The 288358-nt window shown below is 42.3% G+C and overlaps 5 protein-coding genes and 1 pseudogene across 20 annotated transcripts; 3 read left to right on the top strand and 3 right to left on the bottom strand.

The window, feature by feature from the left end:
• Nucleotides 1-6641: 6641 nt before the first annotated feature.
• Nucleotides 6642-7548, bottom strand: LOC135969948 (ras-related protein R-Ras2 pseudogene; annotated as a pseudogene).
• A 15530-nt stretch (nucleotides 7549-23078) lies between these two features.
• Nucleotides 23079-53278, top strand: CYP3A4 (cytochrome P450 family 3 subfamily A member 4). Its single transcript, XM_045389498.3, has 13 exons — nucleotides 23079-23252; nucleotides 27504-27597; nucleotides 29508-29560; nucleotides 37578-37677; nucleotides 40040-40153; nucleotides 40419-40507; nucleotides 41773-41921; nucleotides 43036-43163; nucleotides 43842-43908; nucleotides 46517-46677; nucleotides 49051-49277; nucleotides 50336-50498; nucleotides 52715-53278. The coding sequence occupies exons 1-13, from the start codon at nucleotides 23182-23184 to the stop codon at nucleotides 52808-52810; spliced, it is 1512 nt and encodes a 503-aa protein (XP_045245433.2). The 5' UTR covers nucleotides 23079-23181; the 3' UTR covers nucleotides 52811-53278.
• Nucleotides 53279-143586: 90308 nt separating this feature from the next.
• CYP3A7 (cytochrome P450 family 3 subfamily A member 7) lies at nucleotides 143587-170521 on the top strand. Of its 6 annotated transcripts, none has more exons than XM_045389496.3 (13): nucleotides 143587-143760; nucleotides 147892-147985; nucleotides 152994-153046; nucleotides 154591-154690; nucleotides 157208-157321; nucleotides 157586-157674; nucleotides 158961-159109; nucleotides 160196-160323; nucleotides 161340-161406; nucleotides 163995-164155; nucleotides 165616-165842; nucleotides 166910-167072; nucleotides 169968-170521. In XM_045389496.3, exons 1-13 carry the CDS (start codon nucleotides 143690-143692, stop codon nucleotides 170061-170063), a joined length of 1512 nt encoding a protein of 503 aa, XP_045245431.2. In that variant the 5' UTR covers nucleotides 143587-143689; the 3' UTR covers nucleotides 170064-170521. The 6 variants fall into 6 exon arrangements, with proteins under 6 accessions (XP_045245431.2, XP_073890590.1, XP_073890588.1 ...); XM_074034489.1 differs by having other exon boundaries at nucleotides 157465-157674; XM_074034487.1 differs by lacking the exon at nucleotides 152994-153046.
• Nucleotides 170522-175164: 4643 nt separating this feature from the next.
• On the top strand, nucleotides 175165-219937 carry CYP3A5 (cytochrome P450 family 3 subfamily A member 5). 3 transcript variants are annotated; one of them, XM_015447118.3, is made up of 13 exons: nucleotides 175165-175335; nucleotides 179433-179526; nucleotides 199895-199947; nucleotides 201791-201890; nucleotides 207093-207206; nucleotides 207469-207557; nucleotides 208844-208992; nucleotides 210052-210179; nucleotides 211278-211344; nucleotides 213504-213664; nucleotides 215232-215458; nucleotides 217891-218053; nucleotides 219727-219937. In XM_015447118.3, the coding sequence occupies exons 1-13, from the start codon at nucleotides 175265-175267 to the stop codon at nucleotides 219820-219822; spliced, it is 1512 nt and encodes a 503-aa protein (XP_015302604.3). In that variant the 5' UTR covers nucleotides 175165-175264; the 3' UTR covers nucleotides 219823-219937. The 3 variants fall into 3 exon arrangements, with proteins under 3 accessions (XP_015302604.3, XP_045245430.2, XP_073890592.1); XM_045389495.2 differs by lacking the exons at nucleotides 175165-175335; nucleotides 179433-179526 and adding exons at nucleotides 193626-193796; nucleotides 197401-197494; XM_074034491.1 differs by lacking the exons at nucleotides 175165-175335; nucleotides 179433-179526; nucleotides 207469-207557 and adding exons at nucleotides 193626-193796; nucleotides 197401-197494.
• Nucleotides 186383-256196, bottom strand: ZSCAN25 (zinc finger and SCAN domain containing 25). Of its 7 annotated transcripts, XR_010585179.2 has the most exons (9): nucleotides 256153-256196; nucleotides 254507-254636; nucleotides 254024-254108; nucleotides 253171-253603; nucleotides 251595-251796; nucleotides 250846-250937; nucleotides 249250-249373; nucleotides 243496-244393; nucleotides 186390-186489 (listed from the first exon to the last, which is right to left on the bottom strand). XR_010585179.2 is itself a non-coding variant. In XM_065540976.2 (8 exons), the coding sequence occupies exons 4-8, from the start codon at nucleotides 253555-253557 to the stop codon at nucleotides 186440-186442; spliced, it is 855 nt and encodes a 284-aa protein (XP_065397048.1). In that variant the 5' UTR covers nucleotides 253558-253603; nucleotides 254024-254108; nucleotides 254507-254636; nucleotides 256153-256196; the 3' UTR covers nucleotides 186383-186439. The 7 variants fall into 7 exon arrangements, 6 of the variants coding, with proteins under 6 accessions (XP_065397048.1, XP_015302603.3, XP_005549237.3 ...); XM_065540976.2 differs by lacking the exon at nucleotides 243496-244393 and having other exon boundaries at nucleotides 186383-186489; XM_015447117.3 differs by lacking the exon at nucleotides 186390-186489 and having other exon boundaries at nucleotides 241179-244393; nucleotides 255928-256196.
• TMEM225B (transmembrane protein 225B) lies at nucleotides 254507-287090 on the bottom strand. Of its 3 annotated transcripts, XM_045389497.3 has the most exons (7): nucleotides 286943-287090; nucleotides 274751-274829; nucleotides 269979-270189; nucleotides 267024-267170; nucleotides 266101-266238; nucleotides 262676-262884; nucleotides 254507-254636 (listed from the first exon to the last, which is right to left on the bottom strand). In XM_045389497.3, the coding sequence occupies exons 3-6, from the start codon at nucleotides 270184-270186 to the stop codon at nucleotides 262712-262714; spliced, it is 666 nt and encodes a 221-aa protein (XP_045245432.2). In that variant the 5' UTR covers nucleotides 270187-270189; nucleotides 274751-274829; nucleotides 286943-287090; the 3' UTR covers nucleotides 254507-254636; nucleotides 262676-262711. The 3 variants fall into 3 exon arrangements, with proteins under 3 accessions (XP_045245432.2, XP_073890602.1, XP_073890603.1); XM_074034501.1 differs by lacking the exon at nucleotides 254507-254636 and having other exon boundaries at nucleotides 262453-262884; XM_074034502.1 differs by lacking the exons at nucleotides 254507-254636; nucleotides 267024-267170 and having other exon boundaries at nucleotides 262453-262884.
• Nucleotides 287091-288358: the final 1268 nt, after the last annotated feature.

The following is a 288358-nucleotide window of genomic DNA, read 5'->3' as shown; positions in this document are numbered from 1 at the left end:
TTAAAATCTCTTGGTCCAGAGCGGAGTTCAAGTCATGAATATCTTTATTTATTTTCTGTCTCATTGATCTGTCTAATATTGACAGTGGGGTGTAAAAGTCTCCCACTATTATTGTTTTGGAGTTTAAGTCTCTTTGTAGGTCTCTAAGAACTTGCTTTATGAATGTGAGTGCTCCTGTATTGGGTGCATATATATTTAGGGTAGTTAGCTCTTCTTGTTGCATTGATCCCTTTACCATTATGTAATGCCCTTCCTTGTCTTTTTTGATCTTTTTTGGTTTCAAGTCTGTTTTATCAGAGACTAGGATTGCAACCCCTGCTTTTTTTTTGTTTTCCATTTACTTGGTAAATCTTCCATTCCTTTATTTTGAGCCTTTGTGTGTCTTTGCACGTGAGATGGGTCTCCTGAATACAGCACACTGATGGATCTTGACTCTTTATCCAATGTACCAGTCTGTGTCTTTTAATTGGGAGATTTAGCCCATTTACATTTAATATCAATATTGTTATGTGTGAATTTGATCCTATTATTATGATTCTAGCTGGTTATTTTCCCCATTAGTTGATGTGGTTTTTTCATACTGTTGATGTTCTTTACATTTTGGTTTGTTTTTCAGTGGCTGGTACCAGTTTTTCCTTTCCATATTTAGTGCTTCCTTCAGGAGCTCTTGTAAGGCAGGCCTGGTGGTGACAAAATCCCTCAGCATTTCCTTGTCTATAAAGGATTTTATTTCTCCTTCACTTGTGAAGCTTAGTTTGGCTGGATATGGAGTTCTTGGTTGATATGTAAAACATTCTAATTAAAATTTAAATTTTAGTTTCAATTTTAAAACATAAAATACGTTTTAATTTTTAATTTTTTGGGGCACATACGTTGGGTAAATACTTATGGCATAAATGAGATGTTTCAGTATGGGGATGCAATGCATAATAATCGCATCATGGAAAATGGGGCATCTACCCCCTTAAGCATTTATCCTTTGTGTTACAAATTATCCAATAATATGGTTTTAGTTATTTTTAAATGTGTGATTGAATTAATATTGATTATAATCACCCTGTGTGCTATCAATTTTTTTGTGCACAGTAACTATTCCTACTTTACTCTGAACTATGTTTCTGAGTCTCTGTTTATCATCTTTCTACTCTCTATCTCTATGGGTTTGATTGCTTTTACTTTTAATAAATGTACACATTAGAACAGACACTGTGCTATTTCAGTATTAGTTATAAAATTCTACCCCAAACCATATAGGTGGGTACTCTCATCTCACTTAGAAAGGCTTACAGAGATGAAATAAATTTATACAAATGTAGGAATGTTATGTTTGAAATCACACAGAAGGAAACAAATCATATGGAAAAAGATAATTGGTTCAAAGTTGTTTATTGAGACACCATCTTTAAATTTAAAAAAGGTTGAGACACCCAAGTGTCCAAAATAATGGGAGAACTGCTTGCAAACTATGACATATCAATGATATGGAACACTATACAGAGAGTAAAAATGAAATACCGTGTCGATGTCTAGATATGTGCCTAGGATGTAGATTTTCACAACAGAATGCGTAATAGCCTTTACTTACAGATGACATATTTGTCAGAATGTTTGTGCACATGTCAACAAACATAATATGTTAATTTGGAGGATGATGAGAACACTTTGAAGTTTAACTTCCACCAGACTTTTCCCTGATAAGTGGCTTACATTCTTCACGATGTGACAATGAGGCCATCGCGGTAGTCACCTGCTCTGCTTCTGGGCCTGTCTTTGCACCAGCAAACATTTTCTGATGTCTCTGCACAGATTAAACATTAGAAGGGGCTGGAATTGATGGGCAATGAAATTGCTGGAGAATACGTCATTATAGGGATGAGGTCAGGGACTGAGAGAGGTTGTCCAGGAATTTAATCCTGTGTGGTGTGGCAAGTCTGTACTCTGCTAAAATAATGAGGTTGGATCCCTGGATGGTTTCCAGGGTCCCTTCAGGGTCAGGTTCCGCTAGCCTTTGAGAAGTGAAGGAGAAAGAGATGTCTTTGCCTAAGGCATTTAGGGACTTTGGGAAGGAGTGTCTCTTCCTTCTCCTATATGGGCAGTGTCCTGTCCAGTTGATTTGATTTCTGTTAACCCTACATGAGGCCTCTGCCTCCTCTTGAGTGGCTTCTCTCTTAAGAGGGTGGAAAGATCACAAGCAGCCTGGGACCTGGGACATAAGCCTGGGCTCCATGGAAAGCAAGATGAGAAAGAAGGTTGTGGGAGGCAGGGAGAGGAAGGTGGCTGGGGACAGCAGAGCCTCATTCCCTAGTGGGCAGGCCAAGGAGAGGTGACTGGGCTCACCCTCGGCTTATTTGCAGGGCTGCTCTTGGACTCTATGGAGTAACCTCCAGTGGGCATCATTAGAAATAACCGTGCAGTAATTGCTTGGGGTCCTGCTGGGACCGTTTCTCCTGGGCTCCAGACATACCATCCTCTTAGGTTTTCCCCCATCTACAGCCTTCAGAGGTTTGATTTGCTACTCCAGGGGAAATCTCCACAATTTCCTGCTTTTTTCTTCAGTCCTGGGAATTCATCTTGTTGATTGTATGAGATCAGAACTCCAAAGTTCATGTTGATGGCCCCTTTTTAAATTGAGGTAAAAATACACAAAGCATAAAATTCACCATCTTAACCATTTTTAAGTGGGACAGTAAACGCTGTTAAGTACATTCACATTGTTGTGCATTGTGTTCTATCTCTATAATTTTGACTTCTCTATGTACCTCATATGAGTGGAATCATACAGTATTTGTCCTTTTGTGTCTGGCTTATTTCACTTAACATAATGTCCTCAAAATTCATCAATTTGTATCAGATATCAGACTTGTCTTTCTTTTAAGGCTGAGTAACCTTCCTTTGTGTGTATGTATCACATTTCTTTTACCCATTCATATGTCAATGGACACTTGGGCTGTGTCCACCTCTTGGATGTTGTGAATAATGCTACTATGAACATGGCTTTAAAAATATCTTTTTGGATCCCAGTTTCAGTTATTTTAGATATATATCCAGAAATAATATCACTGGATTATACAGTAATTATATTCTTAATTTTCTGAGGAACCACTACACCTTTCCATAGTTGCTGCACCATTTTATATTCCCAACAAGAAGCCACAAATGTTCTTATTCTTCCATATCTTCACCAACATTTGCTATTTTTTAGTTGTTGTTTTTAAATAGTAGCTATCCTAATGGGTGTGAGGAAATATCTCATCATGGTTTTGATTAGCATTTCCCTAATGATTTGTGATACTAAGCATTTTCTTCATGTGCTTTTTGGCTATTTGTATATCTTCATTGGAGAAATCTTTGTTGAAGTCCTTTGCCTATTTTTAATGTCAGGTTATTTGTTTTTGTTGTTGCTGAATTACAGGAATTCTTTATATATTCTTGATATTAACCTTTTTTCAGATATTTAACTTGAAAATATTTTCTTATATTCTATAGATTGCTTTTTCACTTGGTTGATTGTGTCTTTTGTCACACAGATTTTAATTTCAGTGTAGTCCACATTATCTATATTTTCTTTTGTCGCCTGTTCTTTTGGTGTCATATTCAATAACTCATTGCCATATCCAATGTCATAAACATTTTCCCCTATGTTTCTTTCTAAGAGTTTTATAGCTTTAGTTCTTTTACTTAGGTCTTTGGTCCATTTCAGTGTTTTTTTGTATATGGTGTAAACTAAGTTTCATTCCTTTGCAAGTAGATGTCAGTTTTCCCAACACTATTTGTTGAAAAGACTGTCCATTCCCAATTGGTCTTGGCACCGTTGTCAAAAAGCATTTGACCATGTATACAAAGTTGATTTCTGGGCTCTCTGTTTTGATCCATTGATCTCTGCATCTGTCTTTATGCCAGCACCATACTATTTTGATTACTGTAGCTTTGTAGTAAGTTTTGAAGTCAGGAACTATAAGACCTCCAGCTTTGTTCTTTTTTCAAGATTATTTTGGCTATTTGGGGTTCCTCGAGATTCCACATGAATTTTTTTATTTCTAACAAAAAACCCACCATTTGGATTTGGACAGAAACTGCATTAAATTTACAAATATCTTTGAGTAGTATTGACATTGTAAGTATATTAAGTCTTCCAATTCATAAACATGAAATGCCTTTCCATTTATTGGTGTCTTTAATTTCTTTAAGCAATGTTTTGTAGTTTTCAATGTATGTCTCTTCCCTTCTTGGTTAAGTTTATTCCTAAGTATTTTATTCTTTTCGATGTTATAGTAAATGGATTTTTTTTCTTAATTTCCTTTTCAGACTGCTCATGGTTAGTGTATAGAAACACAACTGATTTTTGTGTGTTGATTTTGCATCTTGCAACTTTGCTAAACTTGTCTTGAACTCCTAATCTCAGGCAATCCTCCCAGCTCAGCCTCCCAAAGTGCTTGGGATTATAGGCATGAGCCACCATGCTCAGCCATGCCAAATTTGCTTATTAGTTCTAGCAGCTTTTCTTGTGGAATCTTCAGTGGTTGTTACATATAAAATAATGCCATTTGTGAACAGGGATACTTTTACTTCTTCCACTCTAACTTGGATGCGTTTTATTTATGTTTCTTAGTTAAATGATTTGGCTAGTGCTTCCAGTATTATGTTGAATAGAAGTGGTAAAGTAGATATCCTTGTCTTGTGCCTGATCAAGCAGAAAAAGTTTTCAGTCTTTCATCAATGGAAATGATGTTATATGTGGCTTTTTCATATGTGGCTTTTATTATGTTGAGCTAATTTCCTTCTATTCTTAATTTATTGAGTGTTTTCATCATGGAATGGTGTTAAATTTTGTCAAATACTTTTTTCTGCATCAATTGAAATCATCAATGATGTAGTCTTTTTTTTCCTCTTCATTCTGTTAATATGGTATACATTGGTTGATTGTCATCTGCTGAATCGCCGTTGCGTTCCAGGAGTAAATCTCATTAGTTTGCTCAGAATGATGGTTTCCACCTTCATCCATGTCCCTACAAAGGACACGAACTTTTTAATGGCTGCATAGTATTCCCTGGTATATATGTGTCACATTTTCTTAATCCAATCTATCATTGATGGACATTTGCATTGGTTCCAAGTCTTTGCTATTGTGAATAGTGCTGCAATAAACATACGTGTGCATGTGTCTTTATAGTGGCATGATTTATAATCCTTTGGGTGTATACCTAGTAATGGGATGGCTGGGTCAAATGGTATTTCTAGTTCTAGATCCTTGAGGAATCGCCACACTGTCTTCCATAATGGTTGAACTAGTTTGCACTCCCACCAACAGTGTAAAAGATTTCCTATTTCTCCACATCCTCTCCAGTGCCCTTTTTTTCCTGACTTTTTAATGATTGCTATTCTAATTGGTGTGAGATGGTATCTCATTGTGATTTTGATTTGTATTTCTCTGATGACCAGTGATGATGAACATTTTCTCTTGTGTCTGTTGGCTGCAAAAATGTCTTCTTTTGAGAAGTGTCTGTTCATATCCTTTGCCTACTTTTTGATGGGGTTGTTTGATTTTTTTCTCATAAATTTGTTTAAATTCTTTGTAGATTCTGGATATTAGCCCTTTGTCAGAAGGGTAGATTGCAAAAATTTTCCTCCATTCTGTAGATTGTTTGTTCACTCTGATGGTAGTTTATTTTGCTGTGCAGAAGCTCTTTAGTTTAATTATATCCCATTTGTTTATTTCGGCTTTTATTGCCATTGCTTTTGGTGTTTTAGTCATGAAGTCCTTGCCCATGCCTTTGTGTTGAATGGTATTGCCTAGGTTTTCTTCAGGGGTTTTTATGGTTTTAGGTCTAATATTTAAGTCTTTAATCCATCTTGAATTAATTTTTGTATAAGGTGTGAGGAAGGGATCCAGTTTCAGCTTTCTACATATGGCTAGCAAGTTTTCCCAGTACCATTTATCAAATAGGGAATCCTTTCCCCATTTTTTGTTTTTGTCAGGTTCATCAAAGATCAGATAGTTGTAGATGTGTGGTGTTATTTCTGAGGCCTCTGTTCTGTTCCATTGGTCTATATCTCTGTTTTGGTACCAGTACCATGCTGTTTTGGTTACTGTAGACTTGTAGTATGGTTTGAAGTCAGGTAGCATGATACCTCCAGCTTTGCTCTTTTTGCTTAGGATTGTCTTGGCAATGCAGGCTTTTTTTTTGGTTTCATATGAACTTTAAATTTTTTTTTTCCAATTCTGCAACACAGGCTTTTATAAGCAGTTTTTAATCCATAAGTACAATAGGCATTTTGATACTGAGATGTCTCACTTCTGTAGATTCAATTCAATGTATTTAAGGTTACCTAAAGTTGACATTGAAATTTTAAAAATAGGCCAAAAAATCACAATAAAAACCTACATATTTTTATATGGAGTAACAGTAGACAACCTGATTCCAGAAATTAAAAATTATTTCACAGCCTGTGGCTTCAGCTTGGCAAGTGGCCTAGGTTCCAAGACTGTTTTGATTCTATCAAAATGTAAGTACCAATAAAAAGAATGTGTCTGTGTATACACAGACATATCTTTTAAAGAAATTGGATAATCTATGAAGCCTCCTTGGTGCTTCCTTTAAATTTGCTTGAAAATGACCATTGCATTAGCTTCATGGAAAGAACTAGCCAGCTTCTTGTTGTAAAGCTAACAGGGTCATCATTTGTCTAAGGCTAGAAAAGTACCCACAAGATGTAAACTGTAGGGAGAGAAGGAGGAGATGAGGCCTTTCCCTGGCATTTGGTAGATAAAACTCAAGAGATTCTAGAAAAATGACATGATGTCAGCCCTTCTTGCCTTTTTCTTCCCATGTTGGTTCCAGTGAAAGAAGACATTTTGCTCTTGAAATTTCCTTATAATCCAGACATGTTCATAGAAAGCTTGAGACCGGTCATGGTGGCTCATGCCTGTAATCTCAGCACCTTGGGAGACCAAGACAGGAAGATCACTTGTGCCCAGGAGTTCAAGACCAGCCAGGGCAACATAGAAAGACTCCATCCCTTAGAAAGACAAATAAGTTGGGCCTGGTGGTCTGTGGTTCCAGCTACACCAGAAGCTGAGGCGAGAGGATCACTTAAGCCCAAAAATTCAAAGCTGCAGTGAGCTGTGATCACACCACTGCACTGCACTCCAGCCTGGCTGTCAGAGCAAGATCTTGTCTCAAAAAAAAAAAAAAAAAAAAAAAAAAGGCACCCTCTGCATTCATCCTAATCTTTGCTGATACCTCCATGTATATTACCTTACCTTGCTGTGCTAAATGTTGTTTTTCCTGTGTTTCTTGTCTTTCATGATGCAGAGCTGCTTTATTACCCATAAAAATCATTGGAAACTCACCATGCTCCTTCACTCTGAGGAGAATCTGTCTTTGGAATTTATAGGTTTCTTCAAAACCGCCTCATCTGTGCCTGAAAAGATCAATAGGAAACCCTCACCAGTCCTCATACACTGTTCCTTCATGGCTCCAAACTCTTCTTGCCCTGTTGTCTACAAAACACCTAGCCAGGCTGCTCTACCATCTGGGACACACTGCTTTGTGTTGGTATCTTCAATGGGTGTGGATCATAATCCATTAAAAAATAGGACTGGAAGAACTGTGTGCATCAACTTACAGCAGGGGAGGGGGTCTTGGGTGCCAGGAGCTGTCAGAAGGTCTGGTCCTAGGGCAGCATGGTGCCTGGGGCTGGCTGGGTCTTGCCCCAGGCACAGAGAAGTGGGGTGATTACAAGGGTCCGGGGCAGTGGGTGAGGGTGGGGGTGCTCCTCTATGCCTCTCTGCAGCACAGCTACATATGGCCATCTGGGAGCACTGGTTTCTTAAGTTTTAGCTTAGATTCAGGGGTACATGAGCCTAAAGTTTGTTATATAGGTAAATTATATAACAGATTTGTTATATAGGTAAATTACATGTCCCAGGTGTTTGTTGTGCAGACAATTTTGTCACTGGGACAATAAACATAGCATAGGATAGGTAGTTTTTTTTTACCCTGACCCTTCTCCTACCCTCTACCCCCAAGTAGGCCCCAGTGTCTGTTGTTTTCTTCTTTGTGTCCATATATACTTGATGTTTAGCTATCACTCATAAGTGAGAACATGTGGTATTTAGTTTTCTGTTCCTGTGTTAGTTAACTTAGAATAATGGCTTCCAGCTCCACCCATGTTCCTGCAAAGGACATGATCACATTCTTTTTTAATGGCTGCATAGTATTCCATGGTGTATGTGTGCCACATTTTTTTTTTTACCCAGTCTGTCATTGATGGGCATTTAGGTTGATTCCATGTCTTTTCTATTGTAAGTAAAGCCACTATGGAAAGGAGTTTGGCAATTTCTGAAATAACTTAAAACAGAATTGCCATTTGACTCAGCAATCACATTATTGGGTATTTACCCAAAGGAATGTAAATATTCTGCCATAAAGACACACGCACACAATATATTCATTGGGGAACTTCTTTTTTAATGGAAATGTTTATAACTACAAGTTTCCCTTTTAGCATTGTTTTGCTGCATCTCATCAGTTGGTTTTTTTTGTTTTCATAATAATTTGTCTCGAGATATTTTCTAATTTCTCTTGTGATTTATTCTTTGACCCATTGGTTGTTTAAGAGTGTGTTGTTTAATTTTCATATATTTGTGAATTTTCCAGTTTTCCTTCTGCTGTTGCTGTCTAGGTTTACTTAATTGTGATTGGAAAAGATACATTACATGATTTCAATCTTTTTAAATTTATTAAGGCTTGTTTTGTGGCCTAATGCATGGTATATCCTGAACAATGTTTTATATGCACTTGAGAAAAATGTGTCTTCTACTATTGTTGGGTGGAATGTTCTGTATATGTCTGTTGGGTCTAATTGGCCTATAGTATTGTTCTTGTCCCCTATTTCCCTATTATTCTCTGTCTAGTTGTTCTGTTTAATATTGAAAGTTGACTATTGAAGTCTCTTACTATTATTGTAGAGCTATTTATTTTCTCATTCAATTCTATCAATGTTTGTGTCATATACTTAGGAGCTCTGATGTTCAGTACATATATGTTTATAATTATTGTATCTTTTAGGTTAATTCACCCTTTTGTCATTATGCAATGTTCTTTGTTTCTTGTAACAGTTTTTGAACTAAAGTCAATCTTGTATGATATTAGTGTTAGTATAGCCACTCCTTCTATCTTTTGATTATTATTTGCAGGGAATATCTTTTTCTATTCTTTCACTTTCAACCTATGCATGTTTTTAGATCTAAAGTGAGTCACTTGTAGACAGAATATAGTTGGATCCCATTTGTTTTATTCCCTCTGGCAATCTGTGTCTTTAGAGGGGTCTAATATATTTAATATATTTACATTTAAAACATACTGATAGAAGGACTTACTATTGTGATTTTGTTGTTTGTCCTCTGCATATCTTACAGCTTTTTTGTCCCTCATTTTCTTATTGCCTTTCTTTGTGTTTGGTTGATATTTTACAGTGACATGTTTTGATTACCTTCTCATTTTCTATTGTGTATATTCTGTAGATACTTTCTTTGTGGTTACCATGGTGATTACATAAAACTTCTTAAGGTCATAACAATGTATTTTAAATTGATAACAATTTAACTTCAATTTCATTAAAAACCACTACTCCTTTACAGCTCTGCACTCCCTCCTTTATGTTATTTATGTCACAAATTACATCTTTATATATCATGTACCCATTTACATAGACATAGTTTTTTGTTATGCTTTGGTCTTTTATATCCTATAAAAGTATTAGAAGAGGAGCTGCAAGCCTAAGTTTCAATAATCCAGGTTTTACATTTGTACATATATTTACTTTTACCAAAGAACTTTATATTTTCATATTTTCATATGGTTTCAAGTCACTTTCTAGCAAAAAAAATGAAAAATAAAAAAAGGAGAATCCATCTCTACCAGGTTGTCACAGTACTAAAAGAATACCACACGGTCCCTGCCTCTTTCCTAAAAATATTTTTTAAATTTTGGCTTTTGTTGTTATAACTTTACCAAAATTATTTAAAGTAACTTTACCAGCATTGAGTTTTATTGACTAAAGTCCCCTGGATTATTTCATGGGTATAAACCCATTTTGTTTCAGCCAGTTTGCATGGGGCCTTTTCTTTGGAGAACATAATTTCTGGACTGCTGGCAAGATGGACGAATAGAAACAGCTCCAGTCTGCAACTCCCAGTGAGATTGACACAGAAGGCAGGTGATTTCTGCACCTGAGGTACCTGGTTCCAACTGAGGTACCTGGTTTATCTCATTGGGACTGGTTGGACAGAGGGTGCAGCTCACGGAGCGTGAGCCGAAGCAGGGTGGGGTGTCGCCTCACCCAGGAAGCATAAGGGACTAAGCCTGAGGAACCGTGCTCTCTGGCCCAGATACTGCGCTTTTCCCATGGTCTTCGCAACCCACAGACCAGGAGATTCCCTCTGGTGCCCATGCCACCAGGGCCCTGGGTTTCAAGCACAAAACTGGGCAGCCATTTGGGCAGACACTGAACTAGCTGCAGGAGTGTTTTTTTTTCCATACTCCATTGGCACCTGGAATGCCAGTGAGATAGAACCATTCACTCTCCTGGAAAGGGGGCTGAAGCCAGGGAGCCAAGTGGTCTGGTTCAGCGGGCGCCACTCCCTTGGAACCCAGCAAACAAAGATCCACTGGGCTTGAAATTCTGGCTGCCAGCACAGCAGCAGTCTGAGATTGACCTGGGACACTGGAGCTTGGTGGGGGGAGGGGCATCTTCCATTGCTGAGGCTTGAGTAGGCGATTTTACCCTCACAGTGTAAACAAAGCGGCTGGGAAGTTTGCACTGGGTGGAGCTCACCACAGCTCAGTAAGGCCACTGTCGCCATACTGCCTCTCTAGATTTCTCCTCTCTGGGCAGGACATCTCTGAAAAAAGGCAGCAGCCCCAGTCAGGGACTTATAGATAAAACCCCTGTCTCCCTGGGACAGAGCTCCTCAGGGAAGAGGTGGCTTCCACCGTTGTGCAGTGTGGCAATTCCTCACGGATTTAGAACTAGAAATATCATTTGACCCAGCCGTTCCATTACTGGGTATATACCCATAGGATTATAAATCATTCTACTATAAAGACACACGCACACGTATGTTTATTGTAGCACTATTTACAATAGCAAAGACCTGGAACCAACCCAAAAGCCCATCAATGATAGACTGGATAAAGAAAATGTGGCACATATACACTGTGGAATACTATGCAGCCATAAAAAAGGATGAGTTCACATCCTTTGCAGGGACATGGATGAAGCTGGAAACCACCATTCTCAGCAAACTAACACAACAGCAGAAAACCAAACACTGCGTGTTGTCACTCATAAGTGGGAGTTGAACAATGAGAACACATGGACACAGGGAGGGGAATGTCACACACTGGGGCGTGTTGGGGAGTGGGGGCCTAGGGGAGGGATAGCATTAGGAGAAATACCTAATGTAGGTGATGGGTTGATGGGTGCAGCAAACGACCATGGCACGTGTATACCTACGTAATAAAACTGCACTTTCTGCACGTGTACCCCAGAACTTAAAGTATAATTAATAATAATAATAATTTCTGGGCATGGAAGTGGCTGTCTTTCAGGTTCTACTTCTATGTACATATTCTGAGAGAATTAAACCTGTCAAATAAACCTTGACTTTCAATGGCAGTAACTGGAATTGACCCTAATAATGTGTTTTGGGGTAAGCCTACTTCATATTCTCAACCTGTCTGCAGTAGTCATTATAATCTGAACCTCCTAAGGTTCATGTGCAAAGTTGAGTTCATTGTTTAATAGTCAACAAAGATTACGCCAGTAAGACAGTGCTGTAGGAAAATATCAGATATGTGTCATCACTGGTGGTATTACTTAAATTGCAACATATTTTAGCTGGCTGCTGATTTCAGCCACAATGACTGCATTTTATTTCTGTCTCGTGATCTGCAGCCTTGGAAGCTTTGAACTTAGCTCACAGAATCTTGGACATCAAGAACATGTGGTTCTAATGGCTAGATAGGGAATGAGAGTAAAAGGATTTTGCCCATGGTCAAGTGAGTAAACAACAGATTTGGAGGGGTCTGGACTCCTGTGATGACTTCATTCTGACAATACTGTTTTGGTTGTCCCTTCATTTCCTCCTAATCCTACATGTCTGGTCTGATCTGGCTGTTTCCCACCTTCCAATTCCTGCCTTCTCCAATGCTCCCTTCCATAGGTCACTCTGTGGCTCAGAGACCCTGCTTAACAAATGCCCAACCTTTTAATTATTTGTTCAATAAAACTTGAACTCATGTCTCCCCTTCTGATAAAAAGAAAATACATTGTGTAATGTAGGGTTACTCTATAACTTTTGTCCTCTCTCTCGGCAACTACTGAACTAACTGTTTTCATATTGAGCAAACGTTTATGGAAGGACTGCCAAGAGTCAGGTACCAGGCTTGGTAATATCCTCCATTTTCTCTAGTCAAAGCCAGCACCAGCCAGACTCACAGATAGGTCCCAAGCCCAGTGCAGATCACAGGCCAGGGTCTGGTCTCCTCTGGGCTCCTTTGGGAGGGAAAGACAGAATCATTAACACCCATTTTATAGATTAGGCAACTGAGGCTGAGGAAGTTTAAATAACTCATACAGGGCCTGCAAGTCAGTTATATTCCAAGGATCCCTACTCGCTGTCTTCTCTCTACAGAACGAGATGTCTCTGGAGTCCATAGAAAGTCCAGGAACCTGGCTGGGCGTGGTGGTCCATGCCTGTAATCCCAGCACTTTGGGAGGCTGAGGCAGGGAGATCACCTGAGCTCAGGAGTTCAAGATCAGTCTGGGCAACATGGCAAAATCCCATTGCTTCTGAAAATACAAAAAATTAGCTAGGCATGGTGGTGCATGCCTCTAATCCCAGCTACTTGGGAGGCTGAGGCACAAGAACTGCTTGAGCCCAAGAGGCAGAGGTTGCAGTGAGCTGAGATTGTGCTGGCGCACTCCAGCCTGGGCAACAGAGCAAGACTCCATCTCGAAAACAGAAACAAACACAAACAAACAAAAATAGAAAGCTCAGGGGCCACCTTTGTCAGCTTCCCAGCCACGCCTTTTTCTTGTCCTCCTCTGTCTCTGGCATCTTCTCGCAGGTTCTTAGTTCTTTGTGGTTGCACAAAGTCAAAATCCCAGAAAAGTTACCACTTCACAGCCACTCAGATGGCTATTTTTTTTAAAAAAGGAAGATAGGAAGTGTTGGCAAGAACGTGGAAAAACTGGAATTCTCACCTACTGCGGATGAGAATGTAATATGGTGCTGCCACTATGGAAAACAGCTTGGAGGGTTCTCAAAAAGTTAAACAGAATTTCTGTGTGACCCAGCAATTCCTCTCCAAGTTATACATCTAAGAGGATTAAAAACGGTTACTTAAATATATGGACTCACATATTCCTAACAGTCCAATTCACAATAGCCAAAAGGTGCAGATAGTCCACATGTCCATCGATGGATGGATAAATAAATTGTGGTCTATCCATTCAATGGAATATTATTCAACCATAAACACAATGAAATATTGACACATGCTACAGAACAGATGAACCTCAAAAATATTCTATGAAGTGAAGGCCGGAAACAAAAGTCCATATATTGCATCATATAAAATATCCAGAAGAGGGAAGCCCAGAGAGACAGAATGTGCCACCGTGGATGCCAGGGTCTGGGGAGAGGCGAGACTGGGGAGAAACTGCTCAACTGGTACAGGCTTTATTTTGGAATGATGGGAACGTTTTGCAACTAGATAAAGGTAGTGATTGCAGAACACAGAATGTACTGAATCCCACTGATTTGTTCACCTTAAAATGGTTAATTTTCAGTCCTCAGATTGGATAATCATTAAAAAATGGTTAATTTTATGTTATGTGAATTTCACCTCTAAACATGTTTTACATCTCAGAAATATACACTAACAGGCATGGGACAGGTCACTATGGTGCCTGCCAAACCCAGCAATGTTGTCTGGGGTCTCCGCTCAGCCTCAAGCCTCTTGCTGACCGGTGGAGGGCAGAACCTTTGCCTTGCAAGTATAAGATCCACATGCTGGCATGATGCCTGGCCAAATGGCTTCTTTATTAGCAGTAATTAAAATTGCCTCAATACAGACACTGTACCTTGCAACCAAGAAATGACAACAATGATAATAAGGGTTAAGCTGGGCCATTCTCTCTTTGCCAGTTAAATTATATTTATTATAGCTTGACATGAAAAACAAAGCAACTCCAACGGGTATCACAAGGGCAAAGGACATGAACATTTTATCAAAGAAGGAACACAGCTATCAAAAATACAGAAATATTCAACCTTGTTAATAATAAAGTGGCTGAGCTCAGCAGTTCATGCCTGTAATCCCCGTGCTTTGCAAGGTTGAGACAGGAGGATCATTTGAGGCCAGAAATTCAAGACCATTCTACCAAGTCAGTTCAAGATCAGACTTCATGTCTACAAAACATCAAAAAATTAGCCACACATGGTGATACATGCCCATCGTAGGAGGCTGAAGCAGGAGGATTGCTTGAGCCTGGGAGGTTGAGGTGGTAGTGAGCCAAGATTGTGCCATTGCAATCCAGCCTAGGCAATGCAGCAAGACTCTGTCTAAACAACAATAATAATAATAAAGAAAAAAGGTTGGGATGCCATTTCTTGCTTATTCAATACACAAAGTTAAAAGCAATTTCTACTTTTTCTATTTTTTTATTACTAAAAAAAGCTGGAGCATTCTCACAGCCTGAAATGCTTCTCACCTTCCCTTCTTCTGTCCAAACACTTCTCTGTCTATGATAATGCAAACAGTCACTCCTTTAGGAAGACTTCACCCCAGGTTGTTCCAGGTCCCCTTGTCTCTGCCTTCGCAGAACTCCTGGTGTCTCTCCAGTTCCCTCCGTGTGGTGAAGTACCCCCACCTAGGGTTTTCGTATGGCTCTGTCTGCAAAGGTCTTGTTCACACCTTCCCTTACGGTTCTGTTCCCCGGTGTTGTGTCATAGCACTGGGCAGAGTGGAGACCCATTCACACTGATAGAGAGGGCCCATGGTTCTGGAGATAACCATGTAACCGATCAGAATAGGGCATTGAGGGCTGGGTGTCAGGCACGGGCTGCACTTGGGTGGGTAGGCCCCCTGGAAAGTCACTGAAGGTTTGGCAAACTTCCTAGTAACATGTCTCTCTGGGGTCCCCTCGGAACTGCATGCAAAAATGCTGGATGCTGGTTTATCCTGGGCACACGGTTCATTCCTTTCATTTGATTATCAAAGAAACTCATGTCCCAACTAAAGGTCATAAACTCAGTTTGTAAACTGAGGTTATCTCAGCTAAATGAATTTGGTGACCCTCTGCTTTCCCCCAGCCTCTCGGTGCCCTTGAAATCATGTCAGTTCAAGCAGTCTCATGAGTCATTACAATGTTTAATTATTTCAGTGATTATTAAACCTTGTCCTGTGTTGACCCCAGGTGAATCACAAGCTGGACTTCTGACAAGGACAAGCTGTCATATTCTTTTCAATTACAGAAAAAAGTAAGTTAATTGATAGGTTTTTTTTGTTTAAAAAAAGTTATTAGTTTTGAAAAGGTAATATGTGCACATGGTAAACATTAAGAAGGTATAACAGGATATTTCTTTTATACTAGTAAGAATAATGTTTTCTCTAAGTTTTTTTGTTTTTTTCTGGATGCTTTCATCAGATTAAGAAAATTTCCAGCTATTAGTTGTTGAAGGTTTTTTATATCATAAATGAGAGTTGAATATTATTATCATATATCATTAATATATTATTATTGAACTATCGAAGGCTTTCCCTAAAACCATTGAGATGGTCTTATAACCGTTCTCCTTTAACGTGTTGACGAGATCATTGGTATTTATACTTTTTCTGTGTTAATGATTCTTGAGTCGTTAACTCAAGAATCTTGAGTGGTTGAAACAACTTGGTCATGGTGCATCATCTTTGATCACTGCTGTCTCTGGCTTGCTACTATTTTGTTCAGGATTTTTGCACTGATGCTCATGAATGAGACTGGCATGCCATCTTCCTTTGTGGTCCTGATTTTTTTCTGATTTGGATCATGTGGCCCTCATGGAATGAGTTGGGCATGATGCCTTCTTTTTCATGTCTCTGGATTGATGGGACACTTTGGATTCTCTCCAGATGGCCCTCAATGGTCCCTGCCTCCTCATTGTTAGGCCCCTGGGCAACCCCTTCTCATTTCTGGTAGGCCCAGGAACCTGTGGGGGTTTTGTTTGTTTGTTTGTTTTTGAGTTGGAGTCTTGCTCTGTCACCCAGGCTGGAGTTGGAGTGCAATGGCCCGATCTCGGCTCACTGCAACCTCCACCTCCTGGGTTCAAGCGATTCTCCTGCCTCAGCCTCCTGAGTAGCTGGGATTACAGGCACCCACCAACATGCCTGGCTAATTTTTGTATTTTTAGTAGAGATGGAGTTTTACAATATTGGCCAGGCTTGTCTCTTGGCCAGGCTGGTCTCAAACTCCTGACCTCATGATCTGCCCACCTTGGCCTCCCAAAGTGCTGAGATTACAGGCATGAGCCACCACACCCAGTGGACCTGTGGTTTTTAGAAGCTCCCCAGGCATGTGAATGTTGTGAGCATCCCAGGATGACAGCCACTTTGAGTTCGGCTGTTAAAACTGTGAGAAAGCACCAGTGGGATCCTCTCCAGCACTTGCCTGCTGAGGTCATGGAAGAGGCTTGTTGGGGAGATGATGCGCTGGTTGACTCCTGAAGGATGGTTAGGAATGCACCAGATGGAAGCTGGGTTGGACCCACTCTATGCTGAAGAACAGCTTGTGTGGACACAAGGAGACACGGACATGTCATATTTGTAGAGCCTGGGGACTGGCCAATCACACCATTTGCTTAAAACATCATGTACATTTGGAGAAGTGGACTGAGACAGACTGAAGAAGCTAACAGTGGCCAGATGAGAAAGGGTCTTGTGTTACTTCCTAGAGATACTTAGATTTTATCCTGTGGGTGATAGGAGCAGTTGGAGGGACTGAAGCCAAGGAAAGATTTTATCCTGTGGGTGAAAGGAGCAGTTGGAGGGACTGAAGCCAAGGAAACATGTTTCAAGATCTATGTTTTTTGAGATGCTGTCTGGTGACTGAATAGCAAATTCCCTGGATAAGGCCTGCCCAGGGTCAGGCAAAACAAGTTAGGAGGTTACTGAAATAAGGAGTATGAGAAGCGGTGTAGGTTTTGCTGACGTTTTGTAACACATCTCGTGATGATCTTCATTTCCTTCACCAATTTCCTGTTTCATTAATTCCCTTTCACGTGCTCTTCTGAAATTTGCCTCACAATCTTTGAATTCTCTTTTACATGTTGGTTTCATCACCTTTTACTTTTTGCTGTCCTGGAAACACAAATGATTCTGATTGCGACATGTCGGAATTATTTGCAACATTACCCTTTCTGCTGAAACCATGAGTTCACTGAATACACAATTTGGTAGGATGCACATGTTGTTTTCATGGTCATGACCAGCTCTGTAGCATTTTATAACTACATTGGCAGTGTACTGGGAGGTGTAGAGGGAAATATTTATCTCATGTGTGGCTGACACAACCTGCCATGTTGTTTTAGGAGCCTCCTTGGAATCCCAGCAAGAATGCCACTGGCACAATTTGTAATCCCAATGTCCTTCTCCATGCCCTGGCTTCATGGCTTAGTCACTTCTGAAGTCTCTTTCTAACTGTCTGTTTCCACATCTATAAAGTGTGAGTTAAATCATCCTAACACTACCCATCTTACAGTTTTCTTGCTGATCATTAAAAGAGTTGGGAAAGAACTGTGTAAATTGTGAATTTCCATGGAGATGTTAGTTGTTACTTTATCAAGAAATAGAGACTCTAGAATGGAGTAGAAAGCAAACAGTCATGATTAAGTCCTCGTCCTCTTCTTCTTTTTATTAAGAAGAAAAGACATTTAATTGACTCACAGTTCCATATGTTTGGGGAGGCCTCAGGAAACTCTCAATCATGGCAGGAGGCAAAGGGGAAGAAGGCACCTTCTTCACAAGGCGGCAGGAGAGAGAGAGCCCCTCTTCTTTTTTGTCATAAAGTCTACAGACGTGCTTATGCTTCAGGGAAGGGCGGGAAGAGAGAAGGAAGGACATTGCTTCACTGCAGCCCTCACTGATGAGTTTGCTAAGGCACCTCACTTTGTTCCAGCGTATGGGCAGAGCTCTGGCCACTACCTGTTCAGAAGGCCGGGACTGCATTGCTAGTTCCCCACTAACTCTGTGTGACCTTGGGCAAGGCTGGGCCTGTGTCAAAAGATTATGACCCTGGGCTCTCAGGCTAGAGGATCTAAATATGAATCCTGGCTCTGCTAGAGCAATTAGTGATGTAACTTTGGATGGGTCCGTTAACCTTCCTGTGGCTTAGTTTGCTCATCTGTAAAACAGGGATCATAAAAATATCAATACCATGGGGTTGTTGGACAGATTGAATCAGTTAATGCAGGGCAAGTACTTAGCACGACACATATTCATTATTGTTTCCTGGAGTAAGAGCTGTGTGTGAGTGGGTGTGAGCATGTGTGAAACCCTTTCTCTGCAATCTCAGTTAAGAAACCAATCCAGAATTTAAAGTTCAGGGCCTAAGTGGGTGGTTATCTTCTCCCAGTTCCATGCTACCCCACCTTTGCTCTTTCTCCTGCCCATAGGTGGAGCCTAAGCGATCGATAAGAGAAGGAGAATAGAGGACAGGGAATGCCTTCGAAAATCCTAGAGGGACAAGAGGCTGAGAGGCAGGCAGTCCTGCAAGGGTCTTCTAATTTGGACAAGGAGAACCTTGGTCTTCATAAGCCAATTCTGGTCAGTTTCCCCCATGGAAAGATGAGGAAACAGGCCCAGGAATATCCAAGGTCTCACACTTCCCATCTGTCAAGTCCTGTTGATTCTGTTGCGTTCATATCTTTCAAAGAGAGATGGAGTTTAGGGAAAGAAAGAAGGATCAACTGTGTCTGATACCGCTGGGAGCTTAAGTAAAGGATTCTTTTACTTCATAGCATTTATCCTAATTTGTAATTCAGTATTATTTGTGTGGCTGTTTGGTGTCTCTTTCTCCTATATGAGTGCTAGCTTCATAAGGGCAAAGATTCCGATTCTTTAATATTTAGTGCTTGCCACATGCTCTGAACACAGTAGGCATACAGGCTAACCAACATACAGCAGCATCAAAGTGAGACACCTACCTCCTCCAGTGCCAAGAGAGCATGTCCATGCACCTGTCACTCTCCTCAACACCACCTCCAAGCATGAGGCCCAAAAGCATTAGCTATGCCCCTCTTCCAGCCACCAAAATTTAAAGGCCAGGTGTGGTGGCTCCCATCTGAAATCTCAGAACTTTAGGAGACAGCAGCAGGAGGTCACTTGAGACCAGGAGTTTGAGACCAGCCTGGGCAACATAGCTAGACCCCATCTGTACTACAAATTAGCTGGCCATGGTTGCATGTCTGTATTCCCAACTACTAAGGAGGCTGAGGTGGGAGGATCACTTGTGCCCAGGACGTGGAAGCTACAGTGAGCTATAATCACAGCACTGAACTCCAGCCTGAGCAACAGAGTGAGACCCTGCCTCAAAACAATTTTAAAAATAAATAAATAAAAACAAAACTTAGATACCACCTGGTCACCGCGACCTGCAAAATCAAGTTTTCCCCGACTGAGAAGAATGGGGACCTGAGAGCTGAGTACCAGGGAGAGAATTCTTCCATTTTTTTTTTTTTTGGTTTACATCCTCAAGGTCATGACCTGTGAAATTTGAATATAATACACATATAATTCCAGAGCAGTGTTGCCTCCCCTTACCACTAGCAATTCACTTGGCCACTGGAGGTCAGGACAAGCTTCCCAGAAGAGAGGTACCACTTGGGCTACCAATATAAAAGGATGAAAACATTGGAGTGATGGTGTTCCTTGCATCATCACTGATGCTGATATCTGAGACTAATGCTTCTCTGAATGTTGAGATTAAACTTTGATCCAATGAAACCAGACTGAGAAAGAAGATAAGTCTTTCATTGTTGATAAGGACCTTGTATTTCTTATAATTGTATGATTTTTCCTTAGCTGTACTATAATTATCTGCTTGTTTGTCTCTGCTCTATGTGCTTAGGGTACAAAGTTGACCAAGACCAACTTTGGTTGGGAGCACAGTACTGAGAGCACAGTACTGAGAGCTTTAAAAAACATGATGAATGCTTTAATACAGGAAAAGAGAAGGGGAGAGGCATGTGGTGGTTGGGTGTATCTTCCTTGACACATTCAGTGCAGCTGTCGGTAGTCAAGTTCCTACATGTTAGAAGATGTTACCTTCTGTGGAATTAAGTGGCAGAACATGCCTTCGATTATCTTCCTTTGCAGAGCAACACCAATTGCATTAGTTAGGACACAGTGCCGGTTGCATTTGAGTCCCAAGCAATGATTAGTCTATCACCATTGGTGTAGATTCCAACCAGTCAGACCACCTCCTGAAGTTTGTAAGGCAGGTAAATTTTCATCTTAGAATAAGAATCATCTTAGCCAAGTATGTGTTTTAGAGGAAAGAAGAAAACATATTCATTTCCATAAGAGTTTTGTTTCTAAAAAATCAAATAAGAAAGGCTCTGGGTTTAGGTGAGCTAATGAAGTTGTTGATAATCATCAGATGACACTGGAATCTTTACTTGTCTGAGTGTGTTCTGTGCACCTCTCAGTGTGGGAACATAGGGAGATCCTCCAGCAATGCTACTGATATGGTCAGAAAATGTATCTTTCCTCCTCCCTGCTGAGATGAGATAGAGTCCTTTGTTCTAGAAGACCCATGGGGGTGCCGCTGGGAGTAACCCTTGAGACAGGAACACAAATCTCAACCAATTTGTGGTTGCAGCCTTGAGTCTCACTATTTCCCATGGTGACGCTTAGCAGGGAATGGCAGATGCACCAGAGCAGCAGAGGACCTTCTATCTCCCTTCCTGTTAGCTTTTTATAATGTTTTATTGTGATCAGTAGCAGCTGGGAAGCTACTTGCAATCACTGAGCCTCAGTTTCTACATCTGTAAACTGGGGATAGTAGCATGGCCCTATGTCATGTGCTCAGCGAAGCCACTGAAAAGAGACAGATATGTATCAGAATTCCCTGAACTTTTATCCTACTTCTCCTGGGGATTGTCACCCACCTTCCCATGTCTGTCCTTTGTTGGCTTGACACTTGCTGTCACTTCTTTTCTTAGGTACTTCTCTGTAGGGCTCCATTATTCCAGGGATTCCAGAGTTATGGCACATGCATATCTCCATCCAAACATGTTTATGTGTCTCCTGCTTCACTAGGCTGTCCCCAAGGAAGATGTGGCTCCCACAACACACCTGGCACAACACTGCACATGACATTCACCCACTTCGCCTTGAGTCTGACATGGAATCTGGCATGATGTTCACACACTCAGGCCAGGTGCTGAGCAGCCCTGGAGGCTTAGGGGCCACAGGGATGGGAAAAGATGCCTTTCTAGGGTATCAGTTTCTGCAGGACGGCTGAACGTGAGAAAGAATAAAGAGAGGAGAAAGTGCACAAGCACAGCTTAAACATCATCTATTTCTACTGAGTTATAAGAACTCTGAGATTTTGTTTGTCATGTAATCCACTCATCAGGCCAAGCAGACACAGAACTTGGGTCTGAGTGATGATAATGAGCTGATATGATTTTCACACCCTCATCACTGAGATCTCTCCCATCAGGAATGGGTCAGGGTGCTCACAGGTGGCAGCAACTGCTATTACAGGCCTCATCTCTAGCAGCTCCTGGGGCCTGCTCTCCTCCCATTAGGAAAACCCCCGCTTGTTAAAAAGGAAGCCATTTGCTTTGAATTCCAATTCCACCCGCAAGAGGCTGGGACCATCTTATTGGAGTCCTTGATGCTTTGTGAGGCTGCAGTGACCGCTGCCCCATCATTGCTGGCTGAGGTGGTTGGGGTTCACTTGACCATCTGGGCAGCTGTTCTCTTCTCTCCTTTCTCTCCTACTGTTTCCAGACATGCAGCATATCCAGAGAGTAGGGACCACTCTTTGGTAAAGAACCTGTCTGATTGCTGTCTATGCAGGACTTTTGAAAGCTTCACAGGAAGCAGCACAAATTGATACTGTTCCACGAAGCCATCAGCTCCATCTCATCCATGCCCTGTCTCTTTTTTAGGGGTCCTCTTGCCAACAGAATCACAGAGGGCAAGCCTGAAAGTGCAGAGACAGCAGCTGAGTCACAGCTAAGAGATCTGGCTGCATTAATGACCTAAGAAGATGGAGTGGTCACTGGAAGTCAGAGGGGATGACACACAGGGGCACAGCAATCTCAGCCAAGTCAACTCCACCAGTCTTTCTGGTCGCCCACTGTGTGTACAGCACCCTGACAGGGACCGTAGCCATGACAGTGAATAAGACCAGACTATGCCCTTGAGGAACTCACCTCTGCTAAGGGAAACAGGCGTGAAAACACACAATGGTGGTAAAGAGAAGAGAGGACAATAGGACTGCATGAAGGGGATGGAAAGTACCCAGGGGAGGAAACAGTTAAATGTGTGTGAGGAAGTTGGTGAGGAAAGACTCTAAGAGAAGGCATTGTCTGGCTGGGTTTGGAAGGATGCGTAGGCGTCTTCTAGGGGGTGCAGGCACACTCTAGGCATAGGTAAAGATCTGTAGGTGTGGCTTGTTGGGATGGATTTCAAGTATTATGGAATGAGGACAGCCATGGAGACAAAGGCAGGAGAGAGGAGATTTAATAGATTTCATGCCAATGGCTCCACCTGAGTTTCTGATAAGGACCCAGAACCCTTGGACTCCCCAGTAACATTGATTGAGTTGTTTATGATTCCTCATAGAATATGAACTCAAAGGAGGTCAGTGAGGGGTGTGTGTGATTCTTTGCCAACTGCCAAGGTGGAGAAGCCTCTTCCAACTGCAGGCGGAGCACAGGTGGCCCTGCTACTGGCTGCCACTCCAGCCCTGCCTCCTTCTCCAGCATATAAACAATCCAGCAGCCTCAGTGATTCACTCCTGTGCAGGGAAGGAAAGCTCCACGCACACAGCCCAGCAAACAGCAGCACACAACTGAAAGGAAGACTCAGAGGAGAGAGATAAGGAAGGAAAGTAGTGATGGATCTCATCCCAGACTTGGCTGTGGAAACCTGGCTTCTCTTGGCTGTCACCCTGGTGCTCCTCTATTTGTGAGTAACTGTCCAGGTTCTTCACCTCTGTTTTCTTGGACTTGGGGTGCTAATCAGGCTTCTATTTCCCTTATCTGTTTTGAAGATCAAAAAAGATGGTCAGGCCGGGCGCGGTGGCTCACACCTGTAATCCGAGCACTTCAGGAGGCTGAGGCAGGTGGAATGCCTGAGGTCAGGAGTTCAAGACCAGGCTGTCTAACATGGTGAAACCGTGTCTCTACTAACAATACAAAAATTAGCTGGGGCGTGATGGTGCATGCCTATATTCCCAGCTACTTGGGAGGCTGAGGCAGGAGAATCACTTGAACCCAGGAGGCGGAGGTTGCAGTGAGCTGAGATCATGCCACTGCACTTCAGCCTGGGTGACGGAGTGAGACTCTATCTCAAAAAAAAAAAAAAAAAAAAAAAAAAAAGAAAGAAAAAAAAGATGTTCCAGGAGAAGTAGCTTAAGTGTTGGATGCTACAAACACATAGAGGTTATTATAGATCTTATGCAGATGTATAAAGGAATAAATAAGCATCTCCCCTGTCCATCTTTAGTGGCAAGAAGGGTTTAGGGACAGCATTGATTAAGGATGATCTACCTGACAATAGTTTGGACCCAAGGAAGGATAAGGAAGGAAAGAGTGATGGATCTCATCCCAAACTTGGCCATGGAAACCTGACTTCTCCTTACTAAACCAGAATTTGGGTTTTACATTTTCCCCTTTACACTGCAGTAGAAGAGGATGAATCCTCTCACGGGTGGGATCCTGGCATCCTAGAGCAGGTGGAGGGAAGATTCACTCCCCACTGTGGGTAGTGAGGCTTCTTGCCTGTCACATTTCACTTATACCTCAATTTCACACTTACCAAGATTTGGGAATCATGATGACAGGAAAATAGAAAATATAGACGTCATTTTAATTCTTTCACAGAAACGTTAGAAATTCAGTGAGTTGTGGCAACGTATTTTCGATCTTCTGACATTTTAACACAAATTGATATGGCTTAAATTCATTCTGTTTAAAATCAGATTTTTTTGGAGATAGCCTATTTCCAGCATATTCCTCCTAGGTGATAAATGAGGGCTGTTAGTTCAGTATTTGTTACAATAAATGTGTGTAAAATAACCTCACCTTTCCAGAATAATGTCAGGAATATGAATCTAATGCACAAATGTGTAACTCTATGACCAGATTGCATATGTCTTTTAAAATATATCTTCCCAACAGTTTGCTTTAATACCCCTATTTCAAATAAACCTGCTTAGCAGGTTATCTTAAACTGTCAGGGCAGGGGAGTAAGCAAGACTGTGAGCCAGTGATGACAGCAAAAGCATCCAGGTAGGATCAAGGTGAAGTGAGAAAATATTCCTCATCCTTCAGGGTAGAACTCCAAAGAGATATTCATGGGTCCTGGCCCCCTAGTGGAGGTCACTCAAACATGTTTGCATCTCATCTGCTTCAAGCCTGGACACAGGGGCACCATCTGTGTCAATCTGTGTGTGGTCGGCCATGTTGTGGGGCTGTCTCTACAGATTCGGGCAGCCAGGCAGACAATACCTTAGCCTTAGATGATGCTGGTACAGCCCAGGAGTCAGAAGCTGTAGTGTAGACCATGCCCTCCTTAGGCCAACACAATTAAGTGCACTAGATGACTGGCTTTTCTGTTAGCCTCTTCATTGGAACCAAAAGCAGCATTACTCTACCAAACAGAGGGAGCTGGAAAGAAACTAAACAGTTTGCCCAGCGTAGCCTCTGCCTTGACATGGAACCATGTGAGTCTAGACATTCACCTAGATCTTTCCTTGGGGGCCAGTGCTGCTGACACATTAACTCAATAATTTGTCCTGGCCTGAGAGACCATGTAACTTGTAGAAAGTTTAGAAGCAGACATTAGTGTTACTGATTTGTCATGGCTGTGACAACAAAGGAAGGAACTGGAGTGGGAAAACCAAAGGCCACCCTGGTTTTGGCAGATGGTGCACACACTTCCACTAACTGTTCTGGGGGCAAGGATCCAAATGCACTATTGGGCCTGGCTATGCTGCCTCTGCTGGGTCCTCCAAACATAAGCCTCCATGCCATTTCTCAGTTGTATTTTACCGTATATCATCAGAGTCACTGGGTTTGCACAGAATGTTTGGAATCTATACTGTCTTAAGGGCTACCCTTTAAATAAGAGAAAGCAAGGTCTTAATTCAACTGTCTGGAACATTTTATGTTTACTTATGTGGAATACTACATCTTTTGCTATCATCAGGAGGGTACGTGGACATTAGAAGGCCCCTGCCTTTCAGCTGAAAGCACATATGGGGCATACGGATCCATTTATACACACTATGCTTTTCAGCCACATTTTCCTAATTTGTCTCTCTGGGGTCAACGTTGTGGGACTAGCGGATTCATGGTTGAATTGATGGATGGTGACCTCTTCCATCAGCTTTTCTTTTTCTTTTTTGAGGCAGAGTCTTGCTCTGCCACCTAGGCTGGAGTGCAGTGGCACGATTTGGGCTCACTGCAAGCTCCGTCTCCCGGGTTCACGCCATTCTCCTGTCTCAGCCTCCCAAGAAGCTGGGATTACAGGCGCCCGCCACCACACCCAGCTGATTTTTTGTATTTTTAGTAGAAACGGGGTTTCACCATGTTAGCCAGGATGGTCTCAATCTCCAGACCTTGTGATCTGCCCACCTCGGCCTCCCAAAGTGCTGGGATTACAGGCGTGAGCCACGACACCCGGCCTCCATCAGCTTTTCTTCTTCCTCCAGTTTCCACTCTTCAGTTACGTCAGACGGGGAAGGTCTTCAGACATCCAGAACCCCTGGTTGGGGGAGTCCATACATGACCCATCAAAGATGAGTTGCAAGCAGGCCTGCCATAGGGAGCAGCAGCATTAACGGGTTTTCCTACAGAGACAGTTGATGTGCAGAGGCAATAAACTGACTGCTTTGTGATTGATCACCTTGAGAAAAATGAGCATGTCTGGCTGTATTAGTCCTTTCTTGCATTGCTATAAAGAAATACCTGAGGCTGGGTATTTATAAAGAAAAGAGATTTAATTGTCTCATGGTTCTGCAGGCTGTACAAGAAGCATAGTGACTTCTGCCTCTAGGGAGGCCTCAGGAAATTTACAATCATGACAGAAGGTGAAGGAGAAGCAGGCAGATCTTTATACGGCTGGAGCAGAAGCAAGAGAGAGTGGGGAGGAGGTGCCACACACATTTAAACCACCAGATCTCATAAAAACTCATTGTCGTGAGGACAACACCCAAGGCAGGATGGTGCGAAATCATGAGAAACTGCCCCTAGGATCCAATCACCTTCTACCAGGCCCAACCTCCAGCACTGGGGACTACACTTCAACATGAGATTTGGGTAGGGGTACAGATTCAGACCATGTCACTGACACTGTGCTTGTCAGATAAATATCACCAGTTGGAAGGCTAGATTCCACAAGAGGAGGAATGACCTGGAAATTGGTTCTTTAGTTGTGATTCTTCTGCACACTGTCATTCAGGGAACTATGAGTCAATCATCTTTACCAATAGGTCAAATCAACCAGATCATCTGACCACAGAGACTGAGTTGTAGCTGAAAGCTGCTCACATTTCTATGAGGCCAATGGAGGCCTTGAGCACAGTTGTCAGTCTGTAGAAATAAGGACTCTGTGACTCCTCCAAGACCTCTCTGTGAATTACGGTTTAAGAAGGGCCAGATCCTAAAACAGGGTCAGAACTTTGAGGGAAGGGAAAGCATAAAAGCCTCTAGGCAAATTCTAAAGACAGGGTCACCATAGGCTCTCAGTGACCCTCTGTGACTGAGTGGATGCAGTGATGCAAAATCTCATCATCACGGCCGAACACAAAAGAAAAGTCACCCTTTCTACCTAGGATGAGACTCCCCAAATTTGGGAAGAGGCCACTTACTAAACAGACATAAGGGAATAAAGAGACCTGGAAGAATTCCTGCCTGAACCTTTCAGGAGCACTCACGTTTGAGGACATTTTTCAAGTATTTGCTTCAGGATTGGGACCTTGAAGGCTTCAGCTGCTTTTAGCTAATCAATTGTGACTTTTTGGGATCTCACAGTGGGGGTGGGAAAGGACCTGATGAAGAAATATAATTATTGCCATCAGAGTTACTGTTATTATTTATTGCCTTAATGTTACCTCCTTCTCTTGAGCATTCCAGTTCCTCTGTCAGTGACTCATCAACCCCTATATCTATAAAGTCACAATCCCTGAGACCTGATTTCTGTTTCACTTTGTAGATATGGAACCCATTCACATGGACTTTTTAAGAAGCTTGGAATTCCAGGGCCCACACCTTTGCCTTTATTGGGAAATATTTTGTCCTACCGTAAGGTGAGTGTTTTTGAGCTTCGTCTTTTGCTTCTCATGATTGCAAAGAGCAGCTTAGTTCCATCAGTGAAAATGCTTCTCCTCAGGAGGAAAGTCTGAGGTTTTACACTTTCAGAACAGTGTGTAGGCATCACCCAGAGCATGGCAAGGTTTACGCCGGGACTCTCTTGCTAACTCTCAGGAACCTCAGGTTTGCTTCAGTTGAGCAGCCCAAATCTCAGGTAGATCAGCAACCTGATGTTGAGAACTTGATGTGCAGACTTTGTGAGCACCATAAAGAAGATTTTCTTTTTGCTCCATGCAGGTTCCCAGGCAGGTACAGTCATACTTAGTTAGTATTAAAAGTAGGAAAAGGACCTCCTGATTGTGGCTTGTAATCTGTGTACATGAGAGTCAAACTTTCCTCTCTGTAGCAAGAGCTCTTGAGTAACCTTTTTTCCCTTCCTTCTGGACAGGTTTGAAACTCAGTTTGTTAGGGAGCCCAAGTATTTACCACTGGTCATTTGCACCTGCTTCAATCCTCTCCAAAAAATGCTAAATTCCCCAAGGGTATCTCCATGGCTCTACCCCAGCTCTTACTCCCCATGACATCTTTTGCAGCTTTGAGGGTCAGAACAAAGGGGTTCTGCTTTACTTCTTTTCCTTCAAAGGCTGCACCCTATGGGTAGGTCTGATCAAGGAGTGGATATAACTGAGATGAGATGGTGGTTGTCTATGAAACTCAGATATTTAAGCACAAAATGAATGTGTGGGGTTTTGTTTTACATGAAGATGGAATCACATTCAAAATCACTAGAAAGGGGATGATTTGATGAAATTATTAAATATTTAATTTTGCTGAATAGAATATCTTATGTGCCATGTGGACCGTGAACTTTGGCCGAGCCTTTGTGCCTAACCTGGTCTGATGTTCTGCCCAGGGCCTGGGCCCTGGATGGAAAATTAGGAGCCCATGTCCACATGGCCAGCAGCAGCAGTCAGCTCTCTGGCTTACATCATCTTTCCTGCATACCTGAGACTTGTTTCTCAGATTCTAATTCTCTCAGGTGAGGGCTTTGTTGTCTAATTACTACCCAGGAATTTCATATTTTTTCCCTGTGCAAAAAAATAATTTCCCCACCACCTTCTCCAGGTCAGCTCTTTAGTAGACGTACCCCCAAGTTACACATTCCTGGGACCTTTGTTTGCACAGTGAAAATGTCACCCCTGAAATGTAGATACAGGAAGATTTGTTTTTAAGTTTCAGTGAAAACTCTGAGCAAGTGTTGTAATTGGCTGTGTACGATGTGTACAGGGGACATTTTCTCAGAACTTCCATGTTAAGCTGGAAAACTGGAAAGCAAGTCCACTTTGTCATTCTGTCACTCACTCATTTCTCATTCAACAACATGCCTCATATTTATCTAAATCTACTAGACTAAAAGAGGTCCCTGGTGTCTGTAACTTTCTAATTCTGCTAGAACTCTAGAGTGAGCTCATGAAATAAAAGAAAAGGATGACGAACAAGGAGATGAAAGACTGCGCATTCTCTTCTGATGCTCATTCACTTTCCCTCAGCCTCAGTTTCCCCACATGCCCCTGGAGGTGATCATTCAGGGATTCATGAGATTTTAGAGACAACACATGAAAAAGCAAAAAGACATCAGAAAGGCAAGGAGGTACTTAGTATTTATACACAAGGATAAGTCATTCAGTATCCACAACACTTGGAGAAAATTCAAGAGTGATTTTAAGTTTCCCATTTCAAATACTTCCTCTGTTTTCTCTTATTTCCTTTTTGATGTCTCTAAATAAGCTTCCTGTAACTGCCAGCAAGTCTGATTTCTTTGGATTCAACTGTTTTCATCTCAATTAGAGGCAGGGTTAAGTACATTTAAAATAATAATCAAATATCATTTTGTTTCTCCTCCCAGGGCTTTTGGACGTTTGATATGGAATGTTATAAAAAGTATGGAAAAGTGTGGGGGTGAGTATTCTGGAAACTTCCATTGGATAGACTTGCTCATATGATGAGGTTACCCCACTGCACAGAGGACAGTCTCAGCCCAAAGCCTCTTGGGATGAAGCTCTTGTCAACCTAACTACAAAGCGAGTTCTCTGAAAGAACAGGATATTTACTTGGGAGTAGAGTATTGCAATGGGAATCTGCATGCCATTATAAACTATGTGCAAACTCACGGAAGTAAAGCAAGACAAAGAGTCTCCAAGGAAAATATGAGGAGGATTTCATATCAGTTTTGAAATAATTATCCTTCGCTACAAAGATCAATAGCAAGGGTGACACCATACCAAGGTTGAACAGGCAGTTGCTGATTAGGTGCCCTTGTAGAAATATTTTTGTTTAATGTTGGGATGGCCTTTGTGCAAGCTTGTAGTTTTGCAAAGTCTTTTGTGATAGTTTTGTTATCAGGCATACAAGCATGAGAATCCTCTCTTCATAGCCTTCTTTGATTTATTTGTCAGGGTTTTTAAAAACACACACACACACACACACACACACCATCATTTTGCTTCTGACAACATTCACACTCGCTATTGTAAAACTTTTCAAAGCTTGTCCTACCAAGGATCCCATGTGTCACCAGGTGTCGAGTTCTACAGTCTGAACTAGGCTGGGAGCATTGTGGTTACCACTTTTCTCCAGACTTTGGTGGCCCAGGGACTCACAGCATCACGCTCTGTCCAGTGTCTGCCTATTTCCCTCTTCTTTTTTTCTTCCTTAGGTGCCCTTTTATTACATGCATTCTCTCAAATACTTCTAATACGTGCTCATAAGTGCATGGCATCATCTCCTTCCCACATCGATTCACTTTCAATTAAAAAGCAAAACCCTTTCATTTACACTTTGGATTTAAAGTGCTTTTGAATGAAGGGTGAGAGACAATAGAGAAACAGATTGGCAAATCACTTATGCTCTGCTGTTGTTGTTTTTGTAATTTTCTCTGCAAGTGTGGAAATTTCATTCTGTTTTGTTATTAAATTTAAGTCAAGACTTTTTAATAGAAGGGTATATAAGCATTTCTTTGTCTATACCTTTCTGCTGAATTTGAAGAAATGCTGAATATTCTTAATCACTGTGTTCCCTGGCAGGCTGATGGACTGTGATTTTATTTTTTATTTTTATTTTTTAAATTATACTTTAAGTTCTGGGTTACATGCATAGAATGTGTAGTTTTGTTACATAGGTATATACGTGCCATGGTGATTTGCTGCACCCATCAACCCTTCACCCACATTAGGTATTTCTCCTAATGTTATCCCTCCCCTAGCTCCCCACCCAACAACAGGCCCCAATGTGTGAAGTTCCCCTGTGTCCATGTGTTCTCATCATTCAACTCCCACTTATGAGTGAGAACATGCGGTGTTTGGTTTTCTGATCTTGTGATAGTTTGCTGAGAATGATGGTTTCCAGCTTAATCCATGTCCCCGCAAAGGACATGAACTCATCCTTTTTTATGGCTGCATAGTATTCCATGGTGTATACATGCCACATTTTCTTTATCCAGTCTGTCACTGATGGACATTTGGGTTGGTTCCAAGTCTTTGCTATTGTGAATAGTTCCGCAATAAACATACGTGTGCATGTGTCTTTATTGTAGAATATTTTATAATGCTTTGGGTATATTCCTGGTAATGGGATTGCTGGGTCAAATGGTATTTCTAGTTCTAGATACTTGAGGAATCGCCACGCTGTTTTCCGCAATGGTTGAACTAATTTACACTCCCACCAACAGTGTAAAAGTGTTCCTATTTTTCCACAACCTGTCCAGCATCTGTTGTTTCCTGACTTTTTAATGATCACCATAATAACTGGCATGAGATGCTTTCTCATTGTGGTTTTGATTTGCATTTCTCTAATGACCAGTGATGATGAGCATTTTTTCACATGTCTGTTGGCTGCATAAAAGTCTTCTTTTGAGAAGTGTCTGTTCATATCCTTTGCCCATTTTTTGATGGGGTTGTTTGCTTTTTTTCTTGTAAATTTGTTTAAGTTCTTTGTAAATTCTGGATATTAGCCCTTTGTCAGATGAATAGATTGCAAAAATTTTCTCCCATTCTATAGGTTGCCTGTTCCCTCTGATGATAGTTTCTTTCACTGTGTAGAAGCTCTTTAGTTTAATCAGATCCCATTAGTCAATTTTAGTTTTTGTTGTCATTGCTTTTGGTGTTATATTCATGAAGTCTTTGCCCATGCCTATGTCCTGAATGGTATTGCCTAGGTTTTCTTCTAGGATTTTTATGGTCCTAGGTGTTACACTTAAGTCTTTAATCCATCTTGAGTTAATTTTTGTATAAGGTGTAAGGAAGGGGTCCAGTTTCAATTTTCTGCATATGGCTAGGCAGTTTCACCAACACCATTTATTAAATAGGAAATCTTTTCCCCATTGCTTGTGTGTGTCAGGTTTGTCAAACATCAGGTGGTGGTAGATGCGTGGTGTTATTTCTGAGGCCTCTGCTATGTTCCATTGGTATATATATCTGTGTTGGTACCTGTACCATGCTGTTCTGGTTACTGTATCCTTGAAGTATAGTTTGAAGTCAGGTAGCGTGATGCCTCCAGTTTTGTTGTTTTTGCTTAGGATTGTCTTGGCTATGTGGGCTCTTTTTTGGTTTCATATGAACTTTAAAGTAGCTTTTTCCAATTCTGTCAGGAAAGTCAGTGGTAGCTTAATTGGCATAGCATTGAAACTATAAATTACCTTGGGCAGTATGGCCATTTTCATGATATGGTGTCTTCCTATCCATGAGCATGGAATGTTCTTCCGTTTGTTTGTGTCCTCTTTATTTCGTTAAGCAGTGGTTTGTAGTTCTCCTTGAAGAGGTCCTTCACTTCCCTTGTAAGTTGGATTCCTAGATATTTTCTTCTCTTTGTAGTAATTGTGAATGGGAGTTCACTCATGATTTGGCTCTCTGTTTGTCTATTGTTTGTGTATAGGAATGTTTGTGATTTTTGCACATTGATTTTGTATCTTGAGACTTTCCTGAAGTTGCTTATCAGCTTAAGGAGTTTTGGGGCTGAGATGATGGGGTTTTCTAAATATACAATCATGTCATCTAATTTTCCTAATTGAATATCCTTTATTTCTTTCTCTTGCCTGATTGCCCTATTCAGAACTTCCAACACTGTGTTGAATAGGAGTGGTGAGAGAGGGCATCCTTGTCTTGTGCCAGTTTTCAAAGGGAATGCTTCCAGTTTTTGCCCATTCAGTATAATATTGGCTGTGGGTTTGTCATAAATAGCTCTTACTATTTTGAGATATGTTTCATCGATACCTAGTTTATTGAGAGTTTTTAGAATGAAAGGCTGTTGAATTTTGTCAAAGGCCTTTTCTGCATCTGTTGAGAAAATTATGTGGTTTTTGTCATTGGTTCTGTTTATATGATGGATTACCTTTATTGATTTGGTATGTTGAACCAGCCTTGCATCCCAGGGATGACACTGAGTTGATCCTGGTGGATAAGCTTTTTGATGTTTTGCTGGATTTGATTTGCCAGTATTTTATTGAGGATTTTTGCATCGATGTTCATCAGGGATATTGGACTAAAATTCCCTTTTTTGTTATGCCTCTGCCAGGCTTTGGTATCAGGAGACACTGGCCTCATAAAATGAGTTAGGGAGGATTCCCTCTTTTTCTGTTGTTCAGAATAGTTTCAGAAGGAATGATAACAGCTCCTCTTTGTACCTCTGGTAGAATTCGGCTGTGAATTCATCTGGTCCTGGACTTCTTTTGGTTGGTAGCCTATGAATTATTGCCTCAATTTCAGAACCTGTTATTGGTCTATTCAGAGATTCAACTTCTTCCCTGTTTAGTCTTATGAGGGGGTATGGGTCCAGGAATTTATCCATTTCTTCTGGATTTTCTCGTTTATTTGCATAGAGGTGTTTATAGTATTCTCTGGTGGTAATCTGCATTTCTGCAGGACCAGTGGTGATATCCTTTTCATCATTATTTATCGCATCTATTTGATTCTTCTCTCTTTTTTCTTTATTAGTCTTGCTAGCGGTCTATGTATTTTGTTGATCTTTTCAAAAAAACAGCTCCTTGATTCATTGATTTTTTGAAGGGTTTGTTGTGTCTCTATCGCCTTCCGTTCTGCTCTGATCTTAGTTATTTCTTGTCTCCTGCTAGCTTTTGAATTTGTTTACTCTTGCTTCTCTAGTTCTGTTAATTGTGATGTTACTGTGTCGATTTTAGATCTCTCCTGCTCTCTCGAGTGGGCATTTAGTGCTACAAATTTCCCTCTACACACTGCTTTAAATGTGTCCCAGAGATTCTGGTATGTTGTATCTTTGTTCTCATTGATTTCAGAGAACATCTTTATTTCTGCCTTCACTTCCTTATTTACCCAGTAGTCATTCAGGAGCAGGTTGTTCAGTTTCCATATAGTTGTGCAATTGAGTCACTTTCTTAATCGTGAGTTGTAATTTGATTTCACTGTGGTCTGAGAGACAGCTTGTTGTGATTTCTGTTCTTTTACATTTGCTGAGGAGTGTATTACTTCCAATTATGTGGTCAATTTTAGAATAAGTGTGATGTGGTGCTGACAAGTATGTTCTATTGATTTGGGGTGGAGAGTTCTGTAGATGTTTATTAGGTCTTCTTGGTCCAGAGCTGAGTTCAAGTCCTGAATATCCTTGTTAATGTTCTGTTTTGTTGGTCTGTCAATATCAACAGTGGAGTGTTAAAATCTCCCATTATTATTGTGTGGGGAGTCTAAGTCTCTTTGTAGGTCTCTAAGAACTTGCTTTATGAATCTGGGTGCTCCTGTATTTGGGTGCATACTTATTTAGGATATTTAGCTTTTCTTGTTGAATTGATCCCGTCACCATTATAAATCCCTTCTTTGTGTCTTTTGATCTTTGTCAGTTTAAAGTCTGTTTTTTCAGAGACCAGGATTGCAACCCCTGCATTTTTTTTTTTTTTTTTTTTTTTGGTTTCCATTTGCTTGGTAGATCTTCCTCCATACCTTTATTTTGAGCCTATGTATGTCTTTGCATGTGAGGTGGGTTGTCTGAATACAGCACACAACGGGTCTTGACTTTTTATCCAATTTGCCAGTCTGTGTCTTTTAACTGGGGCATTTCTCCCATTTACATTTAAGGTTAATAGTGTTATGTTTGAGTTTGATCCTGTCATTATGATATTAGCTGGTTGTTTTCCTTATTAATTGATGCAGTTTCTTCATAGCGTTGATGGTCTTTACAATTTGGCATGTGTTTGCAGTAGCTGGTACGGGTTGTTCCTTTCCATGTTTAGTGCTTCCTTCAGGGACTCTTGTAAGGCAGGGCTGGTGGTGACAAAAATCTCTCAGCATTTGCTTGTCTGTAAAGGATTTTATTTCTCCTTCTTTTATGAAGGTTAGTTTGGCTGGGTAGGAAATTATAGGTTGGAATTTTTTTTTTTAAGAATGTTGAATATTGGCCTCCACTGTCTTCTGGCTCATAGGGTTTCTGCCAAGAGATCTGCTGTTAGTCTGATGAGTTCCCTTTGTGGGGAACCTGACCTTTCTCTCTGGCTGCCCTTAACATTTTTTCCTTCATTTCAACCTTGGTGAATCTGATGATTATGTGTCTTGGGGTTGCTCTTCTCAAGGAGTATCTTTGTGGTGTTCTCTGTATTTCCTGAATTTGAATGTTGGCCTGCCTTGCTAGGTCGGGAAGTTCTCCTGGATAATATCTTGAAGAGTGTTTTTTAACTTGGTTCCATTCTCCCCATCACTTTCAGGTACACCAATCAAACATAGATTTGGTCTTTTCACATAGTCCCATATTTCTTGGAGGCTTTGTTCATTTCTCTTCTGTCTTTTTTCTCTAATCTTGTGTTCTCACTTTATTTCATTAATTTGATCTTCAGTCACTGATATCCTTTCTTCCACTTGATCAAATTGGCTACTGAAGCTCATGTATGCTTCACGAAGTTCTCTAACTGGTTTTCAGCTCCACCTGGTCATTTAAGCTCTTCTCTACACTGGTTATTCTAGTTAGCCATTCGTCTAACCTTTCTCGAAGGTCTTTAGCTTCCTTGCGACTGGTTAGAACATGCTCCTTTAGCTTGGAGAAGATTGTTATTACCATCCTTCTGAAGCCTACTTCTGTCAACTTGTCAAACTCATTCTCCATCCAGTTTTGTTCCATTGCTGCCAAGGAGTTGTGCTCCTTTGGAGGAGAAGAGGTGTTCTGGTTTTTGGAATTTTCAGCCTTTCTTCTCTGGCTTCTCCCCATCTTTGTGGTTTTATCTACCTTTGGTCTTTGATGTTGGTGACCTACATATGGGGTTTTGGTGTGGATGTCCTTTTTGTTGTTGTTGATGTTATTCGTTTCTGTTTGTTAGTTTTCCTTCTAACAGACAGGACTCTCAGCTGCAGGTCTGTTGGAGTTTGCTGGAGGCCCACTCCAGACCCTGTTTGCCTGGGTATCACGAGCAGAGGCTGCAAAACAGCAAATAGTGCTGCCAGATCCTTCCTCTGGAAGCTTTGTCCCAGAGGGGCACCTACCTGTATGAGGTGTTTGTTGGCCTCTACTGTGAGGTGTCTCCCAGTCAGGCTGCCTGGGGATCAGGGACCCATTTGAGGAGGCAGTCTGTCCATTATCAGAGCTTGAATGCCATGCTGGGAGAACCACTGCTCTCTTCAGTGCTATCAGGCAGGGATGTTTATGTCTGCAGAAGTTGTCTGCTGCCTTTTGTTCAGATACGCCCTGCCCCCACAGGTGGAACCTAGAGAGATGGTAGGCCTTGCTGAGCTGTGGTAGGCTCTTCCCAGTTTGAGCTTCCCTGCCGCTTTGTTTACACTGTGAGCATGGAACTGGCTACTCAAGCCTTAGCAATGGTGGATGCCCCTCCCCCCGCCAAACTCTAGCATCCCAAGTCAAGCTCAGACTGCTACACTAGCAGTGAGCAAGGCTCCATGGGCATCAGACCCACCAAGCCAGGTACGTGAGGGAATCTCCTGGTCTGTCGGTGCGAAGACCATGGGAAAGGTGCAATATTTGGGCAGCAGTGTACCACTCCTCCAGGCACAGTCATTCACTGCTTCCCTTGGCTAGGAAGGGGATATCCCCTGACCCCTTGCACTTCTCGAGTAAGGTAATGCCCCGCCCTGCTTTGGCTCACCCTCCATGGGCTGCCCCCACTATCCAACCAGTCCCAATGAGATCAACAAGGTACCTCGGTTGGAAATGCAGAAGTCACCCATCTTCTGTATAGATCTCACTGGGAGTTGTAGACCGGAGATGTTCCTATCTGACCATCTTGGAAGTGACCTGGACTGTAATTTTATAAGGTGGCCTCAGCCAATTGCAGCAGCTGTTCCGTGTCAGAGGGGCTAGAGGTTTGGTGAGAGGAGTGGAAGAGGTGCAGTGCTGTGTTTGTTCACTAGAAGCAAGTGGGAGAAGTTTTTGCCTCTTTGTACTTCATCTTCTCTCATCAATTCATCAGAAACTGCAGTGCTGGCTGCAGGGTGCTGTGGAGCTGGCATGGCCCACACAGGCAATGTAACTAATAAAAAGAACACATAGCTCTGGATGTCAATAGGCCTTACACAAATTGCCATTGAAACCCTTAATCCCTGTGAGCATTTGATGATTTACTTGCCTTCAATTTGTCACGGACCTAATATTCTTTTTAAAAATAAAATATTTTAAACATATGAAACATTATGGAGAATGGCATGGGAAATACCCATGTATGCACCACCCAGCTTAACAAATGCTCTACTGTCATTTCTAACCATTGTCTCTTAGAAGAGCTCTTTTGTCTTTCAGTGTCTCTTCCTTGTTTGGCCCACATTATCCTTCATCATATGAAGACTTGGGTGACTCCTGTGTCAGTCTCTTGCTGTGTGTCATACCTAATGAACTAGAACCTAAGATTGCTGTGTATTGTACAACTAGGGTATTATGTAATGTCAGGATCAAAGTCTGGCTTCCTGGGTTGGGCTCTAGCTGTAGAATAAGGCTGATCAACTCTGTGTTTTCCACACAGCTTTTATGATGGTCGACAGCCTGTGCTGGCTATCACAGATCCCAACATGATCAAAACAGTGCTAGTGAAAGAATGTTATTCTGTCTTCACAAACCGGAGGGTAAGCATTCATGTGTTGAAATTAAAATACTGATTGATTGATTAAATTTATATTTTGAATTTCTTATCTATTCATAGACAGTTGCCTAAAAAATGTACAAGAAGGTTCCATGTCCACTTCATCCCATCCCCACCAATGGTAACACCTTGCAATCTTGCATAACTATAAATACAGTATATTCACATTCTATAGTACAGGAAATTGACATTGATAAAGTTCACAGAGCTTATTCAGATTTCACCAACTTTATGTGCCCTCATTTGTGTTCTATGCAAATTTATCACAATCATAGATTTGTGCAATGATCAGCATGATCAAGCTGCAGAACCCATTTGCATTCTATGCAAATTTATCACATTAGTAGATTCGTGCAACGACCAGCATGATCAAGCTGCAGATCCACTCTGTCTCCATGTGGCTCCCTCCTGCTTTCCTACAGTGACAAGTCTTTTTCTTTGACAGGGTCCATATCAGAGCAAACTTTTTAAAATTTTGAGGTGGCTAATGCATTAATATTTCCTTTTCTGGATTGTGCTTTTGGTGCCAAGTTTGAAAGTTCTCTGCCTAGCCCTCCTTCCTATATTGCTGTTTTTTTCTAAAAGTCATAAAATTTAATGCTTTACTAAATGTAGCTCTATTATCCATTTTGTGTTTTTTTTGCATAAGGTATGAGATTTAGATCAAGCGTCATTTTTTTTGTGTGTGTGGCTTATGGCTGTCCAATTCTTCCAATGCCATTTTTGGAAAGGTGGGCATATTGTTAAAAATCACCTGGGCATACTTCTTTGCATCTCTCACGTACTACTCTGTCCCATTGATCGTTGTGTTTATTATTCCACCAATATCACACTGTGGTGACTCTAATAGCTGTACAGTAACTCTTAACATCATGTAGAGTGATTCTTCCCACTTTAATTGACTTATTTTTCTCGGATTTGTTTTAACTCGTCCTGGTCCTCTGCTTTTCCATAAAAATTCAGAATGAGTTTATCAGTGTCTACAAATAAATGTGCTGTTATTTTGATGAAAATTGAATTAAATATGTAGACCAATTTATGGAAAATCTGTATCTTTACTGTTTGGTCTTTCAATTCATGAACATAGTATGCCTCTCCATTGCCTTAGGTTTTCTTTGATTGCTTATAACATTTTGTAGTTTTCAGCATGAGATCCTGTACATCTTTTGTTAGATTTACAGCTAAATTATTTCATTTTTGTTGGAATGACTGTAAATGATATTACGTTTTTCTTGTATTTTCAGATATTGATTGTTGTTACACAGAAATGTGCTTTGTTTTTGTGTGTTGATCTGGTATCCTAGAACCTTGCAGAACTGGCATGGTAGTTCTAGAAGTCGTTTTGTATATTCCTTGAGATTTTACACATTGTCAATTATGTCACTTGAAAATAGAGACAATTCTCTGATTTCCTTTTCAATCTGTATGCCTTTTATTTATTTTCTCTTGTCTATTGTACTAGGACTTCCCAGTATAATGTTGAGTAAATGTGGTGAATTTTTGAATTGTCCCTAATCTTAGGAGGGAAGCCTTTGGTCTTTGATCATTAAGCATGATTTTGATGAAGTGGGCTGTTTTTTTTTTTTTTTTTTTTAGATTCTCTTTATCAAATTGAGGAATTTTCTCTCCCTAGTTTCCTGAGTTTTTATCATAAATGAATGCTGGAAGTACTCATTATAAAAAAATATGGTTATGGAAGATGAAGGAAAGTTTCAATGTGTTGGCTTGATAGGCCAGTTCCAAGTTGGCAAAAATAATTATCTCTTTTTTTTTCTTTCTATCAATGGAATAAAAAATTAAGAGAAAAGAATGTTTATGAAATCATGTTATTTCTTCAAAATATGTTCCTAGTTTTAAAGGTATTACCTACTATTTTTTTTGTAAACCACCACATCGAGGCACCTCTTTTTCACATTGCCCATGCTGTAGGAGAACATACTGACAGCTCGTCTGAGGCAACGTACAATCCACCAAAGTCACCTGCTTGTCTGTCTCCCCTCCTTCTCTACACTGCAGAAGTGCTAGGTCTTGATTCTGTCTGTTCTACTGGAAGAACACGTTCCCTACCATGTGGATAATTTGCATGTAAAAGGTGACTGGGATATACAGGCTGGAGACCACATCAGGTGGCTGGGTCTCCCGAATGCTGCCACCTCACACAAATACATCCCAGGACACTGGGCATCTGGGATAAATCTGTATTGAGCATCTAGCATAGGGCCTGTCACCTAGTAGATGGTCACTAAATAATTGTTGAATATGTGATGCCTGTTTAACACATTTTCTACAACCATGGAGATCTCCACAACTGATGTAGGACAGAATGTTTCTGCTTTGAACTCTAGCCTTTTGGTCCAGTGGGATTTATGAAAAATGCCATCTCTATAGCTGAGGATGAAGAATGGAAGAGAATACGGTCATTGCTCTCTCCAACCTTCACCAGCGGAAAACTCAAGGAGGTATGAAAACAACATGAGTTTTAATAAGAAACTTAAAGAATGAACCTGGTGGGGACAGGTATAAAGTAAGATCACAGTCCCTTTCCAAGGGGTAGTCTGCTGAATTTGAGCTTCCTAAATATGGTCTTTTATCTTTATGTACAGAAAAGACATCACAAAATTCATTATAAAATGTCACTTACGGCTCCGTGCTGGGGAAAGCCATGTCCTTCTGGGACTAGAGTCTGCACATTTTACTATGGGTGGTGTTGTGTTTTGTGTTTAGATGGTCCCTATCATTGCCAAGTATGGAGATGTGTTGGTGAGAAATCTGAGGCGGGAAGCAGAGACAGGCAAGCCTGTCACCTTGAAAGAGTAAGTAGGAGCACAGCCTTGGGGTTCTGAGCTGTCATGATCCCCTCCAGCTGCCTGCCATGGAGCTGATATTCCCACTGTTGGGTTATTCTATGACCAGACAAAAGGAGGGCTGTGGTAATGCAACTTCAATGGGTCTCCCAAGATGGGGAAGCTCCAATGAGATGGGGCAGCTGGAGGAAAAGGATCTTCTCCCCTGTGCACAGGGGCCAGGGTTTACATATCCATTAAATCATCACCTTGGATATTCTGGAAGACTAAATACATAGGGGGAAAAAGTGTGATTGTACCAAATTTTTAAGCATGGAGTGTATGGGATGGTGGAAGGCGAAGGCACTTGGTATCTGTTGGTTGGCAGTGAGTAGGGTGGGAAAGTTATAATGGAGAACTTAGAATAACTTTGATCCTTTCATGTTTTTTTCTGAGGATATCAGTAGAATACTAAATATTAACAATTCCCACCACTTCTGCTTCCTCTGGTCTCAAGGAGAAAAGGTGGTAAAAACGTTAGAGGTAGGGCAAGTCTATTTTTTGCTGTCTACACTTATGCAGGAACAACAGGTGTAATCTGAGCCTGTCCTGGGCAGACCGGGATATGTGGTCACTTACTATAGAAATTTCCAAATCAAATTTTGAGAGATTCTTTTTTTTTAACCAGAACATTCTTGGTCATTATATTTTACAAAAATAATTCTGCCTTCAGGGCAACCTCAGCTCACCACAGCTGGGGATAGTGGAACTTTCCAAAGCTTGAGCAGGGAGTATAGAGAATAAGGATGATATTCCTAGGAACTCAGAACAGGGTGGTGTTGCTTTGTAAAGTGCTGAAGAGGAATCAGCTCTGGGCATAGAGTCTGTAGTCAGGCAATGCCACCTTTCTTGAGCCCCTTAGGAAGAGTTAATTATTCTACTCTTGTCCTGCTGAAGCACAGTGCTTACACATCTTGTATCATCCACACTCAACATCTGCTACTACAGTTTTCTGATAATGGGTCTCTGTCTTCCTATGACTGGGCTCCTTGACCTCAGAGGTAAGTCTAATTCAGTCAAGTATCTCCATCACCCCCAGCATAGGGCCAGCGGCATCACTGGCACCCGATAACCACCTTCTGATGGAGAGTGATGGGATATGATCCAGTAGATAGTTCTGAAAGTCTGTGGCTCTTTATCTGTCTTGACTGGACATATGGGTTTCCTGTTGCACGTATAGTAGAAGGATGGTAAAGAGGTGCTGATTTTAATTTTCCACATCTTTCTCCACTCAGTGTCTTTGGGGCCTACAGCATGGACGTGATCACTAGCACATCATTTGGAGTGAATATCGACTCTCTCAACAATCCACAAGACCCCTTTGTGGAAAACACCAAGAAGCTTTTAAGATTTGATTTCTTAGATCCATTCTTTCTCTCAATAAGTATGTGGACTACTATTTCCTTTTCTCTCTTCCTCGCTTAAAAATAACTGCTTTATTGAGATGTAAATCACCATGTAATTCATCCACTTAAAACGTACAGTTCAGTGATTTGTAGTACATTTGAAGATATGTGTGACCATCACCATTTAAAACTTTAAAACTTTTTTTGTCAATCTAGAGACCTCGTACATTTTTAGCTATCAACCCCCTGCCACAAACCCTGTCATCATATGCAACCGCTAATCAACTCTCTGCCTTTATAGATTTGCCTATTCTGGACACTTCATAGAAATGATATTCATTTGTCAGGGTTTTTTTAATTCTCTAGTTCATGAATTTGTACTTTAGTCTGTATTATTTTCTTTCTTCTGCTGGTTTCAGACTTAGTTTGCCTTTCCTCATTTACTGTGTTGTGGCATGAATGTAGATGATTGATTTGTGATTTTTTGTTTTTCTAAATGTAGACATTACAGCTACAAATTTCCCTCTGAGCAATTTCTTTGCTAAATCCCATGAGATTGTGGCCTATCACATCTTAATTTTTGTTCACCTCAAAACAGTTTCTATTTGCCCTTTCGGTTTCTACTTTGACTCATTGGTTACTTAAACGTTTATTCTTTAACTTCCACATATGTGTGAGTTTCCCAATTTTCTTTCCCTTATTGATTTTAGCTTTATTCCATGATAGGTGACAGAGATATGCTGTGAGGTGACAGAGATATGCTGTGTTATTTCTATCTTGACTACCTACTATTTCTTGAACAGCAAGATTAATTTTGAGCTTCAGATTATGATTTGGGTTATTCTAGGAGACTCTAGTCCAATAGATAAAGGCAAAGAGATTAAGGCATTGAATTTTGTTCCTTTTATCATTCAAAAGGTGCACAAGGGGCTGCTGATCTCACTGCCGTAGTGGTGGTCCCTATGCATAGACCTGCCCTTGCTCAGCCACTGGCCTGTGAGAGGGCAAAAGTCATAGAAGGAATGGCTTCCAGTTGAGAACCTTGATGTCTTTTACTCTTCTGATTGGTAGAGAAAATTAGAATTGCTCCAGGTAAATTTTGCATTTTCACAATGGATTTCTTTTTCTGTTTTTGTTTTGGTTTTCCTACAGCAATCTTCCCATTTATCATCCCAATTCTTGAAGTATTAAATATCTCTATTTTTCCAAGAGAAGTTACAAGTTTTTTAAGAAAATCTGTAAAAAGGATAAAAGAAAGTCGCCTCAAAGATACACAAAAGGTAAAATCTGGTGGCAGTTATAGGAGGATGTTTAGTTTTTCATAATTTTTTAGATAATATACATATGATTGGTGCACTTACCTGTATGTTTTTAAAGAATGATTTTAACATAAAGACTACTCATGTTTAGAGCAAGAGAATTCATTTGGTAGGAATGCAGAAAGTGGAGTTTGGAGAAGGAGATATGAGAATGAGTCAGAGATAGCACATAAAATTTGATATCAGACACGACAGTTAGTATGCCTTGGCATAAATTTTATCGAGATAAAACTTTACCACTTTATTTCCTTTCAATAAATTGACAGAGGATAAACATTACTGTTTGGAAATATATTTTACTGGTATTATGCTTTCCCCAGATCATAGATTGGTGGACTCATTTAAACCTGTTATTTTACCCATTCTCCAATGAAAGGCCCTATCAGGCCACCTGCTGAAGTGTAGTGTGGGTTAAATTTGAGCCCTCTCACATGATAGCCAGATTTGTTTCAGGAAAACATCCTGCTTTCCAAGGATTTAGAAGGGTATTTTTTTCACTGGTGACTCAGGCAACACCCGTCAGATTTCTGGTCTTCAAGGACCCATACTCTTGGAAGGGAGATCGAGGACTGCTCTTCTGATTTACTTCTGACTTCAGGAGCCACTTTCTGTCAATGAAATTTCTCTTTTTGTTTCTAGCACCGAGTGGATTTCCTTCAGCTGATGATTGACTCTCAGAATTCGAAAGAAACTGAGTCCCACAAAGGTAACCAGAGTGCTTCTGGGGGCTACTAGTGGGGCACTCAGAGGGAGGGCCTTGTTCTGAAATGTGCAGGAAGTATTCCAAGAGGATGAGAATTTCTGCCACATAGCAAAACGACACATGTTTGGATGTTACAAATGGTAGCTGGAGGCACTTTCTAGAGGCATACAGGCATAGAGAGCCATGTTCTAAGATTAAAGGGCAACCTAAGCAAACCTGGCATGCTAGAAAGCCAGTCGGCGGTCTGTGGGTCACCTACATCAGATCAAATGCCAGTTCTCGGCCTCCTCCAGATCCAATGAATCAAAACTTCTGCCTGTAAATTTATTAGGTTGCTGAAAAAGTACTTTTCGTTGCAGAAAAAAAGCAATGAAAAGTAATGGCAAAATCCCGCAATAACTTTTGCAGCAACCTAATACATCTAACATCCAATCAGGAGCCACACTGTTCCAATCAGGGTGATTTTAGCTGGCAGTACTTGTTGAAAGTATGTTCGTCAGGTTAATCTACTGCAAAGTTATTTTCTCCTTTGGAATGGCTTAGCAACTTGTGGGGATAACCTCTGAGACCGTGTAAATATCCTCTTTGTCTTCAATGTTTCACCTACTAATTTTACAACCCATGTATGGTTTTTACTGAAGTCACTGTGACTATGACAGTGGTGAAATGATGACCATGGTCAATTTCAAGCCACCAAGACTTGGCAACCATCTTTTAAAATTCCTGAATATTTAACTATTGGTTCTAGAGAGCAGGACTGGACTGACTCCAGCATATCGCTTTAAATATGTCCATGTCTACATCTACTTTTGTCTGTATGTCTATCTATGTATCTATCTATGTATATATCTATCATCTATCTATCATTTATCCATCTATCATCTATCTACTTATCTATTATCTATCTATCATCTATCTATTCATCTGTCTATCCCAATACAACTTGCTGTAATAAAGGAAATAGTCTATTGTTTTATTGTTTCATATAGAAATCAAAGACACGTATAGCTTTTTAGCACTGGATATATGGCTAGTGCCACTGAAGATCAATTTTAAATGGTATTTCAGTTTAATTGAATACAATTTGATTTTCAATAGCCACTAGTGGATAGTGGCTACCATATTGGACAGCAGAGCTCTAAACTTTGAGATTATAGTTCAATTTCACATCAGTATCATCAGGTTCATGATAACTGAATGCAATGATTAGGTAGTTGAATTTACCCACAACTGCATCACAGAAGTCTTCACTGGTAAATCACAGCTCTGTCAACCTTTCTCACACTCCTTTCATATTGGTTTTAGTTGTGAATTACATGGTTGGAGCAGGCACCATATTTATTTCTGTGTTCTAGGTCTTTAAAAGTCCTAATCCAGCCCTGATCAAACAGACCAGTGATAGACCACCCTGACCTTCCCTCAGGAGAAAACCAGAAGGGGGGCCAACCTGTCATCATAGGAGCTTATGCTATCTTAATGCCATTCATCAGATTGCAATCAACACCACTCATCTAGCTTTTTGTCCATCTCTCATCTTTTTTTTTTTTTTTTTTCCTGAGACGGAATCTCACTCTGTTGCCCAGGCTGGAGTGCTGTGGCACGATCTCGGCTCACTGCAAGCTCTGCCTCCCAGGTTCACGCCATTCTCCTGCCTCAGCCTCCCCAGTAGCTGGGACTACAGGCGCCTGCCACCACGCCTGGCTAATTTTTTGTATTTTTTAGTAGAGACAGGGTTTCACCGTGTTAGCCAGGATGGTCTCGATCTCCTGACCTTGTGATTGGCCTGCTTCGGCCTCCCAAAGTGCTGGGATTACAGACGTGAGCCACCGCGCCCGGCCCCATCTCTCATTCTTGTACATCCTGAGATAGTCAATTCTGAGAACTGTAGCCTAGATCTATCACCTGATGCCTCTCAAAGATATAATCCATGCTTCTCAAGCTAGGCTATGCACACAAATCACCACATCTTGTGAAAGTTCAGATTTTGAATCAGTAGTTCAAGGGTGGGGTTTGAGATTTTGCATTTCTAACGAGCTCCCAGATGCTTCTGAGCCCTGGACCACACTTTGGGTACCAAGAGGTGGTCTGTAGTCCAACATTGGTCCCTTAAGTTCCCTCAAACATATCTATGGGAAACATCCTTTAATTTTCCCTACATTTAACCATTAATGTTGCAAATTCTCTCAAAGTTTGTCAAGGTATATTGTAGCTAAAATAAATTACATTTTTCTTGGGGGAGAAGACTACCTCATATTAACTTACAATAAAGTATTTTTAGGATCATTCAAGGAGCACATCCATAACACTGAGTATGTTAGGAAGAAATGCTCTCCCTGGAAATTACACAGCCATGCAGGTGGCGGGGATAGCATGAGGAGGAGTGGATGGCCCACATTCTCGAAGACCTTGGGGAAAACTAGATTAAAATGATTTGCCTCATTCTGGTTCTGTAAGATACACATCAGAGTGAAACCACCCCAAGTGTACCTCTGAATTGCTTTTCTATTTTTTCCCCTAGGTATTTGAGGGCTTCATTTAGATTTCTCTTCATCTAAACTATGATGCCCTACATTGACCTGATTTACCTAAAATGTCTTTCCTCTCCTTTCAGCTCTGTCTGATCTGGAGCTCATGGCCCAATCAATTATCTTCATTTTTGCTGGCTATGAAACCACCAGCAGTGTTCTTTCCTTCATTATATATGAGCTGGCCACTCACCCTGATGTCCAGCAGAAACTGCAGGAGGAAATTGATACAGTTTTACCCAATAAGGTGAGTGGATGATACATGCAGAAGGAGGGAGGAGCTGAAGCCTTAGCAAAAATGTCTCCTCACCACTCCCCAGGAAAATTTTTATAAAAAGCATAATCACTGATTCTTTCACTGACACTGTGTAGGAAGAGTCTGAAAAGAAAAGAAAGAAACATAGGGAATTGTTGCTACTGGCAGAATCATAAGATCTTTGTAAAACAGTGCTGTACCTGGTTCATCTGCTTTCTGTTACTACAATAATGCTAAGGAAAAAACCTCAAAAAACCTCAATGGCATCTAACAATAAGCATTTATTGCTCACACTCATTTCATGTCAGTTTTGGTTGTGAATTTTGTGGTTGGAGCAGGCACCATAGTGGTATGTGATGTTCCCCTCCCTGTGTCCACACATGGACACAGGAATTTGCTCTTTTTATCTGTTTTCACTTTCTTGGTTACAGACGTGTGACCTTTTTTTTTTGAAAGGTGACAATCACTTTCTCATATTTTATTTGATGCTAGTGGTCATAGCCTATTAGTCACGTTTGTTTCCATGAGAAAGAAAAACCACTACGTGGTTATGCTAAGGATTTCGGTTCCTGGGGTGAGAGCCATCCCGAATATCTCCCCACTTCATGACTCTTGCACACATCATGGTTGGATAGTGAGCTCTGCTGATATTGACAGGACTTGCTCTGGTCTGGCTGGGATCTGACAGAGCCTGGCCCTGGGTGTGCTGTGCAGGCTGACCCAGGTCCCCCCACACCTATCTTATGTTCCAGTCAGGTAGTAACTGGTGAAGAAGCCAGGCTAGGAACCAGGGTATCTGTCTCCTGAGCTAGTCTTAAAACTCAATAATGTTGCTTTCCAAATATAACACCAAACACTAGGTGCATATCACCTCCACTGTTTTCAGACCTCTGCCAAAACTGGGATTCTTTGTGGCATGAAGAGACACGGCTTTGGGGCTGGCAGTGAGGTGAACACAAAGGAATGTTCTTTAGAGATTACAGTCCATCCCTGAAGCAACAACTAGGAGACTGTTTCAGCAAGTGAGGACAGGGCTGCGTGGGGTTCTATCCTCCTTATAACTTCCACTAGCACTGAAATCGTGTGCTCTGGTTACATCCAACCAGAACCTTCTTTGTCATTTTTGGGATAGAAAGGGACTAGTTTGTCCTCAAATTATTTTATAGAGATTTTATATAATATAGTGTTTCTCTCCACTTTTTTTTTTTTTTTTTTTTTTTTGAGACAGAGTCTCGCTCTGTCGCCCAGGCTGGAGTGCAGTGACCGGATCTCAGCTCACTGCAAGCTCCGCCTCCCGGGTTTGCGCCATTCTCCTGCCTCAGCCTCCAGAGTAGCTGGGACTACAGGCGCCCACCACCTCGCCCAGCTAGTTTTTTGTATTTTTTAGTAGAGACGGGGTTTCACCGTATTAGCCAGGATGGTCTCGATCTCCTGACCTCCTGATCCGCCTGTCTCGGCCTCCCAAAGTGCTGGGATTACAGGCTTGAGCCACCGCGCCCGGCCTCTCTCCACATTTTATTTATATAACAAAAGTGTGTATATATAAAATACAAATCCTGCTTTGTAACTCTTTTGTTTTATATATATAAGCAGGACTGTGCAACCAATAATCCTTGTGTAGCACAGATAATTTGTTTTTTCTTTTTTTTTTTTTGGTTTGAGCATATTTGTATAAACACACACACAAGGCAAACACTAAAAATATTCCATGAATTGATTGTAAATCTTTCTTTTTTTTATTATTATTGTTTTACTTTAAGTTCCAGGGCACATGTGCTGAATGTGCAGGTTTGTTACATAGGTATACATGTGCCATGTGGTTTGCTGCACCCATCAACTCATCATCTACATTAGGTATTTCTCCTAATGCTATACCTCCTCTAGCCGCCGCCCCCCACCTCCAAAAGGCCCCAGTGGGTGATGTTCCCCTCCTTGTGTCCACACATCAACACAGGAATTTGCTCTTTTTATCTGTTTTTACTTTTTTGATTACAGACGTGTGACCTGCTTTTGAAAGGTAACAATCACTTTCTCATATTTTTTTGATCTTAGTGGTCATAGCCTATTAGTCACATTTGTTTCCATGAGAAACAAAAACCACTACACGGTTATGCTACGGATTTCAGTCCCTAGGGTGAGAGCTGTCCCAAATGTCTCCCCTCTTCACAACACCTCCACACGTCTCAGTGGGGCATTGAGCACATCAATGGGCACGACAGTTATTAAAACACTTTATAATTGCTTCGATCCTTTACCAGTATGAGTTAGTCTCTGGAGCTCCTAATACTTCAGTAGTACTGCATGGACTGAGTTAAAAGCTAATTCAAAATCTCAATTTATCCAAATCTGTTTCTTTCTTTCCAGGCACCACCCACCTATGATACTGTGCTACAGATGGAGTATCTCGACATGGTGGTGAATGAAACGCTCAGAATATTCCCAATTGCTATGAGACTTGAGAGGGTCTGCAAAAAAGATGTTGAAATCAATGGGATATTCATACCCAAAGGGGTGGTGGTGATGATTCCAAGCTATGCTCTTCATCATGACCCAAAGTACTGGCCAGAGCCTGAGAAGTTCCTCCCTGAAAGGTACAAGGCCCCTGGGAAGGGACCCCTCCCTGAACCAGCCTGGTTCAAGCATATTCTGTCTCTCTTAATCTATAGGACGGTCATGGGCTTATATAATAATTTGCTTGTCTTTTTATATTTAGAGGTTTTTTTTAAATCATCAAATTGATTATTGTCACACTTTTCAAACCACAGACTAGAAAAAAGAAAACTACAGCCATCCACAGTCCCAAAAACTTAAGATGAAGGTCATCAATTATGTCCTTACGGGTCATAAGTGTCCAAAATATAAGGACTCTTTCAGAAACACATGATCACAATGCTATTATTATGTCCCCCAAATGAATATTTTTTCATAAATATAATCAAATATTTAGGAATAAAATTTGAATAAAAACATGGGTCTAATCTTCAAAGAATTTATAGCTTAGTGGAAGGGATAGACAAAGAAAGCAGTGATGATACCGCGTTACCTTGGTATAGTAGCATCGTATGCCTGTGTAAATTATCTGACTTCAATTATTCTATAGAGGTGTTGGGGAGAAAGAGGGAGAGATGGAGAGAAGAAGAAGGAGGAGAAGGAGGGATAAGACAAGGTAGGGAGGAGAAGGAGGAGGTTTAGGAAAAACAAGAGAGGAGATGAGAAGGAAAGTGCAAAATAACAATTTTGAAATAGTGCAAGACAGTTTCCCCTTCTCCTTCCTCATGACCAACGTAAGTGTGACTTGAGGCAGGAACCTACTTTTCCATCACTCAGTCTCATCACTTATGTGCCTTTTATAGTGTGAACACATCACCACCCTGAATATAATTTCAGTGTTTAGAAATAAGTATTCTTTGCAACAGTATTTATCTCATCTCAACAAGACTGAAAGCTCCTATAGTGTAAGGAGAGTAGAAAGGATCTGTAGCGTACAATTCTCATAGCAAAATAAGCATAGCAGGATTTCAGTGACCAGCCCACAAAAGTATCCTGTGTACTACTAGAGGAGGGGTGGGCCCTAAGTAAGAAACCTTACATGTAACTCTTAGGGGCATTATGTCATTAACTTTTAAAAAATCTACCAATGTGGAACCAGGTTCAGCAAGAAGAACAATGACAACATAGATCCTTACATATACACGCCCTTTGGAAATGGACCCAGAAACTGCATTGGCATGAGGTTTGCTCTCATGAACATGAAACTTGCTATAATCAGAGTCCTTCAGAACTTCTCCTTCAAACCTTGTAAAGAAACACAGGTTAGTCAATTTTCTATAAAAATAATGTTTTATTAAGAATTCTTTTAACTGAAAGGTCTATATTTTTTAAAAAGAATATGCTTGTTTAATCTTTTACTAATTTGTCCTATGGGCCAAGGAATCAATTTGGACCCATCTGTGATCTTTAAGGGCGCTTCAGTTCTCGAGGTCAAAAGCTGTAGCATTAAAAACATCATGTGAAGTCCATATAGATTAGCATGGCATGATTATCTGCAGTCTCCTTGAACTTGAGCAAAGTTTAAGTTCAGTTTCAAGTTGATTGGAAAGATGGGGAAGTATTTTGCACAATCATAAAGTGCAATGATTACCTTGTTGTGACTTTTGAATGCTGCTCTCCCCTACCAGAACTTACAGAAATTTTCTCATGACAGTGGCTCCCAACCACTAACTGTACCTTGGAATCACCAGGGAGCTTTAAAAATTCATGATGCCTGGGATATCACAGAAATTCTAAACTAATTTGCCCAGAGTGTAGCTTTAAAAGCTCCCCCATTGTTTCTTATCTGAAGACAAGGTTGAGAATGACTAATTTAAGGCATTTCTGGTGGACATGAAGGGCTACCACAGTCCAAGGCCATCCTGACTGACCTCACCTTCCAGGTGCCTAGCTCCATTCAGTTGGGCTCCATTTCAACCCAGTTATAACTCTATTAATGTTGTTCCCTTTCTCCTCATTTTGTTCTTATCTTTCAAGTCCTAGTTCAATTTCCAAGCCCCTCCAAAGTGTCTTCTCCTCCTAGTCCAGGGCCCATTTACTTCTCTGCTCTGTTATTGGATACTGGAGGCTATTATCATATAATTTCACAATTTGCCATTGAATCATTGAGTTTTATTCTCTATATTTTCTGTGTATCTAAGAATGTCTTCCCACCTCCATTAACAATATCCTCTCATTTTATTCCTTTTAAAATATCCCAGTGGTGCCTTGCAAGGGACTGTATCTAACGCAAGCATTTGGTCAATGTTTAAGGAGTGATGTGCAGTTGATGGCTTGCATACATATATTAAGCTACTTAATGTGAACCTTTAACAAATGCTATTCATGCATATGCGCGCGCGTGTGTGTGCGTGTGTGTGTGCACATGTGCACATGCATGTCTGTCTGCAGTGAAAACATTCTTGGGTTTTGAAAATTTTTAAATAGTAAGGTGTTATATTTATAGAAAGATATTTTCTCTGAAGAAGTTAAAGAACAGATGTCACTGATTCATATTAAACAAGACCCTATAAATCTTATTTCTAAGTCTCACGTATTTATTATTCAACTCCACCCCTTAGGTAGGCTTTCTATATAGGAGAGGAAGAAGGTAGTAATAGTTTCCATATTATTTTCATATTCCATATGATTGGTGACTTTAGGCCAGCTGTGTAGCTATCCTATATGTGCTCAGACAGGGGACTCAGCGTTGAATAAAAGTGGTCCTCTGGCACACCTGGGATGGGGAAGGTACTCCTTGGTAAGCTCCCAAGCTGGCACTTCTTGATCTCCATGGCCATTTTCATGCCCATTACTCCATGGTGATCAGAATATCACTCTGTTGCGTCCCCTCAATACTGAAGCAGTGTCTCAATAAGAATGGGGCTAAAAGTTGAGTCAAAACACTGTAGGAATTGAGAGGTTCCCCACTTGCACTACCCTTAGGAGCCAAGAGGAGAAGATAAAAAATAAAACGATGATGTTTCCTGAAGGTGTCTTCCCATCTTTACACTGGACAGGTTCAACTGGGAGGAATTACTGGACTCTGGAAGTTGAAGACTGTCCATATAATTAAAATGTACAATAACTACTTAGGATTACCTTGCAAGTTTCAACATACACAAAATTAACTTTATATGACTCTTCAAAAATAGTTTGCCATCATACTTAATAATCTGGTTTAAATTTTAAAAACTCATCCATTTTACTTACAATTTAAATCAATAAAGAACACAGGTTCCCATGAATTTGTCTCAGGCCTGGCACAGAAGAGTACTCCATAAATATTTTGTTAAATGATAGATGATGAATGCTCTCACTATCCAATCTTCACACATCTTATAGAATAAGTGTAAAGAATCCAAGATTTATAGTGCTGAAAGTAGTTTTTATATGTTTACAAGCATTATTGTCATTACTGCATTTTTTTACTTTGATGCTATATTTTCTACATTTGCTTTATTTAATACTACTCAATACGCTTTTTTAACTGTTGCAGATCCCACTGAAATTACGCTTAGGAGGACTTCTTCAAACAGAAAAACCCATTGTTCTAAAGATTGAGTCAAGGGATGGGACCGTAAGTGGAGCCTGAATTTTACTAAGGACTTCTGCTTTGCTCTTCAAGAAAGCTGTGCCCCAGAACACGAGAGACCTCAAATTACTTTGTGAATAGAACCCTGAAATGAAGACGGGCTTCATCCAATGTACTGCATAAATAACCAGGGATTCTGTACATGCATTGAGCTCTCTCACTGTCTGTGTAGACTGTTATACTTGGGAATATAAAGGAGATGACCAAATTAGTGCAGGGGAGGTAGATTTGGCTCCTCTGCTTCTCATAGGACTATCTCCAGCCTGGTTCAAGCACCCCTAGTTAGCACCATTAACTCCTCCTGAGCTCTGACAAGAGAATCAACATTTCTCAATAATTTCATCCACAATTATTAATGAAAACAAGAATTATTTTGATGGCTCTAACAGTGACATTTATATCTCATGTTTTACCTGGAGTATTCTATAATAAGTTTTATATTAAATCAATAAAGACCACTTTACAAAAGTATTATCAGATGCTTTCCTGCATATTAACGAGAAATCTATAGAACTGAATGAGAACCAACAAGTAAATATTTTTGATCACTGTAATCACTGTTGGTATGGGGCGTTTGTCAGAACTAGAATTTGATTATTAACATAGGTGAAAGTTAATCCGCTGTGACTTTACCCATTGTTTAGAAAGAATATTCATAGTTTAATTATGCCATTTTTGATCAGGCATAGTGGCTCATTCCTGTAATCCCAGCACTTTGGGAGGCTGAGCCAGGTGGATCGCCTGAGGTCAGGAGTTCAAGACCAGCCTGGTCAACATGGTGAAACCCCATCTCTACTAAAAATACAAAAATTAGCTAGGCATGGTGGTACATACCTGTAAACTCAGCTACAAAGGAGACTGATATTTGGAAAAATCTAAAGACTCCAAAGAACTATTGGAACTGATAAACAAATTCAGTAATGTTGCTGGATACAAAATCAACATACAAAAATTAGTAGCATTTCTATATGCCATAGTGAACAATCTGGCAAAAATAAAAAAGTAATCCCTTTTACAATAGTCACAAATAAAACTAAATACCTAGAAATTAAGTTAATCAAAGAAGAGAAAGATCTCTACAGTGAATATTGTAAAACACTGATGAAAGGAATTGAAGACACAAAAAGGGATATTTCATGTTTATATATTGTAAGAATCAATATTGTTAAAAATGTCCACACTACCCAAAGCAATGTACAGATTCAATGAAATCCCTCAAAATACCAATGGCATTCTTCAAATAAATAGAAAAAATATCCTATAATTTGTATGGAACCACGAAAGACCCAGAATAGCCAAAGCTATCTTCAGCAAAAAGAACAAAACGGGAGGAATCATATTACTTGACTTCCAATTATACTACAGAGGTATAGTAACCAAAACAGCATGGTTCTTATATGAAAACAGACACATAGACCAATGAAATACAATAGAGAACCCAGAAACAAATGCAAACACCTACAGTGAACTCATTTTTGACAATGCTACAAAGAACATACATTGGGGAAAAGACAGTCTCTTCAATAAATGGTGCTGGGAAAACTGGATATCCATATGCAGAAGAATGAAACTAGACCCCTATATCTCACCAGACACAAAAATCAAATCAAGGTGGATTAAAGACTGAAATCTGGCTGAGTGGGGTGACTCATGCCTGTAATCTCAGTACTTTGCAGAACTTTGAGAGGCCAAGGTGGGCGGATCACTTGAGGTCAGGAGTTAGAGACCAGCCTGCCAACATGGTGAAACCCCATCTCTACCAAAAAATACAAAAGTTAGCTGGGCATGGTGGTGCATGCCTATAGTCCCAGCTACTCAGTAAGCTAAGGTGGGAGTATCATTTGGACCTGGGAGGTGGAAGCTGCTGTGAGCCGAGATCATGCCAGTGCACCCCAGCTTGGGCAACAGAGTGAGACAGACTGAAATCTAAGACCTCAAGCTATGAAACTGTTACAAGAAAACATTGTGGAAACTCTTCAGGACATTGGTCTGGGCAAAAATTTCTGAAGTAATACCCCACAAGCACAGGCAACCAAACCAAAAATGGACAAATGGAATCACATCAAGTTAAAAATCTTCTGTGCTGCAAAAAAAGTAATCAACAACGTGAAGACACAAACCACAGAATGGGAGAAAATAGTTTCAAACTAACACTCTGACAACAGATTAATAGCCAGAATATATAAAGAGCTCAAACAACTCTGTAGTAAACAATCTAATAATCCAATCAAAAAATGGGCAAAAGATTTGAATAGACATTTCTCTCTCTCTCTCTCTCTTTTTTTTTTTTTTTTTTTTTTTTGAGATGGAGTCTCTGTCGCCCAGGCTGGAGTGCAGTGGTGCAATCTCGGTTCACTGCAAGCTCCCCCTCCCGGGTTCATGCCAGTCTCTTGCTTCAGCCTCCCAAGTGGCTGGGACTACAGGCGCCTGCCACCACGCCCGGCTAATTTTTTGTATTTTTAGTAGAGACAGGGTTTCACCATGTTAGCCAGGATAGTCTTGATCTCCTGACCTTGTGATCTGCCCATCTCGGCCTCCCAAAGTGCTGGGATTACAGGCGAGAGCCACCACGCCCGGCCTGAATGGACATTTCTCAAAAGAAGACATACAAATACCACACAGACATATAAAAAGGTGCTCAACATCATTGATCATTAGAGAAATGAAATAAAAAACTACAGTGAGATAGCATCTCACCCCAGCTAAAATGGCTTTTATCCAAAAGACAGGCAACAACAAATGCCAGCGAGAATGTGGAGAAAAGGAAACCCTTGTACACTGTTGGTGTGAATTAGTACAACCACTATAGAGAACAGTTTGGAGGTTCCTCAAAAAATTAAAATAGAGCTACCATAAGATCCAGAAATTGCAGGGCTTGGGTATATACCTGAAAGAAAAGAAATCCATATACTGAAGAGATATCTTCACTCCCATGTACACAATAGCCACTATTCACAAATGCCAAGATTTGGAAGCAACCTAAGTGCCCATCAATAGATGAATGGATAAAGAAAGTACTCCAATTATACACAGTGGAGTACAATTCAGCCACAAAAAAAGCATGAGATCCTGTTATCTGTAATAACATGGATGGAACTGGAGGTCATTATGTTAAGTGAAATAAGCCAGGCACAGAAAGACAGACATTGCATGTTCTCATTTATTTGCAGGATCTACAAGTAAAAACAACTGAACTAATGTCTGGGTCTTAGTCAACTTTGTACCCTAAGTACTAGGAGCACAGCTTTTAAAATACATGGTGAATGCTTTCATACAGGAATGAATAGAGGAGAGGCACAGGGTGCCTCTGGGTGTTCTTCTGATGCATAGTATCTTCCTTGACACATTTAGTACAACTCTCAACAGGTAAGTCTCTTCATGTTATGTTACCTTCTGAGGAATTAGGTGGCAGAACATGCCTTCTATTATTTTCCTTTATGGAACAAGACCAATTGCATTAGTTGGGACACAGTGCTGGCTGCATTTGAGTCCCAAGCAATGATTAGCTTATTGCTGACAGTAATTAGTCTATTTCTACAGAGTCAGAGGAGATGACACACAGGGACCCAGCAATCTCACCCAAGTCAACTCCACCAACCTTTCTGGTCACCCACCATGTGTACAGTACCCTGCTAGGGACCAGGGTCATGACAGTAAATAATACCAGACTGTGCCCTTGAGGAGCTCACCTCTGCTGAGGGAAACAGGCACAGAAACCCACAATGGTGGTAGAGATGAAATAGGACAATAGGACTGTGTGAGGGGGATAGGAGGCACCCAGAGGAGGAAATGGTTACATCTGTGTGAGGAGGTTGGTAAGGAAAGACTTTAACAGAAGGGGTCTGGCTGGGCTTGGAAGGATGTGTAGGAGTCATCTAAGGGGCACAGGTACACTCCAGGCAGAGGGAATTGCATGGGTAAAGATCTGTAGGTATGGCTTGTGGGGATGGATTTCAAGCATTCTGGAATAATCTCTAGAGCAAAGGAGACTTGGAGGAAGTTCTGAAGATTTATTCTTTGCTTTAATCTTTTTCCTCTGGTCTCTGAGAGGCTAGGATTAATATACAGCTTTGTTTCTCACCTAATGGGAATCTGCTAGCAGCCTGAAAACGCAGGAGCCATGAAAGCCAATTTGGATTTTACACATATTTTCTCCTTTATGTTACAGTACAGGAGGATGAACCCTCTCACTGGTGGGAATCCTGGCATCCTAGAGCAGGTGGAGAAAAGAGTTACCTTCCACTGTGGGTAGTGGAGACTCAACCTGTCACATTTGACTTCTACCTCAAGTTAATTTTTATTAAGAGTAGGGAACCACAATGACATGAAAATAGAAAATATAAACCTCATTTTAATTCTTTCACAGAAAGCTTAGGAATTCAGTGAGTTGTGGCAACATGGTTTCCATTTTCTAACATTTTAAAATGAATTGATTTGGTTTAAATTCATTCGTTTTTAAACCAGAATTTTTTGGAGATAGACTATTTCCAGCATGTTCCTTCTGGATGACAAAAGAAGGCTGTTAGTTCAGTATTTGTGACAATAAATGTGTATAAAATAACACCACCTTTCTAGAATAATGTCAGGAATATGAGTCTAATGCACGAATGTATATCCCTAAGACAAGATTGCATACGTCTTTTTAAATATACATGCCCGACAGTTTATTTTAATACCTCCTTTTTGAATATATCTGCTTAGCAGGCTGTGTTAAACTCTCAGGGCAAGGGAGTAGGCAAGACTGTGAGCCAGTGACGACAGCAAAGGCATCCAGGTAGGATCAGTATGAAGTGAGAAAATATTCCTCAGCTCTCAGGGTAGAACTGCAAAGAGATATTCTTGGGTCCTGGCCCCACAGTGGACGTCACTCAAAGGGCAAACCGGTTGGCATCTCATCTGCTTCAAGCCTGGACACAGGGGCACCATCTGTGTCACTCTGTGTGTGGTCTGCCATGTTGTGGGGCTGTCACTACAGATTTGGGCAGCCGGGCAGACAATACCTTAGCCTTAGATGATGCTGGTGCAGCCCAGGAGTCAGAAGCTATAGTGGAGACCATGCCCTCCTTAGGCCAACACGATTACATGCAATAGATGACTGGCTTTTCTGTTAGCCTCTTCATTGAAAACGAAAGCAGCATTACTCTACCAAACAGAGGGGAGCTGGAAAGAAACTAAACAGCTTACCCAGCACAGCCTCTGCCTTGACATGGAACCATGTGAGTCTAGACGCTCACCTAGATCTTTCCTCGGGGGCCAATGCTGCTGACACATTAACTCAATAGTTTGTCCTGGCCTGAGAGACCATGTAACTTGTAGAAAGTTTAGAAGCAGACATTAGTGTCATTGATTTGCCATGGCTACGACAACAAAAGAAGGAACTGGAGTGGGAAAACCGAAGGCCACCTTGGTTTCAGTAGATGGTGCACACACTTCCACTAACTGTTCTGGGGCAAATATCCAAATGCACTATATGCTGCCTCTGCTGGGTCCTCCAAACTTGACCCTCCAGGCCATTTCTCAGTTGTATTTTACCACATATTGTCAGAGTCACTGGATTTGTACAGAATGTTTGGAACCTATACTGCCTTAAGTGCTACCCATTCTAGAAGAGAAAACAAGGTCTTAATTCAACTGTCTGGAACATTTTATGGTTACTTATGTAAAATACTGCATCTTTTGCTATCAACAGGAAGGTACGTGGACATTAGAAGGCCCCTGTCTTTCAACTGAAAGCACATGTGAGGCACATCCATTTATATACACCATAATTTTCAGCTGCATTTTCCTAATTTGCCTCTCTGCAGCCAACCTTGTGGGACTAGCAGATTCACAGTTGAACTGGCGGCTGGTGACCTCTTCCGTCAGCTTTTCTTCGTCCTCCCATCCTCCACCCCTCAGTAACATCAGACTGGGAAGGTCTTCAGACATCCAGAACCCCCAGTTGGGGGAGTCCATACATGACCCATCAAAGATGAGTTGCAAGCAGGCCTGCCATAGGGAGAATCAGCCTTAATGGGTTTTCCTACAGAGACAGTTGATGTACAGAGGCAATAAACTGACTGCTTTGTGATTGATCACCTTGAAAAAAATGAGCATGTCTGGATATAGTAGTCCTTTCTTGCATTGCTATAAAGAAATACCTGAGGCTGGATAATTTATAAAGAAAAGAGATTTAATTGTCTCATGGTTCTGCAGGCTCTACAGGAAGCATAGCAACTTCTGCCTCTAGGGAGGCCTCAGGAAATTTACAATCATGCCAGAAGGTGAAAGAGAAGCAGACAGATCTTACATGACTGGAGCAGAAGCAAGAGAGAGTGGGGAGGAGGTGCCACACACTTTTAAGCCACCAGATCTCATAAAAACACATTGTCATGAGGACAGCACCCAAGGGGGATGGTGTGAAACCATGAGAAACTGCTCCTAGGATCCAATCACCTCCTATCAGGCCCCACCACCAGCACTAGAGATTACATTTCAACATGAGATTTGGGTAGGGGCAGATTCAGATCATATCACTGACACTGTGCTTATCAGACGAATATCACCAGTTGGAAGGCTAGATTCCACAAGAGGAGGAATGTCCTGGAAATTGTTTCCTTAAGTTGTGATTCTTCTACACACTGTCATTCAGGGAACTATGAGTCACTCATCCTCCCCAGTGGCTCAAATCAACCAGATCATCTGACCACAGAGACTGAAGTGTAGCTGAAAGTTTCTTGCATTTCTACAAGGCCAATAGAAGATTGGAACACAGTTGTCAATCTGTAGAAATAAGGACTCTGTGACTCCTCCAACACCTCTCTGTGAATGATGGTTTAAGAAGGGCCAGATCCTAAAACAGGGTCAGAGCTTAGAGAGAAGGGAAAGCATAAAAGCCTCTGAGCAAATTCTAAAGACAGGGTCACCATAGGCTCTCAGTGACCCTCTGTGACCGAGTGGAAGCAGTGATGCAAAATCTCATCATCACGGCTGAAGACAAAAGAAAAGTCACCCTTTCTACCTAGGATGAGAATCCCCAAATCAGTGTAGTCCACTTACTAACTAGACATAAAGGAATGAAGTGCCCTGGAATAATTCCTGCCTAAACCTCTCAGGAGCACTCATGTTTGAGGACATTTATCAAGTATTCACTCCAGGATTGGGACCATGAAGACTTCAGCTGCTTTTAGCTAATCATTGTGACTTTTGGGGTCTTGGTGCAGGCAGGAAAGGACCTGATGAACAAACATAATCATTGCCATTGGAGTTACTGTTATCATTTATTGCCTTAATGTTACCTCCTTCTCTTGAGCATTCCAGTTCCTCCCTCAGTGACTCACCAGCCCCTATATCTATAAAATCACAATCCCTGTGACCTGATTTCTGTTTCACTTTGTAGATATGAAACCCATTCACATGGACTTTTAAAAAAGCTTAGAATTCCAGGGCCCACACCTCTGCCTTTTTTGGGAACTACTGTGTCCTACCATCAGATGAATGTCTTTGAGCTCGTTCTTTTGCTTTTTATGATTGCAAAGAGCAGCCTAGTTCCATGAGTAAAAATGCTTCTCTGCAAGAGGAAGGTCTGAGGTTTTACCCTTTTGGAAACAGTGTGTAGGCATCACCCAGAGCATGGCAAGGTTCACACAGGGGCTTTCTTGCTAACTCTCAGGAACCTCAGGTTTGCCTCAGTTGAACAGCCTAAATCTCAAGGTAGATCAGCAACCTGATGTTCGAAACTCAATATGCAGACTTTGTGAGCACCATAAAGATTTCTTTTGGTTCCGTGTATGTTCCCAGGAAGGTACAGTCATACTTAGTACTAAAAGTTGGAACAGGATCCCTTGATTGTGGCTTGTTATCTGTGTACATGAGAGTCAAACTTTCTTCTCTGTAGCAAGAGCTCATGAGTAGCCTTTTGTCCCTTCCTCCTGGACAGCTTTGAAACTCAGTTTATTAGGGAGATCGAGTATTTACCATTGGGTCATTTGCACCAGCTTCAATCATCTCCTACAAATGCTAAATTCCCCGAGGGTTTTTCCATTTCTCTACCTTAGCTCTTACTCCCCATGATATCTTTTACCACTTTGAGACACACAACAAAGGGGTTCTGCTTTACTTCTTTTTATTCAAAGGCGGCACTTTATTAGTGAGTCTGAGGAGGGAGTGGATGTAACTGACATGAGATAGTGGTTGTTTATCAAACTTAGATCTTTAAGCAAAAAATGAATTTGTGTCTTTTTTCCCCAAAGGTGGAATCACATTCAAAATCACTAGAAAGGGGATAATTTGATGAAATTATTAAATATTTAATGTTGCTGAATAGAATGTTACATGTGCCATGTGGACTGTGAACTTTGGCCAAACCTTTGCGTCTAACCTGGTCCGATGCTCTCCCTAGGGCCTGGCCCCTGGATGGAAAATTATGACCTCATGTCCACAGTGCCAGCAGCAGTGGTCAGCTCTCTGGCTTAGAAAATCTTTCCATCATACCTGAGGCTTGCTTCTCAGATTCTAATTCTCCCAAGTGAGGGCTTTGTTGTCTAATTACTACCCAGAAATTTCATATTTTTTCCCTCTGCAAAAGCAATAATTTCCCCACCACGTTTTCCAGGTCAACACTTTAGTAGGTGTACCCCCAAGATAAACATTCCTGGGACCTTTGTTTGCATAGTTAAAACGTCACCCCTGAAATGTAGAAACAGGAAGGTTTGTTTTTAAGTTTCAATGAAAACCCTGAGCAGGTGTCACAATTTGCTGTGTCTGATATGCAGAGTGGACATTTTCTCAGAACTTTCATGTTAAGCTGGAAAACTGGAAAGTGAGTTCATTTTGTCATTCTGACACTTGCTCATTTTCTCACTCAACAACAAATCTCAGACTTATCTAAATCTGCTAGACTAAATAGGTCCGCAGTGTCTGTAACTTTCTAATTTTGCTAGAATTCTAGAGTGAGTTCATGAAATAAATGAAAAGGATGATGAACAAAGAGATAAAAAACTGTGCATTCCCTTCTGACACTCACTAACTTTCCCTTAGCCTCAGTTTCCCCACGTGCCCCTGGAGGTGATTATTCAGGGATTTATGAGATTTTAGAGACAACACATGAAAAAGCAAAAAGACATCAGAGAGACAAGGAGTTACTTAGTATTTATACACAAGAATAAGTCATTCAGTATCTACAACACTTGGAGAAAATTCAAGAGTGATTTTAAATCTCTCAATTCAAATCCCTCCTGTTTTCTCACTTTTCCCTTTCGATGTCTCTAATCCTCTAGCTGCCAGCAAGTCTGATTTCTTTGTATTCGACTGTTTCCAGTCCCAGTTAGAGGCAGGGTTAAGTACATTTAAAATAATAATCAAGGGGAGCACTTCCAGTTTGGCTGAATAGGAACAGCTTCTGTTCCATTGGTCTATACATCTGTTTTGGTACCAGTACCATGTTGTTTTGATTACTATAGCCCTTTAGTATAGTTTGAAGTCAGGTAGTATGATGCCTCCAGCTTTGTTGTTTTTATCTAGAATTGTCTTGGCTATGCGGGCTCTTTTTAGGTTCCATATGAAGTTTAAAGTAGTTTTTTCCAATTGTTTGAAGAAAGTCAATGGTAGCTTGATGGGGATAGCATTGAATCTATAAATTACCTTGGGCAATATGGCCATTTTCACGATATTGATTCTTCCTATCCATGAGCATGGAATGTTCTTCCATTTGTTTGTGTCCTCTCTTACTTCCTTGAGCAGTGGTTTGTAGTTCTCCTTGAAGAGGTCCTTCACATCCCTTGTAAGTTGGATTCCTAGATATTTTATTCTCTTAGCAGCAATTGTGAATGGGAGTTTGCTCATGATTTGGCTCTCTGTTTGTCTATTATTGGTGTATAGGAATGCTTTTGATTTTTGCACATTGATTTTGCATCCTGAGACTTTGCTGAAGTAGCTTATCAGCTTAAGGAGATTTGGGGCAGATGACATAATTGCATATTATTATAAACAGAGACAATTTGACTTCCTCTCTTCCTACTTGAATACCTTTTATTTCTTTCACTTGCCTGATTGTCCTGACCACAACTTACAATATTATGTTGAATAGGAGTGGTAAGAGAGGCCATTCTTGTCTTTTGCTAGTTTTCAAAGAGAATGCTTCCAGCTTTTGCCCATTCAGTATCGTATCAGCTGTGGATTTGTCATAAATATCTCTTATTATTTTGAGATACGTTTCATCAATACCAAGTCTATTGAGAATTTTTGGCATGAAGGAGCATTGAATTTTATCAAAAGCCTTTTCTGCCTCTATTGAGTTAATCATGTGGTTTTTGTCATTGGTTCTGCTTATGTGATAGATTACATTTATTGATTTACATGTGTTGAACCAGCCTTGCATCCTAGGTATGAAACCAACTTGATCGTGGTGGATAAGCTTTTTATGTGGTGCTGGATTCTGTTGGCCAGTATTTTATTGAGGATTTTTGCATCAGTGTTCATCCAGGATATTTGCCTGAAATTTTCTTTTTTTATTGTGCCTCTGCCAGGTTTTGGTATCAGGATGATACTGGCCTCATAAAATGAGTTAGTGAGGAGTCCCTCGTTTTCTGTTGTTTGTAATAGTTTCAGAAAGAATGGTACCAGCTCCTCTTTGTACCTCTGGTAGAATTCGGCTGTGAATCCATCTGGTCCTGGGCTTTTTTTTTTTTTTTTTTTGCTGTTGTTGGTAGGCTATTAATTACTTCCTCAGTTTCAGAACTTGTTATTGGTCTATTCAGGGATTCAACTTCTTTCTTGTTTAGTCTTGGGAGGGTGTATGTGTCCAGGAATTTATCCATTTCTTCTAGGATTTCTAGCTTATTTGCATAGAGTTGTTTATATTATTCTTGATGGTAGTTTGCATTTCTGTGGAATCAGTGGTGATCTCTCCTTTATCTTTTTTTTATTGAGTCTATTTGATTCTTTGCTTTTTTCTTCTTTGTTAGTCTGGCTAGTGGTCTATCTATTTTTGTTAATCTTTTCAAAAAACCAACTCCTGGATTCATTGATTTTTTGAAGGAATTTTTGTGTCTCTATCTCATTCACTTCTGTTCTGACCTTAGTTATTTTTTGTCTTCTGCTAGCTTTTGAATTTGTTTCCTCTTGCTTCCCTAGTTCTTTTAATTGTGATGTTAGGGTGTCAATTTTAGATCTTTCCCACTTTCTCCTATGGGCATTTAGTGCTATAAATTTCCCTCTAAATACTGCTTTAGCTGTGTCCCAGAGAATCTGGTACGTTGTGTCTTTGTTCTCATTAGTTTCAAAGAAAATCTTTATTTCTGCCTTCATTTCTTTATTTACCCAGTAATCATGCAGGAGCATGTTGTTCAGTTTCCATGTGGTTGTGTGGTTTTGAGTGAGTTTCTTAATCCTGAGTTCTTATTTGATTGCACTGTGGTCCGAGAGACTGTTTGTTATAATTTGCATTCTTTTGCATTTGTTGATGAGTGTTTTACTTCCAATTATGTGGCCAATTTTAGAATAAGTGTGATGTGGTGCTGAGAAGAATGTATATTCTGTTGACTTTGGGTGGAGAGCTCTGTAGATGTCTATGACGTCTGCTTGGTACAGAGCTGAATTCAAGTCCTGAATAACCTTGTTAATTTTCTCTCTTGTTGATCTGTATAATATTGACAGTGGGGTGCTACAGGCGACCACTACTATTGGGTGGGGGTGGGACTCTAAGTCTCTTTGTAGGTCTCTAAGAACTTGCTTTATGAATCTGGGTACTCCTGTATTGGGTGCATATGTATTTAGTATAGTTAGCTCTTCTTGTTGCATTGATACCTTCACCTTTATGTAATGCCTGTATTTGTCTTCTTAAAAAATCTTTGTTTAAAGTCTGTTTTATCAGAGACTAGGATAGCAACCTCTGCTTTTTATTTTTTATTTTTTATTTTTTTGCTTTCCATTTGCTGGGTAAATATTCCTACATTCCTTTATTTAGAGCCTATGGGTGTCTTTGCATGTGTGATGGGTCTCCTGAATACAGCACACCGATGGGTCTTGAGTCTATCTAATTTGCAAGTGTGTGTGTGTGTGTGTGTGTGTGCATGTGTGTATGTTTGTGTGGTTTTTTATTCCTTTTTTTTTTTTTTTTTTTTTTTTGGAGGGAGTCTTAGTCTGTCACCAGGCTGGAGTGCAGTGGCACGATCTTGGCTCACTGCAATCTCCGACTTCCTGGTTCTAGTGATTCTACTGCCTCAGCCTCTCGAGTAGCTGGAATTACAGGCATGCACTACCACTCCCAGCTAATTTTTGTATTTTCAGAAGTGACAGGGTTTCACCATGTTGGCCAGCTTGGGCTTAATCTCTTGACCTAGTGATCTGCCCTCCTCGGCCTCCCAAAGTGCTGGGATTACAAGCATGAGCCACCAGGCCTGGCCCAGTCTGTGTCTTCTAACTGGAGCATTTAGCCCATTTACATTTAAGGTTAATATTGTTATTTGTGAATTTGATTCTGTCATCATGATGTTAGCAGGTTATTTTCCCCATTAGGTGATGCAGTTTCTTCATAGTGCCAATGGTCTTTAAAATTTGGTGTGTTTTTGCAGTGTTTAGTACTGGTTGTTCCTTTCCATATTTAGTTCTTCCTTCAGGAGCTCTTGTAAGGCTGGCCTGGTGGTCACAAAATCTCTCAACATTTGCTTGTCTGTAAAGGGTTTTACACTAATGAAGGTTAGTTTGGCTGGATATGAAATTCTGGGTTGAAAATTCTTTTCTTTAAGAATGTTGAATATTGGCTCCCACTCTCTTCTGGCTTGTAGGGTTTCTGCAGAGAGTTCTGCTGTTAGTCTGATGGGCTTCCCTTTGTGGGTAACCCGACCTTTCTCTCCGACTGCCCTTAACATTTTTTCCTTCATTTCAACCTTGGTGAATCTGACCATTATGTGTCTTGGGTTTGCTCTTCTTGAGGAATATCTTTGTTGTGTTCTCCATATTTCCTGAATTGGAACGTTGGCCTGGCTTGCTAGGTTAGGGAAGTTCTCCTGGATAATATCCTGCAGAGTGTTTTCCAACTTGGTTCCATTCTCCCCATCATTTTCAGGTACACCAATCAAACATAGGTTTGGATTTTTGCATAATCCCATATTTCTGGGAGCCCTTATTCATTTCTTTTGATTCTTCTTTCTCTAATCGTGTCTTCTCGCTTTATTTCATTTAGTTAATCCTCAGTCTCTGATATCCTTTCTTCCATTTGATTGATTCAGCTATTGATACTTGTGTATGCTTCATGAAGTTCTTGTGCTGTTGTTTTCAGCTCCATCAGGTCATTTATATTCTTCTCTAAACTGGTTATTCTAGTTAGCAATTCATCTAACCTTTTTTCAAGGTTTTTAGCTTCCTTGCATTGGATTAGAACATGCTCCTTTAACTTCTGAAGCCTACTTCTGTCAATTCATCCTACTCATTCTCTGTCCAGTTTTTTCCCTCGCTGGTGAGAAGTTGTGATCCTTTGCAGGAGAAGAGGCATTCTGGTGTTTGGAATTTTCAGCCTTTTCACATGAGTTTTTCCTCATCTTCATGGATTTATTTACCTTTGGTCTTTGATGTTAGTGACCTTCGGATGGGGTTTCTGTGTGGATGTTCTTTTTGTTGATGTTGATGCTATTCCTTTCTGTTCATTAGTTTCCCTTCTAACTGTCAGGCCCCTCTGCTGCAGGCCTGCTAGAGTGTGCTGGAGGTCCACTCCAGACCCTGTTTGCCTGGGTATCACCAGTGGAGGCTGCAAAACAGCAAAGGTTGCTACCTGTTCCTTCCTCTGGAAGCTTCGTCCCGGAGAGGCACCCACCAGATGTCAGGCAAAGCTCTCCTGTATGAGGTGTCTGTTGGCCCCTACTGGGATGTGTCTCCCAGTCAGTATACATGGGGGTCAGGTATACTGACTTGAGGAGACAAGTCAGTCACAAGTCAGTGACAGACTGTCACTTGAGGAGACAGTCTGTCCCATAGCAGAGCTCAAGCACTGTGCTGGGAGATCTGCTGCTCTCTTTAGAGCCAGCACACAGGAACGTTTAAGTTTGCTGAAGCTGCACCCACAGTCACCCCTTCCCCCAGGTGCTCTGTTTCAGGGAGATGGGAGCTTTATCTATAAGCCCCTGACTGGGGCTGCTGCCTTTCTTTCAGAGATGCCCTGCCCAGGGAGGAGGAATCTAGAGAGGCAGTCTGGCTACAGTGGCTTTGCCGAGATGTGGTGGGCTCCGCTCAGCAAACTTCCTGGCAGCTTTGTTTACAGGGGCAAGCAGCCTATTCAAGCCTCAGTAATGGCGGATGCCCCTCCCCCTACCAAGCTCCAGCATCCCAAGTCAACTTCAGACCACTGCGCTGGCACTGAGCATTTCAAGCCAGTGGATCTTAGCTTGCTGGGCTCTGTGGGGGTGGGATCTGCTGAGCTAGACCACTCGGCTCCCTGGCTTCAGCCCCCATTCCAGGGGACTAAATGATTCTGTCTTGCTGGCATTCCAGGCACCACTGGGGTATGAAAAAAAACTCCTGCAGCTAGCTCAATGTCTGCCCAAACAGCCACCCAGTTTTGTACTTGAAACCCAGGGCCCTGGTGGTGTAGGCACCCAAGGGAATCTCCTGGTCTGTGGGTTGCAAAGACCATGGGAAAAGTATAGTATCTGGGCCAGAATGCACCATTCCTCATGGCATAGTCCCTCACGGCCTCCCCTGGCTAGGGGAGGGAGTTCCCCGACCCCTTGCACTTCCTGGGTGAGGTGATGCACCCTCCTTGCTTTGGATCGCCCTCCATGGGCTGCACCCATCTAACCAGTCCCAATGAGATGAGCGGGTACCTCAGTTGGAAAAGCAGAAATCACCCACCTTCTGAGTTGATCTTGCTGGGAGCTGCAGACTAGAGCTGTTCCTATTTGGCCATCTTGCCAGCAACTCCTTGTTTGTCTTTCTTAAAATATCTATCTCTTTAATCAATTTTTCATTCATATATTCATTCATCTTTGTTGGCTTTCTGCTTTTTCTTGGATCTCATTGAGTTCTTTTAAAATCAAAATTTTGTACTGTTTATCTGATATTTCATGTATTTCATTTTGGTTAGGCTCTACTGCTGGAGAGTTAGCATGATCTTCTAGGGGTGTCGCAATACTCTTTTTTCAGACCTCCAGAGCTGTTTCTCTGGATCCTTCTCATCTGCATAAAATATTTCTTCATAATATTTTTGAATTTACTTAGTTTCTTTATTTATTTTATTTTATTTTGAGATAGAGTCTTGCTCTGTTGCCAGGCTGGAGTGCAGTGGTGCGATCTCGGCTCACTGCAACCTCTGCCTCCCAGGTTCAAGCGATTCCCCTGCCTCAGCCTCCTGAGTAGCTGGGACTACAGGTGCATGCCACCATGCCCGGGCTAATGTTTTGTATTTTACTAGAGATGGGGTTTCACCATATTGGCCAGGACGGTCTTGCTCTCCTGACCTCGTGATCCATCCCCCCTCGGCCTCCCAAAGTGCTGGGATTACAGGTGTGAGCCACCATACCCAGCCTGAATTTACTTTCATGTGGATGGGATTTTCCCCTGTGATGATGTAACTATAATGTATATTGTGTGGGTTCATTTGGTTTTGGGTCTGGGCTCTTTCAGTGGCAAAGACTATGTATGAGTTCCTTGGGTATAGCTACCCTTTTTGAAGAGGCTTTCTTAAATGTTATTTATAGCAATGATGTGCTGTGTGTGTGAGCGGTCTCACTGCCTCCTGTGGGGCTGGCATGGTGAAGGACTCAGGAAGTTTATCTTGTTTCCCGGGCAGTGCACATGTGTCAGCAGGTTTTGTATCAGGTTGTGTAGTTCAACCTGCAAGACAGAAGGTGGCACTTATGGGAAAGAGCCTGCTGTGGCAAAAACAGATGGATAGACACTTTATCTTGGGTTATTGGAAGTAGCTTCCTATTGCTTCAGACTTGAGCTGGGTTGTAAAATACACAGTGACAACTCCTTGCTCAGCCCCTGAGGTGAGGACAAGGCAGGGTAGAGCTAAACTGTAAAGTCTGCCCTTTGATATCCGAATGGCAGATACAAATACCAGCCCTGGTGGGGTTGTGGGATGAGCTCCTAGTGGAATGCCCTGAAATCTTCAAAGGAGGGGAGGGGGCTTCCCCAGCTCTACAGCCTGGGCAGGCGGGAATATGATTCACCTTCCTGTCATTCCTCTGTCCTGGTGCTTGCAACACTCAGATCAGTTGGACACTGTTGTCATTTCCAGGCTGCATGTAGTCGAGCACTGGGACAGGTGCCTGTCCTGCAGGTCAGCATCAAGATATCTTCTATGCAAGACATTCTCCCTCAGCACAAATGACACAGCTTTTTGGTTCTCCTGCTCTGTGCTGCAGAAATGCTGCTGCCCCATGTGGAGGAAGAGGGGCCACGCCTTTCATATAAGTCTGGGCCCTGAGGTCTCACTGCAAGTGGGGATGCACTGCCAGTGGGATATGCAGCTACCCTTAATAACCCTAAAATGGCTATCCTCTGGTGTGACTGTGCATCTTCGTGAGCCACCATGGCTGTGCCTGATACAGTAGCTGAGAGGAAAGAGAAGTCCTAATCTCCACGTCCATGCCCAAGCACCAAGGCTGTGGGAGAAAGAAAGAAAGATCAGACTGTTACTGTGTCTATGTAGAAAAAGTAGACATAAGAGACTCCATTTTGTTCTGTACTAAGATAAATTCTTCTGCCTTGAGATGCTGTTAATCTGTAACCCTAGCCTCAACCCTGTGCTTGCAGAGACATGTGCTGTGCTGATTCAAGGTTTAATGGATTTAGGGCTGTGGAGGATGTGCTTTGTTAAAAAAGTGCTCGAAGGCAGTATGCTTGGTAAAAGTCGTCACCATTCTGTAATCTCAACTACCCAGGGACACAATACACTGCGAAAGGCCGCAGGGACCTCTGCCTAGGAAAGTCAGGTATTGTCCAAGGTTTCTCCCCATATGATATAGCCTGAGATATGACCTCGTGGGAAGGGAAAGACCTGACCATCCCCCAGCCCGACACCCATAAAGGGTCTGTGCTGAGAATTAGTGAAAGAGGAAGGCCTCTTTGCAGTTGAGATAAGAGGAGGGCATCTGTCTCCTGCTCATCCCTGGGAATGGAATGTCTCTGTGTAAAACCCGATCATACGTTCTATTTACTGAGATAGGAGAAAACTGCCTTATGGTTGGAGGTGAGACTTGCTGGTGGCAATACTGCTCTTTAATGCACTGAGATGTTTGTGTACGTGCACATCAAGGCACAGCACCTTTCCTTAAACTTATTTATGACACAGAGATCTTTGCTCACATGTTTTCCTACTGACCCTCTCCCCACTACTACATTATTGTCCTGCCACATTCCCATCTCCGAGATGGTAGAAATAGTAATCAATAAATACTGAAGGAACCCAGAGACCAGTGCCAGCACGGGTCCTCTGTATGCTGAGCACCAGTCCCCTGGGCCCACTTTTCTTTCTCTATACTTTGTCTCTGTGTCTTATTTCTTTTCTCAGTCTCTCATCCCACCTGATGAGAAACACCCACAGGTTGTGGAGGGGCTGGCCCCCTTCAAAGACCACCTGGCCACTGGAGTGGGGCCATTTTGCTCTCTTGCAAAGCAAAGCACAGTGACCCCTTATGTACTGGAAGTCACTCTCAGCCCACAAGTGGGGAGTTCTTGAACACAGAAAAGCACATGCTCTGGTCTCCTTTATCTGAATGGGATAGCCCTTGGGGTGCTGCACTCTCCTTTCCCTTACAAGTAGCACTTACTGAAGGCTAGACTACTGGGAACACTGCAAAATCCCCTGGGTCTAGCAGATAAATTTCAGTGGATTTTGTGTGTGGCAGCAAACTAAGCAGGTGTCAAGGAATGTCTGCAGGGTCTATGGTGATGTGGAGACACAAGAGGTGAAGTTTCTCGGGTAGGACACTGAAGCTTAACAGAGGTGTACCACTAGTATGATGCTTGCTGCCATAGCTCAGATCTGAAGGGAGAGCAAGTGACTCAGCCCAAGCTGGCAGTCTGGTGTAATGACCTCAAGAAATTCCATACTCACTGCTCATATCAGTGTTTGCATTTGCAAATGATGGTTTCCCATTGTTTGGATACTGGCAGTGGTTTCAGGGTTAGGGGAGTCAGAAACAACTCCCACTTACCTTTAAAAGCTCTTTGGTTTAATTTGGCCTCACTTGTCAATTTTTGTTTTCCCTGGTCATAAGTTATTTCCCAAGTCTGGTGTCCAGAATGGTGTTTCCTTAATTTTCCTCTAAGATTCTTTTTTTTTTCTTTTCCGAGTCTAGAAAATATTATTATTATTATTATTTTAATTATTATTATACTTTAAGTTCTAGGGTACATGTGCATAACGTGCAGGTTTGTTACATATGTATACTTGTGCCATGTTGGTGTGCTGCACCCATCAACTCGTCAGCACCCATCAACTCGTCATTTACATCAGGTATAACTCCCAATGCAATCCCTCCCCCCTCCCCCCTCCCCCCTCCCCATGATAGGCCCCGGTGTGTGATGTTCCCCTTCCCGAGTCCAAGTGATCTCATTGTTCAGTTCCCACCTATGAGTGAGAATATGCGGTGTTTGGTTTTCTGTTCTTGTGATAGTTTGCTAAGAATGATGGTTTCCAACTGCATCCATGTCCCTGCAAAGGACACAAACTCATCCTTTTTTATGGCTGCATAGTATTCCATGGTGTATATGTGCCACATTTTCTTAATCCAGTCTCTCACTGATGGACATTTGGGTTGATTCCAAGTCTTTGCTATTGTGAATAGTGCCGCAATAAACATACGTGTGCATGTGTCTTTATAGCAGCATGATTTATAATCCTTTGGGTATATACCCAGTAATGGGATGGCTGGGTCATATGGTACATCTAGTTCTAGATCCTTGAGGAATCGCCATACTGTTTTCCATAATGGTTGAACTAGTTTACAATCCCACCAACAGTGTAAAAGTGTTCCTATTTCTCCACATCCTCTCCAGCACCTGTTGTTTCCTGACTTTTTAATGATCGCCATTCTAACTGGTGTGAGATGGTATCTCATTGTGGTTTTGATTTGCATTTCTCTGATGGCCAGTGATGATGAGCATTTTTTCATGTGTCTGTTGGCTGTATGAATGTCTTCTTTTGAGAAATGTCTGTTCATATCCTTTGCCCACTTTTTGATGGGGTTGTTTGTTTTTTTCTTGTAAATTTGTTTGAGTTCTTTGTAGGTTCTGGATATTAGCCCTTTGTCAGATGAGTAGATTGCAAAAATTTTCTCCCATTCTGTAGGTTGCCTGTTCACTCTGATGGTAGTTTCTTTTGCTGCGCAGAAGCTCTTTCATTTAATGAGATCCCATTTGTCAATTTTGGCTTTTGCTGCCGTTGTTTTTGGTGTTTTAGACATGAAGTCTTTGCCCATGCCTATGTCCTGAATGGTACTACCTAGGTTTTCCTCTAGGGTTTTTATGGTATTAGGTCTAACATTTAAGTCTCTAATCCATCTTGAATTAATTTTCGTATAAGGAGTAAGGAAAGGATCCAGTTTCAGCTTTCTATTTATGGCTAGCCAATTTTCCCAGCACCATTTATTAAATAGGGAATCCTTTCCCCATTTCCTGTTTCTCTCAGGTTTGTCAAAGATCAGATGGCTGTAGATGTGTGGTATTATTTCTGAGGACTCTGTTCTGTTCCATTGGTCTATATCTCTGTTTTGGTACCAGTACCATGCTGTTTTGGTTACTGTAGCCTTGTAGTATAGTTTGAAGTCAGGTAGCATGATGCTTCCAGCTTTGTTCTTTTGACTTAGGATTGTCTTGGAGATGCAGGCTTTTTTGGTTCCATATGAACTTTAAAGCAGTTTTTTCCAATTCTGTGAAGAAACTCATTGGTAGCTTGATGGGGATGGCATTGAATCTATAAATAACCTTGGGCAGTATGGCCATTTTCACGATATTGATTCTTCCTATCCATGAGCATGGTATGTTCTTCCATTTGTTTGTGTCCTCTTTTATTTCACTGAGCAGTGGTTTGTAGTTCTCCTTGAAGAGGTCCTTTACATCCCTTGTAAGTTGGATTCCTAGGTATTTTATTCTCTTTGAAGCAATTGTGAATGGAAGTTCATTCATGATTTGGCTCTCTGTTTGTCTGTTACTGGTGTATACGAATGCTTGTGATTTTTGCACATTAATTTTGTATCCTGAGACTTTGCTGAAGTTGCTTATCAGCTTAAGGAGATTTTGGGCTGAGACAATGGGATTTTCTAAATATACAATCATGTCATCTGCAAAGAGGGACAATTTGACTTCTTCTTTTCCTAACTGAATACCCTTTATTTCTTTCTCTTCCCTGATTGCCCTAGCCAGAACTTCCAACACTATGTTGAATAGGAGTGGTGAGAGAGGGCATCCCTGTCTTGTGCCAGTTTTCAAGGGGAATTTTTCCAGTTTTTGCCCATTCAGTAGGATATTGGCTGTGGGTTTGTCATAAATAGCTCTTATTATTTTGAGGTACGTTCCATCAATACCGAATTTATTGAGCGTTTTTAGCATGAAGGGCTGTTGAATTTTGTCAAAAGCCTTTTCTGCATCTATTGAGATAATCATGTGGTTCTTGTCTTTGGTTCTGTTTATATGCTGGATTATGTTTATTGATTTGTGAATGTGGAACCAGCCTTGCATCCCAGGGATGAAGCCCACTTGATCATGGTGGATAAGCTTTTTGATGTGCTGCTGAATCCGGTTTGCCAGTATTTTATTGAGGATTTTTGCATCGATGTTCATCAGGGATATTGGTCTAAAATTCTCTTTTTTTGTTGTGTCTCTGCCAGGCTTTGGTATCAGGATGATGTTGGCCTCATAAAATGAGTTAGGGAGGATTCCCTCTTTTTCTATTGATTGGAATAGTTTCAGAAGGAATGGTACCAGCTCCTTCTTGTACCTCTGGTAGAATTCAGCTGTGAATCCATCTGGTCCTGGACTTTTTTTCGTTGGTAGGCTATTAATTATTGCCTCAATTTCAGAGCCTGCTATTGGTCTATTCAGGGATTCAACTTCTTCCTGGTTTAGTCTTGGAAGAGTGTAAGTGTGCAGGAAATTATCCATTTCTTCTAGATTTTCTAGTTTATTTGCGTAGAGGTGTTTATAGTATTCTCTGATGGTAGTTTGTATTTCTGTGGGGTCGGTGGTGATATCCCCTTTATCATTTTTTATTGCGTCTATTTGATTCTTCTCTCTTTTCTTCTTTATTAGTCTTGCTAGCGGTCTGTCAATTTTGTTGATCTTTTCAAAAAACCAACTCCTGGATTCATTGATTTTTTGGAGGGCTTTTTGTGTCTCTATCTCCTTCAGTTCTTCTCTGATCTTAGTTATTTCTTGCCTTCTGCTAGCTTTTGAATGTGTTTGCTCTTGCTTCTCCAGTTCTTTTAATTGTGACGTTAGAGTGTCAATTTTAGATCTTCCCTGCTTTCTCTTGTGGGCATTTAGTGCTATAAATTTCCCTCTACACACTGCTTTAAATGTGTCCCAGAGATTCTGGTATGTTGTATCTTTGTTCTCATTGGTTTCAAAGAACATCTTTATTTCTGCCTTCATTTCGTTGTGTACCCAGTAGTCATTCAGGAGCAGGTTGTTCAGTTTCCATGTAGTTGAGCGGTTTTGATTGAGTTTCTTAGTCCTGAGTTCTAGTTTGATTGCACTGTGGTCTGAGAGACAGTTTGTTATAATTTCTATTCTTGTACATTTGCTGAGGAGTGCTTTACTTCCAATTATGTGGTCAATTTTGGAACAAGTGCGATGTGGTGCTGAGAAGAATGTATATTCTGTTGATTTGGGGTGGAGAGTTCTATAGATGTCTATTAGGTCTGCTTGCTGCAGAGATGAGTTCAATTCCTGGATATCCTTGTTAACTTTCTGTCTAGTTGCTCTGTCTAATGTTGACAGTGGAGTGTTGAAGTCTCCCATTATTATTGTATGGGAGTCTAAGTCTCTTTGTAAGTCTCTAATGACTTGCTTTATGAATCTGGGTGCTCCTGTATTGGGTGCCTATATATTTAGGATAGTTAGCTCTTCCTGTTGAATTGATCCCTTTACCATTATGTAATGGCTTTCTTTGTCTCTTTTGATCTTTGATGGTTTAAAGTCTGTTTTATCAGAGACTAGTATTGCAACCCCCGCTTTTTTTGTTCTCCATTTGCTTGGTAAATCTTCCTCCATCCCTTTATTTTGAGCCTATGTATGTCTCTGCGTGTGAGATGGGTCTCCTGAATACAGCAGACTGATGGGTCTTGACTCTTTATCCAGTTTGCCAGTCTGTGTCTTTTAATTGGACCATTTAGTCCATTTACCTTTAAGGTTAAGATTGTTATGTGTGAACTTGATCCTGCCATTATAATATTAACTGGTTATTTTGCTCGTTAGTTGATGCAGTTTCTTCCTAGCCTAAATGGTCTTTACATTTTGGCATGTTTTTGCAATGGCTGGTACCGGTTGTTCCTTTCCATGTTTAGTGCTTCCTTCAGGGTCTCTTGTAAGGCAGGCCTAGTGGTGACAAAATCTCTAAGCATTTGCTTATCTGTAAAGGATTTTATTTCTCCTTCACTTATGAAACTTTGGCTGGATATGAAATTCTGGGTTTAAAATTCTTTTCTTTAAGAATGTTAAATATTGGTCCCCACTCTCTTCTGGCTTGGAGAGTTTCTGCCGAGAGATCTGCTGTTAGTCTGATGGGCTTCCCTTTGTGGGTAACCCGACCTTTCTCTCTGGCTGCCCTTAAGATTTTTTTCCTTCATTTCAACTTTGGTGAATCTGGCAATTATGTGTCTTGGAGTTGCTCTTCTCGAGGAGTATCTTTGTGACATTCTCTGTATTTCCTGGATTTGAATGTTGGCCTGCCCTACTAGGTTGGGGAAGTTCTCCTGGATGATATCCTGAAGAGTGTTTTCCAACTTGGTTCCATTTTCCCCCTCACTTTCAGGCACCCCAATCAGACGTAGATTTGGTCTTTTTACATAATCCCATACTTCTTGCAGGCTTTGTTCATTTCTTTTTCTTCTTTGTTCTTTTGGTTTCTCTTCTCGCTTCATTTCATTCATTTGATCCTCAATCGCTGATACTCTTTCTTCCAGTTGATCGAGTCGGTTACTGGAGCTTGTGCATTTGTCACGTATTTCTCGTGTCATGGTTTTCATCTCTTTCATTTCGTTTATGACCTTCTCTGCATTAATTACTCTAGCCATCAATTCTTCCACTTTTTTTTCAAGATTTTTAGTTTCTTTGCGCTGGGTACGTAATTCCTCCTTTAGGTCTGAGAAGTTTGATGGACTGAGCCTTCTTCTCTCATCTCGTCAAAGTCATTCTCCGTCAAGCTTTGATCTGTTGCTGGTGATGAGCTGCGCTCCTTTGCCAGGGTAGATGTGCTCTTATTTTTGAATTTCCAGCTTTTCTGCCCTGCTTTTTCCCCATCTTTGTGGTTTTATCTGCCGCTGGTCTTTGATGATGATGGTGACGTACTGATGGGGTTTTGGTGTAGGTGTCCTTCCTGTTTGATAGTTTTCCTTCTAACAGTCAGGACCCTCAGCTGTAGGTCTGTTGGAGATTGCTTGAGGTCCACTCCAGACCCTGTTTGCCTGGGTGTCAGCAGCAGAGGCTGCAGAAGATAGAATATTGCTGAACAGCGATTGTACCTGTCTGATTCTTGCTTTGGAGGCTTCCTCTCAGGGGTGTACTCCACCCTGTGAGGTGTGGGGTGTCAGACTGCCCCTAGTGGGGGATGTCTCCCAGTTAGGCTACTCAGGGGTCAGGGACCCACTTGAGCAGGGAGTCTGTCCCTTCTCAGATCTCAACCTCCGTGTTGGGAGATCCACTGCACTCTTCAAAGCTGTCAGACAGAGTCGTTTGCGTCTGCAGAGGTTTCTGCTGCTTTTGTTGTTTACTGTGCCCTGTCTCCAGAGGTGGAGTCTACAGAGACAGGCAGGTTTCCTTGAGCTGCTGTGAGCTCCACCCAGTTCGAGCTTCCCAGCGGCTTTGTTTACCTACTTAAGCCTCAGCAATGGCAGGCGCCCCTCCCCCAGCCTTGCTGCTGCCTTGCCACGATATCGCAGACTGCTGTGCTAGCAATGAGGGAGGCTCCGTGGGTGTGGGAACCTCCTGGCCAGGTGTGGGATATAATCTCCTGGTGTGCCTGTTTGCTTAAAGCGCAATATTGGGGTGGGAGTTACCTGATTTTCCAGGTGTTGTGTGTCTCAGTTCCCCTGGCTAGGAAAAGGGATTCCCTTTCCCCTTGCGCTTCCCAGGTGAGACGATGCCTCGCCCCACTTCAGCTGTCGCTGGTTGGGCTGCAGCAGCTGACCAGCACCGATTGTCTGGCACTCCCTAGTGAGATGAACCCAGTACCTCAGTTGAAAATGCAGAAATCACCGGTCTTCTGTGTCACTCGCGCTGGGAGTTGGAGACTGGAGCTGTTCCTATTCGGCCATCTTGCTCCGCCCCCACCTAAGATTCTTATTGTTTGAGATCTTATCATTAAATATTTCACCTGTTTTGGTTAATTTTTTTTGTGGTAAAAGGTAGGGGTCCAGTTGCATTCTTCTGCCTATAGGTAGCCAGTGTCCCAGCACCATTTATTGAACAGGGTGTCCTCTCCCCGTTGCCTATTTTTGTTGACTTTGTGAAAGATCAGATGTCTGTAGGCATGCAGCTTTATTTCTGGGTTCTCTATTCTGTTCCATTAGTCTATGTGTCTGCTTTTGTACGACTACCATGCTGTTTTGGTTACTTTAGCTTTGTATTATGGTTTGAAGTCAGGTAATGTGATGTCTCCGGCTTTGTTATTTTGCCTAAAATTGCTTTTACTATTTCAGCTCTTTTTTTTGATTCTATATGAATTTTAGAGTAGTTATTTTTTCTAATTATGTGAAAAATAACATTGGTATTTTGAGAGAAAGAGCACTGAATCTATTGATTTCTTTGGCCTGTATGACCATTTTGATGATATTGATTCTTCCAATCCATGAACATAGGATGTTTTTCCATTTGTTTATGTCATCTATTATTTCTTTTCACAGTGTTTTGTAGCCCTCCTCGTAGAGATCCTTCACCTCTTTGGTTAAATGTATTCCTGGGTATTTTTGTTTTTCTGTTTGGCTATTTTAAATGGGATTGCATTCTTGATTTGGCTCTCAGTTTAAACATTACTGATGTATAGAAATGCTACTGATTTTTGTACATGATTTTATATCCTGAAACTTTACTGAAGTCATTTATCAGGTCTAGGAGGTTTTTTTGGCAGAGTCTTTAGGGCTTTTCAGGTATACAACCATATTTTTAGCAAAAAGAGATAGTTAGATTCCTTCTTCTTCTACGTGGATGTCTTTTATTTTTTTCTCTCACTTGATTGCTCTGGCTAGGACTTTCAGTACTATGTTGAATAGGAGTGGTAGGAGTGGGCCTCCTTTTCTTGTTCCAGTTCTCAAGGTTCCAGCTTTTGCCTGTTCTGTATGATATTGGCTGTGGGTTTTTCATAGGTGGTTCTTCTTATTTTGAGGTATGTTCCTTCTATGCCTAGCCTCTTGAGGGTTTTTATTATAAAGAGATGTTGGATTTTATCAAAAGCTTTTCAGGAGTCTGTTGAGATAATCATGTATATATTTTTTGCCTTTAATTCTGTTTACATGGTGAATCATATTTATTGATTTGTGGATGTTTACCAGTCTTGCTCCCAGAAATAATGCCTACTTGATTGTGGTTGCTTGTCTGGTAAACATTTTATTTCACTTTCTCTTAAATAGCCTAGTTTGGCAAGTTACAAAATTCTTGGTTGGAGTTTATTTTCTTTAGCAATCCTGGAAATGGATCCTCAATCTCTCCGGGTTTATAAAGTCCTGCTGAAAAGTCTCCTGTGAGCCTAATAGGTTCTCTTTGTACATAGATCAACCTTTTCCTCTACCTACTTTTAAGATGTTTTCTTTAGTGTTGACCTTGAATAATGTGATGAATCTATGTCTTCATGATCTACACTTTTAACAGTATTTAACAGGTATTCTCTGGATTTCTTCTATCTGAATGTCTACCTTTTTAGCAGGATTAGGGAAATTTTCTTTATTATTTTCTCAAATATATTTTGCAGGTTGTTTACTTTTTCTTCTTCTCTCTCAGGAAGGCCATTTGTAGATTTGATCACTTTATATAATCCCATATTTCTTAAAGACTGTTCATTTTTTAAATTTCTATTTTCTTTATCTTTATCTGACTGGGTTAGCTTGAAAGACCAGTCTTCAAGCTCTGACATTCTTTTTTTCTGCTTGGTCTAGTCTTTGATAAATCTTTCCATTGTATTTTGAGATTTCTTAAGTGAGTTTATCAATTCCAGAAGCTCTGATTGATTATGTGGTAAGATGTTTATCTTCCTTCATTTCCAGGGTTGCTGTAGAAGTTTCTTTTTGTTGATATTCAAACTTGTCTTTGACCTTGCTGAGGTTCCTTGCAATCTATGCTTTGAATTCTTTATCTGTTATTTCTAAGTTTCCATTTTGTTTAGGAACCATTGCTGGAGAGTTAGTGTAATTCTTTGGTGGTGTCGTACGTTCACATTTTTCATGGTGCCAGAATTCTTGCACTAGTTTCTTCTCATCTGGAGATACTGGCACTTCTTTTGCAATTATCTTGCAGATAGGATTTTGTTTTATTTTCTTATAATATTTTTGGTTTCTCTTTCTCTACCTCTCATCAGGAATGTGACGGCAGAGAATGTTGGATAGAGTTTTTAAAATTTTCTTTTTATTTTATTTTATTTTATTTTGAGACGGAGTCTTGCACTGTTGCCCAGGCTGCAGTGCAGTGGCGCTCACTGCAATCTCCGCCTCCTGGGTTCAAGCGATTCTTTTGCCTCAGCCTCCCGAGTAGCTGGGATTACAGGCGCTTGCCACCATGTCGGGGCTAATTTTTTGTATTTTTTAGTAGAGACGGCGTTTCACAATGTTGGCCAGGCTGGTCTTGAACTCCTGACCTCGTGATCAGCCCTCTTCAGCCTCCCAAAGTGCTGGGATTAGAGGCATGAGCCACCGCGCCCAGCCTAGATAGGGTCTTTTATCTTTGTTTCTATAGCCTTATGCACTTCTGTTGCAGATTTTATATTGGTACATACGCTCTTAAATGTTGTGTAGTTTGACCTTCAGGCCAGTAGAAGGCGGTATTAGGTAAGAGCCGACTGTGGCCAAAGCATCTGGGTCTATTTTTCACTGTCAGAATATCTATGTTGCCTACCGCAATGGGCTGATATGTGGAATGCACAGTAGTCTGAGTGCCTTGCTAAGCCCCAGGGACACTGGGGCCAGATAAGTGCATCTGGACTGTATGGGCCTGCCTACAGGTCCCCCAATAGCAGACACACGCTCCAGCATCAAGAAAAATCCAGTGGGTGGCCTGGAGAATCAGAAGTGTGCTTGAGCACGGAACTGAGAAATTTCAGTTTTCCTATGTAATCCAAAACCGAAATAAGACTGCACAGGAAGGTATCTTGATAAAATGTGAGATGTTTGTTTTTTAGGGCAATTATTAAGAAGGTAAAGAAAAACCTTCTGCAGTGTGTGTGCTTTTCCTTATGGAAGGCCCCTTTAGGTCATCTGGAAGTCAAACCTGATGAAAGGGTACTTATATTTAAATCAGACATAGGAAGAGTGTGTCCAGGGTTATCAGTGTTCACTGTTATAGAGGAATGTAAACAAGGGAATTCATACCTTGAGCAGAGGACTACATGGCCCTGGGATGTGGATGTGTTTTCTGACATGGGAAAACACATGGCATGGGATATGTTTTCTGAGTACATAGAACAAAGCAGACACAACGAAAGCCAAGAGTACAGGATAAACTCGTCCTGGAGGAATATGTTGCTTCTGTAGGTCTTTAAGATAAAAATTTTGAAATAGGGCCACAATGGCAAAAAAGCAAAAAAAAAAAAAAAAAAAAAAAAAAAAGAAAGATACAGGGGTTGATGAAAAGGTTGAAGGAGAGAGTTATCATCCTGACCAAAGGAATATACCTGAGAAACTTTAATAAGACAAATTTTACTCTAGAAATGAAATTATCATTCTGAATAAAAAAGACAGCACTTTCAACTAAACAGAAAATTAAGTAGATCTCAGGACGAAATGTGGCAGGTATAGAAACTGTCTGCAGTTTCAATGATGGCTATAAAAAAATCAGATTTTAGGATTAAAAATGAAAACTGTTTGCCTTGTTACTGTCACCAAATCAATACTTGAAGAAAATCTTTTTTTTTTTTTACACACAGGACCAAATACTTTAATTTTGCATTAGTGTATTTTTAAATTTAAAATCAAACATTAGAGTTAACATAATTTTGAAAAATTATAGCCAACTTGATTGTACACAAACATTTTAAAATAAATTTCTCTTTTATGAAACTTGTCATTACTTCACCAGACTATTAACATGTTTTGACACTTTATTTCTATACATTTAATAACCAATTTTTTATTCTAAGACAAAAATTACACCAGATATTTAAAAGTAAAATTATGTTAACTTTTAAAATAAAAATTCACTTCTATATTTGTAATGTTTTTACATTTTATAATTTCTTGGATTTAAAACATGTTTATTTTTTAAATCCATGTTTTGATACAAACTTAAATTACCTCTGAATTACACACAATTATCTTTTAATTAAAAGCATATTTTAGGCTTGGCACAGTGGCTCATGCCTATGATCTCAGCACTGGGAGGTTGTGATGGACAGATCAGTGGAGGTCAAGAGTTCAAGACCAGCCTGGGCAACATGGTGAAACCCTGTCTCTTCTCAAAATACAAAAAATTAGCTGGGTGTGGTGGTGGGTGCCTTTAGTCCCAGCTACTCAAGAGGCTGAGGCACAAGTTTCACTTGAACCCTGGAGGCAGAGGTTGCATGTGTCTTTATAGTAGCATGATTTATGATCCTTTAGGTATATACCCAGTAATAGGATTGCTCAGTCAAATGGTATTTCTGGTTCTAGATCCTTGAGGAATCGTCACACTGTATTCCACAATGGTTGAACTAATCATGCCACTACACTCCAGCCTGGGCAGTAGAGCAAACTAATCATGCCACTACACTCCAGCCTGGGCAGTAGAGCAAGACTCCATCTAAAAAACAAAGCATATTTTAGTCTTTTTATAATTTTGAATTAAAAATAAAATTTTAAATCATAGTTTATATACATAATTATATAAATGTACTAAAATTTTAAACTCTTAGTAACCTTAAGTTTTATTTAAAACCTAGAAAATAAGAAATTTTAATTTGTCTATCACATATCTGTATTTTTTTTTTTTTTTTTTTTTTTTTTGAGAGGAGTCTCGCTCTGTCATCCAGGCTGGAGTACAGTGGCCGGATCTCAGCTCACTGCAAGCTCCGCCTCCTGGGTTTACGCCATTCTCCTGCCTCAGCCTCCTGAGTAGCTGGGACTACAAGCGCCCGCCACCACGCCCGGCTAATTTTTTTTTTTTTGTATTTTTAGTAGAGACGGGGTTTCACCGTGTTAGCCCGGATGGTCTTGATCTCCTGACTTCGTGATCCGCCCGTCTCGGCCTCCCAAAGTGCTGGGATTACAGGCTTGAGCCACCGCGCCCGGCCCACATATCTGTATTTTATAGTTAAGAACCATTTTATGGTTCTTATATTTATATATATATATATATCTTTTTTAGTTTTTTTTATTATTATACTTTAAGTTCTGGGATAAATGTGCAGAACATGCAGGTTTGTTACTTAGGTATACATGTGCCATGGTGGTTTACTGCACCCATCAACCCATCATCTACATTAGATAGTTCTCCTAATGTTATCCCTCCCCTTGCCCCCTACCTTCAACAGGCCCTGGTGTGTGATGTTCCCATCTCTGTGTCCATCGGTTTTCGTTGTTCAATTCCCACTTATGAGTGAGAACATGCGGTGTTTGGTTTTCTCTTCCTGTGTTACTTTGCTGGGAATGATGGTTTCTAGCTTCATCCATGTCCTTGCAAAGGACATGAACTTATCCTTTCTTATGGCTGCATAGTATTCCATGGTGTATATGTGCCACATTTTCTTTATCCTGAATATCATTGATGAGCATTTGGGTTGGTTCCAAGCATTTGCTATTGTGAAGAGTGCAGCAATAAACACACATGTGCATGTGTCTTTATAGTAGCATGATTTATGATCCTTTAGGTATATACCCAGTAATAGGATTGCTGGGTCAAATGGTATTTCTGGTTCTAGATCCTTGAGGAATTGCCACACTGTATTCCACAATGGTTGAACTAATTGACACTCCCACAAACAGTGTAAAAGTGTTCCTATTTCTCCACATCCTCTCCAGCATCTGCTGTTTCCTGACTTTTTAATGATCGCCATTTTAACTGGCATGAGATGGTATCTCATGGTGGTTTTGATTTGCATTTCTCTAATGACCAGTGATGATGAGCTTTTTTCATATGTTTGTTGGCCGTATACATGTCTTCTTTTGAAAAGTGTCTGTTCATATCCTTTGCCCACTTTTTGATGGGGTTGTTTCTTGTAAATTTGTTTAAATTCCTTGTAGATTCTGGATATTAGCCCTTTGTCACATGGATAGATTGCAAAAATTTTCTCCCATTCTGTAGGTTGTCTGTTCACGCTGATGATATATATATATATAAAAAATATATATATATAAAAATATATATATATAAAATATATATAATATATATATAATATATATATAATATATATATATATTATATATATATAATATATATATAAAATATATATATTATATATATATATATTTTTTTTTTTTGCTGTGCAGAAGCTCTTTAGTTTAATTAGATCCCATTGGTCTATTTTGGCTTTTGTTGCCATTGCTTTTGGTGTTTTTTTAAATGAAGTCTTTGCACATGCTTTTGTCATGAATGGTATTGCCTAGATTTTCTTCTAGAGTTTTTATGGTTTAGGTGTTACATTTAAATCTTTAATCCATCTTGAGTTAATATTTTTATAAGGTGTAAGGAAGGGGTCCAGTTTCAGTTTTTTGCTTATTGCTGGCCAGTTTTCATTGCGGGATCTGGCCAGCAGCCCACAATGCAACGGGGCTCTCTTTTTGTTCCCAGGTGGATCAGCAGGTCGAGAAATAATAGACACATACAAGACAGTGAAAGCTGGGTCCAAGGGGGTCACCGCCTTCTGGTCCCACAGTACCAACAATGCACTAGATATGCCAGCATTTATTATTAAGTATAGTGAGGGTGGGGGTAGGTTAGTAAGGGATTTAGGGTCATTTGATTATGAGGTGAGATGGTCACATGGGGATGAAGTAATTCTTTAACATAACATCTGTATGCAGAAGTACTGTATACAGAGATAAGAATTTACAATATAGTATGTGCATCAGTAATTTCTAACAGAGCCATAAAACAGAAACACAGTCTTTCCATTACCTATGATTAGCAAGATATTAATCAGCCATAACAGTTGCAACAAAAGCTGGTTACAAACAATCCATAGTAACAGGACGTGAAGCTAGACAATGGGTTAGACCAGAAATTCTCAGAAGGCTGTATGCCTTAACCTAAAAGAGGCCTAGAAAAGCCATGGCAAGATGAGGGCATTTATAGCCCTATCTTATCCATATGGACTGGCGCACCCCCATGCATCCGTTTATAGGCTCTCCATAAGGGTTGCATTCCATTCCCAGAGCTATGAACATCTGCTTTTCTGGAATAGGAATCTTGGTGATGTGAAACCTCCCTGACTGCATGTCCATTCATAGGTTCTCTGCAGGGGGAAGCACATCACATGCTGTTGGCTCATTCTGGCAGTCCAATCTGGCATTGTCTTTATACAATCCTGCATGCAATTTTGTATTTACAATAATCAGGAGCATTTCATCTTTTATTCCATAGCAATAGTTTCAGGGAGTCTCCCTACATTTTCCCAATGCCATTTATTAAATAGGGAATCCTTTCCCCATTTCTTGTTTTTTCAGGTTTGTCAAAGATCAATTGGTTGGAGATGTGTGGTGTTATTTCTGAGGTTTCTGTTCTGTTCCACTGGTCTATATATCTGTTTTGGTACCAGCACCACACTGTTTTGGTTACTGTAGCCCTGTCGAATATTTTAAAGCCAGATAGCATGATGCCTCCAGCTTTGTTCTTTTTGCTTAGGATTGTCTTAGATATACAGGCTCTTTTTTGGTTCCATATGAAGTTTAAAGTAGTTTTTTTCCAATTCTGTGAAGAAAGTCAATGGTAGCTTGATGGGAAGAGCATTGAATCTATAAATTACTATGGGCAGTATGGCCATTTTCACAATATTGATTCTTCCTATCCATGAGCATGGAATGTGTTTCCATTTGTTTGTGTCCGCTCTTATTTCCTTGAGCAGTGGTTTGTAGTTCTCCTTGAAGAGGCCCTTCACATCCCTTGTAAGTTGGATTCCTAGTTATTTTATTCTTTTTGTAGCTATTATGAATGGGAGTTTGCTCATGATTTGGCTCTCTGTTATTGGTGTATAGGAATACTTGTGATTTTTATTTCTTTCTCTTGCCTGATTGCCCTGTCCTGAACTTCCAATACTATGTTGAATCGGAGTTATAAGAGAGTCATGTGCCAGTTTTCAAAGGGAATGCTTCCAGTTTTTGCCCATTGAGTATCATATTGACGTTGGGTTTGTCATAAATAACCCTCATTATTTTGAGACATGTTCCATCAATACCTAGTTTATTGAGTGTTTTAGCATGAAGGGGTGTTGAATTTTATTGAAGACTTTTTCTGCATCTATTGAGCTAATCATGTGGGTTTTGTCATTGGTTCTGTTTATGTGATGGGTTACGTTTGTTGATTTGCATATATTGAACCAGCCTTCCATCCCAGGGATGAAGACTTGATTGTGGTGGATAAGTTTTTTAACATGCTGCTGGATTCAGTTTGGCAGTATTTTATTGAGGATTTTCAATTTGATGTTTATCAGGGATATTGGCCTGAAATTTTCTTTTTCTGTTGTGTCTCTGCAGGTTTTGGTATCAGGATGATGCTGGCCTCATAAAATCAGTTAGGGAGGAGCCCCTCTTTTTCCATTGTTTGGACTAGTTTCAGAAAGAATGGTACTAGCTCCTATTTGTACCTCTGGTAGAATGCAGCTCTGAATTTTTCTGGTCCTGGGCTTTTTTTGGTTGGTAGTCTATTAGTTACTGCCTCAAATTCAGAACTTGTTATTGGTCTATTCAGGGATTTAAATTCTTCCTGGTTTAGTCTTGGGAGGGTGTATATGTCCAGGAATTTATCCATTTCTTCTAGAGTTTCTAATTTATTTGCATAGAAGTGTTTATAGTATTCTCTGGTGGTGGTTTGTATTTCTGTGGGATCAGTCATGATCTGTCCTTTATCACTTTTTATTGTGTCTATTTGATTCTTTGCTCTTTTTTTCTTTATTATTCTGGCTAGCGGTCTACCTATTTTGTTAATCTTTTCAAAAAACCGGCTCCTGGATTCACTGATGTTTTTGAAGGGTTTTTCCTTTTCTCTATCTCCTTCATTTCTGCTCTGATCTTAGTTATTCCTTGTCTTCTGCTAGCTTTTGAATTAGTTTGCTCTTGCTTCTCTAGGTCTTTTAATTGTGATGTTACGGTGTTGATTTTAGATCCTTCCCACTTTCTCCTGTGGGCATTTACTGCTATAAATTTCCCTCTAAACACTGCTTTGGCTGTGTCCCAGAGATTCTGGTACATTGTATCTTTTTTCTCATTGATTTCAAAGAACATCTTTATTTTTGCCTTCATTTTGTTACTTACCCAGTAATCATTCAGGAGCAGGTTGTTCAGTTCCCATGTAATTTTGCAGTTTTGAGTGAATTGCTTAATCCTGAGTTCTAATTTGATTACACTGTTATCTGAGAGACTGTTTATTATTATTTCCTTTCTTTTGTATTTGCTGAGGAGTGTTTTACTTCCAATTATGTGGTAGATTTAGAATTTAGATTTTAGAATAGGCGCAATGTGGTGCTGAGAAGAATGTATATTCTATTGATTTGGGGTGGAGTGTTCTATAGATATCTATTAGGTCTGCTTGGTCCAGAGATGAGTGCAAATCCTAAATATCCTTATTAATTTTCTGTCTCATTGATCTGTCTAATATATACAGTGGGGTGTTAAAAGTTTCCCACTATTATTGTGTGGGAGTTTAAGTGTCTTTGTAGGTCTCTAAGAATTTGCTTTATGAATCTGGGTGCTCCTGTATTGGGTGCATATATATTTAGTATAGTTAGCTCTTCTTGTTGCATTGATCCCTTTACCATTATGTAATATCAAAAAAGGGTCTTTTTTGATATTTGTTCGTTTCAAGTCTGCTTTATCAGAGACTAGGACTGCAACCCCTGCTGTTTTTTGCTTTCCATTTGCTGGGTAAATCTTCCTCTATCCCTTTATTTTGAGCCTATATGTGTCTTTACATGTGAGATGGGTCTCCTGAATACAGCAAACTGATGGGTCTTGACTCTTTATCCAATTTGCCAGTCTGTGTCTTTTAATTGGCAGATTTAGCCCATTTACATTTAAGGTCAATATTGTTATGTGTGAATTTGATCCTGTCATTATGATTCTAGCTCTTTATTTTGCCCATTAGTTGATGCAGTCCTTTCATAGTGTCGATGGTCTTTACATTTTGGTATGTTTTTGCAGTGGCTGGTACTGGTTTTTCCTTTCCATATTTAGTGCTTCCTTCAGGAGCTCTTGTAAGGCAGGCCTGGGGGTGACAAAATCCCTCAGCATTTGCTTGTGTGTAGAGGATTGTATTTCTCCTTCACTTATGAAGCTTAGTTTGGCTGGATGTGAAATTCTGGGTTGATAGGTAAAATACTCTAATTTAAATTTAAATTTTAGTCCATTTTAAAACATAAAATATGTTTTAAATATGTTTTAAAATATGTTTTATATACTTTATTATTTTTAATTTTTGTGGGCACATAGTTGGGGTAAATACTTATGGCATACATGAGATGTTTCGATATATGGAGATGCAATGCATGATAATCACATCCTGGAAAATGTGGCATCTATCCCCTCAAGCATTTATCTTTTTTTTTTTAAATAATCCAATAATATGTTTTAAGTTATTTTTAAATGTGTGTGAATTATTACTGATTATAGTCACCCTGTGTGCTATCAAACACTGTCTTTATGTACCCAGTAACTATCCTCACTCCCCTCTCTACTACCTTTCCCAGTCTTTGTTTACCATCCTTCTACTCTTTATCTCTATGAGTTCAATTGTTTTGATTTTTAATAAATGTACACTGTAGAACAGATGCTGTGCTATTTCAGTATTAGCTTTAAAATTCTACCCCAAACTGTATAGGTGGGTACTCTCATCTCAGTTAGAAAGGCTTACAGAGATTAAATAAACATATACAAATGTAGGAATTTTATGTTTGAGATCACACAGAAGGAAACAAATCATATGGAAAAAGATCATTGGTTCAAAGGTGTTTCTTGAGACATCAGTTTTAAACTTTAAAAAATTGAAACACCCAAGTGTCCAAAATAATAGGAGAATTGCTTGCAAACGATGACATATGCATGATATGGAACACTATACAGACAGTAAAAATGAAATATTGTGTCAATGTCTGGATATGTGCCTAGGAGGTAGATTTTCACAGCAGAACGCATAATAGCCTTTACATACAGATGACATCTGTGTCAGAATGTTTGTGCACATGCCAACAAACATAAGATGTCAATTTGGAGGGTGATGAGAACATTTTAAGGTTTAACTTCCACCAGTTTTCCCTGATAAGTGGCTTACATTCTTCACAATGTGACAATGAGGTCATTGAAGACAGTCACCCACTCTGCTTCTGGGCCTGTCTTTGCACCAGCAAACATTTTCTGATGTCTCTGCACATTTTAAATGTTAGAAGGGGCTGGAATTGCCGGGTAATGAAATTGCTGGAGAATCCCTCCATTGTAGGTATGAGGGCGGGGCCTGAGTGTTGTTGCTTAGGAATTGAATCCTATGTGGTGTGGGAAGTCTGTACTCTGCTAAAATGATGGGGTTGGATCCCTGGATAGTTTCCAGTGTCCCTTCAGTGTCAGGTTCTGCTTGTCCTGGAGAAGTGGAGAGGATAGAGATGTCTTTGGCTAAGGCATTTCGGAACTTTGGGAAGGAGTGTCTCTTCCTTCCCCTACATGGGCTGAGACCTGTCCAGTTGGTTTGATTTCTGCTAACCCTACCTGAGGCCTCTGCCTCCTCCTGAGTGACTTCTCCTCTCTTAAGAGGGCAGAAAGGTCACAAGCAGGCTGGGACCTGGGAAACTAACCTGGGCCCCATGGAAAGCAAGATGAGAAAACAGGTTGTGGGATTGTGGGAGGCAGGGAGAGGGAGGTGTCTGGGGACAGCAGAGCCTCATTCCCTGGCGGGTGGGCCAAGGAGGGGTGACTGGACCCACCCTCAGCTTATTTGCAGGGCTGCTCTTGGACGCCATGGAGTAACCTCCAGTGGGTATCGTTAGAAATCAATGTGCAGTAATCGCTTGGGGTCCTGCTGGGCCCATTTCTCCTGGGCTCCAGACACACCATCTCCTTAGGGTTTTTCCACTGGAGAGTGACAGCCTTCCGAGGTTTAATTTGCACTTCTGTCTCCAGGGGAAATCTCCATAATTTCTTACTTTTCTCTTCAGTCCAGGGAATTCATCTTGTTGATTGTATGAGATCAGAACTCCAAAATTCATGTTGATGGCCCCTTTTCAAATTGAGGTAAAAATACACAAAACATAAAATTCACCATCGTAACCATTTTTAGGTAGGTCAATCAACACTGTTAAATACATTCACATTGTTGTGCAACCAATGTCCAGAACTCTTTTCATCTTTCCAAACTGGACTCCTGGATCCCTTAAGAAAAACAACTCCCTATTCCTCCCTGCCCCCAGCCCACAGCAACCACCATTCTACTTTATGTCTCTATAATTTTGACTTCTCTGAGTACCTCATATGAATGGAATCATACAGTATTTGTCCTTTTGTGTCTGGCTTATTTCACTTAGCATAATATCCTCAAACTTCATCCATTTGTAACAGGTGTCAGACTTGTCTTTCTTTTAAGGCTGAATAACCTTCCATTGTGTATATATATCACATTTCATTTACCCATTCATATGTTAATGGACTCTTGGGCTGTGTCCACCTTTTGAATATTGTGAATAATGCTGCATGAACATGGCTTTAAAAATATCTTTTTGAGATCCTAGTTTCAGTTATTTTAGGTGTATATCCAGAAATAACATCGCTGGATTATACAGTAATTGTATTCCTAATTTTCTGAGGAACTACCACACTTTTCTATAGTGGCTGCACCATTTTACATTCCCACCAAGAAGTCACAAATGTTCCAGTTCTTCCATATCTTCACCAACATTTGCTATTTCTTAGTTGCTGTTGTTTTTTTATTGTGGCTATCCTAATGGGTGCAAGGAGGTATCTCATCGTGGTTTTGATTTGCATTTCCCTAATGATTTGTGATATTGAGCATTTTTTTTCATGTGCTTTTTGGCTATTTGTGTATCTTCATTGGAGAAATCTCTATTGAAGTCCTTTGCCTATTTTTAAAGCCAGGTCATTTGTTTTTGTTGTTGCTGAATTACAGGATATTAACCTTTTCCCAGATATTTAACTTGCAAATATTTTCTTACATTCTACAGATTGCTTTTTCACTCAGTTGATTGTGTCCTTTGTCACACAGATTTTAATTCCAATGTAGTCCACATTCTATATTTTGTTTTGTTGCCTGTACTTTTGGTGTCATATTCAATAACTCATTGCCATATCCGATGTCATAAATCTTTTCTCCTATGTTTCTTTCTAAGAGTTTTATAGCTTTAGCTCTTATACTTAGGCCTTTGACCCATTTCAGTGAATTTTTGTATATAGTGTAAGCTAAGGGCCCAATTTCATTCTTTTGCATGTGGATATCAGTTTTCCCAACAGTATTCGTTGAAAAGACTGTTGATTCCCAATTGGTCTTGGCACCCTTGTCAAAAGTCATTTGACCATGTATACAAAGTTGATTTCAGGGCTCTCTGTTTTGATCCACCGATCTCTATGTCTGTCTTTATGCCAGCACCATACTGTTTTGATTACTGTAGCTTTGTAGTAAGTTTTGAAGTCAGGAAATGTAAGACCTCCAGCTTTTTTTTTTTTTTTTTTTCAAGATTATTTTGGCTATTTGGGGTTCCTTGAGATTCCACATGAATATTTTTATTTCTAACAAAAAACCACCATTTGGATTTGGACAGAAATTGCATTAAATTTACCAATCTCTTTGGGTAGTATTGACATTGTAATGTAATGATATTAAGTCTTCCAATCCATAAACATGAAATGCTTTTCCATTTATTGGTGTTTTCAATTTCTTTAAGCAATGTTTCATAGTTTTCAATGTACATCTCTTCTCTTCTTGGTTAAGTTTATTTCTAAATATTTTATTCTTTTTTATGCTATTACAAATGGATTTTTTTCTTAATTTCCTTTTCATACTGCTCATGGTTGGTGTATAGAAACACAAATGATTTTTGTGTGTTGATTTTGCATCCTGCAACTTTGCTAAATTTGTCTTGAACTCCTGACCTCAAGCAATCCTCCCAGCTCAACCTCCCAAAGTGCCTGGGATTATAGGCATGAGCCATCATACCCAGCCATGCTAAAGTTGTTTATTAGTTCTAATAGCTTTTCGTGTGGAATCTTAAGTGGTTACTACATATAAAATCATGCAATATGTGAACAGGGATAATTTTACTTCTTCCATTCTAACTTGAATGGCTTTTATTTGTTTCTTAGTTAATTGATTTGGCTAGTGCTTCCAGTATTGTGTTGAATAGAAGTGGTAAAGTAGATATCCTTGTCCTGTGCCTGATCAAGCAGAAAAAGTTTTCAGTCTTTCATCAATGGAAATGATGTTGTATGTGGCCTTTATTATGTTGAGGTGGTTTCCTTCTATTGTTAATTTATTGAGGGTTTTATCATGGAAGGGTGTTAAGTTTTGTCAAATAGTTTCTCTGCATCAATTGAGATAATCAACCAAGTAGTCTTTTTTTCCTCTTCATTCTGTTAATGTGGTGTTAATTGGTTGACTGTCATCTGCTGAATCATCCTTGCATTCCGGGAATAAATCTCATTTGGTTATGGTTTATAATCCTTTTAATGTGCTGTTGAATTCTATTTGCTAGTATTTTGATGAGGATTTTTTGCACCAATATTCATCAGATATATTGGCCCACTGTTTTTTCGTAGTGTCTTTTTTTTTCTTTGGTATCAAGGTAACACTGCCCTCATAGAATGAGTTTGGGAGTGCTCCCTCCTCTTCTATTTTTTGGAAGAATTTGAAGACAATTTGGCTTTGACAATTATCCCTTTAATGTTTGGTAGAATTCACCAGTGAATCCATGTGTCCTGGGCTTTTCATTATTGAGAGGTTTTTGATCAGTGATTCAACCTCCTTACCAGCCACAGATCTGTTCAGATTATGTATTTCTTCTGATTCAAACTTGGTGGGTTGTGTTTTCATAGGAATTTGTCCATTTAATCAAGGGTAACCAATGTGTTGTTGTACAATTGTTCATAGTATTCTTTTATAATTCTTTTTACTATTGTAAAATTGATAATCATATTCTCTCTTTCTTTTCTAATTTTCATTATTTGAGTATTTTTTTCTTACTGTATCTAACTAAAAGTTTGTCCATTTTGTTCATATTTTTTTTTTGACACAGGATCTTTAACTTTATTAGCAGCTACTGAGCTACAGAATACAAACCAACTGAAAACATTAAAGGCTGCCTGAAGCAGGTATGTACAGGTATACTACACAGAAGCAAAAGCTGTATCATCCAATCCCAAAGCCACCCGTGTGGGGAAGGATGACCTTAGCTATGGGCCAAAGGAGTACAGAAGTTACAATATGAGAGTCCCATCCATCCAGGAAAGCAGTGAACAACTACAGCCGCATGGGCACCAAAAATTTATCTGAGATTAGTTTTAAAGGTTCCATGAATCAAAGTTTTCAAATGAAAACAGGTACCCCTCTTTTCCTGTGGACTTTCCAGCTCACTACTCAAAAGACTTGAGTACTTCTATTAAGACAGCTGGAAGTCCACCCTAGACTTGAATGGCAACTTGTCCTTTCTCTGCCAGTAATGCAATCCAACAGAATATGCTACGGGGAAAACAATTTCCACAGTGCCGCCCTCTGGTACAAGGGAAACACAGCACTCAAAGCAAAAAGGCCACAGAGGGCTCCCTGAGAATCCAGTACAACTAAGCGAGGCCTTCAACTGTGGAGACAAACTTTGCAACTGGATCCCGGTGGGACAGTGTCCTGCGGCAAGGAGTAGTGTATATGCCAATGAGAGGGCCCAGCTTCCAGGAACAGTTACAATGGCGTCCTGAGTCACTTTCTCTCTCCCACTTGCATTCGAGAGTGAGAAAATACACACTGTGGCCTTGATTCTCACTCACAATCCCCCTGTACAGAGAGGTTTGTTTCTAAGTCTGGAACCTCAACACGAGGCTGGGATGCTTCACGACGTGCTCTCTCCCACTGTCCAGCCATCTTTGGTGGTCTCCCCACAGTGCTTCCCCATCCTCTCACGCTCCTGTGGAGGGACCATGGGACGGGCCAGGAGGAAACCTGGGATCACTCTGACAGGAAACAGACAAGCACAGCTGCCAGGAGTCAGCTGCTCCGGCCTCAGTCTCCAGTTGTTAGTCTCAGGATCAACAGAGAACTGGAAAGCAGCAGGATCTGGAGGAGCAGGAAGAGAGCCCAGAGGAGGAGTGTTGTGCTCAGTGACAGTTAACAGATGAAACGGAATTTCATGGAGATTCTTTGTTACAAGGAGAAATTGCTCAGTCTCAACTCCCAGATTGTGAAAGTTGCCTGGTTTAAGAGACCTATGTTTTCTTTTTCAGCTCTTCAAACCTCCGGGAAAGATCATCAAAGTCAATGTCTTCAGATGCTGAGGTGCTGGCACCAGCAGATGCAGTTGGTAGTGTGGCACAGATGGCAACTCTGGTAGGACAAAGTTGTCATAGTTATCCGCAGGTCTGGAAGGAAGCTTTGCAGAGGCTTCTGGCTTGGGTCCAGGATCTTCAGGACCCGGATCCCTCCTGGCCGGCGGCTCGCCGGCGCTTCGGGCGGCTCCGGGGGCTCCAGCTGGCCTGCGGGCCCAGGCTCCACCTCCCCCATCAGCGGCCCAGGCTGCACAGGGACGCCAGGCCCGCACGAGGGCCGGCAGAACCTTGGCAGCGCGCGCGCCAGCAGCCGGCGGCCCCGCCCCCCGGGGCCTGCCCTTTGTTCATATTTTAATGAACCAATCCTTGGTTTCATTGATTTTCTCTATTGCTTTTCTATTTCCAGTTTTGTTTTTCTTTGCTCTAATCTTTATCATTACCTTACTTTTGCTAGCTCTGGCTTTAGTATATTCTTCTTTTCCAATTCCTTAATGTATAAAGCCAGATTGTAGATCTGAGATATTTCTTTCTCTCTTTATTTTTTTCTGTGATAACAGATTAATTTTAATTCTAGACCTGAAGGTGTACAAGAGTATGCTCTTTAAACATTCTATAAATGTTTACAACTGTGCAATACCACTTAAAATCTCAAAAAAGGAACAGACTTTGTTATACCCAGACCGTTTGTTCCCCAAAGAAGACCACCAGAGTCCAGAGTCAAAGCCAAGCGGCAAGGATCTTTACTACAAGTTCGAACTTGGTCCCTCCATTCCACAGCATACAAGAGGGCCTCGAACAATGCGAGTGCTTGCTTTTTATAGCCCGATGTAAACAGGATATGTAAAGTTATAGGGAACAAGGTAATTCTCTCGGTTACAGCATTACAATTGGTTAACATTATACTTTTAGCATTCCTTATCGGAGATCTCCCAGGTGATGTTTTTCTGAAGTTTGAAAGAAATATGGAGGAATGTGTTTGTGCTGGGCTCAGGAAGTTGGGAGATATATGGGGGATGTGCCTCATTCCTTTCATTCCCCCCTTCTTTTCAGGTAACTCTAGAGCCAATCTTGGGTCTTATAAGTCTGACTCTGTTTCAGCGTTTACAGGTTGGTATTGGGCTCTGAGGACCATGAGCTGAATAGTGTCAAAACTTTCTCTGACAAACTGCAAAATTCTGTTAACAACACAAGGTCCTACGGTTAGCAGAAATAGTAGACTTAGCAGGGGTCCAAGGAAGGGGGCTAACAGAGAAAACATAGAGGAATTCCACCATTGGTCTGCAGCTGAAGCAAACTGCTGTGTTTTTACTTCAGTGCTTAACTTGCGTAACTGTTGGACCCGGTCTTCTACAAGCCCTGATTCATTTATGTAGAAACAAGTCTTCTTTTAGAAACATACATGTACCACCTTTTTCAGCAGTGAGTAGGTCTAGGGCCCTCTGGTTCTGCAAGGTTACCTGAGCTAGGGACGTGAGCTGCCGCTGAAGGGATGCAAGGGACTCAGCTGACTCCTCCATAGCAACGGCAAATTGTTGGTACAACTTGTTGCTTTCTATGAGGGTGTGACCTAGGGCTCCCCCCGCCATCCCGGCCGCAATGAGGGATGTGGTGAGGGAGATTCCTGCAATGAGGGGGAGAAATATGGCTCGTGCAGGTCTCGGTCTAGGGACTGGGTGAATAGCAGTACTAGTCCAGTTACCGGTGTACCCTAGGAACTCGCCAGCAGTTAGTAGAGTCAACCGGGGAACTAATGTGACAGGAAGACACAGTAGGTTGGTAACAGAGGGACTAGATAGGTCCTTAGATAATGTCCCATTACACCAGAAGAATATGCCCGGCGGAGCCCTTAGGGTGATATTAGGGGGCGCTGCAGTGATGCTGCAGAGGCTGGAATTGGTTCCTGAGAAGCAGTAGGGAAACTTCTCCTGACTGGGGTTTAGGTATAGGGGCACGTTTAGGATAGGGGCATATGAGAGGTTTTGGAGGTTGTTAGCTTGGGCAGAGGTAGAGGATCCCCATGGCAGAGGGACAGCGGTTAGTGGCGGACGCCCTAGGGTGGCACACAGAAAGCAGCCAGACAGGCTGTGAAGTCCTATAAGGTTAGCAAGCTCTAGTCCTTCTTGTAATAATTTTAACCAGAAGAAAGGACATAAGTCTTGTGTTAGTCTGTTTTCCTGTCATTGGATATTCCCATGGACCAGGGGCAGTACTTGCACTAGGCCTCGCCACAGATAGAGGTGACTGCTAGGCCATGTGGAGGAGGGGGAGTAGTATACAGCCCCATGTTGAGGCATGGTCCAGCGGGAGTTCCAGGGGTCTCTAACTATCCATGTATATGAAAAGTCTCCATCCCGTCTATGATGGAAGGGCCACTTAGGGTCTAACTGTTCTTCCTCTCCCCAGTAATGGGACCTATGGATGTTACAATAGTTATAAGGACAGCCGGCATTTTGGTGCCACCAATAGTGTTTACAATTGTATTCAGTCTGATCAAACTCAAAACATATTATTGGTGTCACTGGTTTGGCTATTTGAAAGCCAGTAAAATTTAGTAAGATTGGGCTATTGCACCCTGAGGAGCGGCAATCAGCACTGGCCAATAATTTCCCGGGCTTATGAGGTTGTCCAGGGTGGGTTCGGTTTTCATAAAGCCAGAATCTCCAGACAAAGGGATTAGATGCTGGTTTGGTGTTTTCCCCAGCGGCCACTAGGGCGACTAACGTTAGGGCTAGACTACCTAACTGCATGTTTGCAGTGAGCTATGTTGCCGGCGCAGGGTGAGTTTTAAGGGGTTGTTCTTAGCTCTGTCCACAGTCCACGTGGCCGGTGCTTCAGCCGCTGCCGTGATTGGTCCCAGAAGGTCGGAGGTTGGGTCCACTGGCTTGACGTGGGTGTAGTGGATCCACGATGCGATGCCTTCTACCTTTAGGGCGGTGGGTGTGGTCAGGAGTACCTGGAGTGGTCCCTTCCACCTGGGTTCTAGGGTCTCTTGTCGGTGTCGCTTAACCAGGACCCAGTCTCCCGGCTGGTATGGATGGGGTGTCGGTGGGGGACCGGTCTCATATAGTTTCTTCAGCTTGGGCCAGATTTCTTGATGAATTTTCTGCAAGGCTTGTAGGGAAAATAAGAATTCAGAGACATTTTCTGTTTCAGACTTAAGCAGATCATCTTTTAAGCTGGGAACCAGGGGTGGAGGTCTGCCATACATGATTTCGTAAGGGGTAAGGCCCAGTCTGTAAGGGGTATTACGGGCCCAGAACAGAGCGTAGGGGAGAAGGACCACCCAATTAGCGCCAGTCTCCATAGTCAATTTAGTTAAGGTCTCTTTTAAGGTCCGATTCATCCTCTCTACCTGTCCTGAACTCTGGGGCCTGTAAGCGCAATGTAGTTTCCAGTTTGCCCCAAGGATGGAAGCCAAATCCTGACTTACCTTAGTGACGAAGGCGGGCCCATTATCTGACCCTATCTGGACAGGGAAGCCATACCTGGGAAGGATATCTTCCAGAATTTTCTTTGCTACGACCTGAGCAGTTTCTCTTTTGGTTGGGAATGCTTCAGTCCACCCTGAAAAAGTATCTACAAAGACAAGTAAGTACCGATACCCATACTTTCCTGGCTTTATTTCAGTAAAATCTACTTCCCAGTAGATACTGGGCCTGGTTCCCCTGAGTCTTGTTCCCGCTGCAGTCTGGGATTGGGGGTAGGCGTTGTTAAGCTGGCAGACTTTGCAACTTGCCACGATGCTGCTGGCCTTCTCGGCTGTATGTCTGAATTTGAGCTTAGAGCGTCTGATCAGGTCTATCATCTGCCGAGCACCCAGGTGGTTGGTTCGGTGGATGTGTTCTAATACTTGTTGTCCTAATTTTTCTGGTAGGATGGTTTGGTCATTAGTATCAGTCCACCACCCCTTCTGGACCTGTTTCAGGGGAAGTTTGTCAATCCACTGGAGATCTTGTTCTGAATAATCAGGGAAATATGGCAAGTCCCGGGGGCCCGGGTCAGGGAGCTGGAGTGCAAGGAGTTGGCTGGGAGCCTTTGCCACATTTCTTGCAGTTTGGTCTGCCAGAAAGTTGCCTTGAGCAGTTGGAGTGGTTGGTTTCTGATGCCCTGGGCAATGCACAATGGCTAATTTTTCTGGCTTCCATAGCGCTGTTAACAGGGCTAGGTTCTCTTGCTTGTTTTTTATCTCTTTTCCTTCAGCCATTAGTAACCCTCGCTCCCTGTAAATGGCCCCATGTATGTGTGCCGTAGCAAAAGCATATCGGCTGTCTGTATATACTGTCAGCTTTTTCCCTGCCCCTAAGGTAAGAGTTTGGGTGAGCGCTATCAGTTCGGCCTTCTGGGCCGATGTGTCCGGGGGCAGGGGTTCCGCCCAGATTACCTCAGTCTCTGAAGTCACTGCCGCTCCAGCGTACCTCTGGCCTTGACGCATGAAGCTGCTCCCATCAGTGAACCAGACGAGGTCAGCGTCAGGGAGTGGGCGGTCCTGCAGGTCCTCTTGAACTCCATGCACCTGAGCTAGTATCTCGGTGCAATCATGGAGTGGCACGTCCAGGTCCGGGTTGGGCAGCAGCGAGGCAGGATTTAAGGTCGTTGGGGGCAGGAAGGTTGTCCTGATAGGATTTAGTAGTAGTCCTTGGTAGTGGGTGAGCCGGGCGTTACTTATCCATCGATTAGGTGGCTGTTTGAGTACACCTTTGATGGCATGTGGGGTAACGACCCACAATTCTTGACCCATGACAAGTTTATCAGCATCTTGTACCATCAGAGCCATGGCCGCAATCATTCGGAGACAAGGGGGCCACCTGGCAGCCACTGGGTCTAACTTCTTTGACAGGTAGGCAACCGGCCTCCGCCAGGGGCCTAAGTTCTGAGATATTACCGCCTTGGCGACACCCTTACTCTCATCCACGTATAAGTGGAAGGGCTTGGTGACATCAGGTAGTCCCAGTGCAGGCACAGAGAGTAGGGCGGTTTTGATCTGTTGGAAAGCCGACTCGGCTTCGTCTGTCCAATTAAATGGCTGCTGCCCCTGTGTTGCCTGATACAAGGGTTTAGCCAGTTCTGCGAACCCAGGTATCCGTAGTCTACAAAATCTCGCCGACCCCAGGAATTCCCTCACTTGTCAGGTGGATTGTGGCCTGGGGATCTGCAGAACAGTCTGCTTCCGAGCATCTGTTAACCAGCGCTGCCCTCCTTTTAGCAGGTACTCCAGATATGTTACTTCTGGCTTACAGATTTGAGCTTTCTTTGCCGAGGCTCGGTAGCCTAGATTTCCCAGAGCTTGTAAGAGACTTTTGGTCCCTTGAATACAAGCTTCTTGGGTCTCAGCAGCAATCAGGAGGTCATCAGCATACTGTAGTAAAGTTATTTCAGGGTGTTTACGTTGGTACTCACCCAGGTCTTCATGGAGGGCCTCATCGAACAGGGTAGGAGAGTTTTTGAATCCCTGCGGCAGCCTGGTCCATGTCAGTTGGCCACTTATGCCCCTTCCAGGGTCATTCCACTTGAAGGCGAAGAGCTTTTGGCTCTGAGGGGCTAAAGGCAAACTGAAGAAAGCATCTTTCAAATCTAAAACAGTGTACCATTGATGTTTAGGGTTTAGGGTACTCAGGAGGGTATACGGGTTAGGCACAGTTGGGTGTATGTCCACAACCCTCTTATTGATTTCTCTTAAGTCTTGTACAGGTCTGTATTCTCCACTATTAGGTTTTTGTACCGGCAACAATGGAGTATTCCAGGGCGAGTGACATGGGCAAAGGACCCCTTGGTCAAGGAGCTGGCGGATATGCGGGGCAATTCCTTTCTTGGCCTTTAGGGGCATCGGGTATTGGCGTACCTGCACAGGGTCTGTCCCAGGCTTAAGTTCAACAAACAAGGCAGGGCGGTGTTTTGCTAGCCCTAAGCCCCCCATTTCCGCTCAAGCTTCTGGATATTGCTGGAGCCAGGTTGCTATGTCCTGGTCAGGGGCCGCTCGCTCCTGGTGGAGCCGGTACTCATCTTCTAGGGTTATAGTCAGGACGGACACGGGCCGATTGTGGGAGTTGGTCACGATGGGCCCCTCAGGGAGGAAATGGATCTGTGCTCCCATTTTAGTTAGCAGGTCTCTCCCTAACAGGGGACAGGGGTTCTCAGGGATGACCAGGAAAGAATGGGTTACATTCCTGGCTCTGAGGTTTACTGTCCTTTGTGTTGTCCATGGGTATTTCTTAACTCCTGTGGCCCCTTGTACCCACGAGGCCTTGGAGGATAATTTTCCATTAGTTTTAACTAGGACTGAGTGCTGTGCTCCCGTATCGACCAAGAACTGGACTGGGGACCCCTCCACTTGCAAAGTTACCCTAGGTTCGGGGAGGGGGTCCGAACCCCGTCTTCCCTAGTCTTCATCTTGAGTGACTAGTATGGGTGTAGACCTAGGGGGTCCCTGTCTTCATTGTCTCTTTTTGGGGCAGTCTCTTACCCAATGGCCAGCTTCCTTACAGTAGGCACATTGGTCTTTGCTCAGATTATTATGCCTGGGAGGCCGCCTAGGTTGGGTGTTCTCTGGCTGTAGATGCTCTTTCTGTACTACTGCTGCCAGGACCTTGGTCATTTTTTCAGTGGCCTTTATTTGCTTTTCCTCTGGGGTATCTCTGTTATTATAAACCCGCTGGGCTATCTGAAGGAGGTCCTGAATCCGCTTTCCCTCTAAGACTTCTAATTTCTGGAGTTTCCTTTTAATGTCTGGGGCTGCCTGATTTACGAAAGACATTACAACAGCTGCCTGACTTCCTGGAGCCTCTGGGTCTATGGGGGTGTACTGTCTAAAAGCTTCCATTAATCTTTCTAAGTAGGTAGCTGGGCTCTCTGTCTTTCCCTGCAGAACAGAGTATACTTTAGCCAAATTAGTGGGCTTGCGAGCAGCTGCCCAGAGACCCGCCATTAGAGTCTGGTGATAAAGGCGTAGCTGTCCCCTACCTTCTGCCGTGTTGTAGTCCCACGCCGGCCTGGTCAGAGGAAAAGTCGCATTTATGAGGTCGGGGTTGGCAGTCGGTTGACCATCATCCCCCAGGACCAGCTTTCTAGCTTCTACCTGTATTCTCTCTCGCTCCTCCGTTGTGAACAAGATTCGGAGGAGCTGCTGACAATCATCCCAAGTGGGCTGGTGGGTGAACATGACACTATCCAGTAAAGCCATTAAATCTTTGGGGTTGTCTGAAAACCGAGCACTCTGGGTCTTCCAGTTATACAGATCACTGGTAGAGAATGGCCAGTACTGGAGCCTGGGGATTCCTGTGTCATCTGGGGGTCCTATTCCCCGAAGGGGTAGAGCCACTGTGGAGTCAGGCGGCTGGGGGGGCCTAGCCCGCGAAGTGCGCCCTCGCGTCCACCCCACCGGCCCTTCAGAGTTACTTTCACTCTCAGCGGGTCCGTGTGTGCCGGCCGCCTCCCGTCCGCCTGCTCCCTCCCGCGGCTCAGCCCGGGGGGTGGGTCCGGGTGCGTCAGCCGCCTCCCGTCCGCCTGCTCCTTCCCGCAGCTCAGCCCGGGGGGCTGGGGCCTGGGGCCCGGAGGGGTACGGAGGGGGTTCTGTGAACAGTGGGTCCCCACTATCAGGTAGAACAGGATGGGGGGGGGCAGTTGGTTGCTTGGATTTTAGCGGCCGAGCAACCAGTGCCTTACAAGGTTCAGGGGCTAATTGGAAAGGTGACAGCCAAGGAGGCGGGTTCTCAACAAGGTCCTGCCATATGAGGATATATGGGATTTGATCCAAGTGGCCCGCACGCCCAGGTAGGAAAATCTTGGACTTTACTCTAGTGATGACAGCAAGTCGGAACATCCCTTCGGGTGGCCACCCCACATCAAAGGCAGGCCATTCGGAGTGGCATAGGGTAATGAGCTTTCCCCTCCTGATTTCCAAACTAAGATCATGGCCCCTTGCTCTTACATCTTTGAAATTACTTGTAAGGAGAGATAGGGGAGTGCTCTGGGTATTACCCATCCTGTACTAATTTGTAGTCTCTTCCTGTAAAGGAATATGGGTTAGAATCCCTGTAAAGGAAATCTGGCTTATTAATAATATCTAGTCACAAGCGCGCCCCGGCAGTCCAGGTCAGAGTCAGCTGCTCGGATCACAACCACGCTCCGGCAGCACAGATCGCAAGTGGCTCCGGCAGCACAGATCGCAAGCGTGCTCCAGCAGCACAGATCGCAAGTGGCTCTGGCAGCACAGATCGCAAGCGTGCTCCGGTAGCACAGATCACAAGCGGCTCCAGCAGCACAGATCGCAAGCGCGCACCGGTAGCCCGGGTCAGAGTTAGCTGCTCGGATCGCGATCATGCTCCGGCAGCCCAGATCGCAAGCGCGCACCGGTAGCCCGGGTCAGAGTTAGCTGCTCGGATCGCGATCATGCTCTGGCAGCCCAGATCACAAGTGCGCACCGGTAGCCCGGGTCAGAGTTAGCTGCTCGGATCGTGATGGCGCTCCGGCAGCCCAGATCGCAAGCCGCACCGGTAGCCCGGGTCAGAGCTAGCTGCTTGGATCACGATCGCACTCCGGCAGCCCAGATCGCAATTTAGATCAGACGAGAGCCAGGGGACGTCTCCCACCAGTCTCTGCTGGCTGTCCTATAGCGCGTCCGCCAGGACCGTGCCAGCTCCAGTTTCAGACCTCGGGAGTCACAGATTCAGATTCAGAACAGACACAGACAGACAAACGGAGACGAGCCGGCTCACCTATCAGTAGATCGATCCTAGTAGATCCATTGACCAGTGGTCTGGTGGGCTTGGGGAATCCCAGACGAGCCCCCAGATGTTATGCCCAGACCGTTTGTTCCCCAAAGAAGACCACCAGAGTCCAGAGTCAAAGCCAAGCGGCAAGGATCTTTACTGCAAGTTCGAACTTGGTCCCTCCATTCCACAGCATACAAGAGGGCCTCGAACAATGCGAGTGCTTGCTTTTTATAGCATGATGTAAACAGGATATGTAAAGTTACAGGGAACAAGGTAATTCTCTCGGTTACAGCATTACAATTGGTTAACATTATACATTTAGCATTCCTTATCGGAGATCTCCCAGGTGATGTTTTTCTGAAGTTTGAAAGAAATATGGAGGAATGTGTTTGTGCTGGGCTCAGGAAGTTGGGAGATATATGGGGGATGTGCCTCATTCCTTTCAACTTTAGAATTGTTTAAACACAATTTACAGAATTAAAAGCAAAAACCAGAAGCCACTCACAGTTATACCATTGTCAATTAAAAGTTTTACATTTAATACTTGATATAACAGTCAATATCTAGTGGGGGATATTGAAAGTGATTTCAGAGTCTCATCCTGTTGTACTCTGTTGGAAAGGTTTCTTGAGTAAGAAACCTGGCCAAAAATGGGTACAACCAAGACCAGACCAGTAAGTAAAAGTTCTACCACAGTTTCTGTAGTTTCCACTTATTTTGCTTTGTCAGTTAAAAGTGAACAATGAAAATTAAATACTTATGTTTTCATAGGCACAGGGTATGCTGTGAAAGCACATTTGCTTACAAACATGTAAAAATACTCTGTGATAAGAAAATAATATATAAAAGTATAAAGCAAAAGAACTAATCATCTCTGACCCCAGAAAGACCAATTTCATTATGTTATATTACATTAATATTACATCATATTATAGTTTCCATTTTTTAAATCCATTATCCAGAAATACTTGAAAAGAAAGACAGGCAGAAATTACTCATTTTTACTCTTAGTATGACTGTGAAAAAGAGTTAAAATTTTTTTAAAAAATCAAGTATACTGAAGTGCTCAAGTCCAGAATGAGTCCAAATATTTGACTACATAGAATATTATCATTTTCAAGAGCAGGAGTAGCAACATAGGCTTTTATATGCAATTTTTAATCCATAAATACAATAGGCATTTTGATACTGAGATGTCTCACTTCTTTAGACTAAATTCAGTGTATGCAAGGTTGACTAAAGTTGAAATTCAAATTTTAAAAATAGGCCAAAAAAATCACGTTCAAAATCCATATATTTTTATTTGGAGTAACAGTAGACAACATGATTCCAGAAGTTAAAAATCATTTCACAGCCTGTGGTGTCAGCTTTGAAAATGGTCTAGGTTCCAAAACTGTTTTGACTCTATTAAAATGTAAACACTTAAAAAAGGAATGTGTCTGTGTATACATAGACATACCTTTTAAAGGAATTGGATAATCCATGAAGCAGTCTTAGTGTTTCCTTTAAATTTGCCTGGAAAAGACCATTGCATTAGCTTCTTGGAAAGAACTTTGTTTATCTTTCCAAAAAGCAGCTCATGGATTCATAGTTCTTTCCAAGAAGCTGCTTTTTGGAAAGATAAACAAAACAGATAAACTGCTAGTCCGACTAATACCGAAGAAAAGAGAGAAGAATCAAAGAGCTGCAATAAAAAATGATAAAGGGGATATCACCACTGATCCTACAGAAATACAAACGACCATCAGAAAATACAATAAACACCTCTACGCAAATAAACTAGAAAATCTAGAAGAAATGGATAAATTCCTGGACACATACACCCTCCCAAGACTAAACCAGGAAGAAGTCGAATCCCTGAGTAGACCAATAACAAGTTCTGAATTTGAGGCAGTAATTAATGGCCTACCAATCAAAAAAAGTCCAGGACCAGATGGATTCACAGCTGAATTCTACCAGAGATACAAAGAGTAGCTGGTACCATTCCTTCTGAAACTATTCCAATCAATAGAAAAAGAGGGAATTCTCCCTGACTCATTTTATGAGGCCAGCATCATTCTAATACCAAAACCTGACAGACACACACACACACACACACACACACACACACACACACACACACACAAAGAAAGAAAGAAAGAAAAGAAAATTTCAGGCCAATATTTCTGATGAACATCAATTTGAAAATCCTCAGTGAAATACTGGCAAACCGAATCCAGCAGCACATCCAAACTCTTATCCACCACGATCAAGTTGGCTTCATCCCTGGGATGCAAGGCTGATTCAACATACACAAATAAGTAAACTTAATCCATCACATAAACAGAACAAATGACAAAAACCATATGATTATTCAATAGATGCAGAAAAAGACCTTAACAAAATTCAACAGCCCTTCATGCTAAAAACTCTCAATAAAGTAGGTATTGATGGAATGTATCTCAAAATAATAAGAGCTATTTATGACAAACCCACAGCTAGTATCATATTTAATGGGGAAAAGCTGGAAGCATTCTCTTTGAAAATCGGCACAAGACAAGGATGCCCTCTCTCATGAATCCTATTCAGCATACTATTGGAAGTTCTGGTCAGGGCACTCAGGCAAGAGACAGAAATAAAGGGTATTCAAATAGGAAAAGAGGAAGTCAAATTGTCCCTGTTTGCAGATGACATGATTGTATATTTAGAAAACTCCACCTTTTCAGCTCAAAATCTTCTTAAGCTGATAAGGAACTTTAGCAGTCTCAGGATACAAAACCAATGTGCAAAAATCACAAGAATTCCTATACACCAATAACAGAGCCAAATCATGAGTGAACTCTCATTCACAATTGCTACTAAGAGAATAAAATACCTAGGAATCCAGCTTACAAGGTATGTGAAGGACCTCTTCAAGGAGAACTACAAACCACTTCTCAAGGAAATAAGAGAGGACACAAACAAATAGAAACACATTCCATGTTTATGGATAGGAAGAATCATTATCGTGAAAATGGCCATACTGCCCAGTGCAATTTGTAGATTCAATGCTATCCCCATCAAGCTACCACTGACTTTCTTCACAGAATTGAAAAAAACTACATTAAAGTTCATATGAAACCTAAAAAGAGCCTGCATAGCCAAGACAATTCTAAACAAAAAGAACAAAGCTGGAGGCATCATACTACCTGACTTCAAACTATACTAAAGGGCTACAGTAACCAAAACAGCATGGTACTGGTACCAAAATAGAGATATAGACCAATGGAACAGGACAGAGACCTCAGAAAGAACACCACACATCTACCACCCTATGATCTTTGACAAACCTAACAAAAACAAGGAATGGGGAAGGGATTCCCTATTTAATAAATGGTATAGGTAAAACTGGGTAGCCATATGCAGAAAGCTGAAGCTGGACTCCTTCCTTACACCTTATACAAAAATTAACTGGAGATGGATTAAAGGCTTAAACATAAGACCTAAAACCATAAAAATCCTAGAAGAAAACCTAGGCAATACTATTCAGGACATAGGCATGGGCAAGGACTTCATGACTTAAACAAGCAATAGCAACAAAAGTCACAATAGACCAATGGGATATAATTAAACTAAAAAAACTTCTGCACAGCAAAAGAAACTATCATCAGAGTGAACAGTTAACCTACAGATTGGGAGAAAATCTTTGCAATCTGTCTATCTGACAAAGGGCTAATATCCAGAAGCCACAAGGAACTTAAACAAATTTACGAGAAAAAAAAAAAAAAAAAAAACAAGCTCATCAAAAAGTGAGCAAAAGATATGGACAGACACTTCTCAAAAGAAGACATTTATGCGGCCAACCAACATATGATTAAAAAGCTCATCATAACTGGTCATCAGAGAAATGCAAATCAAAACCACAATGAGATACCATCTCATGCCAGTTAGAATGGCAATCATTAAAAAGTCAGGAAACAACAGATGCTGGAGAGGATATGGAGAAATAGAAACACTTTTATACTGTTGGTGGGAGTGTCAATTAGTTCAACCATTGTGGAAGACAGTGTGGTGATTCCTCAAGGATCTAGAACTAGAAATTCCATTTGACCCAGCAATCCTATTTCTGGGTATATACCCAAAGGATTATAAATTATTCTACTATAAAGACACATGCACACGTATGTTTGTTGCAGCACTATTCACAAGAGCAGACTTGGAACCAACCCAAAAGTCCATCAATGATAGACTGGATAAAGAACATGTGGCACATATATACCATGGAATACTACACAGCCATAAAAAGGATGAGCTCATTTCCTTTGAAGGGACATGCATGAAGCTGGAAACCATCATTCTTAGCAAGTTAACACAGGAACAGAAAACCAAACACTGCATGTTCTCACTCATAAGTGGGAGTTGAACAATGAGAACACATGGACACAAGGAGGGGAACGTCACACACTGAGGCCTGTCAGAGGGTGAAGGGCTAGTGGAGGGATAGCATTAGGAGACATACCTAATGTAGATGACAGGTTAATGATTGCAGCAAATCACCATGGAACAGGTATACCTATGTAACAAAACTGCACGTTCTGCACATTTATCCCAGAACTTAAAGTATAATAAAATAATAATAATAATTTTGGGGCATGCAAGTAGCAGTCTTTCAGATTCTGCTTTGATGTACATATTCTGAGAGAATTAAATCTGTCAAAGAAACCTTGACTTTCTAGGAAACAACAGGTGCTGGAGAGGATGTGGAGAAATAGGAACACTTTTACACTCTTGATGGGACTGTAAACTAGTTCAACCATTGTGGAAAACAGTGTGGTGATTCCTCAAGGATCGAGAACTAGAAATACCATTTGACCCAGCCATCGTATTACTGGGTATATACCCAAAGGATTATAAATCATGCTGCTATAAAGACACATGCACATGTATGTTTATTGCAGCACTATTCACAATAGCAAAGACTTGGAATCAACCGAAATGTCCATCAGTGACAGACTGGATTAAGAAAATGTGGCACATATACACCACGGAATACTATGCAGCCGTAAAAAAGGATGAGTTCGTGTCCTTTGTAGGGACATGGATGCAGCTGGAAACCATCATTCTCAGCAAGCCATCGCAAGAACAGAAAATCAAACACTGCGTGTTCTCACTCATAGGTGGGAATTGAACAATGAGATCACTTGGACACAGGAAGGGGAACATCACACACTGGGGCCTATTGTGAAGAGGGGGAATGGGGGAGGGACAGCATTAGGAGATATACCTAATGTAAATGACGAGTTAATGGGTGCAGCACTCAAACATGGCACATGTATACATATGTAACAAACCTGCACATTGTGCACATGTACCCTAGAACTTAAAGTATATATAAAAATAAAAAAGAAACCTTGACTTTCAATGGCAGGCACTGAAATTGACCCTAATAATGTGTTTTGGGATAAACCTACCTCATATTCTCAACCTGTCTGCAATAGTCATTATAATCTGAACTTCCTAAAGTTCATGTGCAAAGTTGAGTTCATTGTTTAATATTCAACAAGGATTATTGCAGTAAGATGGTATGAAAATATTAGATATGTGTTATCACTGGTGGTATTATCTAAGTTGCAACATATTTTAACTGGCTGCTGATCTCACCCACCATGCCTGCATTTTATCTCTGTCTCATGGTCTGCAACCTTGGAAGCTTTGAACTGAGCTCATAGAATCCTGGGCATCAAAAACATGTGGTTCTAGTGGCTAGACAGAGAATGAGAGTAAAAGGATCTTGCCCATGGTCAAGTGAGTAAACGGCAGATTTGGAGGTGTCTGGACTCCTGTGATGACTTCATTCTGACAATACTGTTCCAGCTGTCCCTTCATTTCCTCCTAATCCCATGTCTGGTCTGATCTGGCTGTTTCCCACCTTCCAATTCCTGCCTTCTCCAATGCTTCCTTCCATAGGTCACTCTGTGGCTCAGAGACCCTGCTTAACAAATGCCCAACCTTTTAATTACTTGTTCAGTGAAATTTGAACTCATGTCTCCCCTTCTTGATAAAAAGAAAATACGTTATGTAATATAGGGCTACTCTATAACTCTTGTCCTCTCTCTCGGCAACTACTAAACTAACTCTTTTCATATTGAGCAAACGTTTATGGAAGGACTGCCAAGACTCAGGTACCAGGCTTGGTAATATCCCCCGTTCTCTCTAGTCAAAGCCAGCACCAGCCAGACTTGCAGATCTAGGTCCCAAGCCCACTGCAGGTCACAGGCCAGGGTCTGATCTCCTCTGGGCTCCTTTAGGAGGGAAAGACAGAATCATTAACATCTATTTTATAAATGGGACAACTGAGGCTGAGGGGGTTTAAATAACTTATACACAGCCTGCACATCAGTCATATTCTGAGGATCGCTACTTGCTCTCTTCTCTCTGCAGAATGAGAAGAGATGTCTCTGGAGTCCATAGAAAGCCCAGGGGCCTGGCTGGGTGTGGTGGCCCATGCCTATAATCCCAACAGATTTGGAGGCTGAGGCAGGCAGATCACCCCAGCTCAGGAGTTCAAGACCAGCCTGGGCAACGTGGCAAAACCCCATCTCTACTAAAAATACAAAAAATTAGCTGGGCGTGGTGATGCATGCCTCTAATCCCAGCTACTTGGGAGGCTGAGGCACAAGAATTGCTTGAGCGCAGGAGGCAGACATTGCAGTGAGCCGAGATTATGCCAGTTCACTCCAGCCTGGGCAACAGAGCAAGACTCCATCTCAAAAACACAAACAAAGAAACAAACAAAAATAGAAAGCTCAGGGGCCACCTGCATCAGCTTCCCAGCCACACATTTTCTTGTCCTCCTCTGTCATTTTTGTTCTTTATTTTTTTTTAATATGTTAAGTTATAGGGTACATGTACAGAACGTGCAGGTTTGTTACATAGGTATACATGTGCCATGTAGGTTTCCTGCACCCACCAACTCGTCATTCACATTAGGCATTTTTCCTAATGCTATCCCTCCCATAGTCCCCCACCCCTGATAGGCCCTGATGTGCAATGCTCCCCGCCCTGTGTCCAACTGTTCTTTGTTCAATTCCCACCTATCAGTGAGAAGATGCGGTGTTTGGTTTTCTGTCCTTGTGAGAACTTCCTGAAAATGAAGGATTCCAGCTTCATCCATGTGCCTGCAAAGGACATGAACTCATCCTTTTTAATGGCTGCATAGTATTTCAAGGTGTACATGTGCCACATTTTCTTAATCCAGTCTATCATTGATGGACATTTGGGTTGGTTCCAAGTCTTTGCTATAGTGAATATTGCCACAATATACATACGTGTGCATGTGTCCTTATAGTAGCATGATTTGTGATCCAGTGGGTATATACCAGTAACGGGATGGCTGAGTCAAATGGTATTTCTAGTTCTAGCTCCTTGAGGAATCACCCCACTGTCTTCCACAACAGTTGAACTAATTTACACTCCCACCAACAAAGTAAAAGCTTTCCTATTTCTCCGCATCCTCTCCAGCATCTGTTGTTTCCTGACTTTTTAATGATCGCTATTCTAACTGGCATGAGGTGGTATCTCATTGTGGTTTTGATTTGCATTTCTCTGATGACCAGTGATGATGAGCATTTTTTCCTGTGTCTGTTGGCTGCATAAATGTCTTCTTTTGAGAAAGTTCTGTTCATATCCTTTGCCCACTTTTTGATGGGGTTATTTTTTTCTTGTAAATTTGTTTGAGTTCTTTGTAGATTCTGGATATTAGCCCTTTGTCAGAGGGATGGAATGCAAAAATTTTCTCCCATTCTGTACGGTTGCCTGTTCACTCTGATGACAGTTTCTTTTACCATGCAGAAGCTCTTTAGTTTAATTAGATCTCATTGGTCTATTTTGGCTTTTGTTGCCATTGCTTTTGGAGTTTTAATCATGACTTCCTTGCCCATGCCTATGTCCCGAATGGTATTGCCTAGGTTTTCTTCTAGGGTTTTTATGGTTTTAGGTCTTATGTTTAAGCCTTTAATCCATCTCCAGTTAATTTTTGTGTAAGGTGTAAGGAAGGGATCCAGTTTCAGCTTTCTACATATGGCTAGTGAGTTTTCCCAGCACCATTTATTAAACAGGAAATCCTTTCCCAGTTGCTTGTTTTTGTCAGGTTTGTGAAAGATCAGATGGTTGCAGATTTGTGGTGTTTACTTCTGAGGCCTCTGTTCTGTTCCATTGGTCTATGTCTCTGTTTTGGTACCGGTATCATGCTGCTTTGATGCTGTAGCCTTGTAGTATAGTTTGAGTCGGGTAGCGTGATGCCTCTAGCTTTGTTCTTTTTGCTTAGGATTGTCTTGGGTATGTGGGCTCTTTTTTGGTTCCATATGAAGTTTAAAGTAGTTTTTTTCCAATTTTGTGAGAAAGTCACTGGTAACTTGATTTGGATGGCATTGAATTTATAAATTGCCTTGGGCAGGATAGCCATTTTCATGATAGTGATTCTTCCTATCCATAAACATGGAATGTGTTTCTGTTTGTGTCCTCTTTTATTTCATTGAAGAGTGGTTTGTAGTTCTCCTTGAAGAGGTCCTTCACATCCCTTGTAAGCTGGATTCCTAGGTATTTTATTCTCTTAGTAGCAATTGTGAATGGGATTTCACTCATGATTTGGCTCTCTTTCTGTTATTGGTGTATAGGAATGCTTGTGATTTTTGCACATTGATTTTGTATCCCGAGACTTTGCTGAAGTTGCTTATCAGCTTAAAAGGATTTGGGACTGAGATGATGGGGTTTTCTAAATATACAATCAAGTCATCTGCAAACAGGGACAATTTGACTTCCTCTTTTCCTAATTGAATACCCTTTATTTCTTTTTCTTGCCTGATTGCCCTGGCTAGAATTTCCAATACTATGTTGAATAAGAGTCGTGAGAGAGGGCATCCTTGTCTTGTGCTGGTTTTTCAAAGGGAATGCTTGCAGTTTTTGCCCATTCAGTATGATTTTGGCTGTGGGTTTGTCATAAATAGCTCTTACTATTTTGAGATAAGTTTCATTAATACCTAGTTTGTTGATAGTTTTTAGCAGGAAGGGCTGTTGAATTTTGTCAAAGGCCTTTTCTGCATCTATTGAGATAATCATGGTTTTTTTTGGTCACTGGTTCTGTTTATGTGATTATGTTCATTAATTTGTGTATGTTGAGCCAGCCTTGCATTACTGGGATGAGGCCAACTTGATCGTGGTGGATAAGCTTTTTGAAGTGCTGCTGGGTTCGGTTTGCCAGTATTTTATTGAGGATTTTTGCATCAATGTTCATCAGGAGTATTGGTCGAAAATTCTCCTTTTTTCTTGTGTGTCCACCAGGCTTTGGTATTAGGATGATGCAGGCCTCATAAAATCAGTTAGGGAGGATTCCCTCTTTTTCTATTGATTGGAATAGTTTCAGAAAGAATAGTACCAGCTACTCTTTTTACCTCTGGTAAAATTCAGCTGTGAATCCATCTGGTCCTGGGCCTTTTTTGGTTAGTAGGTTATTAATTATTGCCTCAATTTCAGAGCCTGTTATTGGTCTATTCAGAGATCCAACTTGTTCCTGGTTTAGTCTTGGGAGGGTGTATGTGTCCAGGAATTTATCTATTTATTCTAGATTTTCTAGTTTATTTGTACAGAGGTGTTTATAGTATTCGCTGATAGTAGCTTGTATTTCTGTGAGAGTGGTGGTGATATCCCCCTTATCATTTTTTATTGCCTCTATTTGATTCTTCCCTCTTTTCTTCTTTATTAGTCTGGCTAGCAGTCTATCAATTTTGTTGATCTTTTCAAAAAAACCAGCTCCTGGATTCACTGATTTTTTGAAGGGTTTTTTGTGTCTCTATCTCCTTCAGTTCTCCTCTGATCTTAGTTATTTCTTGCCTTCTGCTAACTTTTGAATATGTTTGCTTTTGCTTCTCTAGTTCTTTGAACTATGATGTTAGGGTGTCGATTTTAGATCTTTCCTGCTTTCCCTTGTGGTCATTTAGTGCTTTAAATTTCCCTCTACACACTGCTTTAAATGTGTCCCAGAGATTCTGGTACATTGTGTCTTTGTTCTCATTGTTTTCAAGAACATCTTTATTTCTGCCTTCGTTTCGTTATTTACTCAGTAGTCATTCAGGAGCAGGTTGTTCAGTTTACATATAATTGTGGTTTTGAGTGAGTTTCTTAATCCTGAGTTCTAACTTGACTGTACTGTTGTCTGAGAGACAGTTTTTTGTGATTTCTGTTCTTTTACATTTGCTGAGCAGTGCTTTACTTCCCATTATGTGGTCAATTTTAGAATAAGTGTGATGTGATGCTGAGAAGAATGTATATTCTGTTGACTTGGGGTGTAGAGTTCTGCAGATGTCTGTTCAGTGCACCGGGTGCAGAGCTGAGTGGACATGAGCAATTTATCAAAAAAGAAACACAGCTATCAAAAATACAGAAATATTTAACCTTGTTAATAATAAAGTGGCCAGCCTCGGTGTTTCATTCCTATAATCCCAGTCATTTGCAAGGGTGAGACAAGAGGATCATTGAGGCCACAAGTTCAAGACCATCCTAGGCAAGTCAGTTTGAGACCAGACTTCATCTCTAGCACACATCAAAAAATGAACCACTCACGGTGGTGCATGCCTGTAGTCCCAGCTCCTCAGGAGGCTGAGGCAGGAGGATTCCTTGAGCCCGGGAGGTTGAGGTGGCAATGAGCCATGATTGTGCCATTGCACTCCAGCCTGGGCAATGCAGCAGGACTCTGTCTAAACAATAAAAATAATGATAAAGAAAAGGATTGGGAAGCCATTTCTTGCTTATTCAATACATAATGTTAAAAGCAATTTCTACTTTTTCTACTTTTTATTACTAAAAAAAGCTGGACCATTCTCATAGCCTGAAATGTTTCTTACCCTCCCTTCTTCTGTCCAAACACTTCTCTGTCGATGATAATGCAAACCGTCATTCCTTTAGGAAGACTTCACCCCAGGTAGTTCCAGATCCCCTTATCTCTGCCTTCCCAGAACTCCTGGTGTCTCCCCAGTTTCCTCCGGGTGGTGAAGTACCCCCATCCTGGGTCTTGGCATGACTGCCTCTGTGAAGGTCTTGTTTCATTTTCCCTTATGGTTCTGTTCCCCTGTGTTGTGTCATAGCACTGGGCAGAGTGGAGACCCATTCACACTGATAGAGAGGGCCCATGGTTCTGGAGATAACCATGTAACCGATCAGAATAGGGCATTGAGGGCTGGGTGTCAGGCATGGGCTGCACTTGGGTGGGCAGGCCCCCTGGAAAGTCACTAGGTTTGGCAAGCTTCCTAGTAACATGTCTCCCTGGGGTCCTCTTGGAACTTCATGCAAAAATGCTGGATGCTAGTTTATTCTGGAGAGTTGGTTCATTCCTCTCATTTGATAGTCAGAGAAACTCATATCACAACTAAAGGTCATAAACTCCAGTTTGTAAACTGAGATAATCTCAGCTGAATGAACTTTCTGACCCTCTGCTTTCCCGCAGCCTCTCGGTGCCCTTGAAGTCATGTCAGTTCAAGCAGCCCCATGAGGCATTACAATGTTTAATTACTTCAGTGATTATTAAACCTTGCCCTGTGTTGACCCCAGGTGAATCACAAGCTGAACTTCTGACAAGGACAAGTTATGATATTCTTTTCAATTACAGAAAAAGTAAGTTAATTGATAGGATTTTTTTGTTTAAAAAAAGTCACTAGTTTTAAAGGTAATTTGTGCACATGGTAAACATTAAGAAGGTATACCAGGATAATGCTTTTATACTACTAAGAATAATGTTTTATCTAACTTTTTTTGGTAGATGCTTTCATCAGATGAAGAAAATTCCCTGCTATTAGTTGTTGAAGGCTTTTTATATCATAAATGGGAGTTGAATATAATCATGTTATTAATATATTATTACTGAACTATCAAAGGCTCTTCCTAAAACAATTGAGATGATCTTATAATTGTTCTCCTTTAATCTGTTGATGAAATCATTGGTATTTATACTTTGTTAACTATTCTTGAGCCTCAGGTTTAAATTCAACTTGGTCATGGTGTATCATCTTTGAACACTGCTGTCTCTGACTTGGTACTATTTTGTTCAGGATTTTTGCGCTGATGCTCATGAATGAGACTGGCATGCCATCTTCCTTTGTGGTCCTGATTTTTTTCTGATTTGGATCATGTGGCCCTCATGGAATGAGTTGGGCATGATGCCTTCTTTTTCATGTCTCTGGATAGATGGGACACTTTGGAGTCTCTCCAGATGGCCCTCAATGGTCCCTGCCTCCTCATTGTTAGGCCCCTGGGCAGCCCCTTCTCATTTCTGGTAGGCCCAGGAACCTGTGAGTTTTATGTTTGTTTGTTTGTTTTTGAGTTGGAGTCTTGCTCTGTCACCCAGGCTGGAGTTGGGGTGCAAAGGCCTGATCTCCGCCTGGGTGTGGCAGTGAGGTGAACACAAAGGGATGTTCTTCAGAGATTACAGTTCAGCCCTGGAGCAACAACTAGGAGACTGTTTCAGCTAGTGAGGATAGGACTGTGTGGGGTTCTATCCTCTTTATAATTTCCACTAGCACTGAAATCATGGTAGCATCCAACCAGAACCTTCTTTTGTCGTATTTGGGATAGAAGGGACTAGTTGTCTTCAAATTATTGATAGAGATTTTATATAATATAGTGTTTCTCTCCATATTTTATGAATATAACAAAAGTCTTGTGTGTGTATATGTGTACATATACATTTGTATTGTATATATGTGTGTATATATATGTGTGTATATATATGTGTGTGTATATATGTGTATATATCCATGTGTACATATATACACACACATATATACAATACAAATCCTGCTTAGTAGCTGTTTTTGTTTGTATATATAACAGAAAGAATTACGAAGCAGGACTTTGACCAATAGTCCTTGTGTGGCACAGAGAATTTGCTTTTAATATCTCTTTTCACTTTCTTGGTTACAGACGTGTGATCTCTTTTTTGAAATGTGACAATCACTTTGTCATATTTTATCTGATGCTAATGCTCATAGCCTATTAGTCACGTTTGTTTCCATGAGAAAGAAAAACCACTAGACGGTTATGCTAAGGATTTCTGTCCCTGGAGTAAGAACCGTCCCAAATGTCTCCCACTTTCATAACTCCTCCACACATCTCAGTGGGCCATTGAGCACATCAATGGGCATGACAGTTATTAAAACACTTATGAATGTTATGATCCTTTACCAGTATGAGTTATTCTCTGGAGCTTCTAACATGTCAATAGTACTGCGTGGACTGAGTTAAAAGTTAATTCAAAATCTCAGTTTATCCAAATCTGTTTCTTTCTTACCAGGCACCACCCACCTATGATACTGTGCTACAGATGGAGTATCTCGACATGGTGGTGAATGAAACGCTCAGATTATTCCCAGTTGCTATGGGACTTGAGAGGGTCTGCAAAAAAGATGTTGAAATCAATGGGATGTTCATTCCCAAAGGGGTGGTGGTGATGATTCCAACCTATGTTCTTCATCATGACCCAAAGCACTGGACAGAGCCTGAGAAGTTCCTCCCTGAAAGGTACAAGGCCACTGGGAAAGCAGTCCTCCCTGAACCAGCCTGGTTCAAGTATATTCTGCCTCTCTTAATCTACAGGACAGTCATGGTCTTGTACAATCATTTGCTTGTCTTTTTATTTTTAAAAGTTTTTTTCCATGAAATTGATCATTGTCACACTTTACAAACCATAGACTAGATAAAAGAAAACTACAGCCACCCACAGTCCCAAAAACTTAAAATGAAGGTCATCAGTTATGTCCTTATGGGTCATAACTGTTCAAAATATAAGGACTCTTTTAAAAACACATGATCACAATGCTATTATTATGTCCCAGAAATGAATATTTTTTTCTTAATATAATCAAATATTTAGGAGTCAAGTTTGAATAAAAAACATTGGTCTAATCTTCAAAGAATTTATAGCTTAGTGGAACAGATAGACAAAGCAGTGATGATACTGCTTTGCACTGGTACAGTAGCATCATACACCCTTGTAAATTATCTGACTTTAACTATTCTATGGAGGTGTGGGGGAGAAAGAGGGAGAGATGGAGAGAAGAAGAAGGAGCAGAAGGAGGAGAGAAGGAGGGATAAGACAAGGTAGGGAGGAGAAGGAGGAGAATTACAAAAACAAGAGAGGAGATGAGAAGGAAAGTGCAAAATAACAATTTTGAAATAGTGCAAGGCAATTTCTTCTTCTCCTTCCTCATGACCAACATAAGTGTGACTTGAGGCAGGAATCTACTTTCCATCAGTCTCATCACTTATGTGCCTTTATAGTGTGAACACATAACCACCTTGAATATAATCTGAGTGTTTAGAAATACATATTCTTTGCAACATTATTTATCTACTCTCAACAAGACTGAAACCTCCTATAGTGTAACGAGAGGAGAAAGGATCTGTAGCTTACAATTCTCATAGTAAAATAAGCATAGCAGGATTTCAATGACCAGTTCACAAAAGTATCCTGCGTACTGCTAGTAGAGGAGTGGGCCCTAAGTAAGAAACCCTAACATGTAACTCTTAGGGGTATTATGTCATTAACTTTTTAAAAATCTACCAATATGGAACCAGGTTCAGTAAGAAGAACAAGGACAATATAGATCCTTACATATATACACCCTTTGGAGGTGGACCCAGGAACTGCATTGGCATGAGGTTTGCTCTCCTGAACATGAAACTTGCTCTAACCAGGGTCCTTCAGAACTTCTCCTTCAAACCTTGTAAAGAAACACAGGTCAATTTTCTGCATAAATAATGTTTTATTAAGAATTATTTTAACTGAAGGGTCTATATATTTAAAAAAGAACACAGTCATTTAATCTTCTACTAATTTGTTCTGCAGGCCAAGGAATCTATTTGGGCCCATCTGTGATCTTTAAGGGTGCTTCAGTTCTGGCATTAAAAAGCTTTAGCATTAAAAACATCATGTAACATCAATGTAGATTAGCATGGCATGACTATCTGCAGTCTCCTTGAATTTGAGCAAAGTTTAAATTCAGTTTCAAGTCAATTGGAAAGATGGGGAAGTATTTTGCACAATCATGAAGTGCAATTACTATCTCGTTTTGACTTTTGAATGGTGCTATTCCTTCCCAGAACTTGTAGAAGCTTTCTCATGACAGTGGCTCCCAACCACTAGCTGTACATTGGAATCACCAGTGAGCTTTAAAAATTCACGATGCCTGGGACATCTCAGAAATTCTACACTAATTTGCCCAGAGTGTGGCTTTAAAAGCTCCCCAATTGCTTCTCATGTGAAGCCAAGGTGGAAAATGACTAAGGTATTTCTACTGGATATGAAGGACTACCATGGTCCAAGGCCATCCTTACTGACCTTACCTTCCAGTTGCCTAGCTCTATCCAACTGGGCTCCTTTTCAACCCAATTATAACTCTATTAGTCTTCTTCCCTTTCTTCTCCTCATTCTGTTCTTATCTTTCAAGATCTAGTTCAATTCTCAAGCTCTCCAAGGTGTCTTCTCGACCTAGTCCAGGGCTGATTTACTCCTCTGCTCTGTTATTGGTTACTGGAGACTATTATTATATAATTTCATAATTTGCCATTAAATCATTGAGTTTTGTTCTCTGTATTTTCTCTGTGTCTAAGAATGTCTTCCCCTTATCCATTAACAATATCCTGTCATTTTGTTCCTTTTAAAATATCCCAGTGGTGTCTTGCAAGCGGCGTAATCTAATTCAAGCATTTGGGCATTTGGTGAATGTTTAAGGAGTGATGTGCAGTTGATTGGCTTGCATACAAATATTAAGTTTTTTAATGTGAACATTTAACAAATGACATTCATGTATTTACATGTGTGTTTGTGCTTGCACATGTGCATGTGCCTGTCTGTGTGCAGGGAAAATATATTCATGCCTTTTGAAAAGTTTTAAATAATAAGATATTATATTTATTAAAAGATTTGGAATCTTTTCTCTGAAGAAATTAAAGAACAGACGTCATTTATTCATATTAAGCAAGACCCTACAAATCTTATTTCTAGGTCTCATGTATTTATTAAGCAATTCCACCCCTTAAGTAGGCTTTCTACATAGGAGAGGAAAAAGATAGAGATGATTTCCATATTACTTCCATATTCCACATTATTTGTGGCTTTAGGCCAGCTATGAAGCTATCCTGCATGTGTGCTCAGACAGGGGACGCAGCCCTGAGAGAAAGTAGTCCTCTGGCACACCTGGGATGGGAAAGGTACTCACTTGTAAGTTCCAAGCTGGCCCTTCTTGATCTCCATGGCAATTTTCTTGCCCATCACTCCATGGAGATCAGAATATCACTCTGCTGTGTTCCCTCAACACTGAAGCAGTGTCTGTCTCCATAAGAATGGGGTTAAAAGTTTAGTCAAAACACTGTAGGAATTGAGAAGTTCCCCACTTGCACTACCCTTGGAAACCAAGAGAAAATGTTAAAAAATAAAACGATGATGCTTCCTGAAGGCGTCTTCCCATCTTTATACTAGATGGGTTCAACTGGGAGGAATTACTGGACTCTGGAAGTTGAAGACTGTCCATATAGTTAAAATGTACAACAACTACTCAGGATTATCTTGCAAGTTTCAACATACACAAAATTAACTTTATATGACTCTTCAAAAATAGTTTGCCATCATGCCTAATAATCTGGTTTAAATTTTTAAAACTCATCGATTTTACTTAACATTTAAATCAAAACAAACATGGATTCCCATGAATTTGTCTGAGGTCAGGCATTGCACAGAATAGGTGCTCCATAAATATTTTGTTAAATGATAGATGATGAATGCTCTCACTATACAATCTTCACACATCTTATTGAGTAAGTATAAAGAATCCAAGATTTATAATACTGAAAGTAGTTTTTATATGTTTACAAAGCATTATTGTCATTAATGCATTTTTTTTTTACTTTGATGCTATACTTTCTACTTTTGCTTTATTTAATGCTACTCAATATGCTTATTTAACTGTTTCAGATCCCCCTGAAATTACGCTTTGGAGGAATTCTTCAACCAGAAAAACCCATTGTTCTAATGGCTGAGTCAAGGAATGGGACTGTAAGTGGAGCCTGATTTCCCTAAGGACTTCTGCTTTGCTCTTCAAGAAAGCTGTGCCCCAGAACCCCAGAGACCTCAAATTACTTTGTGAATAGAACCCTGAAATGAAGATGGGCTTTATCCAATGTACTGCATAAATAACCGGGGATTCTTTACATGTATTGAGCTCTCTCACGCTCTATACAGAGTGTTAAACTCGGTAATATAAAGGAAATGACTAAATCAGTGCTGGAGAAGTAGATTTGGCTTCTCTGCTTCTCATAGGACTATCTCCACCACCCCCAGTTAGCACCATTAACTCCTCCTGAGCTCTGATAACAGAAAACATTTCTTAAAAACTACATCCACAATCATTAATGAAAATAAGAATTATTTTGATGACTCTAACAGTGACATTTGTATCACATGTTATATCTGGAGTATTCTATACTAAGTTTTATATTAAGCAAATCGATAAAAACCTCTTTACAAAAGTATTATCAGATAATCTCCCACACATTAATGAGAAATCTATAGAACTGAATGACTGAGAATCAACAAGTAAATATTTTGAACATTGTAATCACTGTTGATGTGGGGCCTTTGTCAGAACTCCAATTTGATTATTAACATAGGTGAGAGTTAATCCACTATGACTTTACCCATTGTTTAGAAAGAATATTCATAGTTTAATTATGACATTTTTGACCAAGCACAGTGGCTAATACCTGTAATCCCTGCACTTTGGGAGGTCAAGGTGGGTAGATCACCTGAGGCCAGGAGTTCAACACCAGCCTGACCAACATGGTGAAGCCCCATTTTTACTAAAAATACAAAAATTAGCTAGGTGTGGTGGCATGCGCCTGTAATCTCAGCTACCTAGGAAGCTGAGGCAGGGGAATTGCTTGAACCTGCAGTGAGCCGAGATCACAGCACTGCACTCTAGCCAAGGCAACAGAATGAGACTGCATCTCAAAAAAAAAATTATGCCTTTTTGTAGCACATATATTTAAATGAACTAAATATCTAGGAATTAGCTTAATCAAAGAAGAGGGTGATGTCTACAATGAATACTGTAAAACACTGATGAAGGAAAATGAAGAAGACACAAAAACAGAAGGATATTCCATGTCTACATATTGTAAGAATCGATATAGTTAAAACTGTCCACACTACTCAAAGCAATGTACACATTCAATGCAATCTCTAAAAATACCAATGACTTTCTTCAAAGACATAGAAGAAAAAAATCCTAAAATTTCTATAGAACCATAAAAGACCCAGAACAGCTAAAACTGTCTTCAGCAAAAAGAACAAAACTGGAGAAATCATATTACCTGACTTCAAATTATACTACAGAGGTATAGTAACCAACACAGCATGGACCTTGTATAAAAACAGACACATTGACCAATGAAATAGAATAGACCACCCAGAAACAAATCCACACACCAATAGTGAACTCATTTTCAATATTATCGTCAAGAACATACACTGGGGAAAAGATAGTCCCTTTTGGAGCTGGGAAAGCTGGATATCAATATGCAGAAGAATGAAACTATATCTCATTATTTATATATATATAGATATATAGATATAGGTGAGACCCCTATATCTCACCAGACACAAAAATCAAATCAAGGTGGATTAAAGACTGAAATCTGGCTGAGCGCGGTGGCTCATGCCTGTAATCCCAGCACTTTGAGTGGCAGAGGCGGGCAGATCACTTGAGGTCAGGAGTTCAAGACCAGCCTGACCAAAAAGGTGAAACCCCATCTCTACCAAAAACCACAAAAGTTAGCTGGGCATAGTGGGGCATGCCTCTAGTTCCAGTTACTCAGGAGGCTGAGGTGGGAGAATCACTTGGACCCAGGAGGCAGAGGTTGCAGTGAGCCAAGGTCATGCCAATGCACCCCAGCCTGGGCAAGAGAGTGAGACTCTGTCACAAAAAAATAAAAAGGTGTGGGATCAGTTCCAAGATGGCTGAATAGGAACAGCTCCAGGCTACAGCTCCCAGAGTGAGTGACACAGAAGATGGGTGATTTCTGCATTTCCAACTGAGGTACCGGGTTCATCCATTGGGGCATGTCAGACAGTGGGTGCAGGACAGTGGGTGCAGCCCACCGAGCCAGAGCCAAAGCAAGGCAGGGCATCGCCTCAGCCAGGAAGTGCAAGGGGTAAGGGAATTCCCTTTCATAGCCAAGGGAAACCGTGACACACAGCACCTGGAAAATCGGGTCACTCCCACCCTAATACTGTGCTTTTCCAGGGGTCTTAGCAAACAGCACACCAGGAGATTATATCCTGTGCCTGACTCAGAGGGCTCTACACCCACGGAGCCTCCCTCATTGCTAGTGTGTCCGGAATTGGTGGGTTCTTTGTCTTACAGACTTCAAGAATGAAGCTGCGGACCCTCAGGGTGAATGTTACAGTTCTTAAAGATGGTGTGTCCGGAGTTCGTTCCTTCAGACATTCAGATGCTTCTGGAGCTTCTTCCTTCTGGTAGGTTCATAGTCTTGCTGTCAGGAGTGAAGCTGCAGACTTTTGTGGTGAGTGTTACAGCTCATAAAGGCAGCGTGGCCCCAAAGAGTGAGCATCAGCAAGATTTATTGCAAAGAGCGAAAGAATAAAATTCCCACGGTGTGGAAGGGGACCCTAGCGGGTTGCCTCGTTGGCTGGCTGGGGCAGCCTGCTTTTCTTCCCTTATCTGGTCCCACCCGCATCCTGCTGATTGGTCTGTTTTACAGAGAGTTGATTGGTCCATTTTGACAGAGTGCTGTTGGTGCGCTTACAATCCTTGAGCTAGACACAGAGTCACAGAGTGCTAGTTAGCTAGATACAGAGTTAGTTAGATACAAAGTACCAAATGGTGTATTTACAAACCTTGGGCTAGACACAGAGTACTGATTGGTATATTTACAAACCCTGAGCTAGACACAGAGTGCTGATTGGTGCCTTTACAATCCTTGAGCTAGACACAGAGTCACAGAGTGCTAGTCCTCCAAGTCCCCACTAGGTTAGTTAGATACATATTCACAAACCTTGAGCTAGACACAGAATACTGATTGGTGTATTTACAAACCCTGAGCTGGACACAGAGTGCTGATTGGTGCACATACAGATCTTCTGGCTAGATACAAAAGTTCTCCAAGTCCTCATCCAGTTCAGGAGCCCAACTGGCTTCACACAGTGGATCCTGCACCAGGCCTGCAGGCGGAGCTGCCCACCAGTCCCTAGAGCACCTGCACTCCTCAGCCTTTGGGCTGTCCATGGGACCGGGCGCCACGGAGCAAGGGGTGGCGCCCCTGGAGGAGGCTCAGGCTGTCCGGGAGCCCACCGCAGAGGGGGGAGCTCAGACATGGCAGGCTTTAGGTCCCCAGCCCTGCCCCCAGGGAAGCAACTAAGGCCCGGCGAGAATTTGAGTGCGGGGCCAGCCAGCCGGCACTGCTGGGGGACCCAGCACAACCCCCAGAGCTGCTGGCCCGGGTGCTAAGCCCCTCACTGCCCTGGGCCTGTGGTGCCAGCTGGCCTCTCCGTGCATCAGGCCAGCTGCACCCGCGGGGCCAGCCGCGCCCATGCCAACCTCCCGAAACTCACACCGGCCTGCCAGCGCAGCCTTGGTTCCCACTGGTGCCTCTCCCTCCACACCTCCACACAAATAGCGGGAGGAGGCTCCGGCCTCAGCCAGCTCAGAGAGGGGCTCCCATGGTGCTGTGATGGGCTGAAGGGCTCCTCAAGTGTGACCAGAGTGCAAGCCGAGGCCGGAGACGCTGAGAGTGAGGGCTGCTAGCATATTGTCACCTCTCACTAGCACAGCAGTCTGAGATCTACCTGCAAGGTGGCAGCAAGGCTGGGGGAGGGGCGTCTGCCATTGCTGAGGCTTGAGTAGGTAAACAAAGCCTCCAGGAAGCTCGAACTGGGTGGAGCCCACCGCAGATCAAGGAGGCCTGCCTGCCTCTATAGACTCCACCTCTGGAGACAGGGCATAGCCAAAGAAAAGGCAGCAGAAACCTCTGCAGATTTAAATGTCCCTGTCTGACAGCTTTGAAGAGAGTAGTGGTTCTCCCAGCATGGAGTTTGAGATCTGAGAACGGACAGACTGTCTCCTCAAGTGGGTCCCTGACCCCAAGTAGCCTAACTGGGAGGCATCCCTCAGTAGGGGCAGACTGACACCTCACACGGTGGGGTACCCCTCTGAGACAAAGCTTCCAGAGAACGATCAGACAGCAACATTTGCTATTCAGCAATATTCACTCTTCTACAGCCTCCACAGCTGATACCCAGGCAAACAGGGTCTGGAGTGGATCTCCAGCAAACTCCAACAGACCTGCAGCTGAGTGTCCTGACTGTTAGAAGAAAAACTAACAAACAAAAAGTTCCTCCACACCAAAATCCCATCTGTACGTCACCATAATCAAAGACCAAAGGTAGATAAAACCACAAAGATGTAGAAAAAACAGAGCAGAAAAGCTGAAAATTCTAAAAATCAGAGTGTCTCTCCCCCTCCAAAGGAATGCATCTCGTCACCAGCAACATAACAAAGCTGGATGGAGAATGACTTTGACGAGTTGAGAGAAGAAGGCTTCAGATAATCAGACTTCTCCGAGCTAAAGGAGGAAGTTCAAACCCATCGCAAAGAAGCTAAAAACATTGAAAAAAGATTAGACAAATGGCTAACTAGAATAACTTATGTAGAGAAGTCCTGAAATGACTGATAGAGGTGAAAACCATGGCGCGAGAACTGTGTGGTGAATGCACAAGCTTCAGTAACTGATTTGATCAACTGGAAGAAAGGGTATCAGTGACTGAAGATCAAATGAATGAAACAAAGTGTGAAGAGAAGTTTAGAGAAAAAAGAGTAAAAAGAAATGAACAAACCCTCCAAGAAATATGGGACTATGTGAAAAGACCAAATCTATGTCTGATTGGTGTACCTGAAAGTGACAGGGAGAATGGAACCAAGTTGGAAGACACTCTGCAGGACATTATCCAGGAGAACTTCCCCAACCTAGAAAGGCAGGCCAATGTTCAAATTCAGGAAACACAGAGAATGTCACAAGATGCTCCTTGAGAAGAGTGACTCCAAGACACATAATTGTCAGATTCATCAAAGTTGAAATGAAGGAAAAAGTGTTAAGGGCAGCCAGAGAGAAAGGTCGGGTTACCCACAAAGGGAAGCACATCAGACTAACAGTGGATCTCTTGGCGGAAACTCTGCAAGCCAGAAGAGAGTGGGGGCCAATATTCAACATCCTTAAAGAAAAGAATTTTCAACCTAGAATTTCATATTCAGTCAAATTAAGCTTCATAAGTGAAGGAGAAATAAAATGCTTTACAGATAAGCAAATGCTGAGAGACTTTGTCACCACCAGGCCTGCCCTACAAGAGCTCCTGGAGGAAGTACGAAACGTGGAAAGGAACAACCGGTACTAGTCACTGCAAAAACATGCCAAAATGTAAAGACCATCAATGCTAGGAAGAAACTGCATCAACTAATGAGCAAAATAACCAGCAAACATCATAATGACAGGATCAAATTCACACATAAGAATATTAACCTGAAATGTAAATGGGTAAAATGCTCCAATTAAAAGACACACACTGGCAAATAGGATAAAGAATCAAGACCCATCAGTGTGCTGTATTCAGGAGACCCATCTCATGTGCAGAGACACACATAGGCTCAAAATAAAGGGATGGAGGAAGATCTACCAAGCGAATGGAAAGCAAAAAGAGGCAGGGGTTCCAATCCTAGTCTCTGATAAAACAGACTTTAAACCAACAAAGTTCAAAAGAGACAAAGAAGGCCATTACATTATGGTAATGGGATCAATTCAACAAGAAGAGCTAACTATCCTAAATATATATGTACCCAATACAGGAGCACCCAGATTCATAAAGCAAGTCCTTAGAGACTTACAAAGAGACTTAGACTCCCACACAATAATAATGGGAGATTTTAACACCCCACTGTCAACATTAGAGAGATCAACAAGACAGAAAGTTAACAAGGATATCCAGGAATTGAACTCAGAGAATACTGTAAACACCTCTACGGAAATAAACTAGAAAACCTAGAAGAAATGGATAAATTCCTGAACACATACACTCTCCCAAGACTAAACCAGGAAGAAGTTGAATCCCTGAATAGACCAATAACAGGCTCTGAAATTGAGGCAATAATTAATAGCCTACCAACTAGAAAAAGCCCAGGACCAGACAGATTCACAGCTGAATTCTACCAGAGGTACAAGAAGGAGCTGGTACCATTCCTTCTGAAACTATTCCAATGAATAGAAAACAGGGAATCATCCCTAACTCATTTTATGAGGCCAAAATCATCCTGATACCAAAACCTGGCAGAGATACAACAAAAAAAAGAGAATTTTAGACCAATATCCCTGACATCGATGTGAAAATTCTCAATAAAATACTGGCAAAACTGAATCTAGCAACACATCAAAAAGGTTATCCACCATGATCAAGTGGGCTTCATCCCTGGGAAGCAAGTCTGGTTCAACATATGCAAATCAACAAACGTAATCCATCACATAAGCAGAACCACCAAGAAACACCACATGATTATCTCAATAGATGCAGAAAAGGCCTTTGACAAAATTCAATAGCCCTTCCTGATAAAAACTCTCAATTAACTAGGTATTGATGAAACGTATCTCAAACTAATAAGAGCTACTTATGACAAACCCACAGCCAATATCCTACTGAATTGGCAAAAACAGGAAGCATTCCCTTTGAAAACCGGCACAAGACAAAGATGCACTCTCTCATGACTCTTATTCAACATAGTATTGGAGTTCTGGCCAGGTAAATCAGGAAAGAGACAGAAATAAAGAGTATTCAAATAGGAAAAGAGGAAGTCAAATTATCCCTGTTTGCAGATGACATGATTGTATATTTAGAAAACCCCATGGTCTCAGACCAAAATCTTCTTAAGCTGATAAGCAACTTCAGCGAAGTCTCAGGATACAAAATCAATGTGCAAAAATCACAAGAATTCCTATACACCAATAACAGACAAACAGAGAGCCAAATCATGAGTGAAATCCCATTCACAATTGCTACTAAAAGAACAAAATACATAGGAATCCAACTTACAAGGGATGTAAAGGACCTCTTCAAGGAGAACTACAAACCACTTCTCAAGGAAATAAGAGAGAACACTAAGAAATGAAAGAATATTCCATGCTCATCGATAGGAAGAATCAATATCGTGAAAATGGCCATATTGCCCAAGGTAATTTATAGATTCAATGCTATCCCCATCAAGCTACCATTGACTTTCTTCACACAATTGGAAAAAACCACTTTAATCTTCATATGGAACCTAAAAAGAGCCCGCATAGCCAAGACAATTCTAGATAAAAACAACAAAGCTGGAGGCATCATACTACCTGACTTCAAACTATACTAAAGGGCTACAGTAACCAAAACAGCATGGTACTGGTACCAAAATAGAGACATAGACCAATGGAACAGGACAGAGACCTCAGAAAGAACACCACACATCTACCACCATCTGATCTTTGACAAATCTGACAAAAACAAAGAATGGGTAAAGAATTCCCTATTTAACAAATGGTACAGGTAAAACTGGATAGCCATATGCAGAAAGCTGAAGCTGGACCCCTTTCTTACACCTTATACAAAAATTAACTCGAGATGGATTAAAGGCTTAAACATAAGACCTAAAACCATAAAATCCCTAGAAGAAAACCTAGGCAATTCTATTCAGGACATAGGCATGGGCAAGGACTTCATCACTCAAACACTAAAAGCAATTGCAATGAAAGCCAAAATTGACAAATGGTATCTAATTAAACTAAAGAGCTTCTGCACAGTGAAAGAAACTATCATCAGAGTGAACAGGCAACCTACAGAATGGGAGAAAATCTTTGCAATCTATTTATCTGATAAAGGGCTAATATCCAGAAGCCACAAGGAACTTAAACAAACTTACAAGAAAAAAACAAACAAGCTCATCAAAAAGTCAGCAAAGGATATGGACAGACACTTCTCAAAAGAAGACATTTATTCAGCCAACAAACATATGATAAAAAGCTCATCATCACTGGTCATCAGAGAAATCCAAATCAAAGGCACAATGAGATACCATCTCACTCCAGTTAGAATGGCGCTCATTAAAAAGTCAGGAAACAGCAGCTGCTGGAGAGGATATGGAGAAATAGAAATACTTTTACACTGTTAGTGGGAGTGTCAATTAGTTCAACCATTGTGGAAGACAGTGTGATGATTCCTCAAGGATCTAGAACTAGAAATTCCATTTGACCCAGCAATCCTATTTCTGGGTATATATCCAAAGGATTATAAATTATTCTACTATAAAGACTTGGAACCAACCCAAATGTCCATCAGTGATAGACTGGATAAAGAAAATGTGGCACATATATACCATGGAATACTCTTCAGCCCTAAAAATGATGAGTTCCTTTCCTTTGAAGGGACATGGATGAAGCTGGAAACCATCATTCTTAGCAAGTTAACACAGGAACAGAAAACCAAACACTGCATGTTCTCACTCAAAAGTGGGAGTTGAACAATGAGAACACATGGACACAAGGAGGGGAACATCACACACTGAGGCCTGTTGGGGGTTGCGGGGGTTGGGGGGCTAGTGGAGGTACAGCATTAGGAGAAATACCTAATGTAGATGACAGGTTGATGGGTGCAGCAAATTAGCTTGGCATGTGTATACCTATATGACAAAACTGCACGTTCTGCACATTTATCCCAGAACTTAAAGTATAATTAAATAATAATAATTTGGGGGCATGCAAGTAGCTGTCTTTCAGATTCTACTTTGATGTACATATTCTGAGAGAATTAAAACTGTCAAAGAAACCTTGACTTTCAATGGCAGGCACTGGAATTGACCCTAATAATGTGTTTTGGGGTAAGCCTACTTCATGTTCTCAACGTGTCTGCAGTAGTCATTATAATCTGAACTTCCTAAAGTTCATGTGCAAAGTTGAGTTCATTGTTTAATATTCAACAAGGATTATTGCAGTAAGATGGTATGAAAATATTAGATATGTGTCCTCACTGGTGGTATTATCTAAGTTGCAACATATTTTAACTGGCTGCTGATCTCACCCACCATGCCTGCATTTTATCTCTGTCTCATGGTCTGCAACCTTGGAAGCTTTGAACTTAGCTCATAGAATCCTGGGCATCAAAAACATGTGGTTCTAATGGCTAGACAGGGAATGAGAGTAAAAAGATCTTGCCCATGGTCGAGTGAGTAAACGGCAGATTTGGAGGGGTGTCTGAACTCCTGTGATGACTTCATTCTGACAATACTGTTCCAGTTGTCCCTTTGTTTTCTCCAAGTCCCATGTCCGGTCTGATCTGGCTGTTACCCACCTTCCAATTCCTGCCTTCTCCAATGCTTCCTTCCATAGGTCACTCTGTGGCTCAGAGACCCTGCTTAACAAATGCCCAACCTTTTAATTATTTGTTCAGTGAAATTTGAACTCATGTCCCCCCTTCTTGATAAAAAGAAAATACGTTATATAATACAGGCCTACTCTATAACTCTTGTCCTCTCTCTTGGCAACTACTAAACTGTTTTTGTATTGAGCAAACGTTTATGGAAGGACTGCCAAGACTCAGGTACCAGGCTTGGTAATATCCCCCATTCTCTCTAGTCAAAGCCAGCACCAGCCAGACTTGCAGATCTAGGTCCCAAGCCCACTGCAGATCACAGGCCAGGGTCTGATCTCCTCTGGGCTCCTTTAGGAGGGAAAGACAGAATGATTAACACCCATTTTATAAATGGGGCAACTGAGGCTGAGGGGGTTTAAATAACTCATACACAGCCTACACATCAGTCATATTCTGAGGATCCCTTCTTGCTCTCTTCTCTCTGCAGAATGAGAATAGATGTCTCTGGAGTCCATAGAAAGCCCAGGGGGCTGGCTGGGTGTGGTGGCCCATGCCTGTAATCCCAGCGCTTTGGGAGGCCGAGGCAGGGAGATCACCTGAGCTCAGGAGTTCAAGACCAGTCTCCACAACATGGCAAGACCCCATCACTTCTTTTTTTTTTTTTTTGTTGAGACGGAGTCTCGCTCTCTCTCCCAGGCTGGAGTGCAGTGGCCGGATCTCAGCTCACTGCAAGCTCCGCCTCCCGGGTTCCCGCCATTCTCCTGCCTCAGCCTCCCGAGTAGCTGGGACTACAGGCGCCCGCCACCTCGCCCGGCTAGTTTTTTTGTATTTTTTTAGTAGAGACGGGGTTTCACCGTGTTCGCCAGGATGGTCTCGATCTCCCGACCTCGTGATCCGCCCGTCTCGGCCTCCCAAAGTGCTGGGATTACAGGCTTGAGCCACCGCGCCCGGCCAAAACCCCATCACTTCTAAAAATACAAAAAAAATTTAGCTGGGCATCGTGTTGCATGCCTCTAATCTCAGCTACTTGGGAGGCTGAGGCACAAGAACCACTTGAGCCCAGGAGGCAGCGGTTGCAGTGAGCTGAGATTGTGCTGGCGCACTCCAGCCTGGGCAACAGAGCAAGACTCCATCTCAAAAACAAAAACAAACACAAACACAAAGAAACAAACAAAAGTAGAAAGCCTGGGGGCCACCTTTGTCAGGTTCCCAGCCACACATTTTCTTGTCCTCCTCTGTCTCTGGCATCTTCTCACAGGTTCTTAATTCTTTGTGGTTGCACAAAGTCAAAATCACAGAAAAGTTACGACTTCACACCCACTCAGATGGCTATTTTTTTTAAAAAGGAAGATAAGAAGTGTTGACAAGTACGTGGAGAAATTGGAATTGTCACCCATTGTGGTTGAGAACATAATACGGTGCTGCCGCTATGGAAAACATCTTGGAGGTTCCTCAAAAAGTTAAACAGAATTTCTATGTGACCCAGCAATTCTCCTCCAAGTTATATATCTAAGAGGATTAAAAACAGTTACTTAAATACATGGGCTCACATATTCCTAACATTCCAATTCACAATAGCCAAAAGGTGCAAATAGCCCACATGTCCATCGATGGATGGATAAATAAATTGTGGTCTATCCATACAATAGAATATTATTTGGCCATAAACGGAATGAAGTACTGACACATGCTACAGAATGGATGAACCTCAAAAATACTATATGAAGTGAAGGCCGGAAACAAAAGTCCATATATTGCATCATATAAAATATCCAGAAGAGAGAAACCTACAGAGACAGAACGTGCAACAGTGCATGCCAGGGTCTGCGGGGAGGGGAGAGTGGGGAGAAACTGCTCAACTGGTACAGGCTTTATTTTGGAATGATGGGAACGTTTTGCAACTAGATAGAGGTAGTGATTGCAGAACACAGAATGTACTGAATTCCACTGATTTGTTCACCTTAAAATGGTTAATTTTCAGTCCTCAGATTGGATAATCATTAAAAAATGGTTAATTTTATGTTATGTGAATTCCACCTCTATACATATTTTAAATCTCAGAAATATACACTAACAGACATGAGACATGTCACTATGGTGCCTGCCAAGCCCAGTGATGTTATCTGGTGCCCCCACCCAACCTAAAGCCTCTTGTTGACTGGTGAAGGGTAAAACATTTGCCCTAAAAGTATAAGATCCACATGCTGGAATGATTCCTGGCCAGATGGCTTCTTTATTAGCAGTAATTAAAACTGTGTCAGTACAGACACTGTACCTTGCAACCAAGAAATGACTCAGCAATGATAATAAGGGTTAAGCTGGGCCATGTAGGTTTCCTGCACCCACCAACTCATCATTCACATTAGGCGTTTTTCCTAATGCTATCCCTCCCATAGTCCCCCATCCCCTGATAGGCCCTGGTGTGCAATGCTCCCCGCCCTGTGTCCAACTGTTCTTTGGTCAATTCCCACCTATCAGTGAGAACATGTGGTGTTTGGTTTTCTGTGAGAGCTTGCTGAAAATGAAGGATTCCAGCTTCATCCATGTGCCTGCAAAGGACATGAACTCATCCTTTTTAATGGCTGCATAGTATTTCAAGGTGTATATGTGCCACATTTTCTTAATCCAGTCTATCATTGATGGACATTTGGGTTGGTTCCAAGTCTTTGCTATAGTGAATATTGCCACAATATACATACGTGTGCATGTGTCCTTATAGTAGCATGATTTGTAATCCAGTGGGTATATACCCAGTAATGGGATGGCTGAGTCAAATGGTATTTCTAGTTCTAGCTCCTTGAGGAATCGCCACACTGTCTTCCACAACAGTTGAACTAATTTACACTCCTACCAACAGTGTAAAAGCTTTCCTATTTCTCCGCATCCTCTCCAGCATCTGTTGTTTCCTGACTTTTTAATGATCGCCATTCTAACTGGTGTGAGATGGTATCTCATTGTGGTTTTGGTTTGCATTTCTCTGATGACCAGTGATGATGAGCATTTTTTCCTGTGTCTGTTGGCTGCATAAATGTCTTCGTTTGAGAAAGTTCTGTTCATATCCTTTGCCCACTTTTTGATGGGGTTGTTTGGTTTTTTCTTGTAAATTTGTTTGAGTTCTCTCTAGATTCTGGATATTAGCCCTTTGTCAGAGGGGTGGATTGCAAAAAGTTTCTCCCATTCTGTTAGGTTGCCTGTTCACTCTGAAGGTAGTTTCTTTTGCTGTGCAGAAGCTCTTTAGTTTAATTAGATCTCATTGGTCTATTTTGGCTTTTGTCGCCATTTCTTTTGGTGTTTTAGTCATGATGTCCTTGCCCATGCCTATGTCCTGACTGGTATTGCCTAGGTTTTCTTCTAGGGTTTTTATGGTTTTAGGTCTTATGTTTAAGCCTTTAATCCATCTTGAGTTAATTTTTGTATAAAGTGTAAGGAAGGGATACAGTTTCAGCTTTCTACATGTCGCTAGCCAGTTTTCCCAGCACCATTTATTAAACAGAGAATTCTTTCCCCATTTCTTGTTTATGTCAGGTTTGTCAAAGATCAGATGGTTGTAGATGTGTGGTGTTCTTTCTGAGGCCTCTTTTCTGTTCCATTGGTCTATATCTCTGTTTTGGTACCAGTACCATGCTGTTTTGGTTACTGTAGCCTTGTAGTACAGTTTGAAGTCAGGTAGCGTGATACCTCCAGCTTTATTCTTTTTGCTTAGGATTGTCTTGGGAATGTGGGCTCTCTTTTGGTTCCATATGAAGTTTAAAGTAGTTTTCTTTTCAATTCTGTGAAGAAAGTCAATGGTAGCTTGATGGGGATGGCACTGAATTTATAAATTACCTTGGGCAGGATAGCCATTTTCACGATATTGATTCTTCCTATCCATGAACATGGAATGTTCTTCCATTTGTTTGTGTCCTCTTTTATTTCGTTGAGCAGTGGTTTGTAGTTCTCCTTGAAGAGGTCGTTCACATCCCTTGTAAGTTGGATTCCTAGGTATTTTATTCTCTTAGTAGCAATTGTGAATGGGAGTTCACTCATGAATTGTCTCTCTTTCTGTTATTGGTGTATAGGAATGCTTGTGATTTTTGCGCATTAATTTTGTATCCTGAGACTTTGCTGAAGTTGCTTATCAGCTTGAAAGGATTTGGAGCTGAGATGATGGGGTTTTCTAAATATACAATCATGTCATCTGCAAACAGAGATAATTTGACTTCCTCTTTTCCTAATTGAATACCCTTTATTTCTTTTTCTTGCCTGATTGCCCAGGCCAGAACTTCCAATACTATGTTGAATAAGAGTCGGGAGAGAGGGCATCCTTGTCTTGTGCTGGTTTTTCAAAGGGAATGCTTGCAGTTTTTGCCCATTCAGTATGATTTTGGCTGTGGGTTTGTCATAAATAGCTCTTATTATTTTGAGATACGTTCCATAAATACCTAGTTTGTTGAGAGTTTTTAGCAGGAAGGGCTGTTGAATTTTGTCAACGGCCTTTTCTGCATCTATTAAGACAATCATGTGATTTCTTTGTCGTTGGTTTCTTTGGTGATGGATTATGTTTATTAATTTGCTATGTTGAACCAGCCTTGCATCCCAGGGATGAAGCTGACTTGATCGTGGTTGCTAAGCTTTTTGATGTGCTGCTGGATTTGGTTTGCCAGTATTTTATTGAGGATTTTCGCATCGATATTCATCAGGGATATTGGTCTAAAATTCTCTTTTTTTGTTGTGTGTCCACCAGGCTTTGGTATTAGGATGATGAAGGCCTCATAAGATTAGTTAGGGAGAATCCCTCTTTTTCTATTCATTGGAATAGTTTCAGAAGGAATGGTACCAGCTCCTCCTTGTACCTCTGGTAGAATTCGGCTGTGAATCCATCTGGTCCTGGACATTTTTTGGTTGGTAGGCTATTAATTATTGCCTCAGATCCTGTTATTGGTCTATTCAGAGATTCAACTTCCTCCTGGTTTAGTCTTGGGAGGGTTTGTGTATCCAGGAATTTATCCATTTCTTCTAGATTTCCTGGTTTATTTGCGTAGAGGTGTTTATAGCATGCTCTGATGGTAGTTTGTATTTCTGTGAGAGTGGTGGTGATATCCTCTTTATCATTTTTTATTGCGTCTATTTAATTCTTCTCTCCTTCCTTCTTTATTAGTCTTGCTACAGGTCTATCAATTTTGTTGATCTTTTCAAAAAACCAGCTCCTGGATTCACTAATTTTTTTAAAGGGGTTTTTGTGTCTCTACCTCCTTCAGTACTGCTCGGACAGTTATTTCTTGCCTTCTGCTAGCTTTTGAATGTGATTGTTCTTGATTCCCTACTTCTTTTAATTGTGATGCTAGGGTGTCCATTTTAGATCTTTCTTGCTTTTTCTTGTGGACATTTAGTGCTATAAATTTCCCTTTACACACTGCTTTAAATGTGTCCCTGATACTCTGGTACTTTGTGTCTTTGTTCTCATTGGTTTCAAGAATATCTTTATTTCTGCCTTCATTTCATTATGTACCCAGTAGTCATTCAGGAGCACGTTGTTCGGTTTGCATGTAGTTGTGTGGTTTTGAGTGAGTTTCTTAATCCTGAGTTCTAACTTGACTGCACTCTTGTCTGAGAGACAGTTTTTTGTGATTTCTGTTCTTTTACATTTGCTGAGCAGTGCTTTACTTCCCATTACATGGTCAATTTTAGAATAAGTGCGATGTGATGCTGAGAAGAATGTATATTCTGTTGACTTGGGGTGTAGAGTTCTGCAGATGTCTGTTCGGTGCACTGGGTGCAGAGCTGAGTGGACATGAACAATTTATCAAAAAAGAAACACAGCTATCAAAAATACAGAAATATTCAACCTTGTTAATAATAAAGTGGCCGGCCTCAATGGTTCATTCCTGTAATCCCAGTCATTTGCAAGGGTGAGACAAGAGGATCACTTGAGGCCACAAGTTCAAGACCATCCTAGGCAAGTCAGTTTGAGACCAGGCTTCATCTCAACCAAACATCAAAAAATTAGCCATGCAAGGTGGTGCATGCCTGTAGTCCCAGCTCCTCAAGAGGCTGAGGCAGGAGGATTGTTTGAGCCTGGGAGGTTGAGGTGGCAGTGAGCCATGATTTTGCCATTGCATACCAGCCTGGGCAATGCAGCAAGACTCACTCTAAACAATAATAATGATGATGATGGTGATAATAATAATAATAATAATAATAATAATAATAATAAAGAAAAGGGTTGGGATGCCATTTCTTGCTTATTCAATACACAAAGTTAAAAGCAATTTCTACTTTTCTATTTTTTTATTACTAAAAAAATCTGCACCATTCTCATGGCCTGAAATGCTTCTCACCTTCCCTTCTTCTGTCCAAACACTTCTCTGTCCATGATAATGCAAATAGTCACTCCTTTAGGCAGATTTCACCCCAGGTATTTCCAGATCCCCTTTTTTCTGCCTTCCCAGAACTCCTGGTGTCTCCCCAGTTCCCTCGGTGTGGTGAAGTACCCCCACCTTGGGTCTCAGCATGACTCCTTCTGTGAAGGTCTTATTCACATTTTCCCTTATGGTTCTGTTCCCCTGTGTTGTGTCATAGCACTGGGCAGAGTGGACAGCCCATTCACACTGATAGAGAGGGCCCATGGTTCTGGAGATAACCATGTAACCGATCAGAATAGGGCATTGAGGGCTGGGTGTCAGGCATGGGCTGCACTTGGGTGGGCAGGCCCCCTGGAAAGTCACTGGGTTTGGCAAGCTTCCTAGTAACATGTCTCCCTGGGGTCCTCTTGGAACTTCATGGAAAAATGCTGGATGCTGGTTTATTCTGGAAAGATGGTTCATTCCTTTCATTTGATAATCAAAGAAACTCATGTCCCAACTGAAGGTCATAAACTCCAGTTTGTAAACTGAGATAATCTCAGCTGAATGAACTTTCTGACCCTCTGCTTTCCCACAGGCTCTCGGGGCCCTTGAAATCATGTCAGTTCAAGCAGCCCCATGAGGCATTACAATGTTTAATTATTTCAGTGATTATTAAACCTTGCCCTGTGTTGACCCCAGGTGAATCACAAGCTGGACTTCTGACAAGGACAAGTTATGATATTCTTTTCAATTACAGAAAAAGTAAGTTAATTGATAGGATTTTTTTGTTTAAAAAAAGTTACTAGTTTTGAAAAGATAATTTGTGCACATGGTAAGCATTAAGAAGGTATAAGAGGATAATGTTTTTATACTATTAAGAATAAAGTTTCCTCTAATGTTTTTTTTGGTAGATGCTTTCATCAGATTAAGAAAAATTCACTGCTATTAGGTGTTGAAGGTTTTTTATATCATAAATGGGGGTCGCATATTATCATATATTATTAATATATTATTACTGAACTATCAAAGGCTCTTCCTAAAACAATTGAGATGACCTTATAATCGTTCTCCTTTAATCTGTTGATGAAATCATTGGTATTTATACTTTTTCTCTGTTAACTATTCTTGAGTCTCAGGTTTAAATTCAACTTGGTCATGGTGTATCATCTTTGAACACTGCTGTCTCTGACTTGGTACTATTTTGCTCAGGATTTTTGCACTGATGCTCATGAATGACACTGGCATGCCATCTTCCTTTACAGTCCTGATTTTTTTCTGATTTGGATCATGTGGCCCTCATGGAATGAGTTGGGCATGATGCCTTCTTTTTCATGTCTCTGGATAGATGGGACATTTTGGAGTCTCTCCAGATGGCCCTCAATGGTCCCTGCCTCCTCGTTGTTAGGCCCCTGGGCAACCCCTTCTCATTTCTGATAGGCCCAGGAACCTGTGGGTCTTATGTTTGTTTGTTTGTTTGTTTGTTTGTTTGAGTTGGAGTCTTGCTCTGTCACTCAGGCTGGAGTTGGAGTGCAATGGTCTGATCTCGGCTCAGTTCATCCTCCTCCTCCTGGGTTCAAGAAATTCTTCTGCTTCAGCCTCCTAAGTAGCTGGGATTACAGGCACCCACCGCCACGCCTGGCGAATTTTTGTATTTTTAGTAGAGATGGAGTTTCTCAATATAGGCCATTCTGGTCTCTTGGCCAGGCTAGTCTCGAATTCCTGATCTCATGATCTGCCTACCTCAGCCTCCCAAAATGCTGAGATTACAGGCCTGAGCCTCCACGCCCAGTGAAGCTGTGGTTTTTAAAAGCTCCCCACGCATGTGACTTCTGTGAGCATCCCAGGATGACAGCCACTGCATGTTTGGCTGTTAAAACTGTGAGAAAGCACCAGTAGGACCCTCTCCAGCACTTGCCTGCTGAGATCATGGAAGAGGCTTGTTGGGGAGATGATGCCCTGGTTGACTCTTGAAGGATGGTTAGGAATGCACCAGATGGAATCTGGGCGGGACCTGTTCTATACTAAAGAACAACTTGTGTGGACACAAGGAGACATGGACATGTCATATTTGTGGAGCCTGGGGACAGGCCAATCACACCATTTGCTTAAAACATTGTGTACATTTGAAGAAGTGGACTGAGACAGGCTGAAGAAACTGACAGTGGCCAGATGAGAAAGGGTCTTGTGTTACTTCCTAGAGATACTTAGATTTTATCCTGTGGGTGATAGGAACAGTTGGAGGGACTGAAGTCAAGGAAACATGTTTCAAGATCCATGTTTTTTGAGACGCTGTCTGGTGGCTGAGTCGGGAATTCCCTGGGTAAGGCCCGCCCAGGGTCAGGCAAAGCAAGTTCGGAGGTTACTGAAATAAGGAATATGAGAAACGGTGTAGGTTTTGCTGATGTTTTGTAACACATCTATGACAATCTTCATACCTTTCACCAATTTCCTGTTTCATTTATTCCCTTCCATGTGCTCTTCTGAAATCTGCCTCATATTCTCAGATTTCTCTTTGACATGTTGGTTTCATTACCTTTTACTTTTCGCTTTCCTGGAAACACAAATGATTCTGATTGCGACATGTCAGAATTATTTGCAACATTACCCTTTCTGCTGAAACCATGAGTTCACTGAGTACACAATTTAGTGAAGTTTAGGATGCACATGTTGTTTTCATGGTCACAACCAGCTCTGTAGCGTTTTATAACTACATTGGCAGTGTACTGGGAAGTGTAGAGGGTAATATTTATCTCATGTGTGGCTGACACAACCTGCCATGCTGTGTTACAAGCCTCCTTGGAATCCTAGCAAAAATGCCACTGGCACAATTTGTAATCCCAATGTCCTTCTCCATGCCCTGGCTTCATGGCTTAGTCACTTCTGAAGTCTCTTTCTGTCTGTTTCCACATCTATAAAGTATGAGTTAAATCATCCTAACACTACCCATCTTACAGTTTTCTTGCTGATCATTGAAAGAGTTGGGAAAGAACTGTATAAACTGTGAATTTCCATGAAGATGTTAGTTGTTACTTTATCAAGAAATAGACACTCTAGAATGGAGTAGAAAGCAAACAGTCATGATTAAGTCCTCCTTCTCTTCTTCTTCTTTTTAATTTACAAAGAAAGGTTTAATTGACTCACAGTTCCATATGGTTGGGGAGGCCTCAGGAAACTTACAATCATGTCAGAAGGCAAAGGGGAAGAAGGCACTCTCTTCGCAAGGCAGCAAGAGAGACAGAGCTCCTCTTCTTTTTTGTCATAAAGTCTACAGAAGTGCACATACTTCAGGGCAAGGGCAGGGAGGGAGACGAAAGGACACTACTTCACCCCAGCCCTCACTGACAAGTTTGCTAGGGGACTTCACTTTGTTCCAGTGTAGGGGCAGAGCTCTGGCCACTACCAATTCAGAAGGCCTGAGCTGCATTACTAGTTCCCCACTAACTCTGTGTGACCTTAGCAAGGCTGGGCTTGTGTCAAAAAATTATGACCCTGGGCTCTCAAGCTAGAGGATCTAAATATGAATCCTGGCTCCGCTAGAGCAATTAGTGATGTAACCTTGGATGGGTCAGTTAACCTTCCTGTGGCTTAGTTTGCTCATCTGTAAAACAGGGATCATAAAAATATCAATACCATGGGGTTGTTGGACAGATTGAATCAGTTAATGCAGGGCAAGCACTTAGCATGACATGTATTCACTATCATTTCCTGGAGTAAGAACTGTGAGTGAGTGTGAGAATGTGTGAAAGCCATTCTCTGCAATCTCAGTTAGGAAACCAATCCAGAATTTAAAGTTCAGGGCCTAAATGGGTGGTTATCTTCTCCCAGTTCCATCCTATCCCACCTTTGTTCTTCCTCCTGCCCACAGGAGCTGTTGGTCCTTGATTGGGCTGGAAGACCTGGTGGACCCTAAGTGATCCTTAAGAGGAAGATAGATGACAGGAAATGTCTTCGAAAACCCTAGAGGGACACAGAGGTTGAGAGGCAGGCAGTCCTTCAGGGGTCTTCTGAATGGGACAAGGAGGACGTTGGTTTTCATAAGCCAATTCTGGTCAATTTCCCCCATGGACAGATGAGGAAACAGGCCCAGGAATGTCCAAGGTTTCACACTTTCCATCCGTCAAGTCCTGTTGATTGTGTTGTATTCATGTCTTTCAAAGAGAGATGGAGTTTAGGGAAAGAAAGAAGGATCAACAGCATCTGATACCACTGGGAGCTTAAGTAAAGGGTTCTTTTACTTCATAGCATTTATCCCAATTTGTAATTCAGTATAATTTGTGTGGCTGTTTGGTATCTCTTTCTCCTATTGGAGAGCTAGCTTCATAAGGGCAAGGATTCTGATTCTTATATTTAGTGCTTGCCACATGCTGTGAGCACAGCAGGCATACAGGTTAACCAACATACAGTAGCATCGAAGTCAGGCACCTACCTCATCCTGTACATAGAGTATATGTCCATGGACCTGTCACTTTCAACACCACCCCCAAGCATGAGGCCCAAAAGCATTAGCTACTCACCTCCTCCAGCCACCAAAACTTAAAAGGCCAGGTATGGTGGCTCCCATCTAAAATCCCAGAAATTTAGGAGACAGCAGCCGGAGGTCACTTGAGGCCAGGAATTTGAGACCAGCCTGGGCAACATAGCTAGACCCCATCTGTACTACAAATTAGCTGGGCATGGTCGCAAACCTGTAGTACTAGCTACTAAGGACGCTGAGGTAGGAGGATCACTTGAACCCAGGAGTTGGAAGCTACAGTGAGCTATAATCACAGCACTGAACTCCAGCCTGAGCAACACAGTGAGACCCTGTTTCAAAACAATTTTAAAAATAAATAAATAAAAACAAAACTTAGATACCACCTGGTCACCTCAACCTGCAAACTCAAGTTTTCCCCTACTGAGAAGAATGGGGACTTGAGAGCTGAGTTACAGAGAGATAATCTTCCTTTTTTTGTTTATGTTTTTTCTGGTTTTTTGGTTTACATCCTCAAGATCATGACCTGTGAAATTTGAATCTGATACACAAATAATTCCAGAGCAATGTTGCTTCCCCCTACCACCAGCAATTCATTTGGCCACTGGAAGTCAGGACAAGCTTCCCAGAAGAGAGGTACCACTTGGGCTACCAATATAAAAGGACGAAAATATCGGAGTGATGGTGTTTCTTGCATCACTGAGTCCCTGGACAGCCTGTCCACTGATGCTGATATCTGAGCCTAGTGCTTCTCTGAATGTTGAGATTTAACTTTGATCCAATGAAACCAGACCAAGAAAGAAAAAAAGTCATTCATTGCTGACAAGGACATTATATTTCTCACAGTTTTATGATAATTTTTCCTTAGCTGTACTATATCTGCTTATTTGTCTCTTCTCCACGTGCTTAGGGTCAAAGTTGACCAAGACCAAGAATAATGTCTGGGAGCACAGTACTGAGAGCACAGCTTTAAAAACATGATAAATGCTTTAATACAGGAAATGAGTAGGGGAGAGGCATGTGGTTGTTTGGTGCTCTTCAAATACATAGTATCTTCCTTGACACATTCAGTGCAGCTCTCAGTAGGCAAGTCCCTAAATGTTAGCATATGTTACCATCTGTGGAATTAAGTGGCAGAACACGTCTTCAATTATTTTCCTTTGCAGAACACCACCAATTGCATTAGTTAGGACACAGTGGTGGATGCATTTGAGTTCCAAGCAACGATTAATCTATCACCGTTGGTATAGATTCCAACCAGTCAGACAACCTACTGAAGTTTGTAAGGCAGGTAAACCTTTATCTTAGAATAAAAATCATGTGCTTTAGAGGAAAGAAGAAAACATATTCGTTTCCATAAGAGTTTTGTTTCTAAAAAAAAAAAAAAAAAAAAAAAAAAAAAAATGAGAAGAAAGGCTCTGGGTTTAGGTGAGCTAATGAAGTTGTTGATAGTCATTAGATGACACTGGAATCTTTACTTGTCTGAGTGTGTTCTGTGCACCTCTCAGTGTGGGAACATAGAGAGGGAGATCCTCCAGCAATGCCACTGATATGGTCAGAAACTGCATCTTTCTTTCTCCCTGCTGAGATGAGATGGAGTCCTTTGTTCTAGAAGACCCATGGGGTGGTGCTGGGAGTAACCCTTGAGACAGGAACACAAATCTCAACCAATTTGTGGTTGCAGCCTTGAGTCTCACTATTTCCCATGGTGATGCTTAGCAGGGAATGGCAGGTGCACCAGAGCAGCAGAGGACCTTCTATCTCCCTTCCTGTTAGCTTTTTATAATGTTTTATTGTGATCAGTAGCAGCTGGGAAGCTACTTGCAATCACTGAGCCTCAGTTTCTACATCTGTAAACAGGAGATAGGAGCATGGCCCTATGTCATGTGCTCAGTGAAGCCACTGAAAGGAGATAGATATGTATCAGAATTCCCTGGGCTTTTATCCTGCTTCTCCTGGGGACTGTCACCCACCTTCCCATGTCTGTCCTTTGTTGGTTTGACACTTGCTGTCACTTCTTTTCTTAGGTACCTATCTAGGGCTCCGTTATTCCAGGGATTCCAGAGTTACGGCACATGCATACCTCCATCCAAACATGTTTATGTGTCTCCTGCTTCACTAGGCTGTCCCCAAGGAAGATGTGGCTCCCACAACACACCTGGCACAACACTGCATGTGACATTACCCACTTGGCCTTGAATCTGACATGGAATCTGGCATGATGTTCACCCACTCATCCCAGGTCCTGAGCAGCCCTGGAGGCGTAGGGGCCAGAGGGATGGGAAAAGGTGCCTTTCTAGGGTATCAGTTTCTGCAGGACAGCTGAGTGTGAGAAAGAATAAAGAGAGAAGGAAGTACACAAGCACAGCTTAAACATCATCTATTTCTACTGAGTTTTAAGAACTCTGAGATTTTGTTTGTTATGTAATCCATTCATCAGGCCAAGCAGACACAGAACTTGGGTCTGAGTGATGATAATGAGCTGATATGATTTTCACACCCTCATCACTGAGATCTCTCCCATCAGGAATGGGTCAGGGGGCTCACAGGTGGCAGCAACTGCTATTACAGGCCTCATCTCTAGCAGCTCCTGGGGCCTGCTCTCCTCCCATTAGAAAATCCTCCACTTGTCAAAAAGGAAGCCATTTTCTTTGAATTGCAATTCCACTCCCAAGAGGCTGGGACCATTTATTGGAGTCCTTGATGCTGTGTGACCTGCAGTGACCGCTGCCCCATCTTTGCTGGCTGAGGTGGTTGGGGTCCACTTGGTCATCTGGGCAGCTGTTCTCTTCTCTCCTTTCTCTCCTACTGTTTCCAGACATGCAGCATATCCAGAGAGTAGGGACCACTCTTTGGTAAAGAACCTGTCTGATTGCTGTCTATGCAGGACTTTTGAAAGCTTCACAGGAAGCAGCACAAATTGATACTATTCCACGAAGCCATCAGCTCCATCTTATCCATACCCTGTGTCTTTTTTAGGGATCCTCTTGCCAACAGAATCACAGTGGACCTGCCTGAAAGTGCAGTGACAGCAGCTGAGGCACAGCCAAGAGCTCTGGCTGTATTAATGACCTAAGAAGATGGAGTAGTCACCACAAAGTCACAGGAAGTCATATGCAGGGAACCAGCAATTTCGGCCAAGTCAACTCCACCAGCTTACTGGTAACCAACTGTGTATACAGCAACCTGATAGGGACCGGAGCGATGACAGTGAATAAGACCAGACTATGCCCTTGAGGAGCTCACCTCTGCTAAGGGAAACAGGCATGGAAACACACAATGGTGGTAAAGAGGAAAGAGGACAATAGGACTGCATGAAGGGGATGGAAAGTACCCAGGAGAGGAAACGGTTAAATGTGTGTGAGGACGTTGGTGAGGAAAGACTCTAAGAGAAGGCTTTGTCTGGCTGGGTTTGGAAGGATGTGTATGAGTCTTCTAGGGGGCACAGGCACACACCAGGCATAGATAAAGATCTGCAGGCATGGCTTGTTGGGATGAATTTCAAGTATTCTGGAATGAGGACAGCCATGGAGACAAGGGCAGGAGAGAGGAGATTTAATAGATTTCATGCCAATGGCTCCATTTGAGTTTCTGATAAGAACCCAGAACCCTTCGACTCCCCAGTAACATTGATTGAGTTGTTTTTTATTTCACATAGAACATGAACTCAAAGCAGGTCAATGAGGGGTGTGTGTGATTCTTTGCCAACTGCCCGGTGGAGAAGCCTCTTCCAACTGCAGGCAGAGCACAGGTGGCCCTGCTACTGGCTGCCACTCCAGCCCTGCCTCCTTCTCCAGCATATAAACAATCCAGCAGCCTCAATGAATCACTGCTGTGCAGTGCAGGAAAGCTCCATGCACACAGCCCAGCAAACAGCAGCACACAGCTGAAAGGAAGACTCGGAGGAGAGAGATAAGGAAGGAAAGTAGTGATGGATCTCATCCCAGACTTGGCCGTGGAAACCTGGCTTCCCCTGGCTGTCAGCCTGATACTCCTCTATCTGTGAGTAACTGTCCAGGCTCCTCTTCTCTGTTTCCTTGGACTTGGGGTGCTAATCAGGCCTCTCTTTCCCTTCTCTGTTTTGAAGATCAAAAAGGATGTTCAGGCCGGGCGTGGTGGCTCACACTTGTCCTCCCAGCCCTTTGGGAGGCCGAGGCAGGTGGACTGCCTGAGGTCAGGAGTTCAAGACCAGCCTGGCTAACATGGTGAAACCCCATCTCTACTAAAATTACAAAAATTACCTGGGCTTGGTGGTGCATACCTGTAGTCCCAGCTACTTGGGAGGGTGAGGCAGGAGAATCGCTTGAACCCGGGAGGCAGAGGTTGCAGTGAACTGAGATCATGCCACTGCACTCCAGCCGGGGTAACAGAGTGAGATTCCATCTCAAAAAAGAAAAAAAAAGATTTTCAAGGAGAAGTAGCTTAAGTTTTGGACGCTACAAACATATACAGGTTACGATGGATCTTTTGCAGATCTATAAAGGAATAAATAAGCCTCTCCCCCATCCATCTCTAGTGTCAAGAAGGGTTCAGGGACAGCATTGATACAGGATAATCTAATTGACAATGGTTTGGACCCAGCTTACTAAACCAGAATTTGGATTTTACATTTTTCCCTTTAACTTGCAGGAGAAGAGGATGAATCTTCTCACCGGTGGGATCCTGACATGCTAGGGCAGGTGGAGAGAAGTGTCACTCCCTACTGTGTAGTGGAGGCTTCCTGCCTGTCACATTTTACTAACTCAATTTCACAGTTATTAAGAGTAAGGGGCTGGGCGTGGTGGCTCACGCCTGTAATCCCAGCACTTTGGGAGGCCGAGACGGGCGGATCACGAGGTCAGGAGATCGAGACCATCCTGGCTAGCACAGTGAAACCCCGTCTCTACTAAAAAATACAAAAAAATTAGCCGGGCGAGGTGGCGGGCGCCTGTAGTCCCAGCTACTCGGGAGGCTGAGGCAGGAGAATGGCGTGAACCTGGGAGGCGGAGCTTGCAGTGAGCTGAGATCCGGCCACTGTACTCCAGCCTGGGCGACAGAGCGAGACTCCGTCTCAAAAAAAAAAAAAAAAAAAAAGAGTAAGGAAACATGGTGATATGAAAATAGAAAATACAAACCTCGTTTTAATTCTTTCACAGAAAGTTTAGCAATTTGGTGAGTTGGGGTAACATAGTTTCCATCTACTGGCATTTTAACATGAATTGACATGGCTTAAATTCATCCTTTTTAAAGCCAGATTTTTTTTGGAGATAGACTATTTCCAACATGTTCCTTCTGGGTGATAAAAGAGGGCTATTAGTTCAGTATTTGTGACAATAAATATGTATAAAATAACCTCACCTTTCCAGAATAATGTCAGGAATATGAGTCTAATGCACAAATGTATATCTCTATGACAAGATTGCATGTGTCTTTTTAAAAATACCTTCTCAAGAGTTTATTTCAATACCCCCATTTCAAATAAATCTGCTTAGCAGGTTATCCTTAACTCTCAGGGCAAGGAAGTAAACAAGACTGTGAGTCTGTGATGACAGCAAAAGCATCCAGGTAGGATCAAGATGAAGTGAGAAAATATTCCTCACCCCTCAGGTAGAACTCCAAATAGATATTCATGGTTCCTGTCCCCCTAGTGGAGGTCACTTGAAGGGCAAACATTTTGGCATCTCATCTGCTTCAAGCTTGGACACAGGGGCACCATCAGTGTCATCTGTGTGTGGTTGGCCATGTTGTGGGGCTGTCACTTCAGATCTGGCAGTCAGGCAGATAGTACCTGAGACTTACACGATGCCGGTACAGCCCAGTATTCAGAAGCTATAGTGTAGACCATGTCCTTCTTAGGCCTATACAATTATGTGCAATAGATGACTGGCTTTTCTGTTAGCCTCTTCATTGAAAACTAAAGCAGCATTACTCTACCAAACAGAGGGAAGCTAGAAAGAAACGCAACAGTTTGCCCAGCCCAGCTTCTGCCTTGACATGGTACCAGACACTTGCCTAGATCTTTCCTGGGGGCCAATGCTGCTGACACATTAACTCAATAGTTTGTCCTGGCCTGAGAGATCATGTAACTTGTAGAAAGTTTAGAAGCAGAAATTAGTGTCATTGATTTGACTTGGCTGTGACAACAAAGGAAGGAACTGGAGTGGGAGAACCCAAGGTCACCCTGGTTTTGGTAGATGGTGCACACACTTCCACTAACTGTTCTGAGGCAAGGATCCAAATGCACTATTGGGCCTGGCTATGCTGTCTCTGCTGGGTTCTCCAAACACGAGCCTCCAGGCCATTTCTCAGTTGTATTTTGCCACATATTATCAGAGTCACTGGATTTGTACAGAACGTTTGGAACCTATACTGCCTTAAGGACAACCCTTTTAAAAAAGAGAAAACAAGGTCCTAATTCAACTGTCTGGAACATTTTGTGGTTACTTATGTGGAATACTGCATCTTTTCCTATCAACAGGAAGGTACGTGGACATTAGAAGGTGCCTTTCAGCTGAAAGCACATATGAGACATATGGATCCTTTTATATACACCATATTTTTCAGCCACATTTTCCCAATTTGCCTCTCTGGGGCCAAGCTTGTGGGACTAGCAGATTCATGGTTGAATTGATGGCTGGTGACCTCTTCCATCAGCCTTTCTTCTTCCTCCAGTCTTCCACCTCTCAGTAATATCAGACTGGGAAGGTCTTCACACATCCAGAACCCCTAGTTTGGGGAGTCCACACGTGACCCATCAAAGATGAGTTGCAAGCAGGCCTGCCTTAGGAAACAGCAGCCTTAATGCGTTTTCCAACAGAGATAGTTCATGTGCAGAGGCAATAAACTGCTTTGTAATTGATCACCTTGAAAAAAAAGAGCATGTCTGATGTTTTGGTCTTTTCTTCCATTGCTATAAGAAATATCACAGGGTGGATAATTTATAAAGAAAAGAGATGTATTTGGCTCATGGTTCTGCAGGCTGTACAAGAAGCATAGTGACTTCTGCCTCTAGGGAGGCCTCAGGAAATTTACAATCATGGCAGAAGGTGAAAGAGAAACAGACAGATCTTACATGACTGGAGCAGAAGCAAGAGAGGGTGGGGAGGAGGTGCTGCACACTTATAAACCACCAGATCTGATAAAAACTCATTGTCACAAGGACAGCACCCAAGGAGGATGGTGTGAAACCATGAGAAACTGCTCCTAGGATCCAATCACCTCCTATCAGGCCCCACATCCAGCATTGGGGATTACATTTCAACATGAGATTTGGGTAGGGGCACAGATTAAGACCATATCACTGACACTGCGCTTATCAGGTGAATATCACCAGCTAGAAGGCAAGATTCCACAAGAGGAGGAATGTCCTGGTTCTTAGTTGTGATTCTTCTGCACACTGTCATTCAGGGAAATATGAGTCAATCATCCTCCCCAGTAGCTCAAATCAACCAGATCATCTGACCACAGAGACTTAAGTGTAGCTGAAAGGTGCTCGCATTTCTACGAGGCCAATGGAAGCCTGGAGCACAGTTATCAATCTGTAGAAATAAGGACTCCGTGACTCCTCCAGCACCTCTCTGTGAATGACGGCTTAAGAAGGCCCAGTTCCTAAAACAGGGTCAGAGCTTAGAGGGAAGGGAAAGCATAAATGACTCTGAGCAAATTCTAAAGACAGGGTCACCATAGGCTCTCAGCGACCCCCTGTGACCGAGTGGATGTAGTGATGCAAAATCTCATCATCACTGCAGGAAAAAAAAATTCACCCTTTCTACCTAGAATGAGAATCCCAAAATCAGGGAAGAGTTCACTTACTAAAAAGGCATAAGGGAATGAAGTGCCCTGGAGGAATTCCTGCCTGAACCTCTCAGGATCATTCACATTTGAGAACATTTATCAAGTATTCATTCCAGGAATGGGACCATGAAGACTTCTGCTGCTTTGAGCTAATCATTGTAACTTTTTGGTGTCTCATGGTGGAGGTGCCAAAGGACCTTATGAACAACATAATCATTGTCGTCAGAGTTACTGTTATCTTTTATTGCCTTAATGTTACCTCCCTCTCTTGAGCATTCCAGTTCCTCAGTCAGTGACTCACCAGTCCCTATATCTATAAAGTCACAATCCCTGTGGCCTGATTTCTGTTTCACTTTGTAGATATGGAACCCATTCACATGGACTTTTTAAGAAGCTTGGAATTCCAGGGCCCACACCTCTGCCTTTTTTCGGAAATGTTTTGTCTTTCCGTAAGGTGAGTGTTTTTGAGCTTCGTCTTTTGCTTCTTATGATTGCAAAGAGCAACTTAGTTCCATCAGTAAAAATGCTTCTCCTCAGGAGGAAGGTCTGAGGTTTTATACGTTCAGAAACAGTGTGTAGGCATCACCCAGAGCACGGCAAAGTTTACCCTGGGGCTCTCTTGCTAACTCTCAGGAACCTCAAGTTTGCTGCAGTTGAACAGCCCAAATCTCAGGTAGATCAGCAACTTGATGTGCAGACATTGTGAGCACCATAAAGAGCATTTCCTTTTTGCTCGATGTAGGTTCCCAGGAAGGTACAGTCATACTTAGTATTAAAAGTAGGAACAGAAGCCCCTGATTGTGGCTTGTTATCTGTGGACATGAGAGTAAAATTTCCTCTCTGTAGCAAAATCTCATGAATAGCCTTTTTTCCCTTCCTCCTGCACAGTTTTGAAACTCAGTTTATTATTATTAGGGAAACCAAGTATTTACCATTGGGTCATTTGTACCTTGTTGAAGCCTCTCCAAAAAATGCTAAATTTCCTGAGGATATTTCCATGGCTCTACCACAGCTCTTACTCCCCATGACATCTTTTGCCACTTTGAGATACAGAACAAAGGTGTCCTGCTTTACTTCTTTTCCTTTGAAGGTTGCATCTTGTGGGTGAGTCTGAGCAGGGAGTGGATGTAACTGAGATGAGATAGTGGTTGTCTATTAACCTCAGATATTTAAGCACAATATGAATTTGTGGGTTTATTTTTTACACAAAGTCAGAATCACATGCAAAATCACTATAAAGGGGATGATTTGACAAAATTATTAAATATTTAATTTCACTAAATAGAATGTCCTATGTGCCACATGGACTGTGAACTTTGGCTGAGCCTTTGTGCCTAACCTTATCTGATGCTCTGTTCAGGGCCTCATCCCTGGATGGAAAATTATGAGCTCATCTCCACAGGGCCAGCAACAGCAGTCAGCTCTCTGGCTTAGACAATCTTTCCTGCATACCTGAGGCTTGTTTCTCAGATTCTAGTTCTCCCAAGTGAGGGCTCTGTTGTCTAATTTTTGCCCAGTAATTTCATCTTTTTTCCCTCTGCAAAAGCAATAATTTCCCTACTTTCACACGCATCCTTGTGAGGAGGCCAGCAAACAGGCTTTGTGTGAGCAATAAAGGTTTTTAATCACTTGGGTGCAGACCAACTGAGTCTGAAAAAGGAGTCAGCGAGGGGAGATGGGGTGGGGCAGTTTTATAGGACTGGCGCAGCAGTGGAAAGTTAAGACAGGAGCTGGCTGTTTCATTTCTTTTGTAGTTTTCAGTTGTCTCAAGCCATCTGGATGTACACGTGCAGGCTTGGGCCCAGAGGCCTGACATTCCTGTCTTCTTATTTTAAGAAAAATAAAACAAAATAGAGGTGAAGTGTTGGGGCAGCAAAAATTCTTGGGGGGTGGTACAGAGAGATAATGGGTGATGTTTCTCAGGGTTGCTTCAAGCGGGATTAGGGGATGTGTGGACACCTTAAAGAAAATTTTATAATGAGTTGCAAGGAATAGGAATTTAGGCTGTGGAGAGATCTTGGGGCAGATGATGGTACCGTGGACTTGTTAAAAGTAAAATTTGTCATATAGAATAATTGGTTATGGTCTCAATACGTTTTTGTATGAATTGAGAAACCAAATGCAAGACACAAGGCCTAAATAGAGAAGGAGAAAAACAGGTACCAGGGGACTAAGAATAGGGAGGAGCCAAGATGCCCAGTTAGAAAGTGTCTACATGGGTCCAGAGTAATTATTTGCCTGGGTGGTGAGATTTTGGGCTTTATCTTTAAGCTTTTTTTATATTGTTATATACCAGGCCAGATTGGTTTAGATAAAAATAACATTCTTCATTTAAAAATATACAGAGTCCTCCTTTTTCAGCAGTGAGTAGGTCAAGGCCTCAGCGACTTTGGAGGATGACTACAGCTAAGGAGTCAACCTGGGCCTGAAGGACTGATAAAGTTTGTGATATATCTGTAATGCTAGTAGAAAAATCATTAGAAAGGCTACAGAAAGTTGTGACAGAAGTTGAAACGCCTAGTTATACCTGGGGAGTCCATCTTGTATTGGCAATGGGGATCCTCTTGGGGAACTGCCCTTGTGCCTTCTTGAAGGTCTGGCTCATGACACCAGTGGGTGTCAGTGTGAGATTGGGCTATGGTATAAACTGTTTCCCACTCATCTCAGGAGAGGGTAGAAGTCAGGAGGACATTTAAGTCCCTCCAGGTTAAATTGTAGGACTGAGTTAAATATTGGAATTCCTGTATATATTTAGTGGGGTCTGATGAGAAAGAGCCTAAAAGGTGACTGATGGGAGAGGTCCAATAGAGAAAAAGGCACCTGACTATGCCTTCAGCTCCAGCCACCTCTTTAAGAGGAAATTGTTGGGCGGGGGGGAAGGGCTAGTCTCGGAATGAAACTGTTAGCTGGATCGGGTGTGAGGAGGGGAGGTGATAGAAGGATTATACAGTGGAGGAGCAGAGGCTGAGGAAGAATTGGGACTTGGCATGTTGAGGAGCAGCCTGGTGGGGAGGGGACAGGTCAGATGGGTTCATAGAAAAGGAGGATTCAAAGGACTCAGAGCTTGGGGTGGAGACTGAAGGAAGAGACAGGAGAGAAAGAAGAAAGATTTGGAATGAGTCACATTGGGAGCAGAGACTATGGAGAGACCGATGTGTAAGAGAATGCCTGGATGTCAGGCACCTCAGACCATTTGCCCATTTTTCAACAAAAATCATCCAGGTCTTGTAAGATGGAGAAATCAAGTGTCATTTTCTGGTTATTTGGAACCATTGTCAAGTTTGTATTGGGGCCAAGCAGCATTGCAGAAGAAAATAAGGCATTTAGGTTTTAGGTCAGGTGTTAGTCAAAGGGGTTTTAGGTTTTGAAGAACACAGGCTAAGGAAGAAGGGGGAATGGAGGGTGGAAGTTTGCCCATAGTGAAGGAGGCAACCCCAGAGAAAAGAGAAGGTAGAGACACGGAGATGAGGGGATGGTACTTGCCACCCAGGGGAGGTGGTACTTGCCACCCAGGGAAGGTGGTACTTGCCATCCAGAGGAGGTGGTACTTGCCACCAAGGTGAACGATCAAGGCAGGCATCCGGACAGTGATCAGATACGTCTGAAATGTGGGTGAATCACCAGGCAGACATCTCTACAGTGATTTAGACACCAAGGGAAGACTGTTCCTGAGTTCATGACCAGCACCAGAGTTTTGAGTTCATGGATAAAACGCATCTCCTCTGTCTGTACCAGAAAGGGAAAGAAACTGAAATTAAGGAAGGGAGAGATTGAAGGGGGGAGGGATAGCAAGAGAGGTTGGAGAAGAGAATAAAAAGAGGCTGCTTACCCGATTTAAAATTGGTGAGATGTCCTTGGACTGGCTGTTCTGAGGACCCAAGGTCATAGGTGGATCTCCTCATGGAGTGAGGGTGAGGACAGGGAACTGGTCTCCCGAAGGAGTCCCCCGTCCTGGGTCTTTGGCACCAAATGTCATGCACATCCGTGTGAAGAGACCACCAAAAAGTCTTTGTGTGAGCAATAAAGGTTTTTAATCACCTGGGTGCAGGCCAACTGAATCTGAAAAAGGAGTCAGCAAAAAGAGACAGGGGTAGGGCAGTTTTATAGGACTGGGGTAAGCAGTGGAAAGTTACAGTTAAAAGAGGTTATCTATTGTCAGCAGAGGAGGGGGTCACAAGGTGCATGGTGGGGAGATCGTAAGACTTATTGTCCAGAAGATTGTCACGAGGTTGATCGATTGATCAACTGGGGCAGGGCAGGAACAAGTCATAATGGAATGTTGTAAGGTTGGTCAATCAGTTAAGACAGGAGCTGGCTGTTTCACTTCATTTGTAGTTTTTGGTTGCCTCAGGCCATCTGGATGTATACATACAGACTTGGGCTCAGAGACCTGAAACCCACCATCTTTCCCATGTCAACTCTTTAGTAGATGAACCCCCAAGATACACATTCGAGGGACTTTCTTTTCCATAGTTAAAACTTCACCCCTGAAATGTAGAAACAGGAAAGTTTTCCAGTGCAAACTTCAAGCAAGTGTCATAATTTGCTGTGTCCGATGTGTAGAGGGGACATTTTTTCAGAACGTCCATGTTAAGCTGGAACACTGGAAAGCAAGTCCTCTTTGTCATTTTGTCACTCACTCATTTTCTCACTCAACAAACATGCCTCGGCCGGGCGCGGTGGCTCAAGCCTGTAATCCCAGCACTCTGCGAGGCCGAGGCGGGCGGATCACGAGGTCAGGAGATCGAGACCATCCTGGCTAACACGGTGAAACCCCGTCTCTACTAAAAAAAGTACAAAAAACTAGCCGGGCGAGGTGGCGGGCGCCTGTAGTCCCAGCTATTCGGGAGGCTGAGGCAGGAGAATGGCGTAAACCCGGGAGGCGGAGCTTGCAGTGAGCTGAGATCCGGCCACTGCACTCCAGCCCGGGCAACAGAGCGAGACTCCGTCTCAAAAAAAAAAAAAAAAACCATGCCTCACACTTATCTAAATCTGCTAGTCTAAAAGAGGTCCCTCATGTCTGTAACTTTCTAATTCTGCCAGAATCCTAAAGTGAGCTCATGAAATAAATGAAAAGGATGAAGAACAAAGAGATAAAAGAGTGTATGTTCCCTTCTGACGCTCTCCCTTTCCCTTAACCTCAGTTTCTCCACATGCCCCTGGAGGTGATCATTCAGGGAAAGCAAAGAGACATCATAAAGACAAGGAGTTACTTAGTATTTATACACAAGGATCAGTCATTCAGTATCCATAACACTTAAAGAATCAAGAGTGATTTTAAATTTCCCATGTCAAATACCTCCTCTGTTTTCTCTCCTTTCCCTTATGATGTCTCTAAATAAGCTTCCCCTAACTGCCGGCAAGTCTAATTTCATTGGATTTGACTGTTTTCAGCCCCAATTAGAGGCAGGGTTAAGTACATTTAAAACAATAATCAAATATTATTTTGTTTCTCCTCCCAGGGCTTTTGGACGTTTGACATGGAATGTTATAAAAAGTACAGAAAAGTCTGGGGGTGAGTATTCTAGAAACTTCCATTGGATAGACTTGTTTCTATGATGAGTTTACCCCACTGCACAGAGGACAGTCTCAGCCCAGAGCCTCTTGGGATGAAACTCTTGCCAACCTAACTACAAACAGAGAGGCTCTCTGAAAGAAGAGGATACGTATTTGGGAGTAGAGTATTAGAATGGGAATCTGTGTGCCATTATAAGCTATGTGCAAATTCAGGGAGGGAAAGGAAGACAAAGATGTTCCAAGGAAAATATGAGGAGGACTTCACATGGGTTTTGAAATAGTTCTCCTTCACTACAAAGATCAGTAACAAGGGTGATGCCACACCAAGTTTGGACAGGCAGTTGCTTGGCAGGTGTCCTTGCAGAAATATTTTTGTGTAAAGTTGGGATGGGCTTTTTGCAAGCTTGTGGTTTTGCAAAGTCTTTTGTGATAGTTTTGTTATCAGGCACTCAAGCATCATAGCCTTCTGTGATTTGTCAGGGTTTTTAATCACACACATAGGCACACAGACACACTGACACACACAAGTGCCACAATTTTGGTTCTCACAACGTTCACACTCGCTATTGTAAAACTCTTTGAGGCTTGTCCTACCAAGGATCCCGTATGTCATCAGGTGTTGAGGTCTTCGGTCTAAACAAGGCTGGGAGCATTGTGGTTACCACTTTTCTCCAGGCTTTGGTGGCCCAGGGACTCCCAGCATCATGTTCTGTCCAGTATCTCCCTATTCCCCCCTTCTTTTTTTCTTCCCTTGGTGCCTTTTATCTCATGCATTGTCTCAGATGCTTCTAATATGTGCTCATAAATGCAGGGCACTGTCTTCTTCCCACATCGATTCACTTTCAGTTAAAAGCCAAAACTCTTTCATTTAAACTTTGGATTTAACATGCTTTTGAAAGAAGGGTTGAGAGATATAGAGAAACAGATTGGGAAACGATTTATGCTCTGTTGTTTCTTTTTTTTAACTTTCTGTGTAAGTGTAGAATTTTTCGTTCTGTTTTATTATTAACTTTAAGCCAAGACTTTTTAATAGAAGGATATACAAATATATCTTTGTCTATACCTTTCTGCTGAATTTGAAGAAATGGTGAATATTCTTAAACCATTGTGTTCCCTGGTGGGCTGATGGACTGTGACTGTATAAGGTGGCCTCAGCCAACTGCAGCAGCTGTTCCCTGTCAGAGGGGCAAGCAGTTTGGCAAGAGTGGTGGAAGAGGTGTAATGGTGTGTTCGTTCACAAGATGCAACAGGGAGAAGGTTTTGCCTCTTTGTACTTCATCTTGTCTCATCAAGTCCTCAGAAACCACAGTGCTGCCTGAAGGGTGCTGTGGAGCAGGCACAGCCCATACACACAACACGACTGAGTAGAAAGAACTTACAGCTCTGGATATCCATGGGCCCCAGAGCATCTGCCCTTGAAACACTTAGTCCTTGTGAGCATTTGATGATTTACTTTCACGATCAAAGTCTGGCTTCCTGGGTTTGGCTCCAGCTGTAGCATAAGGCTGTTGATGTTTAATCAACTCTGTATTCTCCACACAGTTTTTATGACTGTCGACAGCCTGTGCTGGCTATCACAGATCCCAACATGATCAAAACAGTGCTAGTGAAAGAATGTTATTCTGTCTTCACAAACCGGAGGGTAAGCATCCAGTTTTTGAAATTAAAATACTCATTGATTGATTAAATTTTATTTTAAAATTCTTATATATTCATAGACATTTGCCTAAAAAATGTGCAGCAAGATTCCAGGTACACTTCATCCTACCCACTCCCCCAGTGCTGACATCTTGCAATCTTGCATAACTATAAATACAGCATATTCATGTTACGATAGTACAGGAAATTGACATTGATGCAGTTCACACAGGTTATTCAGATTTCACCAGTTTTATGTGCTCTCATTTCTGTGTGTAGTTTTTTGTTTTTGTTTTTTGTTTTTTTCTTTGTTTGCTTTTTGAGACAGAGTCTTGCTCTGTCACCCAGACTGGAGTGCAGTGGCATGGTCTTGGCTCACTGCAACCTCCACCTCCAGGGTTCAAGCAATTCTTCTGCCTCCGCCTCCCAAGTAGCTGGGACTACAGGTGTGTACCACCACGCCCCGCTAATTTTTGTATTTTTAGTAGAGACGAGGTTTCACCATATTGGCCAGGCTGGTATTGAGTGCATGGGTAGTTCTACATAAATTTATCACATTTGTAGATTTATGCAATGATCAGCATGATCAAGATGCAGACCCATTCCATCTCCATATAGCTCCCTGCTGCTATCGTACAGTCACAAGTCTTTTTCTCTGACAGGGTCTTTATCAGTGAAAATGTCTTTCTATTTTGAGGATGCCAATGTATTAATTTTTTTTATGGATTGTGCTTTTGGTGTCAAGTCTGAAAGTTCTTTGCCTAGCCCTCCTTCTTATATTGCCAATTTTTCTAAAAGTCATAAAATGTAATGCTTTACTAAATGTAACTCTATTATTTTGTGTTATTTTTTGCATAAGGTATGAGATTTAGATCAAGGTTCATTTTTTGTGGCGTATGGCCATCCAGTTGTTCCAAAGCCATTTTTGGAAAGTTGGGCATATTGTTAAAAATCAATTGGGCATGTTTCTTTGCATTTGTCATTTGCTATTCTGTCCCACTGATCACTGTGTTTATTCTTCCACCAATAACAAACTGGTGACTCTACTAGCTGTACAGTAACTCTTAACATCATGTAGAGTGAATCTTCCCACTTTTATTGACTTATTTTTTCAGATTTATTTTAGCTCCTCCTGGTCCTCTGCTTTTCCATAAAAATTAAGAATGAGTTTCTCAGTGTCTACAAATAAACATGCTGTTACTTTGACAAGAATTGAATTAAGTGTATACATCAATTTAGGGAAAGTCTTTATCTATACTATGGTCTTTCAATTCATGAACATAGCATGCGTCTCCAAGTCCTTAGATTTTCTGATTGTTTTTAACAATTTGTAGTTTTCAGCATAGAGATCCTGTACATGTTTTGTTAGATTTATAGCTAAAGTATTTCACTTTTGTTGGAGTGACTGTAAATACTATGTTTTTCTTGTGTTTTCAGATATTGATTGTTGGTACACAGAAACATGCTTGATTGTTGTTTGTTGATGTTGTATCCTAGAACCTTGCAGAACTGACTTAGTATTTCTAGAAGTCTTTTTGTATATTCCTTGAGATTTTAGACACTGACAGTTATGTCTCTTGAAAATATACAATTCTTGTATTTCCTTTCCAATCTGTATGCCTTTTAATTCTTTTTCCTTGTCTATTGCACTAGGATTTCCCAGTATAAAGTCAAGTAAATGTGGTGAATTTTTAATTGTTCCTAATATTAGGAAGGAAACATTTGGTCTTTCATGATTAAGCATGATTTAGATGAAGTGGGGTTTTTTTGTAGATTCCCTCTATCAAATTGAGGAACTTTCTCTCCCTAGTTTGCTGAATTTTTAACATAAAAGACTGCTGTAAGTACTCATTATAAAACAAAACATGGCTATGGAAGATGAAAGAAAGTTTCAAACATGCTGGCTTGATAGGCCAGTTCCAACTAGGCAAAAATAATTATCTCTTTCTCTTTTTTTCTATCCATGAAATAAAAAACTGAGAAAAGAATGTTCATAGAATTGCATTATTTCTTCAAAATATGTTTCTAGTTTCGAAACTATTACCTACCATTTTTTTAAAACCACCACATCGAGGCACCTCTTTTTCATGTTGCCCATGGTTTAGGTGAACATAAAGACAGAGCTCGTCTGAGGCAACATACAGTACACCAAAGCCACCTGCCTCTCTGTCACCACTCTCTCTCTACACTGCACAAGTGCTAGGTGTTGATCCTGACTATTCCACTGGAAGAACAGGTTCCCTACCATGTGGAGAATTTGTATGTAAAAGGAGACTGGGATATACAGGCTGGAGACCACATCAGGTGGCTGGGTCTCCCGAACACTGCCCCCACACACAAATACATCCCAGGACACTGGGCATCTGGGATAAATCTCTATTGAGCATCTAGCATAGGGCCTGTCACCTAGTAGACAGTCACTAAATATTTGTTAAATATGTGATGCCTGTTTAACATTTTCTACAACCATGGAGATCTCCACAACTGAAACAGGACAAAATGTTTCTGCTTTGAACTCTAGCCTTTAGGTCCAGTGGGATTTATGAAAAGTGCCATCACTGTAGCTGAGGATGAAGAATGGAAGAGAATACGGTCATTGCTCTCTCCAACTTTCACCAGTGGAAAACTCAAAGAGGTATGAAAATAACATTAGTTTTAATTAGAAACTTAAGAATGAATCAGGTGGGGACAGGTAGAAAGTAAGATCACAGTTTCTTTCCAAGGGGTAGTCTGCTGAATTTGAGTTTCCTAAAAATGGTCTTTTATCTTTATGTACAGAAAAGACATCACAAAATTCATTATAAAATGTCACTTACTGCTCCGTGCCAGGGAAAGCCATGTTCTTCTGGGACTAGAGTCTGCACATTTTACTACGGGTGGTGTTGTGTTTTGTGCTTAGATGGTCCCTATCATTGCCCAGTATGGAGACGTGCTGGTGAGAAATCTGAGGCGGGAAGCAGAGACAGGCAAGCCTGTCACCTTGAAGGAGTAAGTAGAAGCGCAGCCATGGGGTTCTGAGCTGTCATGAACCCCTCAAGCTGCCTGCCATGGAGTTGATATTCCCACTGTTGGGTTACTCCAGTCACCAGACAAAAGGAAGGTTGTGGTATTGCAACTTCAATGGGTCTCCCAAGATAGGCCCACTCCCAAGAGGAGGTGGGGTAGCTGGGGGAAAAAGGTCTTCTCCCATATGCACATGGACCAGGATTTACTTATCCATTAAATTGTCAACATGAATGTTCTGGAAGACTAAATGCATACTGTAGAGGGGGAAATGTGTGATTGCACCAAAGTTTTAAGCATGGCGTGTATGGGATGGTGGAAGGGGAAGGCACTTGGTATCTATTGGTTAGCAGTGAGTACGATGGGAAAGTTATAATGGAGAACTTTGAATAATTTTGACCCTTTCATGGTTTTTCTGAGGATATCAGTAGAATACTATATATTAAACATTCCCAACACTGCTTTTTTCTCCAGTCTTAAAGAGACAAGGTCCTATAAATGCTATAGGCAGGGTAAGCCTATCATTTGCTGTCTACATTGGTATGTGCTTCAATTATGCAGGAACAACAGGTGTAATCTGCGCCTGTCCTGGGCAGACCAGAGATATGTGGTCACTCAGCTATAGGAATTTCCAAATCAATTTTTAGTGATTTTCTTTAAACCAGGACATTGCTGGTCATTATATTTTACTAAAATGATTCTGCCAACAGGGCAATCTCAGCTCACAAGAACTGGGGATAGTGAGACTTTCCAAATCTTGAGCAGGGAGTGTAGAGAATAAGGACGATATTTCTGGGAGCTCAGAACAGGGTGTTGCTGTTTTGTGAAGTGCTGAAGAAGAATCAGCTCTGGGCGTAGAGTCTGTAGTCATGCAATGTCACCTGTCTTGAGCCCCTTAGGAAAAGTGAATTTTTCTCCTCTTGTTCTGCTGAAGCACACTGCTTACACATCTTGTATCATCCACACTCAACACATGCTACTCCAGTTCTCTGATAGTGGGTCCCTGTCTTCCTATGATGGGCTCCTTGATCTCAGAGGTAAGTATAGCTCAGTTCAGAGTCTCCATCACCCCCATTGTAGGGCCAGCTGTGTCACTGGCACCCAATAACCACCATCTGATGGAGTGCGATGGGACATGATCCAGTAGATAGTTCTGAAAGTCTGTAGCTCTTTGTCTGTCTTTACTGGACATGTGGGTTTCCTGTTGCACATATAGTGGAAGGATGGTAAAGAGGTGCTGATTTTAATTTTCCACATCTTTCTCCACTCAGCGTCTTTGGGGCCTACAGCATGGATGTGATCACTAGCACATCATTTGGAGTGAACGTCGACTCTCTCAACAATCCACACGACCCCTTTGTGGAAAACACCAAGAAGCTTTTAAGATTCAATTCATTAGATCCTTTCTTTCTCTCAATAAGTATGTGGACTACCATTTCCTTTTCTCTTTCTCTCTCTTAAAAATAACTGCTTTATTGATATGTAAATCACCATGTAATTCATCCACTTAAAATATACAGTTCAATGATTTGTAGTACATTTGAAGATATGTATGACCAGCACCATTGTAAACTTTAAAACATTTTTGTCAGTCTAGAGACCTCGTACATTTTTAGTTATCAACCCCCTGCCACAAACCCTGTCGTCATATGCAACCACTAATCAACACTCTGCCGCTATAGATTTGCCTATTCTGGATGCTTCATAGAAATGATATTCATTTGTTAGTTTTTTTTTTTTAATTCTCTAGTTCATGAATTTGTACTTTAGTCTGTATTATTTTCTTTCTTCTGCTGGCTTCAGGCTTAGTTTGCCCTTCTTCATTTACTGTGTTGTGGCATGAATGTAGATTATTGATTTGTGACTTTTTGTTCTTGTAAATTTAGACATTACAACTATAAATTTTCTTCTGAGCACTTCTTTGCCAAATACCATCAGATTCTGGCCTATCACATCTTAATTTTTGTTCAGTTCTAAACACATTCTATTTGCCCTTTTAATTTCCACTTTGACTCATTGGTTACTTAAAAGTTTATTATTTAACTTTCACATATGTGTGAGTTTCCCAATTTTCTTTACTTTGATTTTAGCTTTATTCCATGATAGGTGACCGAGATACACTGTGTTATTTCTATCTTGACTACCTGCTATTTCTTGAACAGCATGATTAATTTAAACAGCAGGTTATGATTTGGGTTATCCTAAGAGACTCTAGTTCAATAGATAAAGGCAAAGAGACTAGGGCACTGAATTTTGGTTGTTTCATCATTCAAAAGATGCACAAGGGGCTGCTGATCTCACTGCTGTAGTGGTGGTCCCTATGCATAGACCTGCCCTTGCTCAGCCACTGGCCTGTGAGAGGGCAAAACTCATAGAAAGAATGGCTTCCAGTTGAGAGCCTTGATGTATTTTACTCTTCTGATGGGTAGAGAAAATTAGAATTGCTCCAGGTAAATTTTGCACGTTCACAATGGTTTCATTTTGTGGGTTTTTTTTTTTCCTACAGAAATCTTTCCATTCCTTACCCCAATTTTTGAAGCATTAAATATCACTGTGTTTCCAAGAAAAGTTACAAGTTTTCTAAGAAAATCTGTAAAGAGGATAAAAGAAGGTCGCCTCAAAGAGACACAAAAGGTAAAACATGGTGGCAGTTATAGGTGGATGTTTAGTTTTTCATAATTTTTTGTTAATATACATATGATTGGTGCACTTCCCTGTCTGTTTGTAGAGAAATATTTTAACATAAAGAGTACTCATTCTTAGAGCAAGATAATTGATTTGGTAGGAATGCAGAAAGCGGAGTTTGGGGAAGGAGATATGAGAACGAGTCAGAGATAGCACTTAAAATTTGATATCAGGCACCACAATTAGTATGTCATGGCATAAATATTATTCACATAAAACTTTATCACACTACTTCCCTTCAATAAATTGCCAAAGGATAAACATTACTGTTTGGAAATATATTTTACTGGTATTATGCTTTCTCTAGATCATAGATTGCTAAAGAATCATTTCAAGTACAAGCCTGTTATTTCAAACATTCTCCAATGAAAGGCCCTATCAGGCCACCTCCTGGAGTGTAGTGTGTGTTACATTTGAGCCCTCTCACAGCCTCAAGTGAACAGGCGTCTTCTCCGGGAATTGAGGCTGCAAGGCTGGCTAACTCAGCTTTGCCTTCATCAGCCCTAGAGGCCAGCCAAAGGATGTCTGCAGGTCAGGGAGGTAGGAATGGGTAACCCAGGTATCACTGAAGATTGTATAGATTTGGGGAATGTTGGAGTATTTGAAGATGCTCCCACCAAAGCTGCTGATAAGTTCTGGAAATGTCAGGAGAATAATCTTTGTGGATGTTGGTGAAGAAGACAGAAGAATAAAACGTCCAGGACTTCTTCATGGGTATGCAGTTAGGACCACGGAAAAGACCAAAAAGCAATTGAACATTTTATCCAGATTTGTTTCGGGAAAACATCCTGCTTTCCAAGGATTTAGATGGATATTTTTTTCACTGGTGACTCAGGCAACACCGATCAGATTTCCAGTCTTCAAGGGGCCATATTCTCAGAAGGGAGGTTGAGGACTGCACTTCCGATTAACTTCTGACTTCATGAGTCACTTTCTGTCAATAAAATTTCTCTTTTTGCTTCTAGCGCCGAGTGGATTTCCTTCAGCTGATGATTGACTCTCAGAATTCGAAAGACACTGAGTCCCACAAAGGTATCCAAAGAGTGCTTCTGGGGGCTCCTGGTGGGGCACTCAGAGGAAGGTCCTTGTTCTGAAAATATACAGGAAGTATTCCAGGAAGATGAGAATTTCTGCCACATAGCAGAATGACACAGGTTTTGGATGTTACAAATGGTAGCTGGAGGCACTTTCTAGATGCATACAGGCATAGATAGCCATGTTCTAAACTTAAAAGGCAACCCTAAGGAAACCTGGCATGCCAGAGTCAGCAGTCTGTGAATCACCTACATAAGATCAAATGGCAGTTTCAGCCTCCTGCACATCCACAGAATTAAAATTTCTGCCTGGAAATTTATTAGGTTTCTGCAAAAGTAATTGCGATTTTTGTGATTACTTTTAATCGCAAAAACCGCAATTACTTTTGCAGCAGCCTAATGCATCTAACATCCAATCAGGAGGCATGCTGTCCTAATAAGGGTGATTTTAACTGGTAATATTTGGTGAAAGTGTGTTCACCAGGTTAATCTACTACAAAGTTATTTTTTTCTTTGGAAAGGGTAAGTAACTTGTGGGGAAAACCTCTGAGACCGTGTAAATATCCTCTTTGTCTTCAATCTTTCACCTACTAGTTTTAAAATCCATGTACAATTTTCACTGAAGTCATTATTACCATGACAGTGGCAAAATGATGACCATGTTCAATTTCAAGTCACCAAGGTTTGGCAATCATGTCACAAAATTCCTGAATATTTAATCATTGGTTCCAGAGAGCAGGAGTAGGCTGACTTCAGCATACTGCTTTAAATATGTCCATGTCTACAACTACTTCTGTCTGTCTATCTATCTATCTATCTATCTATCTATCTATCTATCTATCTATCTATCATCTACCCATCTATCATCTATTTATCTACTTATTGATTATCTACGTATCTATCTCTCATCTGTCTATTCATCTATCTATCCCATTACAACTTGCTGTGATAAACGAAATAGCCTATTGTGTTAGTGTTTCATCTAGAAATCACTAGACACATATAGCTATTGAGCACTGCACGTGGCTAGTGCCACTGATGAAAAATTTTAAATTGTATTTAAGTTTAATTGACTAAAATTTGATTTTAAATAATCACATTTTGATAGTGGCTACCATATTGGACAGCAGAGCTCTAAACTTTGAGATTATAGTTCAGTTTTGCATCAGTATCATCAGGTTCATGGTAACTGAATACACGTATTAGATAGTTGAATTTACCCACAACTGCATCACAGAAATCTTCACCGGTAAATCACAGCTTTGTCGACATTTCTCACACTCCTTTCATATGGCTTTTGGTTGTGAATTATGTAGTTGGAGCAGGCGTCATATTTATTTCTGTGTTCCAGGTCTTTAAATGTCCTAATCCAGTCCTGATCAAACAGACCAATGATGGACCACCCTGAGCTTCTCTCAGGAGAAAAATCAAGGGGGGTGCCAACTTGTAATGACAGAAGCTTATGCTATTTTAATGCCATTCATCAGACTACAGACAATCACCACTCATCTAGCTTTTTGTCCATCTCCAATTGCTGTACATCCTGAGATAGTCAATTCTGAGACCTATAGCCTAGATCTACCAGCTGATGCATCAAAGATACAAGCCATACTTCTCAAGATGGGCTATGCACACAAATTACTGCATCTTGTGAAATTCAGATTTTGAATCAGTAGTTCAATGGTGGAGTTTGAGATTTTGCATTTCTGTTTTTGTTGCTGTTGTTTTGCTTTGAGACAGAGTTTTTGCTCTTGTTGCCCAGGCTAGGGTGCAACGGCACAATTTCGGCTCACCACAACCTCAGCCTCCCAGATTCAAGCGATTCTTCTGCCTCAGCCTCCCGAGTAGCTGGGATTACAGGCATGTACCACCATGCCTGGGTAGAGGCGGGGTTTCTCCATGTTGGTTAGGCTGGTCTTGAACTCCTGACCTCAGGTGATCCATCCGCCTTGGCCTCCCAAAGTGCTCAGATTACAGGTGTGTACCACCGCACTCAGTTTTGCATTTCTAACTAGCTCCCAGATGTTTATGACCCATAGACCACACTTTGAGTAACAAGAGGTGGTCTGTATTCCAATATTGGCCTCAAACATATCTACAGGAAAGGTCCTTTAATTTTCCATACATTTAACCATTAATGTTGCAATTTTTCTCAAAGTTTGTCAAGGTATATTGTAGCTAAAATGAATTACATTTTTCTTGGGAGAGAAGACTACCCCATATTAATTTACAATAAAGTACTTTTAGGATCATTCAAGGAGCACACCCATAACACTGAATATATTATGCAGAAACGCTCTCTCCGGAAATTACCCAGCTGTGCAGGTGGCAGGGATGGCATGAGGAGGAGTGGATGGCCCACATTTACATTTTTGACGACCTTGGGGAAAACTGGATTAAAATTATTTGCCTTGTTGTGGCTCTGTAAGACACACATCAGAGTGAAGCCACCCGCAGTGAGACTCTGAATTGCTTTTCTATTTTTTCCCCTAGGTATTTGAGGACTTCATTTAGATTTCTCTTCATCTAAACTGTGATGCCCTACACTGACCTGATTTACCTGAAATGTCTTTCCTCTCCTTTCAGTTCTGTCTGATCTGGAGCTCATGGCCCAATCAATTATGTTTATTTTTGCTGGCTATGAAACCACGAGCAGTGTTCTCTCCTTCATTATATATGAGCTGGCCACTCACCCTGATGTCCAGCAGAAACTGCAGAAGGAAATTGATACAGTTTTACCCAATAAGGTGAGTGGATGATGCATGGAGAAGGAGGGAGGAGGTGAAGCCTTAGCAAAAATGCCTCCTCGCCACTTCCCAGGAGAATTTTTATAAAAAGCATAATCATGATTGTTTCACTCACAATATGTACGAAGGTTCTGAAAATGAAAAAAAAGAAACATAGGGAATTGTTGCTATTGGGCAGAAGTATAAGATCTTTGTAAAACAGTCCTCTCCCTGGTTCATCTGCTTTCTATCACCACAATAATGCTAAGTAAAAAACATCCAAAAAACTCAGTGGCATTTAACGATAAGCATATTGCTCACACATCTTGATAGTAAGCTCTGCTGATATTGGCAGGACTTGCTCTGGTCTGGCTGGGGTCTGGGGGAGCCTGGCCCTGGGTGCGCTGTGCAGGCTGACTCAGCTCTGCCGCACAGCTGTCTCAATCAGGTAGCCACTGTTGAAGAAGCAAAGCTAGAACCAGCGTACCTGACCCTTGAGCTAAACTCTTAAACTCTATAATACTGCCTTCCAAATATAATATCAAGTACTAGGTGCATATCAACCATACTGTTTTCAGACCTCTGCCAAAACTGGGATTCTTTGTGGTATGAAGAGACAAGGCTTTTGGGCTGGCCCTCATATGGCAGTGAGGTGAACACAAAGGGATGTTCTTTAGAGATTACAGTCCAGCCCTGAAGCAACAACTAGGAGACTGTTTCAGCAAGTGAGGACAGGGCTGTGTGGGGTTCTATCCTCTTCATAACTTTGCCTAGCACTTTAATCATGTGCACTGGTAACATCCAATCAGAACCTTCTTTTGTCATATTTGGGATAGAAAGGGACTAGTTTGTCCTCAAATTATTCATAGAGATTTTATATAATATAGTGTTTCCACATTTTAAGTGTATAACAAAAGCCCTGCTTGTGTGTGTGTGTGTGTACACACACACACATATATATATAATACAAATCCTGCTTTGTAACTGTTTTTGTTTGCATATATAACAAAGAGAGTTATGAAGCAGGACTTTGACCAATAATCCTTGTGTGGTACAGAGAACTTGCTTTTTCTATCTGTTTTCACTTTCTTGGTTACAGACATGTGACCTCTTTTTGAAAGGGACAATCACTTTGTCATATTGTATTTGATGCTAGTGGTCATAGCCTATTAGTCACACTTGCTTCCATGAGAAAGAAAAAACACTACATGGTTATGCTAAGGATTTCAGTCTCTGGGGTGAGAGCTGTCCCGAAAGTCTCCCGCTTTCATAACTCCTCCACACATCTCAGTGGGCCATTGAGCACATCAATGGGCATGACAGTTATTAAAACACTTTATGAATGCTACAATCCTTTACCAGTATGACTTATTCTCTGGAGCTTCTAACACTTCAACAGTGTTAGAACTTTTAACTTTTTAACTGAGTTAAAAAGTTAATTCAAAATCTCAATTTATCCAAATCTGCTTCTTTCTTTCCAGGCACCACCCACCTATGATACTATGCTACAGATGGAGTATCTCGACATGGTGGTGAATGAAACGCTCAGATTATTCCCAGTTGCTATGAGACTTGAGAGGGTCTGCAAAAAAGATGTTGAAATCAATGGGATGTCCATTCCCAAAGGGGTGGTGGTGATGATTCCAAGCTATGTTCTTCATCATGACCCAAAGTACTGGACAGAGCCTGAGAAGTTCCTCCCTGAAAGGTACAAGGCCCTGGGAAAGGAGCCCTCCCTGAACCAGCCTGGTTCAAGCATATTCTGCCTCTCTTAATCTACAGGACAGTCATGGGCTTGTACAATCATTTGCTTATCTTTTTACTTTTAAAAGTTTTTTTTTTTTATCATGAAATTGATCATTGTCACACTTTACAAACCATAGACTAGATAAAAGAAAACTGTAGCCACCCACAGTCCCAGCAATTTAAGATGAAGGTCATAAATTATATCCTTAGGGGTCATAAGAGTCCAAAATATAAGGACTCTTTTAAAAACATATGATCACAATGCTACTATTATGTCCTACAAATGAATATTTTTTCCTTAATATAATCAAATCTTCTGGAATCAAATTTGAGTAAAAACCATGGGTCCAATCTTCAAAGAATTCATAGCTTAGTGGAAGAGATAGACAAAGAAAGCAGTGATGATACTGCTTTGCACTGGTACAGTAGCATATGCCCATGTAAATTATCTGACTTAAACTATTCTGTGGAGGAGCTGGGGAGAAAGAGGCAGAGATGGAGATTAGAGGAAGGAGGAGGAGGAGGAAAGGAGGGATAAAACAAGGTAGGGAGGAGAAGGAGGAGAATTAGAAAAACAAGAGAGGAGAGGAGAAAAGGAAAGTGCAAAATAACAATTTTGAAGTAGTGCAAGACGATTTCTTCTTTTCCTTCCTCATGACCAACATAAGTGTGACTTGAGGCAGGAATCTACTTTTCCATCAGTCAGTCTCATCACTTACTTGCGTTTTATAGTGTGAAAACATCACCACCCTGAATATAATCTGAGCATTTAGAAATAAATACCCTTTGCAACACTATTTATCTCATCTCAACAAGACAGAAACCTCCTATAGTGTAAGGAGAGTAGAAAGGATCTGTAACTTACAATTCTCATAGCAAAATAGGCATAGCCGGATTTCAATGACCAGCCCACAAAAGTATACTGTGTACTACTAGTAGAGGAGTGGGCCCTAAGTAAGAAACCCTAACATGTAACCCTTAGGGGTATTATGTCATTAACTTTTAAAATATCTACCAATATGGAACCAGGTTCAGTAAGAAGAACAAGGACAACATAGATCCTTACATATACACGCCCTTTGGAAATGGACCCAGAAACTGCATTGGCATGAGGTTTGCTCTCATGAACATGAAACTTGCTCTAATCAGAGTCCTTCAGAACTTCTCCTTCAAACCCTGTAAAGAAACACAGGTCAGTCAATTTTCTGTATTAATAATGTTTTATTAAGAATTATTTTAACTGAAGGGTCTATATATTTAAAAAAGAATGCACTCATTTAATCTTTTAATAATTTGTTCTATGGGCCAAGGAATCTCTTTGGACCCATCTATGATCTTTAAGGGTGCTTCAGTTCTGGAGGTCAAAAGCCTCCATTAAAAACATCATGTAAATTCCACGTAGATTAGCATGGCATGATTATCTGCAGTCTCCTTGAACTTGAACAAAGTTTAAATTCAGTTTCAAGTCTATTGGAAAGATGGGGAAGTATTTCATGCAATAATGAGGTGCAATTATTATCTTGTTTTGACTTTTGAATGGTGCTATTCCTTCCCAGAACTTGAGGAAGCTTTCTCATGACAGTGGCTCCCAACCACTAGCTGTACACTGGAATCACCAGTGAGCTTTAAAAATTTATTATGCCTGGGACATCTCAGAAATTCTAAACTAATTTGCCCAGAGTGTGGCTTTAAAAGCTCCCCAATTGCTTCTCATGTGAAGCCAAGGTGGAAAATGACTAATTTAAGGTATTTCTATTGGATATGAAGGACTACCATAGTCCAAGGCCATCCTTACTGACCTCACCTTCCAGATGCCTAGCTCCATCCAACTGGGCTCCTTTTCAACCCAATTATAACTCTATTAATCTTCTTCCCTTTCTTCTCCTCATTCTGTTCTTATCTTTCAAGTCCTAGTTCAATTCCCAAGCCCCTCCAAGGTGTCTTCTCCACCTAGTCCAGGGCTCATTTACTCTTTTGCTCTGTTATTGGTTACTGGAGGCTATTATCATATAATTTCATAATTTGCCATTAAATCATTGAGTTTTGTTCTCTATATTTTATCTGTATCTAAGAATGTCTTCCCCCTTCCATTAACAATATCCTCTCATGTGGAGAAATAGGAACACTTTCACACTGTTGGTGGGACTGTAAACTAGTTCAACCATTGTGGAAGACAGTGTGGCAATTCTTCAAGGATCTAGAACTAGAAATACCATTTGACCCAGCCATCCCATTACTGGGGACATGCCCAAAGGATTATCAATCATGCTGCTATAAAGACACATGCACACGTATACTGCGGCACTATTCACAATAGCAAAGACTTGGAACCAATCCAAATGTCCATCAATGACAGACTGGATTAAGAAAATGTGGCACATATACACCATGGAATACTATACAGCCATAAAAAAGGATGAGTTCCCGTCCTTTGTTGGGACATGGATGCAGCTGGGAACCATCATTCTCAGAAAACTATCGCAAGAACAGAAAACCAAACACCCCATGTTCTCACTCATAGGTGGTAATTGAACAATAAGAACACTTGGACACAGGAAAGGGAACATCACACACCAGAGTCTGTCATGGGGTTGGGGGAGGGATAGCAGTAGGAGATATACCTAATGTAAATGACGAGTTAATGGGTGCAGCACACCAACATGGCACATGTATACATATATAACAAACCTGCACATTGTGCACATGTACCCTAGAACTTGAAGTATAATAAAAAATAAATAAAATTTTTTTAGATAACTACAAAAAAAAATAATAAATCCTCTTATTTTATTCCTTTTAAAATATCCCAGTGGTGCCTTGCAAGTGACCTTATCTAATTCAAGCATTTGGTCATTTGGTAAATGTTTAAGGAGTGATGTGCAGTTGACTGGCTTGAATACAAATATTAAGTTTTTTAATGTGAACATTTAGCAAATGACATTCATGTATTTGCATGTGTGTGTATGTGACATGTCCACGTGCATGTCTGTCTGTCTGCAGGGAAAATGTATTCTTGCTTTTTGAAAATTTTTAAATAATAAGGTATTATATTTGTAGAAAGATTTGGAATCTTTTCTCTGAAGAAGTTAAAAAATAGATGTCATTTATTCATATTAAGTAAGACCCTATAAATCTTATTTCTAGGTCTCATGTATTTATTAAGCAACTCCACCCCTTAAGCAGGCTTTCTACATAGGAGAGGAGGAAGATAGAGATGGTTTCCATATTATTTCCATATTCCACATTATTTGTGGCTTTAGGCCAGCTATGTAGCTATCCTGCATGTGTGCTTAGACAGGGGACTCAGCCCTGAGAGAAAGTGGTCCTCTGGCACACCTGGGATGGGGAAGGCACTCACTTGTAAGTCCCAAGCTGGCACTTCTTGATTGCCCATCACTCCATGGAGATCAGAATATCACTCTGCTGTGTTCCCTCAACACTGAAGCAGTGTCTCAATAAGAATGGGGCTAAAGGTTGAGTCAAAACACTGTAAGAATTGAGAGGTTCCCCACTTGCACTACCCTTGGAAACCAAGAGAAAATGTTAAAAAATAAAACGATGATGCTTCCTGAAGGTGTCTTCCCATCTTTACACTAGATGGGTTCCATTGGGAGGAATTACTGGACTCTGGAAGTTGAAGACTGTCCATATAAATAAAATGTACAACAGTTAGTCAGGATTACCTTGCAAGTTTCAACATACACCAAATTAACTTCATAAGATGCTTTAAAAATAGTTTAGCATTATATCTAATAATCTGGTTTAAATTTTTAAAACTCATCTATTTTCTTAAAATTTAAATCAAAAAAGAACATGGGTTCCCATGAATTTGTCTCAGGTCAAGCCTCGTACAGAATAGGTGCTCCATAAACATTCTGTTAAATGATTGATGATGAATGCTCTCATTATCCAATCTTCACACATCTTATTGAGTAAGTATAAAGAATCCAAGATTTATAATGCTGAAAGTAGTTTTTATATGTTTACAAAGTATTATTGTCATTAATGCATTTTTTTTACTTTGATGCTATACTTTCTACTTTTGCTTTATTTAATGCTTCTCAATATGCTTGTTTAACTGTTGCAGATCCCCCTGAAATTGAGCTTTGGAGGACTTCTTAAAACAGAAAAACCCATTGTTCTAACGGCTGAGTCAAGGGATGGGACCGTAAGTGGAGCCTGATTTCCCTAAGGACTTCTGCTTTGCTCTTCAAGAAAGCTGTGCCCCAGAACCCCAGAGACCTCAAATTACTTTGTGAATAGAACCCTGAAATGAAGATGGGCTTCATCCAATGTATTGCATAAATAACCAGGGATTCTCTGCATGTATTGTGCTCTCTCATGGTCTGTATAGAGTGTTATACTTGGTAATATAAAGGAGATGACTAAATCAGTGCTGGGGAAGTAGATTTGGCTTCTCTGCTTCTCATAGGACTATCTCCACCACCCCCAGTTAGCACCATTAACTCCTCCTGAGCTCTGATAACAGAAAAAACATTTCTCAATAATTTCATCCACAATCATTAATGAAAATAAGAATTATTTTGATGGCTCTAACAGTGGCATTTATATCACATGTTATATCTGGAGTATTCTATAGTAAGTTTTATATTAAGCTAATCAATAAAAACCTCTTTACAAGAGTATTATCGTATGCTTTCCTGCACATTAAGGAGAAATCTATAGAACTGAATGACTGAGAACCAACAAGTAAATATTTTGATCATTGTAGTCACTGTTGGTGTGAGGCCTTCGTCAGAATTCCAGTTTGATTATTAACACAGGTGAGAGTTAATCCACTATGACTTTGCCCATTGTTTAGAAAGAATATTCATAGTTTAATTACGACATTTTTGACCAGGCACAGTGGCTCATGCCTATAATCCCAGCACTCTGGGAGGCCAAGGCGGGCAGATAACCTGAGGCCAGGAGTTCGACACCAGCCTGACCAACATGGTGAAGCCCCATTTCTACTAAAAATACAAAAATTAGCTACGCATGGTGGCACATGCCTGTAATCTCAGCTACCCAGGATGCTGAGGCAGGCAATTGCTTGAACCTGGGAAGCAGAGGCTGCAGTAAGCCAAGATCACCCCACTGAACCCCAGCCTGGGTGATAGAATGAGACTGCATCTCAAAAAAAAAAAAAAATTACACCTTTTTGTAGCACATATATTTTGTAACATATAACTGAAGCCATTATTATATTATTAGTTTTGATTTAATATTTTCAGCCCATCTCCCCTGATATTTCTGGGAGACAGAAAACATGTTTTCCTACATCTCTTGCATTCCATCCTCAACTCCCAACTGTCTTAATGCAAACAACACTTAATAAAAAACAGTTGATTGGTCAATTGATTGGGCAACAAGGCTAAAAATACTCATTCCTGTTCTTTTCCTATTTCTTCCTTTATTTTCCCTTTCTGAATAATTTAGTCCTAGAGGCATTAGGTGGGTGGCAGCCAGATGGTGGCCACACATTAAGGTAGAGAAGAGAGTCATGGTGGTTCCAAGTCAGAGACCAGGTAGGATGAGGACAAAGTGGGTGTTCATGTGGAAACAACCTGCCTGGGTGTGGGAGTCCAGGAAAGCAGAGAAGGGGTCCATACAGAGGGGTGGCCTACAAGAGCAGCCAGAGCCTAAATATGACATGGAGAATCCACGTGAGGTGAGGAGGGCATCCATGAGTGGGAACCAATGGGTGAGGTTTGGCTACATAAAGGGAATTGATCAAATAAGTAAATATATTAAGGACGATGGAAGCCAGGCTTCTCACCTTTGCAGAAGGGAGTCATGGATTCAGAAAGGGAGAAAACCAGCATGAATCCTATGAAATTAGGTTGGAATGGATGTATTCGTGTATATTCATACCCTTCTAGATAGATAGATGGGTAGATAGGTGATAGATAACAGATAGAGGACAAGATCATTAGATAGACATACATGTATGTATGTGTTTGTGTGTGTGTACAAAAAAACCCATATATTTCCTACTTCTCTTCACTGATAGGGCTAGGTAACAATGACATTTCAATATCAATGAGTACACTTAGTGCTCAGATTTTCGCTTATGAATACCATTTTCTGCGGAAAGGAACCAGAGCTCTTTAGAGAAATGCCTGATTCCAGGGCCAGGGTTAAGAATGTTCAAGACAAGCCTAGGACACATTCTGTGCCAGGAAGCAAGAAAATGTTCAAATGATTTCCAAGTAATGTTTAGAAATGATATTTGAAAAAGTCTTCCAAATGATAATTCCAAATGATATTTGCAAAAACCTAAAGACTCCACCAAAGAACTATTAGGACTGATAAACATACTCAGTTAAGTTGCAGGATATAAAATCCACATACAAAAATTAGTAGCATTTCTATATGCAAATAGTGAACAATCTGGCAAAAATAAAAAAAATCCCTTTTACAATACCACAAATAAAACTAAATACCTAGGAATTAACTTAAAGAAGAGAGAGATCTCTACAATGAATACTGTAAAACACTGATGAAGGAAATTAAAGAAGACACAAAAACAGAAGGATATTCCATGTTTACATACTGTAAGAATCAATATTGTTAAAACTGTCCCTACTACCCAAAGCAATGTAGAGATTCAACGCAATCCCTCAAAATACCAATGACATTCTTCAAAGAAATAGAAGAAAAAATTCTAACATTTCTGTAGAACCACAAAAGACCCAGAATAGCCAAATCTTCAGCAGAAAGAACAAAACTGGAGAAATCATATTACCTGACTTCAACTTATACTACTAGAGGTATAGTAACCAAAACAGCATGATTCTTGTATAAAAACAGACATGTTGACCAATGAAATAGAATAGAGCACCCAGAAACAAATCCACACACCTACAGTGAATTTGTTTTCGACAATGTTGTCAAGAACATACACTGAGGAAAAGATAGTCTCTTCTGGTGCTGGGAAAGCTGACTATCAATATACAGAAGAATGAAACTAGACCCCTATATCTCACCAGACACAAAAATCAAATCAAAGTGGATGAAAGACTGAAATTTGGCCAAGAGCGGTGGCTCATGCCTGTAATCCCAGCACTTTGAGAGGCTGAGGCGGGTGGATCACTTGAGGTCAGGATTTCAAGACCAGCCTGGCAAACAAGATGAAATCCCGTCTCTACCAAAAAATATAAAAGTTAGCTGGGCATGGTAGTGCATGCCTGTAGTCCCAGCTACTCAGTAGGCTGAGGTGGGAGAGTCACTTGGACCCAGGAGGTGGAGGTTGCAGTGAGCTGAGATCATGCCAACGCACCCCAGCCTAGGCAACAGAGTGAGACTCTGTCTCAATAAAAGGAAAAAAAAAAAAAAAAAAAGAACTGAAATCCAAGACCTCAAATGATGAAACTGCTACAGGAAACATTGTGGAAATTCTTCAGGACATTGGTCTGTACAAAAAATGCTGAAGTAATACCCCACAAGCACAGGAAACCAAGGCAAAACTGGACAAATGGAATCACATCAAGTTAAAAAGCTTCTGTGCTGCAAAGAAAGCAATCAACAAAGTGACGACTCAAACCACAGAATGGGAGAAAATATTTCAAACTAATACTCCAACAACAGATGAACAACAAGAATATACACAGAACACAAACAACTCTTCAGAAAAAAATTAATAATCCTAATAATCAAAAAATGGGCAAAAGATTTAAATAGACATTTCTCAAAAGAAGACACACAAATGCCACATAGGCATATGAAAAGGTGCTCAGCATCATTGATCATTAGAGAAATGCAAATCAAAACTACAATATCATCTCACTCCAGCTAAAATGGTTTTTACCCAAAAGACAGGCAATAACAAATGCCAGCGAGAATGTGGAAAAAGGGAAATTCTTGTACACTGTTGGTGTAAATTGGTACAACCACTATAGAGAACAGTTTGGAGGTTCCTCAAAACATTAAAATAGAGATATCATAAGATCCAGAAATCCTTGTGCTGGGTATATACCTGGAAGAAAGGAAATCCGTATATTGAAGAGATATCTTCATTTCCATGTTCACAACAGCCACTATTCATAACTGCCAAGATTTGGAAGAAACCTACATGTGCATCAACAGATGAATGGCTAAAGAAAGTACTCTACTCATACCCAGTGGAGTACAATTCAGCCATGAAAAAAGCATGAGATCCTGTTACTTGTAATAACGTGGATGGAACTGGAGGTCATTATGTTAAGTGAAATAAGCCAGGCACGGAAATATAGGCATTGCGTGTTCTCACTTATTTGTGGGATATACAAATCAAAACAATTGAGCTAATGTCTGGGTCTTAGTCAATTTTGTACCCTAAGTACTGGGAGCACAGTCTTTAAAATACATGACGAATGCTTTTATACAGGAATGAATAGAGGAGACGCACAGGGTGGTTGGGGGTTCTTCTGATGCATAGTATCTTCCTTGACACATTCAGTACAACTCTCAACAGGTAAGTCTCTTCATGTTATGTTACCTTATGAGAAATTAAGTGGCAGAACATGTCTTCTATTATTTTCCTTTCCAGACAAGACCAATTGCTGGCTGCATTTGAGTCCCAAGCAACAATTAGGCCGTCGCTATCACCACAGAGTCAGAGGGGATGACACACAGGGGCCAGCAATCTCACCCAAGTCAACTCCACCACACTTTCTGGTCACCCACTGTGTGTATAGAGCCCTGCTAGTGACCAGGGTGATGACAGTAAATAATACCAGACTGTGCCCTTGAGGAGCTCACCTCTGCTGAGGGAAACATGCACAGAAACCCACAATGGTGGTAGAGATGAAATAGGACAATAGGACTGTGTGAGGGGCATAAGAGGCACCCAGAGGAGGAAATGGTTACATCTGTGTGAGGAGGTTCGTAAGGAAAGACTTTAACAGAAGGGGTCTGTCTATCTGGGCTTGGAAGAATGTATAGGAGTCATCTAGGGGGCGTAGGTACACTCCAGGCAGAGGGAATTGCATGGGTAAAGATCTGTAGGTGTGGCTTGTGGGGATGGATTTCAAGTATTCTGGAATGAGGACAGCCATGGAAACAAGGGCAGGTGAGAGGAGATTTAATAGATTTCATGCCAATGGCTCCACTTCAGTTTCTGGTAAGAAATCAGAATCCTTGGACTCCTCGATAACACTGATTAAATTGTTTATGATTCCTCATAGAACATGAACTCAAAGGAGGTCAGCAAAGGGGTGTGTGCAATTCTTTGCTACTGGCTATAGCTGCAGCCCCGCCTCCTTCTCCAGCACAGAAACATTACAGCAACTTGGCTGCAGACTGCTGTGCAGGGCAGGGAAGCTCCAGGCAGACAGCCCAGCAAACAGCAGCACGCAGCTGAAAGTAAGACTCAGAGGAGACAGCTGAAGGAGGAAAGTGGCAATGGACCTCATCCCAAATTTGGCCATGGAAACCTGGCTTCTCCTGGCTGTCAGCCTGGTGCTCCTCTATCTGTGAGTAACTGTCCAGGCTCCTCTCCTCTGTTTCCTTGGACTTGGGGTGCTAATCGGGCCCCCTTTCCCTTATCTGCTTAGAAGATCAAAAGAGATGTTCAAGGAGAAGTAGTACAATTGTTGGACGCTACAAACACAGAGAGGTTATTATTGTTCTTATGCAGATCGTTGAAGGAATAAATAAGCATTTCTCCCATCCACCTTCTATTTTTGGTGACTAGGATGGTTTAGTGACAGCATTTTGTAGGGGGAGTGATCTGATTAGGTTAGACTTGACCTATACTAATCTATGGAAACACAGCCGAGGCAGATTACAAACTACTGAACACAATGGGCAGTGTGATCCTCATCCCCTTCCCAGGCTCTGGGGATTCTGGGGACAGGAGGGAGTGGCTTGCGTTTTTGTCGCTTTATCTTTGTTTTCTGGGTTCTGTGTCTGCTGGAAGGGACGTGCAGATGTATTGCCCCTGTGGACCCGGTGGTTCCTGCTCCCCTCCCTTCCACCCCACGATATCATTTACATGAGGCACCAGAGAACACCAATACTTCAGGGGAAGCTGTCCCCTGGCTCTTCCCTCTTTCCCGTGCCATGCTCCTGAAAATCCCCTCCCTCCTATGACTCAATCCTCCACCTTGTCATACACAGAACTATTTAACCTGCAATGATTAATTTCTAGAGCAAAGGAGACTTAGAGGAAGTTTTTAAAGATTTATTCTTTGCTTTAATCTTTTTCCTCCAGTCTCTGGGAGGCTAGGATTAATATACAGCTTTATTTCTTACCTAATGGGAATCTGCTAGCAGCCTGAAAAGGCAGGAGCCATGAAAGCCAATTTGGATTTTAGACATTTTTTCCCCTTTATGTTACAGTACAGGAGGACGAACCCTCTCACTGGTGGGAATCCTGGCATCCTAGAGCAGGTGGAGAAAAGAGTTACCTTCCACTGTGGGTAGTGGAGGCTCAACCTGTCACATTTGACTTCTACAACAAGTTTATTTTTATTAAGACTAGGGAACCACAATGACATGAAAATAGAAAATATAAACCTCATTTTAATTCTTTTACGGAAAGCTTAGGAATTCAGTGAGTTGTGGCAACATGGTTTCCATTTTCTAACATTTCAAAATGAATTGATATGGTTTAAATTCATTCGTTTTTAAACCGGAATTTTTTAGAGATAGACTATTTCCAGCATGTTCCTTCTGGATGACAAAAGAGGGCTGTTAGTTCAGCATTTGTGACAATAAATGTGTGTAAAATAATATCACCTTTCCAGAATAATATCAGGAATATTAGTCTAATGCACAAATGTATACTTCTAAGACAGGACTGCATATGTCTTTGTAAATATACCTGCCTGACAAGTTTATTTTAATACCTCATTTTTGAATATACCTGCTTAGCAGGTTATCTTAAACTCTCAGGGCAGGGGAGTAGGTAAGACTGTGAGCCAGTGACGACAGCAAAGGCATCCAGGTAGGATCAGTATGAAGTGAGAAAATATTCCTCAGCTCTCAGGGTAGAACTGCAAAGAGATACTCATGGGTCCTGGCCCCACAGTGGACGTCACTCAAAGGGCAAACAGGTTGGCATCTCATCTGCTTCAAGCCTGGACACAGGGGCACCATCTATGTCACTCTGTGTGTGGTCTGCCATGTTGTGGGGTGGTCATTACAGATTCAGGCAGCTGGGCAGACAATACCTTAGCCTTAGACAGTGCTGGTGCAGCCCAGGAGTCAGAAGCTATAGTGTAGACCATGCTCTCCTTAGGCCAACACAATTAAGTGCAATAGATGACTGGCTTTTCTGTTAGCCTCTTCATTGAAAACGAAAGCAGCATTACTCTACCAGAGGGGAGCTGGAAAGAAACTAAACAGCTTACCCAGCACAGCCTCTGCCTTGACATGGAACCATGTGAGTCTAGACACTCACCTAGATCTTTCCTTGGGGGGCCAATGCTGCTGACACATTAACTCAATAGTTTATCCTGGCCTGAGAGGTCAAGTAACATGTAGAAAGTTTAGAAGCAGAGATTAGTGTCACTGATTTGCCATGGCTGTGACAACAAAGGAAGGGAGTGAGAAAACCCAAGGCCACCCTGGTTTCAGTAGACGATGCACACACTTCCACTAACTGTTCTGGGGGCAAGGATCCAAATGCACTATTGGGCCTGGCTATGCGGCCTCTGCTGGGTTCTCCAAACACGAGCCTCCAGGCCATTTCTCAGTTGTATTTTACCATATATTATCAGAGTCACTGGATTTGTACAGAATGTTTGGAACCTATACTGCCTTAAGGGCTATCCTTTAAAGAAGAGAAAACAAGGTCTTAATTCAACTGTCTGGAACATTTTATGGTTACTTATGTGGAATACTGCATCTTTCCTATCAACAGGAAGGCACATGGACTTTAGAAGGTGCCTGTCTTTCAGCTGAAAGCACATATGAGGCATATAGATCCATTTATGCACACCATACTTTTCAGCCACATTTTCCTAATTTGCCTCTCTGGGGCCAATCTTTTGGGACTAGCAGATTCAAGGTTGAATTGATGGATGGCGACCTCTTCCATCAGCCTTTCTTCTTCCTCCAGTCTTCCATTCCTCAGTAATATCAGACTGGGAAGGTCTTCACACATCCAGAAACCCCAGTTGGGGGAGTCCATACATGACCCATCAAAGATGAGTTGCATGCAGGCCTGCCATAGGGAGAACCAGCCTTAATGAGTTTTCCTACAGAGATACTTATGTGCAGAGGCAATAAATTGACTGCTTTGTGATTGATCACCTTGAAAAAAATGAGCATGCCTGGATATATTAGTCCTTTCTTGCACTGCTATAAAGAGATACCTGAGGCTGGGTAATTTATAAAGAAAAGAGATTTAATTGTCTCATGGTTCTGCAGGCTCTACAGGAAGCATAGCAACTTCTGCTCTGGGGAGGCCTCAGGAAATTTACAATCATGGTAGAAGGTGAAGAAGAAGTAGGCAGATCTTACATGGCTTGAGCAGAAGCAGGAGAGAGTGGGGAGAAGGCGCCACACACTTTTAAACCACCAGATCTCACAAAAACTCGTTGTCACGAGGAAAACACCCAGGGGGGTTGGTATGAAACCATGAGAAACTGCCCCAAAGATACAATCACCTTCTATCAGGCCCTACCACCAGCACTGGGGATTACATTTCAGCATGAGATTTGGGTAGGGGCAGATTCAGACCATACCACTAGCACTGTGCTTATCAGATGAATATCACCAGTTGGAAGGCTAGATTCTACAAGAGGAGGAATGTCCTGGAAATTGGTTCTTTAAGTTGTGATTCTTCTGCACACTGTCATTCAGGGAATTATGAGTCACTCATCCTCCCCAGTAGCTCAAATCAACCAGATTATCTGACCACAGAGACTGAGGTGTAGCTGAAAGGTTCTCGCATTTCTATGAGGCCAATGGAAGCCTGGAGCACAGTTGTCAATCTGTAGAAATAAGGACTCTGTGACTCCTGCAACACCTCTCTGTGAATGACGGTTTAAGAAGGGCCAGATCCTAAAATAGGGTCAGAGCTTAGAGGGAAGGGAAAGCATAAATGACTCTTAGCAAATTCTAAAGACAGGGTCACCATAGGCTCTCAGTGACCCTCTGTGACTGAGTAGATGCAGTGATGCAAAATCTCATCATCACGGATGAAGACAAAAAAAAAAAAAAAAAGTCACCCTTTCTACCTAGGATGAGACTCCCCAAATCAGGGAAGAGTCCACTTACTAAACAGACATAAGGGACTGAAGTGCCCTGGAAGAATTACTGCCTGAACCTCTCAGGAGCACTCAGGTTTGAGGACATTTATCAAGTATTCATTCCAGGATTGGGACCATGAAGACTTCTGCTGCTTTCAGCTAGTCATTGCAACTTTTTGGGGTCTCATGGTGGAGGCGGGAAAGGACCTGATGAACAAACATAATCATTGCCATCAGAGTTACTGTTATCATTTATTGCCTTAATGTTACCTCCTTCTCTTGAGCATTCCAGTTCCTCCGTCAGTGACTCACCAGCCCCTATATCTATAAAGTCACAATTCCTGAGACCTGATTTCTGTTTCACTTTGTAGATATGGAGCCCATTCACATGGACTTTTTAAGAAGCTTGGAATTCCAGGGCCCACACCTCTGCCTTTTTTGGGAACTACTTTGTCCTACCGTCAGGTGAGTGTTTTTGAGCTTGCTCTTTCGCTTCTTATGATTGGAAAGAACAGCTTAGTTCCATCAGTAAAAATGCTTCTCCTCAGGAGGAAGGTCTGAGGTTTTATACCTTCGGAAACAGTGTATAGGCACCACCCAGAGCATGGCAAGGTTTACCCCAGGGCCCTCTGGCTAACTCTCAGGAACCTCAGGTTTGCCTCAGTTGAACAGCCCAAATCTCAGGCATATCGGCAACCTGATGTTCAGAATTTGATGTGCAGATTTTGAGAGCACCATAAAGAAGACTTTCCTTTTGCCCCATGTAGGTTCCCAGGAAGGTACAGTCATATTTAGTTAGTATTAAGAGTAGGAAAAGGACCCCCTGGTTGTGGCTTGTTATCTGTGTACATGAGAGTCAAACTTTCCTTTCTATAGCAAGAGCTCTGGAGTAGCCTTTTTTCCCTACCTCTTGGACAGCTTTGAAACTCACTTTATTAGGGAGATCAAGTATTTACCGTTGGGTCAGTTTCACCTGCTTGAATCCTCTCCAAAAAATGCTAAATTTCCTGAAGGTATTTCCATGGCTCTACCCCAGCTCTTACTCCCCATGACATCTTCTGCAGCTTTGAGAGTCAGAACAAAGAGGTTCTGCTTTACTTCTTTTCTTTCAAAGGCTGTAGCTTATGGGTGAGTCTGAGCAGAGAGTGGATATAACTGAGATGAGATAGTAGTTGTCTATCAATGTCAGATATTTAAGCACAAAATGAATTTGTGGGTTTTTTTTTTTTACACAAAGGCAGAATCACATGTAAAATTAAGGAAGGAGACCACCCCTCATATTGTCTTTTGCCCAATTTCTGCCTCCAAAGAAAGAAGAAGTAAAAACTAAAAGGCAGAAATGAAATCCACAGGCAGACAGTCCGGCGCCGCACCTTGGGTCTGGTAGCTAAAGATCGACCCCTGACCTCATTGGTTATGTTATCTATAGATTACAGACATTGTATAGAAATGCACTGTGAAAATCCCTATCTTGTTTTGTTCCGATCTAATTACCGGCACATGCAGCCCCCAGTCACGTACCCCCTGCTTGCTCAATCAATCACGACCCTCTCACACGCACTCCCTTAGAGTTATGAGCCCTTAAAAGGGACAGGAATTGCCCACTCGGGGAGCTTGGCTCTTGAGACATGAGTCTTGCTGATGCCCATGGCCGAATAAACCCCTTCCTTCTTTAACTCGGTGTCTGAGGAGTTTTGTCTGCGGCTCATCCTGCTACAAAATCACTAGAAAGGGGATAATTTGATGAAATTATTAAATATTTAATTTCACTGAATAGAATGTAATATGTGCCACATGGACTGTGAACTTTGGCCGAGCCTTTGTGCCTAACCTGGTCTGATGCTCTGCCCAGGGCCTGGCCCCTGGATGGAAAATTATGAGCTCATGTCCACAGGGCCAGCAGCAGCAGTCAGCTCTCTGGCTTAGATCATCTTTCCTGCATACCTGAGGCTTGTTTCTCTGATTCCAATTCTTCCAAGTGAGGGCTTTGTTATTTAATTACTGGCCAGGAATTTCATATTTTTTCACTTTGCAAAAGCAATAATTTCCCCACCACCTTTTCCAGGTCAGCTCTTTAGTAGATGTACCCTCAAGATACACATTCCTGGGACCTTTGTTTGCATAGCTAAAGTGTCAACCCTGAAATGTAGAAACAGGAAGGTTTGTTTTTAAGTTTCAGTGAAAACGCTTAGCAAGTGTTGTAATTTGCTGTGTCCAATGTGTAGAGGCGACATTTTCTCAGAACTTCCATGTTAAGCTGGGAAACTGGAAAGCGAGTCCACTTTGTTATTCTGTCACTCACTCCTTTTCTCACTCAACAAACATGCCTCAGACTTACCTAAATCCGCTAGACTAAAAGAGGTCCCTGATGTCTGTAACTTTCTAATTCTGCTAGAATTCCAGAGCGAGCTCATGAAATAAATGAAAAGGATGATGGACAAAGAGATAAAAGACTGTGCATTCCCTTCTGACACTCACTTTCCCTCAGCCTCAGTTTCCCCACGTGCCCCTAGAGGTGATCATTCAGGCATTTATGAGATTTTAGAGACAACACATGAAAAAGCAAAAAGACATCAGAAAGACAAGGAGTTAGTTAGTTTATACACAAGGATAAGTCTTTCAGTATCTACAACACTTTGAGAAAATTCAAGAGTGATTTTAAACTTCCCATTTCAAATACCTCCTCTGTTCTCTCTTCTTTCCCTTATAACCTCTCTAAATAAGCTTCCTCTAACTGCCAGCAAGTCTGATTTCATTGGATTCAACTGTTTTCAGACCCAATTAGAGGCAGGGTTAAGTACATTTGAAATATTGATCAAAGGGAGCGCTTCCAAGATGGCCGAATAGGAACAGCTCGGTCTGCAGCTTCCAGCAAGACTGACGCAGAAGGTGGGTGATTTCTGCACTTCCAACTGAGTCTTAGCAACCGGTAGACCAGGAGATACCCTCCCGCCTGGCTCGGCAGGTGCCACACCCATAGAGCCTTACTCACTGCTAGTGCAGCAGTCTGAGATAGACCTGTGATGCTACAGCTTGACGGGGGGAGGGGTGTTGGCCATTGCTGAGGCTTGAGTAGCTCACTGTGTAAACAAAGAGGCCTGGAAGTACGAACTGGGCAGAGTCCACCACAGCTCAGTAAGGCCTACTGCCTCTGTAGATTCCACCTCTGGGGGCAGGGCATAGTAGAACAAAATGCAGCAGACAGCTTCTACAGACTTAAATGTCCCTGTCTGACAGCTCTGAAGAGAGCAGTGGTTCTCTCAGCATGGTGTTTGAGCTCTGAGAAGGGACAGACTGCCTCCTCAAATGTGTCCCTCAACCTCCTGTAGCTGGACTGGGAAACACCTCCCAGTAGAGGCCGACAGACACTTCAAACATGTGGGTGCCCCTCTGGCGCAAAGCTTCCAGAGGAAGGATGAGGCAGAAATAGTTGCTGTTCTGCAGCCTCTGCAGGTAATACCCAGGCAAACAGGGTCTGGAGAGGACCTCCAGCAAATTCCAACAGACCTGCAGCTGAGGAGTCTGACAGTTAGAAGAAAAACTAACATACAGAAATGGCATCAACATCAATAAAAAGGACATCCACACCAAAACCCCATTTGTAGGTCACCAACATCAGAGACCAAAGGTAGATAAAACCACAAAGATGGGAAGAAACCAGAGCAAAAAAGCTGAAAATTCCAAAAAACAGAGCATCTATTCTCTTCCAAAGGATTGCAGCTCCTCACCAGCAAGGGAACAAAACTAGACAGAGAATGAGTTTGATGATTTGACAGAAGTAGGCTTCAGAAGGTCAGTATTAGCAAATTTCTCCGAGCTAAAGAAGCATGTTCTAACCCATTGCAAGGAAGCTAAAAACGTTTTAAAAAGGTTAGATGAGTGGCTAAAATAAACAGTGTCAAGAACACCTTAAATGACTGGATGGAACTCAAAACCATGGTACGAGAATTTTGTGACACACGCACAAGCTTCAATAGCTGATTCAGTCAAGTATAAGAAAGGATATCAGAAGATCAAATTAATGAAATAAAGCGAGAAGACAAGATTAGAGAAAAAAGAGTGAAAAGAAACGAACAAAGCCTCTAAGAAATATGGGACTATGTGAAAAGACCAAATCTACGTTTGATTGGTGTATCAGAAAGTGACGGGGAGAACGGAACCAAGTTGGAAAACACTCTTCAGGATATTATCCAAGAGAATTTCCCCAAACTAGCAAAGCAGGCCAACATTCAAATTCAGGAAATACAGAGAACACCACAAAAATACTCCTCGAAAAGAGCAACCCCAAGACACATACTTGTCAGATTCACCAAGGTTGAAATGAAGGAAAAAATGTTAAGGGCAGCCAGAGAGAAAGGTCGGCTTCCCCACAAAGGGAAGTCCATCAGACTAACAGTAGATCTCTCAGAAGAAACCCTATAAGCCAGAAGAGAGTGGGGGCCAATATTCAACATACTTAAAGAAAAGAATTTTCAACCCAGAATCTCATATCCAGCCAAACTACGCTTCATACATGAGGGAGAAATAAAATCCTTTACAGACAAGCAAATGCTGAGAGATTCTGTCACCACCAGGCCTGCCTTACAGGAGCTCCTGAAGGAAGCACTAAACATGGAAAGAAACAACTGCTATCAGCCACTGCAAAAACTTGCCAAATGGTAAAGGCCATCGATGCTATGAAGAAGCTGCATCAATTAAAGGGCAAAATAACCAGCTAACATCATAACTGCAGGATCAAATTCACACATAACAATATTAACCTTAAATGTAAATGGGCAAAATGCCCCAATTAAAAGACACTGACAAATTGGATAAAGAGTGAAGACCCATTGGTGTGCTGTATTCAGGAGACCCACCTCACGTGCAAAGACGCACATAGGCTCAAAATAAGAGGATGGAAGAAGAACTACCAAGCAAATGGAAAGAAAAAAAAAAAAAAAAAAAAAAAAGCAGGGGTTGCAATCCTAGCCTCTGATAAAACGGACCTTAAACCAACAAAGATCAAAAAAGACAAGGCCACTACATAATGATAAATGGATCAATTCAACAATTAGAGCTAACTATCCTAAATATATATGCACCCAATACAGGAGCACCCAGATTAATAAAGCAAGTCATTAGAGACCTACAAAGAGACTTAGGCTCCCACACAATAATAATGGGAGGCTTTAACACCCCACTGTCAATATTAGACAGATCAATGAGACAGAAGGTTAACAAGGATATCCAGGACTTGAACTCAACTCTGGACCAAACGGACCTAACAGATATCTACAGAACTCTCCACCCCAAATCAACAGAATATACACCATATTGCACATAGTCTAAAATTGACCACATAATTGGTAGTAAAACACTCCTCAGCAAATGTAAAAGAACAGAGATTTTAACCAACTGTCTCTCAGACCACAGTGCAATCAAATAAGAACTCAGGACTAAGAAAATCACTCAAAACCACACAACTACGTGGAAATTGAACAACCTGCTCCTGAATGACTACTGGGTAAATAACGAAATGAAGGCAGAAATAAAGATGTTCTTTGAAACCAATGAGAACAAAATACCAAAGTCTCTGGGACACATTTAAAGCAGTGTGTAAAGGGAAATTTATAGCATTTATAAAGGCCCACAAGAGAAAGCAGGAAAGATCTAAAATCAACACCCTAACATACAATTAAAAGAACTAGAGAAGCAAGAGCAAACACATTCAAAAGCTAGCAGAAAGCAATAAATAACTAAGATCAGCGCAGAACTGAAGAAGATAGAGACACAAAAACCCTTCAAAAAAATCAATGAATCCAGGAGCTGGTTTTTTGAAAAGATCAACAAAATAGACAGCTAGCAAGACTAATAAAGAATAAAAGAGAGAAGAATCAAATAGATGCAATAAAAAATGATAAAGGGGATATTACCACCTATCCCACAGAAATACAAACTACCATCAGAGAATACTATAAATACCTCTATGCAAGTAAATTAGAAAATCTAGAAGGAATGGATAAATTCCTGGACGCATACATTCTCCCAAGAATAAACCAGGAAGAAGCTGAATCTCTGAATAGACCAATAACAAGTTCTTAAATTGAGGCAATAATTAATAGCCAACCAACCAAAAAATGTCCAGGACCAGATGGATTCACAGCCGAATTCTACCAGAGGTACAAAGAGGAGCTGGTATCATTCCTTCTAAAACTATTTCAATGAATAGAAAAAGAGGGAATCCTCCCTAACTCATTTTATGAGGCCAGCATCATCCTGATACCAAAGCCTGGCAGAGACACAACAAAAGAAGAGAATTTTAGGCCAATATCCCTGATGAACATCGATGTGAAAATCCTCAGTAAAATACTGGCAAACTAAATCCAGCAGCACATCAAAAAGCTTATTCACCAGGATCAAGTCAGCTTCATCCCTGGGATGCAAGGCTGGTTCAACATATACAAATCAATAAACGTAATCCATCACATAAACAGAACCAACAACAAAAACCACATGATATCTCAATAGACGTAGAAAAGGCCTTTGACAAAATTCAACAGCCCTTCATGCTAAAAACACTCAGTAAACTAGGTATGAGAACACTTGGACACAGGATGGGGAACATCACACCCCAGGGCCTGTTGGGGAGTGTGGGGCTGGGGGAGGAGAAATACCTAATGTAAATGACGAGTTGATGGGTGCAGCAAACCAACATGGCACGTGCATACCTATGTAACAAACCTGCACACTGTGCACATGTACCCTAGAATTTAAAGTATAATAAATAAAATAAAGAAAAAGAAGAAAAAACAGCAATATAGGAAGGAGGGCTAAGTAAAGAACTTTCAAACTTGACACCAAAAGCAAAATCCAGAAATGGAAATATTAATATGCTGACCTCCTCAAAAAAAAAAAAAAAAAAAAAGTTTGCTCTGATATAGACCCTGTCAGAGAAAAAGACTTGTGACTGTAGTATAGCAGGAGGGAGCCACATGGTGATGGAATGGGTCTGCATCTTGATCATACTGGTCGTTGCACAAATCTATGAATGTGATAAATTTGCACAGAACTACACACACACACACACACAAATGAGGGCACATAAAACTGGTGAAATCTGAATAAGCTCTGTCAACAGTATCAATGTCAATTTCCTGTACTATCGTAACATGGATATACCGTATTTATAGTTATGCACAATTGCACGATGTTACCATCAGGTGGGACAGTACGAAGTGTACATGGAACCTTCCTGACATTTTTTTTAGGTAACTGTCTATGGATACATAAGAATTTCAAAATACAAATTTAATCAATCAGTATTTAAATTTCAAAAAATGGATGCTTACCCTCTGGTTTGTGAAGACAGAATAATATTCTTTCACTAGCACTGTTTCGGTCATGTTGGGATCTGTGATAGCCAGCACAGGTTGTTGACCCTTATAAAACCTGTGTGGAAAAAACAGAGTTGATTAAACATCAACAGCCTTATTCTACAGTTGGAGCCAAACCCAGGAAGCCAGACTTTGATGCTGATGTTACATAATCCCCCAGTTGTGCAATGCATAACAATCTTAGGTTCTAGTTCATTAGGGTGTGACACAGAGCAAGAGTCTGACATAGGAGTCATTCAAGTCTTCATACGATGAAGGGTAATGTGGGCCAAACAGGGAAGAGACATTGAAAGACCAAAGAGCTCTTCAAAGAGATCAATGTTAGAAACGAAGGGAGAGCGTTTGTTAAGTACGGTGGCGCATACATGGGTATTTCCTATGCCATTCTCCATAATGTTTTATATGTTTAAAATACTTCATTATCAAAAAGAATATTAGGTCCGTGAAAAGTTGAAGGCAAGTAAATCATCAAATGCTCACAAGGACTAAATGTCGCAAGGGGCAATTGCTGTGGGGCTCATGGACATCCAGAGCTGTGTGTTCTTTCTACTCAGTTGTGTTGTCTGTGTGGGCTGTGCCAGCTCCACAGCACCCCGCAGCCAGCACTGTGGTTGCTGAGGACTTGAGAGACGATGAAGTACAAAGAGGCAAAACCTTCTCCCTCTTGCTTCTAGTGAACGAACACAACACTGCACCTCTTCCACTGCTCTCACCAAACCTCTAGCCCCTCTGACAGGGAACAGCTGCTGCAGTTGGCTGAGGACACCTTACAAAATCACAGTTCATCAGCCCATCAGGGAACACAATGGTTTAAGAATATTCAGCATTTCTTCAAATACAGCAGAAAGATACAGACAAAGAAATACTTATATATCCTTGCATTAAAAAGTCTTAATTTAATAACAAAAAAGAAAGAAAAATTCCATACTTGCAGAGAAAGTTAAAAAACAAAATAAAACAAAAAAACAGAACAGCAGAGCATAAATGGCTTCCCATTCTGTTTCTCTATATCTCTCAACCCTTCTTTCAAAAGCACGTTAAATCCAAAGTCTCTATGAAAGAGTTTTGGCTTTTAATTGAAAGTGTATTCAGATGGGAAGGAGATGCTGCCATGCATTTATGAAGACATATTAGAGGGTCTGAGACAATGCATGTGATAAAAGGGCACCTAAGGAAGAACAAAAGAAGGGAATAGGGAGACACTGGAAAGAACATGATGCTGAGAGTTCCTGGGCCACCAAAGCCTGGAGAAAAGTGGTAACCACAATGCTCCCAGCCTAGTTTAGACTGAAGACCTCAAAAAGTTTTACAATAGCGAATCTGGATGTTATCAGAACCAAAATGATGTCACGTGTGTGTTTCTGTGCGTGTGTTTGTGTGTGTGTGTCAGCATGTGTGTTAAAAAATCCTGACAAATAAATCAAAGCAGGCTATGAAGAGGGGATTCCCATGCTTCTGTGCCTGATAACACAACTGTCACAAATGCTTTGCGAAACCACAAGCTTACACAAGGCAATCCCAACCTTACACAAAAATATTTCTGCAAGGGCACCTGCCCAGCAACTGCCTTTCCAACTTTGGTGTGGCGTCACCCTTGTTATGGATCTTTGCAGCAAAGGAGAATTATTTCAAAACTGATATGAAATCCTCCTCATATTTTCCTTGGAACATCTTTGTCTTGCTTTACCTCCCTGAATTTGCACATAATTTGTAATGGTCACCAAGTATGTGCATAGTCAGTAATGGATTTTTTTTTTTTATACTTTGATGCTATACTTTCTACTTTTGCTTTATTTAATGCTTCTCAATATGTTTTTTTAACTGTTGCAGATCCCACTGAAATTACGCTTTGGAGGACTTCTTCAACCAGAAAAACCCATTATTCTAAACGTTGAGTCAAAGGATGGGACCATAAGTGGAGCCTGACTTTCCCTAAGGACTTCCACTTTGCTCTTCAAGAAGGCTGTGCCCCAGAACACGAGAGACCTCAAATTACTTTGTGAATAGAACCCTGAAATGAAGATGGGCTTCATCCAATGTACTGCATAAATAACCAAGGATTCTGTACATGCATTGAGCTCTCTCACTGTCTGTGTAGACTGTTATACTTGGGAATATAAAGGAGACTAAATCAGTACTGGGGTAGTAGATTTGGCTTCTTTGTCATAGGACAATCTCAGCCACCCCTAGTTAGCACCATTAACTACTCCTGAGCTCTGATAAGAGAATCAACATTTATCAATTATTTCATCCACAGTTATTAATGAAAATAAGAATTATTTTGATGGCTCTAACAGTGACATTTCTATCACCTGTTTTATCTGGAGTATTCTATAATAAGTTTTATGTTAAAAATTAATAAAAACCTCTTAACAAAAGTATCATCAGATACTTTCCTGCACATTAAGGAGAAATCTATAGAACTGAATGACTGAAAACCAACAAGTAAATATTTTGGATCATTGTAACCACTGTTGGTGTGGGACATTTGTCAGAATTCCAATGTGATTATCAACATAGGTGAGAGTTAATCCACTGTGACTTTGCCCATTGTTTAGAAAGAATATTCACAGTTTAATTATGCCTTTTTTGACTGAGCAGAGTGGCTCACGACTGTAATCCCAGAACTTTGGGAGACCGAGATGGACAGATCACCTGAGGTCAGGAGTTCGAGATCAGCCTGACCAACATGGTGAAACTGCATCTCTACTAAAAATACAAAAACTAGCTAGGTGTGGTGGCATGCACCTATAATCTCAGCTACCTAGGAGGCTGAGGCAGGAGAATCACTTGAACCTGGGAGGCAGAGGTTGCAGTGAGCCAAGATAGCGCCATTACACTCCAGCCTGGGTGACACAGTGAGATTCCATCTCAAAAAAAAAAAAAAAAAAAACAAATTATGCCTTTTTGAAGCACATATATTTTGTAACATACAACTGAATTCCTTATTATATTATTAGTTTTGATTTAATATTTTCAACCCATCTCCCCTGATATTTCTGGGAGACAAGAAACATGTTTTCTTACACCTCTTGCATTCCATTCTCAACTCCCAACTCTCTTAATGCAATGAACACTTAATAAAAAACAGTCGATTGGTCAATCAATTGGGCAACAGGCTAAACACGCTGATTCCTTTTCTTTTCCTACTCCTTCCTTTACTTTCCCTTCCTAAATAATTTAGTCCTAAAGTCATTAGGTGGGTGGCAGCCAGATGGTGGCCACACATTAAGGTAGAGAAGAGAGAGTCATGATGGCTCCAAGTCAGAGACCAAGTAGGGTGAGGACCAAGTAGGTGTTCATATGGAGAGACAGCCTGGCCTGTGTGTGGGAGTCCAAGCAAGCAGAGAAAGGGTCGACACAGAGGTGTAGCTTGCAAGAGCAGCCAGAGCCTAAATAGGGCATGGAGAACCCACGTGAGGTGAGGAGGACATCCATGAGTGGGAAGGGATGGGTGAGGTTTCACTACATAAAGGGGATTGATCAAATAAGTAAATATACTGGAAGCCAGGTGTGTCACTTTTGCAGAAAAGAGTCATGGATTCAGAAAGGGAGAAAACTAGCATGAATCCTATGAAATTAGATTAAAATGGATGTATCTATGTATATTCATATCCTTATAGATATATAAATGGTTAGATAGGTGATAGAAAGGTAACAGATAGAGGACAAGATCATTAGATAGACATACATGTATGTATGTGTTTGTGTGTGTGTACAAAAAACACATATGTCCTACTGCTCTCCACTGATAGGGCTAGGTAACAATGACATTTCAATAGTAATAAGCACATTTAGTGCCCCGATCTTGGCTTATGAATACCATTTTCCACTGAAAGGAACCAGAGTTCCTTAGAGAAATGGCTAATTCCAGGGCCAGGATTAAGAATGTTCAAGATAAGCCTAGGATATATTTTGTGCCAGGAAGCCAGAAAATGTTCAAATGATTTCCAAGTAATGTTTGGAAATGATATTTGAAAATGATTTCCAAATGATATATGGAAACACTTAAAGACTCCACCAAAGAACTATTAGGTCTAATAAACAAATTCAGTAATGTTGCTGGATACAAAATCAACATACGAAACCCAGTAGCACTTCTGCATGCCAACAGTGAACAATTTGGCAAAAATAAAAAATGTAATCCCATTTACAATAACCCCAAATAAAATTAAATACCTAGGAATAAATTTAATCAAAGAAGAGAAAGATGTCTACAATGAATACTGTAAAACACTGATGAAAGAAATTGAAGAAGACACCAAAAAGGATATTCCATGCTTATATATTGTCAGCATTAATACTGTTAAAAATGTCCACACTACCCAAAGCAATATACAGATTCAATGCAATCTCTCAAAATACCAATGACATTCTTCAAAGAAATAGAAAAGAAAATTCTAAAATTTGTATGGAACCACAAGAGACCCAGAATAGCCAAAGCTGTCTTCAGCAAAAAGAACAAAACTGGAGGAATCATATTACCTACCTTCAAATTATACCACAGAGGTATAATAACCAAAACAGCATGGTATTTGTATAAAAACAGACACATAGACCAATGAAATAGAATAAAGAACCCAGAAACAATTCCACACACCTACAGAGAACTCATTTTCCACAATGTTGTCAAGAACATACACTGGGGAAAAGACAGTCTCTTCTGGTGCTGGGAAAGCTGGATATTAATATGCAGAAGAATGAAACTAGACCCCTATATCTCACCAAACACAAAAATCAAATCAAGGTGGATGAAAGACTGAAATCTGGCTGAGCACAGTGGCTCATGCCTGAAATCCCAGCATTTTGAGAGGCCAAGGCCAGTGTATCAGTTGAGGTCAGGAGTTCAAGACCAGCCTGGCCACAATGGTGCAACCCCATGTCTACCAAAAAATACAAGAGTTAGCTGGGCATTCTGGTGCGTGCCTGTAGTCCCAGCTACGCAGAAGACTGAGGTGGGAGAATCACTTGGACCCAGGAGGCGGAGGTGGCAGTGAGCCAAGATCATGACAATGCACCCTAGCCTGGGCAAGACAGTGAGACTCTGTCTCAAAAAAAAAAAAAAAAAAAAAAAAAGACTGAAATCTAAGACCTCAAATGATGAAACTGCTACAAGAAAACATTGTGGAAACTCTTCAGAATACTGGTCTGGGCACAACTTTCTGAAAAACTACCCCACAAGCACAGGCAACCAAAGCAAAAATGGACAAATGGAATCAGATCAAGTTAAAAAGCTTCTGTGCTGCAAAGAAAGCAATCAACAAAGTGAAGACACAAACCACAGAATGGGAGAAAATATTTTCAAACTAACACTCTGACAACAGATTAATAGCCAGAATACATAAAGCGCTCAAACAACTCTGTAGGGAAAAATCTAATAATCCAATCAAAAAATGGGCAAAAGATTTGAATAGACATTTCTCAAAAGAAGACATACAAATGCCACATAGGCATATGATAAGGTGCTGAACATCATTGGTCATTAGAGAAATGCAAATCAAAACTACAATGAGATATCATCTCACCCCAGCTAAAATGTTTTTTTGTTTGTTTGTTTAACTTAGAAAACAGTTTTATTGTCAAACTGGCGCAAGAGCTGGTTTTTTGTGTTACCAAAACTGTTTGATCCCAAGCATAACTGGGCCAAAAGAGAGAGAAATCAAACTTCAAAATCCAAAATAAGGAAAGATCTACAATAATTTTATCCAAAAGACAGGCAGCAACAAATGCCAGCAAGAATGTGGAGAAAAGGGAACCCTTGTACACTGTTGGTGTAAATTAGTACAACCACTATAGAGAACAATTTGGAGGTTCCTCAAAACATTAAAATAGAGCTACCATAAGATCCAGAAATCCCCATGCTGGATATATACCTGGAAGAAAGGAAATCCGTATACTGAAGAGATATCATCACTCCCATGTACACAATAGCCACTATTCACAAATGCCAAGATTTGGAAGCAACCTAAGTGTCCATCGACAGATGAATGGATAAAGAAAGTACTCCAATTATACACAATGGAGTACAATTCAGCCATGAAAAAAGTATGAGATCCTGTTATCTGTAAAAATATGGATGGAACTGGAGGTCATTATGTTAAGTGAAATAAGCCAGGCACAGAAACACAGACATTGTATGTTCTCACTTACTTGTGGAATCTACAAATCAAAACAATTGAGCTAATGTCTGGGCCTTAGTCAATTTTGTACCCTAAGTACTGGGAGCACAGCTTTTAAAATACGTGATGAATGCTTTAATACAGGAATGAACAGATGAGAGGCACAAGGTGGTTGGGGGTTCTTCTGATACACAGTAGCTTCCTTGACACATTCAGTACAACTCTCAACAGGTAAGTCTCTTCATGTTATGTTACCTTATGAGGAATTAAGTGGCAGAACATGCCTTCTATTATTTTCCTTTGCAGAACAAGACCAATGTTGTGGGTTGGGACACAGTACTGGCTGCATTTGAGTCCCAAGTAACCATTAGTCTATTGCTATCACCACAGAGTCAGAGGGGATGACACACGGGGGCCCAGCAATCTCACCCAAGTCAACTCCACCAACATTCCTGGTTACCCACCGTATGTACAGTACCCTGCTAGGGACCAGGGTCATGACAGTAAATAATACCAGACTGTGCCCTTGAGGAGCTCACCTCTGCTGAGGGAAACATGCACAGAAACCCACAATGGTGGCAGAGAGGAAAGAGGACAATGGGACTGTGTGAGGGGGATAGGAGGCACCCAGAGGAGGAAATGGGTGAGGAGGTTGGTAAGGAAAGATTTTAACAGAAGGGGTCTGTCTGGCTGGACATGGAAGGACATGTAGGAGTCATCTAGAGGGCACAGGTACACTCCAGGCAGAGGGAATTGCATGGGTAAAGATCTGTAGGTATGGCTTGTGAGGACGGATTTCAATTATTCTGGAATGAGGGCGGCCATGGAGACAAGGGCAGGTGAAAGGAGAGTTAACAGATTTCATGCCAATGGCTCTGCTTTGAGTTTCTGATAAGAACCCAGAACCCTTGGACTCCCCACTAACACTGATTAAGGTTTTTATGATTCCTCATAGAACATGAACTCAAAGGAGGTCAGCAAAGGGGTGTGTGTGATTCTTTGCTATTGGCTGCAGCTGCAGCCCCGCCTCCTTCTCCAGCACATAAACATTTCAGCAGCTTGGCTGCAGACTGCTGTGCAGGGCAGGGAAGCCCCAGGAACACAGTCCAGCAAACAGCAGCACGCAGCTAAAAGGAAGACTCAGAGGAGACAGTTGAAGAAGGAAAGTGGCGATGGACCTCATCCCAAATTTGGCCATGGAAACCTGGCTTCTCCTGGCTGTCAGCCTGGTGCTCCTCTATCTGTGAGTAACTGTCCAGGCTCCTCTCCTCTGTTTCCTTGGACTTGGGGTGCTAATCAGGCCCCTTTTCCCTTATCTGCTTAGAAGATCAAAAGAGATGTTCAAGGAGAAGTAGTACAATTGTTGGACGCTACAAACATAGAGAGGTTATTATTGATCTTATGCAGATCTATGAATGAATAAGTAAGCATTTCTCCCATCCACCCTCTAATTTTGGTGACTAGGAGGGTTTAGGGACAGCATTTGCTAGTGGGAATGATCGGATTACCTTAGATTTCACGAAGACTAATCAATGAAAACATGGCAGAGGCAGATTACAAACTACTGATCACGATGGGCAGCGTGATCCTCATCCCCTTCCCAGGCTCTGGGGCTTCTGGGAGCAGGAGGGAGTGGCTTGCGTTTTTGTCGCTTTATCTTTGTTTTCTGGGTTCTGTGTCTGCTGGAAGGGATGTGTAGAGGTATTGTCCCCTGTGAACCCAGTGGTTCCTGCTCCCCTGCCTTCCACCCCAGGACATCATTTACATAATGCACCAGAGAACACCAGTACTTCAGGGGAAGCTGTCCCTTGGCTCTTCCCTCTTTCCTGTGCCATGCTCCTGAAAATCCCCTCCGTCCTATGAATCACTCCTCCACCCTGTCATACACAGAACTATTTATCTTGCAATGATTAATCTCTAGGGCAAAGGAGACTTGGAGGAAGTTCTGAAGATTTATTCTTTGCTTTAATCTTTTTCCTCTGGTTTCTGGGAGGCTAGGATTAATATAGAGCTTTGTTTCTCACCTAATGGGAATCTGCTAGCAGCCTGAAAAGGCAGGAGCCATGAAAGCCAATTTGGATTGTACATGTTTTCACCTTTATGTTACAGTACAGGAGGATGAACCCTCTCACTGGTGGGATTCCTGGCATCCTAGAGCAGGTGGAGAGAAGAGTTACTTTCCACTGTGGGTAGTGGAGGTTCAATCTATCACATTTGACTTCTACCTCAATTTGACTTTTACTAAGAGTAGGGAACCACAATGACATGAAAATAGAAAATATAAACCTCATTTTAATTCTTTCACAGAAAGCTTAGGAATTCAGTGAGTTGTGGGAACATGGTTTCCATTGTCTAACATTTTTAAATGAATTGATATGATTCAAATTCATTCCTATTTAAACCAGAATTTTTTGGAGATAGACTATTTCCAGCATGTTCCTTCTGGATGATAAAAAGAGGGCTGTTAGTTCAGTATTTGTGACAATAAATGTGTGTAAAATAATGTCACCTTTCCTAAATGTCAGAAATATTAGTCTAATGCTCGAATGTATACCTCTAAGACAAGACTGCACAAATGTCTTTTTAAATATACCTGCCCGGCCATTTATTTTAATACCTCCTTTTCGAAAATACCTGCCTAGCAGATTAGCTTAAACCCTCAGGGCAGGGGAGTAAGCAAGACTGTGAGCCAGTGACGATAGCAAAGGCATCCAGGTAGGATCAGTATGAAGTGAAAATATTCCTCAGCTCTCAGGGTAGAACTGCAAAGAGGTAGTCATGGGTCCTGGCCCCACAGTGGACGTCACTCAAAGGGCAAACCGGTTGGCATCTCATCTGCTTCAAGCCTGGACACAGGGGCACCATCTGTGTCACTCTGTGTGTGGTCTGCCAGTTGTGGGGCTGTCACTACAGATTTGGGCAGCCGGGCAGACAATACCTTAGCCTTAGACGATGCTGGTGCAGCCCAGGAGTCAGATACTGCAGTGTAGACCATGCCCTCCTTAGGCCAACACAATTACATGCACTAGATGACTGGCTTTTCTGTTAGCCTCTTCATTGGAACCAAAAGCAGCATTACTCTACCAAACAGAGGGGAGCTGAAAAAGAAACAAGAGTTCGCCCAGCCCAGCGTCTGCCTTGACATGGTATCATGTAAGTCTATATACTCACCAAGATCTTTCCTTGGGCGCCAGTGCTGCTGACACATTAACTCAATAGCTTGTCCTCACCTGAGAGGTCAGGTAACATGTTTAAGGTTCAGGAGCAGAGATTAGTGTCATTGATTTGACATGGCTGTGACAACAAAGGAGGGAACTGAAGTGGGAATACCCAAGGCCACCCTGGTTTTGGCAGGTGGTGCAAGCACTTCCACTAACTGTTCTAGGGCAGGGAACCAAATGTATGACTGGGCCTGCCCATGCCGCCTCTGCTGAGTCCTCCAAACCCTGCCCTTCATGAAATTTCTTAGTTTTCTTTTATCACATTTTATAAGTCACTGGATGGTTACAAAATGTTTGGCACCTATACTGCCTTGAAGGCTAACCTCTAAAGAGGAATAAGCAAGGTCTTAATACAACTCTCTGGGATGTTTTATCATTACTTCTCTTACATGCCATACTGCATCTTTTGCTATCAACAGGAAAGTACCTGGACTTTGGAAGGTCCCTCCCTGTCTTTTAGCTGAAGGTACATATGAGGCATGTGGATTCTTTTATGCATGGCATCTTTTTCAACTACATTTGTGTAGTTTGCCTCTCTGGAGTCAACCTTGTGAGGCTAACAGCTTCACAGCTGAATCAGTGTCTGGCAACCTCTTCCTTCAGCCTCTCTTCTTCCTCCAGTTTTCCATCCCTCAGTCACACTAGAGGGGGAAGACCAGAAAGGATTCAGAACCATCAGTTGGAGGAGTTTGCATGACTCACGAAAGATGAGTTGCAGGCAGGCCTGCCATAGTGAACACCAGGCTTAATGAGTTTTTCCTCAGAGATACTTCATGTACAGAGGTAGTGAACTGACTGCTTTCGATTGACTACCTTGAAAAAGATGAGTGTGCCTGGCACAGTGCTTCTCACGCGAGTATTACCTGAGAAGTATTAGTTGCTGGTTCTTCTGCACACCATCGTTCAAGGACATATGGGTCAACCATCCTCCTCAATAGCTCAAATCAGAGACTGAGGTGTAGCTGAAAGCTGACCACATTTCTATAAGGCCAATAGATGCCATGAACACAGTTGTCAATCTGTAGAAATAACGACTCCATGACTCCTCCAAGGCCTCTCTGTGAATGAAGGTTTAAGGGCTAGATCCTAAAACAGGGTCAGAGATGAGAGGGAAGAAAAAGCATAAAAGTTTCTGAGCAAATTGTAAGGGCAGTGTCAGCATAGGCTCTCGGTGACCTTCTGTGATTGAGTGGATACAGCGATGCAAAATCTCATCATCAATGCAGAAGATAAAAAAAGTCTCACCCTTTCTACCTAGGATGAGAATCCCCAAATCAGGGAAGAGTCCACTTACTAAATAGATATAAGGGAATGAAGTGTCCTGGAAGAATTCCTGCCTGAATCTCTCAGGAGCATTTGAGAACATTTCTCAAGTATTCACTCCAGGACCGGGACTATGAAGACTTCAGCTGCTTTCAGCTATGGGACTTTTAGGGGTCTCAGAGTAGAGTCAGGAAAGGACCTGATGAGTGAATCCAATTACTGCCATTGGAGTTGCTGTTATTATTTATCGTGTACATATTACCTCCCTCTCGTAACCATTCCAGCTCCTGAGTTGGTAACTCAGCAGCCCTCCGATCTATAAAGTCGCAAACCTTGTGACCTGATGTCTGTTTCACTTCATAGATACGGGACCCGTTCATATGGACTTTTTAAGAGACAAGGAATTCCAGGGCCCACACCTCTGCCTTTTTTGGGAAATATTTTGTCCTATCGTCAGGTGAGTTGTTTGAACTTCCTCTTTTGCTTCTCATGGTTGCAAACATCAGCTTAGTTCCATCAGTAAAAATGCTCCTCCTTGGGAGGGAGTTCTGAAGTTTCACATTTTCAGAAATGGTGGGACTGGGTGCAGTGGATCATGCCTGTAATCTCAGCCTTTGTGAGTCCAAGGCTGGCAACTTGCTTGAGCCCAGGAGTTTGAGACCAGCCTGGGCAACACAGTGAGACCTCCGTCTCTAGAAAGAAAAAATTACTGGTGCATGATATGGTAGCCCATGCCTGTAGTCCCAGCTGCTCTGAATGCTGAGGTGGGAGGATTGCATGAACCCAGGAAGTCAAGGCTGTATTGAGTTGTGATTGCACCACTGCACTCCAGCTTGGTCAACAGAGCAAGACGAAGGAAGGAAGGAGGGAAGGAAGGAAGCAGGGAGGGAGAGAGGGAGGGAAGAATGGAGGGAGGGAGGGAGGGAGGGAGGGAGGGAGGGAGGGAGGGAGGGAAGAATGGAGGGAGGGAGGGAGAGAGTGAGGGAAGAAGGGAGGGAGGGAGGGAGGGAAGGAAAAAAGGAAAGAAAAGAAAAGAAAAGAAAAAAGAAAAGAAAAGAAAAGATGTGTAGGCTCACAGCCAGGTTTACCCCAGGGCTTTCTTGCTAACTCTCAGGAGCTTCAGGTTTGCCTCAGTTGAATAGCCCAGATGTCAGGGAGTTCAGCACTTGATGTTCAGGACTTGATGTGCAGACTTTGTGGCACCATAAAGAGAATTTTCTTTTTGCTCCTTGCAGGTTCCCAGGAAGGTATAGTCATACTTAGTTAGTATTAAGAGAAAAGCAGGAAGGGGGGCCCTGGTAGTGGCTCATTAGCTGTGTGTACCAGATTCAAACTTGGCTCTTTGTAGCAAGAGCTCATGAGCAGTCTTTTTTTCCCCTTCCTCCTGAACAACTTTGAAACTTTAGTTTATTAGGCAACCTAAATATTCTCCATCAGGTAATTTGCACCTATTTGAATTCTCTCAAGAACTGTTAAACTCTCTGAGCATATTTCCATGGCTCTATCCCAGCTGTTATAACATCTTTTGCGGATTTGAGAGAAAGAACAAGAGGGTTCTGCTTTGCTTCTTTTCCTTCAAAGGCTGCACCCTATGGGTGAGTCTGAGCAGGGAGTGGATGTAACTGAGATGAGATGGTGGTTGTCCATCAACCTCAGATATTTAAGTAGAAAATGAATTTGGTGTTTTTTGTTGTTGTTTGTTTGTTTTTTACACAAAGGTGCGAACACTTATGCAAAATCATTAGAAAGGAAATAGCTGACAAAATTATGAAGTATTTAATTTTACTGAACAGAATGTCATACATGCCACATGGACTGTAAACTGTGGCCGAGCCTTTGTAGCTACCCTGGTCTGATGCTTTGCCCAACGTCTGGCCCCTGGAGGGAAAGTCACGAGCTCATGTCCAGAAGGCCAGCACCAGCAAGCTGCTCTCCAGCCCAGATTTCCTATCCTGTATACCTGAAGCTTGTTTCTCAGATTCTAACACTCACAACTGAGGCCTCTGTTGTCTGATTACTGTCTGAGAATTCTATACCATTTTACTCTCAATAAAAGCAGTAATTTCTTCTTCATCTTTCCCAGATCAACTCTTATAGTAGATAGACATTTCTGGGACCTTCTTTTGCACAGTTAAAACATCATAGCTGAATCTTAGCAACAGGAAGGTTTGTTTTTACGTTTCAGAAGTGAAAGCTCAAAGCACGCATTGTAATTGGGTGTGATCTGTAGAGGTGGCACTTCTCCATCTTTTCTGTGTTAAGCTAGAAAACCGGAAAGGAAGTCTACTTTCTCATTCACTCACTCACTCACTCATTTTCTCACTCAACAACATGCCTTAGACTTATCTAAATCTGCAAGACTAAAAGAGGCCCCTGGTTTCTTTAACTTTCTAAGTCTGCTAGAATTCTGGAGAGAGCACATGAGATAAATGAAAAGGATACTGATGGAGGAGATAAAAAAATTATGCATTCCCTGCAGACACTCACTTTTCTTCAGCCTCAGTTTCACCCCTGCCCTTGCAGGTGATCATTCAGGGAGTTAGGAGACTTTCGAGAGAATAAAAGAAAAAGCAAAAATACATCAGAAAGACAAGGAATTACTAGTCATAGATAAGGGTGAGTCCTTCAGTACTTGGAGAAAATTCAAGAGTGACTTTAAATTCCCCACTTCAAATATATCCTCTGTTTTCTTGCCTTTCCCTTAAGACATCTCTGAATAAGCTTCCTCCAACTGCCAGTGAAAGATAGCAGGCCTGAGGCCTGATTTCACTGGATGCAACTGTTTTCAGCCCCAGTTAGAGGTAGGGTTCATTCTATTTAAAATAATAATCAAATTGTATTTTGTTTCTTCTCCCAGGGTCTCTGGAAATTTGACACAGAATGTTATAAAAAGTATGGAAAAATGTGGAGGTGAGTACTCTGGAAACCTCCATTGGGTAGAACTGCTGCCGTGATGAGGTTACCCACTGCAAAGAGGATAGTCTCTGCCCAGGGCTTCATGGGATGAAGCTCTTGCCAACCCAAATAAGAGAGAGGTTCTCTGAAAGAAGAGGATAATTATTTGGGAGTAGAATATTGCAGTGGGAATCTGCTTGCCATTATAAATGATGTGCAAATTCAGGGAGGTAAACAAGACAAAGATGCTCCAAGGAAAATGTGAGGAGAATCTCATAACTGTTTTGAGGTAATTATTGTTAGCTACAAAGATTAATAACAAGGATGACACCACACCAAGGTTGGACAGGCAGTTGCTGGGCAGGTGTCCTTGCAGAAATACTTTTGTGTAAAGTTGAAATGGACTTTGTGCAAAGTTGTGGTTTTTGTAGAGACTTTTGTAATAGTTTGTTTCCAGGAACACAGCATGAGAATCCTCTCTTCATAGACTTCTTGGGATTTATTTGTCAGGGTTAAAAAAACAATTAGTGACATCACTTTGGTTCTGATAATGTTCACACTCGCTATTGTAAAACTTTTCGAGGCTTGTCCTACCAAGGATCCCATGTGTCACCAGGTGTCGAGGTCTTCAATCTGAACTAGGCTGGGAGCATTGTTGTAACCACTTTTCTCCAGGCTTTGGGGGCCCAGGGACTCCCAGCATCGCCTTCTGTCCAGTGTCTGCCTATCCCCCTCTTCTTTTTTTCTTCCTTAGGTGCCCTTTTATCACATGTTGTCTCTGACCCTTCTAATATGTGCTCATAAATGCCTGGCATCATCTCCTTCCCATATCGATTCACTTTCATTTAAAAGCCAAAACTCTTTCATTTAGACTTTGAATCTAACATGCTTTTGAAAGAAGGGTTGAGAAATAGTAGAGAAACAGATTTGGAAACCATTTATGCTCCCCTTTTTAAAACTTTCTCTGCAAGTATGGAACTTTTTGTTTTGCTTTGCTGTTTAAATTTAAGCCAAGACTTTTTAATAGAAGGATATACAAGTATTTATTGGTTCATACCATTTTGCTTACTTTGAAGAAGAAATGCTGAATATTCTTAAACCATTGTGTTCCCTGGTGGGCTGATGGGCTGTGATTTTATAAGGTGACCTCAGCCAACTGCAGCAGCTGTTCCCTGTCGTCAGGGCTAGAGTTTTGGTGAGAGCAGTGGAAGAGGTGCAGTGGTGTGTTCGTTCACTAGAAGCAAGCGAGAGAAGGCTTTGCCTCTTTGTACTTCTTCATGTTCTCTCATCAAGTCCTCAGAAACTGCAGCGCTGGCTGCAGGGTGCTGTGGAGGTGGCACAGCCCATACAGGCAACACGACTGAGTAGAAAGAACACACAGCTCTGGATGTCCGTGGTCCCCACACCAACTGCCCCTTGCAACATTTACTCTTTTGAGCATCTAATGATTTACCTGCCTTCAATTTTTCACTGACCTAATGTTATTGATAATGAAGTATTTTAAACATATAAAACATTATGGAGAGTGGCATAGGAAACACCCATGTATGCACCATCCAGCTTAACAAATGCTGTACTGTCATTTCTAACCATGATGTCTTTAAAGAGCTCTTTGGTCTTGCAATGTCTCTTCCCTGTTTGGGCCACATTACCCTTCATCGTATGAAAACTTGGGTGGTTCCTGTGTCAGACTCTTGCTGCGTGTCACACCCTAATGAACTAGAACCTAAGGTTGCTGTGTGTTGTACAACTAGGGGCATGGGTTACATGATCAGGATCAAAGTCTGGCTTCCTGGGTGTGGCTCCAGCTGCAGAATCAGGCTAGTGAAGTTTAATCAGCTCTGTTGTCCCCACACAGAACGCAAGATGGTCAACTCCCTGTGCTGACCATCACAGATCCCGACATGATCAAAACAGTGCTAGTGAAAGAATGTTATTCTGTCTTCACAAATCGAAGGGTAAGCATCCATTTTTTGAAACTTAAATAATGATTGATCCATTGATTAAATTTTTATTTTGAAAAAACTTATATATTCACAAAGAGTTACATAAAAAATGGACAGGAAGGTTCCATGTACTCTTCATCCTGTCCCCTACAATGGTAACATCTTGCAATCCTGCGTTAACTATAAATATAGTATATTCATATTAGGTTGGCGCAAAAGTTAAAATGGCAAACTGAAATAACCTTTGCACCAACCTAATACTATAGTACAGGAAATTGACTTTGATATAGTTTACAGAGCTTATTCAGATTTCACCAGTTTTACATGCCCTTGTTTGTGTGTGTTTATGTGTGTGTGTAGTTCTAAGCAAATTTTTCACATTCGTAAATTTGCGCAACGACCAGCACCATCAAGATGCAGACCTATTCCGTCACCATGTGGCTCCCTCCTGCTAGCCTACAGTCACAACATGGGGTTTGTCTTTTTCTCTGACAGGGTCTGTATCAGAGCAAACTTTCTATTTGAGGAGGCCAATGTATTAATATTTCCTTTTATGGATTGTTATTTTGGTGTCAAGTCTGAAAATCCTTTGCTTAGCCCTCCTTTCTACATTGCTTTTTCTAAGAGTTATATAGTTTAACACTTTACAAAATGTAACTCTATTACCCATTTTGTGTTAATATTTGCATAAGTTATCAGATTTAGATCAAGGTTCATTTTTTGCGGACTATGGCTGTCCAAATGTTCCAACACCATCTTGGAAAGGTAGGCATATTGTCAAAAATCAGCTGAGCTTACTTTGTGCATCTATTTCTTATTGTTTACTCTGTCCCATTGATGACTGTGTTTACTCCTCCACCAATACCACACTGTGGTGACTCTAGTAGCTGTACAGTAACTCTTAACATCATATAGAGCGATTCTTTCTACTTCATTGATTTATATTTTCAAAATAGTTTTAGCTTTTCTTATCCCTTGCCTTTCCATAAAAATTCAGAATAAGCTTATGTGTCTACAAACAAACCAGCCATAATTTTGATAAGAACTGAATGAAAGCAGAAGTATTTAATCTTTTGGCTTCCCTGGGCCACAGTGGAAGAATTGTCTTGGGCCACACATAAAATACACTAACACACACACACACACACACACACACAAAAGGTCCGTTTATAGTTTTCATTATATCTACCACCTCAGATAAGCAAAAATGTCCTCACATAATAATCCTAATTATTCACTGCCCCATTCAGAGGGTCTTTCAAAATCATTGAACAGTCCCAAGTTTGCAATCACTGATACAGAAAATTTACATATCTAACTAAAAAAAAACTTCACTACTTTTTTTGATATTTTTTATTATAAAAGAAAAGAGGACAACATAAAACCAGTGGAGTACTTGACATTGTTTTTGAGAAACTAATGCATCAGTATCTGGCTTGATGGAAGTAGTTGCAATTCCCAGTGAGTTCTCAAGGTGCTCACCAGATATTTTGGTTCTAGTTTTACTCTTCATGTTCTTCATCCTTGAAAATAGTAGCTCACAAATGTAAGTGCTGCCAAAAAGCAATGACATGAATTGTGAAGTGAGGGATATTTGTCACTGGGAAGATAGTATCACAAAAGTCTAGTAAAAAGGGATGATCAAATTTTTCTTTAAGTTGAAAGTCAGATTGCAGCTCTCGGCATTCCATTTGAAAATTGGTAGGTAACATATTTATGTCAACTGAAAATGGAGTCATAAATATACCAAAATACTGATTATTTTTTCAGAAAATTTGAAATACCTGTTTTCAAATTCCTGTATCAAATTGAAAAGCAAGGCTGCATATTTTTGGCTGTTCACAGGACCATGTTTAGCCAACACATCAAAATGCATTCAATTGTTTGCCTTAATTCGAGCTTGCCATAATTTCAGTTTCATTTGGAATGCTGTTATGGTTTGAAATATTGTATTATTAAGTTGGTTTTCACCTTGAAGACATAGGTTTAACTCACTTAAATGGGCTGTCAAATCCACTAAAAATGCTAAGTCTGTAAGCCAGTTTTCATTGGCAAGTTCTGGCACAAATTTTGTGTTTGATACCATAAACGGCTTGATTTCACATCACAAAGCATAAAATCTTTACATTTCGCCTTGACTTAACTGTCTTACTTCTAAAAAGGGAATGACGTTGCTAGAGTCAGCATCCATACTTTTAAGGAATTCCTGGAACTAGCGATGATTCAATCCCTGGGCCCTGTAAAATTACAGCCTTCATGACAATTGGCATGACGTTATCCATTTTTAAAGCTTGTGCACATGGATTTTCTTGATGTATTATGCAATAATACTTGATCAAACGTGAGTTTTGTGTGGCAATTGCATCATCTTCTATTAATTGTACAAGCCCTTCTCTTTTACCTACCATCGCCAGGGCACCATCTGTAGCTGTATCAGATATGTTTACAATGGACAAAGAAAATCACTTTAACGTATTTTTCATTGCTTTGTATAAATCTCTTGATTTAGCTGTGTCTTTTAATGGCACGGTGACATTTCCATTTCTTCAGTGACATTATATTCATCATCAATACTTCCAATAAAAATAGCAAGTTGTGCCGTATCTGTAGCGTCAGTCAGTGCCTTCATCCATCACCAAAGCATACAATTTTAAATTAGCAGTTTTACTCTCCAAACATCTTTCAATAGATTTCCCAATTTCTTCAATTCTCCTGGCTATAGTCTGGTGAGACAAACTGATTTTAGAAATATCAGTTTCTAAAGGCAAATAATATCTACCACATCTTCCATACATTGCTTAATAAACTCACCATCAGTAAATGGTTTTGATTTTTTTGCTATTAAATTTGCTAACACATAACTCGCTTTTACCTTACAATAGAGTTCGTTTGAGTTGTAACTATTTTAAATATCTTTTTTGTTGAAAAGAGACTTTTTTTTTCAGTTCTGCTATTTTGTCCTTACAACATATACACACCAAATTTGTCAGCAGGTTTTTGCATATAATGCCTCTTCAAACTGTAGTCTTTGAAAACTCGCACAAATTCCACAGAAATTAAGCAGAGTGCTTCGCTATTTGCCTCAACAAGAAAAATAGTCATTTGTCCACTTTTCATTGAACAATCTTCCTTCATCCATAATTTTTCTTTCTTAGGGTTCTGTTTTCTTTTTAAGACATTGTGGAAGCCATTCTGGAGTTAAAAGCATTATAATAGATAAGCAACTATATTTACTTTTATTATGAAAATTAACAGATACAAAAATAGAAAGCAAGGTTTAATAATCAAATAAGAATACTTACATGTCTTCTAAATAATATTAAACATCTATCATTTACAAAAGTAGGTTGAAATATTATTGATAATCGCTGTGTTTTACTTGCCAAGTCACCACAAACACACCTAATATCTGATGGTGTCAATTCAACTGTCCATGATTGGTAGATAACACACTGGAAGTCGCACACCACCATAAAACTGAAGCCACACATGCATACAAATAGTGAGAGTGTCTGCTGTACAGCAGCGCTCTGCCTTATCCAGAATACACACTTGAATTCTTTGTCACAATTCACTTCACGTAGCATTGCAATAGCGTCCTCTCGCTCTTTATTTTGTTAGTTAATTTTAAAGGTTTTTCATTTCTTCTAGCTGAACTGTTTGCAATTATAATGCAAATTATGGATACTAGTCCATTATTTGTGGATGTAACATACTCTGATTATACCTTTCCATTCCATTGTCGTCTACAAAGTTCACCCTTGAGAATCGCATAGTCAAATTACAAAATTACCAAAAGAAATCGCAAAAAAACTCAAAATGTTTTAAGAAAGTTTCCAAATTTGTATTGGGCTACATTCAAAGCCATCCTGGACTGCATGAGGCCTGCAGGTCACAAGTTGGACAAGCTTGAATTAAACCAATAGAACAACTTGGGTATAATCTGTATCTTTATGATGTTCAGTCTTTCATTCCATGAATATAGTACGCCTCTCCATTTCTTTAGCTTTTGTTTCTTTCCTGAACATTTTGTAGTTTTCAGAATGGAGATCCTGTACATCTTTTGTTAGATTTACACCAGAAATATTTCATTTTTGTTGGAGTAACTGTAAATGATATTGTTCTTCTTGTATTTTCAGATATTGATTGTTGTTACATAGAAATCTGAATAATTTTGTGTGCTGAGTTTGTATCCTATAGCCTTGCAGAACTTAACTTCATTCTAGAAGTCTTTTTGTATATTCCTTGACATTTTATACATTGACAATTATGTCACCTGAAAATAGAGACAATTCTATTATTTCCTTTCCAATCTGTATGCCTTTTATTTCTTTTTCTCGTCTAATGTATTAAGACATCCAGTATGCTCTTCAGTAAGAATGTTGAGAGTGGGCATTTTTGAATTCTTCTTGATCTTGGAAAAGCCATTCAGTCCTTCATCATTAAATGTGATTTAACTGATTTTTTTTATAGATTGTCTTTATCAAGTGAAGGAACTGTCCCTCTCTTCCTAGTTTATTGAGATTTTATCATGACAGCTGGAAGTATACATTTTAAAACAAAACATAGTTGTTGAAGATAAGAGAAAGTTCCAAGCATGCTGGCTTGATAGTCCAGCCCCAAGTTGGGAAAAAGAATTATCCCTTTCTTTTTCCTTCTATTTATGGAATAAAAAATTAAGAGAAAAGAATTTTCATGGAATTGCATTATTCCTTCAAAACAGGCTTCTAGTCTTAAGTATTACCTACTTTTCTAAAAAATCACCACATCATAGCATAACTTTTTCAAGTCGCCCATCTGTAGGTGTATTAAAGACAGAGCTGGTTTGAGGCAACATACAGTCTTCCCATCTGTCACCAATCCTTTTCTACTCTGCACACTCAGAGGAAGGGCTAGGTCTTGTTCCTGTCTATTCCACTGGAAGAACAGTTCCCTACCACGTGGAGCATTTGCACTTAAAAGGAGACTGAGATAGAGAGGCAGGAGACCACACCAGATGGCTGGGTCTCCCAACTCCCACCCCTGCCCCACATACACTCAGAAGAGGCTAGATATCTAGGATCTCTATTGAGCATCTTGGATGTGGCCTGCCATAACATTATATACAGTCAATAAATATTTGTTAAATAAGTGATGCCTCTTCAACATATTTTGTGCAACCATGAAGATCACCACAAGTAATGTGAGACAAAACGCTTCCGCTTTGAACTCTAGCCTTTAGGTCCAGTGGGACTTATGAAAAGTGCCATCTCTATAGCTGAGGATGAAGAATGGAAGAGAATACGGTCATTGCTGTCTCCAACCTTCACCAGCGGAAAACTCAAGGAGGTATGAAAACAAGATGAGTTTTAATTAGAAATGTAAAGAATGAATCTGGGGACAGGTAGAAAGTAAGATCACAGTCCGTTTCCAAGGGGTAGTCCACTGAGTTCAAGCTTCCTAAAAATGGTCTTTTATCTTTATGTACAGAAAAGACATCACAAAATTCATTATAAAATGTCACTTACAGCTCCGTGCTGGAGAAAGCCATGTCCTTCTGGGACTTGAGTCTGCACATTTAACTACAGGTAGTGATCTGTTTTGTGCTTAGATGTTCCCCATCATTGCCCAGTATGGAGATATGTTGGTGAGAAACTTGAGGCGGGAAGCAGAGAAAGGCAAGCCTGTCACCCTGAAAGAGTAAGTAGGAGCACAGCCATGGGGTTCTGAGCTGTCATGAGCCCTTCCAGCTGCCTGCCATGGAGTCAACAGTCCCACTGTTGGGTTACTGCAGTGACCAGACAAAAGCAGGGCAGTGCTGCAACTCCAGAGAGACACCTAAGAGGGAGTGGCCCCCGTGAGAAGGCAAGTCAGCAGGGGAAAAGGGCCTTATCTCATGTGCACAGGAGCCAGGATTTACTTATCTGTTAACTTGTCACCATAAATATTCTGGGAGATTAAATACATACTTTAGAAATAAAAAAACATGATCGTATCAAAGTGTTGAGTGTAGTGGATATAGAACTGTGGGTAAGCAAGCATTTGGTACTTGTTGCCTTGCATTGGGTAAGATGGGAAAGTCACAATGGGGAACTTGGAACAATTTCAATCCCTTCATGGTTTTTCTGAGAATATCAGCAAACTACGAACTATTAAACCTTCCCACTACTTCCTTTTCCTCCAATCTCAAAAAAGAAAGGGTGCTAGAAATGCTATATGTAAGGCAAGCCTATTATTTGCTGTCTACACCTGTATGTGCTTCAATTATGCAAGAACGACAAGTGTAATCTGAGCCTGTCCTGGTCAGACTTGGGACGTGCGGTCACTCAGCTATAGGATTCTCCAAATCAATGTTGGAGAGATCTATTTTTTTTAACCAGAACATTCTTGATTGTCACATCTTACAAAAATGACTCTGCTCTCAGGGCAACTTCAGGTCAGAGGAGCTGGGGATAGTGGGGTTTTCCAGAGCTTTAGCAGGGATTGTAGAGAATAAAGGATGATATTTCTAGGAACTCAGAACAGGGTGTTGCTGTTTTGTAAAGTGCTGAAGAGGAATCGGCTCTGGGCATAGAGTCTGTAGTCTGACAACGCCACCTTTCTTGAATCCACGAGAAAGAGTTAATTATTCCACTCTTGTTCTGCTGAAGCACAGTGCTTACACATCTTATATCATCCACACTCAATACATGCTACTGTAATTGTCTGATAATGGGTCTCTGTCTTCCTACGACTGGGCTCCTTGACCTCAGAGGTGAGTCTAACTCAGCTTGGTGTCTCCATCACCCCCAGCATAGGGCCAGTTGCATCACTGGCACCGGATAACCACCTTCTGAGGGAGTTGATGGGAGATGACTCAGCAGATAGTTCTGAAAGTCTGTGGCTCTTTATCTGTCCTAACTGGACATGTGGGTTTCTTGCTGCATGTATAATGGAAGGATGGTAAGAGGTGCTGATTTTAATTTTCCATATCTTTCTCCACTCAGCATCTTTGGGGCCTACAGCATGGATGTGATCACTAGCACATCATTTGGAGTAAACATCGACTCTCTCAACAATCCAAAAGACCCCTTTGTGGAAAGCGTTAAGAAGTTCCTAAAATTTGATTTCTTAGATCCATTATTTCTCTTAACAAGTATGTGGACTATTATTTCTTTCTCTCTCCCTTTCAAAATAACTGCTTTCTTGACATAGAATTCACGTATCATATAATTCATCTACTTAAAATGTACAATTCCATTGTTTATAAGATAATCAAAAATATGTATGACCATTACTGTTGTAAACTAAATGTTTTTGTCAATCTAGAGCCCTCATACATTTTAGCTATCAACCCCCAACCACAAACCCCATCACCCTAAGCAACCAATATAGATTTGTCTGCCTCTGTAGATTTGTCTATTCTGGACACTTCATAGAAATAGTATCATTGATTTTTCTGTTGTTTCTTATTCTCTATTTCATGAGTTTGTGCTTTAGTCTTTGTTGTTTTCTTTCTTTTCCTGGTTTTAGGTTTCATTTGCTCTTTGTCTTTTAGTGTTTTGTGGTGTAAATGGTTATTATCAGTTTGAGATATTTTCTTCTTTTAAATTTAGACATTACAGCTATAAATTTCCCTCTGAGCACTGGTGTTGGCTACATCCTGTGTTTTGGTATATCATGTCATCTATTTGTTCATCTCAAAACAATTTCTTGTTGCCCTTTTGATTTCTGCTTTGACTCACTGGTCACTTAAAACCGTATTGTTTAACTTCCACAAATGTATGAGTTTCCCAAATTTTTTTCCCTACTGATTTCTAGTTTTATTCCAAGGAAGTTGATGTATATATGCTCTGTATCATTTCCTGAACAGCATGATTAAGTTAAGCAGCAGATTATGGTCTACATTAATCCAAAAACTCTAGTCCAATAGATAAAGGCTAAAAGGTCAAGGAATGTAATTCTATTCCTTTGGTCAGTCCAAAGACACAGAAGGTGCCTTTGATTTCACTGCTGTAGTGGTGTTTCCTATGTATAGACCTGCCCTTGCTCAGTCACCGGCCTGAAAGAGGGGCAAACATGATAAAAGGAATGGGTTCCAGTTGAGAATCATGATGTTCTTATTCTTATTACTGGTAGAGAAAATTATAATTGCTCCAGGTAAAGTTTGCATTTTCACTATGATTTCCTTTTGTTTGTTTTGTTTTTCCCACAGTACTCTTTCCATTCCTTATCCCAGCTTTTGAGGCATTAAATGTCTCTCTGTTTCCAAAAGATGCCATAAATTTTTTAAATAAATCTGTAAACAGCATGAAAAAAAGTCGCCTCAACGACAAACAAAAGGTAAAATCTGGTGGTGGTTAAATGACGATGTTTAGTTTTTGATAAACTTAGATTTTATACATACGATAGTGCATGTGTCTGTATTTTTAAACATAAAGACAGAGGACTTATGTTTAGAACAAGAGAAGTCATTTGGTAGAAATAAAGAAGGAGATTGGGGAAGGAGATGAGAATGAGTCAGAGAGACAGCATTTAAAACTTGCTATCAGGCACAACAATTAGTATGTCATGATATAAACAGTATTGAGATATAATTTTACCACTTCTCTTCCCTTCAATAAATTGTCAAAGGATAAAGTTTCCTGTTTGAAAATATATTTTACTGGTATTATGCTTTCCTCATATCACAGATTGGTAAACAATCATTTTAAGTCCAAGACTCTTATTTTACATATTCTGCAATGAAGGGTCCTATCAGGCTACCTGCCGACTGCTGACATGTAGCGTGTGATAAATTTGAGTGCTTCACAGCCTGGAGTGAACAGGGGTCTTCTCCAAGAATTGAGGCTGCAAGGTTGGCTAACTCAGCTTTGCCTTCAAGAGCCCTAGAGGCCAGCTGAAGGATGTCTGCAGGTCAGGGAGGCAGGATCAGGTAACCCAGCTGTCACTGAATATTATCTAAAGTTTGAGAATGTTGGAGTATTTGAAAATGCTCCCCCAAAAAAGCTGCTGATGAGTTCTGGAAATGTCAGGAGATAAATCTATATGGACACTGCTAAAGAAAAAGGTAGAAGAATAAAAGATCCAGGACTTCTTCCTGGGTAAGCAGTTACAACCAGAGATGGAACCTGGCAACTCTTCAGCCAGAAAGCTGTATCCAAAAGACCGAGAAGATGAGGAACAGGGAGGGCAAAGGCCAAAAAGCAATTAGACATGATAGCTAGATTTGTTCAGGAAAACATCCTGCTTTCCAAGGATTTAGATGAATGTTTTTGTTCACTGGTGACGAGGCAACACCCGTCAGCCTTCTGGTCTTCAAGAAACCATAGGGAGGCTGAGGGAGGGAAGTCAAGAAGGGAGGCTGAGGACTGCACTTTTGATTTACTTCTGACTTCATGAGTAACTTTCTGCCAATGAAATCTCTCTTTTTGCTGCTAGCACCGAGTGGATTTCCTTCAGCTGATGATTGACTCTCAGAATTCAAAAGAAACTGAGTCCCACAAAGGTAACCAAAGAGTGCTTCTGAGGGCTACTGGCAGGAACACTAAGAGGGAGGCCCTTGTTCTGAAAATGTGCAGGAAGTATTCCAGGAAGATGAGAATTTCTGCCACATAGCAGAACAACACACATTTAGATGTTATAAATAGTAGCTGGAGGCACTTTCCAGAAGCCCACAGGTATATCCATGTTCCAGGCTTGAAGGGCAACCCCAAGAAAACCTAGAATGTTTGGAGGAGAGTCAGTGGTTTGTGGATCACCTACATGAGCTCATATGCCAGTTCTCAGCCCCCTCCAGATCCAACAAGTGAGAACCTCTAATTGGAAATTTATATCAAACATACCGATCAGGAGGCACACTGTCCCAGTAAGGGTGATTTTAACTGGCAGTACTTGATGAAAGTGTATTTGCCAGGTTAATCTACTGTAAAGTTTTGTTTTTCCCTTTGAAATGGATAAGTAACTAATGGGGGAAACCTCTGAGACCATGTAAATCTACTTCAATCTTCAATCTTTTATCTACTAGTTTTATGACCCATGGATGGTTTTGACCAAAACCATTATAACTAAGACAGTGGCAAAACGATAACCATGGTCAATTTCAACCTACCAAAATTTGGCAACCATCTCACAAAATTCTCGAATACTTAACAATTGGTTCTAGAGAGCAGGGCTGGGCAGACTCCAGTATACCACTTTAAACATGTCCATGTCTACATCTACTTCTGTCTGTCTATCTATCTGTCAATCATCTATCTGTCTATAATCTATCAATTAATCATCTATCTATCTCAATAAAGCTTGCTGTGCTAAAGAAAATAGTCTTATCATTTCACTGTTTCATACAGAAATCACTAGACACCTATAGCTATTGAGTACAGGACATGTGGCCAATGTAACTGAAGAACAATTTTTAAGAGTATTTAATTTTAACTGAATAAAATTTGAATTTAAATAGCCATGGGTGGATAGTGGCTACCAGATTGGACAGCAGAGCTCCCAACTTTAAAATTACAGTTCGACTTCAACTCAGTATAATGGGGTTCAATGTAAGTGAATAAAATAATTGGATGGTTGAATTTATCCATAGCAGCATACAGAAATATTCACTGGTAAATCAGAACTCTATAGACCTTTCTCACACTCATTTTATATTGTGTTCGGTTGTGAGTTACATGGTTGCAGCAGGCACCATATTTATTTCTGTGTTTCAGGTCTCTAAAGGTCCTAATCTAGTCCTGATCAAACAGACCAGTGATGGATCATCGTGAGCTTCTCTCAGGAGAAATATCGAGAGAGGCCAACTTGTAATCATATGAACTTCTGCTATTTTATTAATGCCATTCATCAGACTACAGTCAATCACCACGCTTCTGGCTTTTTGTCTGTCTCTGCTGTCTTGCACACCCTGAGATAGTCCATTCTGAGAACTGTACCCTAGATCTTATATTGCCTGATGCCTGTCAAAGATGTAATCCATGCTGCTTAAGTGAGGTTGTACACACAAATCACCACATCTCCTGCAAGTTTGCATTTTGATTCAGTAGTTCGATGGTGGGGTTTGAGATTCTGCATTTCTAATACGCTCCCAGATGCGACTGGTGCTGCTGGTCCATGAAACACACTTGGAGTAGCAAGAGGTGATCTGTAGCTCAATATTGGTCCTTTAAGTTCCCTCAAACATATATAGAGAAAAGGTCCTAAATATTGCAAATTCTCTCAAGTTTGTCAAGCTATATTGGAATTCTCTCAAAGTTTGTCAAGCTCTATTGTAGAAAATCAAATTTTTCTTGGGGAAAGGCTACCCCATATTTACTTACAGATAAAGTACTTTTAGGATCATTCAAGGCGCACACCCATAACACTGAGTATGTAAGACAGAAATGCTCTCTCTGGAAATTACAGCAGTGCTGGTGCTGGGATGCCATGAGGAGGAGTGGATGGCCCACAATCATGCAGACCTTGGGAAAACCTGGATTAAAATGATTTTGCCTCATTCTGGCCCTGTGTAAGATACACATCAGAATGAAAACCACCCCCAGTGTGACTCTGAATTGCTTTTCCATTTTTTCCTCTTGGGATTGGAGAGCTTCACTTAGATTTCATCTCAGCTGTGATGTTGTACGTTGACCTGATTTATCTAAAATGTCTTTCCTCTCCTTTCAGCTCTGTCTGATCAGGAGCTCGTGGCCCAATCAATTATCTTCATTTTTGCTGGCTATGAAACCACCAGCAGTGTTCTTTCCTTCATTATATATGAACTGGCCACTCACCCTGATGTCCAGCAGAAACTGCAGAAGGAGATTGATGCAGTTTTGCCCAATAAGGTGAGGGGATGACCCCTGGAGATGAAGGGAAGAGGTGAAGCCTGAGTAACAATGCCTCCTCACCACTCCCCAGGAGGATTTTTATGAAAAGCATAATCACTGATTCTTTCACTGACACTATGCAGAAAACCTCTGAGGAGAAAAACAACGGGAGAAACATAGGAAATGGTTGCTACTGGCAGAAGCATAAGATCTTTGTAAAATATTGCTGACCCTGGTTCATCTGCATTCTGTTACCACAATAATGCTAAGTAACAACAACAACAAAAAAAATCAAAAAACCTCAGTGGCATCTAATGATAAGCATTTATTGCCCACAAGACTGGACAGTGAGCTCTGCTGATACTGGCTGGATTCGCTCTGGTGTGGCTGTGGTCTGACGGAGCCTGGCCCTGGGGGCGTGGTGCAGGCTGACTCAGCTCTCACCACACCTGTCTCATCATGTTCCAGTCAGGTAGCCACTGGCAAAGAAGTCAAGCTAGGAACCAGGGTATCTGACTCCTGAACTAAACTCTTAACCTCTACAGAAGCCTCCCAAATATAACACCAAGTGCTAGGTACCTATCATCCAGTTTTCAGACTTCTGCCCAAACTGGGATCCTTTTTGGTGTGAAGAGACCTGGCCTGTGGGGCTGACCCTGGTGTGGCAGTGAGGCAGACACAAAGGGATGTTTACATCCAGCCCTGAAGATTACAGTCCAGCCCTGAAGCAACAACTAGGGGACTGTTCCAAAAGGAGGGGATGGGGCTGAGTGTGGAGTTCTATTCTCTTCGTAACTTTAACAACTCATTGTATACCTTGGTAGCATCCAATCATAAATGTATTGTGTCATATTTGTGATAGAAAGGAACAAGTTTATCCTCAATTTTACTTATTTATTTATTTATTTATTTATTGAGACAGGGTCTCTGACTCTATGACCCAAGCTGGAGGGCAGTGGTGCAATCTCAGCTCACTGCAAAGTCTGCCTCCCAGGCTCAAGCCATCCTCCCACCTCTGCCTCCTGAGTAACTGGAACTACAGGCGCACGCCGCCACACCCAGCTAGCTTTTGTATTTTTTGTAGAGATGGGTTCTCACCATGTTGCCCAAGCTGGTCTCAAATTCCTCAAAAGAGTTACCAAGAAGGACTTTGCAACCAATAATCCTTGTGTGAACAGGATATTTGCTCTTTTTCCTGTTTTTCTTTCTTGGTACAGATGTATGACCTCTTTTTGAAAGGTGATAGTGACTTTTGTGTATTTTATTTGGTGGTAATGGTCATAGCCCATTAATCACATTTCTTCCCATGAGAAAGAAAAATCACTATTTGGTCATGCTAGGGATTTCAGTCCCTGGGGTGAGGATGGTCCTGATCCTCCTACATTCATAACCCCTCCATACATCTCAGTAGGTCACTGAGCACATCAATGGACATGACAGTTATTAAAATACTTCATGAATGCTATGATCATTTACCAGTATGAGTTATTCTCTGGAACTTCTAATACTTCAATAGTACTGCATGGACTCAGTTGAGAGTTAATTCAAAATCTCAATTTATCCAAATCTGTTTCTTTCTTCCCAGGCACCTGCCACTTATGATGCCATGGTACAGATGGAGTACCTTGACATGGTGGTGAATGAAACACTCAGATTATTCCCAATTGCTATTAGACTTGAGAGGGCCTGCAAGAAAGATGTTGAAATCAATGGGGTGTTCATTCCCAAAGGGGCAATGGTGGTGATTCCAACCTATGCTCTTCACCATGACCCAAAGTACTGGACAGAGCCTGAGGAGTTCCGCCCTGAAAGGTACAAGGCTCCCAGGAAATGGAGCTCACCCTGAACCAGGCTGGTTCAAGCATATTCTGCCTCTCTTAATCTACATGACAATCGTGTGGTTGCACAATCTTTTGCTTGTAAGTCTTTTTATCACAAAAAAAGTGATAATTATCAAAGTTCACAAACCACAGACTAGAAAAAATGAAACTACCGCCATCCACAGCCCCAGCACCTTAAGATGAAGATCATCAATTATGACCCTGTGGGCATTTTTCTATGCCTATGTAGATTTTTTAAAACTAGAATGGTATCACTTTTTATTTGAATTCTTGCTTACTTACCAGGAAACTATCCACTGATCTACATTACTATAAATATGTATGTATATATTGCATATGCCATAAACCATTTAACCATGATGATTATTTCAGGTGTATAGGCTTTTTATTCCTTTCCGTTTTTTCTATGCTGCGCCCTTTAGCTCTCTGAATTTAACAGCAACTTTAAAACATGCTTCCACGTTCCATTTGCTTTCAACATTGCTTGCTATTTCCTCTGTGGTAATCATAACAGTGCAGGCTGAGGTCCTGAGAAGTCCTCAGCCCTAATGGTTAGGGCTGTCACTGAGGACACAAGACAGCACAGGTCCTCCTGGTCCTGTCTGTGGCTGCAGTCCTGTGCCAGCTCCCTTATACTCTCAGTAGACATCTCACACACTCCTCCTTGGAGGTGTCTTGAGCATGCTCTTCTGGGAACTCAGGGACAAGGTCAGGCCTTAGGCACAGTTTGCACTCTGGATATAATTGCTGTTTTCCCATTGTTGTATTATTAAGCAAAATTCAGAATGACATTTTTAGGTACTGGCTGGTGATTTAGGATGCTTGGGATCTAGACTTTCATTGGCCCCTACCTGCAAGTTTGCTGATGGCAGCGACCTTGTCTTGTTGGCCATGGTGTCCCTAGTGCTAGCATGGAGTCTGCACATAATACTTGTTCACAGAGTAAGTCAGAGCTGACCAAATTCTCTGTTTTCCAGAGTAGAGGACTTCTATGTTTCCCGAAAGCTCAGCACTTCCACCTCCTGTGGCTGCACTAATACAAAATCAGAGACCACTCGCTGTACTTCACTTTGAATCACTCAGTCACCAAAGAGACAGTGCTTGCCATGTGTCAGGAACTTGGCCAGGCAGGGAGAAATCCATATGATTTATATACATCTAAATCATATGATTTATATACATCTAAATCATATGATTTATATACATCTAAATCATGATTTATATACATCTAAATCATATGATTTATATAAATCCATGAATCCATGATTTATATAAATCCATGAATCCATGTGATTTATATAAGTCCATGAATCCATGTGATTTATATAAGTCCATGAATCCATGATATATATGTATATGTGTGTGTGTATATACATTAGAGAATGTTTGACATATACACAAGTATATTCTATAGACACCAGCCTATAGAATAGTTTTTGTGCATCTCCATGTATCTATCACTGGTTCCAACAGCCATCAATCCATGTTAGCTACCCCATCCAAATGCCACCACCACCCTCCTCCTGCTTATTATGTTATTTTGAAGCAATAGCCTGTAAATATTTCAGAACGCTCTCCAAAATATAAGAACTCCTGTAAAAACATATGACAACAATGCCATTACTTTCCTCAGATCAACATTTTTTCCTTACTATAATCAAATATTTAGAAATCAAATTTGAATAAAACATGGGTCAATCTTCAAAGAATTTATAGCCTAGTGGAACACATCAAGGAAAGCAGTGATGACACTACAGTAGGGTAGCATCATAAGCCCATGTAAATTATTCGACTTAAACTATTCTATAAGGGTGTGGGGGAGAAAGAGAGGACGAGATGGACAGAAGAACCAGGAAGAGAAGGAGGTGGAGAAGCAGGCAGAGGAGAAGGTGGATAGGGAAGGTGGAGAGGAGGAGGAGGGAAATTAGAAAAAAAGAGATGACAGGAGAAGGAAAAGGAAAAACAACAACTTGAAATAGCACAAGACCCTTTCTCCTTCTCCTTTCTCATGAATGAGCATGTGACCAACATAAGTGTGAGTTGAGGCAGGAATCCACTTTCGCATCCATCAGTCTTATCACTTATGTATCTTTTATAGTGTGAACACATCACCACCCTGAATATAATTTTAGAGTTTAGAGATAAATTTTATTTGCAACAACATTCATCTCATCTCAAGAAATCTGAACGCTCCTATAGGGTATGGAGAATGGAAAGGACCTGTAGGTTACGATTATTATAACAAAATAACCAAAGCAGGATTTCAATGACCAGCCCATAAAAGTAACTTGTGTATTACTGGTTGGGAGGTGGAGGGGGGTGGTTCTTAAGTAAGAACCCCTAATATGTAACTCTGTGGTTTTTATATTTCATTAACTTTTTAATCTACCAATATGGAACTAGGTTCAGTAAGAAGAACAAGGACAGCATAGATCCTTACATATACACACCCTTTGGAACTGGACCCAGAAACTGCATTGGCATGAGGTTTGCTCTCATGAACATGAAACTTGCTATAATCAAAGTCCTTCAGAACTTCTCCTTCAAACCTTGTAAAGAAACACAGGTCAGTACACTTTCTGTATGTTGTATTAAGAATTTTTTTAATGGAAGGGTATATATTTTTTAAAAGAATATGCATATCTTTTAATAATTCATTCTACGGACCAAAGAACGTCTTTGGATCCATCTTTGATCACTAAGGATGCTTCCATTCTGGACTTCAAAACCTGTAGCATTAAGAACATCATGTAAAGTCCATGCCGATTAGCATGGCATGATTATGTGCAGTCCCTTTGAACCTGAGTAAGTTTAAATTCGGTTTCAAGCCAGTTGGAAAGAGGAAGTGTTCTGCCCAGTCATGAAGTGCAATGATTACCTGGCTGTGACTTAAATGATGCTCTCCATCACCAGCGCCTGTAGATGCTCTCTCATGACAGTGGTTCACAACCACTAGCTGCATATCGGAATCACCAGGGAGCTTTAAAAATTCACGACGCCTGCGATATCTCAGAAATTCTTAACTAATTTACCCAGAGTGTGACTTTAAAAGCTCCCTGATCAGTTCTCACATGAAGCCAAGGTGGAGAATGACTAATTTCAGGCATTTCTGGTGGATATGAAGGACTACCATAGAGCAGGGCTATCCTTACTGTTTGACCTTATGTTCCAGGTGATACATTTATAGAAAGATTTAAAATCTTTTCTCTGAAGAAGTTAAAGAATAGATGTCATTGATTCATATTAAGCAATAGCCTATAAGTCTTATTTCCAGCACCGGTGCATTTAATATGCAACTCTACCCCTTAAGTACACTTTGTGCTTGGGAGAGGAGGAGGATGGAGATGGTTGCCATCTTATGAACGGCTTCAGGGCAGCTGTGTAGCTTTCCTATGTACGTGTTCAGGTTCAGACAGGGGACTCAGTCCTGAGAGAAAGTGGGCCACTGGCACACCTGGGACAGGGAAGATATTCCCTGGCAAGCTCTCAGGCATCTCAGACTGGCAACTCTTTGTATCCATGGCAACTTGCCTTCCCCTCACTGAACTGAGATCAGAATGTTACTCTGTTGGTGGCTCCCCCAACAGTGAAGGAGTGACTCAGTGACAATAGGGCTAGCAGTATGAGTCACTGTACAACTTGAGAACTTCCCTGTTTGCACTACACTTGGAAGCCAAGAGGAGATGTTAAAAAGAAAAGAATAATTCCTTCTGAACACCTTTCCCATCATTGCATTTGATGGGTTCAATTGGGAGGGGTTACTAGACTCTGGAAGTTGAAAACTGCCCACATAATTAAACTGTACAACAGCTACCCAGGATTACCTTGCAAGTTTTAACCTACAAAAATTTAACTTTATATGGCAATTCCAAAGTAGTTTTGCCATTATACCTAATAATCTGAATTTAATTTTTAAAACTCATCCTTTTTACTTAAGATTTAATTTAAAAACAAAAACAAAAACAAAAACACAAGTCCACAAGAATTTGTCGCAGGCCTGGCACAGAGTCGGTGCTCCATAAATATTTTGTTAAATGATGGATGGTGAGGGCTTTTACTATCCAGTATTTACCCAGCTTATAGATTAAGTACGAAGAATCCAAGATACATGGTGTTGAGAGTCGTTTTTATAAGCTCACAAAGCGTTTTTGTCATTCATGTATTTTTTCTACTTTGCTTCCATCTTTTCTTCTCTCACGTCATTTATTAATTCTCCATATGCTTGTTTAACTCTTGTAGATCCCCTTGAAATTAGGCAACCAAGGCCTTCTTCAATCAGAAAAACCCATTGTTCTAAAGGTTGAGTCAAGAGATGGAACCCTAAGTGGAGAATGAGTTATTCTAAGGACTTCTACTTTGTTCTTCAAGAAAGCTGTGCCCCAGAACACCAGAGATCTCAATTTACTTTGTCAATAAAACCTTGAAATAAAGATGAGCTTAATCTAGTGTACTGCATGAGTAGTTGGTGGTTTTGTACATTCATTGAGCTCTCCTAGTGCCTGTGTAGAGTGTTGTGCATTATGTAATATAAAGGAGGTGACCAGATAAGTGACAGATAGGTAGACTCAGCTTCTCTGCTTCTCATAGGACTACCTCTACCCACCTCTAGTTAGCATTATCAACTCCTCCTGAGCTCTCATCAGAGAATAAATATTTATCAATGATTTGATCCATAATTTTTCAGAAAAATAAGAATTATCGTGATGACTTGAATAGTGACATTTATATCATGTTTTATTTGTAATATTCTATAATAAGTTTTATATTAAGCAAAGAGATAAAATCCCCTTTACAAAAATATTATCTGATGCCGTCCTGCGCACTAAAGAGAAATCTATAGAACTGAATGACTGAGAACCAACAAATAAACTTTTTTTATCATTGTAGTCACTGTTGGTGTGGGGCCTCTGTCAGAACTCCAATTTGATTATTAAAATAGGTGAGAGTTAATCTACTGTGACTTTGACCATTGTTTGAAGAGAATATTCGTAGTTTCATCCTGCCTTCTTTGAAGAACATATTTTTTGTAACACTCAATGAAGCACTTATCATATTATTAGTTTTGATTTATTGTTTTTACCTCATCTCCCCTGACATTTCTGGAATACAGGAAACATGTTTTCTTATAAACGTCTTGCATTCCATCTTCACCTCCCAATTGTCTTAATGCAATGAACACCGAATAAAAAATTGTCAATTGGTCAGTTGATTGGGCAGCATGTCTAAAAGCACTCATTTATTTTCCTTTTTTATTCCTTCCTTTCCCCTCTCTTTCTGAATACTAAAGCCATTAGGTGGGTTGCAGCCACGTGGTAGACACACATTAAGGTGGAGGAGAGAGTCAAGGTAGCTCCAAGTCAGATTCCAAGGGTGCTGGAGAAGGCATCCACATGGAGGGGCAGCCTGACCTGGACGTGGGAGCCCAAGCAATCAGAGAAGGGGTCCACACAGAGATGTGACCTTCAAGAGCAGCCAGAGCAAAATAGGGCACGGAGAACCCACGTGAGGTGAGGAGGGCATCCATGAGTGGGAAGGGATGGGTGAGAGTTGGCTACATAAAGGGGATTGATCACATAAATATACTGCAAGAAAGGTGTGTCACTTTTACAAGAAAGAGCCATAGTTCAGAAAGGGAGAAAGCTAGCAAGAATCCTATGGCGTCAGATTGGAATGGATGTTATCAGTGTACATTCATTCTTTTCTAGATAGATAGATGGATAGATAGACAGATGACAGATAGATAATAGATAATTGATACATAATTAGATAGATGTAAATATATGTGTATGTATTTGTGAGCATGCATGTGTGTGTGTGTGCGTGTGCGTGTGTGTGTGTAAAACATATATTCCCTACTTCTCTCCATTGATAGGGCTAGATAACAATGACATTTTAATAGCAATGAGTACACTTAGTGCCTAGATCTTGGCTTATGAATATCATTTTCCACTGAAGGGAATCAGAGCTCCTTAGAGAAATGGCTGATGCCAGGGCTAGGACTAAGAATGTTCAAGATGAGCTCAGGATACTTTTTGTTCCAGGAAGTAAGAAAATACTCAAATGGTTTCTAAATGGTATTTGGAAATGATTTCTAAATATTTCCATATGACTTCCAAATGACATTTTAAAAACCTAAAGACTCCACCAAAGAACTATTAGAACTGATAAACAAATTCAGTAAAGTTGCAGGATACAAAATCAATGTACAAAATCGGTAGCGTTTCTATATGCCAGCAGGGAACAATCTGAAATAAAATCAATAGCCACGAATAAAATTAAATACCTAGGAATTAACTTAAAGAAGTGAAAGATCTCTACAATGAAAACTATAAAACACTGATGAAAGAAATTGAAGAGGACACAAAAACATAGAAAGATATTCCATGTTTATATATTTCAAGACAATATTGTTAAAAATGTCCACAATACCCAAAGCAACATACAGATTCAATGCAATCCCTATCAAAATACCAATGACATTCTTCACAGAAATATTTTTTTAATCCTAAAATTTGTATAGATCTACAAAAGACCAAGAATAGCCAAAGCTATCGTCAGCAAAAATAACAAAACTGGAGGAATCAAATTTACCTGACTTCAATAGAGAGCTATAGTAACCAAAACAGCATGGTACTGGTATAAAAACAGACACATAGACCAGTGGAACAGAATAGAGAGTCCAGAAACAAATCTACACATCTACAGTGAACTCATTTTTGACAAAGGTGCCAAGAACACAGACTGGGGAAAAGAAATGCAAACTATGCATCCAACAAAGGTCTAATAGCCAACATCTATAAGGAACTTAAATTTATAAGAAAAAAAAACATTAAAAAATGGGCAACGGACATGAACAGACATTTTTCAAAAGAAGACACACATGTGGCCAACAATCTTATAAAAAAAAAAAAAAGCTTGACCAGGCATAGTGGCTCACGCCTGTAATCCCAGCACTTTGGGAGGCTGAGGCGGGTGGATCACGAGGTCAGAAGATCGAGACCATCCTGGCTAACACAGTGAAACCCCGTCTCTACTAAAAACACAAAAAATTAGCCAGGCATGGTGGTGGGCACCTGTAGTCCCAGCTACTCGGGAGGCTGAGGCAGGAGAATGGCGTGAACCAGGGAGGCGGAGCTTGCAGTGAGCCAAGATGGCGCCACTGCACTCCAGCCTGGGCAACAGAGAATGACTCCGTCTCAAAAAAAAAAAAAAAAAAAAAAGCTTAACATCACTGATTACTAAAGAAATGCAAATCAAAACCATAAGACACCATCTAACACCAGTCAGAATGGCTATTACTAAAAAGTCAAAAAATAACAGGTGGTGGTAAAGTTGTGGAGAAAAAGAAAAAAAGAAACACGTACACACTGTTGGTGGGAGTGTGAATTAGTTCAACCATTAGGGAAAACAGTGTGGCAATTCCTCAAAGACCTAAAGACAGAAATACCATTTGGCCCAGCAATCCCATTACTGGGTATATATCCAAAGGAATATAAATCATAAAGACACATGCACATATGTTCATTGAAGTACTATTCACAATAGCAAAGATATGAAATTAACCTAAATACCCATCAATGACGGACTGAATAAAGAAAATGTGGTACATATACACCATGGAATACTACGCAGTCATAAAAAAGAATGAGATCAGCCGGGCACGGTGGCTCACACCTGTAATCCCAGCACTTTGGGAGGCCGCGGTGGGCAGATCACAAGGTCAGGAGATCAAAACTATCCTGGCCAACATGGTGAAACACCATCTCTACTAAAAATACAAAAATTAGCTGCATGTGGTGGCACATGCCTGTAATCTCAGCTACTCAGGAGGCTGAGGCATGAGAATCGCATGAACACAGGAGGCGGAGTTTGCAGTGAGCCAAGATCACACCATTGCACTCCAGCCTGGCAACAAAGCGAGACTCCATTTAAAAAAAAAAAGAAAAGAAAAGGATGAGATCATGTCCTTTGCAAGGACATACATAGAGCTGGAGGCTATTATCCTTAGCAAAGTAACACAGGAACAGAAAACCAAATACTGCATGTTCTCACATATAAGTGGGAGCTACATGGATACATAGAGGGGAACAATACATACTGGGGCCCCTCAGAGGGTGGAGGGTGGGAGGAGAGAGAGAATCAGGAAAAATAACTAATGGGTACTAGATTTAATACCTGGGAGATGAAATAATTTGTATAACAAACCCCTACAATACAAGTTTACCTATGTAACAAACCTGCACATGTACTCCTGAACTTAAAAGTTAAAAAAAAAAACTTATCTAAATGTACACCATTTAAAGAACAACAACAAAAAAAAAGACACATGCACACATGTGTTCATCACAGCACTGAATAGCAAAGACATGGAATCAACCTAAATGCCCATCAATGGCAGACTGTATAAAGAAAATGTACATATATACCATGGAATACTATGCAGCCATAAAAAAAAGAATGCGATAATGTCCTCAATTTAAAAGGGGGCCATCAACATGAACTTTGGAGTTCTGATTTCATACAATCAATGAGATGAATTCCCTGGACTAAAGAGAAAAGCAGAGAATTGTAGAGATTTCCCCTGGAGACAAAAGTAGCAAATTAAACCTCTGAAGGCCATCACTCTCCAGCGGAAAAACTCTAAGGAAATGGTGTATCTGGAGCCCAGGAGAAATGGGCCCTGCAGCACCCCAAGCAATTACTGCACATTTATTTCTAACGATGCCCACCGGGGATTGCTCCCCATATTCCAAGAGTAGCCCTGCAAATAAGCCGAGGGTGAGGCCCAGACACCGCTCCTTGGCCAACCCACCAGGGAATGAGGTTCTGTTCTCCCCAGCCACTTCCCTCTCCCTGCCTCCCACCCACCTGCTTTCTCATCTTGCTTTCCATGGGACCCAGGCTTGTGTCCCTGGCCCCAGGCTGCTTGTGAGCTTTCTGAGCTCCTGAGAGAGGAAAAGCCATTCAGGAGAAGGCAGGGGCCTTGGGTAGGGTTTTGCAGAAATCAGACCAACTGGACAGGTCAGTGCCCATGTAGGGGAGGAAAGAGAAACACTCCTCCCCAAAGTCCCTAAATGTCTTAGCCAAAGACATCTCCTCCTCCTCCACCTCTCAAAGACAAGCAGAACCTGACCCTGAAGGGACCTTAGAAACCATCCAGGGATCCAACGCCATCATTTTAGCAGAGAATAGACTTCCCACAGCACAAAGGATTTGATTCCTGGACAACCCCTCTCAGCCTCTGCCCTCATCCCTACAATGGAGGATTTTCCAGCAATTTCATTACCCAGCAATTCCAGCCCCTTCTAACGTTTAATCTAGGCATAGATACAAGAAAATGTTTGCTGGTGCAAAGACAGGCCCAGAAGCAGAGCTGGTGACAGCCTGCAATGACCTGATTGTCACACCGTGAAGAATGTAAGCAGGGAAAAAGCCAGGGGAAATTAAACCTCAAACTGTTCTCTCCGTCAGCCTCCAAATTAACATCTTATGTTTGGTGGTGTGTGCACATTCTGACACAGATGTCATTGGTATGCATAGGTTATCATGCGTTCTGCTTTGAAAATCTACATCATAGGCAAATATCCAGAAATTGACACAATCTTTCATTTTTACTGTCTGTACAGTATTCCATACCATTGAGACATCAGAGTCTGCAAAACTATTCTCTTATTATTTTGGAAATTTGGTTGTTTCACATTTTAAAACATTTAAAAATGGTGTTTCAACAAATATCTTTGAACCAATGATCTCTTTTCATCTGATTTGTTTCCTCCTGTGTAATCCCAAACATAAAATTTCTACATTTATACATATTTAATTAATCTCTATAAGCCTCTGTAAGTAAGACAAGAATATCCGGGGCAGGTGCAGTGGCGCACACCTATAATCCCAGCACTTTGGGAGGCTGAGGAAGTTGGATCACCTGAGGTCAGGAGTTCGAGACCAGCCTGGCCAACGTGGTGAAACCCTATCTCTACTAAAAAAAAATTAGCTAGGTGTGGTGGTGGGCGCCTGTAATCCCAGCTACTTGGGAGACTGAGGCAGGAGAATCACTTGGGAGGCAGAGGTTGCAGTGAGCCAAGACCACGCCATTGGCGCTCCAGCCTGAGCAACAAGAGTGAAATTCTGTCTCACAAAAAAAAAAAAAAAGAATGAATACCCACCTATAGAGTTTGGGGTAGAATTTAAAAACTCATATGTAAATAGCACAATGTTTGGTCTATAGTGTATATTTATTAATTGTATTATTAATAACAACATATATTTCTTTCTTTAGGGAGCATAATAATCTGAATATATTTAAACTTTTCAATTAGAATCTATTTTTATCTTATGAATTCCTTAACTTTATCCATTATAAATTTTGGACAATATTTCATTTTTAAGTTGCATTCAAATTCCAATATTCAATTTCATCATTAGTGGAAATAAAATCATCTTTTTCATTGCTTTTTAAAATAGTTATTCAGTATAAGTAACTGATATTTGTCTGCCATTATATCCTGCAACTCTGCTAAACTAACATTATTTCTAACAATTGTTTTATTTCTTTCAATAGCTTACTTATGAGATAAATCTTTTGCAAAACCTTGTTTTTACTCCTTTTGCCTTTTCAGATAGCCATTATCAGCATTTCTAGGAAAATGTTAAAGAAGGAATGATAACAGAGAACATTTCTATCTTATTCTTTTAGAGAGAAAGTAGTATTCTTCAATAGACATGATGTTGACTCGTTTTTATTTTTTCATTTTTTAATAGATCCAGAGTCTCACTATGTTGTCCAGACTAGTTTTGAACTCCTGGGCTCAAGCAATCCTCCTGCCTCGACCTCCCAAAGTACTGGGATGACAGGTGTGAGTCACCATGCCTGGCCAACTCTTATTTTTAGATACACAGTTTATCATGTTAAGAAAAAACACTCCTAATGCTTTGAGAGTTTTCATCTACAAAGTAACAATAAATTTATTTGGATGTCTTATCATGAATGAATTATATTATTTTGATATTTCATTTGTTAAGTTAACAGATTTCCAGTTTTACAGCCAGCTCTATCAATGTGTTGTTTTCTTTGCTTGCAAATATTTTATTTGTGGCATTTGCATCTATGTCTATAAACAAAACTGGACTCCAATCTTTTCATTGTCCATGTTTAGTTTGGTATTAAAATCACATTTGCCTCTAAAAATTACTTGAATAATAGTAGCTAGTGCTCACTGTGTGCCTATGTGCAATGCCCTGTTCTTAGCACATATGTGCATTTCCTCATTTAATCCTCACAAGAATGCCTTTAGCAGACAAGATTACCACATTCACTGGATGCTTCCCCTTCTCATCCCCTGCCCAGTTCCCACGTGGCCAGAACCCCACCCCATCACCTTCTCCTACAGATTTCCCATCACCTGTGTCCCATCCCCAATCAGCACACTAACCCTGCACTGTCCTTCTTCCCTTTCTCTTTACAGATTCACTTTATGATAGGACCCACATCCCACTCTTTCTTTTGAAGCCACAAAAAATGCTTTATGTCTAATGCAACATCAGCTGAAATCTCTGAACTATTATGAATTCCAATTGAGTGAGGTCCCTATGTGGCTCTGCTATGGTCTCCATGACTCTGGGCAATGTTACAGCTGTAGTTTCTCCTTGGTATCCGCAGGGACAACTCCCACTCTTCCTCGACTACCCTCTAGAGGTGAGGCCCTTCTTGGACGAGCGCAGACAGAAGGCTGGCTGAGCTGGCCCTATCAACAGGCTCCTCTGCCCAGGCTTGCCCTGACCTTCAGCCTCAGCAGCATCACCTGGGCCAAGGTGTCCGAAGCTGGGGAGCAGCAGCCACAGACCCCGGAGTCCTGGGCTCTGCCTGGGTCGGGACCAAAGGAGACAAAATCTTAGGGGGAAGGAGGGTGTGTACCCACAGTACCCTGCAGCTCTGCACATCTGCCATTATACTTCCAGAATTCCATACAGAAACAACCTTCAGGTGGCCCCCCTTACCGGGAGTGGGAAGAAACTACATTTCTACAGGTCTTTTTTTTTTTTTTTTTTTTTTTTTTTTTTTTTTGAGACGGAGTCTCGCTCTGTCACCCAGGCTGGAGTGCAGTGGCCAGATCTCAGCTCACTGCAAGCTCCGCCTCCCGGGTTCCCGCCATTCTCCTGCCTCAGCCTCCCGAGTAGCTGGGACCACAGGCGCCGCCACCTCGCCCGGCTAATTTTTTGTGTTTTTAGTAGAGACGGGGTTTCGCCGTGTTAGCCAGGATGGTCTCGATCTCCTGACCTAGTGATCCGCCCGTCTCGGCCTCCCAAAGTGCTGGGATTACAGGCTTGAGCCACCGCGCCCGGCCTCTACAGGTCTTTACTTAATCTTGAGACATTATCAGTTGCTCATATCAAAGAATGAAAGTGTGATGAAAACTTGGGGGGTAAAATGCCCTAAGTAACCGCCTCATTGCTGCCACCACTGAATACATGACCATGCGCCACCAGGATTCTCCATGGAGGGACAGCAGATGGGGCTTCGTGGGTTCAGAGTCAGCAGAAGTTTAGCAGTGAAGTAACTGAACCCTGATGCCTGGGTATGTTGAGGCCGTAGGGCTCCCTGGCTGAGGCTTTTCCTTTGATAGGCTGACAGCCTGCTTTGGGGTTTGTAACAAATGAACACAGAGATGTGCCCAAATGAGAGCTGAGGGACTGCAGGAGGCCCAGGAATTCATCTCTCACTGGTCTGCGACTGGTCTGGCTCTCCCCACAGGACCTGTCATCCATGGAGCGCAGAAACCACACCAGTGCCTCGGAGTGCCTCCTCCTGGGGCTCTCCAGCTGGCCAGAGCAAGAGGAGCTGATCTTCGGGTTCTTCCTGGCCATGTACCTGGTTGGCAAGGCAGGAAACCTGCTCATCATCCTGGCCATTGGCTCAGCCTCCCATCTCCACACCCCCATGTACTTCTTCGTCAGCCAGCTCTCCCTGGTGGATTTCTGCTTTGTCTCTGCCACGATTCCCACGATGCTCGAGAACATCCAGACGCAGACTCAGGCCATCTCCTACGGCACCTGCCTGGGACAGATCTACATCTGCATCTGGCTCGCCAACATGGAGCAACTTCCTTCTGACAGCAATGGCCTATGACCGCTACCTGGCCATCTGCCACCCGCTGCACTACTCCTCCAAGATGAGCCTGCGCAGCTGCGCCCTGATGCTGGGCAGCTCATGGGCGCCATCGCCAGCCTCCATGCCCTGCTGCACACCCTCCTCATGGCCCAGCTGGACTTCTGCGCCAGCAACATCATCCCCTACTGCTTCTGTGACCTCATTCTCCTGCTCCAGCTCTCCTGTTTCGAGACCCGACTCAACCAGCTCATGATCATGCTGGTGGGGGGCCTGATTGTCCTCCTGCCCTTCCTTGGCATTCTCGGCTCCTACACACGCATTGCAGTCATGGTGCTCAGAGTCCACTACACCCGGGGTAAGCAGAAGGCCTTTTTCACCTGTGGCTCCCACTTGACCATGGTCATCCTCTTCTATGACACCATCTCAGGGGTCTACCTGAGGCCCTCATCCTCCCACTCCACAGACGAGGACTCACTAGCCTCAGTGATATACACGGTGGTGACCCCCATGCTGAATCCCTTCATCTACTGCCTGAGCAACAAGGACACGCAGGGGGCTCTAGGGAAACTGTTCAGCCCGAAGGCTTTGTCCCACAGGCTGTGACACAGCAGAGTTCCCCCTCAGGGCCTGTGTGAACCCCAGGGACAGGCTCCACAAACAGGGCAGGAGGAGCACGGCCTGGTTGTCCCAGCTTGTCAGCAGGGCTGGGGAATCCCCCTCATTGCTCTAATAGGTAATATGCAAGCCTGGCACTTGGTGGCCCCTGCACAGGATACTCCCAGGATACCAAGAAGGGAATCAGCTCTAATCCAAAGACACAGAACCACATCAACAGATGCAAATTCACCTGCAGATCTCCTGGAGAGGGTTGGAAAGGTCACACATTCCATGTGAAAACAATGAACTAGGAGTCAGCAGCCTGTGCCGATGGCCTGTGCTAAGGGGAACCATCTGAGAGCTGCTGCACAGGCCCCAGTTCCTCCAATCCTCAACCCTCATGCAGCCCAAATTCCAAGCTCCCTGTAGATATCCTCTCGGCTACAGGCCCCTCCTCACCACCATCCCCACATTTTGAAGTGAACCTAGCTCTGAGACCAGGCTTGATCGTCCTCCTCAAAGCCATCCCGCTCCTGGCCTTGGCTCCTGCTAGGTGGGCTTCCATGGCTCCAGGCACTTGAATCAGGAGTGTCTGCAGTGAAGATCTCATGTCTGACCCTCCTGGCCACCGGAGCTGACCCCAACCTGTCCCACTATGTGTTCTCTTTTTTCAAAAAAAGAAAGGTCTGTTATGCACTTGGAAAGGAAAGAAAGGAGACCAGATCTGGCATTGCTTCTCTGTGAGTGAAGAACATGCAGGAAATCAGCCATGATAATCCTTAGGAATGTGCTTCTCCACTCATTGACTTGGGAAAGGAAATGAATGAAGAAAGGCCTCATAAAAATGAGTTCATGGCAGGAGGAGTGAGATGCAGTTTTCTATCAATTATGGTAATACTCAGGCTGCAAAGGGTGTGGAGGAGGAAACAGAATTACTCAGAGGGTCACAACAACTGCCTTCTAGTCCAAGTCCCTCTCATTTCTAGCCACTGACTCTGCACCAGTCAGTCTGAAATTCACCACTCTACCAAACACACCATGCTTTTAGTCCCCGTCGTGCTGTTCAGGCAGCCCACCTGCCCACTTCTATCTATAAACTTCCACTTGTCCTTCAAGTCTCAGATCAAATATCATCTTCTTCATGAAGCCTCCAGTGTCCCAGGCCAGGAGAGGGTCTTCTTTCCCCTCCAGAGCTGCCAGAATGCAAATTCTGTGACAGCCCTTTTCATGCTCTGCTTGGCATCAGTCATGTGCACCCCAAATGCTACCCCAAACAGGTCTGTTTGTTCTTAAGTTGTATAAAAGCTCTTGTTTATCCAAATAACCCCATCGGCAGAAGAATCTATCACAGTGCCTGGTGTAAAACAATGACTCAGTACAAGTGTGCTGCTATAGCTAATGATGGTGACGGTGACAATGATGACAAGGATGATGACAGCAAACACTGAAGAAAGAACACTGATAACCTTCTCCCAGACATTTTGCCTTAACTCATTCCCTTCATCTTTCCTGATCCCATCCAAAGAAAAAGAATTAAGTGCGTGCTTGGTCAGAGCCCCAGGATCTCACTGGCCCCTATTTTATGAAGGGTGGTGTGCCTCACAGGGTCAGCGTCTGAGATGAAGCTCCCTTCCTTCTCGCCTGGCCCTGAACAGTCTTCTGCTCATGCACCCTCTTGGAGTCCCCATTTGGTATCGGGTTGCCAATCTCCCTCCTGCACAGTGTGCCTGAACCCACAGTCTTCAACTCAGCTGTGGGGCTGAGAGTGGGGAGCAAGGCAGGCCTACACCATCCTGCAACTCCTCAAGCCTGTGAAAATGATATGAGGAGTTGACATCAACATGAAGAAATGTTCAATATGCATTTGCTGTAATGGCGAAGAATATAATGATTTGGCCCAATGGAAAAAAAAAATGAACAAGAAAAAAAAAACAGAGGGGCAGCAATGGGTAAATATGAAAGACCTTTACCTAACCTTGCTCTATGCTGGTTTGTAAGGAGACTTTCTGGCTCACAGTCTTCTAAAGTCCAACAGAGTACATAGGGTAAAGTGATCCTTCTCTCATGTCAAACGCCCTTCTAGATGGGCATTGGTCTTGGCCTGCAGGCTGCTTGCTCAGGGGTATGGGGAGAGGAACATTCCCTTTCTCATCCTGCACATAATGCAACTATAAAAGGTTCAGAAGCTTAGTCACTCTCACAGACCTGGAAGTGTAAACTCGATCCTATAAACACCAGAATTTTTATTTCTACTTCAAAAATAAACTGTTTTGAAAAAAAGAGAAAATAACTTCATTACCTCCATTAAAAAATCATTATTAAGGACCACTAATGGGGAGGTAGAAGTATCCTCAAGAATAATGAGAATAATAATATCTCCTATGTGGTCCTTTCCAAGTTCCACAATACTTTCAGGCCCATACTGTCTCTGTTCAACTTGGATGCCTTCTTCACACCACAGACCACAGGTACATCCATTTAACAAAACTATCTGAGCTTGAGTGACTCGTCTGTACCAAGCACCGTTCTACGTAATGGAGGAAATATCAGCAAAACAAGCAAAGCTTCTACTTTCCCACAGCTGAAATTCCAGGGCATGTGGTAGAACAGGAAACAAAAACAAATTTATAACATGTCAGATAATGGTAAGGGGTACAAAGAAAAATAAATCTGGGTAACAAAATAGAGACTGATGGAGAGTGCTACTGTAGAAGCGCTGTGTTCCAATTATCGATTGCTATGTAATTAAACCACTCATACTTAGTGGCTAAAAACAATAGCATGCATTTATTTTCGTTCACATTTCTGGGAGTGACCAGGCTGAGCTTGGCGGTTTCCCTGTAGGGTCTCTCACATGGTTCCAGTTAAACAGGGGCTGGAGCTGGAGTCATCTGGAGGGTTCCTTCTCACCTGACTGATGGTCAGTGCTAGGTGTCCACTGTGACCACAGTGAGGACTATTGCTGGAATACCTCTGTGCAGCCTGTCAATGTGGCAGAGGCTTCTTCCCAGCATTGCAGCTCTGTTCCAAGAGCAAGCATCCCACATATCACCTCTTACGACCCAGCACCACTGCCTTCACATTTAATTTGTTAGAAGTGAGTCAGTTTGGTCAGTTTCAAGAGGAGAGGAACTAGACTCTAACTCTTGGTGAAAAGAGTGTCAAGAAATTTGCAGGCATGTTTTAAAAACATGACAGATAGTTAGAGAAGTTCTCTCAAAATAGGAACTCACATGAAGAGAAGGAGAAAGTTGTGTAAAGGGCTTGAGAAAGTAGCTTCTAGGCAAGGAGAATAACAGGAGCTAAACACAAAAGTGGGAGCGTGCCTGGCGTGACTGGGAAGAACTGTCAGGCATGGAAGGACTTTGTCTGTTACTCTGAGAGGAGAAACCTTTAGAAAGTTCCAAACAATATGTAAAATCATCTTAGTTCTATTTTTAAAAGATTATCTGGTTCTAGGATAGTGAAGAGAGTATACAGAGGAAAGAGCAGAAGCAGGGAGACAGCTGACAAGGTCTAGGGAGAAGACGGTGGATTGGACCTGAAGCCTTGGAGGGAGTGGGGGGAGTTGCCTGTCTCTGTCTATATTCTGAAAGTAGGGCCAACAGGATTTGCTGATGGCTTAGATGTAGGGTATAAGAGAGTGACATCTAGGCTTTTTGGACTGAGCAACTGGGGCATCAGAGGGTCCATTAATTAAGATGAGGAAGAATTAGGTTTGGATGGTGGGAGGAGAATGAAGAGTTTGGTTTTGGGGTGGTAAGTTTGAGATGCCTACTTGATCTTTAAGTAAGTAGTTGTGAATATGAGTTAGAACTCAAGGGAGAAATCCACAGCCCCCTGGAATCTGGCTTCCCGTGCACTATGCCACTGAAACTGATCTCACTCATGTCACCAGTGTTGATAAAGCCAACGCACATTTTTTGTCATTATCTTGTTTGACTTCTTGCCAGCATTTCACCCTTGAACTTGGCCTTCTTTAGAAACCACCATCCACCCCTGCCTTCTAGGGCAGCACACACTCGGGACTTGCTACTTCCTCTCTCACTGGTCTTTCTCAGTCTCCCTGGCAGGCTCTTTCACTTGCCAGCCCTTAAGTGCTGGCATCCCTCAAGATCCTCTTCTCTGCTCACTCTAGGCCTTCTCCCTAGACAACCTCATTTCGTCACAAGGCTCCAAAGGCTATTGTGAAAATAGAAATCACAAACTTTAAATCTTACATGCACCTTAGTTGAAAGGAAAAAAAGGCACAAGCATAACTTATATGAGCTTGGAACCAAAAAAGTCTTACAAGATATCCTGAATTTTTCAAATATGGTCCTGGTAAAATAAGGATAGTTATGTGATTTTACTTTTATTTTTGGTTTTCTTTATTTTTTTTTATTTTTTTTAATTATTTTTTATTATTATACTTTAAGTTCTAAGGTACATGTGCATAACGTGCAGGTTTGTTACATATGTATACTTGTGCCATGTTGCTGTGCTGCACCCATCAACTCGTCAGCACCCATCAACTCGTCATTTACATCAGGTATAACTCCCAATGCAATCCCTCCCCCCTCCCCCCTCCCCATGATAGGCCCCGGTGTGTGATGTTCCCCTTCCCGAGTCCAAGTGATCTCATTGTTCAGTTCCCACCTATGAATGAGAACATGCGGTGTTTGGTTTTCTGTTCTTGTGATAGTTTGCTAAGAATGATGGTTTCCAGCTGCATCCATGTCCCTACAAAGGACACAAACTCATCCTTTTTGATGGCTGCATAGTATTCCATGGTGTAAGACATTCATACAGCCAACAGACACATGAAAAAATGCTCATCATCACTGGCCATCAGAGAAATACAAATCAAAACCACAATGAGATACCATCTCACACCAGTTAGAATGGCAATCATTAAAAAGTCAGGAAACAACAGGTGCTGGAGAGGATGTGGAGAAATAGGAACACTTTTACACTGTTGGTGGGATTGTAAACTAGTTCAACCATTATGGAAAACAGTATGGCGATTCCTCAAGGATCTAGAACTAGATGTACCATATGACCCAGCCATCCCATTACTGGGTATATTTTTTATTTTTTAAGAGACAGGGTCTCCTTATGTTGGCAACGGTGGTCTTAAACTCCTGGCCTCAAGCAATCCTCCTGACTCAGTCTCCCAAAGTGCTGGGATTACAGGTATAAGCCGCCACACCCAGCCTATTATGTGACTTTAGAAGCACAACAAGCAAAAGAGCTGTCAAGAGACCAAAAGTGTGCCGAGTATAGGGGCTCACACCTGTAATCCCAGCACTTTGGGAGGCTGAGGTGGGTGTATGGTTTGAGGCCAGCAGTTCGAGACCAGCCTGGCTAATATGGTAAAACCCAATCTCTACTAAAAATACAAAAATTAGTCAGGCTTGGTGGTGGCACATGCCTGTAGTCCCAGCTACTTAGGAGGATGAGGAACAAGAATTGCTGGAACCCAGGAGGCAGAGGTTGCAGTGAGCCGAGATGACACCACTACACTCCAGCCTCGGTGACAGAGCAAGACTCTGTCTCAAAAAAAAAAAAAAAAAAATGAGGGAGAGAGACCAAAAATGGCTTAGCCTCCGTGACTCATGCCTGTAATCTCAGCACTTTGGGAGGCCAAGGCAGGAGGATCATTTGAGGCCAGAAGTTCGAGACCAGCCTAGAAAACATAGTGAGACCCCCCCCCAACTTTATTTAAAAAAGAAACAGGTAAGAAATAAAGGCCAGGTGCAGTGGCTCATGCCTGTAATCCCAGCACTTTGGGAGGCCAAGCCGGGTGGATCACCTGAGGTCAGGAGTTCAAGACCAGCCTGGCCAACATGGTGAAACCCATATCTGCTAAAAATACAAAAATTAGTTGGGTATGGTGGCACACGCTTGTAATCCCAGCTACTCAGGAGGCTGAGTCTGGAGAATCACTTGAACCCATGAGGCAGAGGTTGCAGTGAGCCAAGATCACGCTGCTGCACTCTAGCCCGGGCGACAGAGCAAGACTCCATCTAAAAAAAATAAAAAATAAAAAAGGAAGGAAGGCAGGCAGGAAGGCAGGAAGGCAGGAAGGAAGGAAGGAGTGAGGCAGGGAGGGAGGGAGGCAGGGAGGGAGGGAGGGAGGGAAGGAGGGAAGGAAGGAGGGAGGGAGGGAGGAAGGGAGGGAGGGAGGGAGGAAGGGAGGGAGGGAGGGACAAAAAACAACTTGAAAATGATGAGTTCTGTCTCTTGTGATTGCTAAGAAGTAAATAGTTTCCTGATTGGTACAGGGCTTCCTGCAGCTATTTAATATGACATTCCTCATCATTCTCCTTGCTGGCAATCTCAGCTGAGCTGCATACAGATCATCACTTATCCCAATAGCACTTTTTAAAAAATCGATCTCTGCCCTAGTGATTTAAGATATCATCTTTATCATATACTAGATTTCTTTATAGAACCCAGTTCATTTCTGAAACTATTATTCTAATACATTGGTCTATTTATGGACCAGTATCACATAATCTTAACTGCTGATTTTTTTCCATCACTTATTTTCCATTCCCTCCACCAGAAGCTTAGTCTAGACAGCAGGAACAGAAATGAAGACTGGAAAAATGGTGAGAAAACTGGTTGTCAATGATAAACTTCTCATCGTACATTCCACTTTCCCTTTTCATATAACAGGCTGAGGCTGTTTTCAGAAGTCAGTGAAATTCTTATAGACCGGGTTTTCCTCCAAATTTTTGCAGCCACAGAGATAGTATAATACTCAAATAGCTCCTGCAGGTGGGAGTCAAGGACAAGAGGTGATATCGTTTGTCTGTGCCCCCACCCAAATCTCATCTTGAAGTTTCCATAATCCCCACATGTTGTAGGAGGGACCTGAAGGAAGGTAATTGAATCATGGGGGTGGTTACCCCCATGCTGTTCTCATGATAGTGAGTTCTCACAAGATCTGACGGTTTTATAAGGGGCTTTTCCCCCTTTGCTAGGCACTTCTTCCTGCTGCCATATGAAGAAAGACATGTTTGCTTCCCCTTCAACCATGATTGTAAGTTTCCCAAGGCCTCCCTATCCCTGAGGAACTGAGTCAATTAAACCTCTCTCCTTTATAGCAGCATGAGAACAGACTAATACAGGAGGTAAATAAAGACTTCTACCACCTCTCTCCTCCCAATCTCCATCTAAAAGCTCTTCTACCACCTTCTCAAGAGACTGCACTTTTTGACTAGGAAGGGAAAACATGAAGCTCTTGCGTTTGCCACCATTTCCTGGTCTCTGGCCACTCAGATGATAGCACAGAGCTACAGCTAGTGCGTGTGGCAGCAAAACTATTTGCTCTTCCTGAAAGCCAAATTGCTCCTCCCAAGTCCCTCTACTTCTCAGGGCATAACACATATACTACCCAAGCATTTCCATCCTCCCTCTCCCAGCAGTTTAATTCTCAGTGACAAAGAATATCGCCTCTCGTCCCCGCTTCATAGCCAATTTTCATGGAGATTTTTTATTGAAACATATTGATCCTGGGAATGCGCTGGACAAGATGGCTCTCTAGAAGTATATCTTTCCCTGAGATCATACAGAAAATAGGCAGGACAGGAATTCAAAATTGTGAGAGGACCAAGTTAATTTATTTGGCTTGGAGAACTTCTGGCAAGTGAATACAGTAGAACTGCAATTGGTGTCTCAACAAACAGCTAGAGATCATTGCCTATGAGAGAAGCAAGATTTGCTGATGGTTTGGATGTGGGGTATGAGAGCGGGAATCATATCATTCACTAAATAAGGGAGAGGCCAGGTGCGGTGCCTCACACCTGTAATCCCAGCACTTTGGGAGGGCAAGGCAGGTAATCACCTAAGCTCAGGAGTTTAAGACCAGCCTGACCAACATGGTGAAATCCCGTCTCTACTAAAAATACCAAAAATTAGCCGGGATACGGCAGGCGCCTGTAATCCCAGCTACTCTGGAGGCCGAGACAGAATTGCTTGAACCCAGGAGGCAGAGGTTGCAATTAAGCCAAGATCGCACCATTGTACTACAGCCTGGACAACAAGAGCAAAACTCTGTCTCAACCAATCAATCAGTCAATAAAGGAGAAACAGCTTTTGAAGGTGGGAAGAATACAAAGGGTTTGGTTTAGTGTGTGATGTATGAGACGCCTATTTGACCTTTAATTAGTTTTTGTTTGAGACAGGGTCTTGCTCTGTCACCCTGGCTGGAGTGTAGTGATACAACCTTGGCTCACTGCAGCCTTGACCTCCTGGACTCAAGCAATCCTTCCACCTCAACCTCTTGAGTAGCATGCCATGATGCTCAGCTAATTTTTTAACTTTTTGTAGAGATGGGGGTCTCATTATGTTGCCCAGGCTGGTCTTGAGCTCCTGGGCTCAAATGATCCTCCCACCTCAGCCTTCCCAAGTGCTGGGATTACAGGCGGAAGCTACTGCACCCAGCCTAAGTAGTTATACATGAGTTAGAATTCACAGGAGAAATCTACAACCCACTGGAATCTGGCTTTCCCCCACTATGCCACTGAAACTGCTCTCACCCTAAGTGCCTTCTAATTGCTGAAACAGGTAGAAATCCAGGTCTTCCTTTCATTCAAATATTTACCGTCTCCTGTTACGGAGTAAAGAGCCTGTAACTGCCTGCACTGCGCTTAAGTGGCCCTTGCTAAGGGAAGGTTAGTCTACACCCAAGCAGAGGCTCATTGTGATGCAGAGGCATTGGGGCAGGGACCTGCCTGACAGGAACCCAAAGCAGCAGTGCTAGAGCCAGGCTGCCTCCACAGGGACCACCTAGTTTGTTTGCTATAGAATTGCAGGCCCCTGCCCTGAGATTAGACTTCAACAGCTCTTGACTCTGCTTCACAATACTACCTTTACCCCCAAGTGATCTCTAATAAAACTCCTTTGTTTTCTAGGAACTAAGTGGAGACTTTAAACTCCGCAGGAAACAGATCCAGTCCATGGAGTTCCAGTCCTCCTCTCAATAGCTAAAAATTCTAATTGACATAAGATATTATCCTGAATGCTAAAAGCAGTGATTCTTAGCTAAGGTCAATTCTGCCTCCCCCAGGGGATGTCGAACTGTTTCCTCTTCCTGAAAGCCAAACTGCTCCTCCAGAAACATCTTTGGTTGTTACAGCCAGCAGGTGCTACTGGCATCTGGTAGGTTGAGGCCAGGATTGCTGCTAACATCCTACAATGCATAAAGCAGCCAAGACAGCTGCCAACAGAGAATTATCTGGCACAAAATGTTAACTGTGCAGGGGTTGAGAAACCTAGCGAAGTTTAAGGGCAAGTACATGCTAGAGAAACATGTTGCTGCCTGTCATTTTCCCTGTCTCAAAAGTGGATTAAGTCAATCTGTGCTGTAAAGGGGAGAGGGAGGGGACTTGAAACCAGCTTCTTCTTCTTCTTCTTCTTCTTCTTCTTATTATTATTATTATTATTATTATTATTGAGACAAGAGTCTCGCTCTGTCACCCAGTCTGGAGTGCAGTGGCATGATCTCGACTCACTGCAACCTCTGCCCCCCGGGTTCAAGTGATTCTCCTGCCTCAGGCACCTGTCACCACACTCAACTAATTTTTTTTTTTTTTTTTTTTTTGAGACGGAGTCTCACTTTGTCGCCCAGGCTGGAGTGCAGTGGCGCGATCCCGGTTCACTGCAAGTTCCGCCTCCCAGGTTCACACCATTCTCACGCCTCAGCCTCCCGAGTAGCTGGGACTACAGGTGCCCGCCACCATGCCCGGCTATTTTGGTTTTTTTATATTTTTAGTAGAGTTGGGGTTTCACTTTGTTAACCAGAATGTTCTCAATCTCCTGACCTTGTGATCCACCTGCCTCGGACTCCCAAAGTGCTGGGATTACAGGCGTGAGCCACCGGGCCTGGCCAAATTTTTGTATTTTTAATAGAGACAAGGTTTTACCATGTTGTCCAGGCTGGTCTCGAACTCCTGGCCTCAGGTGATCCACCCGCCTTGGCCTCCCAAAGAGCTGGGATTACAAGCGTCAGCCACTGCACCCAGCCAAAACCAGCTTAATTTTTAAGAAAGAAAGGTTCTCCTTGCCTCTCAGCTGGGATAAAACAGGTACTGAAAGTATTTTCAGCGTAATCAGCCTGCAGACAACACCCATGGCACACATTATGACATGCACCAAACTTTCTTGATGAATTATTTCCCCAGGACAGACCTTAGGCAGTTACCTGGTTCTACCACCACCCAAGGGAGAAAACAGTTTCCCTTGCAAAGGACAACAGCCTCCCTCATTACCCAGCAGCACAGCACATGCAACCAAACACTGAAGGTGTACAGCATCATCAGGATGTGAGGCAACCACAGATGCCTTGTCATACAAAAGGAGGCCCATCTATGAGTTGACCAAACACCCCTGTTTGACCTGGAGAGTCCCGGTTTACACCACTGTACCTGCATAATAAATAGCACCCACTTTCACTCTCAAAAGGGGCAGGAAATGTGGGACATTTGCCTGGAACATCTTGTCACGCCAGAAAGCAAAGAAGCTGTCAATGAGAATTAGGGTTGTGTCAAAAGGATTCAGGAGCCAAGGTCCAGGGGCCTCCACTGGTCGAAGGTGAAATAATTTGAGCATCAAATTATAACTGCAGTGGACTGACCAATATCAAGTATGTTTAAATCTATGAGTGCAGGCCAGGTGCAGAGGCTCACACTTGTAATCCCAATACTTTGGAAGGCCAAGGAAGGGGGAGCACCTTACCCTGGGAGTTTGAGGCTGCAATGAGCTATAATTGCACCACTGCATTCCTGCCTGGGTGACAGAGCAAGACCCTGTCTCAAAAAAACCAATAAAAGCAAAAAGCTATGAATGCATTGATTTCTACAGACTTGACTCCCTTTACAGGAAACAAAAAGTAACTAGCTCATTATTCTGAAAACAGGCAAATCAAGAGGAGGATGAAGCATTTTCTTGCCTTCCCTGTATGAACTGTATCTAAGGGTAACCTACGTTAAAGAAGGGAAATTTCTTACAGAAATATTCCAACTACTAAATGATGAAGCATTTACAGAACTAATGAAACAAACAGATCAAGCCTTCTAAAATCATATGAACAGAAACAAGGCATGTCACAATCTATAATGTGTTCTTGCCAAAATGTGAAATATGAATCTGATTACACCTCTAAACACGTCTACATTTTAGATAATACAGAGGGCACGGAAATATGTTAAATCATGTCACGGGTATGCAAATAGAAAATGCAGAATGATTAGCTGGGCATGGTGGCATACGCCTGTAATCCCAGCTACTTGGGAGGCTGAGGCAGGAGAATCACTTGAACCCGGGACGGGGAGGTTGCAGTGAGCCGAGATTGTGCCACTGCATTGCAGCCTGGGCAACAGAGCAAGACTCCATCTCAAAAAAAAAAAAAAAAAAAAAAAAAAACAGAAAATGTAGAATGTAAAAAACTCTCCAGGATAAACGATCCGGTTTTTTAAAATGAATAAATTTCAAGGAGAAAAGGTTAAGTATTACAGATTATAAGCCTTAAGAGACAAAGAAACAAATTATAATGTATTGAAAAATTAGGTGGGTTCTTAAAATTCACTGGATATTTTGACATTAAGGAACTGTTTTGAGAAAGGGTCTTGCTCTGTCTCCCAGGTTGGAGTGCAATGGCACAATCATGGCTCACTGCAACCTCAACCTCTCGGGGTCAAGTGATGCCCCGCCTCAGCCTCCTGAATAGCTGGGACCACAGCATGTACCACCATGCCCAGTTAATTTTTGTTTGTAGATGAGGTCTCACTATGTTGCTCAGGCTGGTCTCAAACTCCTCTCAAGCAATCCCACCTTGGCCTCCCAAAGTGTGGGGATCACAGGTGTGAGCCACCACACCCAACTGCCCTTACCTTGAGGTACACACTGAAATGGTCATAAACAACACTTGGGATATACTTCAAAACTTCAGTGGGGGGAAGAAGATGGGGAGGAAGGAGTGGACAGAGATGAAACAAGATTGATTGATTATGAGTTTATAATAAAGTCAAATGATAAATACATAAAGATTCATTTATATAGGTTTGAAATTATCTATTATAAAAAATTTCTAAAGAATAGAAAAATACAGAAAACAAAATATTTCTTAACATTTGAATAGATATGAAAAATGAGACTACCACAATCCCATGGGAAAAACCCCCTACTAAGAGGCTTTTCTGAGACACTGTCCTAAGCTCTTGGCCCCACAGGAGACAGGGAAGAGGCCAGATAGGAAAGTCAGCAAGGCCCAGCTCCTACTGAAGCTTAAGATATCCCAACTTGCTGAAACCCAGAGGAGTGCTGGCTGCGTATGATTAAACAGCATCCGTGATTCAGGTAAACAGAATGATGAGTGACAAGCAGCCCCCGGAGGTCTCCCAAGTCCCCACCTGCCTTTGGAATACCGCCCACTGGGGATGGCCACGCTCAGGCCAGAAGCCTCCCACTGAGTCTGCCTGGCTGTCAGCCCTGTCTAGCTGCTCTGATAATTGAGGGGGGAAAAAAAGGTGATTTTGCACACGGACCTCAGTATCACAGAGGAGCAGCAGCAGCCCTGTGTGGACATCTCAGATACATTTACGATCTGGTCACTGCAGCCTCGTGGGCACGGCTAATGGGCCAGGAAGACCAAGGAGGGCCATTTGCTAAGTCAAAATTAAACACCATGCTGCCTGCCAAGAACAGGTGATAAAACCATGTTTCAAAGTGGACTGAGTAATACAACTTTGTGTTAGTCATTACCATTTACCTTATTTACAATGGAAAATGAAAAAACAAAATCTCAGTAAAAGAATCCAGTATTAAGAGGCATCAGAAGACAAACCACATTTCGCAATTATAGTACACTGTCAACAAAAGACAAACTCACTCACTCAGCCAGGGTTCAAAGGCACAGCACAATGACACAGCAGTCAGTCCATGCTAGTTACGCAGCTTCCAGAACTTTAAACAGAAATGAAACCCTTCAGTGATGGCACAATAAGGAAGTTTCAACAGTTTACAAATATTGCATCTTCTCATTTTTAAAGAAATGTATATATTTTTAATGCCTACAAACAGCTTTATTTTTCCTGACTTGGCACTCATGCAAAACAGGTCGCTACCAGCTCACCATCCCCAGTGGGTGTCCAGGACCCCGAGTGCCTTGATGACAAGGGTCTAGAGGGCAGAGACCATTCCGTAACAAGAGGTAGGTGGCAAATGCATTTCAGGTCAAGATGCTGACAAAGCCATGAATACAGGCCCAGAGGATTTGCAGGAATATCCATGGGTTCTGAAGATCAGGTACATCCACGAGATGTAAGCTCTACGAGGTCAATGGCGTCTCTCCCTATTTTATTCATGGATGTCTCTCAAGCACCCAGAAGAGTTCCTGACATGTTAGGGCCTGAATAAACACTTGGGAAATGGGTCAAATGAGAATGGGGCGAAATTAATTTTATGTACTATAAAGTGCCATCAAATATAGGGCGTTAATACTAGTTCACCTTTCCGACTCATTTTAACAGTTCTTTCTAGAGAACTGTTTTTTAAAATACTCTGATGTTTATTCAGTGATCAATAGCAAAATAGTAACTTCCTAACAGTTGGTGTTGACAGTTGTTATAGTGCAAGGAATAATGGATGGGGAAGTTTTACAAATGAGGATAGAATGTTACAGCCTGACACAGACGAGGCTCCAAATAATGTAAAATTCACACAGTTGCCTGGGAGCAGATCCCAGCTGGGGCAGGAAGTTCCAGCACGGGGCAGGATGGCAGGAGTGGTCATGGGAAGATGCTCTCATGAGCACACAGCACAGATACCCTGAGAATGCCTCGGGTCATGGGCTGTTGCATGCGTCCCCAATGCACGAGCCTCAGGGGAATGAGGTCTAGTCTCTTATTCACCACTGCATTCCCACGGCCACGTGCTCAGAGGGTGTTCAATAAATGTTTGTTCAATGGAAAAGAGAGGGGATGGGGGAAGAGTCTGAGCTAACGACCCTGCAGGCAGGACAGAGCCCTCAGGAAGACGAGGTCCCAGCTACCAACACGTGTCACGGTTATGCCTTTACTCCCAGCCTTGTTCGGCAAGGGGACACAGACAGTCCACTGAAGGAGAAAATCTCAGCCTGAACTGAACCACAGGAGACTGCTTCTCTCAAACATGGGAAGAAAAATTGTTTAGCACCACTTGGGTAAGAGACGGAAGCAGCTATGCTCTTGGAAGCTCTAAGTAAGCCAGGCCTTGCCTTTCCTGCATTTGCGAATGGGTGGGAAGGCGATGGGACCAGTGCTTTCCTGCAGCCTCACCTTGCGCCCCGCAGGGCCCTGCAGTGAGAAAGATGAATGATGGTGCTGCCTGCCACCTGCTGTGCTCACTGCACCAGCGGCTCCTGGCGGTGCTGGGTCTTCTGGTGCCGGTTGAGGATGGACCTCTGGTTGAAGCTTCGCCCACAGGCTGGACAATGGTAGGGCTTCTCCCCTGTGTGGATCCTCTGGTGTCGGACCAGCCGCTCCCCTTTGCTGAACCGCTTCCCGCACACCTGGCACCCATACGGCTTCTCACCAGTGTGGGCACGCCGGTGCACCGCCAGGTTGGCATTCCTGCTGAAGCTCTTGCCGCACTCACAGGTGTAGGGCTTCTCCCCAGTGTGCGTCCTCCGGTGCACCTGCAAGTGCTGCCGGCGGCTGAAGCTCTTCCAGCAGTCCCCGCACTTGTAGGGCTTCTCCCCGGTGTGGCTGCGCTGGTGCACCTCCAGGTGGTGTCTCTGGCTGAAGGTTTTCCAGCACTCACTGCACACGTAGGGCCTCTTTCCCAGGTGGGTTCTCTGGTGCTTCATCAGGTACTCTCTCAGGGTAAAGCCCTTCCCACACTCCACACAGCCATAGGACTTCTCCTCTTCGTGGGTTCGCTGGTGCCTGACAAGATTGGAGCTCCGACTGAATCCTTTCCCACACTCGGGGCACTGGAAAGGCTTCCAGAAGGAGCTGTGGGTTTTGACTTCGTCAGGCAGGGGGATGGCACCGTGCTGGGGAGGAGGAAGCCCGGGCGCACTGCCCGCAGAGCCACCAGGCTCCTGCTCACAGGCCCTTCCGAGCCCAGGGCCCTGGAGAGTGGCTTCCCCAAACCTCTCTGACGTCAGTGCCGCCAGCGCCCCTTTCAGGTCTTCCTGTGGGGGTTTTGCCTCCTTTTCCTTGCTCCCACCGCCTACAGGACAGGAGGAGATAAAGATTGATTCTGTGGTAGCCGCAGTACATTTACAGGTTAGAACTCTGCTTCACAGGGGTCCCATTCACCGTTCCTTCTCTTTTTTCCTTTGACCAACAACCTCAACTCAGGCTTTCCTTACTTCTTTTTCCTTATTTCCACTTCCATGTCTTCTCACAGAATAGTCTGCCAAATTCAGTGCCCGCCCACTTATCTTGCTGCTAATCTAGACTTTTATTTCCTTCAAAATGTAGCTCAATAATTTCCTCTAAGACACTCACCGTGATTATTCTCTTACTCTGGGCCTCTTCAGCACTGTGCACCTAACTAGCACTTTATTATTCTGTACCTATTTACATGTGACTTTGTTGGAAATGCTGTTTCCATTCATCCAGATGTCCTGCGCCTTCCCCAAACGATTCTACACCTGCTGTAGCACAGGGCAGCATGCAGCTCTCCAGACCTTCCAGGTGCCTGCTCAGCCCCCCGTCCTGCCCACATGCTCCCTCTGCCTAACCAGGGTCTCCCAGGAGCCTGACAGGGGACTGACTCAGGGAAGATGCTTGCTAACTGCTGGCTGAATGAATGAAGCAGGCTTCACTGAGGCTCCTGCAGGAGAAAGCCCCTAGGTAGCACATTTATCAGGACTGAGACCATGATGCTGCTGAAATGCTCAGCCTCACCCTTCCTTCATCCTCACTCTGATCCTTCTTATACTCTCTCTAAATTAACAGAACAGGTGTTTATGGAAGAGTAAGAGGAAGGGGAGGAGAAGAGAAGAAAAGAAAAGGTACTGGGGAAGAAAGAGGCGAAGAGAAAAAAAGAAAAGGAGAAATAAGTGGTGCTTAGAGTCCTTTTAGGCAAGATGACTAGAAGACAAAAAAAAAAAAAAAACCTGACAGTATATGCCTCCTGGTTTGATAAAATATGAAATACACACATATCAGCTTCGATTTTACTTTGTAAACTTTTCATGAAAGTAAAAGTGTACAAGCCATTTATGTTTTGTATACGCAAAGATTTTATTTTTTTTTGGATCCAGTGCTGACTAAAAAATGTCAAGTTACCCTTTTTCTCCTTTTTGTGGAGATGGGGGCCTCACTATGTTGCCCAGGCTGGTCTCAAATTCCTCGGCTCAAGTGACCCTCCTGCCTCTGCCTCACTGAGTGCTGGGATTACAGGTGTGCATCACCACACCCTATGCAAATTTTCTTAACAAACCCAACCACGTAAACCGCATTCAGTTCAACAAACAGAACATAACCAGTCCCTAGAAGCCCGTTTTTCATCTCCTCCATTACTATACCCTGCCATATATAGTATATACACATACGGTATATATATAATATACATATATAGTACACATATATATTATACCAAGGGGAACACACTGTCCAGACTTTTTTGTCTGTTCTTGAACTTCATGTAATTGTCTCACACATTGTTTCTGGCCTCTTCTGCTCAATATCATGTTTGTAACATACACCTATGTCATGGTGTGAAGCTGTAGTTTATTCTTTTTCACTGGTGTATAGTATTCCACTGTGAGTATGTGTGTGTCTCTGTGTATATATATAGAGATATATAGATAATAGATTGCAACCTACTTATTAATTTGACTGATGTTCATGTGGGTAGTTTTCAGTTTTGAGGTGCTACGAATAGTAAGATTAAAACTAAATGCAATGCACAAACCACTAGTTCTTGGGGAAATCTGACTATGCACTAGATGTTACACACATGGAATTTATGTTTATTTTCTTAGATGGAATTATGCTACTGGTCTATGTTGGGAATGTCATTGTGACACAAATGCTGAAGTATTTACAGATGAAAGATTGAGATGCCTCCAACTTCCATATCATTCAAAAAAAAACACACATTATACAGCTAAATATGGCAAACATTAACAACTGGTGAATCTACATAAAGGCCTAAGTGTGTTCTCTGTACTAGTCTTAGCTTTTCTGTATGTTTGAAAATTTGCATAAAGAGAGTTCAAAATATAAAGCTGCAGGAAAAATAAATACAATGAGATACCTAAACATAAATAGAGACACTGGGAGAAAGACACAGTAGTGGAAGAGAAGGGACCTAGCAGTAAGAAACCGGTTTTGAGTGCTGCACTGGCTGCTCAACTGCTGTGTGATCATGGGAAAATTAACCTCTCTGAGCCTTACATTCTTCACCTTCAAAATGGATTGTACACTCATGAAGTTCACTGCACACATGGAGCAGGAATGCAACGGTTCGTGGTATTATTTTAACCCCCAGACCATCTACCTGACTTACAGCTACTTCCAGGGACCATCCACTTAGATCTCAAAGTCAACAAATGGAACTTTCCATTCTTCCTCCCTCTTAGGAAAACGCTTCCCTCCCTTTCTGACAGGAGTAACATAATTTTTCCAGTCTTTACAGGAGTAACATAATTTTTAGTCCCAGCCAGGATCCTAAGACGTAGACTCCTCTCTGACTCTTCTCTTTCCTCTCCTCTGGCCAATCTGTGGCCCATCCTTGGAAGCATATTTCAGTAAACCCTCTTCTTCATGGCCACTGGCCTGGTTCCCGCTCTTACCCCGGTGCCTACATTATTTCAACCCTCCAGACTGGCCGTACCCTGCTGTCGATCCAATTTCCTCAAGTAAAACCTCCATCACATTACTCTGCGCAGAAAAAAATTTTAAAACAAGGACCGCAAGTCCTCATGGCCGGCCTCACTCTCCTCACTCCTGCCCCCTCCTTACTCCTGAGCACTCGTCTCTCACTCCAAGGCCCTCATCACCCTGGGAACCAGCCTGCAGAGTCCAGGCCTCCCGCTCGTTTTGCCTCTGTGATTCCAAATCATCTTGTGAGTTCTTGCTCCAGTCCTTGTGGCCATGACTGCAATTACAACTCAGACGACAAGGTCTGCACCTCACGGTCCACTAAGGAGGACAGATGAACAACTGAAAGTGATCTGGGCAGCCACCTAGCTCAACCCTGCCCTGTGCATCCAGCCTCTTTACAGGTGAAGCAGCTCAGGCCCAGCCCCACACAGCTGTCAGTACAAGCACCAGGACAACCCGAGTGCGAATCCCAGGAAGACCTGAAAGCTGGGACAGCAAGTGAATGGTACACTCGGGAAATGGGCCTTCGTGTCACCTGGCCTCAGCAGAAATTGAACATTTCTGTTCAATTTCAGGTGGGGGCTTGAGTTGCTCTGAGTTCTGAGACACCGAGCTACTGAGGGGACAAGAACAGAACCAGTCTCCAGAACAGTCAGAAATGGCCAGGAGGGCATGAAAACCTTGTGAGAATGGGGGCGAGGGGCTCCTCACCCCACACAGCAGCATCACTGGGAGGGGAACACCCCTGAGGGGGACCCTGGCACCAGGACACTGGCACCTTTGTCTGGGGCTTGTCACTCGAGCCCCTGCTTTGTTCTGTCATCCTCTGCCATCACGGCAATCACACATCTCCAAGTAAAGTATGCTGACATCGTTCTGCCACTCACATCACTGTCACGCTGTGCCAACCATGCCCTGGACCCAGGTCTCCCAAGAGCCCAGTGCCCCTTACCCTATCCCACTATTACATGCACATGGCCTCTTCCCCTGAACTCTAAGACCCCACAAGCAAGCACCTTTATTTTTAACTCTTCATAGTGACCAGAACAGCACTGGCCACAGAGCAGGTGCCAAGTCCAGCTCTGTGGTGAACAAATGAGTGAAGGCTGATGGCTCCTACAAGAATCCCTTAGTAATATTTCAGCACTAACTAAACAATCTAACAATACCATGGTCACCACACATTTAGATGTACTGACTCCCTTCATCCTCATAGCACCATGAGCACAGGTTCCATGAACAGTCTCATTCCACAACGGAGGAAACCGAGACCTGGAAAGCTCAAGGGAGATGCTCAAGGTCAGGGTCAGCAAGTGGAGGGGCAGGATGGATTCTCTTATGTCCTGAAGGAAGCACAGGGATAATCCTGATCATCCTTCAAAGCATTTCAGGATAAGGAAAGGCCAGGTGGGGTCAGTACAGATGGGAGGTCAGTGCACAACCCACAAAGAAGTTATGAAACAAAAAAGAAGAAAATCAAAGAACAAGGAGAGGCCGTTCCAGCCACAGTGTTTCCTCTCCCCGCTGGTGTCCTCATTCCACCCATGCAGACTCTCCATACTGCCCCTCGCCCTGACAGCCCCAAAGCCCTGCAGTGCGCTCTGCTGGCAGCCCCTGTGGGCTCTCTCCTGCTGCTCCTCCTCCCATGAGCTGCTGTCACACACAATGGCTGCATCCCCACAGGCTCTGAGTCCAGGTCAAACCCAGCCACCACCTGAGGCCTAGCGCAGCTCCGCTTCCTCTGTGACTTGGGCCACTCTGACCTCTACCATCACGAAGCCCTCTCATGCCCTCCTACATGCACACTGTGAGCTCCGATGCTTTCATGCACGTTAGTCCTGCCCACTTCCTGCCCCAGGAGAAAACCACTAACACAGGGCCCACATGCAGGGAGCACTCAATAAATATCTGAACAAGCTCAGATGCCCCATCTTTTGCTGTTGGTATCTTGCTCTCAAGCCCTCTTTGTCTTTAATCATGGACACAGTGTAGGTGTTTGGGGGTCCTCATGACTGACCTGTCTCCATACAGCCAGAATAATGGCCTCATGATTTCCTGCTCCATTATTCGGCTCCTCTCTTGACACAGGAAAGCAGCTCCTCGTGCCCCGTGGTCCATGCTGGACCCATTTACCCACCTGCCATGAAGTCTCCTTCCTTTGCCAGGAGTACCAGAGCTACGGCAGAACCCCTGACCTGAGCTTTCAGAACTCCCCAGTTCCTCACCTGTGGGTGGAGACAGTCTTACCTGGGCAGACCCTGCAGTGCTGCGGTTCCACGTACTCCCCAAAGCAGTCTATCTGGGCTGGGGTCACATGCCTCCACTCCTCCTCAGGGAAGGCCAGGGCCATATCTTTAAATGGCCCCAACCCCTGCAACAACAGGAGATTGCTATGAATAAAGAAAGAATCCTAGGCCAGAGACAGTGGCTTATGTCTGTAATTCAACTTCCTCCCAACCAGCTTCCTCCCAACAGTTGAACTGGAGTAATCTACTTGTTTGAGCCACTGTGGTTTTGAGCCTCTGTGGCTGGGGCTCAGCTTGCGCCTAACAACCAAGGCACCTCATTTCCACTCTGCAGCGGCCTCCACTCACACCTCATGCTTGACAGAGCCTGGCAGCCGCTATTTACCTTCTCATCAAGAAGAAAGTTCACATTCAGCCAAGCCCTGTCTTAAGAACAAGGCTGTGATAAAATAAATGCATCCTCAATTTCTCACTCACTGCACCATGAAGAACTATTATGGTACAAGGGAGGGTCCAACCAAATTAAAAAGCACTGATGTCATTCCTCATCCCCTCCAAAGTACGTCCTTGGAGAACAGGAAAGGGAAATGATGCTGGCATCCAGCCTTGCCCAAATATGGCTTGAGCAGGGCCAGAGTTGATCCCCTTCTTTTTTCTGCCAAACACCTTTTCCTCTTCAAAGAACTCTTTTAGACTCGTCTCCTTGACGAAGGTGCCCCACTGGAAAGCCCCCACCTCCCTGGTAGCACTCAGCACCCTGTGGAAGAGAGAGCACCCCATCTATGCTTCAGTTACACCATTTGTGGCAGATGAGTAATGTTAACGAGGTAGTGTGGCCTAGTGTGGCCTCTGTGGCCACAGAGACCACCCTGCTCAATGCTCCTGGAAGCCCCAACCCTGAGTCAGCCACATTCCTGCTGAGGTTAGGGGACAGGGAAGTTTCCAAAACAGAAAAAGCAGCAGCAGAAGTATCCATAAAGGACAACCACAAAGGGTTACCTCGGGGCCAACCAGCATGGCCTAGATAGCCCTAGGGGGTTTCTATCTGTAACAGTTATTAAGAGTCCATCTGTGGCCGGGTACGGTGGCTCATGCCTGTAATCCCAACACTTTGGGAGGCCGAGGCGGGTGGATCACGAGGTCAGGAGATCAAGACCATCCTGGCTAACACAGTGAAACCCCATCTCTACTAAAAATACAAAAAATTAGCCAGGCGTGGTGGCGGGCACCCGTAGTCCCAGCTACTCGGGAGGCTGAGGCAGGAGAATGGCGTGAACCTGGGAGGTGGAACTTGCAGTGAGCCGAGACTGCACCACTGCACTCTAGCCTGGGCGACAGAGCAAGACTCCGTCTCAAAAAAAAATAAATAAATAGTCCATCTGTGGCTCAGGCTCCACACATAAGGTTCAATGCAAATTAACAACTGGGGCTGGTGGTTCAGCGGAGGAAACCACACCATCAGGTCCACCAGGACTAGGAAGGGAGAATGACTCAACTTGGGGGTGGGGAGGGTGCACTGTTGTGCAGAGAAACCCTGGGGAAGGTGAACCTCAATCAAAGCAACACCATGATCTCTGGAAAGGGAGTCAGAGCTCACCTGCGGTCCAGCGGTAAAGAACCCGGCTGCCATCTCTTGGTCTCTGGAATTCATTGTGGGGAGGCCAGGACCTGCCTGCAGAACAGGTAGTGCTGAGCAGGGACAAAAAGCATAAGATCAGAAGGATCAGTGATGTCATGCTGTTAGCTTGTTCAAAGGTGTGCCCCACCGGATGCACACAACCTCAGGAACCAGGAGACTCCAGACAAAAATCACTTTTCACTTTGGTACCATGTTTTCCCATGCACAGGGGCCTGGGTGTCCCCTGCCCTGTTCTCAGCTGGGGCCTGGGTGTCTCCAGCCCTGTTCTCAGCTGGCAAGATTGTCCCAGCCCTGTCCCTTTAGGGCTACTCATGCTCCCCAGTCACACTCTGGGAATAACCCCCTTTGAGATTCAGTAGCAAAATAAAGCTACATATTACTTTGGGGGATACAGTTCATCTGCCCACTGCAAAAGTATTCCTGCAAGTCAGCTGAATATTTCCTGGTAGTTTCTAGAAAGGATCTGAGGGAAAGAAAAGAAAAATAATAGGAAAGCTTGATCCCAGATATCCCCTCCAGACACCAGAGGGTAAAGGGAGAAGAAACAGTTTCACTTCATCTATTTCCTAAGGTGGAGGAAGCAGCCAAGAAAATTCACAATTACACCTCGTGGGTAACTTAGTTGCTCCATTGCTGGGCTTCTGAAGAGGGTTGGCTGCATAGCAGTTTCCTGTACCCTGACATCCCCACTATCTGCTCTTACTCACCTTGCTCCTGGAAGGCCCGCGTCTCATCTCCAGGGTCCTGACTGAGCTGCTCCTCGGTACCCGGGTTTGGACCTTGAACTCCTTCCCCAGGGGGCATCCCCCACTCAGGCTTGACCTCCACTGGCCCCAGCTGGATGCCTGGCTCCCAAGCGCCTCTGCAAAGTGCTGTTTCCTCCTGCTCCCCCTGCCCGTGGCATGGAACCTAAGAACAGTTCCCAACACTGATTAGAATGAGGCCTGGGCAAGGCTGTTACGAAGGGAATTGAATTAAAATCTAAAAAGAGAACCAAGAAAAGAACCACTCCAGCTTCAGGGGAGAGGCAGGAAAAATCAGCTGAGCTCTTCCCCAGGATATCAGTGAGGAAGTGAAAAGGAAGCTAAACTCCCTGCATCAGGCCCTGAGCAACTTTTATCTGTCCATGCCATTTGACAAGGATCCCTTCTACCTGCCATCACCAAGCCCAAATATTTCAGCACAATATACTCACTACTAGAAAAAAAAAATTCTTAATTGAAGAAGCTGAAAATAAAAAATGCAAAGCCTAGACCCCGCAGTGAATAGGCTAGTGAGAAACAGTTGCTTTAAAGAGAGCCAGGAAGCCTGGGCAACACGGTGAGACTCCATCTCTACAAAAAACAAAAAAAATTAGCCAGGCAGGGTGGTACATGCCTGTGGTGTCAGCTACTCAGGAGGCTGAGGTGGGAGGATCAACTGAGCCAGGAGCTCAAGGCTGCAGTAAGCTAGGATTGTGCCACTGCACTCCAGCCTGGGCTGTCGCCTGACCCTGTCTTGTCTCAAAAATAATAAATTAAAAAGAGCAAGGAAAATCAGGAGGACTCTCACACTGAGAAAAACACATAAAAACAAGGCCTTTCTGGTCCACTTTTAAGCTCCTGAGTTGGGAGTAGGAAAAAATTATCTTAGGATTCTGAAGACAGGAAGTAAGGGTGACGAGAGTGTGCACGGGAGGCTGAACTACAGAAGGATGGGGGCTTGTGAGCAAGACGGTGTCATCAGTCCTGCTCTCCTTTCCCAGTCGTCCATCAGGGGGCTGTACCACAGAGTGACCGAAATATGGCTGGAACCTCAAGGAAGCACGTGTGGTGCAAGTCACTTGGTGTCATTACAGCAGCACCAGAGAATTGTTACAGGAGCCCTGTGAGCCACAGAGAAACAGCACTGCTACTGACAACCCTTTTCTGGAAAAAGATTCCCCAGGCAGGATTCTCTGCCTTCCCAGAGGCATCTCTGTCCAAAGCAGGGTCAGTTCTATAAGGGACCCCAAAAACAATCACAACTGCCTTCTTTTTGCCTGATGCCCACAAGGGAAATATGGCCAGGCCTCTGCCCTCATGACCAGAGGCTTCAGGCCCTTCTGCATTAGAGCATCTCCCCTGGAAATGGCTTTTCTTGCTGAAAACTCCACTGCTCTCCAAAAAGGGCCTCAGGGAGTCTGAGGGCAGAGGAGGGAGGTTCCACACCTCATCCACTCCTACTGCTTCCTCAAATCTTTGGATTCTTTAACACTCCCTGCCCACGCCAAGGGCGCCAGACCTGGATCCCCTCCTCACCCACCGCCTTGGCCTCCAGCGCTCTTTCTGTCAGGTCCTCCACTATGGCAGCCAGAGCCTTGCCACTCTCTGGGCCATGTTCCCGGATCCAGGTGTAGAACTCGCGGGGCAGGATAGTGAGGAACTGCTCCAGCACCAGCAGCTCCAGGATCTGCTCCTTGGTGTGCAACTCGGGCCTCAGCCACCGACGACAGAGTTCCTGGAGCTCCCTAAGAGCTTCCTGGGGTCCAGCTGCCTCCTGGTAGCGGAACTGCCGAAACCTTAGCCGAAAAGTCTCTGGACTAGGGTCTTCCCTTCCTCTGCCCCATGGCAACTCTTTCTCCAGTTTCACCACAGGAACACCCAACTGCTGCTGAGGAGCTTCCGCCATCTCTGGATGCTCTTTAAGCATCTTCACACTCCCTCCGAGGAGACTGAGAATGACCACATCAATGACCCTTTTGAGAACAAGAGACATGTAGAAGGTCAGCCCATCCCAGTCTGTCTCTACATCAAGGAATATTCCACTGGAGAACACAGTAATTACCTTTTACAAGGCATTTTCAAAAGACTGAACACAGATCCCAAAAGTCAGGTCAATTCAACATAGTAATCATTTGCTAAGCACCTATTAGGTACAGAGACTAAATAGAAAATGTCTAAGATTTTGCTTATACCCACAAACAACTTAGGATCTCACTGAAGAATAACACTATAATCAGAGAAAAATATATAATGGGTTATAACTGGGTTAGTCGCCGGGGCCTACTCTTCCAATACTAAACATACATGCAACACACAAACACACACGTATACACACACAACAGGTAGGCAGAAACAACAAACAAAATAGAGAACAAGACACACTGGGAGCTTACCCTCTTGAAACTCATATGCTGGTACAGCAGACAGAAAAAGTCAAATGGAAGCAACTTTTTTAAAAACTGCAAGTGGGGACAAGTTCTAGAAAGAAAATAAGTAGAGTGCTCTGTTAACAGGGGGCAAATGACTTGAAAAAGGCTTTTCTAAAGACATGACACTGGGCTCACTTAAGGATGAGAATGAGTCAGTTATTCTAAGAGCATTCCAGGCAAAAGCCCTGAGGCTAAGAAATTACCTAAGGTGTCCAAGAACAAGCCATATTTCAGTGTGGCTTCAGCAGAGGGAGGGGCAGAGCTGCAACAGAAGAGGTGGCAGAGGCAGACAGAAACCACATCACCCAGAGCCTGCGCCACAGTAAGAATTATGAACTTTATTCGTATTTCTTAATTTAGCGAGGAACTACATGTTTTATAAAAGTCATTCTGCCTGTGTGTTGACAGGGAATAGGTTAGAGGTGGCAAGAGGGAAATGGCACTTACAGTGATTCAAGCAGGAGATGATAGGGGTTTACATCAGGGTGGTGGCAAAGAGTTAGACAAAATCAAGACGTATTTTGGAGATTAAAACCAACAAACTTGCTGACGGCTTAGATGTGATGGTGCACTCAACCTGAAAAAGACAATGGAGCAACATATATACCATATTATAAATGATCAAAAGATTTCTAACTTGTACAGGCTTTACTATTTAGAAAGCATGTGAACACATACTTCATTTAATACTTAAAACACTTCTGTACGGTGAGTACTACTCCTCCTACTTTTCAGAAGGAAAAAAAAAGAGACTAGATGATAACTGCCTCCCAAAATACATGGTATAGATTGAAACAAAAAAAAACATGCGAAGTCAAAAAGAGAGAAAACTAATCAAAGTCCAAGTATTCAAGGAAAACAAGAGGCTTGAAGTAGACTGCAGCATGAGTCCTATTTACTTCCAAGTGGATTAGGTGGAAGACCTAGGCTGGGAAGACAGACTTGGAAGTCCAAAGCATCAGGGGAAGGGGATCCTGCTTGTCAGAAAACGGAAAGATCACCTGACTGGAGCAGACAACGGGCAGCTGGCAGGAGACACACCCCAAAGCATCTGCTAAATATTCTGTTGGGAGTTTGTGTATTTATCTACCCCAACTTAAACCAATTTTATATTTTCAGTCTATTCATTGACTCTGCAACATTAAGATTTCTCTTTTATTCCTTTCTGGCTATTGCATTGGTTCACTCCACTAGTGCATTTCATGCACTATAGTGCAAATGTTTACCCATGTGTCTCCCTCTAACAGACTCCCTGGAGGCAAGAAAGATCCTCATTCATCTTTTATCTCTGCCATATGACAAACAGAAGGTGCCCCATTGCTATTCTTTATCTCCCCCCACCCATTGTTACTCTTTTGTTTCTTTTTGAGACAGGGTCTCAGGGTTTTGTCACCCCAGCTGTTGAGCAGTGGTGCGATCACTGCAGCCTTTGCCTCCTGGGATGAGGCGATCCTCCCACCTCAGCCTCCAGAGTAGCTGGAACTACTGGCAAGTACCACCATGACCAGCTAATTTTTTTTATTTTTGTAGAGACAGTGTCTTCCTACGTTTCCCAGGCTGGAGTGCAGTGGCATGAATGTAAGTCACTGCAGCCTTGAACTCCTAGGCTCAGGAGATTATCCTGCCTCAGCCTCCTGAGTAGCTGGGACCACAGGCGCGTGCCACCATGCCAGGCTACTTTTTAATTTTTGTAGAGACAGGGTCTTGCTACGTTGACCAGGCTGGCCCATCACTATTCTTTCAATAAGTGTCCTACGTGATTACTTTGACTTTGCAGAGAGTTCTGCTTTGGTTCAAGATCTCTTCGGGTTCGTAGCCAGCCCTGCACTAACCCAAGCCTGGCAGAACGGGTTCAGCCTCGCTCCTACCTGAGCCTACAACGCGGCGGCCCCTCAGAGTCCAGACCCGCAGGGCCTCGGGGCCGCGGAATGCAGCTCTGGAGAGACTTGCCGCCCCCAGCCGGGGCTGAGCGAAGGGAGACGGGCTCTAGTACAACCCCGCTGCCGCCGAGCCCCGTAGCGGCACCAAAACCCGTCAAGGCGGCCGTTTACCACCTCGCCCGCCACCCGCTGCGGCCCTGAAGATGCTCTCACCCGCCAGGGTCGCCAGTGCCCTCCGCGGACCGGAAGTGAACCGCGGACGCTGTCAGACAGGTGCGTAAGGAAAGACTCGCTTCCGTGTCCTCTCTAGGATGCTCGGAGGTCTCGGCGGATGCGCCTCGATGGTCGCTGATCCCAGCCTGCTGTTACGAGCCCGGCGAGGCGAGACCACCAGGGCTTCCCCAAGACTGACTGCTCAGCTCGAGGCGCTCTGTCGCCAGGCCCGTTTCTACCTCCGTGCCTTTGCACCTGCTTGCCCTCCGTGAAGAGGACTCGGTGCATCGCCAGATACACTACTGGACACAGCACCTGCCCCAAGGGGCTTTAGAGTCCAGTCGGTCTGTGCGTGACTATTCCGGCCGCCAGGGCCTTGCGCCGGGCGTAGGAGCAGAGGAGATAGAGGGCGCACTGGGTCTTATGGGCACACATAAGAGGTGCCTGACCCCGAGTAGTGTGCGTGTGTGTGTGTGTGTGTGTGTGTGTGTGTGTGTGTGTGTGTGTGTAGTCAGGGAAGGCTTCCTGGAGGAACCCGAGTAGTGTGCGTGTGTGTGTGTGTGTGTGTGTGTGTGTGTGTAGTCAGGGAAGGCTTCCTGGAGGAACCAGCATCAGAGCTGTTTTTTGTGGGGGTTTTTTGTCTGTTTTTGTTTTTGTTTTTTGAGAGAGAAGTCTCGTTCTGTCTGCTAGGATGGAGCGCAGTGGTGAGATCACAGCTCACTGCAACCTCGAAACCCTGAGTTCAAGCATTGCTCACACCTCAGTCTCCTGGGACTTTTTTTCAATTTTTTGCAGAGAAGGGGTCTCTCTATGTTGCCCAGTCTGGTCTCCAACTTCTGGACTCAAACGATCTTCCCCCCTTGGCCTCCCAAAGTGCTGGGATTGCAGGCATGAGCCACCGCGCCCAGCCTGAAGGCAGTCTGCCTCAACTGGATGGCCCAGTGTTCCTCCAGAATCCACTCAGGAAACAGGAAACCCACTTGTCTTACTCTTCTCCAGCACTTTGCAAAGTGTCTGATACAGTATTTGCTAAAAATATATATTTACAGGATAAATGAACTTCTAGAATATAACATAGGTGTTAGACCATCTCACTTTATCCTCCATGTCTCTGTCCCACTTTCATATTTTTCTTGTCTGCCCATATTTGATTTGGGTTTATTTCTTCGCCTTTTTATTAATAACCCATTTTTCAGCTGTTTCTAATATGCTACAAAATCTACAGTTTTTGTTTGTTTGTTTGTTTTAGAGACAAGGTCTTGCTCTGTCACCTAGGCTGGAGTACAGCGGTGCTATGATAGCTCACTACAGCTTTCAACTCCTGGGTTCAAGCAATCCTCCCACCTCAGCTTCGCAAATAGCTGGAACTACAGGCATGAGCCACCACACCCAGCTAATCTTTAAAAAATGTTTTGTAAGGACGGAGTCTCACTATGTTGCCCAGGCTAGTCTTAAACTCCTGAGCTCAAGCAATCCTCCCCACTTGGCCGCCCATATTTTTGTTTTAATTAATATATTTTTTCATTTCTAGAATTTCTATTGGATTTTTTCCAAATATTCTAGATCGATCTTTTAAAAGAAGAATTTACTATATGTTTAGGCTTTTCTTTATACATAGTAAATAGAGTTGAGCCTGATAATTCTGAGATGTGAAGTCCCCTGAGATCTCTTTCTGTTATCTGCTATTTCCACTGTTTTTGATGGTGCCACTTCCCCAGGAGTACCCGATAGCATCCATTTCCCATATCTCATCATCTCTGCCATTATCCAGCTTTAATCGTTGCCAATTGACAGGTGAAGTAAATGTTACCTCATTTTTTAATTTGCATGTTCTTCATTATGAGTGAGGTCAGTCATTATTCCTACTTTTCATTAACTTCTTGCCTTCCCTTTTCTGTGAACTGACTTTTGTTTCTATTAAGCTGTTTATCTCTTATTGATTTATGAGTTCTGGGGACATTATATAATGTCCCTAGAGCATTGAATACTGTCCCTAGGACATTAACTATGTCTCCAGTACATTAAATAACGTCCCCAGAACATTAATTGGGGGCATTCCTCAAACATATCTTCCTCGAACATACCATGGTACCTGGTTTCCTTGTGTGACAGGCTGCTCATTTTCCTTGGAAACGTTTTTGTGAAACTTGAGTTCCAGGATAAAGTCAATTTATCTAGAGAAGGTTGATATTTTTTTCTTCCATGTAAATTTTTTTCTTGTCAGCATCACCAGTCCAGGGTCATTGTAAACCAAATTTATAATTTGAGGATTTTTGAACCATGCTATAATAGTAATATGAATTTGGGCTGCAAATATTGAGGGGTGATTTGTGGTTGCAACTTCTCAACCACAAATCTTTGTGGTTTTGTGGTTGTTCAGCTTGGCACTAAGACAAATTGCCTTGCTGGCGCCTGGTGGTAGGGGTACAGGATAGGTGACTTATCTCTCACCCTTACATTGATAAGCCAGCCCTTGTCTATGACCATACACCCTGAACGCACCCGGTCTCTTCTGATAATCCAGCCTTTTGCAGTCCTTGGTTTATGGGGGGAAAGCTCTCCTATCAGATGCCCTTCCTTGAGTAAACTTTACGCATAGTTTTAAAAAATCAAATCTCTGCAAGACGATTTCTCTAGGTATTATTCTTTACTTTGATGTTATCTTATAATGCATTACTATTTTGTTATCTCTCTGATACCTTTAGATTTTATGTATTTTATCATTTCTGTTGTTTTTGGCTGAAGAATCAGCCCAACTATTTAGTCTGCCATGTTATCAGATGCAGGCTTTCTCCAGGCTTCTTTGTTTATATGTTTTTATTTCTTCCAAATAGGACACTTAAAATTACATTTTTAATGCCTGTATAATATTCCATCCTCTGAATATACTATACTTTTAAAAAGTATTTCAACATGGGGGAAATAATCTAGAATATACTCTTTTATTTTTGCTATTGTAAGTAACCTGGAACAAGCATTCTTGTATATAAATACTTGACCTCACCCCTGGTTATTTCCTTAGAATAAATTCCTAAAATTCAACTCCTGGGCCACCAGGTATGAATATTTTTAAACCTATTAATGCATGCTACTATAAAATGCTTTCCAGAAAGTTCATGCCAATTTACATTCCCATCAAATTTATATGAGAGTGCTCAACTCACCAAAATTGGCTAAGACTGGTTTCTAATCTTTGTGGATTTGATTTTCATTTAATTTTTTTATTTGACCAGTTTTATAGGCCTTTAGTAAAAATTCTTTCCAAGTTCTGGCAATAAATCCATCATCAATCCTAGCTTTCACTGGTGGCATGAATATCCATTGTTTGTTTGAGACAGTCTCGCTCTGTCACCAGGCTAGAGTGCAGTGGCGTGATCTCGGCTCACTGCAACCTCTGCCTCCTGGGTTCAAGCGATTCTCCTGCCTCAGCCTCCCAAGTAGCTGAGACTACAGGTGCACACCACCATGCCCAGCTAATTTTTGTATTTTTAGTAGAGATGGCGTTTCACCATGTTGGCCAGGATGGTCTCGATCTCTTGACCTCATGATCCGCCCGCCTCAGCCTCCCAAAGTGCTGGGATTACAGGCATGAGCCACTGCGCCCGGCTGAATTTCCATTCTTTTCTGGTTTTTTATAGGAATTTGGGTGAGAAGTTGGGGGAGGTGAGTCATGGACTACTGGCCTATTCTAATTCTAAGCTGAAATAACTAAAACAGGCTGATTCTTAAATCTTTCCCTCTACAGGCCCCAATGCACTTTCCATGTCTTCACCCCTCCCCAACATACATCCCACCATGTTTGTTCTCTATTGCATTCATAGCCATTCCCCCTCAGGGTGGGTCCTTCTCAGGCATCTGAGGGTTGATATTTGCTAATGATTTGAAATTTGCTACCACTGGAACCCCTATATGTTCTCTAATCTGCCCTACTGTGCCCACCAAGCCAGTCCCCCATCTGTGGCTTCCCAAACTGGTTCTGCTGGATTGGGGTGGTTTGGGCCACAGATATATAAGTTGGAGTTTGTAGATGTTCTCTATTCCTAGTTTCACTGACAATTTCAGTTCCTATGGTTTCTTTTTTAAGATGGAAAAGTGAGACAATTTGGAGCTAGGCTGTTATCATATTCCCATAAGAAACTCCCAAGATACCTTTTGGGGAGAAATGTAATAAGAAATTCCAGGCCGGGCGTAGTGGCTCACGCCTGTAATCCCAGCACTTTGGGAGGCTGAGGCGGGCGGATCACGAGGTCAAGAGATCGAGACCATCCTGGCCAACGTGGTGAAACCCTGTCTCTACTAAAAATACAAAAATTAGCTGGGCATGGTGGCATGCACCTGTAATCCCAGCTACTCGGGAAGCTGAGGCAGGAGACTCGCTTGAACCAGGGAGGTGGAAGTTGCAGTGAGTCGAGATCGTGCCACTGCACTCCAGCCTGGTGACAGAGTGAGACTCTGTCTCCAAAAAAAAAAAAGAAAAGAAAGAAAAAGAAAAGAAAAGAAAAAAAGAAATTCCAAAAAAATTAACTAAAGCACCTAGTGACTGTTGGTTGTTCAAGTGTGTATGTCTTAGTTCCTCTGCTTGGGTGTTTGCCTCTAGGAACAGGGACAAATTCTGAAATCTCTTTGTACTCCAAGGTGCACCACATGAGTTCACCTTCAATGAATGCTATTTAATCACTATGGAGTCCACGTGACTCTAGCCATGTCCATGGCATCTTCTCTCCCAAAAGACATCCACAGCTCCCTGCACTTGCTTTAGAAGTTGCACTGCTTAAGTGCTAAGAGCTTTTTCTGCACATCTGTTTTTTGGAGAGAGAAGTGGGAAGCCATTGATAGGTGGTATCTTTGAGATGAAGGATGGAGATTCATATGGTTTGGCTTTGTCCCCATCCAGATCTCATCTTGAATTTGTAGCTCTCATAATTCCCACGTGTTGTGGGAGGGACCCAGTGGGATATAATTGGATCATGGGCGTGGTTCCCCCCTATTGTTCTTGTGGTAGTGAATCAGTCTTACGAGATCTGATGGTTTTATACGAGGTTTCCCTTTTTGCTTGGTTCTCATTATCTCTTGCCTGCCACCATGTAAGACATGCCTTTTGCCTTCCACCATGATTGTGAGCACCCCTGCACTCTGAGCCATGTGGTACTGTGAATCAATTAAACCTCTTTTTCTTGATAAATTACCCAGTCTCGGATAGGTCTTCAGCAGCAGCATGAAAACAGAATAATACAGAGATGAAGCCAGTGGAGGGCTTGGATTGCTGTTCTAGCTGCCCCACTGCCCCAAGCATGTGTTCTTCCCAGCTACACCCATTCTTGCTGGGAGGCTGAGTGCTCCCCATGATGTAAGCACCATAGGGCTGTGAATGGAGCACACTGGAGGAGCACTCGGGAGGCCTCTGGCTATAGGAAAATGATGGAATGCCAGATATTTTGATTGGCTAATGTGCAGTCCTAATTGTGGAAAAGGAGTCAGGTTGGCGGGAGGAGGGGAAAGCAAAAAGAAGAAGCAGATAAGCTACAAGTCTGCCTTTCTTCATGGTCCAGGACACGAACCCTCCTGTGCAAATAACTCACAATCTTCCTGTGCCCAAACTATCACCAGACACCTGCAAGTTAGCTCACTGCAACGTTGGCATTATCAGTACTGCACAAAGCCTCTTCAGCATACAGCATAAACAGTATGCCATCAAATCTCCAGCCAGTCTTTGTTTCCTTACAGTCAGCTCCTTTTCTGCTGGTTCTGCCTGTTGCTCCCTGGCAATGTACTTTTTTTTTTTTTTTTTTTGAGACGGAGTTTCGCTCTTGTTGCCCAGGCTGGAGTGCAATGGCGCAATCTTGGCTCACCGCAGCCTCCATCTCCTGGGTTCAAGCGATTCTCCTGCCTCAGCCTCCCAAGTACCTGGGATTACAGGCATGCACCACCACGCCCAGCTGATTTTGTATTTTTAATAGAGACAGGGTTTCTCCATGTTGATCAGGCTGGTCTTAAACTCCTGACCTCAGGTGATCTGCCCGCCTCAGCTCCCAAAGTGCTGGGATTATAGGCATGAGCCACCATGCCCAGCCTGGCAACGTACTTTTATACTTCCTTTAATAAATCTGCCTTTCTTTATCTACTACCGTCTTAGTAAATTCTTTTACCCCTGTACCACCAGCCCAAATAGTTGTCATTCTCCTGAGTATATTCTGTATTCTGTACGGTTTCTGTTTTGCAAAATCCCATTTCACTTGGTTATCTTGTAATATTCCTCCCTCCCCTCCTGCCCTGCAGGCTTTGTTTTTGAGGTATGGATGAACAAAGTAGCCCTTCTTTTTATTGAAAATCCCTGCAAAAATGTCACTCAGGAAGCTCAGAAGAGTTGAAAGGACTTTTAGCAAATTTCACATACAAGCAAGATAGAATTGCTGTGAGTATGGGGAGGTGGAGAGTTGATCTGACATGCAAGAAGCTCCTCAAAGGCACAGATGCTGGCAGAGAAGGTGGGGAGGGCTACAAACAGCTACATGTGTGCACTCACATGGCTTGAAGAAGGGTAGAGAAGCCGTGTCTTGGACTAGATGACTGTTTCTCCCGTCACCTGTGTCTCCTTTTGTACTGAGCTCAGTTCTCCTCCCAAACTCTCCAGATTGTCCAGGTACAGGCTCCCGTGGTCCTCCTTCATCCTCTGGGAAGTGGACAACAAGTGCCAGCAAGGGCAGGCCATTTCTTGAGTGAGGCAGATGGTACCTAGGGAACAGCCAAGGTTTGGGTTAGGTCAGAGAGAGTCCAGAGCTCCACGTCCTAGAGGTCAGGTCCCTCTAGCTCCAGACCCACCCTCCCTCATTCTGCACCCCTGCCACCCAGTCTAGGGTATTACAGAGAGAGATTACAGACAGGATGCATCAAAGGACAAGAAATACAAATACATGTATAAAATCACAGACCCATGGTCAGCACCTAGAAGGACATCTCAGCAATCATGTAGTCCCTTAATGGGTGGAAAAAAAAAAAAAAACAAACTAGGGTTTAGAGAAAGGAAGTTCCAACACAAAACCCAGGCCCAACTCAAGACCTTCAGTGAAGTAAAAGATAGACAACTGACATGAATAAGAACAAATGAGGGATGGACGTGGTAGTTCACGCCTATAATTCCAGTGCTTTGGGAAGCCAAGGCAGGAGGGTCTTTTGAGCCCAGGAGTTCGAGACTCATCATGGGCAACATAGCAAGACCTTGTGTCTACAGAAAAAAATAAAATTAGCGAGGCATGATAGCATGAGCCTGAAGCCCCAGCTACTTGGGAGGCTGAGGCAGGAGGATCACTTGAGCCCGGGAGGTCAAGGGTGCAGTGAGGTATGATCACACCACTGCCCTCCAGCCTGGGCGACAGAGCAAGACCTTGTCCCTTTAAAAAAAGAACAAGGCCGGGCGCGGTGGCTCACGCCTGTAATCCCAGCACTTTGGGAGGCCGAGGCGGGCGGATCACAAGGTCAGGAGATCGAGACCACGGTGAAACCCCGTCTCTACTAAAAATACAAAAAATTAGCCGGGCGCGGTTGTGGGCGCCTGTAGTCCCAGCTACTCGGGAGGCTGAGGCAGGAGAATGGCGTGAACCCGGGAGGCGGAGCTTGCAGTGAGCCGAGATCGCGCCACTGCACTCCAGCCTGGGCTGGGCGACAGAGCCAGACTCCGTCTCAAAAAAAATAAAAAATAAAAAATAAAATAAAATAAAATAAAATAAAATAAAAAAAGAACAAATGGGCTGGGCGTGGTGGCTCAGCCTGTAATCCCAGCACTTTGGGAGGCCGAGGTGGGCGGATCATGAGGTCAGGAGATCGAGACCATCCTGGATAACACAGTGAAACCCTGTCTCTACTAAAAATACAAAAAATTAGCCGGGCGCGGTGGCTCAAGCCTGTAATCCCAGCACTTTGGGATCGAGACCATCCTGGCTAACACGTTGAAACCCCGTCTCTACTTAAAAAAAAAAATACAAAAAACTAGCCAGGCGACGTGGTGGGCGCCTGTACTCCCAGCTACTCGGGAGGCTGAGCCAGGAGAATGGCGTAAGCCCGGGAGGCGGAGCTTGCAGTGAGCTGAGATCCGGCCACTGCACTCCAGCCGGGGCGACAGAGCCAGACTCCATCTCAAAAAAAAAAAAATATATATATATATATATAAATTAGCCGGGCATGGTGATGTGCGCCTGTAGTCCCAGCTACTTGGGAGGCTGAGGCAGAATTGCTTGAACCCAGGAGACGGAGGTTGCAGTGAGCCGAGATCACACCACTGCACTCCAGCCTGGGTGACAGAGCAAGATTCCGTCTCAGGAAAAAAAAAAAAAAAAGAATAAATGGAGATATCCTGAGTGAATGATCAATGCTGTGTTAAGATGAAGACTAAGATAAAAGACAACTTATATTTTCAGCATTATAGCAGACTACTCTCCCACTAAAAGCCACAAAAATTTTAAATAAAATGTGAGGGAATTTCAAAGAGTTCATGGAAATCATGAAAAAATGGAATTAAAAGGTTAAAATATAAAATATTGTAACTCTATTTGGTGATGGGGAAAATAAGAAATAAAAAAAACAAAAATAAATATGTGGGGTTTGTTGTTGTTGTTGTTGTTGTTGCTTTTTGTTCTGTTTTGTTTTTTGAGATGGAGTCCCGCTGTTACCCAGGCTGGAGTGCAGTGGTGAGATCTCCGCTCACCACAACCTCCACCTCCTGGGTTCAAGCAATTCACCTGCTTCAGCCTACTAAGTAGCTGGGATTACAGGCACGCGCCACCATGTCCAGCTAATTTTTGTATTTTTAGTAGAAATGGGGTTTCCCCATGTTGGCCAGGCTGGTCTTGAACTCCTAACCTCAGGTGGTCCACCTGCCTCAGCCTCCCAAAGTGCTGGGATTACAGGCGTGAGCCAGCGCACCTGGCCATATATACATATATATATGTGTGTGTATTTATACATATATATGTGTATATATGTATATATACACACATACATATATATGTGTGTGTATATATACATATATGTGTGTGTGTGTGTGTACATATACATATATTTTTAAACTAGCTGGCCATGGTAGCGCATGCCTATAGTTTCAGTGATTCAAAAGGCTGAGGCAAGAGGATCGCTTGAGCCCAGGAGTTGGAGGCTGCAGTTGTACCACTGCACTCCAACTTGGGCAACAAAGCAAAACCCTGTCTCTTAAAAAAAAAAAGGTAGAGACAGGAATAGATAGCCGAAGCAACCAGCATGGTGTAAGGGAGACTATAAAAATTTGAAAGAGTTTAGTTCTAAGTCAAGAAGGATAAGAACGAGAAGGCCAAGTATGGGGTTGAAGCTCCAGAGCAGTGCTGTCCAGTAAAATGTTCTGCAGAGAAGGAAATTTCTCTGTCTGCACTGTCCAATATGACAGTGTCCAATAGCCACTGGACATATGTGGTTATTGAACACTGGTGATGTGGCTAGTATGGCTGAGGAACTGAATTCGTCACTTTTTATTTTATTTTAGAGATGGAGTCTTGCTTTGTCACCCAGGCTAGAGTGCAGCGGTGTGATCTCGGCTCACTGCAACCTCTGCCTCCTGGGTTCAAGCAATTCTCCTGCCTCATCCTCCCAAGTAGCTGGGATTGCAGGCATGTGCCACCACGCCCAGCTAATTTTTATATTTCTAGTAGAGACAGGGTTTCACCATGTTGGCCAGGCTGGTCTCAAACTCCTGGCCTCAAGTGATCCACCCATCTCGGCCTCCCGAAGTGCTGGGATTACAGGCGTGAGCCACCACACCCGGCTAATAACTATTTTAATTAATGAAAGTTAAATAGCCACGTCTAGCAGGTGGCTGCAGTTTGGAGCAGTGCAACTCTAGAGAATCCAAAGGGAAGGCCTCCACAAGACAGGTTCCTAAATCCAGACCGAGGACAAGAAGCAGGGCACTGTTCCCTGGACACTCACCAGCCACTATGAACAGAAAGATGCCAAAGCCCAGCACGTAGTAAGGCCATAGCACGGAGAACTGCAGGGGGCTGAGCTTCATCCGCAGAGCCTGGATCTCCAGGGCATGCAGCACCAAAGCCAGGAAGGCACAGGCCCCTGCAGGGTCACAGGGAGGCACTCTCACTCTCCTCCCATGCTGCCCACCTTCCCTCCAAACTTCACCCCCTGTGGCTCCTGCCTGGAGGCTCCTTCATCCTTGCCCCCTCTCTGAAAAAAAAACTCCCACCCAGATGCCTGTCCCTCCCTCCTTTCTGACTCATCTTCAAACCTATGTGCTTCAACTTGCAGGGAACCATCATCAGAACTCCCTTTCCTAGCACCCTCTGCATCTGCCCTTAGCTCACTTCAGGTTGCGCCCTCTGGGTGCAACACTTTGGATTAAATGCAACCCCATTTTCCCACTGCATGTGCTCGACGTCCACCATTTGCCTGGGAGCCTCTCAGGGTGGAGCCTGGGTCACCCTTTATAAATGTCAAAAGGGGCCGGGTGCAGTGGCTCATGCCTGTAATCTCAGCAATTGGGAGGCTGAGGCAGGAGTACCACTTGACACCAGGGGTTCAAGGCCAGTCTGGGCAACATAGCGAGATCCACATCTCTACAAAAAAAAAAAAATGTTTAAGTTAGCCAGGCATGGTGGCACATGCCTGGAGTCCCATCTGCTTGGGAGGCTGAGGTGGGAGGATCACTTTAGCCCAGGAGGTTGAGGCTGCAGTGAGCTGTGATCACACCACTGCACTCCAGCCTGGGCAACAGAGTGAGACCCTGTCCCTAAAAAGAAAAATTATGCCTCTTTTGACATCACAGAGACTGAGCAACCCTCTTTCTCTGGACTCCTCCCCAGGCTCTAGCAAAGGTCAGGGATCACCTAGCTATTCCACACCTGTGAAGAAGCTGACGAAGGCTAACACAAAGTTTTGCTTCCAGGTCCTCGGGAAGAACTTGGATGCAAAGGGCACCATGATGAAGGTGGTGAGGAAAGCCAGGAAAACTGCAGACAGCAGGAAAACCCGGCCGAGGAGGATGTAAACTGCAGGGGAGGGAAAAGTGGGGCTGAAGCTGGGAACCCTGACCCGAAAAGCACAGAGTCCCGCAGAGCCTGGGCAGGGCTGGCCCCTGGAGCCTCCACCACCCTTGGATCCCAAAGCATGGCCTTGGGACCAAGGTTGTGACCATGCCACTTTGGCCCCAAGAATGCTCTGGTCCCACAATTTGATTCCCAATGACATAGAAATATATGAAAAAAATTAAATTGACAATGTCAGACACTGAAATCACCAGTTCTTAATAATTTTTTTTCTTTTTTTGCAACAGGGTCTCACTCTATCATCCCGGCTGGAGTGTGGTGGTGCGATCTTAACTCACTGTAACTTCGACCTCACAGTTTGAAGTGCATGTCTATGGTCCCAGCTACTCTGCAGGCTGACCAAACAATCCTCCTGCTTCAGCCTCCAGAGTAGCCGGGACCATAGACATGCACCACCACACCTGGCTAATTTTTTATTTTTGTTTTGTTGAAACAGGGTCTTGGTCTGTCGCCCAAGCTAGAGTGCAGTGGCACCATCATAGGTCACTGCAGCCTCAACCTCCTGGGCTCCAGCGATCCTCCCATCTTGGCCTCTCAAAGTGCTGGGATGACAGGCGTGAGCCACCGTGCCTGGGCTTAACAAATGTTTTTTTGTTTTGTTTTGTTTTGTTTTGTTTTTTTGAGACGGAGTCTCGCTCTGTCGCCCAGGCTGGCGTGCAGTGGCCGGATCTCGGCTCACTGCAAGCTCCACCTCCCAGGTTTATGCCATTCTCCTGCCTCAGCCGCCCGAGTAGCTGGGACTACAGGCGCCTGCCACCTCGCCCGGCTAGTTTTTTTGTATTTTTTTAGTAGAGACGGGGTTTCACCATGTTAGCCAGGATGGTCTCGATCTCCTGACCTCGTGATCCGCCCGTCTCGGCCTCCCAAAGTGCTGTGATTACAGGCTTGAGCCACGGCGCCCAGCCAACAAATGTTATTTTGTGAATTTGGTTGTACCAAATCATGTATCATCCACTAGGGGAAAATGGTGGTTTTAAAAAGCAACACAAAATCAAACTCTTGTGATAAAATTTGTTGCATGTGCAAATGTGAAGAATCACACCTGTATTGGTTACCCTGAAATAATTCACCTGTGGAAAATCAGAACTTTGTGAGGTCAAAATGTTCTGAACTCCGAAGGAATCCCCACACCCCTATTTAATTTTCCTAGTTAATAGGAGTGAGACTGGGTGCGATGGTTCACACCTATAATCTCAACACTTTGGGAGGCTGACGTGGGAGGATTGCCTGAGGCCAGGAGTTGGAGACCAGCCTGGGCCACATAATAAGACCCCATCTCTACAAGAAATTTTAAAAAGTTTGGCATGGTGGGGCACACCTGTAGTCCCAGCTACTCGGGAGGCTGAGGCAGGATGATCACTTGAGCTGAGGAGGTGGAGGCTGCAGTGAGCTATGATCACACCAGCCTGCGTGACAGAGCAAGATCTTGTTTTTACAAAACCTAAAATTAAAAAATTAGCTGGGAGCTGTGGTGCGCACCTGTAGTCCTAACTACTCAGGAGGCTAAGGTAGGAGGATCGCTTGAACTCAAGAGTTGGAGGCTCCAGTAAGCTATGATCGTGCCAGCCTGGGTGACAGAGCGAGATCCTGTTTTTCACAAAACATAAAATTTAAAAATTAGCTGGGAGCTATGGTGAGCACATGTAGTCCCAACTACTCATGAGGCTGAGGCGGGAGGATCAGGGGTTGGAGGCTGCAGTGAGCCATGATCATGCCACTGCACTTCAGCCTGGGCAATAGAGTGAGGCCCCATCTCTAAAAGCAACAACAGGCTGGGCGCGGTGGCTCATGCCTGTAATCCCAGCACTTTGGGAGGCCGAGGCGGGCGGATCATGAGGTCAGGAGATCAAGACCATGCTGGCTAACACGGTGAAACCCCGTCTCTACTAACAATACAAAAAAAATTAGCCGGGCATGATGGCGGGTGCCTGTAGTCCCAGCTACTCGGGAGGCTGAGGGAGGAGAATGGCATGAACCCAGGAGGCGGAGCTTGCAGTGAGCGGAGATCGGGCCACTGCACTCCAGCCTGGGCGACAGAGCAAGACTCTGTCTCAAAAAAAAAAAAAAGAACGACAACAACAACCAGAGTAGTGAAACAGACCAAAATTAGCAGAGCCAGAGTCTGGTAACAGGGTGATTTGTTCTCTGACTGCTGGCATGATGCAGACCCATGTGAAAATGAAATGAAAATGCCTCCTGAGCTGGCAGAGGTGGGCAGCTGGCAGTGGGACAAGGAGTCAAAGTTGCTGTTGAAGTCCCAGATATCCCAGAGTCTACCCTTGGGTTAACCAAGCCTGGTTAATTTTTTGTATGTGTTTTTTTGTTTGTTGATTGGTTGGGTTTTTTTTGTTTTGTTTGGTTTTTTGGAGACAGGGCCTCACTCTCACTCCCAGGCTGGAATTCTGTGGCGCGATCACAGCTCACTGCAGTCTTGAACTCCTGGGCTCAAGTGGGAGCCCTCCAACCTCAGCTTTTTGAGTAGCTGGGACTACAGGCACATGCCACCATGCTCAGCTAATTTTTTCATTTTTGTAGCAACAGGGTTTGGCTATGTTGCCCAGGCTGGTCTCAAGCAGTCCTCTCGCTTCGGCCTCCCAAAGTGCTGGGATTACAGGCACGAGCCACTGCATCCAGCCCTGAGCTAATTAGATTTTGTCCTCTCTGCTCCCATTCTGTTCTTTCACCCCTCACCTCTGTCCCGACACTGGCCCCGTCCCCCTCTCTCCCCTCCCCACCTCCATCCCTCCTTACTGGATAAGGGTCGAGGCTTCCAGCATTTGATATGGAAGCAGTTCTCAAATAGGCCACTGAAAAAGACTTCGTGGGACTCCTCGTTCGTCAGTCGCACCCAGAAGGGAAAGATGGAGACCACCAGGATAAGCAGGTAGCCTAGGGAGGTTAAGGCTGGGACTATGGCCCAGGAGAATCCCTTCATGTCCTTGTCCTCTAACATCAGCATCACCTGTGTAAGAGAAAAGTGATCACGGAGGTGGGACACCGACCCAAATTCTCCTGCAGCACAGAGGGAAGGAGATGACGGCTGGGGAAGTGTCAGTGCTGTGTATGGCCCATATGTGAAGCTCAGTAAATGATGATTTCTTTGCTTAACTTTACAGCCTACACACCTCTGCAGCAGACAAAAAAAAAAAAAAAATTGCATAAAACGTTTCTGTCGCTAAGTCACTAGGTGATCTTGGGCATGTCAGGTTCCCTCTCTGAGCTCCAATTTCTTCCTCTGGTAAAGTGAGGAGGTTGACCTGGGCCATTCACAAGGCCTCTTCAGCTTCAAAGTTCTCAACTTGCAGCTGTGTGCGGTGGATCACACCTGCAATCCCACCACTTTGGGAGGTGGAGACAGGTGGATGGCTTGAGTCCAGGAGTTTAAGAACAGCCTGGGCAACATGGCGAAACCCTGTCTCTACCAAAAATTAGCCAGGCATGGTGGTGCATGCCTGTAGTCCCAGCTACTCAGGAGACTGAGGTGAGAGGATTGCCTAAGACCAGAAGGTCAAGACTGCAGTGAACCATGATCACACCACTGCCCTCCAGCCTGTGTGACAGAGCAAGACCCTGTCTCAAAAAAAAAAAAAAAAAAAAAAAAAAAAAAAAAAAAAAATTAACTTAATTAAAAAAATTTTTAAAAACTGAAGTTCTAAGCTTTCTTTTTATTTATTTATTTATTTTATTTTTTTTTTTTTTTTTTTTTTTTTTTTGAGACAGAGTCTGGCTCTGTCGCCCAGGCTGGAGTGCAGCGGCCAGATCTCAGCTCACTGCAAGCTCCGCCTCCCAGGTTCATGCCATTCTCCTGCCTCAGACTCCCGAGTAGCTGGGACTACAGGCATCCGCCACCTTGCCCAGCTACTTTTTCGTATTTTTTAGTAGAGACGGGGTTTCACCGTATTAGCCAGGATGGTCTCAATCTCCTGACCTCGTGATCGGCCTGTCTCGGCCTCCCAAAGTGCTGGGATTACAGGCTTGAGCCACCGCGCCCGGCCTTTTTTTTTTTTTTCTTTAGGTGGAGTCTCGCTGTTGTCAGCCCAGGCTGGAGTGCAATGACACAATCTCGGCTCACTGCAACCTCCACCTCCTGGGTTCCAGCAATTCTCCTGCCTCAGCCTCCTGAGTAGCTGAGATTATAGACGCCCGCCACCACACTCAGCTAATTTTTGTATTTTTAGTAGAGATGGGGTTCCACCACGTTGGCCAGGCTAGTCTCGAACTCCTGACCTCAGGTGATCCATCCGCCTCAGCCTCCCAAAGTGCGGGGATTGCAGATGTGAGCCACCGCGCCCAGCCCTAAGCTTTCAGTTCTATCAACAGCCACCTCTACTGGCCATCAGAAGGACAACTCCAGCCTATTTTGCAGTCAGCTGTCTTCCTTTTGGGATTTCAGACTGAGAACCAAGGGGAGATATTCAGACCAGAGCCTTAGGTGCCCTTATTCAGTGACTGGCCTTCTGACCACAGGAACTGTGGGTTTAGATGCGGAGGGGTCCATCTGGGCAGGAGGAGCCTATGCTGAGAAATGAGCAGGTCATGTACATACAGGAAGTTTTACAAAGAGTTCTGGTGTTTCATACGAGCCTCCCGCAGCCCGGGCCCTCAGTGAAGGCTCCCTATCACTTGGAGTTCCTCCCCCAAACCCATCTTCTCTTTCATCACCATCTGTCACTGAGATGTCTCTTGTGTGGCCAGTCACTGGTGGCTCATGCCTTTAATCTCAGCACTTTGGAAGGCTGTCACGGGAGGATCGCATGAATTCAGGAGTTTTGAGACCAGCCTAGGCAACACAGTCAGACCAGTCTCCACAAGAAATTGTTAAAAATTAGCCAGGCAGGGGGGCATGTGCCTGTCTGTAGTTCCCAGCTACTTGGGAGGACGAGGCAGGAGGATCTCTTGAGCCCAGGAGTTAGAGACTGCAGTGAGCTATGATCATGCCGTTGTACTCCAGCCTGGGCAACAAAGCAAGACCTTATCGCTCAAAGAATAAACATTTTCAAAAGATGTCATCTTTTGAATGAGTAGTTACACCGTGGTGGGTAAGTGCTGGCTAGTCTTGTCTCAGCTTCATCACTTCCTAGCTGTGTGATCTTGGGGAACTTGCTCAGAGTCTCAGGACCTTGCTTTCCCCATGTGGAAAAGGAAGGATATAACACCTGCCTAACGATAAGGAAAGATATATTATAACACCTGCCCAATGATAAGAATACAACACCTGCCCACTGAGAGGACCAAATGAAACAATGCATACCAAAGTGTCCAACACAGTGCTGAGCACTCAGGTACTTGGTTAAAGTTGGGAGGGCTGGAATGGAGGACAGGCTTCTAAAATTCAGATATCCCTGTGGGAGAAGGGGGTGGGAGGCCACACCCAACTTCAGGACTGAATCTGCTTTCCCCTCTGTCTGTGCTGAGCCTGGCAGCTCTGAGGAATGAGAGTTATCCAGCAATGGGAAGGAAGGAAGGAAGGAAGGAAGGAAGGAAGGAAGGAAGGAAGGAAGGAAGGAAGGAAGGAAGGAAGGAAGGAAGGAAGGAAGGAAGGAAGGGAGGGAGGGAGGGAGGGAGGGAGAGGGAGGGAGGGAGGGAGCAGGGAATGTGGTTGGAGCTGCAGGGAGGGTGAGCCTGGCCAGAGGCCTCCAGGTGGCACTGTGATGACCCTGGCTACCTGGCAGTGCAGAAAGGGGGCATCAGGAGGTGAAAGGAAGATGTGACAAGGGAGGTGCACCCCAAGATGACAGCCTTTCTTTCCAAGTCCTACCCAAAGCCAGGCCTGGGGACTCTCGCCTGTGCAAGGCTGGGCTTGGCAGCATCACGGTTTTCAAGCTATGCCTAGGGAGTAGACAGCACAAGGCCCTCGGAGTGAGCATGCTTCCCTCCTCCCACACCCTGTGGAAACCTTGCTCAGTGCAGAAACTGGGGCCTCTACCCAATCCCCATGCAGACCCTCACTGCAGCCAGGAAAGGGGGCATGTTTGCCCATGCAGACCCTTGCTGCAGCCAGGGAAGGGGGCATTTTTGAGAGTTACCGATGGCTATGGCTGAACAAGCCTAATGGCAGAGGGCAGAGGTGTGGGTCCCCTCCTGTATCCCCCACACCCAAATACCCTGGTTATAAACGGGTAAACACATGTTCATCTTCGATGCTGTCAGAGTGACTTGAAAATGTTTGTACTTTCTCTTCCTTTCTGACGTTCTCTAGTTTCTCTTCTTCCCACTTGAAAAATTGAATTCTTCCCTTTCTTTCCTTATTATTTTTTGGTTTTAGATACAGGGTCTCACTCTGTCACCCAGGCTAAACCTCCTGGGCACAAGCGATCCTCCTACCTCAACCTCATGAGTAGCTGGGACTACAGGTGCATGCCACCACGCCCAGCTAATTTTTAAATTTTTTGTAGAGACGGGGGTCTCACTATGTTGCCTAGGGTGTCTTAAACTCCTGAGCTTAAGTGATCTTCCTGCCTTGGCCTCCCAAAAAGTTAGGATTACAGGCATGAACCACCACACTCAGCCTTCCTCTCTCTTTAAATCTCCCTTTTCCATCTCCCATCCACTCTCCAGGTCATACAAGCCACCCCAACCTCAGGGCCTCCGTTTCCTTCTCTCTGTTGATGAAGTCTGTTGGACCAGAGAGCGTTGAGGCATCCTTCTAGTATTAGAACTCAATGGGAAGGAGTCCTGGCTGCATCTAGACCCTGTCCTCTGTATAGATGGGAGAACACTGGGCATTCTTATTTGATAGGGGGCACCTCTTCCTGTCTACCCCATCTCCACCTCAATTTGTCTAGAAGTGATCTCTGTGTCTCCTTTATTTCTACCTTTTTTTCTCTCCTTCACCCAAACCCTAGCCTTGAGCTCATGCTGGTTCTTCCCTCTCCCCAACCCCACTTCCATCTCACCAGCCTTCCTCATCTTCTCAGTTTTCCCTTCATAAAGTTCCCCAACCTTCCATCCTTCCTGTCCCTCCACATCTCCCTCCACACCCGGAACATCACCGTCACCCCCAGGCTCCTCTGGCCTCTGTACCAGGTGATTTGGTTTAGCTGTGTCCCCACCCAAATCTCACCTTGCATTGTAATAATCCCCATGTGTCAAGAGCAGGGCCAGGTGGAGACAACTGAATCACGGGGGCAGTTTCCTCCATACTGTTCTCGTGGTAGTGAATAAGTCTCACAAGATCTGATGGTTTTATAAGTGGAAGTTTCCCTGCTTAAGCTCTCTCCTGCCAGCCACCACGAAAGATGTGACTTTGCTCTTCATTCGCCTTCAGCCATGATTGTGAGGCCTCCGCAGCCATGTGGTGCGAGTCAATTAAATCTCTTTCTTTTATAAGTTACCCAGTCTCAGGTATGTCTTTATTAGCAGCATGAGAACAGACTAATACACATGGGTTCCTTCCTGGAGGGTGACCGTTCTGCTCTCCTAAATTTTCCAAATCCCACTCCCCTGAAAAGTGCAGCTTGGTCCTGTCCACTCCACACAGCCCTCCCAGCCACTCCCTCAGCAAAAATTCACCGTGCACTTACAGGTCTCCCTGTTCGCAGTGTAGGCCAATGGTGGAGATTCCGAAATGAAAAAAAGACAGGAACTCAGAGGCTCTTGGAACTGTTAGGGAGAGAGACACAGAAACACATCGTGTGATGCAGTGCTTTCATCTTCACAGCCTGGGGTTACTTTGGGGCCAGGCATACTGCAGGGCACTACCCCTTATCTGTCCCTTTCCCACTGCCCCCTCCACTCTCCAGTGATGAGGACCTTGTCCTCCTTTCCCTGGGCACTAGGCCAGGGCCCTCCCTGAAGCAGCCCTTAGTCCCAGCACTGGACAAGGGTATACCTTCGGATACACAACTTAAGATCCGCACGGATATAGGCCAAGCTGAAAGATCATAGATATTTGAATATAAGAGGGGATTTGTATAAGATCCTTTTGTACAGAAGCAGAGATGGAGAGCTGGAGAGAGGGAATAACTGGTGGAGGATTCCACAGCCCATCAGTGCTGGCACAGGGACCAGAATACTGCATCACTGCCAGGCCAGCCTCACCAGCCACCAGTGGCCGGCAGTTCAATTCAGTGATTCCAAAATCTGGAATTCTGTGGATCCAGAGAATGCTTTCTTTATAGGCATGTGCATGTGTGAAAAAGGGAGAGAAAATGGGGGAATATAGGACTGCCAACTTTTTATTTTGCCAAGAGCATTCAAAGCAAAGCAACTTATCTACTGTCACCGGTTTGGTTTTTATTTATTTATTTTTATTTATTTATTTATTTGTATTTATTTATTTTTGAGACAGAGTCTTGTGTCACCCAGGCTGGAGTGCAGTGGTGCATTCATGCCTCCTGGGCACAAGTGATCCTCCTGCCTCAGCCTCCCAAGTAGCTGGGACTACAGGTGTATGCCATTACACCTGTTTTTTGTTTTTTGTTTTTTTTTTTTTTTTTTTTTTTAAGAGATGGGGTCCTGCTATGTTGCCCAGGCAACCCCTAGGTTCAAGTGATCCTCCCACCTTGACCTCCCAAAGTGCTGAAATGACAGGCGTGAGCCCCCACGTCTGGCCAAATTATTATTTTTTAAAGGGTCCACAACACCAGGAGGTAAGAAGACCTGTGTACCCCGTGGTGGTGCCTGGACCAGCATCTGAGGACCATTGGCTTGGCAGGAGGTTCCTGGACCCCCGCCCCTCTTCAGCGCCTGAGCTGCAGCCCCGCACCTTCCAGGCCCTGGCACCTCCCGGGAAAGCCGGCAGCTGCGCTGGGGATGAAGGAAGTGGGCTACCTAAAGGGCGTCCTGGTTTGGAATGGGAAAGAGACCTTCCCTTCCCACTGTTTCCTCTGGTCATTTGTGGCAACTTGGACTGCACGTTGACCCAGGGTGGGGTCAAAGTTCCTTCCCGTTGACAACCCTCCTCGGCCCTTTCCCCTGAATGCCAGGACTCCGCCCTTCCACGGCCCCAAAGCCATAGGTATATTTTCAAGACCCCAAGCCGGGCCCTAACCAAGCCATCCGCCCCCAGCCCCTGCCCCGGGCTTCCCACAGCCAGTTAGGTGATGTTCGGCCTTGGGTGGGTAGGGGGACTTCCCCACATCCTCTCCCAACCTGTGGGGCCACCTTGCTTGGCCCCCTACTGGTCTCCCCTCTACCCTTCCCTCCACCTGCGGTAGGGGGTCTCGCGTCCCAGGACTGGGCTGCCCTCTAGGCGGGTCTCGGTGGGACCCTCGCCCGCCCCTCCAGGCTCCACCGCGCTCCTGGAGCTTCCGTTGGCCCCAGAGTCCCCGGCGGGGGGTTGCCCCGACCCGGGACAGAACCCACTGAGCCTGGGCCTCTGGGCCTAGCTCCAGCTCCAGCTCTGCGGAGGAGACGCGGGTTCATCCCTCCCTACCTGCCGCCCCCGCCGCCGCACATCTGGCGAGTGGAGGGTGGGGAAATCTGGCCAGAGGGTGGGGAAATCTGGCCCTGGCGTCTGCCCACAGTACCGGCCTCGCTCACGGGTGGGTGGGGGCGGAGGAATAGAGAGCGGGAGGGATCTGAATTCAAATCCTAGCTCTGCCATTCCCAGTGTGGGGACTTTGAGTAAACTTCCTGTGTCTCATTCCTGAGTCCTGGGCTTCTCATCTGTAAAATGGGAATAATAATAGTATTAATAATATAATGTTAATAGTATTCACACTATATATTAATATACTATTAACACTATTATATTAGTAATATAGTGTTAATAATGTTAACATTTTATTAATAATATAGCGTTAATAGCATTAACACTTGTATTAATAATATAGGGTTAGTATTAACACTGCTATATTAATAATACATGATTACATTATTAGTATCAACACTGCTATATTAATATGTGATTAACTACATTATTAATAGTGTTAACACTATTATATTAATAATAGTGTTAACTGTACTATTAATATAATAGTGCTAACACTATTAATAATGTAGTAATAGTATCTACACTATAACAATAATATAGTGTTTCATAATATAGTGTTAGTCTGGGCGCGGTGGCTCACGCCTGTAATTTGGGAGGCCAAGGCAGGCGGATCATGAGATCAGAAGATCGAGACCATCCTGGCTAACACGGTGAAACCCCGTCTCTACTAAAAAATACAAAAAATTAGCCGGGCGTGGTGGCGGGCGCCTGTAGTCCCAGCTACTCGGGAGACTGAGGCAGGAGAATGGCGTGAAACTGGGAAGCGGAGCTTGCAGTGAGCCGAGATCGCACCACTGCACCACTCCAGCCTGGACAACAGAGCAAGACTCCGTCTCAAATAATAATAATAATAATAATGTATAATAATATAGTATTAACACTATTATATTAATATATCAATAATATAGCGTTAACACTATTAACTATATTAATATAGCGTTAACACTGCGTAATATATTATATTAATAATATAGTGTTAATAGTATTAACACTATTATATTAATAATATAGCGTTAACACTATATTATTAATGGCGTTAACTATTATTAGTTAATAATGTAGTTAACACACTATTATTAACACCCTGGATGTCAGTAGTAATACATTGGATATTATGAATAATATCACAGTGTGTTAACAACAGTGGATATCAGTAGTAATATCGTAGATATTAGGAAGAATATCACAGTGTGTTAACACAGTATGTCAACACTGGATATTAGTGATGTTATGAAAAATATCACTATATTATTAATAGTGTTAATGCTATATTATTAATATAATAGTGTTAATATTAACACTATATTAATATAATAGTGTTAAGACTTATATTAGTAATGTAGTGTTAACATCATCATATTAAGAATACAGTGTTAGTAGTATTAACACTCATATTAATAATATAGTATTAACACATTAATAATATAGTGTTAACACTGTTATATTAATAATAGAATGTCAATAGTATTAACACATATTAATAGTGGCACACTGTGATATTACTAATATCTGTTATGTTAATGATACCCAGTGTTAGCACACTGTGTTAACACACTGTGTTACTAACATCTATGATATTCATAGTATTCAGTGTTAGCACACTGTGATATTACTAATATTTGTGACAATAATATCCAGTGTTAGCACACTGTTAAAACACTGTGATATTACTAATATCTATATTATCTATCATATTAGTGATATCCAGTGTTATATTAATATCGATTATAGATATTAGATATTACTAATATCTATGATATTAATAATATCCAGTGTTATCACACTGTGATACTATTTATGACATTAATAATATTATCAATGTCACACACTGTGATATTATTCATATCCATGATATTACTACTGTTAACACACATTAGAGATTAATACTAATATCCAGTGTTAACACACTATGTTAACACACTGTGATATTATTCATAATATCCATGATATTAATGCTGATATTCAGTGTTAACACACTATGTTAACATACTGTGATGTTATTCAGAATATTCATGATATTACTACTAATGTCCAGTGTTAATACATTGTGATATTTTTCATAACATCACTAATATCCAGTGTTGACATACTGTGTTAACAAACTGTGATATTCTTCCTAATATCCACGATATTACTACTGATATCCACTGTTGTTAACACACTGTGATATTATTCATAATATCCAATGTATTACTACTGACATCCAGGGTGTTAAACTGGGTTAACTCCCTCTGATATTATTCACAATATCCAGTGTATTACTATTGATATCCAGGGTGTTAATACAATTAATATCCATGATATTATGAATAATATCACCCTGTGATATCCAGGATGATATCCTGATACTGATCCACTACTGATATCCAGGATAATACACTGTGTTAACACCCTGTGATATTCATGTCTATGATGTTACTACTGATATCCAGGGTGTGAACACACTGTGTTCGCACCCTGTGATATTATTCATAATATCCATGATATTACCACTGACATCCAGGGTGAAAAGGCAATTTTAACACACTGTATTATGTTCATAACATCATCAATATCACTACCGATATCCATTGTTTCACACTGTGATATTAATGAAATATCGCTGTTACATTTATAATATACAGTGTTTCCACACTGTGCTATGTATGAAATATACTATCCAGTGTTTCCACACTGTGCTATGAAATATTATACTATTCAGTGTTTTCACACAGTGCTATGAAATATTATACTATTCAGTGTTTTCACACAGTGCTATGAATGAAATATTATAATATCCAGTGTTTCCAAACTGTGCTATGAATGAAATAATATTCAGTGTTTCCACACTGTGCTATGAATCAAATATTATAATATCCAGTGTTTCTAACATTATGCTATGAATGAAATATTATAATATTCAGTGTTTCCACACAGGGATATGAATGAAATATTATACTATGCAGTGTTTCCACACCGTGCTATGAATGAAATCTTAAAATATCCAGTGTTTCCAAACAGGGATATGAATGAAATATTAAAATATCCAGTGTTTCCACATAGGGATATGAATGAAATACTAAAATATCCAGTGTTTCCACAAAGGGATATAAATGAAATATCACCGTGATATTTATAATATCCACTGTTTCCACACAGGGATAAAGTTGAAATCTTGCTGTGATATTTATAATATCCAGTGTTTCCACACAGAGATATAAATGAGATACAGCTGTGATATATATATAATATCCAGTGTTTCCACATTTAGGGCTATAAATGAAATATCAATGATATTTATAATATCCACTCTTTATGCACAGAGATATAAATGAAATATCCCTGTGATATTTATAATAGCCAGTGTTTCCACACTGTTATATGAATAAAATATCACTGTAATATTTATAATATCCAGTGTTTACACATTGTGATATTAATGAAATATCTGTTATGATATTTCTCAGTTTACACACTGTGATATTAATGAAATATCAGTTCTGATATTTTTCACATCACAGTGTTTACACAGAGTGTTTACACAGTTATTAATGAAATATCACTGCTGATATTTATCATATCATAGTGTTTACACAGTGTTTACACACTTTGATATTAATGATATATTGCTTCTGATACAGAGCATTTACACACTGATATTCATGAAATATCACTGCTGATATATCACAGTGTTTACACAGTGTGATATAAACGAAATATCCATTCTGATATTTTTCATATCACGGTGTTTACACAGAGTGTTTACATATTGTGATATTAATGGTATATCGCTTCTGATATTTATCATATTACAGAGTTTACACACCGTGATATTAATGAAATACCGCTTCTGAAATTTATCATATTGCAGTGTTTACACATAGTGTTTACATACTGTGATAATGAAAAATTGGTTCTGATATTTATCATACCACCGTGTTTACACACTGTTTACACTCTGATATTAATGAAATAACACTTCTGATATTTATCGTATCAAAGTGTTTACAGTGTTTACACAATGTGATATTAATGAAATATCGCTTCTGATAGTTATCAAATCACAGTGTTTACACCGATCTTTTACTCACTGTGATATTAATGAAATAAAGCTTCTGATATTTATCAAATCACAGTGTTTACAGAGTGTTTACACACTGTGATATTAATGAAATATCGCTTCTGATATTTATCATATCACTATTTACAGGAACTTTACACTCTGTGATATTGATGAAATATTGATTCTGATATTTATCATATCAGTGTTTACATGCTGTGATAGTGATGAAATACCCCTTCTGATGTTTATCATATCACAGTGATTACAGGGGGTTTACACACTATGATACTGATGAAATATCACTTCCGATATTTGCCATATCATTGTGTTTACAGAGTGTTTACACACTATGACATTGATGAAGTATCGTTTCTGATATTTGTCATATCACAGTGTTTACACAGCGTGTTTACACACTGTGATATTGATGAAATATTGTCTCTGATATATGTCATACCAAAGTGTTTACATAGGTTTACATACTGTCATATTGATTAAATGTTGCTTCTGATATTTATCATGTAACAGTGTTTACACGCTGTGATATTGATGAAATATTGCTTCTGATATTTATCATATCAGTGTTTACAGGGGGTTTACATACTGTGATATTGATGAAGTAGCCTTTCAGAGTGTTTACAGTGGGAGTATCACCTGTGATGATATTATTCATAATATCTAAAAGACATCACTCCTAATATCACAGTGGGTGTACACCATGTGATGATATTATTCACGGTATCTAAAAGATATTACTCCTAATATCACCTTGGGTGTACACGCTGTGATATTCATTTACAATATCTAAAAGATATTACTCCTAATATCACCATGGGGGTACACCCTGTGATACTATTGACAATATCCAAAAGATATTCCTTCTAATAAAACCGTGGATGTACAGCCTGTGATATTATTTACAATATCTAAAAGATATTACTCCTAATACTACTGGGGGTGTAGACCCTGTGTGTACAAAATGTGATATTAGTCGTAATATCTAAAAGATATTCCTTCTAATATCACAGTGGTGCAGTACACTGTGTGTACACCCACTGTGATATTGTTCGTAATATCTAAAAAAGATATTACTCCATATATCAAAGTGGGTGTACATCCTGTGATATTATTTGTTGTATCTAAAGAAGGTAGTACACCTAATATCTCAATGGATATACACCCTGTGTGTAAACCCAGTGATATTATTCATGATATCTAAGGGAGATATTACTCCTAATATCACAGTGGATGTACACCCTGTGTATACACCCTGTGATATTATTTGTAATATATAAGGGAGATATTACTCATAATATTACAGTGATATTATTTGTAATATCTAAGGAATATATTACCTTTAATATCACAGTGGTTGTACACCCTGTGTGTAAACCCAGTGATATTATCCGTAATATCTAAGGGAGACCTTACTCGTAATATCACAGTGGGTGTACACCCTGTGTATGCACCCCCTGTAATATTATTCATAAAATGTAAGGAAGATATGACTTCTAATATCACAGTGGGTGTACACCCTGTTATATTATTCATAATATCTAAGGGAGATAGTACCTTTAATATCACAGTGGATATACACCCTGTGATATTATTCGTAATAGGTAAGGGAGATAGTACACCTCATATCACAGTGGGTGTACACCCTGTGATATTAATCATAAAATCTAAAGGAGATGTTATAATATCACAGTGGGTGTACACCTTTTGATATTATTTATAATATCTAACAGAGATACTACTTTTAATATCATGGTGGGTGTACACCTTGTGATATTATTTGTAATATCCTAGGGAAATATTCCTACTAATATCACAGTGGGTGTACACTCTGTGATACTATTCAATTATTTGTAATATTTAAGGGAGACATTACCCCTAGTATCACAGTGGGTGTAAACCCTGTAATATTATTCGTAATATCTAAGGGAGATATCACTCATAATATCACCATGGGTTTACACCTACTGTGTATTATATTACTCATAATATCTAAGAAAGATATTACTCCTAATATCACAGTGGGTGTACACACCCTGCGATATGAGATGTAATATCATCCTTTCCCCACCTTAATGTCACGAACAATATCGCAGAGAAATGTACACCTTCTGCGATATGGGAAGTAATATCATCTTCTCTTCCCTTGGATATTACAAACAGTATCACAGACTTTGCACACACAGGGTGTTTACGATATTGAAAATCATATCATCTTCTTCCCTGAATATTACAAACAATACCGCGGGGGGGTGCACCCCCTGTGACATTGGGAGTAATATCATCTTCTCTTCCCCTGAATATTAAAAACAATATCACAGGGTAATGTACACCCGCTGCGATGCTGAGAGTAATATCCTCTCCCCTCACTGGATATTACAAACAATATCACAGGACGTGTACACCCCCTGCGATATTGGGACTAATATCATCCTCTACCTTTCTAAATATTACAAACTATATCACAGGGGAGTGAACATCCCCCTGTGATATTGGGATTAATATCATCCTCACCCTCCCTGGATATTAGGAACAATATCACAGGGGGATGTACACCTTCTGCGATATTGGGAGTAATATCATCATCTCCCCACCAGGATATTACGAACAAAATCACAGAGGTGTATACACCTCTTTCAACATAGGGAGTAATATCATCCTCTCCCCCTCTGGATAGTATTAATAATATCACAGGGGGATGTACACCACCTGCGATATAGGGAGTAATATCATCCTCTCCCCCTCCGGATATTAAGAACAATATCACAGAATGGTGCACACCTCCTGCGATATAGGGAGTAATATCATCCTCTCCCCCCCTTGGATATTATGAACAGTATCACAGGGGGGTGTACACCTCCTGCGATGTTCAGGGTAATATCATCCTCTTCCCCCCTGAAAATTATGAACAATATCACGGGGCGTTGTACACCCCCCATGATATTCGGAGTAATATCATCCTCTCCTCAGCTGAATATTACGAACAATATCAAAGGAGGGTGTACCCAACCTGCGATATTGGGAGTAATATCATCCTCTCCTCAGCTGAATATTACGAACAATATCAAAGGAGGGTGTACCCAACCTGCGATATTGGGAGTAATATCATCCTCTGCCACCCTGGATATTATGAACAATATCACAGAAAATGTACACAAAGAGTGTTTACGATATTGGGAGTAATATCATCTCCCCTCTGGATATAACGAACAATATCTCAGCGGGGTACACACCCCCTGCAATATGTGGAGTAATATCGTTTTCTCTCCCCCCAAATATTACGAACAATATCGCATGTGGGTGTACACACCCGGCGATACGGGGAGTAACATCATCCTCTCCTCTTCTGGATATTACAAACAATATCATAGGGGGGTGTACACCCACTGGGATATGAAGAGTAACATCTTCCTCCCCGCTGCGATATGGGAAGTAATTTTATCCTCGCCCTTTCTTGATATTATGGATAATATCGCAGGGGGGGGTGTACACCCCCTGCGATATGAGGACTAACATCTTCCTCTCTCTTCCTGGATATTACCGACAATATCACAGGAAGGTGTACACCCTCTGTGACATGGAGAACAATATCATCCTCTTCCCCCCTGAATATGAATATCACAGGAAGTGTCCGCTCCCTGCTATATGGGGAGTAATATCATCCTCCCTGCCCCTGGATGTTAAGTACAATATTACACGGGGGTGTACACCCTCTGCGATATGGGGAGTTATATCATTCCCTCTCCCTCTTGCTGTTATGGACAATTTCACAGGGGGGTGAACACCTCCTGCGATATGGGAAGTAATATCATCCCCTCCCCGCCAGATGTTATGAACAATATTACAGGGGGGTGTACACCTTCTGCGATATGGGGAGTAATATGATCCTCTCTCCCGCTGGATGATAGGAACAGTATCGCAGCGGGGTGTACACATTCTGCAATATGGAGAATAATATCATCCTCTCCACTCCTGGATGTTACAGACAATATTACAGGGGGGTGTACACACCCTGCGATATGGGAAGTAATATCATCCTCTCCACCCTGGATATTATGGACAATATCACAGAGGCTGTACACACCCTGCGATATTGGGAGTAATATCATCCTCTCTTTTCCTGGATGCTACAAGCAATATCACAGGGGGGTGTACACCCCTTGCAATATTGCGAGTAATATCATCCTCTCCCCCCGGATATTACAAACAATATCACAGGAAGGTGTACACCCCCTGCGATGTTGGGAGTAATATCATACTGTCCCCCTCTGTGTATTATGAACAGTATCACAGGGATATCTACAACCGCAGCGATATTGGAATTAATATCAACCTCTCCCTCCCTTGATATTATGAACAATATCACAGTGGGGTGTACACCCCCTGAGATACTGGCAGTATTATCATCCTCTTCCTCCCTGAATATTACTAATGATATCATGGTGGGGTTATATTATTCATAATATCTAAGGGAGACATTACTCCTAATATCACAGTAGATGTACAACCTTTACTATTATTTGTAATATAAGGAATGCATTACTCCTAATATCAAAGTAGATGTGCATTGTTTGATATTATTCATAATATTTAAGGAAAACATTACTTTTAATATCACAGTGGCTATACATCCTGTGATATTATTTATGATACCTAAGGGAGATATTGCTCCTAATATCGCAGTGGGTTTATACCCTGTATGTACACCCTTTGATATTATCTGTAATATCTAAGAGAGATATCACTTCTAATATCATAGTGGTTATACACCCTGTGATAATATTCATAATATCTAAGGGAGATATTACTTCTAATTTCACAGTGGATGTATACCCTATGATATTATTCATTTCAGGGAGCTATTACTCCTAATGTCACAGTGGGTTCATAATATCTAAGAAAGATCTTAATGCTACCATCACAGTGGCTGTACACCTTGTGATATTATTCCTAATATCTAAGGGAGATATTACTCCTAATATCACAGTGAATGTACACCCTGTGACACTATTCGTAATATCTAAGGGAAATACTACCTTCATATCACAGTGGGGGTACACCCTTTGACATTATTCGTAGTATCTTAGGGAGATATTACTCCTAATATCACAGTGGGTGTACATCCTGTAGTATTGTTCATAATATCTAAGGGAGATATTACACAGTTAGAGAGGAAACATTAGCTGCAGGCTTTACTGACATGGGCTACAGCTTCAGGTTAAAAAAGAAGGAAAAAAAAAAGTCATGGCCGGGCACAGTGGCTCACACCTGTAATCCTAGCATCTTGGTAGGCCAAGGAGCGAGAATAGCTTAATATCAGGAGTTCGAGACCAGCCTGGGCAACATAGTGAGACCCTGTCTCTACAAAAAAAAATTTTTTTTTAATTAGCCGGGCGTGGTTGTGTGGGCCTGTCGTTCCAGCTACTTGGGAGGCTGAGGTGAGAGGATCACCTGAGCCCACAAGGTCGAGGCTGCAGTGAGTGATGATCATGCCATTGCACTCCAGCCTGAGTAACAGAGTGAGACTCTGTCTCAAAAAGAAAAAAGAGAAAGAGGTGGATAAAGGGAACGAAGAAAGGGAGGGAAGGAGGGAGGGAGGGAGGGAGGAAAGGAAGGAAGGAAAGGGAGGGAGGGGGAAAAAAGTCACTAGTCTTGCACCACAACGCTTCTAAATGTAAGGCTAATCTTGTCCATCTGATCTGAGAGCATGGTCAGAAGGACAAATAAACTCTAAAGTTTTGTCTAAGCCACAAAGATCAGCCGGCTAGATCAGCTCCTCCCCCTTGCTCTTCCGAGGCCCCTGCCCTGGGGACGGACAAATGGAGTCCGGGGACCTCTCCGTGGGCTGGATCCAATCTCCGACGCTGCTGCAGCGCCAAGATCTCCACACATTCACAACATGATGCAAGAGACAGGCAGTCACTTCAGTAAAAGGAGAGAGAGGGCAGGTACAAGGGCAATGGTAGGCGGAGCTTTCCCCAGAAGGGTGCCCAACCGAGAAGGCGTTAGAAGCTGCGTTCTTTCTCCAGGAGGGGATGGGAGAAAGCGAAGACCCCTGATCATGACTGCAGGAACGCAGCCAGGCCCTTAGAAACCGGCGGCGGGCCCCGCCCCTGCGACCAGGAGCCCTGCAAGCTGGGCCCCGCTGTCAACCGCGTTTCCAGCCGCTACGGTGCTGACCCCGCTTCTGTTCGCACGGGGGCGCGCAGCTCGCCCACTCACCCTAGAGGGCGCAAGGAAACCGCGGGGTCAGCTGCGCGCACTTCGGAGTCTATTCTGGGCGGCTCGGAGGCCTCATCTCGATAGCGGGCCCTCCAAGAACCGCCCTGGTCCAGAGCAGGATAGGATGGGGGTTCCCCAAGGGAGGACTGCAGGAAGATGGAACGGGATTTCTTCACCTGCCCTTCATCGCCTAAGTAGGCCTACACTCTAACTGGCTGTCCCTTCCGTGTCATCGCCACGGTCCCCATGTGCACCCCGTTTGTCCTCCCCTCTTCCTGCCCTATGTCGCCTCCCCTCAACTTCACCTCCTTTCGTGACCGCTGGCCGGGTTGACCCTGCGGGGCCTGCGCTCTTCACCCTCAGGCCAGCCTATTCTTGTCTCCCTGTGTGCACCCCAACGCCTCCCAGTTTGGCCTGGAGTATGTATTAGGTTGGTGCAAAAGTAACTGTGGTTTTGCAATTTTTTACAAATGGCAAAAACCGCGATTACTTTTGCACCACCTATAAATAGGCAGGGGGAAGGGACAAGAAAAAGCCTTAGAGAAGGCGCCAAGAGCCAATCACCTAGCCCGCCAGGAGTATTGGTTTGCCAGAGGCATGAGATATATTGAAGCAGAAAAGGAAGAAAAAAGATTAAGGAGACAAATTGTTCATGATAAGGGGTTTCCTGATAAACTCAGAAACAGCAACTACCAGTTATGAAGCATTTAAACTGACACTCATTAATCCTCACAACGGTCCTGTGCAGGTGGTGTTTTTTTTTTTTACCATCTTACATTCTGGAGCTGCAGTTGGTATGTAACAAAGGCAGCATCTGAACCCTGGCCTGCTCATACCAGAGCGGGGGCATCTAACTGCACCCACAAAGGACAATGGAGGAAGACTGTGTCATTATAACATGAGCAAATGGGGAAAAGACAAAAACAAATGCTTTTATTATGCCCAGGTTGTAAATTTATAAACACGAATGAAATACACATACAAGAGGATGAGGCAGGAAATCACTTAAACCTGGGAGGCAGCGGTTGCACTGAGCCAAGATCGCATCACTGCACTCCACCCTGGGCGAGAGAGCAAGATTCTGTCTCAAAAAAAAAAAAAAAAAAAAAAAAAAAGTGGTTCCATATGATACAAATGTTAGAAAAAGGACAGATGTTAGTTTGCTGACTCCAGCAAGGAGTTACCTTTTGGGTGGTAGTTCTCACCACAGCCCAGGATGCCAATGTATTCTCTAGTTACATGTTAAGATCTCCAAATCCAGGGCATCCCTCCTCAAACAATGCCAGTCCTACACTGCTAAATGTTTACTGAATGAATGGATGAATGAAGGCAACATTTTTAGATGTGGGAATCCCACAGTGCTTGGTTCTCTAGATTAATCTCTAGGGGCCTCCTTTGAACTTGGTTCTTCAACCT

Source organism: Macaca fascicularis, chromosome 3 (assembly GCF_037993035.2).
Source record: "Macaca fascicularis isolate 582-1 chromosome 3, T2T-MFA8v1.1".
NCBI lineage: Eukaryota > Metazoa > Chordata > Mammalia > Primates > Cercopithecidae > Macaca > Macaca fascicularis.
The sequence above is the reverse complement of the archived record's forward strand: the minus strand, read 5'-3'. Positions and strand labels throughout refer to the sequence as shown.

Bases quoted from the DNA above. Each gene is read 5' to 3' on its own strand.
- CYP3A4 (XM_045389498.3), top strand. From the start codon at position 23,182: ATGGATCTCATCCCAGACTTGGCTGTGGAAACCTGGCTTCTCTTGGCT. The intron at 40,154-40,418 runs GTATGAAAACAA...TTTTGTGTTTAG, and splicing joins CCAGCGGAAAACTCAAGGAG to ATGGTCCCTATCATTGCCAA. The intron at 50,499-52,714 runs GTTAGTCAATTT...TAACTGTTGCAG, and splicing joins AACCTTGTAAAGAAACACAG to ATCCCACTGAAATTACGCTT.
- CYP3A7 (XM_045389496.3), top strand. From the start codon at position 143,690: ATGGATCTCATCCCAGACTTGGCCGTGGAAACCTGGCTTCCCCTGGCT. The intron at 143,761-147,891 runs GTGAGTAACTGT...TTCACTTTGTAG, and splicing joins AGCCTGATACTCCTCTATCT to ATATGGAACCCATTCACATG. The intron at 157,675-158,960 runs GTAAGTAGAAGC...TTCTCCACTCAG, and splicing joins AAGCCTGTCACCTTGAAGGA to CGTCTTTGGGGCCTACAGCA.
- CYP3A5 (XM_015447118.3), top strand. From the start codon at position 175,265: ATGGACCTCATCCCAAATTTGGCCATGGAAACCTGGCTTCTCCTGGCT. The intron at 201,891-207,092 runs GTAAGCATCCAT...TTTGAACTCTAG, and splicing joins CTGTCTTCACAAATCGAAGG to CCTTTAGGTCCAGTGGGACT. The intron at 213,665-215,231 runs GTGAGGGGATGA...CTTTCTTCCCAG, and splicing joins ATGCAGTTTTGCCCAATAAG to GCACCTGCCACTTATGATGC.
- ZSCAN25 (XM_015447117.3), bottom strand. From the start codon at position 253,557: ATGCTTAAAGAGCATCCAGAGATGGCGGAAGCTCCTCAGCAGCAGTTG. The intron at 251,797-253,170 runs GTGGGTGAGGAG...AACTGTTCTTAG, and splicing joins GAGCGCTGGAGGCCAAGGCG to GTTCCATGCCACGGGCAGGG. The intron at 249,374-250,845 runs GTGAGCTCTGAC...CTGTTGTTGCAG, and splicing joins TCTTTACCGCTGGACCGCAG to GGGTTGGGGCCATTTAAAGA.
- TMEM225B (XM_045389497.3), bottom strand. From the start codon at position 270,186: ATGCTGATGTTAGAGGACAAGGACATGAAGGGATTCTCCTGGGCCATA. The intron at 266,239-267,023 runs GTGTGGAATAGC...GTGACCCTGCAG, and splicing joins CTTCGTCAGCTTCTTCACAG to GGGCCTGTGCCTTCCTGGCT. The intron at 262,885-266,100 runs GTGAGTGTCCAG...GCTGTTCCCTAG, and splicing joins CTTTCTGTTCATAGTGGCTG to GTACCATCTGCCTCACTCAA.